Source organism: Neovison vison, chromosome 2 (assembly GCF_020171115.1).
Source record: "Neovison vison isolate M4711 chromosome 2, ASM_NN_V1, whole genome shotgun sequence".
Classification (NCBI taxonomy): Eukaryota; Metazoa; Chordata; class Mammalia; order Carnivora; family Mustelidae; genus Neogale; species Neogale vison.
The window spans coordinates 155,485,098-155,771,471 of record NC_058092.1 but is presented as its reverse complement, the minus strand read 5'-3'; the positions used below and the strand labels follow the sequence as shown (position 1 = coordinate 155,771,471).

The following is a 286,374-nucleotide window of genomic DNA, read 5'->3' as shown; positions in this document are numbered from 1 at the left end:
CAAAGAAATTTGGGGACAGAAATCTGTGGAGGTGCCTTCCTGATGCGAACAGGAAGGTGTGGAGAAGTTGGGGTGCAGTGGGGAGGCCAGCCGTGGTAGGAGTGCCAGCAAAAGCTGCCTGCCAGAACCAGCCCTATAGCAGAGGCCGGGATTCCTGGGTCACCTCTCAGGCCTCCCCCAGGCATTGTGGGTATTGCTAGTTGACTGTCCTGTATGAAGAGAAGAAGCCATGACAGTTGCTTTGCCCATCTTCTTAATAGAGGGACGGGCTTATAAATGGCTCCATGGCAAGTGGTCAAGCAGTCTGGACAGTGGGACTTTGCCCCAGATGTCATACTATGAGCCAAGATGGGAGAGGGCTCTATTTGGTTTGCGCTTGCGATATTTAAAAACAAACAAACAAAAACATTGAGTTGGTGGGATCACTTCCCCTACTTTATCAAGAGTAGGGAGCCTGACAGGTGAACAGATCTCTTCTCACATCCTGTCCCATCATCCCTGCTCCATATTTCGATGAAGAATTCAATCTGTGTATGTTCTTACATGGAGCCTTACTGGGGGAGCACAGCCCCTGTGTCTCCCCAGGTCTTGGTTTTTTTTTTTCACCTCCTGACGTTCCCTTGGATCTCAACATGTTTCCAAGAAGACACTCCAACACTCCAACTCTCTGAATAAGGAGTGAGGAATTTGGATACGGGATCTGAAAGTCCTCCCTTCTCCCTCTCTCCTGGGCAGTAATGTCAATGATGACTTTCTGGAGTCAAGGTTGCATTGGAGATGGTGAATGATTGGACTTTCTGAGAAGGTCCCAGGAAATTGGCACCCTGATAGGCATAGGAGAGCCCTAAAATCACACCAGTGGTGCTCAGGTATGATGCTGAGCTCAAAAAAAGATAATCCCTCCTCCTAAAGATTCTCGGCAAAGGAAAAATATAATTCTCCTGAGCTCCCTGCTCCAGACATTGTGACCAGGCACAGTGACCACCTGTGCCAGGAACTGTGTCCCATATTTAAACCCATTTGAGTGATTTCTCAAGCCAGAGCAGAGAGACCATCACATAACACCAAGCACGGAAATTATGAATCCCCGGGGTCTTCCCCAGGAGTCAAAAGCCCAACTGTACTCTCTGAGTTATTCCACGATCATAAATTGAAACTATCAATCAGACTGTCAGTAAATATTTACCAAGCACATATAAAATGGCTACAGTTACAAAGGAGATTAGGAAATTGAGAGAGAATCCGACATACAGTTTTATGCCAGGAAGTATGAAAACCTACGTGACAGTGACAATTCTCTAGCAAAATTCAAACCATCAGTACAGGCTCAGGAGGTCCTAGAAACCTCAAGTAAGTAACTGAGGGGCACACGACAGAGTTCTGCTGAGTTCTGTCCTCCAGAAAGACACCGTGCCCGCGAGGGGGAAACGGCAAGTTCTATCCACTTCTATCATCTTCTCTTCTGAGAACCCAACAATCCTCATCTTCTGTCAGTAATTACTGAGCATGTCTTCTGTATCAAGTCTTGATCTGGCCCTGGGAGGCACAACACAGAAAGTTCTCCAGCCTTCCGGGCTCTTACGTCTGTCTGGAGAGGCGCTATTTATGTCACCTGTGAGATCATAGCAACAGCTCTAAGAGGCTGCCACTTCCTAAGCACCTCTGAGGGGCAGGTCACCCTGCTGCTTCACGTCCCTTCTCCATAACAGGGTAGAACATACTCTCTGCACCGTAACTCTTTGGGCACAGGTGTTCTTCTGGCTCTGGTATCATATAGTCTGGAATTAGGTCAGGGAACTGATCGGGCTGATTGTTATCCTCTCTGCAAGCCCCAGGAGAACAACTCTAGTCTCAAAGTTCATGATAAGTGTTTTATGATGACACCAGTGTGCTGTCCACCATGAAAGGGCTCCTGGGGATGTGGGTTTCAGCCAGGTGGCTGGGGAGAGCGCTAGCTCTGCTGGGCTGACAGCAAGCAGAAGCGCAACGGTGATCTGACCCTCCACCTGACCCTGAGCCGAAGGTCTCTATCTTGTGTGCTTTGTCCACCCTCTCCCTCCCTGCGCTCCACACTGCCCTTTGGCCTCCACTGGTCATCTCTCCCGGACTTTCATCCACGGCCAGCAAGAGGCTGATGGCGTCCAACTAGTCTTCAGCACAGCTGCCCTGTGCTCCCAGGTAGTGTTTCTGACACACAGAGGGCCCTGTAAGGACAAATTCAAACGAAATCATGAGAGACTCCATTCTCCCTGTTAAGAGTGGGGGAAGGGATCTCCCCTCCCCCATCCATTTTCTCAGAACACTTACCTTAGAAAACTTGGTGCTATCAATTCAATCCTCTTCTTTTTGAAACAGAAGCAGGAAGGGTCAGAGCTCCTTATGTCCCAGCCCCTGGGTGGCTGTATGTAGGAGCCTAAGCTGGGGAGGGGAGTGGCTTCCCCACCTCCTGTCGTAATGTTGTGAGAAGCATGTCTTCCCTTCAATTAGCAGATGGTCACTCCAGTCACCAGGTGAAGTGCAATGAACTCTGCATGTACAGGAAGGCCATCGTGTCCTCTTCCTTGAGGACTAGTTGTCCGTCTTGAGAACACGTGTGTCATGGTGGTATCTGCTGGCCATCTTTTCGTGGATTCCCTGCGATGCCCATCACATGTGGTTTAATGCCTCTTCACTCATAAAAGTATCTTTTTGCTCTGTTGTTTTGTGGAGAGAATTACCAGGTTGGGAGAAGACTCTGTTTTTTAATTAAATGTCCCCCAACAGAGTCCCATAACTGCTTGTCTAAGGCATGCACGGCTCCCCCACATGTCCCACAGGTCACCTTGCTAGACTTCCTGCTTTCTGCCGCCACGGCTCCCTCCCATCTGTTGGTCCTGACGCAGGCAGTGAGGTCTTTCTTCGGTGTAAATCCCATCACATTCCCTCTAGGAGCAAGACCTCCAAAGGCGGTCCATTGTAGTTAGTGACAAATCCGAGAACTCACCACGTGGGTAAGCCCTAAGTACCTTATCCTCTTGGGCTCCAGCCACTCTGACCTCATTCCTGTCCCCTGAACCTAGAAACCACCACCCAGCATGATTTCTTTCTCAATCTGGGAGCAGGGGCTCATTACTCACCAATCAGCTCAAATCTCACGTTTCAGAGGCTTCTGTGAGCACCCCAGAGGGACACCCTGCCCCACACCTTATCCCCTGACTCCCCCTTAACTTCCTTCTACTGGGGATCATTGTATGAAATCATAGGGTTTATGTATTGAATTCTGGGTGATGAGTCTCTAAGGACTGATTTTATTCGTGGCAAGAGTTCCACATCTAGAACAGTGTCTGGCCACAGGTGGGTCTCCAGAATTTGTGTGCCCACCAAGGAGCAGTGGCCCTGGCTTTCTTGGTGATCTGGCCCACAGCACAAGAAATTTGGAGAGGTACCCAAAGCCAGAGGTACCTAAAAGCCAGGTTGGTCTATTAAAATCCCTCCCCTTTTCGTGAAAATGCCTTCTGATTAAAATGATAGAAAGTTTCTATCAACTCCTAAACTCAGCTCTTTACTAGATGTTTCCAAGCACACTTTCATACATTCACCAGGTTTCAAACAAACAAACAGACAGACAAACAAAAAATCTACTGTATTTTTTTGTTAAGAAGGTTCTATGCCCATATTGGAGCCCAGCAGGAAGCTTGAACTCACAACTCTGAGTTCATGCCCTGAACCAAGCTCAAGAGTTGAATGCTGAACATACTGAGCCATCCAGGTGCCCCAACAAATAAAAATTCGAAAGGCTAAATCTTGTGAAAGCAAACGCCTGTGAAAATTACCATCAGGAACCCCCAGCCAGCACCCTTAGTCCTAAGGCTGCTTTTCTTACTAGGGGACTTGTTTGCCCTTACTTACGCCTGAAGAGCTGTCTCAATTGCTACAAAGTGATAAACCCACTCGGGCCAAAAAGGCATCTTTGCTACTGTTTGAAAATGGGAAGTTTTGCAGGATTGACGTTTCCTCTGGAAAACTTGCCAATGCAGTTGTGTTGGGGTGAACTCACCTGATCATGTGTAATTCCAAAGCTGCCCTACCCCAGGCTCTGCCTCCTGGTGACATCTGGTTGGATGAGGCCACTTGAGAGCCACTGTGAAGGGGACCAGAGTCTTCCTCTTGGCTGGCCTGTCACTGGGCCAACCCCATGCCCTCTCTTCCATCTTGTCTTTGGAGAGACCATCTTCTGGAGACTTGTCCTGTCAATCATTCTGGGACCACCACCCCCATCTGCAAGGTAGGGGGAGGGCTCAGGTAGAACTTGGGTTTCGCTTCTATGATACCATAAGGAGCTGAGCTCAGGGCTCTCGAAGCCTCTCATGCCCTCTCTTGCAGGGGGCACGTGTGTTTTTAGTTCTCTTGTGTGCACGATCCTCTAACCAGTGGGGTCGCGGGCACGCGCTAGAGTTTGCACAAAGGTGTTTGCATTATGTTTGTTTCACTTAAATCCCCTATGCTTTGTTCACAGTACCCAGAAGGTGGAAGCCATCCTGGTATCTTCTGGTGGGTGAATGGATCAGCAGGGCGCCATGAACGGACTATCACTCAGTTTTAAAAGGAAAGGAATCCCGACCCAGGCTACAGCATGGAAGGACCTCGAAGACATGATCCTGAGTAAAATAAGTCATTGGCAAAAGGATGAATACCGTATGGTCCCACTTGTAGGAGGTCAGATTCATAGTAACAGAAAACAGGTTGGTGATGGCCAGGGCCTGGGGGACGGGGAATGGGAAGCTACTGTTGCACGGGGGCAGGGTTTCAGTTTGGGAAGATGAGAAGTTTCTGGAGCTGGATGGGAGTGATGGTCATCCAACACTGTGACCGGCCTTAAGGCCACTGAACCGTACACTTCAAAATTGTTATCACGGTCACTTTCACGTTACATGTATTTCACCACAAAAAGACTCCAGGAAATAATTTAATTTGTAAATTCTATAAATAATTGGCTTTGCTTATCGTCTGAACAAAAGACCAGAGCCAGAGGCACGCTGGAGGGAAAGGTAGGTAATAATCACATCACTCATGGGCTCAGAAAACTGCACTCAGGCCTGGGCTCGCTGTCTGGGGGCCTCCCACCCTCTTGTGGGACGCGGCTCACTGCCAGTGCGACCCACCCCCTGCAAAGAGCTCACTCAAGACTCCCACCCACCTGCTCCCTCCCACCCTCACCTCCCGGCCCCAGCCCCTGGGAGGCTGATTGACATGAATGAGGCCCTTAGTCTCCCTGGTGGACGTTCAGTTGGTCTCGGTGGTGGAGGAGATTATCCTTATTTGTCCTGCAGTCCCCGCTACCTGTAGGATCCCTCCCCGGGTTACGCCCGCTTCTGTCAACTCCTGCCCCTCCCAGATGGGGACGTTCTAGAGGGGCCCTGTTGCTCCAAGCCCCAGGGAGCTGTTCAAGCTACTGTGTCTTTTCCTGCCCACATCCTGGTGAACAGTTCATTGATGAAAATCTTCTCGGTTGTCCCAGTGGGTGTACCGCCTACTTCTTCCCAGGACCCTGACTACACTATTTAAAAGAAAAATGCCTCGCATACGTTTAGGGGATCTTGGAAAAGGATATCAAAACTTAAAGAAAGACGATACCTTAAATCCAAAGGGTTTGCTTTGGTGTGGCCGAGAAAACGCGTGTTGCTCAGTGACACCTAGTAATACTCAGTTGTACTCAGTTCGGCTTCCAAGTTCCTGAAGCAAATTCAGTCTTTACATATAAAGGTTTAACGCAAAGTTGCCGCTGCGGTTGTTAATGTGATGGATTTCTCCTCATCTGGGTCTTGATCCAAAAAATTCTTTCAAACATCCTCATTTGGCCAGGATTTGCACAACATCGGGAGCACGGACACTGGTCTGAACCACAAACAGGGGCTGAGCAAGGAAGAGATCTGTTACTCAGGCGTTCAGGGTTAAATGAAATGTTTTCTCCACTCCCGATTTCTCTTTTCCCGAGTCAGCCACACACTGCTATAGTGTCTAATGTAATTCTTCGAGTAGCATTTTGGAGCCAAAATGCAAAATGGGGAGGCTTTGTTTTCTGATGGGGCCACAAGGTTTGCCCTGGACAAAACTGGCAGCATCCCTTGAGACTGCCGAGGGTTTGGGTCACTTTTCAGCACCTGGACCCCTGTGGGTCTCCGGTAGAATCTGGAAGGGCTGTTAGTGGGAGGTTCTGCCTTCCCTAGGCTCAGGGGCCACCACCTGGAGTTGGAATCCAAAGCACAGAGGTATAAGCTATGAGGATGGTTGGCTTCCAGTCACCCCGACTTCTGACCCTTCTGTGAGAATGTTTCTATTCTCAGCTCTTTTTCTTTTCTGAAGCTTTTATTTTATTTATTTGAGGCAGAGAGAGCACACACAAGCAGGGGGGAGGGGCAAAGGGAGAAGCAGACTCCCCACTGAGCAGGGACCCTGATACGGGGCCAGATGTGGGGCTGGATGTGGGGCTCGATCCCAGGACCCTGAGATCACAACCAGAGCTGAAGGCAGACGCCCAACCAACTGAGCCACCCAGGCGCCCCTCTGTTCACAGCTCTTGGGTCTCCCCCAGTTCCTGCTCATCTCCATACCCGTTTTTCTCTCCATTTACCCATTTTCTGGGTTTCCCGAGCTCTTTTGATAAATACCTTTCTGCCTCATTTACGCAGATCAATCTGCACAGCTTACAGGAGAACCTTGACCCACAAGGAGCCATCTGCACGGAACACGGCATGTGCAGGGACGCCCAAGAACCTCCCGTGGAGATTACAGTCAGTACCATCACTATTATTAACACCCAAGTCACATTTGCAGCACATAACTTTATGAAACCTTATCGGGGCAAAATTAAGCACAGAACTTACACACATCTTCTTTTTATAAGCAGCTTTATTGAGCTATAATGCACATATTATGCAATTCACCTATTTTAAGTGTACGATTCAACGATGCTTAGTATGGTCACGACTGTGTGCAACCATCACCTCCGTCAATCTCAGCACATTTTCCTCACCTCAGAGAAACCCCAGATCCTATAGCTAGCACCCCACTTCTACCCCACCCCCCACTCTCCCCCAGCCCTTGGCAACCACTAATTTAGTTGCTGTCTCTACAGATTTTCCTGTTCTGGACGATCATACGAATGGAACCATGGAATATCTTAGTCCATTTGGGTTGCTGTAACAAAAATACCACAGACAGTGAGGCGTCACCAACAAACAAATCTTACAGTTCTGGAAGCTTGGGAAGTCCCAAGATCAAAGCACCACCAGACCCAGTGTCTGATGAGAATCCATTTCTTGGCTAAGAGATGGCCATCTTATTCCTGTGTCCCAAGTGGTGAAGGGGATGAGGGAGTTTTCCTGAACCTCTTTTCTGGGAAGGTCCTCCCATTTGTGAGTGCTCCACCAGCAAATCGCATCACACTGGGGGTTAGGTCTCCACCTATGACCTGGGGCCACGGGGAGGGGACACAGACATTCTTTAGTCCACAGCATCTAATACATGGATTTTTGTGATGGTTCTTTCACGGGGGCATAATGTTTTCATGGTTCCTCCATGTTGTGGTGTGTGTTGGGTTTCATTCCTTGTCATGACTCTCCCGTATTGTACCGCATGGACATCCCGAATTCTGATTATCTACTCATCAGTTGGTTCACATTCTTTCTACCTTTTGGCCATTATGAATAATGATGCTATAGACACCCATGAACAAGGTTTTGCATGGACGTATATTTTCATGGGGTGGGGGATGTGCCTAGGACTGGGATTGCTGGGTCACATGGTAACTAGGTGTAACCATTTCAGGAACGACTAGACTATTCTCCAAAATCATGAAACGGTTTTGCATCCCACCAGCTCCCACAGTTTGTAATTGCCTAAATTAAACAGGAAACTATATTTATACATTAGTTATAATAATCCAACCCATGACCTTATTAGTTCATATCATAGTACTCAGATGAAAAAAGTCCTATCCAAAATGAGCAATTCTTGTGCTCCTTGGTGTCCTCCAAGCTAGGACTGACAGTCAGTGACTTTATAAATTCTCTTTTCATGGGAGCCTAAGCTAATAAATCCTTCTGAAAGCTGGAGCATAAGGATTGCTATGAGTTTTTATGAAAGCCATTAGCTCAAAGGAGACAAATCGTTCTTTTCCTGAGCCATTCATCCAGGAGAAAGTAGCATGTGTTTGCTGCCTAATGGCGCCTTCCCAACGTGGGAGAAACCGTTTATGAGACTCTGAAAAAGGTGTGTCAGAAAGACGGGATGAGAAGGGACAAAAGATGAGACGCATGACACACGAAGAGTTGCTGAAGATAAACCTTCACCGCAAGAAAAAAAGGGGGGGATTAAATAAAAACTATGTCAATTTCTGCATATGCAGCTGGACCGTATGATGCAGGAGAGAGCTCCCATGAGATATTTGTAATCATATTAATTATTTTAATAAGCCCAGCAATGTTGTGGAGAATAAAAAAATCTCTACAATGATTTTCTTTCTTTTTTCTTTCTTTCTTTTTTTTTTTTTTTTTGCATTCCATCCTTTTTTTGCTACAGGAAAACATCACAAACTACCAGTGACTGTCTTTCCTCCTACGTGGCGGAAGCTGCTTCAGGACATTACTCTGCATTATCCATGCCCAGAGCCACGTGACTTGTTGGCAAAGTCTCTGCCAACGGGCGCCCTGGAGCTTTGGGCCTCCCTTACTCCAACCTCCCTAGATGTGAACTCGAAGTAAAATCAAGGTCCAGGGTCTTGCTTGATTTCATAGTAAATCGGAGGTCTGTCTTCAAGGCTAGGCTGGACTGACCCCAGGACCCTGGGACAGGCTGTATAATGGTGAAGCCTTCTGGATTGGGGACAATCCAGGACAGTTGCGTGTTCTGCTGGGATCTTCTGGGATACTTGCTCTGGTGTATCAGAGGGTGTCTGACATGGTGCTTGGACTTAGGATGGAAGGATCCCTCAGACCCAGAACAAAACCCCCATAGCATCTCTGGAAAGGAGGGAAGGAGTCTCCCAGACTCGCCCTAATCTATGTTTCCTCTGAGTGCTCTAGGGGAGAATCAGGGGAGGATTAGTAGCTGAGACAACAGATCTTCTGCAGAGGAATTAGGGTCAAGACAATGTCTACCCTCACAGAGCCAACGGGGCCAATGCCACAAGCACAGGAGCCTCTCTAGCTCTCGCGTGCTGCGTCCTCCAGCAATGCCAGGGACTGCCCTGTATGAGACCCCACGGCCTCCTGTGCCTCCCTGGGGAGTGCTTGTACAACCCTGGACGGAGCCTTCCCCAAAGCTCACTGAACAGACACCTTCCATCAGTTCTGAAGACTGGCAGCTCAGACCAAGTGTAATTTGATTTAGAAAATGATGTGTAACGGGGGTATTTTTTCAACACTAAATCCCAAACCAGAGTATTTTTGCCCCCAGTCGTGCTCAGTTACAAGCTGCCTCATGACTGTCCCTTTCATGCCCCCGTAGTTACGGTCTCATGGGAGGTGTGTCGGTGAGCTTTTGCTACATAACAAACCCCCGGCAGCTTAAGAGCTTTACAGAACATGTGTTCTCCATGAGTCTGTGGCTGGCCTTTTACATGAGGCTCAGCTGGGCTGTCCTGCTCTGGGTGGGCTCTGCTGTTTGCAGACAGCCGGCAGAGAGGGCTGCACCCTCTCTCCCTGTGGCCCCTCCCCCCGCCCAGCAGAACACTAGCAGGCTTGTGCATGCGGTACCAGAGGAGTTCTCAGGACCAGAGCAGGAGTCCCAAAGGGTCCAGAGCCCAGGCCGGGCTGGTGGGGGTGGAGAGAAGCTGAAGGTGAGAACAGAGCTCCCAGGTCTGAAGTCATTGCCTCCACCCGCCCCAAGACTCCTCTCGGTTAACCCTGCAGAGAGAGAGCAATGGAGGAAACACTTCCAGATGTTTGCAGGAGACTCTGAAACCAGTGTGTGCACCAGGTTCTGCGTGCATCCGCGGGGCAGACGGCCTCACAGGGGCTGCTGTGGGTCCCGGACAAGAAGGGCACCAAGGCTGTTTGGGTAGAGGGAAGCCTGCGAGCCTGCTCAGATCCCAGGACCTGAATATCACATGGAAACAAGCCAAGCGTGCCCACAATTCCTCGTCGCAAGCAACAGTTGCTACTTAAAGCAGAATGTTTATTAAAGGGTAGAGGGAGGTCACAGTTTCCAGTGAAGCCAGCAACCCAGGCTTGGGAGGAACAAAGCCAGCAGTGATGCTCAGCGCCATCGCGGGGCTGCTTTGGAGAAAGGCCATCTTCTCTGTCACTCGCCGGCAGAGACCTCGTTCCTCAGGCCCACATGCTAGAGGCTCACACAGGATGCTGACACACAGACACCAAAAGCTTCCCACGCAGACCCTAAAGACCCGAGTGCCTCCACCGCCTCGCTCTCACAACACACGAAACAAGTTCCTTCTCTCCTGCTTCTCCAGCTCTCGCTCTGAATCAGTCTCATGTGGGGACCTCTGAGGAGCAGGGCCTGAGTCCTGTAGCCCCAGACAGCCAGGAAGACCCGGGAATAAGTTCTGTTCCCATCCCTGGGAGATGGAATTTATGAAATGGGATGTATGAAACTCTCCAGTTGGAAGAAGGGGGTTCAAATGACACTGCGCAGCCCAAACATGGCAATTTCCACTGGAGGGGGAGGCATGGCTGAGACTCAAGAGTCACTTCCCCTGGCATTGTCCTGAGCAAGCAGGGGACATGTTGGGGTGGCTGCAAGAGCCGAGAGCCCAGCCGGGGAAGGGACCCGAGGGCCAGAGATTGAGGGGGCCTGAAGAGACCCCGGTGGAGGGTCTTCCCTCCACCAGGGCTTCCAGGGCTTCCAGGGGAAAATGGAGCCATGCTGCACCCCCAGGGAATTACAAAGCATTGTCCACGATAAAAAAAAAAATCGAAATGCGGGCGCCTGGGTGGCTCAGTGGGTTAAACCACTGCCTTCGGCTCAGGTCATGATCTCAGGGTCCTGGGATTGAGCCCCGCATCGGACTCTCTGCTCGGCGGGGAGCCTGCTTCCTCCTCTCTCTCTGCCTGCCTCTCTGCCTGCTTGTGATCTCCGTCTATCAAATAAATAAATAAAATCTTTTAAAAAAAAATCGAAATGCAAACTCAGTGAGAAAAGAGGTGAATTCCCAGGGCCCCAGAGGCTCCGCCCCAATGTCCCAGATAAGTCAGACACCCCTCCAGAGCTCCCCACCTCCCCAACTGCTGCAGGTGCCACTGTTGGAAAGAAGAAGGGAGAAGAAGACCGTTGAATCAGCGGAGAGACTGATTCAGAGGGTGCTTGAGTGCTTGACGTGGACGGTGAGTTGGCAGAGCAAGAGACCCTTTTAAAATGAAAGAGTATCACACAGCAAAATGTAAATCCCATTTTTACTACTGGATGGGAATGGGGGCTCCAGGGCAAGAGGCGACTAGACGCATAGTTTTTCAAAAATCAAGTTGGGATGTTTGCTTGCTAAACCACGGAGAGTGGAGGTCCGTTCTGCTGGGCCTAGGGCTCAGGGCATCCTAGGATCTGTGCGTAGCATCAGCCTGCAGCCCCGAGGGAGGCCGGGAAGCTGTCCTCTGGGAATGAGACCAAACTGCAGGGACAGAGGCGTCAGAGGGTCCACAGAAGGAAGCCAAGGATATCGGTTTTCCTTCCACACCAAAATTTTATTTTATTTTATTTTATTTTAAGATTTTATTTGTTTATTTGACAGACAGAGATCACAAATAGGCAGAGAGGCAGGCAGAGAGAGAGGAGGAAGCAGGCCTCTGGCTGAGCAGAGAGCCCGATGCGGGGCTCGATCCCAGGACCTGGGACCATGACCTGAGCCGAAGGCAGAGGCCTTAACCCACTGAGCCACCCAGGCGCCCCTTATTTTTATTTTTTAAAGATTGATTTATTTATTTGAGAGAGAGAGGGAGAGGGAGAAAGAAGGGTAGAGGGAGAGGGAGAGAGTATCCGAGGCAGACTCCACGCTGACTGTGGAGCCCCAGGTGGGGCTCGATCTCACGACCTGAGATCATGACCTGCGCCAAAACCAAGAGTTAGACACTTAACCAACTGAGCCACCCAGGTGCCCCCACGCTGAAATTTCAGAGTGAAACCCCTCAGGAATGCAAAGGCCATTTCGACAGTGTCACCTTGGGCTGTAGGGCAGGAGCCTAGTGCTTATTTGGGGCGACAAGGCCTTGGAGGAAACCGTATTCCACAGTCAAGCCAGAAAGCAAGCCTGCAGCCAAGGGCGGCACAGGCAGCGTGAGCAGCTCTGGGAAACCGAGGGGACTGTCCAGAGCTGATCAGTGCGCGTCTCCGAGCGGCACACTCTCTGCACTCAGACAGCTGAGGCCAGAGACTGGACAGAACACCTGGGAAAGATTCGCGCTGGGTGCCTGCTGGTGACCGCCTGCCCTGTGATGTGACACCAGTGTGGGTGGCCCATTGGGGAGGAAGGGTGGGTAGCCGGTTGCTGGAATGCCAGCAGTTCCGGTGAGGACACAACCTGGGGGAGGAAGTGAGAATCTCACCTGGGACCCAGGCTTTCCGGTGTGAACCTGGGAGGTGACAGAGGGAGCACCAGCTCCCACCTTCTAGGAGACGGGGGTGGTGGCCCTCGTGACCACCACTCCTGAGCCTCAACTTCTTGGCAGTGAGACGAAGGGAGGGGAAACAGAGGCCCTCTAGAATGAAGACCTCGCTGCTTGGCTTTGAGCTTCAAGCTAGACTTTTCGAAGTCTATGGTGACACGTGGGTCATTCCCACCTTAGAAAGAAAGTCCCCTGGGGCCAGGGGAGGAGGACAGATCCACCACAGGCCAGGAGACTTGGGGACCTCTGGTCTGGTTCTGGTACCAAAGAAGTCCATTTCCCTCCCTGTGCCCAAATGCCACTCCCCTCCCCGGGGAGAAAAGTGGACTGGGGTAGAGATCCTGGAGACAGTGCTTACCTCAAGAGGACTCAGTTTTGGCCAAAAGAGTGACTAAACCAATAATACTTAAAAGTGGCCTTGAACTCCATGTGTTAGAGCGCCCCGCAAAGGGGCAAGATCATAGGGTGCTCTGGGCAGTTAGCAGTTCCAAGGCCCGTTGGGCCGTAGGCACCAGAAGAGAAGGAATTCCATTTCTGCACACATGGGACGTGGTGCATGAATTCCGAGGCCCCCGTCCCAGCCCAAGCCCCTTCGCACACACAGTGGGTGTTACATGCTGGGGCACAGGGTCACGTATGAGGAGGGGTCGCTAGGAGAGTCAGGAGGGGGAGAGTGGAGAGCATCCCACTGAGGGGAGGCACCGTGTCAGGTTCCTGCAGCCAGAGGGATTCGGTCGCTCAGACAGGAGGACAGGGGCGCTCTCCACGTCTGCAGTCCTGCTCGCTATCCAACCGCCCACTGGACCTCGACATCTCAAACTTAGAAAGAAATTCATCCGAGTACATCTATAAGGTTACAAGTACAAAATCCTATAAAAAAACATACAGAGAAGTCTCCGGACACTCTAGCCCCTGCTTACTCAGTCCAAACCCCAGAAAAGGGGATGCTCTTGCTAATAATGCTGGGTGTGTTTTCCAGGAACTTCTTCTGCAGCTAGAAGAGCAATATTCTCTTCCCTGTTTCAACACAAACAGTGGCCGACTGCACGCCATGCTGCACGGGGACCTTTCCGTCAAACATCCGTGTCAGCGAGGAATCCCCTCGTTCCCATCTGTTAGCCACACAGTGTTCTGTCGCACGTTAGCTGGGCCGTAATTTTTGATCATGGCCCCTAAGAGTGGGCCCTGAGGGCTTCCCAACTTTTCTCTACAGTAAATAGTGTTGCAATGAAGTGAACAAGCTGGAAAGTGTTTCAAGGCGACGGGTTTATCTGCAGGAGACGTTAGGAGGAAACAGCTGGCTCAGGGTGGGGGGTCCGGGCATTTGTTATTTTGATAGATTTTAATCAACGACTCTCCAAAAAGGTTATGAGAGTTTACTCTCTATCTTCCCACCAGCAGGGAGGAGGGCGTTTTCGTGCCAGCATATCCAAAGTTTTTTGAACTTGCTGGTCTGTCTCTCTTCTATCCTTGGACTCAGGTCTGGGAGCAGGAAGCCCCAACCTAGTGCCCCACAAAGAAGCCCTGACAGTCATTTTGCTAAGAGAATCTGCCCCTTCTGACCCGCTCTCCTACCACCCCTGCCCTAAGCCACAGCCCCTCTCCCCTGGACACCGCATCATGCGTCCTGGCTCCCCTCCCCTCCGGGCTCCTCCTCCAGCCGTCCCAACCATTTTGCCCACAGCCCCCAGCGCGGCTAAGCCAGGCACAGAACACAGGACAGGCCCCGCGGCAGGATGGGGTCTGGTTTGTGCACTTGGCAAGTCCTGGAGAGAGAGTCCGTCTGTCCCGCTGCAATGTCCAAGGCTACTGGAGTCCTCGGGCAAAGTAGCTGCACCCGGGTGAGGGGCCAGATCATTGGCTCTCAACCCCATCATCACAGACTCCTCCCAACCCCCACCCCGGCATGATCCTCTCATCCCTCTGCTGCACAAACCCATCAGGGCTCACTGTGGAGAAAGGAAAACAAAACATACTCAGTGCAGGCCAGGGGTGTGGAAGGGAAAAACCAGTAGGCCCCCTGAGGCCCTGGTAAGGATCAATTAATTTAGAATTCACTCCAGTACATTGTTCCTGTCAAGGGAAAGGAGATAGAACCCAAATGATGAATGGTCCCCGTGAGGCCCACGGGTCTCGAAGCCACCGGGGTCTCTCTCTCAGCTGGCGGCAAGCAGAGAGAGCTCATTCCAAGAAACACACCCCATTCCCACAGGCAAACCCACAAACCTTCCTCTCCGAGGTGTTCAGAGCGTTTCCTAGGGTGTGTGGGGGGGGGGGCTGCCTGGAGGAGGTGTGTGCACCCGCTGGGCCTCCAGACAGTGTGGCTGACGTTCCTCTAACCCTTTTCCATCCTGAGAAGAAGCAAAGGTTTGGAAAATTAAACTGAGAGGCTCAAGAACGGTGTCTGCTTACCTGAGGCATTGGTCCAATGTTCCCCCAGCCAAGGTGCCAGGCGGAGCCCGGCGCAGGCTCGGAGGTGCTCGGATACAGCCCTGAGCTGGGGCAATGAGCGCTGCGGGAGCATCAGCCCAGAGCACTGCGGGAGGTGGGTGTGGGTAATCTGCCTGCCTGCACCCTGGTCATCGTTTGTCCCAAGGGATGGAGCTGGGAGGGGTCAGGAAGGCTGACCAGGTAGTAACACCTGAGGCCCCGCAGGCAGACAGGAGCACTGGGGCAGCGTCCTGGCTTCAGTCCTGTCTCCCCTGCTGGGACCACGGTCCTGGGGAGCAGGGTGCAAGGCAAACCCCAACAGGCTGCAGATTGCTAAACGCTTTCAGTGTGTTTCCCACATGGAGGCGCTTCAGCGGTAGTCACAAACAGCAACGCGCTCTCTGATTTCTCAGTAACTAGAACAGGCTTTCAGGAAAGAGTCTGGTTCTTTCAGTCCGCAGGAGAGACCACGTGGAAAGACTCCTGCCCAAAGAGGGTTTTGTAATGGGGACGGAATAAGGACACAGGTTCCCGGAGCCTGGGGAAGGTCCGGCATGAAGCGGACCCTTCGTGACTCCTCCCGGTGTTAGATTTCACGTCAAGCTCCCTTTCCACCTCGCCAGGCATTTGAGGGGGGAAATTCTCAGAAACCAAGGTTGCTGATCATTTCCTGGAAATGATCCAGAAGTGGAGGGCCCTCCTGCTGTCACACCAGTCTCCCTGGCTCTCCTCCTTAATCACTTCTAAACAGAGCTGTCTGCAGGGCAATGGGATGCAGGACTCCGGGCAGCTCTCCTATTTCTGGCACAGAATCATTCCAGAACCTTTTATTGTGCAAACAAAGAGACGCAACAAAAGAGGTTGCGCAGTCATGCCAGGAGAGCCTGTGTCTGTGGGATGGGGCAGGGGACAGTGAGGACAGGGATGGGAGGAATCCACAGCCGCTGACCCTGCCCAGACTCCACAGGCTGCTTTGATCCCATAATCCCCTGCAGCCCTAGGAGACCCCGTTGTCCCGACTCATGCCGAGAAAACAGGCACGGCTTCTTTGCTCACGGTCACCCCAGGCAAACCTAGGAGTTCTCCCCAGATGTCACCAGTCGATGTCTACGCATTCTCTATGAAACACAACACGCAGGATCCACTCGACAGGAAGTGTGTGGAACTAAAGGAACATTCCTGGGAACTGGAGGTCCTATAAAACTCATGTCATGGGCTTTTAACTAACCCACTAACACAAGGCCCTGTGCCTCCGACACCCACCGTGACTGGAGAACCGCAGAAACGTCGTTGTAAGGTGCTTAGAAGACCAGGCATACTACACGGCGGCTAATATTTTTTATTAAACTTTAGCCTCCAACCTCTAAACCTCATTTCTTCTCAAATGTGAAATCCTGTTTGTAGAGTTTTACAGGACAGAGAATTTTACTCATATGATATCTGCTTTTGCAAATGTTTCCCAACACCTCTTGCCTGGAATGTTCGAGAACAGAGGCGTCCGTACCCTGGAGGAGGAGCTGGCGTCCTCTGTGAGTCCACCCGATCAGGGGTCAGCCGCCACATGCCAACTGGACGACATCCGGCCCCCCAGCTGCTTTTGTAAATAAAGTTTTATTGGCACGTAGCCATGCTGATTCATCACATAGCATCCATGGCTGCTTTTGTGCTACAACCCAAAAACTTGAGTAGTTACAACACAGACCATATAACCCCACAAAGCTGAAAATATTGACTAACTGGCTCTTTTCAGAAAAAGTTAGCGGACCCCTGCTCTAAATCAAAATGAGGTGGTTGGAGAGAGCGCTGGGTAAGCTCTGTTCATGTATTCAGTGCCATGATGGTTCCCTAAGCTCCCTTCTGACTACAAACCCTGCAGCTCTCTGACCTCGGATGGGATTCAGGACCACACAGTGTACATTCTCCTCCCGCAAAGCAAATGCTGACCGATTTGGTTTCTTGCTCTCTTTTCCCATAAAGCAATCCTCTCTCTCCCGCGGACTCTCCCCAGTGCATTAAGAGTTTGCCGCCTCTGCCTGGAGTCCTCCCAGGCTGACTGCTCCCTCTGGATCTGCTGGCGCCGGGGAGGGCAGAGCTCTCTCTACGTTTGCCACCAGGGCGGGCCTCATCTCAGCCTTCGCAGGGAGGTTCCCAGGCAAACAGGAAGAGGCCAAGGGCCACCGAGCCCTGGTTTCCCTGAGCCGGCTCCTTCCCGACTGGCACGTTCACCTTGCTTCCCACCAACAGGGGAACACCTGCCCACCAGCAGGGGAACAGCCATGCCTTACCTCTATAGGGCCCCAGGGCCCCAGAAGCACCCAGTTCCCGAGGACTCCCGCATCACCCACTCCTCCGGCCAGAGCTTCGAGCAACTGAGGCAGGCGTGTGTGCAGAAGGGCGTCCTCTTTGAGGATGCAGACTTCCCAGCCAACAACTCCTCTCTCTTCTACAGTGAGAGGCCCCAGATCCCCTTCGTGTGGAAACGGCCAGGGGTGAGTGCAAGAGGAAGTGGCGGGGTAGGGGCGGGGGTGCCAGGCAGGGGTGTGGGCTCAGCAGCATGGCAGAGGGGAGCAAGGAGAGGAGGGGCCAGGCAGGGGCCTACACACAGACACATCTGTCACACACATCTGCCAGGTCTCCTGTCAAGATGCTGTGCCATTTGCAGAGAGACTGGCACCCAGGGGGCATCAACCAGCAAGCCAGGGAAACAGGGCTGTGCCCAGGGCATTTGGCTATGCCCCACCCCCAGCCCTCTGCCTCCCACTGGCAGGAGCCCAGGACTGGGGCCCAGAGCCAGAGATGGGCTTGTCATTAAGAGGTGAGTGAGAGGCAGGGTGGGAGGCAGTCTTGCCCCGTGTGCTGAGAGGCTGCCGGGATACACGTGGGGCGTCCCATGGCTTCTGCCTGCAGCCCGGATGCTCAGCGTGGAGGGACAGTCATGCCACAAGTGCTCAGGACCCATGGGATGGATGGAACACTCAGAAGCAGGGCCTCTCTCCCCAAGCCACGCATCCCCCTTCCCAGAAGGGAGCCAGCGTCCAAGCTGTCCCACCCCCAACCATCTGGAGGGGACGGTCCTCGGGCATCAGCTGGAGTCAATATTTGCTGTGCTGGATTAGTCAGGCCCTGATCTCCGCCCACCCCAGGCGCCACAGGGCTGTCATTCCTTCCAGGTGGGGACACCTTCCGGGCAGGCTCCTAGTGCAGGTTGCTATGGACAAGGAGAGTGCAAAGAGGGCTGGACGAAAGGTGAGCCCCTGAGTGCTGGTCCCACCCTCCCACTGATTGGTCCCTTGATGGTGGTCCTAGCACTTAAATTCTCTGAGCCTCTGTCCCCTCCCCAGGGAAGTGGGAACAGTAACGACCAGTGTAGACCCAGCATCCAGCAGCCGTCTGCAGCAGGTGGCAGCTGATGTCACGATAGCTCTGACAGGTGCCACCCCAGAGCAATGCCACAACGGCTCCATGACCTCCTCTCCGGAGCCCACACAAGCAGTGCCCGTAAGGACATGAACCTGTTTAGCACGGATGCTGTCAGGATGAACACCTGCAGCTGGACGGGGAGCCGGAGTGGGCAGAGGAGGCTCTGGTTGTCCTAAACGGTCCCTAAATGGTCCCATAAAGCCCTCAGCCAGCTGCACGCGGTGCTCTGGAGCTGGGATGGACCCTCAGAGTCGTCTCATGTCGAGGTGACAGCAACCCCTGTGTCTGTGCCCCTCCCGGATCAGTCACAGGATGCGGTACCCCGAAAGCCATGACCTTGGAAGAGGTGGCTCTTTCGGCACCCCCAACAGAGGGAACGTGCCGAACCCTTCCCCACTACTGGGAGGGTCCGAGCCACGTGCCTCCCACAGCCTCACTTTCCTCTTCCACAAAACGGGGGTCATAATGCTGCCTCCCTGCAGGGCTGTTGCAAGGATTACTTTGTTAACGTGTAGAGCCGGCAGAAAGGAGCCAGTACGTAAGTGTCCGTGACCGTGGTCACTACTACTCTAATGGTAACCAGGAGGAGGCACCTGCCTTGCGGTCTGCACTGCCACCCCCTGGCTTAACCTGTAATTCTGCCGCTGCCTGCCATTCCCCTTCTTGCCAAAGCTGGAATTTCTCCTACAGGAAAGCTGTGTGCACACAGGCCAGCATGAACAATGCCACTGTTCCCACTCGTGCAGTGGAGTGAGGGCCCTGGGGCCCCCGAGGGAGTCCAGAGTCCCAGATTTCAGCTCTAGGAGGTGGACCTCCCCACTGTTGATCTCTCTCGGGTTGCCCCAAAGGACGGGTGAGGCCACCATCCACTCGGGCCCCTCCATCCGCGGCCAGGGGAAAAATGCTTTCCTTGTTTACCTTAACTCAGGTCTGCTCTTGCTGTCCTTCCTACGGACTCACTCTCAGAACTGTTCTGCCTGTCACTTTGCGTGCCCCTGAGACGGTCCCTTCTGTCCTCATTCCCAGAAACACACTTATCTGTTTGCAATCTGAGGGCTAGGCGTTCTGCAGACTTCTTACAGACGTGTGTGAAATTGGGAGCGGGAGGCTGATGGGGGTCAGGATTGAGATTCTCCTGCATGACGGGGTCTGGGGCCCCTGGTAAGCGGGTGGGCAGGCCGCAGGAAGGAAAGGGTACGGTTGCCAGTGTCCCTCCAGAAGGCCTTTGGGGCCTGGGTGCTGTTTGCATATCTTCTCGGCACTAGGGTTTGCCTGTTTGGGCAGCAAGTGGGGAGCTGCCCAGTGGGACCCTGGGGCGGGGTGCCCTCCCGCAGCACCACCTTCTTGTCAAACACAGCTGCGCTCCCGGGAGGGGGAGTGAGCACCGGAGCAGCCGGATCAGAAAAGTCAAGGGGACAGCAGAGGGCACCGGGCCACCGGGCTCACCCTCCAGGAAGCCCAGGGCAAGGTGTGCACTGAGGGGGAGAGCTTGAGGGTCTGCAGTGGGGGTGGGGCGACAGGTTCTGCTGGGAGAGAAGGTGAACTGCCCTTCAGCAGGCCTCATGGAACGAGCTGTGGGTCGGAGTGGGGAGGAGCGGGTCTGGAGTCCAGACAGCCACGGTGCAGTCCAGCCAGGGGCCTGAATTCCTAGACCCACAACCTGACTTCCTCTGCTAAGGAAGTGGCCGCCTTCTCTTCGACTCCCCGCCTGCCTGCATCCTTCTGCTTCCTTCTAGGCAATTCCCTCCCTAACTGCTCAGCCTAAACCCGGGATAGCTCCTTGCTAGCCCAGGCTGACGGCCCCCTGGCAGCCTGTGCACATGGCGGCCTGTGGCTGAGATGACCCTGCACCTTGCCTCTGTGTAAGATGACCCTGCTACTCCCCCTGTGCCTCCAGAGACACCCCCGGGTCCCCACGCGCCTTCACAGTGCCCCCCACCCAGTCTCTCCCAACTTGTTAGAAAGGCCCCAAGAGGGAACTTTCCAGGCCGCTTAGTCCTTGGCCTGGATTCACTCCAGGTTTGTCAAGACGCTTCTAATCTTCCTGTCACAGGACTGAAGCAGGGAACCCTCATCCTTGAGCCCCCAAACAGCATTTCGTAAGAACAACCGTACCTCTGGGCCCCCCACACATGTGGGACGGCCCCGGCACCCATGCAATGCATCCAGAATCCACGCGGAACCACTCCGTGTGCAAGACAGACGTGGGGACCATACAGGTGCTTGCCTACAGGAGTCACACGCTCCCTGGGCGGGAGACCCACATCTGTTGGCCAGCTCGGCCACACACGCACACATTCACGGAACCTGGCAACCGGACGCAGGTTCGCTCACTCCTAGGAGCACCGGAAAGGCCCCTGCGTCCACCACGCCTCGGGCCGTCCCACCACCGCAGCCCCGGTAGCCAATTCCTGCTGACTTGATGAGAACCTCCAGATTTTCTCCTTTGCACTTTTCTCCATCCGTCTGCAGTTTGAGGCCATGGGATGAAACTCTCCTGGGCAAGAGCAGCTAGCTGTGAGGGGGAGCCAAGAGGCGGTGGCAGCTGCCGGCACAGTTGGTGCGGTTGGCGGGCTGGGCCAGCTGAAGGCAGGGGAGGGATGGGGGGCAGCGTTGGGGGGGCGGTCTCCTCGCCCACAGCCCATCTGGCCTCCGGGAGGCCTGGCGTCTGTCACAGCCTGCTGGGCAGGATCTGCCAGCTCCAGAGTCCATCTTCCATCCACGACAGGGATGGGGGCCATGGCGGGGGGAGTTCGGCTGTCTAGGGCCCTACGACGCTCTGGGAAGCTCTTGCTTCCAGAGCTTCCCAGAGCTTCCCAGAGCTTCCCAGAGCTTCCCTGGGAAGCTCTTCCCAGAGCTCCTGGGAAGCTCTTGCGGGCAGGGGCTCCAATGTGCATTGTGCACCTGGCCCTGAATGTCCAAGGCAGACATTCCAATGTCCCGGGACATTGGTCCAAGGAGACCAAGCCTGGGGAAGCTAGATGGCAGGCCCGGAGCCCTCTGCGGATCAGGGACGGCTCCTGCAAGGAGCACGTTTTCCTGGTTTGCACCTTTCCACTGGCCTGGCTTGGAGCCACCTGCAAACACCCGGGGGATGGGCCTCCAGGAATGGAGAGAGCGCCGCGTGAAAGGATCTGCACAAACCGGGGAGCCTGACACAGAGGAGCTGCCCCCATCACCGTCCATGGCCCTGCCTGTCATTCTGGAGACAACGGTCGTCCGGTGTCATGGCTCCCAGACACCTGGAGGAGCCAGGTGGAGGAGCCGGCACTCAGGGTGTCAGTCGGACCTTTGTCACGTCTGAGTTTATGGGGAGCCGATGGCAGGGTTCACAGATTCTCCTGGCCCGGTTTGCTGAAATACTGGAAACACAAATAAGCCCCTGCAGTGCTATCTGGGCAGACGTTTGGGACGGCCATTGCTCCACAAGGCTGACCCCACCCCGGGGGCCGCAGAGCGAACCCCATCATCTTACCCTTTAGCTCTTCATCTTAAGACAAAATTTCTTCCTGTGAAGAAATCGCCATCCTCCTGCTGAAACCTTGGGACAGAGACCAGAGGAGAAGTGTCCCGGGGAGCTTGAGGAAGACCATTCAGGGCAGAGCTGTCCCTTGGGGCACCACCCAGGTGCTGGTAAGGATTTCTGCCTCCAGTCTTGTTTCTGGAAAGAGGTGGGAAAGGCATCTCACTCCACCTTCATTCGGAGCCTGTTAAATGACCAAGCAGCCGCTGTTTGCCAGAACTTTCCTCCATGCTTGATGATTTGTTGTTTCCTCTCCCCTGGCCCACTCAGGACTGCCTACTCAACTGTCCATGTCCCTGAGAGGCCCTCCCTGATGGCTCCAGCTCACCCAGCCCCCGTCCCACACCGTCACTTTCCATCCTGGTACTTGCTGCTGTGGGACCCATGTCCGGACATGTATCTATGGTCTGGTCCCCAAGTCCCTCAGCAACTCGGGAGGGCAGGGACTCTCTTTCGCTCTTTGCCTTAGCCCCTGCCAGGAACAGAGACTGATGCCTCAAGGAAACGTAAAGAATATATGAATTTTACATAATCGCTTTCAAACACTCTTGTGTTAATGCTTTATGCATGTTTCTCTATAAGTATATGTAAGTAATTATGTACACATAATAATATAATTATGGGCAATATAGAATGAAATATTATGATGCACTGAGGTTAAGTTGCACGAGACACACGCATGTATCTCCCGCTATGTAATGTGTATGTATATGTCTGTGTATAAACACACATGTATGTACGTATACACACGATGCATAATTTAAAAACGAACGGAGTTGGGTGGGTGAGCATGAGTTTGTGTTTGATCCTGGGCACTGGTCCGTGGTATGTGTATTACCTCATTTTAAGATGAGGAATTTGAAGCCCACAGAGCGTACAGAGCCTGCAGTGGAAAGTCAGGATTCGAACTCACACCCCACACCGCCACACTGACCCCCCGCCCCGAATGCTAGCCCAGGGCCTGAGCGGCAATGGGAATCTTCAGTTCATGGCCCTGCTTTGCAACCGGGCATGGCAGGAGATGGTTGTTTGGTGTGGAGGGGCTGCCCAGGAGGCAGGATCTCTCCCTCGAGGGGGGAATCGGCCAGAGCCAGGCCCAGGTCTGGCACCCTCCATGGGAAAAGAATTGGATACGGGAAAAAGCCCTCTGCTCCCAGAAAGGAGAGAAACCCTGAGCCCGCTCCAATCACACATTGCAATCACAGGAACGCCTTTGTTCTTCCAGGAAATAGTGAAAAACCCAGAATTCATTCTCGGAGGAGCCACCAGGACCGATATCTGCCAGGGGGAGCTTGGTGAGTGTGGGGGGGGGGCCGGAGGGGGGTGGGTGGGGCGAGCACCCCGGGGGTCAGCAGGATGGGGCCTCGGAGCTGCCCCCCACAGCAAGAGCAGCATGGGACCCCCCGGAAGCCCAAGGAGCACGGGGTCTGGGGGAACGTCCCCGCTACCACCCGCTACTTCCTCCTGTCCTCCCTCCCAGTCTGCCCGTCTGCTCCCCAGATGGAGCCCCCTGGACTCCGGGCTCCTTGGGCTCTCAGGCCCCGGGGACGGACACGCCTGCCGCGTGGGGCTTGGTTCACAGAGAACAGAGCCACCCCGCGGTGCTTGTCCGGCTCCCTGCACCATGACACAGCTCATACTCGCATGCATTAGTTCGGTCTCCAGGTCACCGTCCCGGTCACCCTTCCAATTTGACAGAGGAGACACCGCAGCAGAGGGAGGCTGAGTAGCGTTAGTCATGCGAGTGACAGCTTGGAGTCAGCACCTGAACCTGCTCTAAACCATTACGCCACCCTGCCCTCCAGGGGGCTCGGGCTTTGGGGGACCCCCTCTGGGAGCTTCACAGTCTCCTTCCTAAAATAGGCCTTGAGAGTGCCCCCCGAGTCTGTTTAGGTGGGTCTGGCATGTCAGATTTAGTCCAAAATTGGACTGAGTCTATCTTTATTCTGTGGGAAACAAACAAAAAAACAAACAAACAAAACAAAAAAACCTCCTAAAAAAAAAAAAAAAAAAAAAAAAAAAAAAACCACCAGCAGAGCGGCAAGCTTATGAGGCCCGGCCTGCAGCTGAGTTCCCACTAAGGTCTAATGGTTGCAGTGGGTCCTACTGGAGCCCCCATGCTCACCAACCAGCCGCGCCACACACAGAGGCCAGAGGCACAGACCTAGAGTGATGATAGTTGATGATCCATCGAGGGATACAGCTGACCCTCAAACAACACAGGTCCACTTATACGTGGATTTTTTTTTTATTTGACAGAGAGAGATCACAAGTAGATGGAGAGGCAGGCAGAGAGAGAGAGAGGGAAGCAGGCTCCCTGCTGAGCAGAGAGCCCGATGCGGGACTCGATCCCAGGACCCTGAGATCATGACCTGAGCCGAAGGCAGCGACTTAACCCACTGAGCCACCCAGGTGCCCCCTATACGTGGATTTTTTTTGGGGGGGAGATAACACAGCATCCGACTGTCCATGGATTTTCTCTTCCCTATGATTGTCTCACTAACATTGTCTTTTCATCGCATTCCTATCGTAGGAATGCAGTACAGAATACAGAGAACACACAAAATATGTGTTAATTGTATTTATGTTCTCGGTAAGGACTCTGGTCAACAGCAGGCTACTGGCTGTCGAGTTTCGGGAGAGTCAGAAGTTATACGTGGATTTCGTACTGTGGGCAGGGTCGGGGTGTGGGCTCAGCGCCCCTCCCTCCTTGTTGCTCAAGGGTCAGCTGTACACAGATGATGGAATTACACATCCTAACTATGACTTAGACCTTTGGGGAAAAATTACATTCGGATCGGTCTTCATTTGTTGGGGGTAAGCCTGCTCTGGGAGACTCTGCCTGCCTCCTCCTCATCCCCTCTCTCATCTCTCCCTCCAGACTCTTCCTCTGCCTCCCCTCACCGCCCTCCCATCCCTATGTTGCTATTCGATAGAAAGGCGTTGTATAGGCTCTTTGTGTTTCAATGTTTTGGTCTGTGGCATGAGTGCAAATGTCTATTTGGAATTACAACTGCATATTTAACCTTAGTTGGTGTTGATTATAACTATTATTTTGTAGCACTTAAAAAAAATATTTTTTTAATTGATCTGAGAGATAGAGAAAGCATGAGCAGGGGTGAGGGCAGAGGGAGAGGGAACAGCTGACTCCCTGCTGAGCAGGAGCCCAACGGGGGGCTCAATCCCAGGACCCTGGGATCATGACCTGAGCCAAAGGCAGACGCTTAACCAACTGAGTCACCCAGGGGTCCCACTTTGTAACATTTTTATTACTACCAAATACCGTACATAGCATCCATTTAAACTATGAAGGGTGACAATAAAATGAAGGGCTGTGAGCCTGACACCCCAAGTAGAGCTAGAGCACCACCAACATGATCACCGGCCCCTCCCTGCTAGCCGTCGGCTCCCTACATGCCCACCCTGCTGTCCACGAACTGACCTTCAGAGGGAGCCTCTTCTGGCCGTAGCACTGATAGGACCAATGCCATGCCCCCCACGGGCCCAGCAGAGAGATAAAGCAATACTGCTTTGTTGTTGCATTTTTTCTCTTTGCTTTACATCGCACGAACAGCACCAGCTTCTGAATCCCCCCTTCAAAAGCTCAGAACATTCCCGGCTGAATAGATCTGAGCTGCTGCACTCTAGGAAAAGAAACGCATTTTCACCCATTGGGCCAAGTCATAACTTGGAGGGCGGGGAAGACATCAGCCTACAGCAGGCCCCCACCCCTGCCCAGACTCTGGCCCGCCAGGACCACCCCAGAGCTGAGAGCAGGGACTGCCCCCCTGCCACCCGGGAGGCACTCTGTGAGGTTTGCTGAACAAATGATCCTGGAAGGTTCTGGCTCCCTTCTCATTAGCATCTCCTCATCACTGCTCGTTAGCTAGGAGCAGTGGACGCCTGAGGAACCAGTGGTATGTGCCCCGTTGCCCACACCCTAGGGAAAGCCAGAAGCAGGGTGACCCTGTGAGTCACTTTCCTGATGCTAGGCCCTCCGCGAGTCCCTCTTGCCTGCGCACACTATCAGACAGGGCTCGTGGGCTCTATGGTATTTTCCAGAAACGGGAACCCCAAGGAAGCCGCACTGAGTGTGCCGGGTCTTGAGTTCCAATGACGGTGAGGTTACTGACTGCCAACCAAGGGATCTGGGATGAGACAGAGAGGTCCCGTTGGTGGATGGGTACTTGCACAGGACCCCTGGGCAGCCGTGACAAGGGGTGCCCATCCCAGCCTCAGGGCGGGCGAGGGGATGCGTCCCAGACGCTGGCACAGCCCCGATCAGTGCCACCTGATGTCTGGCTTCCCTTCGGAGCTGTCCTCTCCGTGTGTCAGTGTGAGGTCACGGCTGCAGACATCAGCAGACCTTGAAAATGAGCGGTAACCAAAGCCGCTCTCATCTCTGATTTCGCCGACTCTGTGCTCTGGGGAGGCATCCGTCCCAGAAACCCACTCACTCCCTGACCCCACGAGGACCCCAGGTTCTCGAGCTGCAGCACCCCCACTGATGCTAAGGCCTGCAGCCTTGGCCCTGTGGCGGGGAATCCTCTGGAACAGCACAGAGCCGATGTCGGACACCCCCGGACCACGACAGGTGTGCGTGGTAAACCCGGCATGGCGAGAGCCAGAAAGGGAGGCAGATGGGGAGGACAGACGTACTTGCTGGTATTCCGTCCGTTTCCTTAAATGTGGAAAAGATGCGGTCATCTCCTGAACGCCCCACCCCCTCCCGGCATAGAATTTTCCATTCACGGTGAATTGGCAATGAAAACTGTGACGCGTGGCTTTCCTTCTGCAGGTGACTGCTGGCTATTAGCTGCCATCGCCTCCCTGACGCTGAACAAGAAAGCTCTGGCACGGGTCATCCCCCAGGACCAAAGCTTTGGACCCGGTTACGCCGGAATATTCCACTTCCAGGTAAGAGGCCTGCGCATTAGCTCTCGGGACCCAGCACGACGCCAGGGGCCTCTTAAGCTGCCTGGTCATCCTGGAAGGAATGACCTCTCTGTGTGAGAGCCGCACCCCAAACCATGCTGTGTCATGGGGTCACCTCTAAATGCACAGGAAGGACGGCACAGGCCTCGTCGGGGACCCGTCAGTGACACGCTGACATCTGGGAATCGGGGCATTGGGAGTGAGGCCCCCCTCTCCGCTTCTCTCCTGTCCTCAGCCACAGCTCAGGTGTGAGCCTGCAAGGAGGTCAGCTCAGCGGGCTGGGCCATCTCAGGATCCCTTGAGCCAGCTCGCCCGCGATGGCCAGCCCCAACTCTGCACCTGCTCTGGGAAGCCCTGAGGCCATGAGCCTCTACCCCTGTAGTGCATGTGCGGAACCCGAAGTACCAAATGCCCCCAAGAAAGCCTGAAGTGACACTTGCTGGGAGGGTGACGCTCCCACAGGGGAGCCCAGCTGGGACCGGTGGTAGTGCCCCATGCCGTGCGGCCTCCCAGCATAACCCTTAGGGCCCGCTGCTGGGAGCCCAATAAATATTCCTTCAAACGCACAACCTCAGCCAGACGCTAGGTGGTCTGGTCTGACTGGGGCTCAGAATGTTCCCCCCAAGCTGGAAACCAGCAGCTCCCGGAACCCCTGCGTCTGCTCCCCTCTTGCTACTTTCTCCTTCTTCTTACCTCAGCGTCTCTCTCAGGCCTGCTGAATGAGGAGGAACGCGCACACACACGCACACACCCGCACACACTCACACACACATGCACGCAGGCACGCGGATATGTGCAGGGACGTGGACACACACACGCACACACATTGATGCACACACACTCACCTCATGTCTGCACGCCTGGCACAAGGTTTCTCTTGCCCCGCCACAGCCTCTCTCTCTATCTCTCTCTCTTGTGAATGGCCAAAACAAATCAGCGGTAGAGTTTCCACCCCCGGTCAAGGAGGGAACTGAAGGGGTGCCTGGGTGACTCAGTGGGTTAAGCCTCTGCCTTTGGCTCAGGTCATGATCTCAGGGTCCTGGGATCGAGTCCTGCATCGGGCTCTCTGCTCAGCGGGGAGTCTGCTTCCCTCTCTCTCTCTGCCTGCCTCTCTGCTTGCTTGTGATCTCTGCCTGTCAGATAAATTTTAAAAATATTAAAAAAAAAAAAAAGGAGGGAACGGAAGATGAAGGGGCAGCTAAAACCCCGGCCTCTGGTTGACTGGGGGGTGTAGAGAACTGTTGCAAGTGCAGGACAAGCCCACGGCCCGCCCCTCCCTCAGCAGAGCAAAGAGCTAACGAGCCCACCCCGCAGTGTCTTGTGGGACCCTGTCCCATCGGCCCATGGCGTTGGTGGGTCGACACAGGGTCTTCAAGCCCGTGTCCGTGGCAGGTGGGAGGCTCCGCCTGTGGCTCGGTGGCCACAGTCTGGGTGGCCCATCATGGAAGCCGCGTGAGATTTACCTCCAGAAGAAAGGGACAAGGGACAAGGCTTTACTGGAGGGCTGGCCTCCCCTGGAACTCAGCCCCGTGATTTGGCCGACAGTTCTGGCAGCACAGCGAGTGGCTGGACGTGGTCGTCGATGACCGGCTGCCCACCTTCAAGGACCGCCTGGTCTTCCTCCACTCTGCCGACCACCGAGAGTTCTGGAGCGCCTTGCTGGAGAAAGCCTATGCCAAGTGAGTGCCCCCCGCACGGGCAGGGCCTGTCCAGGAAGCAGGTCTCCACTCCCGGGGCCTTATCAGGGAGCTTCAGGGAGCAGGGACACAGGTAGACAGGTGTGGCCCAGGGGGACCCACCTGCTGGGGGCCTGGTCGGGGTCGGAGGTGGAAAAGGAGTAGCCTGGACAGTTTTCATGTCATGGCCTCCCTGGGTCGGTCTTTGGGTACAGTGGTGATGCACATCCCTCCTGTGCCCGGCCTCCCAAAGAGCTGGGAGTGTAGGCGGAGGAAAATCTGGGTGGGTTAACAGAGCTTGACTCTCCCAACTTCCCACCAAGCACGGTTGTAGCGCGAACATCTGGGCTGTCGTAAAAGGTACCATTTTAATCCTTTGTAAGCATACAGCTCGGTGACATTAAGTCCTGCGACCGTCACCAGCGCCCACCTCTAGAACTTGCAAAACGGAAACTCTGCACCCACCCAGCTCCAGCTCCCCCTCCCCCACGCCCCTTCCTGGCAACCATCCTGCTGATTTCCGTCTCTGTGGATCTGACGAGCTGAGGAAGCTCCAGGTAAGTAGAATCCAAACAGTCATCTTCAATCACCTCCCAGATGACCTTGGATCCCTCCAGCACCCTCGATTTCCAGCCCATCAACTTGTCAGCAAATGGCCACAGCAGTCCGCGTTCCAAGCTCAGCTGACACCAGAGCTCCCCTGAGAGTCCCTCTTGGATTGATCCTGGATCTTCAGGCCATGAGAAACCCGTCTTCAGAGACAGGAACTGCAAGGGCCCTTGTGCTTCGGATAAAACCTTATGTCTACACAAAAACCTGCACACGGATGTTTATTGTGTATTATTCATTAGAGCCCAAAGCTGGAAACAACCCAGATGTCCTTCAAGAAGAAAGGATAAGCGAATAGTGGTACCTCCAGGCAATGGGACATTATTTAGTGATTTTAAAAAATGAGCCATCAAGCTCTGAAAAGAAATGGATGAATCTTAAATGCGTTTTGTTGAATGAAAGAGGCCAATCCGAAAAGGCTATAGGGATACCGTATGATCCCAATCGTATGACATTCTGGAGAAGGCAAAACTATGGAGACAGTAAAAAGATCAGTGGCTGCCAGGGGTTCAGGAGGAGGGAGGGACAGAGATAGGGTTGAAAATGTGGAGCACAAGGGATCTTTTTTAGGGTGGCAAAGTTATATCGTACGATACTGTAATCATGAATGCACCATTCATCTATCAAACCCATGAAACTTTACTACTGCACAAAGAATGACGCTTTAATACATGAAGTTATTTTTGTTTTTTTTTGTTTTGTTTTGTTTTTTTGACAGACGGAGATCACAAGTAGGCAGAGAGGCGGGCAGAGAGAGGGGGATGCAGATTCCCCGCTGAGCAGAGAGCCCGATGTGGGGCTTGATCCCAGGATCCTGAGATCATGGCCTGAGCTGAAGGCAGAGGTTGAACCCACTGAGCCACCCAGGTGACCCAATACATGAGATTTTAAAAATCATTGAGAAGGATAAGGAATCCCAGGGTAAAATGCATACCATGCCTTTCATCTAACTGTACTGCAAATTTAGGCATCAAACTCATTGCAGGGGTAGGAGAAAAGGGAGCTGACCTGAATGATGTGGGTATGAATGGGGTTTTTAAGACTAAAAGCAAAAGGAATCATACTCGAGCTTTTTTACTCAGGCTGATTAAGCTGCTTCTCAAAGGGGCAAGGATGACAATTCTGATACCATTATATGTATATACCAATTAAAGAGATGGAGGGCACGTGGTAGAGCTAGGTTTCTCACTGTTGGAGAGGAGGTTACAGAGAAGCAAGGGGAGGAGGCTTAGAATGATGCCTATGGTCGTGGGTCAGGGCTGGAGACTCAGGCTGTACTCATGCTTTGTTTAGTAGAGATGGTTCTAGAGGGATCCGTGTATATATCCTGGGTCAGGGTACACACATCATCTCACTTTGTCAGCAGAGAGGCCCAGAAAGAATAGCAACCCCACAGGAACAAGTGCCCCTACTTCGCAGGTCTTGGTGTCTAATACTGCTATTCCAATCAAGGGAATTCAGTAAAAGGATCCTCAGAGATCACACACACTGATAGGGTTATGTCAAAGGGACACAGGAGCAAGCTGAAGGATGAAAGTAGCCAAAACTGGAACGGTAATTAGCAATAACATGAACAAAGTAGCACTGGATTCCAAACCAAAGTACAAAGTAATTATCCATGGGTCCATACTGATATAAATGACTGAATATATAAATTGCAGAAAAGAATAAATCTCCCACATAGAAGAATTGCAAGTAGGGGTGCCTGGGTGGCTCAGTGGGTTAAAGTCTCTGCCTTCAGCTCAGGTCATGGTCCCAGGGTCCTGGGATCAAGCCCCGCATTGGGCTCTCTGCTCGGCGGGGAGCCTACTTCCTCCTCTCTCTCTCTGCCTGCCTCTCCACCTACTTGTGATTTCTGTCTGTCAAATGAATAAATAAAATCTTTAAAAAATAAAAAAAATTTAAAAAAAGGAAGAAGAATTGCAAGTAATTAAATGTGGAGAAAAACCCCTTGCTCCTTAAGGGAGGACTGCACATGATGGTGTCCTGCCAAAGAGGACAGCGTGGATGGGGGGGAAGGAGCCTAACTACGGAGAAGCCTAACAGACATGACCTCCCCCCGGTGGTCGAGGCACCATCAACAGCGATAAGTCATGACGACAGTCTGGACCCTGGATGCGACGTGATGAGGGGACATGCGACTCCTCTGGTCTTCCTCCCCCACACCCTTAACCCCGTCTAATCAATAGAAAAGCAGAGGACAGATCCCAGTCGAGAGACATTCTACAAAACACCGGACAGTATTCCTCAACATTGCCGAGGTCATGGAAAGTAAGGCAAGTGTGAGACCCTGTCACAGCCAAGAGGGGGCTCAGGAGACGTGAGGACTGAATGTGACGTGATATCCCAGTGGGATCTCAGAACAGAACATATGAGGTAAAAAGTAAGGAAATAAGAAGAAAGTAGGGACTTTAATAATAATAATAATATGTAATATAATATATATAATAATTTATGATATAATATAATAATATAAAGTAATAATAATGTGTGGGTTCATCACTGTAGCAGGTGTTAACACTGAGGGAAATTGGGGGAGCGGTATACAGGAACTCTACTATTTACAGACTTATTTTTATAAATCTGAAACCATTCTAAATGGAAAAGTTTATTTTTAAATTTTTTTTTTAAGATTTTATTTTATTTATTTGAGAGAGAGAGACAGTGAGAGAGAGCATGAGCGAGGAGAAGGTCAGAGGGAGAAGCAGACTCCCCATGGAGCTGGGAGCCTGATGTGGGACTCGATCCCGGGACTCCAGGATCACGCCCTGAGCCGGAGGCAGTCATTTAACCAACTGCGCCACCCAGGCGTCCCGGAAAAGTTTATTTTTAAATTCAAGCCAGAATATGTGTGTGTGTGTGTGTGTGTGTGTGTGCGCACGCGCACACACACTTGGGAGCACGTGAGACCAGGAAGTAAAAGAACGACCTTCACCTTTTCTCACTCTGTGTATAACTAACACCCTCATGGTCAAGTCCTATTCCCTGTTCCTGGTAAGATGAGGGAGAAGGAGGGAGAGAGAGACAGCCCCATTCAAACCTACAGCTGTCCTGGGAGGGAGCATACACCTATCACCCCCATTTTGTAAATTTGGAATCTGAAGCCCTGGGGAAGGGAGCTGTCCCCAGAGCCTCCGTCTATAAGTGGTGGATTCGTCCCTTGATGTCAAGGCCAGTCAGGGACCAGAGTCCACACTCTTTACCACCACACCGCCCTGCCCGCCTCACAGAGAGCCCAGGATCCTTGGAGCTGCATGGAAAGCTGCATACCCGCCTCCCACCTTCCTTCCACAACACCCAGTCCAGAGCAAGGCCAGCTCAGGCTCCCAGCTCAGCAGGAAGTCTGCTTATGCCTCTCTCTCTGCCTGCCTCTCTGCCTCTGTCAAATAAGTAAATAAAATCTTAAAAAAAAAAAAAAAAAAAAAAATTTGTTAGAAAAACTCTGGCCAAGGGGCGCCACCTGGTGGCCTTCCTTGGTCCCTGCAGCACTGTCCCTACTTCTCGACACCCGACAGGCTGAACGGCAGCTATGAGGCCCTGAAGGGGGGCAGCACCATCGAGGCCATGGAAGACTTCACCGGGGGCGTAGCAGAGACCTTTGCAACCAAAGAGGCTCCAGAGAACTTCTATGAGATTCTAGAGAAGGCCTTGAAGAGGGGCTCTCTGGTGGGCTGCTCCATTGACGTAAGTCCTTCCTTTGCTTGTTCTCGTTCCCGGCGCAGGGTCCTCGGGCAGCAGACCAGCAGGTGCCCTGGTCCTGGCAAGAGGAGGACCATGACTTCCAGGGAGTGGGGGTGGGCATGTGTCAATGTTTATTTATTGTCCTTAAAATGAAAGTTTTAATTTAATGTTTTCCAAATTACAAAGTTAGGGCACTTCCCGTATCAGGCAGAAAGATCCTGCCCAAGTCCCAGCCCTGGGACACCCGTGTGTGCCCGTCACAGCCCACCTCTTACTGGGACAAACAGGCATGCACCTAACTACACAACCACAAGAGAAGTCCGGTTTGAGTTGACTAAACTGAGTCTTACTCTATACTTTTCTGAAACTTGTTTTTTTTTTTTAAACTACTTCCTATAACATTAAACCATTCATACCAGCAGAGAGGGGTCTATCAGGATTTTTCTAATGTCTAACAGGCCAACACACACACACGTGTAATGTTATTCTATCCAGTTTTTAGAACCCATTCGAGTTCTGTTTCCTCTTGGGTTAACTTGGGAATGTCTTCCTTGCTACTAAGTTATCCCTTTCCTCTGTGTTTCCTATGTGTTTTCAAGTGTGTGATAGAGTTGTGTGTGACACTGCTAAACAGTTCTGATCCTCTCTTTGGTGTAGGGGGTCATACTTCTATCTTGTGTTGGGCTACCTGATGAGGGGAGGGATCAAATTGCTGTGTCTGGAGGCAAAAACTGCACTTTTCCCTGGAGTCTGAGCCAAGACTGAGGGTCTTCCTCTCCCTGGGAAGAGCCTGGGAACTGCTGTATGTCCCTGCCAACCATCTTCGGGGTGTCCTGTGACCTACCTAATACGTGTCAGGCACATGGCTCTCAACTGGGGGAGTGGAAGGGAAAGGGCCAGGCATGGAGCTGGGTCTGGGCAGGTAGGGAAGGCTTGACTTACCCAAGGGGTCCAACACTGCTTTTTTTTTCACATTTTAGATCAGAAATTCTGCAGAATCTGAAGCCCGGACGCCTTTTGGCCTCATTAAGGGCCATGCATACAGTGTGACAGGAATTGACCAGGTAGGTGACGTGAACGCCTGTGGATAGGGAACAGGAACAGACTTGGTGGTGCTGGTCCCTCATACTGACTTAGGGCATCCCAGTTTACACCACAGCTTCAGACGTTTCAGAGAAGGCCTCATCTAAAGGAGGCAGGCTGGAAATCAAAAGAGCAAAACAGGAGAGAGAGAAAGAGAGAGAGAGAGAGAGAGAGAAGCCCGCAGTACCCACCTGGCTTAGTGTAAGAGTCTTGGCTCATTTGAGAGACTGGGCTTTGTTTTTTCTTTTCTTTTCTTTTTTTTCTTCCCTAATTCTGTATCAGTCCTGTAGTAGTCGAACTTCTCTAGAGAAACAGAGCCAATAAGATATCAATAGATGATAGATGATAGATGACAAATAGGGAATGAGGAATTGACTCCCAGGATTATGGAGGCTGAGAAAACCTATGATCTGCCATCTGGCAGGGGTCTCCCTGTCCAAGTCCAAAAGCCTGAGAACCAGGAGAACCAATGGTACAAGTCCCAGCCTGAGAGAAGAAGAGGACCAAAGACCCAGCTCAGCAGTCAGACACAGACCGTGAATTCTCCCTTCGCCCACCTTCTCTAGCATTATTCAGGTCTTCAACTGATTAGATGAGGCCCAACTGCATGGGGGACTGCCCTCTGCTTTACTCAGTCTCCCAATCCAAAGGCTAATCCCATCTGGAAATGCCCTCACAGACACACCCAAAATGGTGTATAACCAAATGTCTGGGTGCCAGTGGCCAAGTCAAGTTGGCATAAAAATAACCATCAAGTACTGTATGTTGGCTAACTGAACATAATAAAAAATCATAATAATAACCATTAAAAAATCCCATTTTCTGAAGCTGTAGCCCAGGGTGGAACTAATTCCCAGGGGTTCCTAGACCCCACACAGCACCCCTCTGACTTCTAGGGGGTGCTTAGTTGGGACAAGAGCTCCTGAAGGGACGTGTGGGAAAGAGAAGCGGAGGGGATGACAAGGAAGACAAGGATAAGAAGCCACAGGCCATAGTGTTTCGGGGTCAAGTTCAGCAAAGTCTAAAGGCCTATTTTTTGCTTCTGTTGGACAAGTCTAAGACCCAGTCTGTAGACCCAAGTCTTAGACCCAGTTGGACAAGTCTCAGACCCAGTCTGTAGAGGGCTCAGCCCCTCTTGTCTCTCCTGTCAGTGCCCACATTTTGAGTAACACAGTCCAAAGGAACGGGGAGCAGGGAATCCGGAAGGAAGCCTGTCCTGCCTCCCTGTCAGGGGATTCTGAGCAGAGCCTTCAGGGAGGCAGAGGAAATGGAATTCTCCAGAATTGAACCATCGGCACAGGTTCTTTTCCCCTCTCCTTCCCTGTCCATAATGCCTTGCCAATCATTCTCTTGAGTAGGCATGTGATTTTTTCATTTTTTCATTTTCATTTATTTATTTATCTATTTGAAAGGTATATTTATTTATTTATTTGACAGAGAGATCAAGAGAGAGAGCACAAGTTGGCAGAGTGGCAGGCAGAGGGAGAGGGAGGGAGCCAGATGCAGGACTCGATCCCAGGACCCTGGGATCCCAACCTGAGCCGAAGGCAGCTGCTTAACCAGTTGAGCCACCCAGGTGCCCAGGCATGTGATTTTTTTTTAAGTTTATTTATTTATTTATTTGAGAGAGAGTGAGGAGCAAGAGAGAGAACATGAGCAGGGGGAGTGGGGTAGGGGAGCAGGGGGAAGGGAGAAGCAGGCTCCCTACTGAGCAGGGAGCCCAATACAGGACTCGATCCCAGGACCCCAAGATCATGACCTGAACCAAAGGCAGATGCTTAACCGACTGAGCCACCCAAGCCCCAGGAGGCATGTGATTTTTACTGGCACATCTTCTAAATATTTTTCCCGGTAGTAGAAACTTTCCATCACATCTGTTCAGTTGCTTTTCCTTGCTCTCCCCGTCTAATGCGTTGACCTTCCCCATGCACTTCACTTAATGAACCTCTTAAACAATGGGCTACAAGCTACATCCTAGACTCTGGAGAGGTCACACTAACTTGATTTTCGCATCAAAAATATGCTTTGTGCCCAGGGCATGCGGATAGAATGTTTTGAGCTAAAATTTCTGGCTCATGAGTAAAAGTCTTTTACTTCTACTCTCCTTTCTCCACCATCTTGCTAACATGCACTGGCCCTTTCTCCTGGTCCGGGGCAGGGCATGAAGGTCATGGCCGAGCATCTTTCTTTACTGGCTTGAGAGTGTGCCATACAGACAGCAGAAAGCCTCCCCTGACACCTGAAAGGGGGGAATATTGGAGTCAGAAGACTTAGAAGTGGTTTTGTTTATCTTTGCTTAAATTCCCAGCGTGGGCCTATACAATTTTTATTCATCTGTGAGTAAGATATTAAGGATGAAGAAAAGTCACTCTTAGGTCCCTGAGCCCTTTAGACAAACAACTCTTTACCTCTCGCTGTGCTCGATGCCGACAGTACGCTGAGAAGTAAGACCCGGCCCCTGACCTTAGGGTGATTCCAGTCCAGAGAGAAAACTCATTCATTTGAAGATTCACATGGACTCATTTCTTGTTCTTTATAATTCTACTTTACTTCCCAGATACAGTGTATCCGTTCTGGCATGATTCATAGTGTAACATAGTTGGTGACGCTAGTCGCTGTACTCACTAGGAATTAGAAAGTTCCAAGGGCTAGTTAAGACTTGATGAGTTTTGACGTGTGTTTGGCATGTGAGAGTCAAGAGGCTTTGGGGAAAGCCAGCTGTGATGGAGGTGAAGGAGCCCGGAGCTCACCATTCCACATTTCCCTGATGTTTTTGGATTTTACCATTCCACATTGCCCTGATGTTTTTCCCTCTAGGTAAACTTCCGAGGCCGGAAAACGGAGCTCATCCGAGTCCGGAACCCTTGGGGCCAGGTTGAGTGGAATGGATCCTGGAGTGACAGGTAAGTCCCTGCCTCCTTGCCTTCCCGGGGCACAGAGGCCCGGGGCTGTCTTCTGCAGGCAGACGAGGAAGGGCCACTGTGACTCCAGTTCCCTCCTGGATCTCTTTCAGGGCACTGTCCTGTGGCTGGAGTGGCCTTACTTCCTCCCTCTTCAGCCTTCTGGCCCACCATGCAGTCAAAAGGGAACATCCTTACAAGGGCTTTTTCCCCTTTCCAGTTACTGTATTTACATCAGTGGATCTGCTTTGTCCCATGGGGACATGACGTCATCTCCCGATGATGTTGTGAGGGGCTTCCTTCCAGCAATGAGTGGCTCCAATATGCAGTGTGTTTGTGTGTCCGAGTGTACCTGCGGGGTCGGGTGGGGTGGCCATGAGTGTTTGAGGTGTAAGAATCCCCAAAATATTGTCAAGCAGGTCACCATGGGGTTCTCTCTGATTGGTCCCTGGCCATTGGCGAGAGGCTGGCCACCCAGTAGAGAGACAGGAATTGGGACAGGAAATGCACCCTTTACAGAGCAGTCAACTAGCAACTATTTCTTTGGCCCCCTTTATAAAGAAAGTTCTCCCCTGCAGGTGTGTGTCCCTTCCTCGTCCCCAGGAAGCGGCCCAGGTGGCTAAGATCTGGGAACATTCAGATGTGTTTGGGCAGGACCCTCCCTGAGCTGCCCCCGCCCTCAGGCAGGACTCTGCCATCTTGGTGTCCTGCTGTCCTACCCTGACCTGCTCACAACTTGTGGGACTCTGGGGAGACCTCCGGCAAGTCTAGAGCCTGAGTAAAAGAACTTGAGCTGTGTTTGTCCTCAGATCACAAAGAGGCCACCATGTCGCCAGCCATCAATGTGTCTGTGTCTCTGTTAACCTGACTCCAACCTGAGGGCACAGTGCACACCCCTGGAGGGGCTGGTGGTCCCATCACGGCTCATGTCCCACCACCTCCCAGCCCCGTTTGGGTTCTGCCTTCTCAGAGCCCAGGGTCTTGGGCAGAGATGGATTCATACCAACATCACAGGAGGGAAGAGATCAGCCTCCCTCTCCTGGCAGAAATGGAAAGAACGAAAATATTGAAATCAAAGTTAATGAGACGCTTCGTATCAGACATGGACGATTACAGTGTCCTTTCATTTAGAGAAGACAGCCTGTAAAAGGGCCACTCGTGCCTTCTGGGAAACACACAGAGGGAAAAATAAGTGCATTTCCTGGGGTCAAGGCTGGAAGATGAGCTTGCCTCCCGCTCCCACTCAGTCTCGGGGTGACGGAGGGCAGGTCCCCATCCTGATCCCTGCTCCTGACCCTGCCTGTTAGGAGGGAAGTCCTGAAAGTGCTTTAGCTGGGAAGCTGGTGATGGGACGGGAGCCACTCGGAAGGTCCTGGCTCTGGGTACGGCATGCAGGACCTGGAGAGGGGCTTCACCTGGGTCCTTCCCGGGACAAGCTCTGTAGGGCGTGGACAAGGCAGCCATGTCGGCTGGGTACCACATGCTGGTTACTCAGCAGGAACCACTCAGAGGCGGCTGTGCGGGTCACAGAGCCACAGTGACCTTGGAGGTTTCCTAGCAAGCTCACCTACAGAAAGCGTTTAGTCTGTGAAATGTCAAATCCAAGCAAACATAAGATTTCTTACCGCTTTTCGAAATGTCACTTACAAATGAAGAGGAGAGATCAGGAGGTGCTCCGGGGCACAGGTCATCCCTGTTCTGGGTTCCAGTTGGAAGTTTCTGCTGTTTTGCTGGTGTTCCATGTCCTGGGATGGTCCTATGATAATCCCCTACAGAGGGGCTTCCCAGGACCCCGAGGACTTCTTACCATGGGCTGCTCTTGGATGTGCACTTTCCAGCCAGCCTCTAGATCCCTGGGGGCATTTCCGGGGCCCAAGGAGTAGGCACTGACCAGAATGGGTCCCCACACAGCCACCACGCTGGCTCCTCGGGAGGGACGCCCCGGCCCCCTCCAAGGTCAATATCCTTTCCACCGACTTTGCTTACTCCTCCTAGTTCCTCTGAGTGGCGTTCCGTGGACCCAGCTGAGCAACAGCGCCTGTGTCACACGGCTCTGGACGACGGGGAGTTCTGGTACGGTGCTGGTCTCCGTTCCCCTTGCTGTATGAGCTACACAACGGGTGTCAGCGCAGTCCCCGAGAGCCCTTGTCTCGCTTGCTTGCCTTCCTCTGTCTTTGTTCCATTTCTTTGGTAAATCAAACCCATGTGTCTCAAGCCCCTTGTGCTCATCCGTGTTGGCAGAGAATTTGACAGAAACGTGGGGCTGAGCCTGCATCTCCAGCCCAGCATCCCTCCTCCGAACTGTCCCTCACCCAAGTTTTCACGGTGTATTTGAAGACTGACAGGCTGTCCTGCTTCTCCCAGGGGCTACTCCCTTGCCCAGCTTGATGACAAGGGACCCCGATGGCAGTGACCCTGAGAGCATCCAAAAATCGAGACCTAAGTGGGCAGGAAACATTCCTAATCTGGACTTTCTGTGGGGTGGAATAGCTTTGCTTACCTGGGAGTCTTTAATGGGCCTTCGTCTCTAGAAGCTTCTTTTGATCTTATTTCTTCCTGAGGGGGCCAGAAAAGAGTTGACGCTTCTAACCCTGCAAGACCACACAGTTCTGATGTCCAGCTTTCTTCCCTGAGGAGCAAACCAGTCAATTTTGAAGGGAGCTCACTTTTTTCTTAAAGGCCGTTTTAAACACAGCAAGCAAAAACCAGCACACACTAATAATCTAGCTTTTTCCCACCTCTTCCCCTCAAGCCCAGCCTCTGCCTTCCATATTTTTACAGTTTTTTTTAAAGATTTTATTTATTTATTTGAGAGAGAGACAGTGAGAGAGAGCATGAACGAGGAGAAGGTCAGAGAGAGAAGCAGGCTCCCCGTGGAGCTGGGAACCCGATGCGGGACTCGATCCTGGGACTCCAGGATCATGACCTGAGCCGAAGGCACAGTTTTAACCAACAGATTGTCCTTTGTAATGTGGATATCTATTTTCCAGCTCTAACGTTTCCTTGAAGCCTGTCCAAGTGCTAAGCTGGCATGACCTAGTTTAGAATTCCATCACGGTGGCCTCCCGATTCAAGGCACTGAGGACTTAGGGTAACACCAGCTGCTGTAACAAGTAGACTCAGGATGTATGAAAACACAAATGCAATAGAGTTTATCGCTCACTCATTGTACCAGTCCAACAGGATATCCCTGTTCTGTGGGCGGATCTCTTCGTACTGATTCAGGGACCCAAGCCCCTTCCTCGGTATGGCTTCACCATCCTCCGGGGTCCCCTGGCCATCTGCAGGAAGCCAGCGGAAGTGGAGAGACAGGAAAGATTGGAGGAGACGCCCCACCCCGCTCCCTAAGAGCCTCGGCCCGCACATCACGCTCACATCCCACTCTAGCTGCAGGGGGCGGGGATGCAGTCCCTGAACCAAGGTTCTCCTTAGCTTTGCTTGTGTCTTTTCTGTCTTCCCACACCTGAGTTCTCCCTGTCCTTGAGGATGGGCATGGGGACTCACTTCTGGTTGGTTAGATGATTAAGCGAATGAATGGATCACGACGTCACCATTGCCTTCTATGCCTGGTGTCTTTCTGCCTTGTTGCAGGATGGCGTTTAGGGACTTCAAGACCCACTTTGACAAAGTGGAGATCTGCAACCTCACCCCTGATGCCCTGGAAGAGAATGCGCTCCACAAGTGGGAGGTGACGGTCCATCAAGGAAGCTGGGTGCGGGGCTCCACCGCCGGCGGCTGCCGCAATTTCCTGGGTTGGTAGTCTGCCTGTCACGCTCTCTGTCATCACCAAGTGTCCAGTCCAGCCTGGCAGACGTCAGCAGGCCAGCACCTGGACCTTAGAGAAAGCCTGAGTGTGGAGTTAGCAGGATTTCTGGGATGGCCGGTGAGGGCTACAGAGACGTAGCAGAAAGTCGGATAAGATTGTTTAGGGGAAAAACTTGTTTGGCCTCTTAGATTATTTCCCATGACAAGTAATAAAAAACACAACTCATGCTAGTTTAACAATAAAAAGGATTTTTTTCCTTGCATGGCTGAAAAATTCAGAGGAGAAGCAGGATAGGCTTCAGGCATAGTTCCATCAAGCCATTGGTCTGGGGTTCTCTGCTTTGCCCTCTCTCCTCTGTTGACTTCTTCCTCAGTCTGGATTTCTCTATAGTCACAGAAGGGCTGCCAGCACCATCCAAGGCTTGTTGAGCCCTCACTTGTGCAGAGTCAGCCAACAAAAGTCCTCAACTTGGGGCCAATCCCTCTAACTGGGAATTCCTTGAGCCCATACTGCCTGGGAAATGCTGGTAGGCTTTGTTCCAACTCTCTGCAGCAAGAGGGACTAGGATGAGCCAATCAGCTTTCACCCTCGGAGCAGGGCCTGGGGTGGGCTCTCCTCATGTTGCACAAACACAGAGGCACAGTCCTCTCCTCTGAAATACCACATGAGAGAAATAAGATGGAGCAAACCCAGAGGAATGTCTTTAAAAAGCTGCATGGGAAACGGCTCAAGAGAGGGTAGAGATAAAAGGGAAGCACTTGGCCTTCTCACTGGGGTCACAGGAAGTAGGGCGTGAGGATCATCAGAAGAGGGAGAGAAGAAATGAATGACTTTCTCAGGTTTGGGATGGTGTGGTGGGGCTGGATGGAGTGTGTGTGTGTGCGCACGCGCGTGCGTGTGTGTGCTTGTCTTTTGTGCTTTTTTTTTGAGGAAGATGAAATAATTCACCTCTTTCTTTCTTTTTTTTTTAAAGATTTTATTTATTTATTTGACAGACAGAGATCACAAGTAGGCAGAGAGGCAGACAGAAAGAGAGGAGGAAGCAGGCTCCCAGCTGAGCCCCGATGTGGGGCTCGATCCCAGGACCCTGGGATCATGACCTGAGCCAAAAGCAGAGTCTTTAACCCACTGAGCCACCCAGGTGCCCCTAATTCACCTCTTTCAAATGGCAGATACCTTCTGGACCAATCCACAGATAAAACTGTCCCTGACCGAGAAAGACGAGGGGCAGGAGGACTGCACTTTCCTCATAGCCCTGATGCAGAAAGATCGAAGGAAACTCAAGAGGTTTGGAGCCGATATGCTGACCATTGGCTACGCCATTTACCAGGTGGGTAGGAAACAAGCCGCTCTTCAGAGCCCCACCCCGGGTGCTGGATCCTCAGCATCTCCTTGTCCACGTGCCCGACTCAATGGCCAGTCCCCCAACTGTGTCCAAGTAGCCAAGACCAGCGGTCCTCCTCCTAGAACCAACCCCTCTCAACACTCTTGGTGCCCGTTGCAGAGCCCCGGGAGAGACGAGCACCTGAACAAGGACTTCTTCAGGTACCACGCTTCCCAGGCCAGAAGCAAAACGTTCATCAACCTGAGAGAAGTCTCTGACCGCTTCAAGCTGCCCCCGGGGGAGTACGTCCTGATTCCCAGCACTTTTGAGCCCCATCAGGAAGCCGATTTCTGCCTGAGGATCTTTTCGGAGAAGAAAGCCATCACCCAGTGAGTAACGGGCTCGAGAATTCCTCTTCCGTTAGTGGCTCAGTCCCGGGGAAGTCACAGAGGACCGTTGGAGCCATGACCCCTTTCTTCCCTTCCCCACGATCCACCTGAGAAAGCAGGCGGGAGGGTCTCCCGACCCATTTGCAGAGCAGGATAATTTCCATTTTAGTTCTGTTCCTTCCATCCCTCGAGCAAGCCCCTGAGAGGTTGCTCTCTCCAAGCCCCCCCCAGAACCACGCTCCCCCGGCGATGAGTATCACCAGAGTGACGTTCGGATGAGGCCTCCTCTTTCCAGACCCTATTCTCAAGAACCGTCTGGAGTGGGACCCACATTGAGAAGTGCTAGACTCATTTCTGAATACAGTGAAGGGGGTGACTATTACCAGTTTCCAGAATGACCCATTCTTTGAGCTTCAGTTTAAATAAATGTTGCCAAATTGTCTGGGTTGGTCTCAGCCCATGGACAGCGATGCCGTCAGCTAGGAACGCCTGATGGCACTCACCTGGGCAGGTACTGCCCGGGGTGGGCCCCCAGAGACGTTTCCCAAACCGGAGCCAACGCTGAGGCCAGACTGACCCTTGTGGGTCTTTTTATGATTGCAAGACACACCTCAACAACGCAAGGAACTCTGAAAAGACAAGATTTATTATATACAGGTCCTGGAGAGCACACGGCAAACCTGGAGCCCCCCTGTGATGTCCTGAGTAGAGAGAGAGAGAGAGCGCACAGGCCCGGGGTTGTGCCTTTATTGGGGTCAAGGGTAGGGGCCTAGGATTTCAAAACAGGTTCACTCTTGGTAAACTTCAAACATAAAAGCAGGAATTAAAGTCCTTGAAGGAAAAGCAAGGAGCAGGCCAAATGGTCTACCAGAGCTTTCTAAAAAAAGAGAGAACTTCGTGGGTGAGGTGCCTGGGCTTTATGTCTAGCTGTGAAGCTGGCAATGTGTTTATTGGAGATGGATATCTTTGAAACGGATGCCTGAACCATCAAAATCTTAATGCCGGATACTTACTTTACCACCAAAAAAGCTAATTGTCAATGGCTTATACTGCACAAGTCGGCCTTCTACTTAGTATACCCGACTTTCCGCCACCTCCCCCTTTGCAGTGTCTTAGCAAAATTATTTTGTGTTGGACACGTCTATGAAAAGTTTCCCATTATTCCTCTTGCCATCGGTTGCTCTGTGGCAGAGGGAGAAAATGGTTCAAGATACAAGCATCCCCTCCTTTTCCCAGTAGAGATGTTCTAGAGATGACGGAGAGGGCCATGTTTGCTAATGACGCCTTTGAGCCAGATGAAGCCCCAGCTAGGGACCGCCCTAAGATACCGAGACGGAGCCCGCTGTGAGTTCGTAGCCTCCCGCTGTATCTTTTGTTCGGTGGCATAGGATTGGGTTGGTGGCAGGCCTTGAGAATAACCCCAGTTGTCCAGTCTGGTTGGAGTTCCCAAGCTGATTACAAAAGGTGTGGTTCCTTCTTCTCCACTAAATAGAAGCAATTAAAGATCTTCCTTTAATTTTTGAAAATTCTGCTGGAGAGTTTTCTCCAGTCTCCTTCCAGATACTGGTACAAGCTGAGGATGAATTTCCCAGGATCTGTTCACACAAAAGCGCCCACACAAGAGGCATGCAGACTGGCAGCTCTTGTGGGCGGCAAGAACAAGAGAGGAAATTAATCTACAATGTGTTTTCTGTCCCCCAGGGACATGGATGGGGATGTGGCCATTGACCTTCCGGAGGTAAGCCTTCGCATGGTACTCTGGAGGGTGGGAGTCAGTGACAGTCCCGAAAGTTCCCTTCGATCATGGTGTCATTCAGGGCTTTGAAGTTCAGGGAATGGTTTATCTGCGATCGGGTGAGTACCTTGATTCCAGTCTCATGGAGGACAAGCCTTGTACCTTCTAAGTCTCTTGTGTCCTACCACGACCGGGCATGGGAACGAGGTACGTGCTCTGAAGAAAGCTCCATTTGGAGCGATGTTTCTCTGGACTACCAACTCACTCTGTTCCCTGAGAAGTGGCTGTCGCTTCCGCAGGGCATGAGATGTCTTTAAAAATGCCTTCAGTCTAAGAAAAATAACCCAGAAGAAAATGAGCATGGCTAGGAGATTCTCTTGCAGAGGCCTTGGAGGAACGCGTGACTTCCTCCCTACCATATGTGTGTTGTGGGGGGCTGTAGGGGAGGGTTTTATACTTGTTCAGGGGCTGTAAGACTTTGAAGACGTGCTGAGCTATAACTGGGACAAGTTTGATGCTTCCCAAGTCAGCACTGATCGGCCCAAGACAAAACTAAAACACCCAGTGCATTTGCTGAGCTCTTTCCGTGCACTGGGCTCAGGGCTGCCTGCTAGTGAGGGACTCCTGTCCTCGAATATTTCACCACCTATCAAGACAGATGGTTCGGCAAGTAATTACAGTCGAGAGTGGTGAGGGGTCTGTGAGAGAGGGCACAGGGAGCCACGACCACCCCCGCTGGGACCCCAGCTTGGTCAGGACCCCAGCCTCCCTTAGCGCTCTTGTCTGCAAAAGTCCCCCTGATCGGTCCTTCCAAATTCTCCCTCTAAAGAGCCTTCCCCAGGGATCCGACGGCCGTTCCTAATGCTCCAGGCAGCGGCCCCTTCTGTTTCCTCCCTACAGCAGTGAGGTCCCAGCCTCTCCCAAGGGACCACAAGGCCTCCAGGGCACGCCTTTTTCTTGCGATTTCTTTGGGATAGCAAACGCCACAGGTCCTTTCTGTGGCTCCAATGCAAGTTCCTCTGGTTGCTTTCTAGCCTCCAAAGCCGACTCCAGCTGGCCAGGAGACAGAGGAGGAACTGCAGTTCCGGGACCTGTTTGAACAAGTAGCCGGTGAGGTAGGGCCGCTGCGGGCTACACTTGGCCTTGACCCCCTGCGGAGCTGAGGGGCCTGGTTTCCTCCACAGCAGTTACCAGAGGCCTGGTGGAGCTGGAGCCAACGGGAGGCCAGGCCTGATCATCTGGGAGGGCCCAAAGACCGCCTCCCCCATCAGACTGGGCTGCCACCTTCGGTGGGACAAAGGAGCTCAGCCTGGCCTGGGGCTTTCTGTGGAAGGCTAGGGGGAGCCTTGAAAAGGAGCTTCATTGCACTCAGCCCATAAACCACTGCCTTTCGAATGTTCTTTCTGCTCGGGTGGAAGTTGGGGTTGCTCAGGGATGTCACCATGAAATTACAAATGTGACCTTTGTCGGGTACCATCAGCAGCCTGGCCAGGTTTGGTGGTTCGGGCCAGGACCAGCCCCTGGGGAAGGCGGGATCCGTCCCTCGATTCCGGCTCTCCGGCTCCTACCCCATTCTTGCCCCCTCAGTTGTCAACTTGTTTTGGGGGGTCCCGGCCTCTCTTGGGGGCCCTGGATGTCTCTTGCCTAAGGCTCCATTCTCCTAGAAACTGTCCCACCTGTGCTCCCTCGTAGCCATTAATAAAATGAGCTTGTTTGACCATTTCCTGGAGGGGCTATAATGACTACATTCGCTTCCTTCTCCTGCCAGGGCCCCTGAATCATAAAAGAGTTGTGTTTGCGGGTGGGAGCAGCAGGATTTCAGGCCATGTAAGAAGCAGGAGGGCAGGGAGACTTGGGGACAGTTGTCTGGGTGGAGAGAAATGGGGACGTGTGTGGTTCTGTGTAAGCCGCAGCAGGCCAGACGGCCACAGGGCAGGCGGAGCAGGGCTGGGGAAGGGGTGGTGGCGGAGGGGGGGGGTGGCGCACATCAGCCATTTCTCCTTCAGGGTTGACCACCCCAAACCCCATTCCCCAGGCCTCGGGAGCTCCAGGCAGGCCCATATGAAATAATTTCACAGGTGACTATTCCGCACCAGTAGCTCAAAACCGTGGACGAAAGGAGCCTTAAGTCCACACTGCTGCTCAGTCATACACGTAACACTTGCTGCGGCATCCTGGAAAATGCAGATCCTCTCGCCTGGAGGTCTGGGGCAGGGTCTGAAACTCCACATTTCTGACAAGCTTCTAAGGGCCGTGGGTGCTGAGCTCTCGTGGGCTTAGCAGACGGCCCCAAATCAGTGGCTCTGAATTCACCCTAGAGGTTTTGAAAATAACCCACGGGACAGCCTCCCAGTCTTCTGGATTGAAATGGTCCTTGGAGGGAGCCCCCAGCATTTGGTAAGCCCCCAGTGTGGGCACTGTTCATACTCTGAAGGAGCTCTGCTGTGCAGGGGCTTGGGGACCCAGACGCGAAGGTCCTCCAACAGAAGTGCCACATGGGGAGCTTTGCTGGGGGGGGGGAATGCCTGTGTCACCTGGCCCAACTTTTCCATCCTTTCTGCATGGGGCACGGGTGTCCCTGAGAAGTTAGGCAGGTTGCAGTCTCGAGGGACCAGAACACGGGCTCGCAGCAGGGTCCCTGAGGGCCAGCAACATGTGACACTGTGGCTTGAGCCAGATCAAGCTCAGGACTGGAAGCAAGTGACAAAGGCGGCGTTAAGGGCCATCAAAGCAGTCATCTCTCCTCCCACAGGACATGGAGGTAACCGCAGAGGAACTCGAATACGTCTTAAATGCTGTGCTTCAGAAGAGTAAGTGCTCATCCCCCCCACCCATCGGGGACCCCAGTCTGGAGGGGACACGTGACCTGTGACCTCGTGCTGCCTCTCCTCCAGCTCCCCCTGCTCTCCAGGGCTGACTCTAGGAAGACTTGCCAAATAGCTTCCATTGCTTATTTCCTGATTACAGAAATGATGCCAATTACGGCAGAAAATTCCATAAACATGCAAAAAAGCCTAAAGACAAAGACGAAAGCCTCCAATGACTGAACCACCCATAGATAAACCCCGTTAAGATGTGGGTGTCTCCACCTATGTGTGTGTGTATCGTGTGTCGTCGTGTGTGTCTCTCAGTGTGTGTACATCTACACACAAGGAACTGTCATCCAATTATAGATACAGTTTTATTTGTTAATGTAACAGCTTTAACATAGAATTCTCGTGCTGAACAATCCATCCACCACGTTTCTTGGTGTACGGGTTGCAGGTTACATGCCGCAACAGTCAGACCCCCACCTCCCCCAGCCCCCGAAACCACTGATCTACTTCCTGTCTCTATAGACTCACTTATTCTGGACTTTGCATATAAAAAGGATCCTGCGAGGCACCTGGGTGGCTCAGTCCTTATGTGTCTTCCAGCGGCTCAGGTCATGATCCCAGGGTCCTAGGATCGAGTCCCACATCCGGCTCTTTGCTCAGCGGGGAGCCTGCATCTCTCTCTGCCTTGCCTGCCACTCAACCTGCTTGTGCTCTCTGTCTCTCTTTCTGACAAATAAAGTCTTTAAAAAAAAAAAAAAAGATTTATCCTCATTGTAGTATTTGCAAAGACTTCTTCCATCCTTTCTATGGCTGGATAGCATTTCCCTGTAGGAATATACCAGGTTTCGTTCCCCCATTCCTCACGGAGGGCCGTGAGGGTTGTTACCACTCTCTGGCTCTCGTGACGAATATTGCGGTGAACATCGGTAAACAAGTCATTTGTGTGGACGTTTCTCCTGGGCATATATCTCAGACAGCTGCTGCCTTACAGGGCAACTCTGTACTTTCTGTTTTAAGGAACCCTCCAGCCATTTTCCAAAGTGGCTCTTACGAACGGCGTGCGAGTGTTCAAACTTCTTCAGTAACTTCAGTCCTGCTTTTAAAACTGACTTTTTCTGAGCATTTCCCCCATCATTATATGCTTCCAAAACGTCGCTCTTAAGGACCGTGTAACAATCCATCCTACGCACGTCACCTTTTCTGCTCCGACCCTTCCGTTGGTCATTTATGTCCTTTCTAAATTTTTGCCATTACACGTAACCAAACGATAAAGGTCTTAATTTGTAATTCTTTGCTTGGGATTCTTAAAACTGGGATAAATGAATAGAAAGATCTTCCTGTTTTTTATATTGTGCAGTTTTGTCCCCCCCACACCCCCACGCAAAGGCCGTGTCAGGTTCTGCTGTCACCAGCAGCTGGAGAGTGAGTACGTGTCCTCCTCCCCAGCCCCAGATCTGACCGGGGCTGGAGAGGAGGACTCTTGCACTCCCAGCAGCCCGGGTAAGTTAATCTTATGTGTCCAGTGAATTCTGCTTTCATGTGTGATTTCAGAAAAGGACCTCCAGTTCAAGAAGCTCAGTCTGATGTCCTGTAAAAACATCATCTCTCTAATGGATGTATCCTTCCAAATCCGTGGGCTGTGTTTTCCCGTCGTGCAGACCCTTCTAGAATGCGGGACCCTTAGCCGGTGGGACAGTCTCCTCGGAGAATACGCAAAGACCGGTGGCAACTAGAACTGGAACAGAATCAGGAGGCACAGACTGTCCAGTAGGGGGACTGCTTTTGAAGGGACTTGGGGGTCTGGCTGCCACTTTGGGGTCCCCGCTAAGGGGATGATAAGGGAATGTTTTCATTGCGCTTTCTCGAACCTGGTGGTGCGATGCCCATCTCACGCCTCCCCAGCTCACCCCTGCCATTTCTCCTCTTCAGAGAACCGTGGTTTCCTAATTAAGCTACCTCCCTAGGAGCCCTGACTCTGTGTCACGGGCCCCCCGGGCCAGCCGGTTGCCCCTCCATCCCTGAAGTTCCGCGAGGCACGTTGGGTCCAAACCCTAATCATCTTCCTTCCTTTCTTCCTTAACGCGCTCGGCTCAGACCAGCGGCAACGGGAAGCTAGAGTTCAGGGAGTTCACGGTGTTCTGGGACAAGCTGAAGAAGTGGACAGTAGGTGACCCTGCCAGGCACAACCTCTGGGGATTGAGCCAGCCTGGAGCAGAAGGGGGTTTTCCATGGCCAAGGGAGAGGGCCGGAGGGAAGGAAGCATGATGGAATTCCCAGGTCCCTTCTCCTTCCAGCACTTCCAGAAGGATCCACGCTTGTCCCTAGAATGAAAATGAAAGCAAGAGGTCGAGGAGTCTCTCCTGGTGGGCAGGCCATGGTGCCCTCCCTCTGGTTCTCAATGCCTCTGTCCTCCCCGTAGAACCTTTTCCTCCAGTTCGACGCTGACAAGTCAGGCACCATGTCCTCCTACGAGCTGCGCATGGCCCTGAAAGCCGCAGGTAAAGCAGAGCCTAGAAGGTCAGGTGTGGGCTACCCGTGGCTGGGGACTGTCTATGGACGGCCCCTTGCTTCTCGTGCCCTAGGAGGTGGCCGGTCTTAAACCCGAGGTCGCGCTTCTTGAGGGCACAGCTCTGCGAGTGCCAGAGCCAGGCATCAGGCTCAGGACTCACTCGCTCATGCCGGGGCCCATGTTTTGAGCCTCTTTGCAATATTGGCAAGAATCTTTAAAATGGATCTACTGAGGGTGAACTTAGCGTGACCCTCCTCTCCCACCTCTGGCCAAGTTTTCTGGCCGAGCTGAGGTCATGTGAGCCTTTGGTGGCAGGCCACATGTGGTGCCCCCAGACCTCTAATTGCTACTTTCAGATGGTGATGGCTGGGAATGATCATGGATGAGGCAGGGTGTGCCGGGGCCCCGGACTGAGGGACAGGGAGGAGTTCCTGGAGCTCCTCTGCCATGGGCAGCCCAGACTCCAAACCAGGCGGTTCAGTCACAGTTCACATCAGCTCTGCACACGAAGGACGGGACGCAGAAAATGCCACGGATGAGGAGGGTCTGATCTTCTTAGGGGCTGCTGACCCTGTTTCTAGGGGAGAAGGATAGGGCAGAGAGGAGAGGTGTGCCTGAGTCTTTCCGGGACTGATGTGGGGGCAGGGGGACGCCCCCTCTCTCCCCTCCTCCAGCCCCGTGGGGAGCAAATGTCAGCATCTGGGGCATGGCCAGCAACCGACAGTACGGGCGGCTCCAGAAACCTCTCTTGATGTCTGACTGGCCTTCTCCTCTGGGATCTTCTTCCCTGACTGAGGAGCAGGGAAGACCAGGTAGATTTCCAAGCAGTATATTGAACATTCTCTGGAAATCGAGCATGTAGACTGAAGTCCGGGGCAGCGGGGAGGTCCGTGGGGAGTCCCTGGGATGTGGGTTAGATACTGAAGCATTAAATGTTGGATCTAAAGTGACTTTACCTCCCTCAAGCCCTTGTTCAATCAATAAGGACATGAATCCCAGAGAAGTGAAGCAGCCGCCCCTGGCTCAGCCCTGGCGTCGCTCACACAAGGAGCCCCTGCCCCAGGGCATCACTCGCTGGGGGCTTCAGCATCCCTTCTAGAAACATGATTCCTAGAGCCTTCAGCACCTTTGGGTTTAAGTGCTCTCCTGGGGCACCTGGGTGGCTCAGTGGGTTAAAGCCTCTGCCTTCGACTCAGGTCATGATCTCAGGGTTCTGGGATCAAGCACCACATCCGGCTCTCTGCTCAGTGTGGAGCCTGCTTCCTCCTCTCTCTCTCTGCCTGCCTCTCAGCCTACTTGTGATCTCTGTCTGTCAAATAAATAAATAAAATCTTAAAAAAAAAATGTTCTCCAGAAATGGAGGCGGGAAGGGGGATAGGAGTGGGGCTCAACACCATCCAGCGTTAAGGTTCCCCCAAGTGAGGTTTCCTGAAAAGTCGGCAAGATATAATGGCTAAGTGAATGTCAAAACCAGGAGCGTGACCTCAGGAACCCACCGGCAATCCCCCTAACAGAGATGCAAAAGGTCACGCTGCATCTAGGCTGAGGACAAGGAGCCCACCTGCTGGCGGGGTGTGCCCCGAAGGTGCCCCCGAAGGGGCCCAGGCGAACGCGTCTCCTCCCCTCCCCCACAGGCTTCCAGCTGAACCATCACCTCCTGCAGTTGATCGTCCTGAGATACGCAGACGAGGGCCTCCAGCTCGACTTCGACGATTTCCTCAACTGCCTGGTCCGGCTGGACAACGCAAGCCGTGAGTGGCTGGCGGGGCTGGGCCTCCTGGGACCCGGTGGGCGAGGGGTGGGGGGAGTGTCCCTGGGGTGGTGGGTGCAGCCAGCCAGGCAAAAATCCTGGCGACGACAGTTTTTGTCCTGTGATCTCAGTGGTTAGCTGAGGGGTGGGGTGCGGGAGTCTTCTTGGCAGGACCATCCTTAAGAATCTTCTAGTCTACTGCCTCTGTGGAGGGCCACACCACTTGCCCTTGGAGTCATTCTCCACGTGTACACCCTCTGTGTCCTTGCAGGAGGATGGGGCGGGGGGTGATGCTCCAGCCCCGCCGAAGGTCCCATCAGGGGTCAAACTCATTTCCTCTCTGTTGCCCGCCCTCCACCCTATCTCTGTGTTTTGTAAGCTCTATGTCCTGACCTGGTTTTTCCCAAACAAGACGTGTTACCTCAGGAAGAAAGAGAGAGATTTGGGGTAGGAGGCCCTTAGACTTTGCAGTCTGTGGTCACACTGTCACCAAGCTGAGGCTGAATCCAGGGGCCTAGAACCCAGCACCAGGGTGGCCACCATGACTGGGGGCGAGGGAGAGAAATGCATCGGTGTCCAGGGCCCTGCACCCCTGAGGACGCCCGTGCTTGATTTCACACTTCAGTGTCACCATCACTGAAAATGATTAAAAAATGATCATTAAGTGATTAAAATGATTTAAAATGATATAAAATGATTAAAAATATTAAATGATTAAAAGTGATCATTAAAAATGATCTCCATCATTTTTTAGCAAGGGGGCCCACATTTCCCATTTGCACTGGGTCCCATGAATTACGGGCCCGTCCTGCTTGGCATTTTCTAAAGGATGTTTGCTAGGTGGCCTCAGCGCACTTGCTAACCCAAGTCAGGGCCTGGGCTCCCCGTGGCTAGGGTGCCAGAGCTCCCTCTGCTTCTGTGACACTTAGAGCCCATGGGATTACCTGCGGAAGCTGTCCCCACCGAGCTCTAACCCCCCGGAAAGCCGCACTTAGCGGACAAATAAGGCTTATGTGTGGGCTGATCATGATGGCACAAAGCAGACAAGCCAGTGCTGGAGGGCCTTGCACACCAAGCCAGCAGGCTGGCCTTTCTCTAGGTGGTTACCACTACCGCTACCGCTACCACTAGCTGCTAAGAGGTGCATTTTAGAAAGGCCCCCCCGAAAGGCAGATACTTACTAGAATTACAAGGTGGACAAAATGGACCCAAAGAGAATGATATTTGGTAACTTAGCATCTCTCAGCTGTCCCAGTCCTTCCTAAATGCCCTCAGCCCAGTCCTTGCAAGCCGGGGGTTCTCAGCTTGTTCTCACAAAATCGAGGAATATTAGGGAGAACGCACTTTGGGCTTCACACCCACCTTCTCTGGGATCATCTAGTTAGATCCACCACCTGGAGAAATTTTTTAAAATACGGAGGCTAAGCCTTCACCCCAGGAGTAGTCAAACGTTTTATTCTCGGAATTTTTCATCTTAAGTATAAGGAATACCAGTCAGTCCCCATGGGCCCCACACCAATGTTCCCAAACTTGGCCACACATTACAACCCCCGCACTCCTGGCAGGTTTAGAAAATTTCGATGACCTGGGCTGCACAGGAAGCCAATTAATTAGACTCCAGGGGGTGGAACACAGCATCGCTCCTTGTAACCCGCCCCCCCCCAGATGGTTCTAGAGCCTTACACTAGTCTCAACAGTGATCATTCTGCTAATCTTTCATATGTACACTTTTTTTTCTAACATACACTTTTTTTTCCAAATTATTTGATAACAGAGCTCAGAAATTCAGTCCTTCCCTCTGTAAATACCTCTAATGGGCAGGCTTGTCTTCAGCACAGCCCTTCTGCTATCTGTACCCCCAATACACTTCTCAGGGAGCCCTCAGTGTCATCTAAGAACGGACCCGAGCTGAACTTCCCAGGTCATCTCTCCATGTTTGCTTGCTTGTCTCGGGACCTACTCACTGCTCCTGGCTGTTGGGTTCTGTCTCTTTTGTTTTATGACAGTTCCCTCCCCCTTTTTGTTCTATTTTTCAAGCTCCTGGGAGACTCTTAGGGGAAGCCAGACTCGGCTGGCTTGGTCACTTTGACCAAATGGGGAGACCAAGGCCCAGAGAGGAAAGTAGCTTTCAGGTTATTCCAGGCGTTAGCTGTGATGTCCAGCTGGGCCAGCTCTCCGACCTCCCCCTGCTCCTCCTATGTGTGCGGGATCCTACAGTGCTCACCTTCTCATTAGGGACTCGTAGAGACTGAAGGGCTTAGCTTCACGTACATGTGCTTTTCCTCCGGGGGGAAGGCCTGTGGATCACAAGGCATCTGTAGCTCCCCCAAAAGTTAGCACAAGCTTGATATTTGGGAGGAGCCAGCTGACTGACATGTTGGAGAAGACAGCACATGTCGCCCAATACTAAGGCCACCAGCTCTGCCCTCCAGGAATTCAAGAGCCCCCATCTTGCGACAGAAATCCTCATGTAGCCGGCCTGAGTCTGGCCTGCCGTTCTAGAAGATCCCTGCTTACCACCAGATGGAGCAGCTCCTCCACAGGCTGCACTGCAGGGCCCCAAGGTCACTAGGAAAGAAGGAAACCTGTTGAAGGAACTGTCCCCACAATGATGCTTTTCTCGTGTCTCTCCCATCAGGGGTGTTCCAGGCTCTCAGTACAACGAACGAGGACAAGGAGTTCATTTGTCTCAACATAAACGAGGTAGGATCCAGCAGGGGGGTAGTCAGAGCCCCGCCCTATAAATGTTTCCTGAATGCCTGTGAAGGTCACACTTGACCTTGGCGGGTAGTAACAACAATGAAACTGCTAATATTTTTAGGTACTAGTCGGTTAGCAGCCAATGCAATTGTTACAATGGTCCTGTGAGCTAAGAATGAACAGAACCCCCATTTGGCAGAAGTGGAAACTGAGGCATAAAACGATTAATCACCTGGAACAGAGTGAGCAAGCAAACCCTGCGTTCTTCTTCTCTTCCTTCTGCCATCCGGTTCCTCAGCCTGCCTGCCTTCTAGCTTCTGATTTGCTCACTCCCCTTGCTCATGTTGTCCTGTAGGTCTCATGATTCTCAGAAACCCTGAGAAAGACACAACTTTTACCAGTTACAGGGCTATCGACAGCAAAAATGATGGAGGGAAGAGCACGGATCAGAGTTTCAGAGGCTTGAAAGAGGCATCCCAGGGCTGGACCATCCTCTCTGCCTGCCCAGAGTGTGGTCCGCTGACCAGCGGCGTGGGCATCAGCTAGGCGAGCTGTTAGAAACACAGCGTGCCAGGTAGTGATTACAGTCCACAAGACTACGACAAACTTCAGAGCTGCTAAGAGACTACATCTTAATTGTTCTAGCCACGAAAACAGAAATGATAATCATGTGACCTGAAAGAAATGTTAGCTAATCGCATTGCAACATATAAATGCATCAAGTCAACAACACATTATACACATTTACACAGTGTTCTGTCAGTTCTATGTCAATAAAGACAATAAAAAATCACACAAACAAGAAGTGCAGAATACCAAGCCCCACCCCAAACCTGCTGAGCCAGATTTCGTTTTAGGAGGATCCCCAGCGATTCCTACACATACTAAAGTCGGAGAACACTGCTTAGATATTCTTCTGCCCAAAGTCAGGGAGGAGACTATGGACCACCTCCCTTCACCAGTTACTGTGATTTCTGTTGCCCATTTCCCCCCTTTCTCTCCCTGTGTCTTCCTGTTCAGCTCTGTCTTCCCTTGGACCCAACAGTAGCAACTCGAGTCTCCGTCACATCTCTGAGGTCTTCTCCTACCCACACTCTTCAGCATCTGCACTGCAGACACTGGCTCATCTCCAAGCCCAGCAGCAATTTCGGATTTGGGTTCCGCTTTATTGACTATCAAGACAAAGCGGTGGGTGACAGTGTGTATCAAATGGGATAGAACTTCCCCTCTGTGCTTTGATTTTGTTCAATTCAGCTGCTCTGTGCCTCAGTTTCCCCATCTGCAGGGAGATCAAGGCCTTAATCTTACACCAAAAGCTTGGTTTCTAAAAATATCATATAATTTATTGTGTCGGATTATTTCCAATGTTCTCATGTGTGTATCTCAGATCCCTGGACATACCGTAATTTCCTTAAGGACAGAAACTGGGCATTTTCCTTTTCTAGTATTTTCTCTACACTTCAGTGCACACTATACACTCAATAAATTAACTCCTCTGACAGACAACCATATAGAACACCTGGGGGGTTCCAAAGAAAGGTGTGCATACTCAAGCTGGCCCCTTCTGAAAATAAGAGGGACCTCCAGACCCAGATTTCTCAATGACGTCAACATTTGGCCACTATTAAGCATGAAGAAAGGACCGTTACCACCTATCCAGAGTGCAGGGGCAGAGCAGGCAGGTTTGGTAGTCAATACCCTCTGGCCAAAGGCTTCAAAGGACCAGAAGCATGGAGGAAGCTTTCCATTGCTTCAGAGTCAAGGTGTCACTTCCAAACCAAGCATCCACAGGCGTGGGGGCTGGCACAGGCTCTCTCTACTCTCCACCCTCCCCTCAACAGACCCAAGTCATGTGCTGTGTGTTTTCCTGCCCCAGCCCATAGTTGTCCATCTCCGACAACAGGAAAAATCTTTGAGTCTTCTCCTTCTCTCTCCCTTCAAGCCTGTCATCCTCAACTCTGACCGCATGATAGGATCACCTGGGGAGATTTAAAAACCCCAGTGGCCTGGCCGTGACCCAGACCAATCAAGTCCAAATCTCTGTGGTAGGACCCAAACAGTGGTATTTTTTAAAAATTCCCAAGGAGTGCAGCTTGCAGCCAAGTTCAAGAGGCCCCTCCCATCCATCTGTTAGCAATCGGATCCTTGCCCCACCTATGGTTACTTTTCCTAAAGAGCTTATGGGTCTTCCTCCACCCAGCTGCCTTCCCTGACCCTGGCCTTGGTGTACACTGTGTCTAGGAAGTGGGGCACAGAGGAGAGAAGAAACCATCCCACAGAATCATGTTCTCCCATGGCTATGTTGTGATAAGAAAGCAGGGGGCAGGGTGTCCTCAGGATAGAGAAGGAACCACATGCGACTTCACTAGTTCACTTGTAAAGAGCCCCGGGTGCTAAGCCTGCAGCCTCTTCCTGATGGAGCCCCTCTGCTCTCCCCATCAGGGGACCCCTCAACAAAGAGAAAAGGCCTTTCTTATCGCCCTGCTTTGGGAGCCTCAGGAAGGCTCTCTTCTTTGCCAGGGAGAAAGCACATTTCTCTCTCTCTCTCACTCTCTCTCTCTCTCTCTCGCTCTCACCATCTGCTCTTGACTTGAGCTAACTCAGAAAGATCTCAGGACCTCTGGAAAACTGAAAGCGCTGGGAATTCTTTTTTTAAAAATATTTCGTGTTGAAGAACGAGTCCATATTCGCAGGCACGACGATCATATGGTGGAGCTACTGTGACATAAACAAACCGGGCTGGTAGGGGAACGGAGGAGGAATCAACTCTCACTTCCTCTCTCTGTCTTCTGGTTCCCAGTTCATCAACTTGACAATGAACATCTGAGGCTTCCCTGGCAAGAATGCAGTCTGTCCAGCTGGGTCTTGACTTTTCGACCGGGAACTTCAGAAGCTTTCTTGGTGTAGAGCTCCCCTCCCATTATCCAACCTTCTCCTCCCCCTGCCCCACCATCCAGATCTTGGAAGAATGAAATGGACTCAACTGTGATCTCTGATTTTATGCTACTTCTTTGTACAATCACTGCCCTAAGATGGGCTGATGCCACCCCCTGTGCCTTACACTCAGGTTCAGGCGTTGTTAGCAACCTCTCCCCCCACTCCTTCCCACCTCTTCCCAGTACTGATTATCCAGAGTGTAAGTCAGTGCACAGAACCCTGGCTTCAGTGGAGTATCGATCATTATACTCCAACATCCTAGACAGGACAAAGGACAATGTTTTTGTAGATGTGTTGGGGACTGAGATGAGAATAGAAAGGTGTGATGTCATGATTATGCCTTTTCTTCATCCTAGGTGTGTTTCCTTATTGGGGGGATCCCCAGGGAATTCTGGATGCTTACTTGCAAGAATGGAATGTTAACTAAGACAGTCTCTGTCCAATCCAGACATCCTTTGTGTCTAGAGCTTTGTGTCAGAAGAGCCAGATGCAATGTTCCTTCTTCTCTGTAGTCCAGATTCAGGTCAGACTGGATGGCATTCACGTCTACCATGATGGGGAAGAGCAGAGCGGAGAAGCCTTGTTTTAGCTCCCTGACACTGAATAGGAAATCCCCCCCAAATTGGGATGATGGGAAATAACATGATATTGCCTTGGTAAATGCTAGGTCTTGTTCTCTTATTTATATACTTGTGGCAGGTGAGGTGGAATGGAGGGGTGTGTGGAGAGAGGAGGGGAGACAATTGTTGGGATGAAGATCAGGTTAGAAGTGAAACTTCATCAGATCCCTGTCCCCTGGCTGAAGATGTTAGGGCAACATGATCTCTTCCCACTTCCCTGCACTTCCCTGAACTCACCCAGAAATAGCAGCTTCATGTAATAACAATGTTTCCTAGTTCCTGTCCTTGATACTTGACATCTTGAGGTCTGGCTGACCCCAGAGGGACTGCCCTTCCCAGAGCTAGTCAATTCCCAGAGACAGTGTGCCTTCCACATACAAGCTAACCAATCCAGAGCCCACACCCCAACCACCTCCTCCAGGGGACTTTCACACTCCACACCACTACCCACCTGCCCTAATCACCGCAGGGCCAGGTTCCAGACAACTAGGGACACTTCCCTGGCCCAGAGCTGCTGAAACTATTCAAACTAGGCAGCCCTCAGAGTGCTTACCCTGCCTCACCCATCCCTTCCCACGAAAACCACAATAAAGACTCTTGCCCACATTTTTCCCCTTGCTCCCTCTGCTTCCTGATCAACCCTGCTGCCTCTCTGTGTGGCCCTGCATGACATGCCCTTCCCCCTCCTTTGGGATTAGTGAATATAACAAGTGACCTTTTCAATAGCAAATGTCTCCTGATCTGTTGGTCTCACCAGATAATAATTTGAAGTTGCAAGAAATGAACAGCACTACAAATGGTCTCTGTGGGTGAATATAAAAGACGATAAATGTTTTTTCTCTTCTAATTTTGTTAAAAGACATAAGATTATACAAAGCAATAATTATAACACTGTATTCTTAGGTTTGTAATGTATGTAGCGATATATAATAATAATAGCACAAAGGAAAGGGAAGAAATTGAGATACATTGAAACAATATTACTATATTTTACTGAAATTAAGCAAGTATTACTCTGAAGTAGACAGTATAAGTTAATATGCATATTGCAATCTGTAAAACAACCTCTAAGAAAATGACAAAAATGCAGTAAAGCAACAGAGGAATCGAAATGGGCATCCTCTGCCTTTGGCTCAGGTCATGAGCCCCGGATCCTGGGGTCAAGCCCGGAGTCAGGCTCTCTGCCTGCCTCTCTGCCTATTTGTGTTCTCTTTCTCTCTGTCAAATAAATAAATAAAATCTTTTAAATAAAAAAGTTAACTTCCAGATAAAAAATATCATTAAAGACAAGAAGGATCATTACAGGATGATAAAGGATAAATACATTAGGAAGATACAACAATTATAAAATGTAATACTACCTAGTAGTAGAGACTCAATTTATGGAGCAAAAATGCATAGAATTGAAAGAAATCGTTTAACAGTTAGCTCAATACCCCACTTCAGTAACTGATAGAGCAGCTAAACAGAAAATCAGCAAGGATGAGATAGGCCAGTGGACCATCATGAGGGGTGGTCACGCCTCCAGCCCTCTTCCCCCCAATAACAGAGAAGCCCCACCTCCCCAGTATCTGTCCCCACAGGGCTGTCCTCACCTCACATCAACTGAAGCCCTGTGGTCACATGTAAAGAGCTTCACCCAACCCAGGGAGTGGAAATCTTTCCCTGTGGATCCTTAGACAAAGCCCTCAGGCTCTACCAGGAGGGAGCCATGGGCCACAGACACCTTTCTCTGAAATGCCCCAGGCTCTTCTCGGCCCTGCGCTCTGCACATCAAGCTGTGCCCTGCGGTGCCAGGGCTTGGAAGAGCACCAGAACAGGGGCCCCGGTTGGCGGGAGTCCTAGGGTCAGTGGTGCCAGATCTGCTCGGCACTCTGGATCGTTTGTGGCAACAAAGCACCATTCTCCAGAGTGCCAAGACCGCCTGCCAAGTACCAGTGTGAGCTGTGTCGGCAGCACAGCTGCGGATCACTGGAGGCTGGGCTTTCTACTGAGGTTCGCCTGGGGCATTTTCCCAGCCCCACCGTGCCTTTCTGAAAGGGGGCAGGGGGCTGGGGTCCGAGGGGAGTGGGAGAAAGGCTCTTCCTTGATCCCTGAACAGCACCTCCGGGTGGAAGGACATAGCCCAGGGGTGTTCTTGAGGAGATTTATCTGTGCATTCCCAGTCAAACTGCGAGGAGGAAAAGTCTCTCTCTTTCCATAGTCAGACAGCCGAACCGCCTGGAACAAACGCAGGATCACATGATGCAAATGGCACCGTGTTCAGAGCACAGAGACCTGAATTCTAGCCTGTCATTTACCTCCAGCGAGCTGCGGGACTTGAGCCATGTCACTTAACTTCTCTGCGCTGCTTTGCACTGTGCAATTATAGGATTCCCTCTCTAATTCTGGGTCTTTGAAGGCAAGTAGAGTGGGGCTCAGTCCTGGCCCAGTGGGGCGGATGGGGAGACCGGTGGGAGGTAGAAGAGATTGGTACCTAATTCCCTGACAAATCTCAGGGTTCTGAGAAGAATGAGACCGTCCAGAGGAATCTCTCCAGGCCACATCAGCACCTGGCTTCTAGGACATTCTCTGTCCTCCTCCTTCCTTTCAGCCTCTCCCCATACTTCTCCATCTTCTAGACTCACCAGAAGTCAACTGTCCATATGACTTAGCTCCCTCTCTATTCCCTCATAGTTGAACTTCGAGTTTCTAATAAGACAGTCATCCACCCAGATGGTCTCCCCATGGTCACCTCTCAACCCACTGCGGGAACAGACTTCCACCCCCACCACTGTGTGGCACCACTGGTGGGACGAGGCCAGCTCCTGGGGAAAATGGGGACGTCCTCCCGTGTGAGGTCTCTGAAACACGGGATGCTCCTGGCCATGACCTTCTTTCTGAACCACTCCTCTGCTCTGGCTGCTGTTACTCCCCGGCTTCCTCCTGCCTTCCTGCCATTCCCATTCTCATGCTCCTCTCCTCTGTTCGGACTCGAATATTGGTGTCTTTGGGACATCAGGGCTTTCATCCCACTCTGCACACATCCGTATTTTGGGTGCTTGTGGATTCAGTCACCACCACTGGATTCAGTCTACACCACTGACCCCCAACCCCAGGTCTTCCTTCTGGCCCCTCCTGAGCTCCTGGACAGCCCAGTGAGGAGGAGAATCATCTCTACGTGCATCTCTACCCGGCTCTGGGGCGGGGGGGGGACTCCGATGAGCACCTCCGTTCTGCAGTCTACAAATACCAAACACTCAGCCAGCACTGTGGTGGGTGCCGTGTGGCCCTTCCCACTTAAGATACAGTCAGGCCTCCTCTTTGTCTCCAGGAAAATGCCCAGAAATGCGTACGGCCCCGCTTGTCACCAAGCATGTTCTCAGGATGCAGCCCGGAGCTGGGGTGGCTGTCTTCCCATCGGAAACCATGCCCCAAGCCTGGCTGGATCACAGCACTGCCTCTGTGGGTGTCCTCTGTAGATCTGGGACGACTCACTGGTGGGGATGGGGGTCGAGTCATACCCATCTCTGGTGTGTCTCACGTGCGCAGAACAGCTTCTGGTCCACATGAAGGTTTGGGCTCTCTGTCCCTAATGCGCGCAGACCACAAGCATAGAGGAAAGGAAATCGGACCCAGAGTATGTGTTCCTCAACCCCTTTGATCCCTTTGTTCCATCACAATAGGCTTCGCTTCTGTGGCTCCATGAAGGACGCCCACTGAGCGTCTGTTTCCTGGCATGCAATGCTGGCTACGCTCTGCTCAAAAAGCGTGCAGGGTGTTCTGTTCCGGAGACGGCATTATGCCTTCCAGGAGAAAACAAATTTCAAGCACACAGGGTGGTGTTCATTGAAGCAAGGAACACACTCTGGTATGAACCTTTGAGAGGAAACAGATGCAGGTCCCTTTTTCTAAGCAAACGAATCACAGTGCCGCTCACAGAACACACCAGCTGTATTCAAGAAGTAGAAGTTTAAAAAAAAAAATCACCGTATCTGAGCAGCATTCAGTCGGTTGAAAGTCCCTGGAAAAGTCAGGAAATGTGGGATTGAGATCCAATATCATGTTTATCTCTATTATTGCAGTTGGTGGAAACATAAAAGTCAGGCTGTTTTTGCAAAGCTGATGTTTCTTTGGCTGGTAATTGGTCACTGTGTCTACAGAAATAGAACTTTCTTTCGCCAAAATCGCAGATATACGTGGCTGTGGGTGGCATCACCTCTACTGATTCTATGATCTGTGTCAGCCCGGCGTCAGTGTCGAGACTGATTTCTTTCCCTTGTTATGGGTTGAGCTTTTCTGCTTCTTTTTGCATGATTGACAGTTGTTTTTTTTTTTTAAATTTTGATTGCCAGCATAATGTTCTGACTTTTACCTTGGTTGCTGGGTGGTTTTATATTCCTGTAAATATTCTTGAGCTTTGTTTAGGAGCACAGCTAAGTTATTTAAAATTAAGTTTGATCCTTCTGAACCTTGCTTTTAAGCTTTATGTAGTGGAACCACAATAGCACTGAACTTAAGCTTTATATTCCACATTATCCACAAAATCAAGAATAAATGTCCATTTAAAGGTCTGTAACCTTAACTACATTTACAAAATCCCTTTGGCCAGGTAGTAGAACATAGTCACCGTTTTCTGGGATTAGGGCATGAACATCTTTGAGGGACCGTCATTAGGCCTTACACAATTTACCCTCTAGTGCCCCTTCCCCCAGATTCATGTCTGTCCCACACACAAAATACCCAGGAGTCCATGAGCCTTCCCCTGCAGCCACACCGTCAAGTTTCCGGTCGCAAAGATCGGAAATGCCAAGCAGGTGCTCCCTCAGCCAGGCGTCCCCGAGTCCAGAGCAGCCTCACCTCCGCCACCTCACATTGCCAAAACCAGAAACAGAAGGGTCTCCCTTCCTTCTGTGGTCTGATCTCTCCCGGGCCTCTTTCCTATCGGCAGGCTGAAAAGACCCAGAGTCACGGAGGTAGCCTGGCAGTCCCGCGGTCTGTGAAGATGAGTACGGGGCTAGGTGGGTCTGGCTGCACTGCCCGCTCCTCTTCTGTCACATGACAGCCACAGGAGCAAGGCACAAAGAGCCGTCGCTGAAGAGGGAAGGAGAGCCAGTTGTGGTCATCCGTGGACAAACCCGCCCTGAGCGTGGCTACGATCTGGGGGGGCAGCAGATGAGGCCTGAGGGTCGTGTGGCATCTGAAGAGGGTGCCGTGAGGCTGGCTTTGTGAGAGTTCGAGAAACTGCAGACAAGCTTCAGCAGGAAGGAAACTGGATGGCCTGCTGCTTCCAGGGTCGAGAAGACTCGCTGGGTGATACTCACAAGGACAGCAAGTGGACAGGAAGCAGGCAGGAAGCGGGGAGTCCCCTCTTCCTCCACACACCTTGCGGGCTCCCTGTAGGTCCCCTAGGGGCAGGATCCAACGGGTAGCCGCTGGCAAAGCCGAAATGGGTTTTGCAGAGAACCAGCCTCAGCATCACAGAGCCAGGTCTGAAAGAGTGAGTGTGCCGCCAAAAGATGAGAGCCTCGTCACCGGCACACCTTGCACGTGGGTCATCTTGAAAGGGCAGAGATGCCCGGGACGTGTAGTGACGTCTCAGTGCAGTGACGCTGCAGACACTGGCTTGTGGATGTCAGTCCCTGCGCCATCCTGTTGGTGGCTCTTCCAGGGAAGGGAGAGGCCGGAACGCAGGGAAGAGCAGCATAGCCCTCTCCAACGTGTCTCCACGTGGGGGAGAGAGCGTGGAAATCCTCTGCCACTGAGGCAGGGCTGCCACAGGAAAGGAGGAGCCAACCCTCCCCCCACACCTCCCCCCGCTCCCCTGCAGTACTTGGGCTCAGGCATGGTGACAGTTGCTGAGCACTGTGGTTCTGTAACACAAGGACCTTTCCCACCCCGAGTAAAGATGCAACTTGTGCCACGAGTGTGGGCTGTCTGGAGGTAACGTGTCTAAAGGTGTCTTCGGTGAAAAATACAAAAATTGAATTTTAATTCCCCATCAGATATGGATATATGCACACAATTGCTCATTCTGATGATGAAATTCTTCCTGAATTTCCTATAATACAACTATTATAAGAAAGACCAGATGTAATGTAAATTTTATGGCCTACACTGCACAGAATAAATCTTTCTCAAGAATGTGTAACTCAGATGAGGGTGCCTGGGTGGCTCAGTCGGTTAAGCCTCTGCCTTCAGCTCAGGTCATGATCGCAGAGTCCCAGGATCGAGTCCCGCACTGGGCTCCCAGCTCTGTGGGCAGCCCACCTCTCCCTCTGACCTTCTCTCTTCTCATGCTCTCTCTCTCACTTTCTCTCTCTCCCAAATAAATAAATTGGAAAAAAATCTTAAAAAAAAAAAAAAGGAACATGTAACTCAGATGAATAGTCAATCACCTCAGGACTCAGACATTTTTTCTAAGTCTGAGTGGTTTTCTCTGAATTAATTCTTGCCTTTTTTCCACAAACGTCAGAAAGTACCTACAGAATTATATACAACACCAAGAGAGAATCCTGATGTAAACTACAGACTTTAGTTCATAATCACGTATCAACATTGATTCACTGATTATAACAAATGTACCACAATAATATCAGATGTTAATAGTAGAGAAGGTCAGGAGGCAGATAGGATATATGGGAACTCTCTGTACTTTCTGCTCTATGTTTCTGTAAACCTAAAATTGCTCTAAAAATAAAATCTATGAGGGCATCTGGGTGGCTCTGTCAGCTGGGCATCTGCCTTTGGCTGGGGTTGTGGTTCCAGGGTCCTGGGATTGAGTTCTGCGTCAGGCTCCCTTGTCAGTGGGGATCCTGCTTCTTCCTCTCCCTCTGCCTCCTGCTCCCCCTGCTTGTGCTCTCCCTCTCAAACAAATAAAGTATTTTTTAAAAAATAAATAAAGTCTATCAAAACATTCAAACTGTGGGGCGCCTGAGTGGCTCAGTCAGTTAAGCATCCGACTCTTGATTTCAGCTCAGGTCACTATCTCAGGGTCAAGGGATCTAGCCCAGCATCGGGCTCCTCATTCAGCGAGGAGTTTGCTTAAGAGTCTCTCTCTCCTTCTGCCCCTCCCCGCTGCTCTCGCATGTTCTCAAATAAATAAATAAATAAATAACATCTTTTAAAAAACTTAAAATACTCAGACTGTAAAAGGACACTTTAATCAGGGTCAATTCTGAAGAACACTTAGGTGGGGCTGGTGGGGTGGGGATTTTGAAAACCATCTTTCTTGGGAAGATTTAGGGCCAATTTCCAAGAAAAGGAGTCAAAAGAATTTGATTGTTTAATCATTTTTCTCTCCTATTTATAAAAGCCTACATGCAACTTTTTTTCCTACCGGGTTTAAAGTTAAAATCCATTTCCTGAAAAATTGCCACCGCTGTTTCCCGGAGTCCTTGATGTCTTACCATGATGTTGTGATCAGGATTCTCGAGGAAGCTGTCACCTCCCTTGGTTCACGAAGGCGCGGGAGCCTCTTGCTGAATTATTTCTGACCGGGGGGCCATCTCCCCTCACACACGTTTTGCTTAAACAAAGCCATAGCTTTCGGTTGTGTGCACTTGACAAGAACGGCACTATGTTTGTGAACCTTTGGTAATCAAGACCAAGACTGGGTAAAGCTTTCTTCCAGACACGCTGAGGTTGAATTTTTGGACTCCTTCTGAGATTTGTCAGAATTCTTCCCCAAATCCAGGGCACCAAAGACCTCTCAGGATGCTTAGGCATCCGTCTCTGATTGTGGACTTCGGTTCTGAAAACTCTGGCAAGCATTGGTTTTTTTTTTTTTTTTTTTGACAGAGAGAGATCACAAGTAGGCAGAGAGAGAGAGAGAGAGGAGGAAGCAGGCTCCCCGCTGAGCAGAGAGCCCGATGCGGGACTCGATCCCAGGACCCTGAGATCATGACCTGAGCCGAAGGCAGCGGCTTTAACCCACTGAGCCACCCAGGCGCCCCAAGCATCGCTTTTTAAATGTAAATAGCAAAGCTGTAGAGTCAAATTTTCCTTTTTTGACAAAGATCTATCCTTGACCAAACGCAATCAGCTTCTTCAGAATCTTCTTCCGAACCAGGCCTCGACTTTCAGACTTCTGCATCCAATTTGAGCAAGAATCCTGCTCGGTCAGCTTCTCCAACATTCCCCTTCCCCACCCCAATATCTGATGGGGCTCCTCCACCCCCTGGTGATATGTGACCACCTGTCCAGCCCTCAACAAGAACCCTGTTAGGTCATGTTAGCCAGAATCCTTCCCTACCTGATGTTTCCTCTTTGTTTTCCAACCACTGGCCTCCCCTCCCTGCCCTGCTCCTTGCCTGTAAGTTCCCACTCTTCTCTGTCCTGTTCAGAGTTGGGCCCCATTGCTCTCCTCACCTGCAAACCCCACTACAGCGGTGCCTACACCTATCACGCTGGGCCTGCAGGAAGTCTGCCCTACCACCTTTGCCAAGTGCCACGAATCACTTTCTGTGGACATCTTGGCCCCTCCCACACATGTCAAGCACCGCCTGGAGTGGGCGTGCCCAACCATCTGGTGCCCAGCCCTACCTCTCAGTCCCTGCTCCTAAGTCAACAACATTTATTTTCCAGACTACAACTTTTCCTCGAACCAGCCAAAGGACAGGCACACATCACCCAGTGTATTTTTATCACTGCAGTGCTGAAAGAAATATATAGAGATTTATTGAGGTCCCTATACGAATTGGAATAGTGCATATAAATCCCCAGGTCTGAGATCACTTAGAAGGAAGCTGCAGGACATTATGTGCCTATTAAATAATGGAAAACGAAATGTGCACCGTAAAAATAAGCCTTTCAGCAAGATAAATGAGATCATTTTCTTGGAAAGAACTCGCCCAGGAGTGGAAAATCTCCCACCCACCTTCACACATGCGAGAATGTCAAAAGGCCGGAGGCCAAGGCTTCCTATGTGCATTCACCGAGGCTGTGGGGTTGGTACCGCTTTTCTTGAGAAGGAAGAAAGAGAAGCATAGAGAATTCTGTCCCCCTTACATGTTAAGTCTCTGAGCACTGCTCACAGTCTTGCTGGCAAGATAGCCCAGAAAAATAAAACAAACAAACAAACTCACTTCCTCAATCCATAAATCCAGAAGTTGTAATGTTGTTTTTGGAAGAGGGTTAGAAAGTGTACCCAGGAAAGATTACTTGTTAGTGTTTCCACAACCTTCTAGAGTAGAAGTGGCCTTCCCATGTGACGCTCAGTGGGAGAGGGGAAAACGGGAGCAGTCATCACAGCAAGGAGGAAGCCAAGACGGCTAACGAGAGACAAGTGGGCAGAGGAAGGGCGGGGAAATGGTGCAGCCAACGGAAATGGGTACGTGGAGATGGACGGCCTGTTTCCGTTTGAGACGTGGGCTCGTTATGAGTATCAGTATGAGACCTTTCTGACAGGAAATGGGGATGAAGAAGAGGATCCCTAGTGGGATTATTGGGCCAGTCATTTGGATTTGGGTGGTACTAATTCAGGCAAGCTATAGAAAAGTCAAGCTTTCACAAGAAAATGAGCATAAAAAGAGAACATCTCAGGGCCTAGAACCTTAAAGGAACCTAATGTTAAGACACAGAAGGAAGGAGAAACTGAAAAAGAGAGAGAGAGAGATTGAGGAGATGAGAAGAGAGAAATGAGAAGCACCCTGTGGCCCAGGGTTTGGTGAAAGAGAGACAGATCTGAATTGAATCCTGGTCTGTTTAAATCTCAAGTCTGCTTTTCCTACTGCTACTTCCAGAACAAAAATGCAAGCTCTCAACTCAGCCTATCCCTCTTCTTGGGATCCAGAATCTTCTAGAAGTGCAGAAAACTTCTGGGTCTTCAGCAAAAGAGTCTGGCTGAATGAATGTCCCCCGTGAGGGGCGGGAGGGAGCCGGCAGTTCAAGCTCTGAGGAAAGCAGGCTCAGCATTGTTCCGCGTCAACCGTCACAGACCCAGAAGTTGGTAAGCTGGGATTCAAGATGGTTCTCTCTGAGGCCAAAGGCCAGGCTCTGTCCACAGTTCTAGGCTGACAGAAGGAGAACCTTTTGAAGAGGAGGCGACCACTCATTACTAACAAGTGTGAGAGGCGTCGAGATGCTGTTGTTTGTGGTAAAAAGGCACCCAGTGGCTTTCAAAAGTCCAGTTATGGGGCACCTGGGTGGCTCAGTGGGTTAAGGCCTCTGCCTTGGGCTCAGGTCATGATCCCAGGGTCCTGGGATCGAGTCCCGCATCGGGCTCTCTGCTCATCGGGGAGCCTGCTTCCTCCTCTCTCTCTGCCTGCCTCTCTGCCTACTTGTGATCTCTGCCTATCAAATAAATAAAACTTTTTTAAAATCTTTAAAAAAAAAAAAGTCCAGTCACTCGTGGGCAAGAGGGTGTGGAGGAAAGGTAGTCCCAGACACATACTCAAGCGATTTAACCATGAGGACGAGATGTTAGTCAGCGGGGAGCTCAGAGGGACACTGGGGGCAAGGGAAGGTGTTTGAGCACAGATGAGAGGGCACATCTGTTTAAAAGCAGAGTATAAGGAGCTCTTTGAGACCAAGACTGAGATGGGAGAACAAATTCAGTCCAGTCAGCCACCTCTGAGGACCTCCGGGAGTGGCGACATGATGGTGTAAGTGCCCCCAGAGGAGCTGGAGCCCGAGGGTGAGGGAGGAAGGCAGAAGTGTGGACAGACCACTGAGATACAGAGAGAAGAATGCGTTCCCGGCCACGTGCAAAACTGCAGGACGTGCTGTCTGGGGAGGGCTGGTGGCCTCACGGCCCCACCTTTCCCCCTCCTCACCCTGTCACCTGGAGTGCCTCCCCGTAGACTCCGGGACCCAGTCAGCAGACCTGCTCTGTGTTGGCCAACGGGACGCGACCAGAGGGCTAAGAAGGCTCACACCCTGGGCTTACTCTCGGCTCCCACCAAAAGAATGTTCCGGGCTAGCCTGGGGTAGAGGAGAGACACGTAGCTGGGTCACCCTGATGTCCCAATGCCACCCAAAAAGTGAGAAGGTCCAAGATAAGATCTACCTGCTGAGACTCCCCCCAAACCTTAACCCACCAAACTATCAGCTAAATGAATGCCATTGTTCTAAGTCCCCAAATTGTGATCTTTCCTGTGGTGTTTCGTTGTCGCAGATAACTGATATGCATTTGAATATAGAAAAAAAGGGGGCATTGTTTTGGTTTACTTTGGGGTGGCAAGAATGATTTAAGAAAAAAAAAAAAAAAGAGTAAGAAAGGGGAAAAGATATACAGCCACGCAGGTAAGATCATAAGGAGACCAAAGTGCCCAGAGTGGCAGATGGGGCAGCGGTCCAAGTGGACAGAGCTCAGGCTCGGGGTGGGGAAACTTGCCTGCCGTGGAGGGGCCCGAAGCCCCTCTCCAGGACCTTGGATTCAGTCGCATGGAGACGGGGAGAAGCCTGTCCTCCTGGGTAGGAGAGACAAGCTCGGAGTCTGTGTGGCAGACAAGCTTTGAACAGACGGCATCGTCTCCAAAGCTGCCAGAAGAAAAGCAGCTTCGCTCACACAGCCACGAGGGACCCTCCCCACTGCCCGCTGTTCGACCCTCACAGGAGCCTCAGAGAGGAGGACGGCATGTCGTGGAGGAGTTGGCCGATTTGGCCACCCCAACACCACAGGTGGCCGTGAGAGCCGGGGAGGAGAGCTGAGGCCAGGGAGCGGCCTCCCCTTCCAGAAACGCCAGAGGAAGGTCCTGGGGACGGACGGACGCAGGGGGACAGGGGACTGAGGAAGGGACTCTGTGAAAGCCAGCTGCGACAGGAAGGGAGGCGAGGCTTCCCTGAGAGGAGAAGACCAGGAGGGACAAGGGCCCGCTCTGCCCAGCAGCCCAGAGGCAGGAGCAAGGAGATGGTGGGGAAGACGTGGGGCCCCGGGCTTCATCCGGACATCCCACAGCCAAGGAATGGAAAGTGGGGGAAATACATATAAGGGGGGGTGGGAAGAAGCCAGGAAATCCAGAAGAGGGCTGAGGACCCAGAAACTGGAAGAAGACAAAACAAGAAGGTGCCCCGCAGAGCTGAGCATGTGTGGGGGAAGGGGGAGGAGCCCGGTAGAAGGTGGGGAGACCGGGGGGTGGGGGGCGTCCGCACCATGGAGCAGGTGGAAGGCGCTGTCCACCCTCAGCTCTGTCCAGGTCACAAGAGACACAGTCCTGGCAAGATGTAAGGCCCCGGACAAAGCTCAGGGACGATGGGTCCCCTGGGTCAGGTGACCCCAGGCCTCAGGACACTAGTTATTCGTCTCTTCAAGATCTTTAGAAGATCTTTCGCAATGAGGGAGACAAGAAAACCCACCCAAGATCTAATGATGTCCGTGTGGGGCACAATCCGTCCGGCGTCTTCCCCCCCGAGGCCTGGCTCCTCCTCGTACCCTGTGATGGGGGCAGACCTGGGCCGGGCTGCCGGAGAGGCCGGTGTCCGTGATGTGGGGGCAGTTTACGGCACAGCGCCCGGGAGCTGGGGCTTCGCTGGAAAGGCCCTTCTGGTTCATCTCGTCCAGGGAAAATATTGCCTCCGTCCTCCTGGAGAGCTGGGTTCCGCCTGGCGGGTGAGGCCGCCCAGCATCTGTCTGGGAATTAGCCGTGAGGCCTTTGGGGGGAAAAATGAAATTCTCCACCTCTCCTGCCAAAAAGAGACTCAAACTGGCAGGCCTGTTCTAAATGCGAGCCGAGCGTTGTCTGGGGGAAAACAAAACGTCTACCAGCAGTGAGCTGCCCAGGAGCGTGAATCCGGGAACAGCAGGTCGAGGGGAGGCCTGGCTCGGCGGTCTTGTGGCCCGCGGGCTGGTCTGGCCTGGATTTCCAGCAACAGCCTGTGGTGACGCCTGCAAGTGGGACCTTTTCTCCCCAAAAGACTAGAAAACTCAGCTGAGGTCATTTGCCTTTGGAGGTTCAGGTGTTTCTCTATTTGGCCTCCACATCCTGGTGACTGACCTGGAACTCAGGCCTGGCCGAGGGTCCTACCCCAAAAGGCTGGAGATGTGGGATGCGAGTGCACCCAGTCAATGTGACATCGCAGAGACTGGCTGTCCCCTTCCTCCAGTTGGTGAGGCTGAAGTCCGCAGGCCCCAAGCTATCCCTGTTTATGAATTTCTGCCCTGTCCTAAAGACAGCAGGGAAAAATAAGGTCTTGCGGAGAAAATCGACAAACCTATTTCTGTGCATCTAGAAGCTAGGGTGGTTGAGGGGGCTGTGAGCTACCATGGGCAGCATTTCCTTCTCTAGCAACGGGCCCTGGGGCTCGGGGGGCCGCCACCCCCTTGATGTGGTGCATGAACAGCTCCGGATCACAGCCAGCCAACAGGACAGTGGAGACGAGAGCGGGGCCCTGCTGCCGCCCAAGGAGACGCCCAGAGCCTGTGGCCAGGGAACAAAAGGAAATGGCTCTAGCAGAAGCATCTGCATCCAATTACTCCGGAAGAGCAAAGAACTCTGGAGAGTGCAATTTTCTTCCACAACGCGAGGAAGAAATACAAGTATAATCCAACAGACCCTTCCATCCAGCTTCTTCTTGGAGTCAAATCTATCACATGGGTCCCCAAGACTCACAACTCCAGAACCCCTCAGACTCACACCCCCCAGGGCCCCTTGACAGTCATAGTCCCTGGGGACCTGATTCGGACAATACCTCTATCAAGGTTAGAAACCTGTGGACAGGACAAAGCGTCTGAAACTCAGAAATCTAGAATGTATGTGATGGAAAGAACCTCAATGATCACACTGTACAGTGCTTCTTATTGGAGAATCTGAAAAAATAACGTGGGCCCTCAAATAAGGCATATCCTTCTAGAGTTCATGGGGTCTCCAAAGCCTCACCATGGACTGTGCTGAAGCCTCCGGTCCTGTTTTCCTTGAGTGGTGGATGCAGCTTGATGTATGGCTGATTACCTGCAGGACGGGACGCAGCAACCCACCCCAGAGCCTTCTTCCCTCTTCCCCCTGCATCCGTCTGCCTAATGGATTTCAGAGCCTCTGGAGGTCCAGTGGCCCCTCCTTGGAGGACTCGAGCTTCGCTGACCCCATGCTCACCTTGGCCTTATTCCCTGCTGTCTCGAGAACTCCTGTGGGGCCCCGCCCCCCCCCTTTACAGCTTTCAGGAATGGTTGAGGTCCCGAGCCACTAGATAGGCAGCTTGGGGTCAGCTGGGGGCTCAGACATCAACCGGCCTCTCTGGGAAGAAGGAGATGGGCTCGGCATGCAGCTGGTCTCCCCTGTCTGGAAATGCAGGCCCACAGAGCTTCCCCACCTTGTCCCAAGGCCCCCTGCATGGACCACAGCCGGGTCTGGGAGGAGGAGGGTACAAGGTGAGTGAGTCCATGAACGGTTGCTGTTTCAAACTGGCCGTAAGGGACCCAGGAAAGTCACAAGCAAACAGTATACCACCTCCATCAAATCGCTCTCCCCTTCCAGGGACAATCTCTCTCCAACACAGCCGAAGGCCTGCTTCAGGACACTGACTCTGTGGCACTAATGTCCAGCTCAAACTGGGCTCCTGAGTGCTTGCGTGGCCAGGGAACCCCCGTGGCACTCCAGGTCATGGGAGCTCAGGCTGTTCCCCCTTGGAGCCTGGGCCAGCAGCCGGCCACCGGTCTGGCGGACTGATGGATGAGCCCGGGTAGGGGGAGGAAGTGAGGAGTGGGAGCAGCCTGTCCCCGGAGAGGCAGGCACACCAGACGCCAGCCCACACAGACACAGCCCTGGAGGCCACAAATTCCGCAAGACTGACAGAGTTCCCGCCTCTGAGGAGCTTAGAGTCTAGGGGACACACTACTAAAGGATGCTTGTCATTGGTAGTGGGAAGGGGACTTTCCTTTGTGATATGACACGATTGATAAGCCCACAGAGAGCAGAGACTCCCAGCCCTGCCAAGATGTCCTAGAGTTGGATCCAGACAATGCGAGGCGTCACCTGGGAGAACTGTGTTTCAGGGAAGGCGGCAGGCGGCTGAAGGAAGAGAGGGTCCCCTCACGAACCTAGCACCGGCATGGGTTTGCATCTGCTGCATACGACCACTCCGGACACAGTGAGCCCGTGAGCAGCGGTCTAGCCCGGTCACTGAGCGGCAGGGGAACCAGAGGCTCCGGGAGCTCGCTCTCAGGCTGCTTCCAACGAGCTCGCTCACAGCAACACGGGTCAGGTGGTTGCTGCTTCCCATTGCCCCTCAGTCCTCCCAGACCCAGGATTTTACTCATCGTCTACGTGAGGGACCTGGAGAGGTGAAAAGTTAAGTAATGTGTCCCATGTCATTTACTAGCAAGGAGGCACTTAGAAACCCATATTCATTCTTGTAGGTCATAGAAACAATTCACAACTGTGCCCCTGATGGGGAAAATAAGAGAAGGCACAGAGGGCTTTTGGAGAGTGGTCGGTTCTAGAAAGCAGGTCATTTGTGGAATAGCACGATCTCCTAAATGGCACCCAGGGCTGAGGGTCCCATGGGACTTGGGGTGCTGGCCGTGAGAGAAGCTGTCCAGAAGTGCAGGCCTGCAGAGCTCCCACCCTTGTCCTAAGGCCCCCTGCATGGACCCCGGCCTGGTCTGGGAGGTAGAGTGTGCGAGGTGAATGATTCCACAAGCAATGGCTATGTGGCTGCCCGTGGAGCTGCACCGTCTGCCTCAGGGTGTGACCGAACCAGACCCCAAGCTGGAAGAGAGCCAAGGCTTGGGGTGAAAGGAGGTGGTTGGCCAGAGCTAAAAGACAGAGCCCAGAGTCTCTGGGTCCAGCCCCCTGGGACAGCGCTTCACCCTGCCCCCAGCTCTGGTCCCCACCAGGCACAGAATGCACCCAGGGGAGGAGCTGAGCCCACCGGGGGCTGGAGGGTGAGAGCTGGCACAGCAGGGCACTCAGCATGGCCCCGAACAGGCCCCTGACACCCCTTCCATAGAGGCAGCCCTTGGGAGGCAGGACAAAGCCGAGGACAGTGCTCACATACAGCAGCCTGCACACGGGAACCGAGTCTCAACACGACGTCATGCCCTCTAGAGGGGATGGGCTTTGCCTTGAAGATGGTGCCCAGGCAAGGGACAGAAACATGGATAGCTGCATGGAGTTCTTTCCCGGCAGGGCACAGCATTGACTACGTGCCTGGCATCCCAGGAACAACACTCCTCCTCCATCCTCTCAGGTCCTCAGAGCGACCTTCTTATAAGACAGGGCATGGAGCCCACCAGGTCAGGCTGCTGGAGAGCAGTCTGGTCTGGGTGCCTCTGCCCCACCCAACCCTGAGCCCTCAAGGGTGCTCTTGTAGCTGCATCCTGGATGGCGGTACCTACAGAAGACTCCAACGATGCCGTCTGGGATGGACCCTCCGGGCCTCAACACTGGCACTCCCACTAGACATGGGAGAAGGCTGAGCGGAGCACCGTGGCCCGAGGCCATTTCACCAAGGAGAAGGACTGCTGACTCTTCTCCAGAGTGGAGAATGTGTCCAACCCATGTGTGTTTAAGAGCCCACTCAATCCTGGAGTGTGAATGTCATGGCCACTTCTCCATGCAACAACCAACCCTTGTTGCCTCCTTCCCAGGCTGCCCTTGGCCTGCTGATCTGCCTCCATCAGGCCTCCTTCTCGCCTCACCTCCTAGCTCCCCCAGCCCCTGCACACTGCTTTAGGCTCTGCCATTGTTTGGTCGGATGCCTTGAAACAGAACACTCAATCTCTGTGTTCAATGGGAAAACGGAGAATGAGGGACGCCATCTTCCTCAGGAGGGTGAGAGAGTCATTGTACAGAATGACCTGGTAGAGATTCAAAACCCACCAGCTATTTGCAAGAAAAGCTGCTGCAGAAACAAGCTGCTTGACCCAGGGCTTGTTTTGTGCCGTTCTGGGAGGTCATTTCTGTTTATTCCTCTGGCTCGAAAACCAGAAATGTTGTGATGGGCCAAAAGGCAAGGCTGCCCTTTGCAGGGGCCCTCTCCTCTCCAATTAATCTGACAACTCACTGGAGCATCCGGTGGGGAGGGAGCAGACGGATAACCTTGACATTGGTGGCGGACACCCCACAGGAGGGAGGAAGGAGTGCTGGCCCAGGGGAGGGGGTAGTCCATTTTGCTTCTCCAGCCCAGGCCTTCCCATCCTCACGATAAGGATAATGGTGCTCACCCTACACTTGAGTGTCCTGCACCTTGCCTGGTAGGAGCTTCCCAAGAGCCCACGTGTGGCTACCAGCAACACGCAGAGAAGGAGACAGACTTGGTCAAAGTCACGGGGATCATGAGCAGGGAGCCTGATGCGGGACTCAGTCCAGGGATCCCGGGATCATGACCCCAGCCAAACACAGACGCTTAACCGACTGAACCACCCGGACATCCCAAAATGTCTCACGGATTTATTTTGTGAGGGACATATTTAAATAAACCTGGAGGCCTGAAGCCATGCTATCAAAGAGTGTGGATTCATCTAACAATTACTGAATCACTCTTCTGTGCCAGAAAGTTCAAAAATGTCTCAACATGCGACAAGGGAAGGGTAACGGAGCCCAGCGAGGGGAGATGATCGGACAAAGTTCTAAACGCCAGGACAAGGGGGGGTCCTGGCCGGGCCACTCCTGCCGCTACGTGTTCTGGTGACTGTCCTCCTGAGCTGGGCTGGCCCCCGAGGGGAGACGGGGTTTTCTTCCCCCAGAGATGCCATTCTGGAGACAGGGGTCCTCTCTCCCTCTGACAAGCCCTGTGGGCCCTCATGGCAATGGGGTGCACAAGAGAACAACAGCTTTTATTTAAAAGGGAAATAAAAAGATCAACAGCTTTAGACAAATAAGTTGGGTGTTAAGGTGTCCGAGTTGATTTTTCACTTTATGATAAATAAGCCTATGAAGAGAGGAACCAAGGTCATGCTCAGAAATATGAAGTCTCTGTAGCTTTTGTGCTCTACGAAGGGGAAGGACATAAAAGTTCTATGAGCCACAAGTCAGCAAAGCTGATTTCATAAAACAGGAAACATAAAGATGCTTCAGAGTCAGTTATTTCTGTTTTAGGAAATGACTTTTGTGTGGCTTTTGCCAAATGGCCATGCCAATGATTGGAAGTCAGGCGAATGGGGGCTTGAATCCCGGTTTGGTCACTCACTAGCTGTGTGACCTTGGAGACGTTACAGAGCCAAGAAGTCACTGAACCCATCTGAGCCTTGGTTTCATGATCTGTTAAATGAGATGAACAATACCTCCTACCTCTTGGGTGGTATTGTGAGGGTTAAACGACACAGAATCAAACATCAGCTATGCCAGTTGGCATGGGTTAGATGTTTAATAAGTGATAATTCTTGTTACCGTAATCCAGATCTCTCAGAGAGCTCCTGCTGTCTCAACCACAAACAAAGAGACAGACACGCCACTCACAGCCATGGGGACCGTGCCAACTTGCTTCCCTAGGCAGTTCTGTCTGAGAGATGACAGGTCAAAGCAACACAGAAAACTATTTCTTCTGTTTCTTCTGTGGAACCTCTGCCCCCAACACACTCCCCTATTCTCGTTCCTATGACTCTTCTCTAGATCTCAAGTTCTGAGTGGTATACGTTTGGCAACTTGGAGTGACTTACAGTCAGAGTCAAACACTTTTCGACAGTAGCTCACTTTGTCTCTTCAACTAGACTTTCCTTGAGCAGTAAGAAAGCGTTCACATATTTCACATATTCCACCAGAGTCCCAGCACTGGGACTTTCGTCACGCGGGTACTCTGTCCTTTTCATGACAGAAATCCCTTATAGGCTTTTGGTGAGGGGGGAGCAGTGGGAAAGTCGAACGAGTTATCTTGCTGCCCATCAAACCACACCACAACTCAGGGGCTTAAAATAGCCACCATTTATTTGCTCCTGCCTCTGTGGGTTGGTGTGTGGGCGGGGGTCAGCTCCTTGTGCGGTCCACTGGGCTGCTTCACCAGTTTGCCCTCAGTTGGTGTTATGGACAGCATGTCTGTATCCTCCCCAAATTCATACATTGAAACTTAACTCCCAATAGGATGGTTGTAGGAGAGGAGCTCCTGTGATGGCTTGGTGTCCTTATAAGAACAGAAGAGAGCTAGCCCTCTTTCTTCCCATGGTGGGAAGACAACCTTCCCCAGAACTAAACCATCCTAGTAACCTTGATCTTGGACCTCCAGGCTCAGGGACTGCAAGAAATAAAAGCCATGCCACCCCATGTAATGGAAGCCTGCACTGGGACAGCAGGCTGGCCCCAATGTCCTTGCTCACATGTCGGGCAGTTGGCTTGGTCCACTGACTCAGCTCTCTTCCAAAGCCACCCATCCACCAGACGGCCAGACCACCCCTGTGCACAGAGATGGAAGCATTTCAAGAGAGCAAGAATGCTCGTGGTCCCACTCCTGAAGATTGAAGCTTGGACGTCACCCAACACAACTTCCACCACTTTCTTTTAGCCAAAGCAAGTCTGGGGCCAGCCCAGATCCAAAGGGAAGGGAAATGGACTTTGCCTCTTGCTGGGAGGAGTGATGCTTGTGATCGGGGATGGAAGGAATTGCTGGAGGTCATCATTGCGAACAATCTGTCAAGTGCATTGTTTAAGAGGTAAATAATATACAGGATTAAACCTGACAGTGACACTCAGTCTTGGCTTAGGAAGAGCCTATTGAGGATGAAATGGTTCTATTTCTTGTCTGGCCTAGACTCTGGGGGATCAGGTCTGCTTTAATCCAGACACTATCTCCTCCCAATCAAAACCACAGGTCTCATGCATGCTTGTGTCCGGATGATAATAGATCCCATCGCTCTGGAGGGGCAACCTCCTCTGTTGATCTGCTTCCCAAATATCTCCTAAATCCCTTTTCCCCCATTTCTACTGCTGCCCATCTGGGCCGCATCATCATTACTTCTTGCTTGGACTATTCATTGCAATAGTTTTCCAACTACTCCCCCGGTTTAAATGTCCCTTCCTTGGGGACATCCTGGTGATCTTACCAGGTAATTAAAAACATGTCCTGTGGTAGGCAGGATAATGCTTCCCCAACATATCGTATCCCAGTCCCTGGAATCTGTGACTGTTATATGGCAAAAGGGAAGGAATCTTGCAGATGGAATTTAGGCTGCTGATTGGCTGACCTTAAGATAGGCAGACTCATCCCGAATTTTCCAAGTGGGCCTCCTGTAACCAAAAGAGTCCTTAGAAGTAGAAGAAGGAAGCAGAAGAGGAGAGCCAGAGAGACCGAAATATGGAAGAACAGTCAGAGAAATGCAATGCTGCCTACCTTGCACTTTATCAAATTTTGCTATTGTTTCTCAAAGATCCAGCTTTTGAAATACCAACTATTTTACTATTGCTGGACTGTTTTCTGTTTAATTGATTTCTACTCTTCATCATTTCCTTCCTTTGCTTAACTTGTTCTTCTAGTTTCTTATAGTAAAACCTTAGACAATCAACTTTTTAGGTCTTTCTTCTTTTCTAATGTAAGCATTTTAAGCTATAATTTTCCCTCGAAGCCCTGCTTTGGTTGCATATCACTAATCTTGACATGCTGCGTTTTCAATTCAAAATGTTTTCTGAGTTTTCTTTGTGATTTCTTCTTTGACCCATGAGTTATTTTAAAATGTAATATTTAATATCTAAATATGTTAGGATTTTCCAGATACCTTCCAGTTCTAAATCTCTAAAGTAATTCATTTCAATCAGAGACCGTGCTCTGGATCATTTTAATCCTAATTTTATTGAGATGTCTATGGCCCAGCACAAATTATATCTCAGTGAATTTTTCACATATACTTGTGAAAAAATTGTATTCTGTGGTTGTTGGGTAGAGTGTTCTACAAATGTCAATGATGTCAAGCTGATGGTAGTGATATTGTTTTATATCCCCACTGATTTTCTACCTAGTTGTTCTATCAGTCATGGAAAGTGTTGTCATCTCAAACCACGTGTGTTAATTTGTCTATTTCTGTTTTCTGTTCTTTCAGCTTTGCTTCATGTATTTTGAAGCTCTGTTGTTAGCTGTATGCCAATTAAAGACAGCTATGTGTTGATTAATTAATTGATCCCCTTTTAATTATAAAATGCACTTTTTACCCCTTCATATAAATGAAGTCTAATTTATCTGATAAAAATATATCCGCTTCAACTTTCTTTTGATTAGTAGCTGATGGTATATTCTTTTCTGTCCTTTTACCTTTAACCTATCTGTGCCTTTGTATTATTATTATTTTTTTAAAGATTTTATTTTTATTTATTTGACAGAGAGAGATCACAAGTAGGCAGAGAGGCAGGCAGAGAGAGAGAGAGAGGAGGAAGCAGGCTCCCTGCTGAGCAGATAGCCCGATGCGGGACTCGATGCCAGGACCCTGAGATAGTGACCTGAGCCGAAGGCAGCGGCTTAACCCACTGAGCCACCCAGGCGCCCTGTGCCTTTGTATTAAAGTGCATTTCTTGTAGATACCATTTGGGTGGGCTTGCTTTTTCATCCAGTCTAACAATTTTGGCTTTTTAATTGGAGTTCTTAGGGCATTTGCATTTAACATAATTATCAATATAGCTGTGTGTAAACCTACCATTTTGCTATTTTATATTTGTCCCAATTGTTCTTTGTTTCTATTTTTCCTCTTTTCCTGCTGTCTTATAAATTTTAGCATTCCATTTTATTTCCACAACTAACTTATTATCTATATACCTTTCCTTTAATTCTTAGAAGTTTCTTTTTTTTTAATTTAAATTCAATTAGCCAATCTATAGTACATCATTAATTTCAGATATAGAGTTCAATAATCCATCGGCTGCATATAACACCCAGTAGGTTTTAGCAGTTTCTATGCAGTTTACAATCTGTATGTTTAACTTACCAGTCTGACTCTAAATAATATTCCATCACTTTATATATGATAACAGATCTTTACTTTCCCTCCCATCTTTTCAGTTATTGTCATACATTTTACTTCTCCATGTTATAGATGCCACAATACGTTGTTATTGTTTTTGCTTCAATTATCTTCCCAAACATTTTGAAATCTGAAAAAAAAGGCCATTATATTTACTCACATATTTACCATTTTCTGCACTCTCATTCCTTTGTGCAGATTCAAGCTTCTGCCTAGTATCATTTTCCTTTTGCCTAAAGAACTTTGTTTAATATTTCTTGTAATTCAGGCCAGCTGCAATAATTTTTCTCAGTTTGCATGTGTGTCTGTGTGTGTGTGTGTGTGTGTGTGTGCATGTATTTTTCCTTTGATTTTAAAGGACTTTTTTTGCTGGATATTAAAGGTTGATAGCTTTATTTTTCTTTTCATCGCTTTTTTAAAAAAGATTTTTATTTATTTATTGTCAGAGAGAGAGAGAGAGAGAGCACATGCACGGAGAAGCAGGCCCCCTGCCGAGCAAGGAGCCAATTGTGGGACTTGATCCCAGGTCTCCCAGGACCATGACCCGAGCCGAAGGCAGCCGTTCAACCAACTGAGCCACCCAGGCATCCCATCTTTTCAGCACTTTAAAAATGTTGTTCCATTTACTTCAAGCTTGCATATTTTGGGATGAGAAGTCATTTTTTTTTCTTCTGCCTGTTTTTACAAATTTTCTCCTTATTACTAATTTTCAGCTATTTGTGGTGTGTGTGTGTGTGTGTGTGTGTGTGTGTGTATCCTCCTTGGGGTTTGTTAAACTTCTTAAATCTGGTTTGGGGTTTATAGGTTTTATCAAATTGGGGGAATCTGGGCCATTATTTCTTCAAATATTTTTTCCATCCTTCTCTTCTCCTTTTGGGATTGATTACTTATAACTGGATCACTTAATATTTTCCCACATGACACTGAGGCTCTGCAGTTCATTTTTTCCCTAATTTTTCGCTTCATTTTGGATAGATTCTACTGCTGTCTTCCCATTCATGCATTTCTGGAGTGTGTCATTTAATTTTACTCTACTCCAGTAACATTTTCATTTCAGAGAGTTTTATCTCTAAGTTCTATTTCTCTCCTTCACATTCTTGAGTACCTAGATCATTTATAAGAGCTGTTTTAAAATCCCTTCTGCTAATTCTATCATCCCTGTCATTTCTGGCTTGGTCTATTGAGTGATTTTTCTTCTGTGGATGAATCATATTTCCTTGCTTATTTGTTTTCTAGTAATTTTTGATTGCTTGCTGACCACTGTGAATTTTGTGCTTAGTGCTAGATTTGGTAACCTTCCTGAAAGGGTGGTGGGCATATTCTGGTGGGCAGCTGAGTTTGAGTTGCTTTGATCCTTTCATGTCTGTTGTAGAACTCCTTCAGGGCAGATCTTGACTAGCCTTTTTCAGAGGCTATTATAACCCTTTCTCTAGTACATACTTCCAGGATCTCTGCTGAGGGCCCCACATGTCTAGCGTGGCCTGCACTCTGGCTAGAGGGAACATGGTTAATTCCTGGCTTTGTGTGAACACTGGGATTTATCAATATCAATAACTACTGTTCCCTGGAGGTTGTTCTTACCCAGCTTTCACTCCACACACGCAGAGGCTAGCTTTAGCCAAAGACGTAAGGGAACCCCAATGCAGATCTCTGAAGATCTTCCTCTCTGAAACTCTGCCTTGGCCTCCCTGACTTCATTCTCTTCACTTCAGCAAGATTCCCAGGCTCTGTCTGGATTCTCCCTCCTGTTCTGCAGCCCAGAAACTGTCTCCAACATACCCAAGGGGAATCCTAGGCGTATTTCTGGAGCTTTTTCTCTGCACAGTTCCCTCCTACAAATTCCAACCATCTATTCCTCCCCAAACTCTCTCTCTTCAGCTCGGCAATACTTCCTGCAGCATGCTCTAGAAAAGGCCTCAGGTTAGAAAACCAGGGAGTCATAAAGTTTGCTTCATTTGTTTCCCTACTTTAGGAATCATCATCTTGCAATGTTTGCTGCCTGAAGTCTATATATTGCTTCACATATCTTCTCCAATTTTCTAGTCGTTTAAAACAAGAGGGTTAAGTCTAATCCAGATAACTGTATCTTGGCTACAAGCGGAAATACATTTTTTTTTAGCAATGTTCAACTACAAAATTGTTTGTGTGGTCATGTATTTAGTCTGACTCCTCCCCTAGAATGCAAGCCCCAGGAGGGTAGCCACTGTGTCCCAGAATGCCTACTGTCTGGCATCAGACTAAAACATAGTAAGAACTATGAAAGGATACATATATTATTGTAACCCTGAGGCTAGGTGTCAGCATGAATCAGTGGAGAGAGACAAAATGAGGTGGTGGAGGAAGAGAAATGGAGCACAGGGCACAAAGAGAACTGCCAGGACCCATGTGGTGACCAGACTTACATTTGGATCTCATTTCCAGGCAGGACTGTCCCTGTGACACATGCTTTCCACTTGGACCTGGACATTTTCACCACAAAAGACTGGCAATAAATGTTTCAAAAGGCTTGTTTCGTGTTAAGGCAGTAGAGCGCATTCTCTGCACATTCTGAAATGCAGTTAGACAATTAAAAAAAAATTTAAAGCTCCTCACCCATATTATTGTCCATGATCTCACTGCCTGACAAATCTTCAATTGGGCAAATTTCAGATGGCTGTGGTAAAGGCAGCCAAGTGATAAGAACCCTCTTCTCTGCAGAGTCCCCTCCCAGTGTCACATAGCCTGTGTGATTTCTGTCCCCTGAGAAACAGGGCATCAGGTGTCACTAACTCCTACCCTCACTCTCCTCCCAATCTGCGCAGTCCCCAGCTGCTGTTACAGAAGGCCTGGATTGATCCAAAAGACTTTACAAACATTGGCGGATGTGCAACCGTAGTCACACAAACTGCACCTGCACAGAGATGAGCCACATACGTTCTAACCAACACTGGCCAAGGGCCACCTCTGACCTGACACACCAGCCAAAGAAATGAGCCTCCCATCTGAAGTGAGAGAGCATAACAGACCTAGATTACGAGAGATATCAAATTCCTGGCAAGGAAGCACCTACGGTCACCATGGGTGCATTCCAGATCTGTTGGGGACTTCTTTCCACCACCCTTATTTCCACCTCTTTTCCTCTCATAGACATTCCGTGGTTAAATAGGTCTTGTTTTATGTGCATATGTTTTAAATTTACACTAATGGTATTCCATTTAGTTTCTTGCCTTCTTCCACTAATATATTGGCTCAGCTCCAACCCCGTTGCCATGTGTGCATTTAATTTGCTACTTTTTTTAATTTTAAAGATTTTACTTATTTGAGAGAGGGTGTGCATGTGCACAGAAGCAGGGGAAGGGGGCAGTTAAGGGGGGAGGCAGAGGGAGGTGGGGGGGATTCCATGTGCTCAGCAGGGGTTGGATCCCAGGACCCTGAGATCATGACTTGAGCCAAACTGAGCCACCCAGGTGCCCCTGCTGCTTTTTTGTAAAGGTGGGGGGAGGCACAGAGGGAGAGGGAGAGAGAGAATCTTAAGTAGGCTCCACACCCAGCATGAAACCTGACTTGGGGCTCGATCTCACAATCCTGAGATTAGGATGTGACCCAGAAATCAAGTTGGACACGTAACCGACTGAGCCACCCAGGGGCCCCTAATTTGCTTTTAAGTGCCCCATCAGATTTTATCTAGCCTTCTTCCAAATGACAGACATCCACCTTGCCTCCAACTCCACAGACGCCTCCGCAACGAAGAGCCCCAGACATGTTCCCTTAAGTGCCTATGTGCGAATTTCCCTGAGACATGCATCCTGGAGGGGAATCATGGGCTCACACCAGATGCATGCAGGTGGCAAAAGAGGGCCAGCTTACTCTGGACGCAAGGGCTGTACAGTTTCCCTAACCCAGGGAAAACCTGGCACTATGGGCATTTTGAGCCAAATGATTCTATGTTGTGAGGGGCTGTCCTGTGCATGTAAGAGGTTTGGCAGCACCACTGGCCTCTACCCTCTAGAAGCCAACAGTATACCCTTCCTTAGTTGTGCTGGTAACAAACATCTCCCAACACTACCAACTGCCCCCAGGGCGGCAAAATCAGCTCCAGCCGAGACCCGCTGCTCTACCGCATTTCTGCCAACACTTGGCACTAGCCAGCTCACTTTTTTCCCCCCTGATTACCTTTCCATGTTCGAAAGTTTTTAAAGATTTTCTCTCATGTTACTTCTCTGTTGGGGTTGCTGGCCTCTTGGTCTGCAGAAATGCCATCGCGTATCTTCCGGATACTTCTTTATTGAAACTGACCTAGCAGTGATCTCTTCCCGTCCTCTCAGTAAATTAACTCTCTCCATGGCGCGCTTTACCGACAGAAATCCTCAATGTCCATGTATGAGATTCATCAATATTTTGCTTTATGAATTAGACTCAAGAAGTCCTTCCTCAGTCTGGGTCACGAGCTATTTCCCTCTATTCCTTTACACTTTTACCTTTCATCATTTGGTCTTGAATCCAAATGGAGCCCATCTTCCGTGTAGCGTTGGGCAGGAATCCGTTCCTACATCTCTCCCTGGGGTGCCTCTCTCTCCCCACGGCCAGTGTGTGGTGCCACTGGGATTATACACTGAGTCCTCGTGTGCTCGTGGGTTTGTCCCTGAGCCCCCCACCCTAATTCACTGATCTGATCACCCATCCCCGTACCAATACAAACAAACTGCGTTTCTTTGGCCTTCTAACATGTTTGTTCTGGTAACTGACAGAGCGATCCCCCTTATATTTCAGTAAACTTTACTTCCCCACCTACAATTCAATGTAAATTTGTCAATTTCTCAAAATACCCACTGTGATTTTTGTTAACATTGCACCAACTTTATAAAATGATTTGGGGGAAATTAGCATCTTCACAATCTTCTATTTCCTTTTCACAGGGTTTTGTTTTGTTTTCTTGTTTTTTGTTTTTTTTTTTTTTAGGATTTATTTGTTAGAGAGAGAAACAGAGAGCATGAGTGGTGGGAGCGGCAGGCAGAGGGAGAAGCAGACTCCCCACTGAGGGGGGAGCCAGACTCAGGGCTCCATCCCTGGACCCCAGAGATCATGACCTGAGCCAAACATAGATGCTTCCCTGACTGAGCCACCTGGGTGTCCCTAATTTTTCTTTAAAGAAGTTTTTGTATACCTATAGAAGTTGATTCCTTGATACTTTATTACCATTAGGAACTGGTCTCTTTTAACCTGTGACTTTGTATTAAAGTGCATTTCTTGTCGACACCATCTAATCAGTACTTTTTTTTTTAAGATTTTATTTATTTATTTGACAGAGAAAGAGCACACCCACAAGCAGGGAGCAGAAGAGGGAGAAGTAGGCTCCCCACTGAGCAGGGAGCCCGATGCGGGGCTTGATCCCAGGACCCTGGGATCATAACCTGAGCTGAAGGTGGACGCTTTACCTACTGAGCCACCCAGGCGGCCCCTAGTTGGTATTTTTCTATTTAAGTTTCTAGTCAGTACTGCCGCTCTAAATGTTTAAAACTGATTGTACAAAAATAATAAATAAATAAATAAAATTGATCATATATCCAGAACTCACTTGCTTTTCGCCTGACTTCAATTGGAATTCCGAATCACAATACCCTCCTAAGGGTGTTTCCCTGTTGGTATCAAAGCACCCCGGAGGCTGGTAAGTGTATTAGAAAATTGCCTATGAGCCGAGGATCAGACCAGAGAAAATGCTAGAAAAGCACCATGAATACCCCCCACCCCGTAACTCAGGATATCCTTGTCCCCCCAGACTCAACATCTTCCTTCCTGCCTACATAATGCACCAGGTAGATTTTGCCTCTAGGTCAATGGCTCCTTCTTGCACAGAAACTTTACGCATACAGATACGTGTGTGTGTTTGTAGCACATACTAAGCGGCCGCAAGTTGTCAACCCTCTGAGCTCGGGAGCTACTCGCCTCCTCTCATAACATGTCGATACAATAACCCAAATGTTTGTGGTCTTGGAACCTTCATGACAACCACTGCACCCCAGCAAGTTAGCAAGCACCATCGCTTGCTCCTCCAGGACTCTTCGGTGCCTGAGACAGCAAGGCCCCACAGCGCAGGCTGAGAAGTTAGGAGTCCGTCAGCCTAACCACCATTTTCCTAAGAGGTATTAGTTTTAAAAGCTTTTTTTTTTTTTTTTAAGATTTTATTTATTTGACAGACAGAGATCACAAGGAGGCAGAGAGGCAGGCAGAGAGAGAGGAGGAAGCAGGCTCCCCGCTGAGCAGAAAGCCCAATGCGGGGCTCGATCCCAGGACTCTGGGATCATAACCTGAGCCGAAGGCAGAGGCTTTAACCCACTGAGCCACCCAGGCACCCCAAAAGCTTTTTTGATATGGAAAATTGACATCTAAAAATTCCCTTCCATCTGTCGTTGGTAACTTATCTCCTGCACTTTAATGGATGGAACAGGACTGACCGACCACACTTAAGCTTGCACTTCTTCCAAGAAAAATCCACTTAAATCAGACTCAAGGTGAAAGCTTTCAGGGAGATTGCATCTGCTCTGAGTCAGTCCCTAGATGCGATAAGCTGGTCTCTAGGAAGACATGCCATGGCTTCCAGGTCACCTGACGGCTGTAGAGGTGCCCTCCAGGATCATCCCATCCCTGTGCATGGGAGGGGGGGCACCACCTCCCACCACCCTGCAGGGGGTGTTGAATCAGGCCTGCGCACAGCAGTCTCCCCAAAGAAGTCTCACACTTGCTTAACTAGTCCCCGGAAGAGGTGCTTAACTAGTCCCCGGAAGAGGTTTGACACTCACTTAACTAGCACAAATCCTTCTCCTCTGTGCTGAACAGCATCCTGACAGGCTTCCCAGCTCCAGTAGAGGCCCCAAATAAACACACCTAACATATTTTAAATGGCTTTATTAAAGGCTATTAATATAAAATACAACCAAGTTACAAGTCGTCAGTAAGAATGTTTCAATTGTTTTTGAAAACATGTAACAAAGAAAGGGAGGCGGGTCTGACATCCCCGTGGGGTGCGGCTTGCAGCCGTCCCCAGCAGGCAGCACTCCCAAACCCAGAGAGCAGGGTAGGGACCCCCAAGTGAAGGAACTGAAACTAGTTTCTGACTTTCTGGGGGTCAGGAATGGTCACCCAAAGCAAGACACTAAATCCTTGAGCTGAATCCCAGATGCACCGAATGGGGGTGCGGGGGGGGGGGACACCCAACACCAAATACAGGCTTTAGCTGAAAAGTGTGTATTTTTAAAATAATAAATATAAACTCCTGGTTCTAAAAACCCTACTCTGATACATGTTGGGGGGCGGATGGCAAACTTAAGAGCTTCATTTGTCCATAGTACTTGGACACACCGAACACAGTTCCTCGGTGGGCAGGAACCATCTCAGACACCCACTAGCCTGTGTCCTCTAGGCCTTCACGCCTCCTTCTCAGTCCCTGACCTCTGAGAGCAGGGCCAAGCAACACCACTCGAGGATTTCCCAAGTTTTGACTTTACCTTTCATCTCAGGAGGCCGTCTCTTACAAAACTTAAGATTCTGTAGAAACAAGATTAACTGAATAGCTCTGAGCAGAGGCTCCCAGGTGGCACCTGGGGAGGCAGAGATTTTCTACCATCCCCGAACCCCCTCAGCTTCCAGGGTCCAACTTGAAAGGAATAATTGGGCTTTATGTGAAAATCAGCAATTAATGAGAACCATCTCCTCAGAGAACAGACAGCTCATCTTGGGCTGATTGTTCCTGGATGTAGTTCAGTTCCCCCTGCTACACCAGGGATACCAACGCACACCTGTCCATCTCTCGTTTAAGAAACCGTTTTCAAGCACGGGTTCTGAGACAGTCCAATGTCCTCCAGGCTGGAAGTGGAGGCAGATGGCGAGCCAGGCTCCGAGACTCAGCAGCTAACCTGAGGGGCGGGCACGCTGCCGTGCTGTGTCAGCTGGAGTTTCCCTTTTCCCTCCCCACCATGCTAGAAACCTTCTTTCCCTGGCATGTTTCACTATTCTTAAATGGTACAAAAGAACCTCTATTTGCCATAACACAGTCACCAAAGCAAGAAGGTCATATCCACAACCCTAAGGGCCCAAATGAAGTTTAAGGACATAATCCAATTGGCAGAAATCAAATCAAAAGTTGGCTGGGCCACAACTTTGGCAGAAACATTCCTGGGGGGGGGGCAGGGTAAGTTGCCATGGGCTTTACCTTGGAGCCAGATAAGATATTCTGGAAATCACTTAAGGAGGTCATACGAAACAGAAATGCATTTTTAAAAAGACACACTTTGATACTGAAACTAGGTGCTCACTGGCTGGACTCGCAGGGGTTAAGGCTTCGGGTGAGGAGAACACAGTGAGAGGCCATGTGTAGATCGCACTCGGGTGCGTCCCGCAGGCTCCTGCAGCTCAGGGCCACGGGTCAGGGCATAGGCTTCCCAGGGTAAGGCCCACACTCCTCCTCGCCCTGTCCCACCCACCTCCGGGGCATGGGCCACCTTGCTCCCCTGGGCAGCCTGGGAGCTGCCACGACACCTGCGCAGCAGCGGGTCACAAAAAGTCTCGCTCCAAGAGATGCCATTGCTATGACCACACAGGTCTCCAGGGGGCGCTGCGGGCGCTGCAGAAACTTGACTGTTCACTTCGGATGGTGGTCAGGAATGCAGAGGGAGATCGTCCAGGGAGTATGACCAGTCCTTGGGATGAAGACGTCCACTGGCCCGCCAGTCTCATGCTGGAAGGTTCTAACACACCTACTCAGAAGAGTCCATCCTCTAACACCTGCTGTCCGCCCTTACCCCTGCAGACGCCCGAGACAGGGGACATCCACAGGCCACGTGAGTAGCAAAGAGCTTCCAGAAAGAAACCAGTACACACCCCAGAAAAGTGGTAGCCCTACAACATCTAAACCTAGATACAAAATAATGAAAAGTCAATACAAAACTTTTAAACATGCAGCTCTTCTTAAACAGCTATGAATGGTTTGAATAGCTATCAGGGCGAACGAAAGAGCATCTCTGCCGTGTGCCAACAGTCTGTTTCCTGGCAACGCCGTGAGGGTGGAGATGGCACACGATCCGACAAGCGTGGCTTCAGGTGGCCCTGGATGGCTGGGGACGTTGGGTGGGGACTGGGGGCAGTGGCGGGGTCATCCTTCCGTGGTCACAGCCGGCGTGCTGATGCCACTACTGAGGATATCACCAATAGCCACCCAACCAAAGTCCACCCAATTAATAAAACGGGGAGAGACTAAAGGAGAAAAAGAGGGAAATCGCTTTCACGATTTTTGTGACACAATGAGAAACCGTTTTCTCTGGGGTGGGGGGAATTGGGTGGAACTGGGAATGGAAGATCAACGGAATTCCCTAACAGTCTTTAAAAATTCCAAATGCAAAACTTCTGTTATCAAATCATTGAAAATAGCATATATATCTGGCCTTACCAAAAAGAGAAAAATCTGGAAATCTGGACAAGGCAATATTTACCAGTTTCCAAATGATTAAGAAAAAAGTGTACAGAAACCAGGAAAATACAAAGGGAAATATTGCCCATTTTATCCTCCTCCACCACACCGCTTTGGAAAAACACTCCAGGGGTTCTTGATTTTATTATTATTATTATTATTTTGGTCTAATACATTTTACCAGTTGTCCAGAAAATCGAATCCTGTCTTCAAGACAACATTACTTGAGGTGACCTGTGGAAGGGACATGAACACCAAAGTAAGACACAAGTTTCTTTTCTTTTTTTCTTTTTTTTTTTTTAGTTATACATAATCTAAAAACAGCATCTCATTTAAATTGACCCAAATGAAATCGCTCCCTTCCATGTCGGAGCTCCCTGACCTCAATTTGCCTCAGTGCTTGGAACCAGAAAATGAAAGAAACTTCAATGGGAGCCACACTCTGCCAGAATCCAGTGCTTTCCCCGCTCTGTCCCCGGGGCAAGTCTGCAAGCAGCTTAGGAGAACAATGTATCTTTTCTGTTGTGCACGGACAGGCAGGGACAGGCAGTCATCGTGGAATAAGCGAACAAGTGACAAAATCTTCCCGATGCTCTCACACGAGCGCACGCGTCCACCTGGTGGGCATCAGCCTGCGGGAAGGACGCTCGGACGCCCGCCCTCCACGGAGCTGGCAAAGAGCAAAGACGCTTTGGTGGAGACAATGACACCAACTGACTAAAGCAAGTTCCCTCGCATCTTTTCTCGGGCCTGGTGTGGCTGCGTGTGACACTGATGCAGAGGGAGCCAAGATGGAAAAACCCAAAAGAATTCAGGCAAATGGTCCTCTCTCTGCTTTCTACTAGTATCTTCAATGAGGTTGGCATTTCTCTGTGCTTTGCACCCAGAAATCTGTTCTCTACAAGGATTTCATGTGCCGTCTCCGACTGCCCACTCCCCCTACGCACACCTCCCTGCGTCTCTTTACAATTAGGACTCTTGGGTATTTAAATAAAAACTTCCTTCAGAGAAGACCCAGGTGCCAAGAATCAGAGAAAGATCACCAGGGAGGCACAGCAGCCAGCCTGGCAGGTCTGTAAGAAGGAGCAGGTGGGCAGAAAGATTAGAGACCCAGAAGAGAGCAAAGACACGGGGCGGGGGGGCGGGCATCACGGGAAGGACAGGGAGGCACCCAGAGCACTGGCTTAAGATGGTGGATACACCGAGGAGGACAGGCTGGAAAGCTGAGGGGCCGCTGATGGGGCCAGACGGAGCTCCTGTCACAGGGCTCCCCTTCTTCAGGAGGTCATCTGCTGGGAGGGGTGGAAGCGCCTGAAGCCTGGAACCCCCTTCCACGAGCTCCCAGACAATGACCACAGCTCGACAACACAAAACTCAACTGTTAAAACCAGACAAGAGATCCGAACAGACATGTGTTCGAAGAAGATATACAAGTGGCCCAAAAACAACAGGAAAAGAGAGTCAACATCACCACCCACTGGGGACAGGCAAAGAGAAACCACGACAAGGCCTAGAAGTATCGTCTCCCGGCCGTGCGGATGGCCATGTTCAAAGTAGAGAGAAAACCCGTGTCGGCAGGATGTGGAGAAAGGGCCCTGTCACGCGCTGCTGAGGGAAGGAAAATGGCGCCGCCCCTGTTGGAAACAACATGGCGGTTCCTCAGAAAGACACAGAATCACCACGTGATCCGGCGGCCTGTCCCCAAGGACGGAAGGCAGGGACTCGAACAGATGTGTGTCCAGCCATGCTCACGCCAGCATGGTTCACAGCAGCCGAGGGGTGGAAGCCAGCCACGCACGAGGCCGACCCCAGATGGAGGATAAACAAAGTGTGGTCAGTCCATACTGCGGAGTTATTCAGCCTCAAAAAGGAAGGAAATCTTACCCCATGCCACCACGTGGACGGACCCTGAGAATATTACGCCGAGCGAGATAAGCCAGACCCAGAAAGATGGAAACTGTAGGATTCTACTTAGATGAGATACTAAGAGTGTTAAATTCACAGAAATATCAAGCAGAATGGCGGCTGCGAGGGGTGGGGTGGGGGGGACGGGGAGTTGTTTAATGGGTACAGAGTTCTGTGATGGACGGTGACAATGACCGTATGACCCTGTGAACACACCTAATACCGCAGGGCTGTCTACTCAACATGGCACATTTTAGACTCTGTATATTCAACATACTACAATACACATTTTTCTAAATATGTGCTAAAAGGAAAAAAAAAGAGAGAGCGAGAGAGCGCCGAAAAGTCCGGATGGTGCTCACATGGAGAAAACCAGCAAGGTACAGAGAGGAGTGTGGGGGATGAGGGGCACCCCCAAGGCTGCCTGCCTGCCTTGCCAACAGGTAACTCCCCCAGCCTCCAAAATCGAGACTCAAACCTCAAGATCCCTCTTTTCCTCCCCCAGGCCATCCTCGTTTGTGAGCAGGTGGCCCTTCCCATCCCTCCTCCCCTCCCCACCGCGGGACTCCGCAAGCACGCCCACCCACCCAGGACACATCTGCGTGACAGCAGCACGAACGCTCCGCACAGGGCTGCTGTGTCTCAGATGGACGGGACACAGACCTCGCTTATGTTCTCACCCAGGTGCAAGAACAACCCACGAATGTCCCCCAGAAACGGTTCTCAGACATGCACGCATCCAAACTACTGCTTTGCTCCTCCTAATGCCTCAAAACCAAGGCCTCACTCTGAAATAGGATGACTTTGGGTTGGTCTTATTTTTTTTGTTTTTGTGCAATCCTCTAACACTGGCTCTATTTCAATTCATAACCAAATATTGCGTTTTCTCTTCAATCTCTCAAGCAGGGCAGACCAGCGGGTACAGAGAATGGTCAGGGCTCCCATGAGAAAAGGGAAATCACTCAGAAGCCGCTCACCCTATTCTCCCGCACCGTCCTTTTCTCCAGGACACATTCCTCCTCACCCAGCAAACCTCTCAGATCTTTCTTTTCCCTCCCCTCAAAAAGTACTCCTTTCTTAGGATTCTGCCCTGGACATGTAAGACTATCCTGTCTGAAAATAAGCAGCTGCTATCACTCCCTGAAGCCAGAGTCTGTTGAGATGGATGGAGCACGGTCGCTCTTGGTGGAGGCTCGGCGGTCCCATCTGCTTGCTCCATGTCCGCTTTGGGCCATCTGCCGGTCCCTTCCTCCCCATCACCTCAGTGCAACTTTATGGACCCGTCAGCGGAGTGGGCATCCAAACCCCTCCCACACTGACTGCCGTCTCCCTGCGAGCTCCTGTGCTCACAGCCCACAGCCGGCCCTCCCTTACCTGCCCTCACACACCGGGGGAAGGGCAGCGGGCATCTGCGACATCTACATGTAACAGGCACCAGAACAGACCCATGAGATGTGTTTTCTTGTTTGTAAGCCAGTCACTGAGGTGAGTAACAGCCCAGCTCTCCTGATCCCCGAAGTCCCCATAAGGAATAGGCAGGAGAAAGAAAGGGAAGAAGAAGAAGAAGAAAGTGAGCCCATCCGTGGTCCACCCATCTTGTGGGAGGTCTCCCTGGGTCACTCCTGGAGGAGGGGCCGCCCACCTGAGTCGGCATGGGTTCCGAAAACAGCCCATCCTCCACATCCTCCACGACGTCCTGCTGGTCCTCAGGAGAGGGCGGCTTCCCTACGGGCTCGGACGGGACGGCTTCCTTCCCGGTGCTGGCGCAGGCCTGGACAGGCTGGGGTCTCTCATGCTCGACGCTGACACACGGAAAGACGCGCTGCTCCTGGCGGACATTGCTGGGCCTCTCCCCCTTGGCCTCCCTGTCCTTCAGAGCGGGATCCTGCCGGTAACAGGCAGGCAGGACCTTCTCACCTTTCTCCATGGACTTGATCTGGCTGGGCGTCAGCGACTGGAACTCAGCCTCGGGCCCCTCTCCCCGGGACCGCTCCGCATTGATCTTCCAGAAGGAAGCTTCCTCCTCCTTCCGGGCAGGACCCAGGGCATCCAGGCTGGAGGACTTGCCGCCCTGGGAGGACCGGAGGGCCTGCGAGCCCTGGGACGCTTTCGACAGCTGTCTTGCCTCGCTGGCTGTGCCGCTGGCCGGCTCTTGGATGGATAAGGAACAGACGCTGAACTCCATCTGACTCTACAGCGGGGACACAGAGGGGAAAACCGCACAAACCTTAAAATCCACGGCAACGGGCGCATGGCTCCCACCTCCGCCCACCCAACCACGGTGACACGGCTTGTCATCTGTCTGCCAGCTGCATCCTTCTGTCCTGAGGGCTGATCTTCAGGACGGCGGTCCGCACACCCACCCCGGAAGAAGCGTGGACACCACAGCCCTGCCACACTCCAGGCCACCGACGGCGCAGACTGACTCACCGAGGACCCTGGCCTCTGCCTGGTGAGCAGAGCACCTGCTCGTCTCCTCGAGAGTGCTTCCAGCACCTTCCAGAGGATGGGCTGTCTGGGGGTGACCGCCCTCCCTGGAAGGTGAGGAAGAAGGTGCACGGCTCAGCGCACCCCGGCCCCGCAGTGGGCACCCAGCCCCGGCACCCGTGGCTCCCCACGTAGGGTGGTGGTTGGCGGACACGGCTGAAAGAAACCAACAGAGCCCAAGCCTGCTTTCCTGGAGGAAACAGCGCGGGGACCCGCCCCACCCGCCCCTGCCGGACATGCTGGCTGCCACAGACAGCGCGTCTGGGCGGCCCTTGAACTCACGCGTGGAAGCCCTAACACCCAAAGTGAGATGGAGGAGGAGGTGGGGCCTCTGGGAGGGGATCGGGCCACGACCATGAGGGCGCCACGATGGGGTTAGTGTCCTTGTGAGAGGCCCAAGAGCAATGGTCTCCTTCCCACCATCCAAGCACACAGTGGGCAGGAGGCTGTCTGCCAGCTGGGAACCCGACCTTCCATCCTGCACGACTGGGGCAAATCAATGTGTGCTGTTTAACACACACCCCCACCCCACATCTATGCCGTCACGGCAGCACTGGACGAGCGAAAACGTGGGTCACACGGAGGGCTCTTGGGAGAGACGCCCCCACTCAGCACTGCTCTGCAGCTACGACCTTGACCCTGGGCCTGAAGCCCGAGGCCGTCACCCGCTGGAGACTGCGCAGGGCACACACCATGCTCTAGTGTCCCAGAAACGCTTTGCTCCGTCCAAGGCTGCTCAGCACTGACCTCCAGCAAAGCAGGCACGATGCTGTGGAGAACCCACCGGGAGGGAGAGGGACGGCTCAGCCACACACTCAGCCACACAGGCCGGGGAGCGCGTTCTCCCAGGCTCTGCACAGCGAGCAATGAGCTTCTACATTTCTACAAACCACCTTGAACCTTCCTCTCCCTACTTCTCCCTGAGACCCCCTTCTTCTTCTTTTTTAGTTTTCTAAGATGCTATCTGACAGAGAGAGAGCGTGTGTGCACACAAGCAGAGGGAGGGGCAGAGGGAGAAGCAGGCTGCTCCCTGCTGAGCAATGAGCCCCATGTGGGACTCGAACCCAGGATCCTGAGATCAGGACCTGAGCCTAAGGCAGTTGCCTAACCAACTGAGGCACCTAGGCACCCCTTCTTCTTCTTTTTTAAATAAAAGTAGTAAAACTACAATACAAAGAGCTTGGGAATTAGAAAAGAAGTCGTTCATAAGCTTCCCTTCTTCTGTAACCCCTATCTTTCGTGTTTTTGTGTTGCTGTTTTCATTTCAAGAGGTTGGGATTCTGTTATGCCTATAATCTGGGGCACTGTAGGCACGCCTCAGTGGCATAGTCAGTTGAGCATCTGACCCTTGATTTCGGCTCAGGTCATGATCTCGGGGTCACGCCGTTCTAATTAAGGTGCGACCATCTCCATGCATATAGCTCTTCCTGTGCAGAACTCATTTCTTCAGATACCTTTCCAGATGTGAAATATCAAAATCCAGAAGGTTTAAGACCTTTCCTTTTTATGGTTCGAGATGCACACCAGCTGATCTGTTTTCCAGACCTGCCCCAATTTCTACCACCGCCAGCGATATAGCAAGACTGTATTTTCAGTTACTGTCTCATTTAAACGCTGTGCTAACTTAATACACAAAACCTGGTTCTTTACGACTGTAAGACGTAATCCGTCCCTGGGTTTTACACAGAGCATTCGCCCCGACTCTCACCGATGGGCACAGACGTGTTTGTCAGAGAAGGATGAAACTGTTGCTTTTCCAGAGAAGGATGATGTGCGGGGCACAGGCGGCTCGCTGCAGTAAAGAGAACCCCAGGGAGAAGCCATCACAGCCCCAGCTCCGCCGATCATGGCCCCCCTGAGTGCAGCTCACGCATCGGGCACTTTCCCTAGCTGCTGGGCCGGGTTTTTAAAAAAATGTTCCCTCTTACAAATGAGCAAATGGAGATCCGGAGCAATCTGAGCAGACGGTCCTGGGTCACTAGCCCGTGAGATGCAGCTGGATTTCCACCTGGATCCAGCGATCCCAGGCCTGAAGCTGCGCCGGGCATCGGGCCATGCATAACAGCCACTGGCCACCAGGGACGACATCCACATAAACGTCAGGACGTCCTGTACAGGGCCGGATTTGGGTAAGTACGCTAATGATCTAATTTGATTTTGAAAGGACTGTTTCTGAATGAGCCACTCAGTACTCTGTATATTTCCAAATGCCACAACAGAATACAGGGAGACTGTGGGCAAAGAGATGATGCTTTCTTTAAATAAGCAAGTTGCTAAAGATACCTCGGAAGTGGAGACCAAGGCTTAGAGCAGAGATGACTTTGATCTGGAAATTGCAATGTAAGGAAGGCGCTTAAAACTGAGCATTTCATCACGCCCCAGGCTTTTTTAGGATCAGCAATTTCTCCAGTGGGATCTCTGCTCAGAAGCCTCTGGAAGGCTGGGCTGAGCCCTTGTGTACGTGGAGGGCAGCCATGGACCGAGCCAGGGACGCTGCGGAGAGGAGGGGTCCCACTGGTCCCCAGACCGCTTCGGGCCACCATTGGTAGGGTCCCCTGGAGGCACTGGCAGGATGCGACAGCCTTGAACAGAACGAAACGACAGAGGCTGTGCCATGTTCCTCGGGCAGTTGGAGGCCATGTGGCCCTCCTCAGGGGACAGTGTCGTCTGGTCAGAGGACACGACTATCCTGACAGTAGTGGCTGCTTGGTTTCAGGGCTTTGGGGTGAAATGGGGAAAATAACTTAGAGATTAAAAAAATTTCTAGGGGACGCCTGGGTGGCTCAGTTGGTTGGACGACTGCCTTCGGCTCAGGGCGTGATCCTGGAGTCCCGGGGATCGAGTCCCACATCGGGCTCCCAGCTCCATGGGGAGTCTGCTTCGCTCTCTGACCTTCTCCTCGCTCATGCTCTCTCTCACTGTCTCTCTCTCTCAAATAAATAAATAAATAATCTTTTAAAAAAAAAAAAAATTTCTAGCATCAGGGTGCCTGGGTGGCTCAGTGGGTTAAAGCCTCTGCCTTCGGCTCAGGTCATGATCTCAGGGTCCTGGGATCGAGCCCCGCATCGGGCTCCCTGCGCTGCAGGGAGCGTGCTTCTTCCTCTCTGCCTGCCTCTCTGTCTACTTGTGATCTCGGTCTGTCAAATAAATAAATATATATATTTTTTAAAGTTCTAGCATCTTTGATTCAAAGCCTTTTTTCCTGGGTATACATCGTTTTTAATTTTGCAAAGAAAACAGGACTACACTCTCCTAAGAGACAGTCCTGCCTGATCAGCGGTGCTGGAGCTGGATCTTCACCAGGAAGGCGGAAAGGGTTCCGTGTTTGTATTTCAAACACACACCTGCTGGGAAAGGACAGGGCAGGGAAGAGGAAAGGAGCAAAGGACCTTCCCTGTATCTGGATCTCATCTCACTTGGCTCCAAAACTCCAGGAACTCTATAGAGAACCCGGAGCAGGAACAGGGTCTGGGGGAGAACAAGGCCGCTCCTCCCAGGCCTGCGCCCCGCTCTAGATCGCTCCTCCTGCCCCGGGGGGTTCGCTGCTGACCCATCTCCAAGCCAGAGGGAAAAGCGCTTCCAGACTCATCTTCAAAGACATGCTGTCGGGCAGGTCATAGGCAAGGGGCACCTTCCAATTCAGGCCGTTTCAAAGGTGTTGCTGCTTTTCCCTTCTGCGACTCACCCCTCCCAGGCTCCTCCCTGCTGGCCACTCCCCTGCTCCCCCAGACCAGGGCTCCAGGGCTGCTCTGGCCTGCCGCACTTCCCCCAGCTGCCAGACAACCAAACGGCAAAACCACCCACCAACTCCCTAACCCTGAATCTGGGCTTTCTCCTTTTTAGTAAAGAAAGGAAAATAACCATCCTTGCCTTGCCAGACGGCCAGGAAGATTAACAAGCAGATGCCCCTCAAGGTCTGCGCCTTAGACAAGCACCTGGGGTACAGTAAGTGCTCAGTAAACACAGCTACTTTGCTCTTCTCCTCAGTCCCATGTGGGGCATCAACAACATTGCCAGTGGGTCCCCTCCAGGCTCTGGCTCCTCCCATGCCCTCCTGTGCTCACCAGGGGCAGGGGTGTGGTGCCTGCTGTCCAGCGCTGCAGGGGGTCTATGCCAGAACAGCAGAGCCGGGGGATGGCCCTCTTTTGAGCGCCCAGTGTCAGGCCCCGGAGTCAGGGCTGCAAACCTCCCTGAAAGTATCACGGCCGAGCCACTGCCCTGTCCTGTGGCCTCTCCCAGAGCCTGCGGTTCTGGGACAGTAGGGACTCTGTCCCCCTCGCCTTCCACCATGTCCTTGAAGGTCACACCGTACCACTGGTCCTGAGAGACGGTGTCAGGGGTGCCCTTCTGTCTCTGGAATAGATCAGTGAGAGGGATGGGGACAGCCAGGCCTTGTGAAACCCACAGGTCTAACGGGGGGGGGGGCGCGTTGGGGGGGCCGCACTTCTGGTCCCTGTGATGAGCTCCGCAGAGCAGAGAGACAACCAAGTTCCAGATCCCACTTTCTTATTTCTGGAAAAAAGGCTGAAGCGCTCTTGGGAAAGGAGGTGGTGCCAGGTCCAGCCCCTCCGCACTGAGCGACCCCGAGCCGGGGCCCCGCGGAAGGACGCTGTGTGTGAGAAGCAGCAAGGGGGTCAACGACTCCAGCTCGGCCGCCCCGGATAGGGACAGGAAGCTGGGCTGGGGGGGATCCGACATTGCGGGCTCCCGTGATCCCTGAGATGGGACATGGTGGGGAGCAGCCCATCCCCCACACCCCCCGGCCCTCGCTGAAGCCCCAGGGAGGACGCGCGGGAGGATTTCGTCCCGCCAAGCCGGGACTGGGCGTCAGTCACCCCATGTGGGGACCTGGGTCTCAGCTGGCCACGTCCGTTCTAAAAACAGCAAGACCACAACTGAGCCCAGCATCTATTTTTATACCCCACTCACTGGAGAGGAATGTGTAATATTTCAGTAAAGGGGGAACACACGCAGCCAAAACTAACTGTTTGGCTTGGCAGCCTCCGGCAGATCTAAATTGTTGAGACAAAGCCTGCAGAATCGTCAGGAAATATAATAGTTTACTGGCGCACATCGGAATAAACCCACAAACGATGTAGCATCTAATCTCCCCACCTCCTCCTCCAAAGAAGGAAGAGAAGGGGAAGATACACAAAACTGGTAGAATCACGAAACCAGCAGAAGTGACAGCCGGACAGGAAAGACGCATGATGCGGCCACCCGGACACTGGGAATTGTCAGACCCTCCAGGCGAGCAGGGGCGGCTGGGCCCAGTGGACTCCCCGCCCCAAATCCCAAAGCACAGGCTTGGACTAGGGGCTGAAGAACATTCCCCTCTACTTTTCCCAGGGAGCTAGGGGACCTCCAAACGCGTGGACGACTCCCGCTCCGGTCCACGGGGCCCCTATGTCGGGCAGAGTGAGCCTGGGGAAAACCCCACGGAGGCCCAGCGGGTGGTGGGTGCACAGAGGCCCCAGGTGCTGAGGTTGTAAGGTTCGGGGACAAAGCATGGCCTCTCCCCTCCAGGGCCTTGTCCTCTCACAAGGACAACAGTAACGCCGCGTTGTCACCAAAGAGGCAGCGTGCGAGCTACAACACACGTTATGCACGCGGGCCTGGATGCCTAGTCCACACCCCTCACTTTGTGCCTTGATTACCTTGTCTGTAGAGGGGGGTTGTGGGGAGGCTCACACGGGGGGAAGGCACCAAAAATGCTCACCACAGATGAGAGTAGGGGAGCCGCTCACCACTACTATGGTGGGGAAGTGCGTAAGCACCTGAGTGCCGCGGGTCTGGGGGACAGGTTGGACCTTCAAATAGTTGCAATGGGGGCCGAGCAAAGGCACTGAGGCAGGGGAGCACAGTGCCCGAGGGACAGGGGCTGAGGGGTATAGGACATAGCAGGGGCCAGAGGCAAAGGGCTGGGGCTGCTGGGCTGAGGGAAGGGACACATCACTCCAGACACGGAGACCCAGGATAAAGGTCAGGGCGCCACAAGGATCAGCTCTGGGTCTCAGGAAGGAGAGCTAGGGACAGTATGGTGCTGGAGGCAAGGAGGAGGGAGAGCTGACTGCTGGGCAGAAATTGGTGGGGGTGTCTTGGTGAGGAAGGCCTGGAGACAGCAAGCAGCCCAGGAGTTAGGCTGTGATGGGGGCACGAGGCAGCTCTGTGTGGCCGTGAGTCTCCAACTCTTGCCAGCAGCCAGGAGGGACAGCCAAGCTGTAGCTTGGAAGCCAGGGCCTCCCCTAAGCACAGAACATCCCGATGGAATGCCCTTCTGTCCCGCCCAGGCAGGAGCCTCCGGCAAGCCAGGCAGACCCGAGCTCCACTCTCTCTCCATTGATTCAAGCTACCTGCTGTTACTCTCTTCCTTGGCCCCTGCCAGAATCCAACCCACAGCAGGAACGGCAACACTGACCCCCAGGCCTGGAGCAATGCCACGTGTGTGCCAATGCCTGACCCAGGACACAGCACACAGGAGCTGTGACATCGTTCTCTGATCTCAAACATTCAGCACAAAGGCCCCTAAGTGCTGACTCTTCTTCCCAAGGAAGAAGCTGGAAGGGGCTAGAAGGACTCCCTGCTCTGGGAATGGTCTGTATCAGCCCCCAGAGACCTTGTGATATGAAAGGAATCAAGGAGCGGATCCCCACCAGCCAGCTTCCATCCCCAAAGAGGCAGTGTACACTGGGAGGGGCACCAAGATGGACAGGAAGAAGCCAGGAAGCCAGACAGCCCGGGCAGGGGCAGGGAAAGGGGAGGCACAGTTGCGGGTGGGGAGGTGTCCCTAGAGCCCAGTGACCCAGCGAGCGCCAGGGCCTGACCTGCTTCTGCAGACATCTCTACATTCCCCAGCCCAGACCCCCCGGGGAATGTCAAGAATTCTCTCTGCTCCCCGCCTCCTTCTCTGGAGCATTCCAAACGCTGAGTTTTTTCCTCTCAAAACATCAGCAGCATGAGAGAGGAATCCAGAGTGGGGCCCCACGGCACCCACCACCACCAGCTTACCCGCCAAGCTGATACATGACCCCCACTCCCACCCAGCTAAGCCTCCCTTCCAGGATGGAAGACAGCAGAGAAACAGCAGCACCGGGCAGGTGACCCAGGTGGGGAGGATGGGATGGCAGACGAAGCAGGGTTCAGAGAAGGGGGAGAACGGCTGTTACAGAACCCTCGGGGGCTCTCAGGTTCCCAGCACAGGGCCGTCTCAGGCTCTGCCAGTGGGACCACCGCCGGCTGGCCGAAAGGAAGGATCCCCAGAGAAGTACAATAATCGGCCAATGACCCCCAAATCCCTGGCATTCTAGGTTCTGCCAACAGTCATGACCTTGGGTCAGGCATTCCCTGGCCTCAGCTGATCTATCGGGGGCTCAGGAGTCAGAGCAGAGGGAGAGCTGGGCAGGCAGCTGGCCCACACTGAACGTCTGCCGAGCTTGTATCTCCCAACACGTGTGTGCCTAAGTGTTATGGGAACGGGGAAAACGACAGAAGGAATGTGTGCGAAAGCTTTTCTCCTGCGTGAGTTCTGCCACCGAAGGAAGCCAAACACTCACTGGACAGTGTGTCGAGGGCAGAAGTGTCTACTCGCTTCTGAGTCTTAAGCAGAACATCTGACAGAGCCTGGATTATGATACATGTCCACTGAATTTTGAAAAATCGATGAATGAGGTCACAGAGACTAGCTGGAGCACGGAGGCCGCCAGGGGCTGGGGGAGGCGAGCTATCTGAAGGGGAAAGAGCTTCAGTTTTGCAAGAGGAAGAGTTCTGTGGCTAGCGGGTGGGGACAGCTGTCTGACCGTGCGAGTTCACCGAACGCCACAGAACTGTCCACCAAAAATTGCTAAAGTGGTCAATTTCATGTGTAATTTACAACTGAAAACTAAAAAAGGAAAAAAACCGATGAGGGAGCAACAGTCCAGTGAAAGGACCCAGTGTCACGGCCGCCGGGGGAGAAAACCCTAGCAGGAAAATGCCTACATGTCAACTACACTCAAATTCAATAATTGTTTAAATAAATAAACTGCCACAAATTCTCTGCAATTCACTATGAAGAGGAGTAATCTATTTCCCCCGACCTTGAACCCAAGCTGGACCGTGCCTCCATACAGCCAGGAGAAGCAAGCAGAAGTGACACAGGGCCAGCTCCCAGCCCCAGTCTCAAGCAGGCCTGTAGCCTTCTGCCCTCGTCCCCAGGGCAGGGCCCTTCACCACGTGAAGAAGCCCAGGCTGGCTCTTGGGCCACACGGGGCCCCATCAACACCCAGCACCAACGGCCCACGGAAGAGAGCTTATCTCCTGGAGCGGCCACTCCCACGGGACAGCTGTCTGATGACCGGAGAGCCATCCCAGTCACGGCCAACGGAAGAGCTGCTGAGACCTGCTAACACCGCCGAGCCCCAGAATCTGAAACTGTGGGGTGGTTTGTTGTACATCAACAGATAACAGTCGGAGAGAAGAAGGTGTCACACGGGGGCAGGGGGAGCAAGTATCCGCATCTGAGCCCTGAGTCCTGCACCTGGAGATCTAGGCCACCCTGCCCTGCCTGAAGCCACCTCCTGTTTGCAGCTCTCCAAAGAGGTTCCCGCCAGTCTGGAGGTCCTTGGGCAGAGTGCAACAGAGCCAGGGAAGCAGGGCACTCAGACTTACGGCTGGGGAGGTGAGGGGTGGGTCCTTCTAGAACACGACCTTGTCTTGTGAAGACTGAGTAGGGCAGGCCTCTCCGCTCTCTGAAATGCTATTTTGCCTCTACTAGGTTATAGCACTCAGCTGCGTAAGTGTGACCTCAAGAGATCCAACTAAAAGGTGAGGCCCCCAAGTGAGCCCACCAGTTGGAGACGTAAGCTGGTTCTCTGCTAAGCAGGCAGCACCTATTAACTTCTGGAGGCTCCTCAGTTGACCAGGTTCCTAAGGGACGCGGCTCACGACTGCAGACTCCGAGCACACGTGTGATCCCTGACCCTGTCGGCTGTCCTCATTCTCGGGACACCTGCGCGCCAGGCTGGCCCCAGGCAGCCGAGCCCCGTCGCGGCACCCAGCCCAGCCACTGCCCATCCTTGTCCCAGAATGTCATCCGCAGCAAGTTAATAATAGATGGCATGTCCCATCTCGCGAACAGCGGATTCAGGAACATTTCACAAGGTAAATTCTTAATAGAGCAGATATTCTCACGGGGCACAAGATGGATTTAGGGCTTAGAACGTTCTAACTCTTTTGACCTCTCTGCCTTTTCATCACTGTGACGCCGCCAAACGGAGGACCCGGTCCAGGAAAATCTGTGCCGCTTTCTGGGACTCTGCGTCCCAGGCTGTTCGGTCCCAGCCTGCACGGGGGCCATCTGCCTCTTACCACCAGGGATCACCCGCAGGGTTAGTGCTCCTCGGTTAACGCTGGGGAGCCCATCGAAGGAGACGGAGGCTCCTGCTGACTGTCGGCGTGCGGGCGTCCTCTCTACCCACCCACAGCTTCCCTTCCAGGGTGCCCGGGCGGGGTGGGGGGGTTCCTGTTGGTTGCAGGGGCTCCTGTGTCTCCAGCCTGCTCCTTGATATCCTTCAAGCAGCACCCAGATCCCTCAGGAGACCCCAGCTCCCAGGCACCTTGCTCACCCTGCCCCCTGCACAGACCTAGATAAAAAATGCCGCAACGCATGTGTTTGCACTGTTGCTGTACGGTGTTCAGGACCCCACGGGACAGCACGCTGGGGGCCGAGGGACTCTGTGCCCACCAGATGAACATGGGCCCTGCGTAAATGCCACAAATGCTCAAAGCCAGCTCCCGGCTCTCCCATGAGGACCGCGTCACACCCTTCCCCATCCCCATCAGGGGTCACCCTTGGCCCCATCAGCAGTCACCCACCAAGTGCTGCACTCAGCCATCTGAACCTTGTCAAACATTTCATTTTGAGACACAGGCCCCATGTGAGGGCCTGCTGGGTGTCTCGCAGACTCCCTCCCCCAATGCTCTGCCCTCACTCAGACCCACCGACTCCACAGGCCCCCTGGATGCCCACTTCTGCTAAGACAAGCGATGCAGGCTCAGCGGAAAACCAAGCACAAGGCTCGGAGCTTCAAAGGCCTGATCTGACCTCAAGTCGAAGCCCTATTCCAGGCACACTGCTGTCTTTGTCACCCCTATTACGGGAAGAGCCCCCTGACACCCAGCACTAAAATGTTTGAGAATCATGGCATTTTCCCCTCTTTTTCTTGGGAGACAGACACCTGCCTCTGCGTCCCTTTGCATCTTTGCAACTAGGGAGGCTAGGGGAAATGAATTAAAATCAGTTAAGCTGATACCATTACGCATCTCTGGCAAGAATACTAATCAATAATGACGGTGATGACAATAACGATGGTAAAAAAGTGACCAGAAGTGAGTGGTCCTGGCGGGGCCATGTTTGCTAACACCTGCCCGTGAGTGTGAACCCAGGACCCCTTCAAGTCTGCAGGGTGCCCAGAATGTCTCTCTATTCCCTCCCCCCGCCCAGACTCTGGTGCCTTAGAACGGAACCCCTCCAGGCCACCTCCGCAGACCCGCTGTGTGGTCCCTTCCTCTGTGTTGCTCCTGCCCCCAAACCCACCCAGCCTCCTGGCCCTTCTGAGCTCATTGTAATCAAAGCAGATGTTTCCCCCGCCCCAAAAGCTTCCCTCCAAGCTCTGCCTTAGTGCTGGTGGGGGCAGAGGTAGGAGCGGAGGAAGCCCCTTACGGAGCTGACCCTGCTTTCCCAGGACAGCTGGGGCCCCAGTCAAGGGCACCGCAGGACCCCGGCTGGCGGTACCAACAGCCACTTGAATCCCATCACGACCCCCGCACCAGTCTCCCGGCCATCACAACTCTCTCCCCTCCCATCCTTCTCCAACGGCAGCTGGCAGCAGGGCCTCTGCCTTCTGAGGCCACCAAGCGCTACAAGAAAAGGAGAGAACCACACAACTCTTTCTTAAAAGGACAAACAAATCTAAATTTAATCCAACTTACCCTCGTTTCCCAGGAGAAGGGGGCAGAGTGCTCATCTTGCCAAGTTATGTCCTGAAATAAAAATTCCAGAATCAATGTGAAACCCAAACCCAAACATACCCCATGCAAACATCCACCCAAGGCCACGGGGGAACCAAACTTGGGACGCATCTCAGCTCCTGGCTCGGGGCAAGAATGACGATTCTGCTCCGTGGAAAGTGTGCTATTCTCCTCCGTCTGGATCCCTTCTCACCTTTCCAGCGGAGGCGCCCTGGCCAAAAGACGCCCAGTGACCGTGTGGGAGGCCCGGCGGGGACTCGATGGTGGGGATGTGAGCAGGAAGGGAAAGGGGCTTTACGGGCTTGGGCCTTGGCTCTACCAGCGACGGCACACGAGGCCAAGCTGGGAAGAAGACGCAGTCCTCAGAGCCTCAGTTTCCCTAATTTGGAAGAGGAGAATCATGCTTCCCTTGCAGGGTTGCGGAGACGATTCAATGAAGTAACAAACGAACAGAATGTCAGGCAATAATCCTCCAACCAATACCAAGGCAGCTGAGCACCCCCCCAACCTCCGGAGATCTGAAAGGCGCGACCAGCAAAATCCATGAAGAACTTGTGCATTTCATGGCAGTGGCCACTCAGAGTGGGAGCTCTGACGCCGCTCACACCCTCTCCAAGAGAACACGATAGCAAGAGCCCTTCAGAAGGGTAACCCAGAATCCGACCACGGCCCCACTGTGCTCAGCTCACTGGCCTGAACAATGATGGGAAAGTCGGCTTTTCTCGGCTACCCGCTCCAAGCCCAGCCATCATCCTGTGCCGGGAAACGTCTCTCATCTGTGCCTCGCTTCTCCTGGGGATATTTTCTGAACCCAAAGTTGGGACATACTGGGCGATATGGACTCAACATGGGACAAGGTATTTTCAAGTGAGACGGTCCTTCCACAGAGCACCCTGGGGAAGCGAGGGCCCTCTGCCCCTCAGAGGCAGGAGATCAGGCTGTGCCCTCCGCTGTAAGGCACACAGGGTCTGCAGAAAGCCCACTCTCGGAGCCCCCGCCTTTTCCTTTGAACTTGCCTGCCTCGACCCCTCAGCCCCTAGCTGCCGGGAAACAATGCAAACACGAGGGAATGTGGGCCACGGCCCTCCCATTTGGAATTCCAGCTCAACCCGAGTTACTTCTCAGTTTACAAACCCTATCCCTCCAAAAATGGAAGTGGGCTGCCTGGAGGAATGTGAGTGAAGGAGCCCTTGAGACGAGAGGGAGGCTGTCGGCCCAGCCTCAGCTGTAAGGGCTCCTGGGTCCAGTTCAGACCTCAGGTGTGCGCGGGGCACAGGAGAAGAGCAGCGGGCGAAACGACTTCCACGTCTCTCCAACTCCATGAGCTCGGGCCCTCTAAGCTCCTCTCAGAATCATCAAACAAGAAGGACTTTGTTTCCACGTGGGGAAAGTGACGGAGCCTAACGGCATCTATGCATCATTTATTCTAGATTTGAGTTTGAGGGGGAAAGTAAAGGAAACCAACTGGCAAGTGGGCTCTTTTTAAAAAGATTTTTATTAATTTATTGGAGAGAGAGCACACAGAGGCACACAAGCAGGGGAAGGGGCAAAGGGAGAGGGAGACACAGAGCAGGGCGCTTGCTTGGGGCTCGATCCCAGGACCCAGAGATCATGATCTGAGCCGAAGGCAGACGCTTAATGACTGAGCCACCAGGCGCCCCTGTGCTCCTTCTATCCAGACACGGAACAGCCCAGTGGCCACCTCTGTGGACAGAGGAGGAGCTAGAGATTAAATGGGTAGGTAGAGGCAGGGGAGGGGGGTGGAGGCAGAGGAGGAGGGGGCAGACCCAGGGACCACGGCACACTGGAGCTGGGTCCCCTTATCATATGGTATAATCCGTCCTTCTATATTAGTTATACAGCTGCAATTGGCAAAACTTAAAACGAGGCTTTCGGCTTTGCAAGGAAAAGGAGTGCGAGACCAGAGGACCCAAGATGGAGCCCGGAGCTCGGTGAGCACATTGTCACCATGGGGCAGCCCGCGGTCGCTAACATTCCGGGAGGGCACAGAGAGAGGGTCACACCGGGATTTCTCCCCAACTTGGTGTCAAGTCAATAGTCTTTTGTTTGCTCCAGCAAGAAACTCAGTCAAGGGGCAAATTCCTTAGATTTCTGCAATTCTGAGCTCATAAAAAATAATAAAACACTTAACAAAAATAAACATGCCAAGCAAAAATGTTATTGGAGCGCTGATGTCAGCCGTGGCTGCACGCTCCAGCACTGGGAACAGACTCTCCAGGCAGAAGAAGGCAAAATGGGACCAGACCTGCAAAGTGGCACTGCGTGCACACTACGACGTTCTCTTTCTCCTTCTGCCACAATGACCAGCACGCAACCAAAACATGGCCAGGCACACACTGGTGGACGCCCACATCTGCCTTCTGCAGGGTGGCCAGAAAAGGTCCACCACCTGCCGTTGCTGCCCAAGGCCTGAAACTGTCAAGACACCAAAACATCTGCTACTGGGACCCCAGGATGTCAGGGAGCGGGCTCGGATTCGGCCAACGGTCCTCCCACTCAAATTCCTCTCCCTAAGGGACGTCTCTCCCAGCAACAATGCTGCACCTCTCTGGAAATTCTTTCTTCTCTGGAACACAGCACAGGAAGAAGCCCAGAAGTCACCAGACCCCAAACAGCGGACAAAGAACAGAGTCCCAGAACACACAGCCCCTGGAAATCATCAGAGGCCAGCACAGCCCAGGGGAGGCTCTGCTGTTCCCAGGTTCCAAGGACTCCGGGATGGACAGACATCACGTCGTCTTTGCCCCAACACCCCAGACACCCTGAGTCCCTCTTACTGGAAAATGTTCACCAGACACAAATGTTCACCTCCTGGCAGAAAAAGTACTTTAAAAAAAAAAAAAAAGAACGTCTGTTCTCTGCCCCTAGTCCCAGAATGCATATTTGCATAAAATCTCCAGCATCTACTTGACTATTTGGTAAAGAATGTATACCCGAGTGTTCTAAGGTCTCTGGGGGCCTCAGACATTTGTACTTTCGGAGGCTACAGCCAGCAGGGTGCTGGAGCGGGCTCGTACCAACTTGCGGGACCATCAAATGTTCAGGCGTTTTTTGAACCTGCTGTTAAACACAGCCACTGCTAAAAATTAAGTTACATAAGCACAGTTAAAACACACAGTATTAGGGGGCGCCTGGGTGATTCAGTTGGTTAAGACTCCTGGTTTCGGCTCAGGTCATGATCTCGGGGTCAGGAAATCGAGTCCCACATGGGGCTTTGCACTGAGCATGGAATCTGCTTGAGACTCTCTCTTGCCCTCTCCCTCTGCCTCTCCCCCGCCCAAATAAATTAAATAAAATCTTTAAAACACACATACATTGTCTTAAAAACAAAAATAATACACTCCATACCCACAAGGGTGGTGGATGTGGAGAGCTTGGAGCCCTCCTGCACTGTTGGGGGAAATGTGGGAAACAGTGTGGCAGTTCCTCAGAAAGGAATTAAACACAGAATTGCCATCTGATCGAGAGGTTCCACTCCTGGAGCTGCAGCCACAAGAAGCGAAAGCAGGCACTGGGACAGGCACCTGAACTCCAGCACCTGCCGCAGCATTAGGCATGGTGGCCAGAATGTGAAATGACATCAGTGTCCAACGATGGCTGAAGAAACCAAAGGCGGCAAATCCGTACATGGAATCCCACTCAGCCTTCAAAAGAAAGGCAACTCTGACGCCGGCTACAATCGGAATGAACCATGAGGACATCCTGCTAAATGAATACGCGAGCCACTACAGGGCAAATGGTACGTGACTCCACTTCCCTTCGGTGCCCAGACTCAGGCACATGCATGGAGACAGAAAGCAGAATGGAGCTGCCCGGGGAGGGAGAAACGGGAAGTTACTGTTTAATGGATTCAGAGTTTCTCGCGGAGGGGATGGGAAAGTTCTGGAAATGGACAGCGGTAATGGCTGTACAGCAGTGGGAAAGTACTCAATGTCTATTTAAGAAGGCTTACAATGGTTCGTTTTATGTTATATATATTTTCCCACAATAAAGGAATCTGAAAAAGCAACACTCCGCATAAGCCCAAACATACAACATTCTGGAAAAGGCAAAATTATAGAGACCGTACAAAGATCAGCGGTTGCCAGAGTTGAAGGGAAGGCAGAGCCCAGAGGATTTTAGGGCAATGAAAACATTCTGAACCCTACTGAGTCATGGACACTTTTCTCAAAACCCACAGAACGCGCAACATCAAGAGTACACTCCAAGGTCAGCCACGGACATGCCCATGTGTCGATGTCGGGTTCATCCACGGTTAACAAAGGTCCCACTCTGGGGGCCGATGCCGGCAGTGGGGGAAGCTGGGCACGTGTGGAGGCCGGGGTTTGCCTCGGCGTCTCTGAGAACCTGAAACTGCTCACCACACACCCTGCTCCTCCGTGGGTCCGCAGGCAATCAGCCGGGCTCTGGGTCAGGGTCCTCGCCCCCACTCCCCGGGACCACACACTCGGCAGTTACCCACACACCCCGGGCTGCGGCCGGCATCGCACACGCAGACACTCACCACCTGAATGTAAAGGCCGCAACTGAATTTTAAAGTGATTTCGGTCATTTTGCTTTTGAAATTACTTAGTTACGGGCACCTGAAGTCATGGGTTACGTCTCCTCTGTACCAGTCATGACTCTTCCAAAATCATTCCAAAGTGAGAAACTCCGGACTCCACGCTGACTGCAAAGATGGCAAAATTTTACAGATCCTAACTGTTCCTCTTCATGAACGGGATTCGAGACTACTGAGCCTTTGTGTTTTTATAACTTTCTTTCCACCTGCAAGGCCTGGCCCATGAATTTTACTGTTGCGACTCATGTCAAGAGCCCCTGTGGACGGCACTGTCTGTTCTGGCTGCCCCGTAGGGGCCCCCCGGGGTCTGCCCCAGGAAGGAAGCCAACCCAGAGGTACAGGCTTTCTCCCACTGTCCAAAGCCAGGCCTCAAGCAGCCGGCACACAGGAAGCAGCCCCCTTCCTGGAACATTTGAGGGCGTGCACTTCAGAGACCCTGTGGCCGGTGGGCAGTCCAGCCTACGCTCTGGGCCCATCTGCCACCTTGGCCTGAGCAAACCGCACCGGCCCAGTGTACGCCCTCTCAGGGCACACCTGTCCCAGCTACTCCCTGATGCCAACCCACCCCCGGTCACCCCCGGTGAGCACGTGGCCACAGAGACACACCGGGCTGCCTGCACCTGCTGCACCCCCCCCACCTGCCCCGTCCACCCTGCATGCAGAGGCACCCTCGGTCAATACTGCCAAGTGGGTCCCACTGTCCCCAAACAGGGACTCCTACGAAAGCAAGGCAGGGTTCAGGCAGCTTTCCTGAGAAACCCCGGGTTTTCGGGCCCAGCTCGCTCCCACTCTACTTCGGAGCGGGCAAGATCCCGGCTCTGGGCTTAGTATAACCCGCCAAGGCGAAGTCACAGTTTCCTATGAAGGCTGCAAGGCTCCAGCATAAGAAGAATCACATCCAAAAACGCGTTTGTCTTCATTCTCCCCAGCATTTGAGGATCACCTACGCGCAGTTGCAGCCACGCCCCTAACAGCACCCTGGCAGAACTACTGTAAGCCCAGCCCGACCAGCCCACACCCGCACCTGCTGGGGCACCGACGTCCTCGGGATGATGGAACAGGTGCACGGTTCGCTAATCTCAGGGTGATGGCAGCTGGAATCCCAACCACGGAGCGTTCCCACCACAGACCCAAGAGATTCAGAAGCAGTGGCACCATCCTGGAACACTGCTAGGTGCTCGCTGGAAGCCTACATCGTCACCGTGCTCCTGAAGCCCATAAATTACAGGACTTCCTAGCTGACAAGATGGTGGCATCTTGACTTAAAGGTCAGAAATTTAAGGAGAGCCTGGGTGGCTCAGTTGGTTAAGCGCCTGCCTTCGGCTCAGGTCATGATCTCGGGGTCCTGGGATGGAGCCCCCACATCAGGATCCCTGCTCAGCAGCGAGTCTCCTCCTCCCTTTGCCCCTGCTCTCCCCCTCCCCCTGGCTAGTGCATGCTCTCTCTCTCAAATAAATAAAATCTATTTTTAAAAAGGTAAGACATTTAAACTATAAATACTGTAAAAGCAACCAGAGCCTGGGGAAGGGGACAGAAACGCCCCTATGCTGCTGACTGTCTCTGTCCTCTAGTGATGTCCGGTGGCCCAGTGGCCCAGACTCCCGGGCACCTCTGCACGGGGCACGCTCTTCCGGGGGAGCTGTCTGGTGTCAACCTCTACCTCGAAGATGCAGTAGTGCAGTAAGAACAGGTGAAGCAATCCCACGCCTTGGCATGTAACCAAACAAGCTGAAACATTACATCCACACGAAAACCTGCACACTGACATTTCCAGCAGCTTCATTCATCATCGCCACAACCCGGAAGCCATCGAGGCATCCCTCAGCAGACGAATGGATAAATAAGTGACGGGAGACACGGACGGAGGAGTATTACTCAGCGCTAGAAAGAAATGAGCTATCAGGTCCCGAAAAGACACAAAGAACCTTCAGAGCACACTACGAACGGACAGAAGCCAATGTGAAAAGGCCGCAGACTAAAGCTCCGACTATACAGCGCTCTGGAAAGGGCGCAGCTACGGACACAGGACGTGGCTCAGCGGTTGCTGGGGGTCGGGGAGGGGATGGAGGAAGAGGCAGAGCACAGAGGAGGAGTCTCAGGGAACTATTCTAACGATGGACGCGTACCATCACGTGTCTGTCCAGACCCACCAAATGCGCACACTGAGAGGGAACCCTAACGCAGACTACGGACTCCGGGGGAGGCTGATGGGCTAATCAATGTAGCTTCACCCACTGTAAGGGATACAGAACTCTTGGGGGATGGGGGTGGTGCTGGCAGCAGGGGAGGTGGTGCATGGCGGCGGGGGGGGGGGGGGCGGGAACAATACAAGAAACCTCTGTACTTCCTGCTCCGTTTTGCTGTTGACCTAAAGCTGCTCTCACGAAGACAGTTTACTAAAAAACAAAAGCGGGAGAGGGAGGACAAATGATGACAATATGCCCCCCCCTTTTTTTACCAATGGCTTCTTTTTAGGGACTTTTATTTATATATTTATGGAATCGATGCTTCTGCCTCTGGCGTGTAATATATTTAACTCTGCTGAGATAGGAGGGTTTCCATAAACGCAAGGACAAAACCTGCAGCCCAACAAGGCAGGCTCCACCATGAATACAAATTCAGAAGCCCAGGCCCCTGAGGCCAGGGCAGGAACGAAAGCCAAAGCTCGGTGTCCTCCTGGTAAGAAGTGCAGAGGAGGTGGGAGACACTTGGACCAAAACAAACAGAAAATGAGGAGGACATTTCAACAAACAGAACTGGCCTTCATGTTTTGTTTTGGTTTTTTTTTTTGAAAAATGGATTTTTCTCCAGTATTAAAAGAATCTTTTGCTTAAGAGTGTGAAAGTGATTCCTGCCACTGAAAGGGCCCCAGATCTGCCAACATGCTTCTCAGCTCTGCCCCAACCCTCTCTGTGCAACAGTGAATCAATCACTGAATTTCTTTCCAAAACCCGTTCCGCGGCAGCCCCTGGGTCGCCCCCACACCTAGGGGCCAGGGAGAGGGCCTATGTGGCTGCCTTAGCTCCCAGGGCTCATCTAGTCAACACCCTTCCTCCCCTACGTTGGATAGCAGGCCAGGTGCTACTCTGGGCAAAGAGTCATCAGTTCAGAAGGAGAAGCCTGTGCGAGAGGCCCTGCAGCCTGCCCCCCACGGCCCGTGGAAAGAGATATGGGCTCGTGGCCATGTTCTCAACTCTGGTTCAGAGCCAGGGTACAGAACCCCAGATGCAAGGACACAGAAAGCCACATGAACCTGCTCATCTTTTCTAAAAACTGTCTGGGCTCCACCAGACGGAAGGTGGGAATCATAATTATACATTCTACTTTCCTTAAAAAACAAATCCAAAATACTGAGAAAGTAACTCTCAATTTTCCTCATTTTTTTGCCAAAGGTTGACAAAAAGGAAAAGGCCAAACTGTTCCAGTGGAGGGGGAAGAGGTGCCCTCACGTGTGACAGGTCCTGTATCAGGACCCCATATGGCCAAGCAAACGCAAATCTAATGAGTTAATACTCGAGGAAAGTTCTGGAAGGAAAACGACCAACTGCTTCGCAAAGCTGCTTCTGCAGTATTTGGATCTTTTCACAGTAACATGCAAATACATTATCTTCTATACCCTACAGTGATTTAATTGGCTTATTAAAAAAAAAAACAAACAAACATCTAGGGGTGCCTGGCTGACTCAGAAGAGCGTGTGACTCCTGCTCGCGGAGTCAGTGAGCTCCAGCCTCACGTTGGGCATAGAGGTTACTAAAAAAGTAATAATAAACTTAAAAATAAAAATCTGGGCTGGCCAGTGTGGACCCTAAAGGAGGGAGAAGCAAAGCGAGCCCTTTGCAGGCGGCCCCCAGGACACGGAGTGGAAGCAGCGGTTCAGCATGGTTTGCTGAGCCAGGGTACTCCATCCTGACCCCCAGCCTCCGGAGCACCCTCAGATCACTTCAGGGAAAGGCACTTCAGCCAGCTGGGGACAAGAGCTCAAGGTGCGGGGGAGCTGGGCCAAGGCGTGGGCCCGCAGAGGCCTGCAGAAGGGAGTGCCCTGCAAAGGGTGTCGGGGAGTCAGGGAGGCCCAGGCTCGGAGGGGAAGGCAGAAGGGATCGAGGAGGCAGCCAGACAGCCTCCAGCTCCCTGCAGCAGAGGAAGGGAAGAGGACGCCTGAGGAGGGACACTTCTTTCCGACAGCAGCTGGTCATGCTAACCTGTTGAAGGGGGGACAGAGCTTTCTGGCTCCGAGGCCCCAAAACTCTGTGTTCCGTGGCATGCGAGATCCTGAGCAGGGTCCCTGGGACGGACTGGCGTGTGGCACAGGGGCAACACCCTTCCTGCCCAGCTTTCCAGCTGCCCTTCCTACCTACTTTGTGGGAGAGGGGAGAGACACGTAGGTCCATGAGAAGCAAACACACCAAATTCCCGGGGCTACCTGCTCATGGCCTGTAACACATCCCTAAACATTCAGCTTTGGGTTTTTGCTTACCCCTCCCCTGCAATTTGGTAACAGGAAACAGCAGAAGCAGACTGAATGATCTCAAAAACCTTCTAAAATGAAAATCTAAAAAATAATAATAATAATCAATTAATTTTCTTAAAAAAGGAAAAGAAAATCTCTCATCTCCCAGGCCATTTCCTGCTGAAGGAAGAATGCAGGGAAAGTCAGACCGCTAAAGGCCTGTTTGCAAACAAGCCTTCAGGTTCATACCAAATACGAGAAACCTCATGGGCCACTCATTTCACGGAGGGAGACCTCCACCCTGAGCAGGTGGCGCGGCCGGGAATGGAGGCCAGGTCTGGGGACCCCAGATGCTCCCCTCCTTTCGCTGAGAGAGAAGGAGTCCACCAGCTGCTCCAGATTCTCTGCATAGGAGTGGCCTAGGGACATGATGGCGGGAGGGGGGGGGACAGCAGGCGTTGGTGGCCTCCTGTTGAAACTGTAGTAGTATCACATGTTCATGGCGTGGGGAGACTTTTTAAGGAGCTGGTGAAGATAATGGACGGCCGAGGCAGCCCTAAAGTGAGAATGCCTCTGGCTTCTAATGTAATGGGTTTTGAAAGATATTTACTGAATTGACTCCCAAGGAAGTAAAAACAAAAAACGGACAGGTCCCCTCAAGGATTCAGGGCACAAAGGCAGCCGATCTCCCTCCACACCAGGTTGGTCACCCCGGCAAGGGGGCATCTGAGCCCTGACCTTCCTGCCGTACAGACAGCGAGGGTATAACTGAAAACAGATGCCATGGTGTCACAGCTCTCTAGGCAGAGCGGTCCCACCAGAGGCAAGTGTGACCTGGGAGCAGAGCCCCGCCCACACTCAGGGCCACCGAGATCGATGACCATCAGTATGCAGCTGGGTTTCTGCTGACTTGTTCCTTCATACATAAGAACAACTAGACGCTGCTCACATCTGGAGGCTGTATTTTTATGATCGGACTTAAAATGTGGGATATAAAAAGGTTACCGGTAATGGGGAAGAGGGCATTCAAAGAAACGGGTGACATGCTTGTCCTCCAGGGTAGCTGAAGGGGTGGGGGGGACACCGTCCGAGGCTGATGTGACTGCTGATCTGGAGACAGGCCACATCACAGCCACACTGCGGACAGAACACACCGAAGCTTCAGACACATGTCCCGAGGCAGATCGCCAGAGGCCACCAGGACAGAGTTCCTTCTCACGTGGACAACCCTGACAGGCCAACCCCAGGCTTTGCAAGAGCAGAAATGTATTTCTTTCATGATCTTGATTTTTGCAAGTGGCAACAGAGAGACTAGCTTATAACCCGCTTGCCGCCTGAACAACACAGGGCTTAGGGACACCTGTGCCCTTGAAAATCCATATCACTTCTGACTCCAGAAACTTCACTGACAGCTTAGGGTCAACCAGAAGCCTTACCAGTAAGACAAACAATCAATTAACACATTATTTTGTATGTTATCTGCATTCACTGCATTCTTACAATAAAGTTAGAGAAAAGAAACTGTTATAAAGAAGATCATAAGGAAGAGAAAAATACATCTATGGTACAATATTTCACCCCACAAATCTGCATATAAGTGGACCCACGCACTTCAAACCCGTGCTGTTCAAGGTTCAATGGCATTCTTAACCAGGAATAGCTGCAATTGTCTTTCAAGCCCATAGGCCCCTCATGGGCATGATCTCGGCCCGCACCCTGTCAATGCTATTCCCATCGCAGAGGCCAGAAAACCCCAGCTCGGGGAGGTTTATGATTCAGTCACAGTCAAAAAGCCGGTAAATGCGGGAGCCAAAACTCAAACCCAAGACTCTCCCCGGAGCCCAGGCTCCACCTACTTCGGCCTGAGGAAAGGCGGAAGAATCAGACAGTGGCTCCAGAGGCAGCTGATTCACCAGGAGCACCCAGGCATCAGAAGTCTGTCTGTGGCTGCTGCAGAAGGGACCTCCCAATAGCATTCTCCATGCCCTAATTGTCTGTGGAGGCTCCTGGGACATCAGAAGACAGATCAAGTAGGAAGGGACAAAGTGCCTTACTCGATCCGGTTTCGGGCCATTCTGGACAAACCTGGGCCACCTATCTGGGCCACTCTGTCCGGCAGTCTCACTGGGGGTCACCCCTACCCCACCCCACCCCACCCTTACCCATCACCCCTTGTGCCCGGGAGCCAGGCCTCCTCCATGAACAGCCCTGGGCACAAGACCACCAACTACTCTGGTGCCAACCTCTTGCCAGGTCTGGGGAAATGCATTTTAAACACCCTCATGCCATTAAACCACACAGCCACTGCAGTCAAAAACAGACCTCGCGCCACGTTCCTAACTACCTCTCCTCGAATTCAGTGTCCTCTGTCCCTCTGCCATCTGTGCCAAGTTGGCCAGAAGCATTGCAAGGCATCCTCTCAGCCCATTTTCTTAAAACTGAGTTCAATTCTGAAAAACACGGCTGGTCTGCTTCCGGAATAGCATGAAGGTAAATACAGGAAAGATTTCCGTTTGCTTTTAAATCACATCGGGCTTCCAGATCCAGAAACGGGTCAGTCTGGCACCCAGTTGAGGAATCTGAGTACAAAATTAACTTGGCCACATCTTTCCTTATCAGTGATACTGAGCCCTTATATGGCAAGAGCTTTCTGGTGACGGGCAGGCATGTGGACATTCTTACGGGGACACCAAGCTAAGGAAAAATGACCATCACTCTCCAACATCTGTAAGTACTTACAGGTTTACTTCCTCTCCTCTTTACTTACTCAGGACTTTTCCAAAGAGGGGCTGCTAGCTTTTGCATCACCCAAATCTGAGCACAAACACTGCAAATGGCTTCATACAGAGGCAGATTTCTACACTGAAAATGTTGGTTCTTAAATACATCTTGAACCTGTACCTTCATCCCCCCCCCCAGTATACCACACCCTTGTTTTTCCTGGCAGAGCCTTCTGTGTGTAAAAGTCCAATGCAGACTTTTCTTTGAATTCTCTCCGAATAAGGCAATTTGGGCAACATACTTCTGTCCTTCACACACCCCTCACATTAAAGTGGGTTTACGACCACAAACATTTTATATTAATAAATGTCTCAGCACACCCAAGCCTGAAAATCAGCTTTAAAATGCAGTGTTAACTAGAATCCCTTCCACAATCCACAACACCCTGGGAAAAACTCATCAACCCCAGCTTCCCTCCTGCTCCCAGGGTTAAAACAGAAAGTGGGCTTAATTTGCACACTTCCTTTTTAGACTTCTTGCTCCTTTTGACTTTGCCCTTCATGGTCAAAGTTGAGTGTGAAAGGCAGATTCTAACAGCACAAAACAGCGCAAATTCGAATGGCACCGAATGGGTCTCAGTGAAAGAAAAAAGGAGAGAAAGACAGGTTTCTAAGCAGCACTGAACACTCAGGCCTTTGTGACTTAGAAGAGGACATCCCTGAGTTTCTTCCATAGTTCCAGCGTTTCTCCCCTCTCAGAAGTGTGGGGACGGGAGTCTAGATCAAAGACCCAGACATGCCCTTATATGTAGCAAAGGCTTGCTGGAGCCCATTTAAACTCATCCCTTAGTTTTTCGGTGGAAAAACGAGGCCCTATGCTCGCCCCCCAAACCAAAGCTTCACATGGTGCTCACCGATAAAACATCTCAGGGAAACATCCTAACCTTGGAAGGCAGGCACCTCTTCCTTCTTTTTATGCTGCTTGACAGTCTCACTTGTCCCGTACAACTCATCACAAATATTAACGTATATAATTTTCTAAGTGCCTTCCCGGGCAGGCACGGGCTGAGAAGTATTATCTCCGGTTTACCGGGACGGGGCAGGGACGGGGCAGGGGCGGGGAGAGAAACTGAGGCTCCAGGAGGTTAAGTCACCCCCAGCCGCACAGCCGAAGAGCAGAGTGGATTACAGCTCGGCTCGGCTGGTTTACAATCCCGTGCTGTTCCCACCCGGGTCTGCCTCATTCAGGAGCAGCCGCCTTCGGCTGCGGGAACTCTCCGGCTCCGGTGCGGCCGAGCCGCGCGTCTAGGTGGGGGTCTTTAAAGACCACCTCCTCGCGTCTATTCTCAAACTCCCTCTGGGGCGCCCCGCGGCGGCGGCGCCTTGACGCCCCTCCCGCCCACTGCCATCCCTGCCCCTCCTGCTTCCCAGCCCCTACCCCCGCGACCGGCGGAGGCGACCTGACGCGGGCAGGGGCCACCCGGGTCGCGTCGGGGCGCGGAGAGGTGAGAGAGTTGCCGGCCGCGGCCGCACCTACCTCGTCCCCGAAGCGCACCACCTTCTGGCCCGTGGGCCCGCGCAGGCCGGGGAAGCGCGCCAGGTCCTCGGAGTCCCCCGAGTCCCCCGGGTCGCGGGGCGCGGGGGCGCCCGGCCCCACCAGGCACCGGTCTATGATCTCGTCCTGCTGCGCGGGCGGCAGCCGCGCCCACTCGGGCCCGTACTTCTCCCGGATCTTTTCCTTGTCCTGCATGATCTTCCTGGCCATGGGGCTCAGCGACGAGAAGTAGGTGAAGCGCTTCCGCTCCCGGTCGTCCAGAGGCCGGTTCCCGCTCATGACCGCCGAGCGCGAGGCCGCGATCGCCGCCGCCATCGACGCCATGCCCGGCCTGGCCGCCGCTCCCCCTCCCCGTACCCCTCCCCGCGCCGCGCCGCCCCAGCAGCCTGGAGCCCCGCCCCTCGACCCCGCCCCCGAGCGCGGAGCCCTTCCGCCCGCCGAGCCCCGCCCCCGCGCCCGCCGACTCGGGAACCCCGCGCCTCACCGCCCGGGGAATCACCCTCCGTGCGCTCACTGCGGGGAACCCCGCCCTCCCCCACACCTCCGACGACCCTGCTGTTCGAGCCCGTGCACCCCCGGGACTCTCTGCCACCTCCCCGCCCCACGGAGCGCAGCGCCTAGCAGCCCCGAGGACCCCGCCCTCCCCCACTCCCGAGGACCCTGCCTCCCGGGCCCACCCACCCCTGGGAACTCCGCCCTCCGCACCCCGAACCCGGGAGCCCCGCCCACCGCGCCCGCCCGACCCCGGGAACTTCGCGCACCCCGACCCCGGTACCCAGCCTTCAGCAACCTCCGCACCCCGGGGACCGCCGCGATCCGCACCCCCGCGTACCCCGCCCTCCGCACCCCGATCCCCGAGAATCCCGCCCACCGAGTCCGCCCAACCGCGGGAGCCCCGCCCCCAGACACGCCCACTCCCGGGAACCCTTCCCACCCACCCCACCCCCCGCCCTCTCGGGAACCCCACCCTCCGTGCCCCACGCTCGGAATCCCGCCCCCGAGCCCGCCCACTGCCGAGAACCCGACCCTCCGCGCCCCTCTCCCGCGTCCTGATAGTCCTCCCGCGTGGCAGCCGCTCCCCCACTTTTCAGGGCTCCCCTTGGGCGCCTCAGGGGGCGGCGGGCGCTCCCGCAAGTCCGCTCCCGGCGGTCTGTCGGGGCTGCCGGTGGTGACCGCCATAGCGCCACGTGGCCAGTTGTTTGACAAAGGAAACTTTCTCCCTCGGAGGAGAAGCCGCATTTAGGACCGAGCCACCCGCCGCGTCCTTGCTTTCCGGTCCCTTTCCCTGAGGAGCCTGGGGAGAGAGAACTAGCGTCGGGGAGTTCGCGGAAAATTAGTTCCCGCTGCTCCTAAAAGGACGGAGGAGGGAAACGAAGTGCCCGGTGACTCGCGGCGCCTTTCCCTGGAGGGACTACAGGAGGGGCTCAGGGCCGGCGTCCGGCGCACCTGCACCTGGTCTTCCCGCGCGCGTGAAGGTTTCCCCAGGCCGGCTGCGCGGTTGTAGGCATGCTCCCAAACCGCAGACGACGGAACAAGATTCACTCTGGAATCTCAAAAATCAGCAGCAGTTCCATGTTCGCAAACGCTGAAGGAGTGCAGAAAGTTTTCATAGGCAGAGAAGCAACATCTCAACAATACTGGGACCCGGTCTGTCCTTTTGAAGTCTGTCCCAGACTACAAAAATTAAAATTACACAGAGCCCTCATCTCATTGCTATCAGGTTGTGGGTTTTTTGTGTTTTTGTTTGTTTGAGATTTTATTTGAGAGAGAGAGAGAGAGCATGAGCAGGGAGGGGGAGGGGCAGAAGGAGAAGCCGACCCCCTGCCCCGGCCCCGGGTGGGGGGTCCATCCCAGAACTCCAGGATCATGATCCAAGCTGAAGGCAGACGTCTAACTGACTGAGCCACCCAGGCACCCTATCAGGCTGTTTTGAACAGGGCTGTAAGGTCTCAGATGATGACCTCCACTCTTAGAACAAAAAAAGTTGCATATCAAATTTTACTTAGGGTCTTTGCCTCTAGAGTAAAACTTGGTTAATTCTGAACACAGTCCTAGAAATCACTGGCAAATAACTTGTTTTAAATGTGGGATAGCCTTTCATGTTCTGGCCCAGAAATCCTAAGAAAATATTTTTGGAATGTCATGAATGTGTCAAGTCTACAAGAAAAGATAGTGCTATTGCCAGTGTTACCCGCCTAATATATTGAAGCAGTGGGAACAGCCACCAGGTAATGGCCTGGGCTACACAGTATGGAGGACTATTTATGAAGCCACCAGATTGAGAAGAGTTTGATATTATTATTCTCTATTTAAACCAGTGCTTGCATATATGCTAAGTACACTAACCTGAATCCACCGAACCTCAGCGTCTTGTTTACTGCTGGGAACAAGAATGCCCAGCTCCGAGTGAGTGCTCAGTGACTTTATTGAATGAATCATGAATAAATCCATGAATGTAACATAGTTTGCATTATTATCCCTCTAATCCTCGTTTCATAAGGGGTGTGGGTCCTGTTTAAAGATGTTTTCTGGAAATTTAACTAACAGCTTCTAACTTGCTTTGAAATTCACACAGGAAGGGTGTCCCTTGTGGTTTACCAAGCAGTTGCAAAAATACATGTTGCTTTTATAAAAGCACAACCTGATTAAGTATACTTCAGATCAAATATAACTTATTGCCGGAGAAGTCACGATCTAAATATGATATGGCATAAGTCAGGGACATCAGCCCCAGTAGGTGAAGTCGGTGACCTGGGTGATCAGGCGTAACTAAAAGACAACTTCTTCCAGATTATAAGAAGAAACTCATGGGAATTAAAGCATTCTGGCAAAGACTTGACTGAATCTGGGGGTGGGGTGGACTTTATATACATATTTGGCTATGTTTGTCATATTTACCTACATAGAAGTTCTGTTGCTGTTAATGTGCGGCTATTTCAAGACTTTGATCTTACTTGAGGGTAAGGGTAGGGTTCGTTTCTGTCGCTCATCCCAGTTGATGGACCAGCTATAACATGTAGCGAGTCGGTCGCCAAACCTAGTGGTAAAATTCCAGACACTGTGGCAAACAGATGACTGTTTGGGGAAGGGATCCTTTTGATGACACGGCGACGGGGCAGGGTACTGGCGGGTGACGCCAGCCTTCCTTACACGCTTCCAGCCTGGATGCAGGCAGGCTCCCTGAGCGCCATGATTCAACCCTGCATCTGTTACTGGTTATTCCACCTGCTGCCCTGGAAGAGGATTGTTCTCGGCTGTTCACTCCCTCACCCAGAGAGAATGGGCGATGGGCCAGAGTGAGCCTGGTTGATTTAGAAGTCTGGTACCCTGACCATTGAAGGGCAGCCTTCATGACAAAGACAAGGGAGAAAGAATGGAAAGAGAAGGAGATGAATGTACAAATCTCCTCTTGGCAGAAAATGTGCTTTGACCACTTTGAGGAGTGGGTTCTTTTTCCAGTTGGAGGGAGTGCTTTCGCTGAGATAGCCATGGTCTGTCACCAAGTCTGGGCAGGTGTGGGGCACTCCCTGTGCCTCCAGGAACACAGTCATCTCCTCTGGGCAGAGCCACATGACCCACATGAGGCTCAAAAGTGGGTCTTTCTCCATTGACATCCTATTTTACGTAGCAAGGATGACCAGCTTAGCTAAGCTCTGTGAAAATGTGAAAAGGCCTCTTGAAAACCCCAAAACTCTTCTACCTGCCTGAAAACTTACCAGAGAAAAGCCTCTGAGATTTTTAGCCCTCTGTAAGAATCTAAGTAAGTCTCGAAGCAATTGTTCATTCTTTTTTCGCTTCATCTGAAATTCCCACCCCACCAGCTCCAAAAATAGGAACCTCATCCTTAATTAAGCCCTGGCTCAAATGCCCCCTTCTCCGTGAAGTCCTTGTGATTGCCCACGCTCAAAAGAAGTAAGTAGGCACAAAAGAGACAGTTCCCCTCCTTTACAGCTTGATCTCAGATAGACTTCAGTGTCCCGGGGAGAACAATGCCAACATGTTGTGTCCCCCACCCCCATACCACCATCCCCAAGTTCATGTGTTGAATTCCTAATTCCCAGTGTCTGGCACTTGGAGTTAGGGCCCAAGCTCCCACTTGGGAGGTGATTGGGTCATGAGGATGGGGCCCCCATGATAGTACGTTGCCTTCATAAGAAGATGGGAGATCGTGTACCTCTCTCGTTGCTCTTTGCCCCATGGGGGAGGAGGCAGCCATCTGCAAAAGGGCTTCAAATTCATATCAAGTCTTTGGTTTATTAAGAGTACATAAAGGTAGCTAGAGGGAGAGAGAATGGGGAGGGGCGCAGATAAAAGTGGCTGCTGGAGAGGAGGGTGTGAAAGAATGGGCAATGATTTATGGGCTGAGAAGTCAAGGGAATTCCTCTCTCCTCTAAGCTGTTCTCGACTTCTAAGCACTCCTTGATGTGGAATGCATTTTCCTGCCTTCTGTCCCTCTCTTCAGGCTGCTCTGACGTTTGTGAAATGGGCTCCTGGTTCTCGGCTTGTAAACGTAGATGGTCATCTCAGCTGTCTCAGGGAGCTTAGTGGAATCCACTAGAGCTCTCTGCTTGGCAGGAGACATGAGTCTGTTTGTTCCCAGACCGCTTTCATCATTAGCCAGAGCTCAGGGACCGGGTCAGAACTTCATGTGGTACAAAAGACAGGCTTCCGATTACCATAATATTTTCACTCTATGGTCCCTGCAGGGATTGAATCTATGTCCTTAAACCCCTTGAACCTGAAATGCCACCGAAATACCAACATGCTCTAAAAAAAAAAAAAAAAGGGAAACAAATATGGAAAACTGAAAACAGTTGTCTGTTACGTTTCTGGAATTATATTTTACATTTTAATTCCTGTGAAAATATTGATTTAAATTCTGTGAAAATATAGAAACATGAAAATTGGCAAGGGCCACGAGTCATTCACGTTTCCGGAGGGTGAGATGCTACGGCACACTGAAAATAGGGACGGTGCGCGCTGGCGTCAGCGAACAGGTCACCTCTCTACTGTCTGGCTGGAAGGGAGGTGTCTCGCAGCTCTTGCGAGGGCCCCTGCTTCTGAGTAAGTGAAAGTCACTGGCTGGTACCCAAGGGGAGCCCTCGATAAATACTTTTTTAAATGAGAGGTGGCTGGAGGGGAGCATCTTGCCGACAACTTGGCCTTCACATTTCAAGCTGCGGTCCTGCTCACCACGTCTTCCTATAGGACTGCGCAAGAAGCAACTTGTGTCACGTTTGCGATGCTCTACGCCATCTCTCTTGTCCACTTCCGCCCCGGCCACCATACAACGCCAGGTCTTCCCGTCCGTCCTGGCGCAGCGGACCTTCTCACCTCACGCCACTCCCTCTGAGCCACCCTGCCCATCCCTGCCAGCTTCTGCCTCCCTCCCTCCCAGCGCATCACCGGAGTCTCAGATAAGCGGGTCCGTCCTTCCTTCTAGCTCTGTGCCTGTCAGTCCATTCAGTTGGAAAACTCTTCTTCCTTGTGTCCACTCATCCAGATTCTACTGACTCTGCCCTAGAGACGCAGAAATAGGGGCAGCTCTGATTAAGCTGTTAGGAAAATGCCATAAAACAGAGACCAGCGAGCTCAGGAAAGCTAGATTTCAGACACATTACTATGTTCCTCCATTAGTAACCAAGAGCTGGATGGCATCAGCCAGGGACAACGTCTGCACTCTTGCCTAAACCAGTCCCAAAGGGCAAAAGCCAGGCTTTCCGTGTATCATATACGTGGGGGCAAAGTCGAGGAACTTCTCGGCTCTTGCAAGGCTCTCCGCTCTCGTCTGGCTCTGCCCCCCTGCATCACACCCCTCCCCAGCACCACGTCCTTCTGGGGCAAAGGAGCCAGGGCTGGGGGACAATGCTGGGGTTTGTCTTGCGAGCTCCATACATACAGCATTCGCCTCATGACGCGCCGAGCCGAGTTTCAGACACAGAACTAAACACTCTCTTTCTCATCTGGACACTTGGAGCCTGGTACTAATAAACCAGAGCATCTTGGTTATCAACTTGTCTGCTTTTCCTCGGAGCTTGAAATGTGTGGAGAAAGACAAGTGGCGCTTTGTTCTGCTGGGTGCACTTGGAGCTGGTCGTCCTTGGCGCCAGTCTTTTCCCAGCTAGAAGGCTGTGCGTCCCTCCGGCAGGGGTGGGGGGTAGGGAGTGTCTCCGCAAAGCCATGGTGTGGGCTCTGGAGCCAGACCACCAGTGCTTCCATCACTGCGCACATGCAGGGATGCAATCGCCCCCCATGCCTCAGTTTCTAGACGTGTTCAGGAAGGAGAATGATTCTGAATCAGCTACTGCAGAAAGTCTGTATTTGGGTTTAAAGAGAGAAACCACGTATATAAAGTCCTGAAAAAGAGTGCCTGGCAGGGATGCCTTGGTGGCTCGGTCTGTGAGGCATCTGCCTTCTGCCAGGGTCATGATCTCAGGGTCCCAGGATCGAGTCTGGCATCGGGCTCCCTGCTCAGAGGAGAGCCTGCTCCCCACAACGCCTGCTGCTCCCCCCATTTGTGCGCTCACTCTCTCACTCTCTCTCTCTCTAATAAATAAAATCCTAAAAAAAGAAAAAGAGAGTGTTTGTTTACAAGGAGATTGTCACCCCCCCCAGCCCTGCCCTAACTCCCCCCACTCTTGGGGACCGGAGAGGAAGCATGGGAACTGCTTCAGATAGGCTTTAAAGGTCTCAGATAAGCTACAGAGTTGCCCTCAAGGGTGGAGGAGTGAACATCCAGGACACTGCGATCATGGGAGGAGGGTGGGAAGGGAGGGAGGGGGATTTTTGAGGAAGAGGAGGGCTGCCCCTTGCAGGGGAGGAAGGTTGGAGCAGAGGATGTGTGCCTGGGGGAGCTTGGTGGATGGGAGAGGGCTCAGGGTTCCAAGAGGGGCCCTGGCTTTCCCTGGGAGAGCTGCTGTTGCCCCAGGCCTCTCTAGTCTCAGAACATTAGGCAAGGGAAGGGGCGCCTGGGTGGCTCAGTCTGTTAAGAGTCGGACTCCTGGTTTCTGCTCAGGTCATGATCTCAGGGTCCTGAGATGGAGCCGTAGGTTGGGCTCTGGCCTCAGCGGGGAGTCTGCTTGAGATTCTCTCTCCCCCTGCCCAATCACCCCACCATGAGCTCACACACATCCTCTCCCTAAAATAAATAAATCTTTTCCTAGAAAGAAAGAAAGAAAGAAAGAAAGAAAGAAAGAAAGAAAAGGAAGGAAGGGAGAGAAAAGAGCTTTAGGCAAGGAGCGTGGCCCCCAGAGAGATCCTCGGGCAGCACCCACCTATGAGAGCACAGCCTTCTGCCTTGGGGCCCATCCTAAATCCCTCAGACCGAGAATGTCCTTACTAGCCCAGGCAGGCTGGCCAGGGAGGAAGGCCCTCTGTGGCTTAGCTAGGGGCACCTCTCAAGGCTCAGGGGCCTGGGCCCAGGAGGACAGACACCCGCTGTGGACAGGGCAGCCCGATGTGGGCAGAGATGTGGGGAACACAGGGTTATTCTGGGAGGGCCAGGCATTCCGGCCTTGTGAGGGACCAAAGCTGCCCTTCTCTCTCCAGGCGACCAAGATTGTTGGCCTGACCCAACTTCCATCCAGCTCCTGAAACTGTGGCCTGTCTTCAGCAAGAATCCTGTGAAATCTGTGCAAGCAGAACCCCCACACACCCCCCAACCCCTGATGTTTCCTCTTCCTTAATTCATACCTATTTAGTTATAGATGCTCAGCAAATATTTTTTAAAGAATTTAAAGGACAGGGCCAGAATGGGAGATGTTACCTGCCATCCTTTCCGTAAGCATGTGTCCAGAGTGAGTGTGAGAGAAATATGAATCGGCTGTGCTTTTGGTAAATCTTGAGGGGTGGCAGAATACACTAACCTCCAAAAAACCATTTTGGTATAAGGATTATTTTGAGCTGAAGATAACTGAAAAGAAGTGAATGCAAGAAAAGTCCCCTGGTCTCCCTCTATGTGCCTAAAAGCAGGACATTAGTTTACAAAGGTGTCCCTTCTACCACCTGGTGAGGAAAGACAAAGGCTAATCGCCTGAGACAACATTAAGTCCTTATTGATGGAAATGGTATAGACTCTGATCTGCATAACAAACCTTACTGTAGATTTCCATGCTTCTCCTAGTACTCTCTCAAAACTCTCTTCCCCCACACTTTTTTCCCTTGTGTTTAATGGAAGATGGTATTTAAGCCAGAGTTCTAAGCCACTTCAGAGTATCACTCATTTTTCCCTCAGTATCTTCCATGTATACAGGACGTATACATGTCAATAAACCTGTTTCGTTTTTTTCTTCTTAGTCTGTCTTCTATTACAGGGGTCTCTGCCAGGAACTAATAAGGGTAGAGGGAAAATTGTTTTTCCTCTGCTACAGTTTCAATTATTTCTTGTTCACTTTTCACAGAAGGAATATTTAAAAATACATCTGCCCTTCCAAAATGAATTCTAAGTACAAGCCAACTACCTTGTGTAGTGCTGGACAGAAGAAAGCACCATCTATACCCTGCTAGAAGAAAAAAAATATATCTTATTATTGTTGTATTTGGAACACTTGGATGGCTCAGTTGGTTAAGCATCTGACCCTTGTTTTCAGCTCAGATCTTGATCTCAGGGCTGTGAGTTCAAGCCTCACATTGGGCTCCACACTAGACATGAAAAAAAAAAAAAACCACTTAATTGTTGTTGAACTTTTAGAGAGACGGTTTGTCAGACCTCAATATAGGATCTTCCTAAGGGACTTTCAAAGGTAATTTGAACCATGCTTAATATCCACCTTATACATGGCCCTCTATAATTAAGACAGAATAGAAACTATACCAGAATAGGACCATCCAGGAGAGCCACTGGAGACTTGGAACACTAGCTGGGATGCTGTTGGTCCTATAACAGAATTGGGGGGTGGGAAGGGTCTCAGATAGGCTGGCTGCAGTTGGACTGGGAAGCCACAGATGCCAGAAATCACAAAGAAATCTTGACAAACTTGAATATGGGTTGAACATGAGGGCCGAAGAAAGGTGGAGGTAACATCCAGCAAACTCTGAGCTCAAGTAGCATGGAGAATGGTCGGGGGAAAGGCAGAAATCAAGAGTCAGGGGGAAAAACTGAGTATTGGGGAAAGGAGTTGAAGAATTTGGCTACACATATTGAGTTTGAGGGAATGGGGGTACACAGGGTTAGCATCCACCTGCAAACGCAAGTCTAGGGTTGACAGGGAGGTCGGCACCAAGAATTGTGTCAAGATGAGGGTTAAAACCATGAGAACAGTTTGGGACAAGAAAAGGCCAGGACAAAACCATGGAAGAACACAGTCCCTGTTAAGGATCTGACTGGGCATGAGAGGGCCCAGGTTGCAGAGAGAGTCAGGGATGGGGCCAGGGGTCCACCCTTTTTCAGCCATGCTTGGTGATGCATCCAAATCATCTTTTAAAATAAATCTAATCAAGCCCTTCCCATGCTTTAAAATCTTCCTTCAGCAACTGCAAGATTCTCCACTTTCTTCTGCTCCATGCTGTCTATGCAGCCCTATCTATAAGCCATCCCAAGGATGCCATGTGCTTTCTCGTCTCTGGTTCTTTTGTCCCAGTTTTTCTTCTTCTAGGAGGCTCTTTCCATCCTACCTAGCAAACTCCTACTTACCTGCCAAGGTCCAAAACACTCATCACTTCCTCTGGGTAGCCAAATCCCAGTAATGCACCTCAGGTGTAAATCATTAGGTCCTTTTGGTTTTCTCACAGCACTTTTTATGTTGTTTTTTAAAGTTACTGTCATTTTGTATTGTTATTATTATGTCTTCTTTCTGAATCAAGCCAAAGATCCAGCAGTGCAGGGTAGGGAAGCAGAAACAGGTACCAAAGTGGAGAGCAGAAGCCCTGCCAACACCAGGACCACGGGCAGAGAAAGAGAAGGCATCAGATTGGGGGCTAAGAAGGAAACAAGAGACCCTCTGAAGCTGATGTTGGAGCACACTCTAGAACTAGCAGATCTGGGAGTGAATGACAGCATGTGGACTTTTAATTACCTTGAATAGCTGGTGAGAAGGGTTTCCCGAAGTCCTCCCTGGTCTTCTAGAAGCTCTGCCTTCATAGGTTTGGGGAAGAGAATGAGGCCTGACATACTAGTCTCACCTGAGATTTGATAAACATACTTTTCTAACCCATGTTGACCCTTCTTGTGACTTTTCCAGATTTGATCACACCCCAAGACTCCTAGTAAAATCTTTACCAAAACCTCTTGTAGGATGCTCCCATCAGTGGCTTTAGTCTTTTTGAAGCTTCAAATTCCAGTTAAGTAATGGGAAAGGCTCTAACAACCTCTCTGTTAGTTCTCATTGAGTGAGAAACTCTCTGGATGTTTTTCTTGCTTCACCGTAAAGAAAGAAAACCAGTGGTTTATGTGGAACAATGTGATTGTCCTCTTACCCTCAAATATGTTTCTCTTTCTGACTTGCCCACATTTTTCAATAACACGTATCACTAGAATTATTATTCCCAAGTTGAATGAGATGTTTAATTATGTCTTGAACAGCTTTTCAAGCTGATATGTAAAACAAGGTGACTGCAGGCTGGGAGCTTTTTCAAAATCTTGACTTTAAAGGAAGCATTTGAAGGGGATGTTACAGAAGTTTAAAGTAGTTAGTTATTTCCCTAAATGATGCCTAAAAAGAGCCACTTTAGGTAAACTTTATTGCACTTGTTTTTATGATTTTACAAATTATAAAATATCTGATTCAGGATATAAGAGGATTCTTTTTTCATTTCCATTTCATGTAATTTTAGTTAATTTGTCAATCAAAATTAACTTTGATCATAGTTAAAAATTTAGTTTAAAAATTAACTTTAATCATAAAGATAATAAATTTCAACATAAAATATTTGAAAAATAGAGAAAACTATATATAACGATGTAAACATTCGATTTTGTTTCTTTTTACATGCATATGTGTGCAAACGACAAATATTCATAAAGCTATTTTCATTACATAATAAAGTTTTTTATTATATAATTAAAAAATTGACTCTAACTTGCCCCTTTTACTCAAGAATGTTATGAACATTTTTCTAATTTTGTTAAACATTCTAACACATGATTTTAATAGTCATCTAGTATTCCAAAATAAGGGAATACATAATTTATTCAATCAAACCCATATGTTGGGACTTTTAAAAATACCAGAAGGAAGGTCCTTAGTAAGATTCACTGTTCTTGAAACAGAATCTCCCTCTCCCTCAGTGGGTGGGTGTGGTTCTGTACCGGTGATCCTGTCTCCCTGGCAACGGGGCAGGGCCAATCAGAGCACTCTACTTAAGAACCCAAGTAGAGACTGGGGAGACAATCTCTGGGCAGAGCACACGCATGAACACACACACACAGTCTTATTCTTTCACAATGTGATTTGAGGGACAGAATATAAACATCCTGGTTTCTTTCCAGCTGGCCCCTCACTTTGGGTCCTTTCCTGAGGCCTGGCTTTAGGAAACACAAGGGCCAGGCTGTCCTTGTAGGAAATTCTCCCCTTTCTCCTAAGTTAGCTTGCAAGGGTTGCCCTTTGGAGGGTTCTGTGTAATGATAAAGGAGTAAACTTTAAAGGAGTAAACATTTTTATGGGTACAGACTGCAATGCTTTTCTCCAGAAAAGTCATGTCACCTGTGAGTTTCTTGGATTTTGGCACGGAGTCTCTTCACTGGAGATGGATCTCGCTAGGAAGCATGTGGGCTGTTTAATATTACGTGCTAGCAGAGGGAAAGATGCAAACATATCCATTTTCAAGGTATCAACAGAGCCTTAAGTTGCATTCCCAGCGGTGCACATTGTAATCATAGTTGACATGCGTGGGCACAGGACTCAGTACAAGTGGAATTTTCCTTTAGGGAGGCCGAGGCTAGGGTAATTTTCCCGACTAATTTGGAGCAGAGAACTATTCCTGTAAATGGTAGTAATCCAAGCCCATTTGCCAAGAGGCAAGGGCTTATGGGCTTGTTTCTGTCATTTATGCTCATTTTAGCCATAAAATGTTAATTTCTGGCTCCCTGGTAAGGGGGTCTCTCTGGAGAAGGACCAGAACCCAATAAAACGGAGGAAGGTCTCTGCAGAATATTCCGTAGCTACACCCACTGTATGGACTGTAGATGTTATGACCCCGTTCTTCACAAGTCCTCACAGTCAAATCTTCCATGATTTGCTCTTTTCACTTGCCATCTTGCTTCTCGTTATTTCCAACCGTTTGTTTCCTAGCTAGGTACTCTGCCTTTCCACCAGGGCAAAGTGAAAAATCTTAAGGGAAAGGACCTCATGTATTAATCAGGGTCTGGCTGGACCCTACAGTTCAGGCTGCTTTCCTCATGCTCCTTTATAAGGAGAGATTCCTCTCGGGTATCTGCTAAGGGACACCTAGCCAGGACCACCCCCATTTTACAAACAGGGAATCTCTCTAGTGAGTTCCCTTAAGTTAGCAATTGGCCCTTTCCCCAGACTTTAAAACTGGCTTGTTTATAATGCTCCGACACCAAAGTAATGAAACTAAATTAAGGCCAGAAATGTCTATCAAGGCATGGACTGAATCATTTGTCTACACTCAAGACAAGAGCTCCCTGTTGCTCTGGAGGGCATTTCATTGAACCCCACTACTGAGCCACTCTCGAAGAAGCATTCCAACATGTCAGTGTCACCTCCTCCATTGCCCTCTGTCATTGCCCTCTCCTATTTGGTCATACTTACTCAAGAGATGACTGCTGAGGTTTAAAGACACAGGCTCTGGGTCAGTCTGGCAAGGTTCAAATCCCAGCTCCACCGTCTGGAGGCTGTGTGATCTGATGTTTTCTCTGCTTCCATTTTCCCACAGGTGCTATTTGCTGTCACGCTCCACATGTCTCACATAAGGACTAAATGAGGTAATACCAGTAAGTGCTTAACACAGTGCCTGCCAAGTTGTGAATGCTCCACAATTTAGAGCTATTATTATTTGTCTATTTTTTCCTTATTAAAGATTGTATTTATTTGAGAGAGACAAAGAGAACAAGTGGGTGGGGAGAGAGGGAGAGGGAGAACCAGGCTCCCCGCTGAGCAGGGAGCCCCACTTGGGGCTTGATCCCAGGACCCCACACAGGTGCTGCCCTACTTGTCTGTTTTCTTAACTTGGCTGTGAATGTGCAGAGACTGTGTCTTCGTTGTTTCTGTTTCCCGGCATTTAGCTCAGTACCTGGCACCCATGATGTGTTCTCAATGAACACATTGGATGTGTTCTCAATGAACACATCCAACACATGTGTTGGATGGCTGGGATGAATGACTGACGGAATGAATGAGCTAGAGACGGAACATTTTTGTAAGCAGTGTCCATGTCCCATCTTGTTCCTTTTTCTTCTATTCTGTTTTCTTGTATCAGAAGGACAGGTGTAATGTTGCAAAAGGAGCACAGAGAAAGATTTTCGTGGCACGTGCTCTTCCTCATCTCTGTCAGGCAGACACCATGTCCCTTGTCTACTATGTGATGATCTGAGAGCCATCTTTTTGCCATTGTCACCAATGGTTTTCCCGGTCTTCATCTATGATGAAGAAGGGAGACTAGATATTGAGCTATAGGGATTAGGCTATGTCATGGAAAGCATGGTTCTTCTATAGGATCTGTTTTCTAATGATGCAAATTGCTACAGATACAGCCATAAGCAAAAAGAAATAGTAGAAAAACACATACATGGAGTAAAAATAGAAAGAGATGTACGGGCCATATGATCTCATACCTGAGGGTCAAGGTTACCTCTTGGGTACGGCCAAGGGCTGCTGCTGAGATTAGGGGAGAGTGCACGGTGGGTTTCAGCCGCATTTGATGGTTTCTGAAGCCAGATGGTGAGCCCCTAGGTGTTCATGTGTCATTTTTTATACTTTGTATGTTTCACATATTTCTTAATAAATCAGAATTGACACCCAAAGATCATGAAGACAATTGAAATACAAATGAAATACAAATGCCTAATAAACGCAAGAAGAGATGTTCAAGTTGGATGGGAGAGGACGAGATATCTACCGACCTGTGTATCATCGACATAGATGTAGATATATGGGGGTGGGGAGACAGAGATATCAAGCAGAAAGAAACCCTAGGCAAAGCAGATAATAGCACTACCAGCAAGGGAAGTACCCCTGCAGGGACAGCTTTCCTCTTATTGTGCTTCTGGAGGGCGCCTGGAGGTCCAGAGGACAAGGCAATCAGTCAGACTCACACACTTTGCCTTCAGCTCCCGACACTAAGGACAGAGAGAGGGATTTCAAAGGCTCTCCGGAGAGTGTTTGAGTTTTGCTTGTCTACTCCGAAGAGGGAGGGGGAAAAGCAAAGTTGAGAAGCAGGGGAGAAAAAGCCTCAGTGAGTCCTTGGTACAAACAGGGCGCGTGGCTGGCCTGAGGAGGAGCATGTGACTTGGTATCAGGACTGTGGGTTCAAGCCCCACACTGGGTGTAGAGATAACTAAAAGAAATAAATTAAAAAAAAAAAAAAGAGGAGGAGAGTGTGCTTAGAGGCTATGGGTTTCATTTTAGGGCAGTGAAAGGCCAGGAGGGATTGAAGTGCAGCCGCAGGAAGACAAGCCAGAGACTACAGAAGTGATCCAGCAAGAGTGCAATCTGGGGAGGTAGCAATGCTGCCAAGGAAGAGTGGGGTGCAGTTTTGTAGGAGGGACGTTAGAGCTGCCTTTAGCAAGGACAGTGTTGACCTCGAGGAAAAGAGTTGAATTCTGGGTGACATTTCTGGACTAATCCACGGTCCCTTCTAACATGTTTCAAATTCTCCAGTGGATAAAGGGATTTTGAGACCAACAAAGAGGTAGATGAGTTATCTGAAGTCCCGGTATTGGTAATAGCTGTAGTATGAGAGAACCAACCCCCACGCACACGACTGAACCGACCTGCGTTGGGAACACAGCCTCTCATGCTCGCACCTGACCGGGGCAGAGAGGCAGCCCTAACGTGGGGTTTCTAGATTCTTCATCACAGAGGCGGAGGGGGAAAGCGGCTGAGGAAGTCACCCACCTACTAGGAGGGCCTTAACTCTACACCATAAAATCAAACGGGTAAGGGTCGCTAACAAGGCAAAAACCAAACACAGACAAAAGAAACATGGTGGTCTTGTTTCCTCAGAATGACCAGAAAGTTTTGATATGAAATTTTAAGGGTAAAAGCAAACTAAATTCTAATTTTTAAGAAATAAATTAATGTTTTTAAAAAAAGCTTTAGGGCGCCTGGGTGGCTCAGTGGGTTAAGCCGCTGCCTTCGGCTCAGGTCATGATCTCAGGGTCCTGGGATCGAGTCCCGCATCGGGCTCTCTGCTCAGCAGGGAGCCTGCTTCCTTCTCTCTCTCTCTGCCTGCCTCTCTGCCTGCTTGTGATCTCTCTCTGTCAAATAAATAAATAAAATCTTTAAAAAAAAAAAAAAAAAAAGCTTTAAACAGGGGCGCCTGGGTGGCTCAGTCAATTAAGCGTCTGCCTTCGGCTCAGGTCATGATCCCTGTGTCCTGGGATCAAGCCCTGCATCAGGCACCCTGCTCAGCGGGGAGCCTGCTTCTGCCTCTCTCATTCCCCCTGCTTGTGTTTCCTCTCTCGCTGTGTCTTTCTTGGTCAAATAATAAGTAAAAACCTTAAAAAAAAAAAAAAAAAAGCTTTAAACAGAGAATAGCTTGTATGATGGAAATGTGACTGGTTTTTATGTGCAATTTTTCAATTTAATACTGAAGAGGTGATGAGAAACTTCAAATATCATGATATAAAAACACATTTCAGATCTTCCTGTGACAAGAGCCCTCAAAGACGGGAACGGGAGTGCCAGTGGTTAGTACCTTCTTGGTCACCAAACAGAACTATGTGTAATATTTTGTTCAGACCACCGCCAACTTGGCCCGAGCATTTTGGGACTTGGGGCAGAAGATGGAATGTTCTCCCAAAACATCTTGAAGTCATAGAATTTGGCATGTTAGTACATCAGATGATGTGATGATCACCTTATCTGAATGAGGAGAAACTGGGCTATCTAAATAAAAATTGAAATGTAGCAATTTGGACATGGTTTCAAGAAAAATAGGTTCTAATTCTGGGGTTTAGACATTATTGTCGTATTTTAGAAAAGTCAAGGGGCGCCTGGGTGGCTCAGTCGGTTAAGCGTCTAGCTCTTGGTTTTGGTGCAGGTCAGGATTTCATGGGTCGTTGAGAGAGCAAGTGTGGTACGGGGCTTGGCACTGAGTGGGGAGCTGCTGGGAGACGCCTCCTCTGTCCCTCCCCGCACTGATGCAACTAGGCACTCTCTCTAAAATACATAAATCTTAAAAAAAAAAAAAAAAAAAGAAAGAAAGAAAAAAAAGAGAAAAAAGGATGGCAGTTGCCATGTTGCTTTGCCATCCTATACAGCGTCTCTGGGCACAGCCCTTTTTGGTGGTTTCGAAAGTCTTCAGCCACATCAGTTTGGTCAAAACAGCACAAAGCTGAGAGCACAAGGAGACGGAACAGACAGGAAGGCGCCCTGTCATGAGTTCTCTGAGTCTTGAGAAGAGCCTGCGATTGGAATCTTTGGTCCTGGAGGCCACAGTGGGGCAGGGCAGGCCTGGACAGAGAGGCCCGGCTGTGCGGCTGGAACCAGTACCAGGGCATCAGCAGCCCGGGGCCTGGAGCGTCAGTGCCCGCCCAGAGTCTCAGCCCTCTCCTCTGCGAAATGAAAATGGACGCTTGTCTGCGGCGAGCACAAGGCTGGGCTCCAGAGGAAAACGGACCTGGGGGTGTGAAATGTGTCATCGGGTGCAGTGCACCTGACACGTGGAGCCCGTGTCAGGAGTCGGATGGGCACAAGTCCGAAGGGCAGGTTGTCGCGATCAAACAGCCGTAGTCTAGCAGGTAACCGATCCCGTCCAGAGGGGACTACGCTCGGCACGAGCCCCGACACCCCGGGACACTGGCCTGCTACTCTTACGTGAGATTTCAAGAGCAAAATGAAGTAACAGAAAGCAGCGAATAGTTTAACTCTTTAACAAAAACCAAAGAAATATGAAAGTGATTTGGAAATGGCAACGATTGAACGAACCCATTACTCACTGTCATTTACCGTGTCTCGGGGGAAAAAAAAATCAGTCATGTTCTGGTGGTTCTTACACCTGAAAGGGAAACCAGGTCACAAAATAAAAACGTACATAATCCAGTGTCAAAAACTGGTGATTTATAGCAATCACCCCTCATTTATTTTTTCCAACACAGAGAAAAAAACCAAACAAACATGGTTCAATAATTCAGTGTTTGGGTCACTGTCAAATACTGTCATTCAAATAAACGTTCCCAGGGCTGAGCTCTGCGGCGTGCGGTGACGGCGCACGGGTCTTCCATCAGTCAAACACGCGGAGAACCCACTCGTGAAGGTTACGTGAGTGAAAGACATGACGCCTTATCCCAATGTGCACAAAAAGGCCTTTGAAAAATATCCCGATCTTTCAAGGAATGAAAACACTCCCGTTTTGTTGTTGGTTTCATTCCTTTTAATGATTACTTTTTGGTTTTTGAAGTCAACTTTCTTGCTGTGAGAGAGGGGTTTTAGGGCTTTGTAAGTGGAAACCAACAAGGCCACTGGCCTCTGCACACACTTTCCTGCCCCAACATAGAGCTTTCTCGCCCCCTCCCAAAAAAACCCTCTTCCATGATTTTTGTTATGGTTCCAAAAGTAAAGAAAATGATTTCAAGTATTCAATTCCTATCAAAAATTGGTATCAAAAGTAATAAAGGACCTAGTTTCTTTATAATTCCATGTTTTAAAAAATAACTTAAGAAGCAAGAGGTCCGGCCCTTTACTTGTATAAATACCACAGCGTAACTAGAGTTTCTTAAGACAACGTGGAGAGGAGTCTGTGTTTAGCACCTCGATCATTGATCTTAATGTTGGGAACGTCTCTGACACGGATGGGAGAGTCTTATAAGAAGGTGAAATACTGGAAAAGAAAAACACAAAGAAGGAATATGAAGATTAACACGATTTCACAAAAAAGGCATTATTCTTATTTTAATATTCTCTTTCCAATGACCCCGTGTGTACGCTGTCAGACAATTCTACAAAAGCAGGGAGGAGCTGTGAACAGAACAGATGCCCATAGGGCCGGGGACTTCTGTCCGGAGGCTCCCATAATGGGCTGCTGGCCAGTTCAGCCAGAATTTTGCAAAAGAAAATTCAGCACTGCTGTACGTGTGATTGTTCACACATGTCCCGCCAGGGAGCCACTGGACTTGAACCAGAGACACTGGGTCCAGGCCCGCCTCGCTCCGTATGGGCCACAGCCCTTTCCCCGCCCCCCTGTCCATATCAGTAGCACCAGCACAGTGTTCTTAACTCACAGGGGGGCCCTGAGCCCAGAACAAGATCATGCATGCCAGAGGGCGGTGTGAAATGTACCTGCACAGCGGGTGGCAGGCTTTTATTCATTCTTAAAGAACTGTTGGAAGGTTCATACTGTAAAACTAAGGAAGTGACAGAAGCAAGATGTTTGACGCTATGGTCATATTCCTAAAACACACGTGAGCCAGTAATCCCGAAACGGGAACACACTGGAACGAGATGCGACTGTCAGAAGAGATCGTTACAAGGCTAGTGGTGCACTTACACACTGAACAAGAGTACACGACAGACCTTAATTTCTCTGTTTTAGACAGAGCACAAATTTATCTGGCCATTTTTAGAGCAGTTGCTGTGTCCTATAGACGGGAAAGGCAAAGTTGGAGGGGGTTATCATGGAGAAAACACGGAGGAGCAAGAATGAAGAAGGTCAGGGACATGTGCTTATTCTTTATTAACTATTAAAGCATCTGAGCATCTCTCTCTCCCAGCCAAATAAATAAAATCTTAAAAAAAAAAGAAAGAAAAGCATCTATGGGTTTAATTTCATCCCAAAATGAAATTTTGAACTCACGTGGACTCACGTGGACTCCTTGTCCACACTACAATGAAGTACCACTTTCTGAAAATCTACCGTGCGGTAAAAATGTGCTCCCACTCAGAGTAAGTTCGAAATGGGTCCAGCTCACAGTTTTCAAATTCCTCCCTGAGTACTGAACCAAAGAGTTTGGGATAAAGGGTAGATTAGCCAAGAGTGAGGAATGCCTGATTGTACAAAGAGGACGTGTGTCACTTTCCTTTCACAAACCTTTTTACTTGTTTATTGTTATCTGTAGACTCACCCTTTCAGGGGTTCTTTCCTTTTTTTTTCTTTTTTTTTTAAAGATTTTATTTATTTATTTGACAGAGATCACAAGTAGGCAGAGAGGCAGGCAGAGAGAGAGGGAGAAGCAGGCTTCCCACTGAGCAGAAAGCCTGATGCGGGGCTCGATCCCAGGACTCTGGGATTATGACCTGAGCCGAAGGCAGAGGCTCAACCTACTGAGCCACCCAGGCGCCCCTCTTTCAGGGGTTCTAATTGACAGGAGAACACCTCAGCCTTGGAAAAGGATTGCACTCCTTGCAAAGTAAGAACTCAGGAAAGGGAGCGTACTCCCAGAGTCACACAGCGAGCTCCAAGAGCAATAGGATGTCCCCCACCCCCTTTACTGACCGTCACCAAGTAATTACCTTTTTAGGTTCATCCAGCTTTTGGCTATTTTGCTAAAGGCCTCTGAACCAGGGGCTGTCATAGCTTCAAAGTCAACTAACTGAAAAAGAAAGAAATTTAGGAATGTGATTAATTTGGAGGAGAGAGGCTCACTCTGAGAACAGCTTCACCTCTGGGTCTTAGCACAAAAATCCGAGGGCTGGGATTTGAACACACAGCCAACCACCTGCCTTCCAGCTTTGACGTACCTTCCCTTTGGGGATTTTTCCTGCTACTTCTTTTCCACTTGCCATCAGCGCTCCCACGATCACTGAGTACGCTATTACACTATGCAAATAAAGAATAATTACCAGTCAGTCCTGGTTTCTGAGCAGGTTTCTGAGCAGGGGTCATATGAAAAGCTCATTATGGATCTTCTATCATAAAAGATGAGATTTTACTTAAGAAGTCCTTAGAAATTAAACTAAAAAATATTTTCATGTCTTAAAAATATTTACTAACAAAAATATTTAGATTCATTATTTTAAGGGTAAATGTGACCCAGAATATTCTTTTTTTGAGGAAAGAAGTTGTTTCTTTTAATTAGGGGTTTTCTTATACTTTCTTTTCTATTCTTATGAAATAATGAATTAGAAGATCGGTCTGCTTCTATTTCTAGCAACTTCACAAGGCTTGGCTTTTAAAATGCACGTATACGATATACTTTGTAATACAAACATATTAATCTTATTGTTTAAGCATTAAACACTGCGGTCCCCGGAGAAGAAAAGCAGAATGCAGTCTCAGAAGCATCAAGAGACTGGTTTGAGGACTGAGGTGTTACATAAATTCCCCTCCTGGACTATAACAAACTCATTCCTGCTTCCAACAGACCTACTACATACCGGCCACGTGTGCCCGTGCAAGGCCCTCAGTGTAAAGATAACCAGGAGGCGCTCACCTGAGAGCAGGCTGGCCGCAGAGGCAGAAGCAGGCACGCCGCCGACAAAGCCTGCACATGCAGTGAGTCAAGCCTGGGGGGCGCCCATGGGAAGACCCCATGGAGGCCAAGGGCACGAGAGCTACGTCTCCAGGGCCCAGGTAGGGCCCAGGGGGTTAGAAGGGAAGGAAGGGAAATGACTGGCACAGAGGCAGGGCCCACGTGGACACGAAGGTGTGAGGATATGCAGGGAGGTGTCCTGGAGGAACAATGGGAAGGCCTTTGAGAAGTCCCAAGACAAACCAGGACAGGACACAGACACACACTGTGCCCGCTGTCCCTGAGCTTGTACCTGAGGCACCAGGTATGAAGAACTGGGGCAAAGATCCTGAATCTGTACACTGTATACCCGAAGCCGATATAACACTGTATGTTAATTATCCTGGAATTAAAAACAAAAAACAAAAAACTGGGGCAGAGAGGGGAGGGAGAAAAGCCTAGAAGCAGGGAGACAAGTCAGAGAGGCACGGGGTGACACGGGTCTAAACTATGGCGGTAGCTCTGAGCACAAGAGGACAGAACCAACGGGACCAGGGACGGTAGAGCCGCAGGCTCTTAGGGAAAGAGTGTGCGGGACGAGAGCTGCTCTTCCTTCCCTTTCACCTCCTTCCTCCTCTGTCACCAGGAACCAGCAAAGGTGCTGTGAGGACCGACAGGAAACTGCTGGGTATCCGCATGGCCCCTGCCTAAGTGCTCGATCAAAGGGGGCGCGCGGAGGGCGTGGGCACATCAGAAACTCCACGCCCACGAGTAACTGTTAGGCGGATACTGCAGTATTTATGCGCCTCGCTGGTTTCCAGGCCCTTTCACTGTAACAACATTTACTACCACGTTGAGGAGAGTTTTACTTTTCAAGCGTTGAAGACAAGAACATTAGCTCCAACATCTTAAATTCAAATTTCATGATCTATGGTGCATCGTACTGGCTGACAGAGAACAGGCAGAAACCCTGGTGTTGATGACACTGGGAAGCTCCTGATGGCTTCAGTAGCAGCAGGAAGGGGCTCGCGGCAGCACAGGCGGTACAGAGCGGCTGCTGACTCGATTGTATGAAGCGTGGGGGCTGGAGGTCGAAGGATGGACAAGAACCGGGGGCAGGGGAGAAGAGCGCAGGGTGACAGTCTGGGCTGATCAGAGAGGGCGATGCACGCACACAGTAGGCCTTCAAGCCACTTGAGCTGTCGAATGAATGGACCCCAGCCTGTAAAACGTTTCATAATTCCTTTGACGGTGTGGTGGGTCAAGGACGTAATTTCTGGGTGGATTTTGAAAAAAAACAAAGGGGATTTCTTACGATTGCTTGGGGTACTTTTGTACCCATGGCCACAACCAGCACTGCAAGCAAAAAAGAATGTGTTCTTCAGTGTAAAAACTTTCAGATTATAGGCTATCACTCACCTGGACCCTCGAGAGAGTGGCATTAGGTTATAAAAGTAATAAACTAAGGATAAGATTAAGTTGCAAACAGCATCGGCCTCCTGGAAAAAGAGAAGACATGAGCTCATGAGTTTAAAAGCTAGATTATAAACTAGTTTTTCACAAGGTGACAAGACATAAGAAAAACTTATCTTGGGAAGAGGACTATTTCACTTTTCTCCTATGGGAACCTCCTTTCATATTCTTGGATATTTTATACTCTGTGCTACCATTTTTTCCCTAAGGAAAGGGCATATATGCGGTTTGGTTTAGGGCAATGTCTTCCGAGCTGTTTTTAAAACTGAAACCTTTTCAGGCACCAGGGTGGATTGGTCAGCTAAGCACCCAACTCTTGGTTTCGGCTTAGGTCTTGATCTCAGGATCCTGAGATCGAGCCCTGCATCGGGCTCCCTGCTCAGCGGGGAGTGTGCCTCTCCCTTATACTCTCCCTCTGTGCATACACTCTCTCTTGCAAAGAAATAAAATCTTTTAAAAATAAATAAATAAATATGGGAATTGTTTCTACAAGAATGTTAAGAAGTCACTGAAAGCCGATCTCAAGCGTAAGATTCATACTACCCACGGACGGATAGAGGCTTTGCAAAGGTTACTGGTGAATGCTAGGAAGCAGGGATAAAATGGAAAAAAACAAAACCTACCCCAAATTCTGATGAAAGAATCAGTACTTTTCCTTTTGCTGTGAGGTCTTTATAAAGTGCGTCTATCTCAGCATGATAGAATTGTGTTCGTTCTTCTGTGGTTTGTGTTTCCACAGAAAACAGTATGTTGCCAACCCTAAAAATACAACAACGTGTGTCAAAGGCACGTATTATACAATTCAACAAGCCAAACACGGGGAGTAAAAAGAAGGAAGGAACTGGTAGGCTGATGTGGCACAAAACATAGCTGAGAACGTGTCCCACCTTTCTAACCACACACACTGAGGTGTGTCCCGTACGTAGGCAAGTTTTCCATAAAACACGGTATTTTGTTCGGTCTAAACATGCGTACATACTACAGGAGCTTAAGCTACTACAGAAGGAAATAACTACACATGGTCAAGAATGAATGCAGAGTAAAGACTTTCTCAGACAGCCACCCTGCTATAATTGAAGATCAGAGCCAGAACTGTGTGCAGAAGTAGTTCAGGGACTCTACTGTGTTTTTTTTTAAAACCTCTGCTGCATGCTTAGCTCCACTCCAGGCTCTACAGAGGAGACAAATACGATGCAACAGACATTACTATACAAATAAATGGCTCTTAGGTCCTATAAAGAGGAATGTGGCAGAGCTGCTACGTTTACCGAGGAAGGAGGGAGACCTGAGGCCATGAATTATTTGAAGACCACGCACAAGGCGATCACACAGCACATCAGGGTTCAAAAGCAGCAGATCAGGTCCAGTTTGGAAGATATTTAAGACAACAGGAAATGCTTCACAGGGGAAGGGGGAAGGGGCCTGAATGTGAGATTCAGGATGGAGGAAGAGAGGCTCAGAAACAGGAGGTGGGAGGAGACCTCAGGGAACAAGCAGTCCAGCCGAGTTAGCAGGCCAAGTTCTGGCAGGAAAACAGCGTAGGCAAGCAGGAAATTTTGCAAGGGCCACATTATGAAAGGCCTTGAGTGCCCGGCAAGGGAGCTGGTCCTGGTATCCACGGGCATGGGGAGGGGGTGGAGTGGGGAGTGGTTTAACAGCCTGTGGAATGGGGCCTCAGGGACACTGACAATGCACTGTAAGCCACCAGGAGATCGGGGACAGAGGCACCAGAGACTACTCGAGAGGATCCAGGGCAGGAGGTAACAAATACGGTGAGACAACAGGGAGAGAAGCCACGTTTCACAGGGAAGGAACCTGACGTACTCTTTCATACCACCGTTCCTTTTGCCTGGAGATACCATCTGATGAGATCTGTATCTCATAAGTGGGTGGAAAGGCAGGGGAGTCGTTTTTACATTACTAGCAAGCCCTGGAATTCCTTCTGGGGTGGAGAGGGTTGGGAAAAGTCACAAAATCTGGAAGTTACTAAGCTGGTGCTTACTCATGGAGGCCTGGGTAGGTTCTGACAAAGAACTTGACGGAGAGGCTCCTGTGGTTTGAGAGTAGAAGCATGTAAGAAAAATGTAGCCCCGGAGGCCGAGGCAAGTCACAGCCATACGATGGAGCTGGCAGAAATCAAGCTGGAGGTCCCAGTGCGGGAACCTTGCAGGCCGAGCAAACTGAGGGATGCCTGCTGTGGGGGAGGGGCGAGCATCCCACCTGGATTCAAGGGATATGGAGGCTCCTGGATGAAGCTTGGGCTTCAGAGACAAATCAGATCAGTTAATGAAAAGTTGCTGCGGGGCTAATTTATATTTTAGTATATGTGCTGCCGAAGCGAGCACGGCGGGGCTAATTTATAAAGTGAAAAATGAGAAAGACTCTAAAATGGTCAATATCAAAAAATGTATAGGAGAAATTCTATAAGACCCACAAAATGGAATACTATGCAAGCATTACAAATGCTTACAACAATAAAGGAAAATGTTCATGATAAAGTAAGACACAAGAGGAATAGATTATAAAACAATATGTGGCATATAATCTGTTTTTAAAGAAAACAACTCAGTGATTTTATTTTCTATCTCTGTTTATCTGTGTATTCTAAGTTTTCCGTAGTAAGACTGCACCGCTCTCAAACTATACTAAAACCTGTATTTAAAAACTCTTACAATGGCCTTCAGTCTGCCAACCCCTCATCTCTTTTCATTTTATTACTCAAAGTGTTGCCCACAAGGAACGTGAAGAACCCGGAAGAATGCTTTCCACATTCGATATGATACCCGGTATCTAGAAAGCCGTTAGATCCAACAAGGTCAGAAAATGTATCTGCTGGCAGAGTAGCCTACAAGTCACATTAACAAAATAAGTAGTTTATAGCTACACGCTGGACCTTGGTAATTTTCATTTCAGGATAAAGCAGAAGCCGGTGCGTCCAACCTCCCGGGGCAGTACCGGACGCCAGCCCGCCCTTATACTCCCACTTAGGAAGCATACATACTTGTCTCCTGTAATGGTGATTGTGAACCCATCGTATTCCTTCCCTTGCTCTTTGAGGCTGGGAACTTTTGTGTTCACCGTGAACCCATCCTTCGTTTTAGTATTAAACTGCTTTCAGGGAAAAAAAAATCACATTACTAGTGTGAAATTCACTGTAAACCCCCAGGTCATCTGTAGCGGTGACTCCACCTTCGAAATCTTGGAGAAGCGTCAGAGAAGTTCCTGCTTCCAGAGGCCACGAGCACGCACACCTGTCCGGTGACCGGGGACACCTCTGCCCATCCCCAGGACCCCACACGAACTCCAGGCCCCCACCAGTGGCTGGCAGAGCCTCAGCCACGCGCTCCCTCGGTCAGCGGGGTGCCGGCCCTTCTGAGAGTGCCCTTTGGGTTTTCCTCATGGTCTTTATTGGCAACTTGGATTCTTAGCAGAATGGTTGCACCCCAAATCCCCTAACTCCAACACCTTGTGCTCACGTTCGTGGTTCCTTCAAGTCAGTCTCATTTGTTCTGAGACGTACTCAGACTTATATTGTCAACTGGAGAATCACACACACACACACACACACACACACACTCCAACTCTGCGGACCACAGAAATGTATGTTAAAGGAATTACAGGGAGCCAAGAATGCCCTTCAGGGGTGACAAGTATGAAGGCAGTTTCGGATGCCAGCTTTTTGTTTAAAATACTTTTTGACAGGGGCGCGTGGGTGGCTCAGTCGGTTAAGCATCTGTTTCACTCAGTTCATGATCCCAGGGTCCTGGGGTCAAGTCCCCGGCTCCTTGCTCAGCGGGGAGCCTGCTTCTCCCTCTGCCTCTGCTCCCCTAGTTTGTGCTCCTGCGCTCTCTCTGGCAAATAAATAAATAAAAATCTTTAAGAAATAAATAAATAAAGATATTTTTGACAAAGCCAAGATGCCAGTAAATAGATTTTGTCATTACTCCAGAAAAAAAATCCTCCCACATTGTTTAATGTTGCCGACTTTTTTAGAGGACGGACAGACTTGAATAAGAGAACCAAGGATAAAATAATTGGAGGCTGTGCTTCACGTAAGCCACGACTGGGGGAAAGGCTGTCTACAAGCAGTAAGACCCAGCGAGTGTCATAAACAGTCCAAAGGACCAAGGACCAATGGACATGAGGCACAGGTGACCAGAGCCACCGTCAGGAGCTGGGACAGCAACTTCTTCCACGGGGAAGGGGTTTCTAGAGGAACACGTGTGAGCTCTCTATGCCAATTCTCATCTGATGCTCACACCATACCAGTAAGACAGGGCATGGTCTCCATGTTACAGAGCAGGAGACCAGCTGGGAGGGGAGGTCCCGTCTGAACCGAGCGGGGAGTGGCAGCGTGGAAACATGAACCCAGGCTTTCATGACCTTCAGCCACATTATTTGCCCATAAGCTGACTCAAGGGGAGCTGAGGTATATGGTTGACCTTGACCCACTTGAGGGGTAGCTGAACCCCCCTGCAGTAAAAAAAGCCATGCATAGCTTGACTCCCCCAAAACTTAACTGCTAATAGTCTATTGCTGACTAGAAGCCTTACTGATAACATAAAAGGTTAATATTTATTTTGTCTGTTGTAAGTATCTTATACGGTATACTTTAAGTAAAGCCAGAGAGAAGAAAAGGTTACTAAGAAATCATGAGGAAGATGCACCTCCAGGACTGTACTGTATTTATTGAAAAGAACCCACATATAAGCAGACCCATGCAATGCAAACCCATGTTGCTCAAGGGTCAGCTGTATTTTAACGTGGTTTTTCACCGAAAGAACATTTCAGTGGGAGCTGTCATCACATGATACTGCACCGAACACTTTAGAATGAAAGGTCTTTATATACTTGTGTGTGTGCCTTTAAAAATATGAGTATGCCCACACTCTGGGTGAAAGCCAGGTGTCCGGTGCAGCCTGGGAACGGTCACCTGCACACCACGGCTGGACACACAGTGACTTTGCACCGGGAAGCTGGCCCTAGGGGGGCGATGCCTGGCCTCGCAAGTGCACTGAGCCACCGCAGGCTGGGAGCCCACTAGGCTTTTCTTTTTAAATGAAGACACACAAAAAAAGGTCAAAATCCCCCTCAGCTGACTTGGCCTCTGCTGACTTTACCTAGTAGAGTAAATATAATGCTTAAAATACCATCAAGAAAGAAGGACATTAAAAACTGAGACACATGCTAGTTTTCTTTCTGTAGGTTTGTCCCAGTGGTCCTCTGTGGAGCGGTCCTGCCCTCTGGGGGGCATCTGGGGAATTTATGGGAGAGCTTGGTGGCTACGGGGACGGGGTGGCACGGAAGGCTATCACTGGAACTTAGCAGGTGGGGTGGAGAACACTAGACACTCACATGTGACACGTGACTGACTGTGAATGCCCTGCTGGGCTTTCACGTCCATGAACAACCTGTTTATAACTTAATAATCACCAGCACCTGGAACCAAACTCCATTTCACACTTAGACACTAAATATCTTACATGGTTTTGGTTTTTTTTTAAAGTTTTCTATTTAAGTAATCTCTACCCCAACATGGGGCTTGGAGCTATACAGTTATAATATGCACTGAATTTTCTATGAATATTAAATTGAACGTCCAACTGAGGGAGGAGGGTGTCAGGCATTGTTGGGAAGGTTACTGTTTCAGAAAACCCCGGGGCCACTAACACTATAGCTCATGATTCTTAAGTCAGCAAGTGACATACAGATACAGGGCCGCGTCTGCCGTTGTCAGGTTCAAATGTAAACAGGTGTAAACGACCAGCTCCTTCCTTACGGCTTCTTGTGAAGGCCAGCCTGAATGCTGACATCCTGAACGACACACACGCTGGTCTATTACAGGTGATCTACCTGCCAGACCTCCTTTGTGGCAAGATGGTGACGTTTGGAAGAGTTTTTTGAGAAGGTGTGATATATTATTCTCTGTGAGTTTCACCTGAGTGCAGGAAAGGGGTCATGGAACATGGTTACTGAGTCAACACCAGAGTGGCTCTGAGAAGGTTACCTTAGTTCATCAGCCACCTTAGTTCATCAGCCACTCGCTATAGCCCCCTGAGGTGAGGTCCGGCCAGAATCATTGCTCCTGGCAGATAGAGTCTGGGGTCTAGACAGTGGAAAAGGCTCAGCCAAGCCCAGTGTGGCAGAGGGGGCCCTGGCGTGCAGAATCCTAGCTCGCTGCTTTGTTCACGATGTGATGCTTCCTGGTTATTCCTCAGAAATGGACAAGCTCTGGTCCTACCCGTGTCTTAAATGTCGTTTGATGGAATCAAACCTCTCTACCAGAGCTGCAAGAACAGATACAACTTTTACATTAAAGTTCAAAGCATGAGTTGGAAAAAAGAAAATCCCCCTGCTGATGGCAAATGTTTGGATAGTTCTACTCCCAGGCAGAGAAGAGGTTCCTAAAATTATAACTTCTTAAAGGATTAGACTTTTAAACAACAAAACTTCTGTACCTTGAGGTCTCCACCTTGAACTACACTGTTTCTGATACAAACATCGCCACACCCGCACTTCCTTTGCCTGGTGTACTTTTTTCCCTTCTACTTTTTAAATGTTCTCTTGTTAAGCGTGTCTGCTGTAAACCCCACGTAGCTGGGCTTTAAAACACCAGTCTGAGATCCTCCATCTCTCCCCTGGGGATCGATCATAAAGCCATGCTGACTTCTCATTGCCATTATACCATTTCCTACCCACCCTCCTTTTTTCCCATTCTCTTTTCGTAAGCTCTGAGCGAAACTGACTTTGTTGTCTTTATGCCGTTTCCCTACCTTCTAGGTTTTTTTTTTAGATTTTATTTATTTATTTGATACAGAGAGAGATCACGAGTAGGCAGAGAGGCAGGCAGAGAGAGAGGGAACCAGGCTCCCCACTGAGCAGAGAGACTGATGTGGGGCTCCACTCCAAGACCCTGAGATCATGACCTGAGCCAAAGGCAGAGGCTTTAACCCACTGAGCCACCCAGGCGCCCCCCTTCTAGGTGTGCAGAGGATTATACATCCCACCACTGTCCTTTCAGTGTTGCCTTTAAATTTTTAATATAGATATTTAAACCTGTATTTTCCTGTCAATATCATGGGTCAGCCAGTGATTATATTCTCACTGAAAAAAACAAATACCTTAGTAACAGTTTTACTTCCTCTCTGCTTTCTTCAGACTCTAAGGTTGACATTAGCTGGTACTTTAATTTCAGACATGTATTTTTTAACATCAGGCATTAACAATTCATGCCAGTGGCTTATTTGTTCACCATGATTTCTTGTCTCTCATGTTTTCTTCTTTCTTGGGCTTCTTTTGTGAGAGTACACAGGTCCTTCAATCATTTTGACAAAGAAGATCTAGGCTTGATGAAATTCCTAAATGACTGTTTGAAACAGTTTTCATTTGACCTTCACACCTGAACACTGGAAGAGTGGGTGCAAATAAATTTCCCTTAGTTGTCTTCTAGAATCTGCTATTGCTGGAGGGAAGTTGGGCATCTATGGAATTCTCCTTCCTTGGTATTTGTTTTTTTCTGGAAGCTTCAAGATGTTCTTTTTAATTTTTGTGTGTGATAAAATATACATCATATAAATCTGCCACTTCAACCATTTGTGAATGTAGAGTTTGATAGCATTAAGTACATTCCCACTGTTTGCAACCATCCATCCACAGAACTTGCCAAATACAAACTCTGTCCCCATTAAACACTGACTCCCCATTCTCCCTCCCCCAGCCTGGCAGCCACCATTCTTCCTTCTGTCTCTATGAATCTGACTCCTCTCGACACCTCATATGACTGGAATCATAGGGCATTCATCCTTTTCGTGACTGGCTAATTTTACATAGCATTATGTCCTCAGGCTTCATCCATGTTGTAGCCAGGGTCACAATTTCCATCCTTCTCAAGGCTGAATAATATTCCATTGTATGGCTAGACCACATATGACTCATCCATTCATCCATCGGTGGACACCTGAGCTGCCTCCACCCCTTGGGACCATGAACAATGCTGCCGTGAACACAGGTGTACAAGTATTGTTCAAGTTGCTTCTTTTGAGCATACACCTAGAGGTGGAGTTGTTGGATCATATGATAAGTCTCTAATTTTTTTGAGGAACTCTCTTTCACCTTGAAGTCCCCAAATTTTATCAGAATATGTCTAGAAGTCAACGTTGAACATCATGTTGAATACCCAGGGGGCCTTCAACCGATCTTTTCATCTCTCAAGTTTTCCCTTCTATTGTTTTGTTGACTAATCACTCTCCTTCTTTATCTTTCTTCTCTCCTTTCAGATTTTCTATCAGGTCCATTCTTCATCTTCTATGTTCATCGTCTCTCATAGTTTGTATTTCTTTGTCTTTTACATACTATATTCTGGGAGACTTTATTGGTTTGATCTTCTCACTCATATACATATGATATTCAGTTTTCTTTAATGTACTAGCCTAACTGAAGTTATTTTTTGATTTATGAGAATTCTATTTTTTTCTATTGCTCCTATCTATCTATCACATGATGCTGGCTCAAATCTCTCAGGAAATTAATTTATGTACTTTCTATTGAAGTAAAATTTATAGCCAATAAACTTCACATGTATAATCTGATGCATTCTGACAACCGTATACACCCATTTGCCCATGTACCCACTATTCCATCAAGATACAGTGTATTGCCATCATTCTGGAAAGCTTCCTCCTACCACATTAAGGTCAATCCCACTTCTCCTAAGCCTCCATTGTTCTGATAACTCTCCCTGCAGATCAAACTTCTTAGAAATGGAATCAGACTCTTCTGTATGTGGCCTCCTTTGCTCAACATCATGTTTTTTCTGAGGTTAAGCCCAGCTGCTGTGGGTGTAGCAGTGCCCTTTCTCTGTTTTGTTATTCAGTAGTGTTCCATCACTGGCCTCCCCTGAGAAACAATGGGGGCCCCTTGTAAAACGTTCTGATCGGAAAGATGGCCTCAGAACAAGGAAAGTGGGGAACCCGCACACCAACCTTGGGCCATATGCAAAACCCAAGCAGTGGCTTCTCTGTGAGGGTGGGCACCAACCTTGACTTCACTCACCCTATAGAGAAAGGTGGCAGGACCCACATCTGGGTCCCTGCTGGGCCTCATGATGAGACTGAGGATGCCACAAAGCCTTGTTCTCTGTCCAGCATCCTGCTAAGTGAACCGAGTGCTGGATTATACAGACAACACGTCTTGTGAGCTGGTTACCCATCTGAATCTTTCAGGTCCTCCAATTTTCTTTCGGTCTTCTCATAGTTTCTGTTTCCTCGCTGCAATTCTTCAGCATTGTGTTCATGTTTTCCTTTAAGTCCTCGAATACATTTATGAAGCGAAGACTGTGAACCAATTCCCACTTCTGGATCATCTGGGGGTCTGTTCCTGTCAAATGGTTTTGTTTTTCTTGGTTATGGGTCACACTCTCCTGCTTCTTCATTTGTCTAATAATTAAGTCTAGATTGTGTTTCCTCCTTTAAAGGGTGTGCGTTTTGTTTGAGGAGGCAGTCAAATCACTAGCAGATCCATTTAATCCTTTCAGACTTTTTTTTCTCTTTGAGGATGATCTATTTAGAAACTGCCCTTTGTCCTAGGATGTAAACCTCATTCTAGGGGGGTCTTACACCTACAGTGTATCCTTTCTGGGGTTGTAATGAGATAGCCGAGGTGCTCACAGCCCTCCATCCTGGCAAGGCCACAACTCCAATGTCTGTCAGCGGTGTCTAACCGCCGATATCTCTGTCCAGCTCTCACCCCCACAGCAGCCACACCCTGCAGAGCCTCTTGGCCTCACTGCACGCCCACAGTTGAGCTCTTAGCCCAGGATGTCAAGGACTCTCACACTGACCTCCAGGAAATCCTCACCTTGAGCAGCTCCCTCCTCTTCTGGACTCCGCCTTGTAAACTCCAGACACTTGAGCAGATCCCAGCTCCAATCTCTGCCTCCTTAGCTCAGTAAGGCCTCCAGACTCTGCTTATGCTCTACACACACAGTGGTTTAGTAAATAATCCCGGGTAGAAAGCTGGGGTGAACATGAGGCTCACCTCAGGTGTTTCCCTCTTCTCGAAAAGCACAGTCTTATAATTGCTGGTGCCTGAAAATAGTTGCCTTGTATTTTGTCCTGTTTTAGAATTGCTGTGGTGTTGAAAAGGCAGTCAAGTACCAGGTACTCCACAGTGGCCAGGAGCAGAATTCAATCGCAGAGAATTTTAAGTTTCCTTCTGTTCCCTGTATCAACTGCTTCCTCACAGATTTGCTTCATATGAGACTGATGCCTGTGTCTTATTTTGGTTCTTATTCAGAGTGTGTTTCCATTAGTGTTTTCAGGTAGAATGCTTTATAAATTTTAAAATGCTTATAGCACAATATTAATAAACATGCATTTAAAGTTATGAATTCTTTTTAAAAAGTGCTCTAGTTTATTTGGTTTTTTTCTAAAAACACCTCCTGGGATTTTGATAATAAACTTACCTTCATAATCGGAAGGAGGTCTTCTACTTTGTGTACTTTTTCCAAAGCTTCTCTAACTTCCAACAATCCTTTAGGATTATTAGCTCTTAAAAAGAGAAAGAGCAAGAGACAGAGAGAGAGGGAGATGGCAACTAAAATTAATACAGAAATGTAATAATCACATTAATTGCTATTACCTTTAATTTAAATAAATCATCCCCAATTGTGAATAGCTCAATATTCAAAACGTTGGGCCAGAACAGAAGTTTCTAAATAATGGGGTGATTTAATCCTCTTGAATTTGGGGCTGCAGATGATAGTTAAGAAAATAGCAGCCCTTCCAGAAAGTGAAACAGGGAAAGGCAGAACAGACTCTCAGCCAGTGTTTGTGTAACACGTATGGATCTTGGTTTGGCCATGAAACCTTGATTCTCCTGTGCCACCTCTGAAATTAGAAGTGAATTTTTTTTTTCCTTGCTGAAGTCGCTCAAATGGAAGTATCCTGCTAGGTTTTCATACCAATTTTACATGTACTGGGTAAGAACTTTCCATTTAGAATTCTTTTTCCCCAGTGTTTTGTTCAGTATTGTATCTATGCCATATGGCCTTTCATGGGAGGGAGAATGAATGTGACGGCTGAAGTCCCTAAAAAAGAAACTCAAAGAAATGTCCTACTCTCTGGAGGAAAGAGATGAGAAAAGTCACAATACTGTAAGATTAGAAACACCCTGTGGATTCTGAGAAGCTGTTCAAAGAAGGATGCTAGGTCATTATGGAGAGACTCTCTGATTTCAAACACCATGTAAACAGCTGATACACTTTGTTTAGTCTGTCAGTAGGCTTAGTGTCCAAATTTCACAAATATAACTAAAGCAAAATAGACCACAGCTAGCAATTAGCATGGGAAAGAAAACCAAAGGGTTACCCGTGGTAAACAAGAATCCTATCTTTAATGAAATGAAGAATCTTCTCAAAATACTCCAGGTATCTCATGTTAATCACCTGACCCCTGTAAGGAAAAAAAAAAAAAAATTAAGGCTCTTTTTACAAAGTGACGTATCTGAAACAGCACCCGATTGACAGGTTAATTCAAGAAAACAGTGAGACGGCCAAGCCAATAACGCAGCAAAACTTTGGGAACTTCGCTTATTTGTAGCCCGTGAACAGAAACAGCAAAGAACTGTCTTAGCAAGACTGCCCGTGAGCTCCTGCAGCTTCTTCTGGTAGGAAAGGCACCAAACTCAGCCCCGCAGATGCCAAAATGAGAAAAAAAAACCCCAAGTACTTGCATGCCAATTTCCTGTTCGGAAGCCCTTTCCTTTTTCTCCTCTCCCTTGGTTCTCCCCGTAGCATTACCCGTTCCCACTCCTTCTTGCAGTCCAGCTCACATGCAGCCTTCATCTCCTCTGCCCGCTCTAAATATAATTTTGCTCACACTTCTATCCCCACCTTCTAGTTTTAAAACTCCCAGAACTTCCTGTAAAGCCCACACGCTGATGCACACGTCCCTCTGGCATACATGTGTCTAACGGAACCCACCCAGCTGCACCCTTATGCATTCCCTATAGGCGTCTCAAACGTCAAGTTCATAATTGTGAGCAGGAAGTCACTCCCGTACCCTGCACTGCCCCCAGCCCCAGCCCCACACATGGCCACCAACTTTTTGTCCTAGTGTCACCTGGCCTACTAGAAGGACCACGCACCCGAGCCAGAGAGGGGGCTGCCTCCCACGGCTCCCCCCACTCTCCCCAATTTCCAACCTGCCACCTGTGCTCCTGAGTCTACATTCTTTATGTCCATCTCGTCCCCTCCCACTCACCTCCACACAGCTATCCGGACCTGGTACTCACTCACCTGATTTATTACACAACTTTCCAACCACCTCCCTTCCCTCCTGGGTCACCGCCTTCTCTCCCCTATCCTGGCACCTACAGCCCAAGCGACCATCTGAATGTGCCAATCTGCTCTGCCACTTCTCTGCTTACGATCTCTGAACAGTTCTCCATCATCCTTGGTGGGGGTGGGGGGAACACTAATTGGCATATAAAGTTATTTATATTTGGGAAAAAAGGTTTTGTATTTTTATTTCTGCCTGTCTTTTAAGCCTCAATTCCTGATGCTACTCCCTTAACTGTAAGCTAATCCCCAGTCCTAATGAAGGAGTCATCCTCTCCTGACCATGCCTGACTCACTTGTGTGGCCATGCCTCACCCACTTTTCTGCTTCCCACCCTCCCAAACAGCTCAAGCATCACCTGAAGGCTGGACTGGACACCCCTCTTCTGTGTCCCCCGCGTCCTGTACACACGACCACCATCACTCTTAACACACCATGTTGTAGTTCATCAGTCTGTCCTCACTAAGCTACATCATTAGCACGTAGCACAACACACGGACGGTGGCCTATCCCCACGTCACAAATTATTCCATAAGAAACAGCGATACACCAGCCACAAGAGGAAAAGAAATTATTGTTCTAGGAAGTAAAAGAAAAATGTACGAACGACATTTCCATTAAACTTAAACATCAGAGTTGTATGGAATGACATCTCGTTGATCAGGCTTCTGGAAGGAGGTAGAAGCCTTTTAGACGTGACACGATGACCACATTTGCGAATTTTATCTAAACGTAAGTTCACGGCTCCCCTTGAAGCTGGTGGTCTTTAATATCTGTCTGTCACCTCCTTCGAGGGCAGCTAAGCACAGGAAGGTCACTAAGTACCCATGTCCCGAATTTGCAGAGCCTCTGGACAAGACAGGGTCTCTCCTGTTAACGTGGTTCGCCGTTTCAGGAAGGCTTAGCTACCGAAGTGTTACTGAGCCAACCCCTCTGCTTGTTGGGGTTTTGGTGATGGGACAGGGGAGCCCGTCCCCCACTACAATTCTTGCTCGAGAATTCTTTGAGCCACGTAACATCACCAGGATATCATGGGAAATGTCATGTTCTCCACCTAATTACTTGCTGTGATGTTTTAGGACCCTTTGAGAAGGACATCCCAAGCAAAAATCAGGCCGTCTTCCCTTCAACAGAGCTGTGCATCGAAGAGAAGAGCCAGGGTAAGGAGCATGGGATGTTCCGCATTTTCCCCCACAGCTGGATTAGCTGAAATGAATGCAGGCGGGACCCTGCAGGCGCAGAGCTAATTTGTGGATGCCCCTGTCAAAAAGTCAAAAAGTCACCAGGGAAGGAGCAAAAGGGTTGCTCACGGTCTCCATGACCTCTTGAAAATAAAGTCCTGTGAAAACAGGAAAGACGCACAGAAGGTTCGTACCTGATTAAATTGATGTGGTTGTTAAAACCTCTGCTAAGACTTCGCGCTGGCATCTGGTCCAACCACAGCACGGGCTGGTCTGGGTCAGCAATCCTGTAAAACAGAGCTTGTTAAAGACGAAGACTTTGGGAGGCCTGGGTGGCTCAGTCAGTCAAGCTTCTGCCTTTGGCTCAGGTCATGATCCCAGGGTCCTAGGGTGGAGTCCCGCGTCCAGGGCCTTGCTCAGCAGGGAACCTGCTTCTCTCTCCACCTCTGCCTGCCTCTCTGCCTGCTTCTGTGTACTTGCGTGTGCGCTCTCTCTCTGACAAATAAATAAATAAAATATTTAAAAAAAAAGACGAAGACCTTATAAAACATACAAATGCTCAAAAGCATTCACAGTAGAACAGGAGAGGTCTTTGCACAGTGGGAGAAAGCAGCTGCTCGGCACGTTACATCTCAAAGTATGAAACCCCAACCTGCAGATTCCAAACAGGTGTTCCAAGTGGACCAAGGAGGTCAGTACAGGTTTACCAGGAGGGCAGTGTTTTTCTCATATAAATGAGTATCAGTGGTTTCCCCCACTAAACTGTAGGTGGTAAGGCAGGCACATACTTCAACTATGGAGGGACTGGGACACTGAAGTTCATTCGAAAGTACAACAGACCACGATATACTCTCTCCAAGAGACAGCTTTTTCTAAAACACTTCACTTAAAAATATGCTTGGTGGGGGCACACCTGGGTGGCTCAGTGGGTTAAGCCTTTGCCTTCGGCTGAGGTCATGATCTCAGGGTCCTGGGATCGAGCCCCACATTGGGCTCTCTGCTCAGCGGGGAGCCTGCTCCCCCCCCCCACCTACTTGTGATCTCTGTCAAATTAAAAAAATATATATATGCTTGGAAACCCGACAGCACTCAGTCCCTATAGTTCATAAACACTAGTTGAGTATATTTCAAAGAATGAGGATGCCAACAATTTTGGACAAACTTGAGAGAGGAAAATGAAACTTACAAGGCTTACTGGTAGTAAACAAAACAGGATTCCAAACCTGTTAGCTAAGTGTGAGGTACAGGCCCCCAGTTATGGAAACAAGCCATGGGGATGAGAGGCGCGGCAGGACGACCCGTCAGTGATCCTGTAACAGTGTTGTGTGGGGACAGATGGTGGAGACCCTCACGTGACCCAGTGTAGCAAAACAGACTCGTCGGATCTCTGCGCCACACACTGGAAACTCATGTACCCCAACTACACTACTCAGAAACACCCGTTGACAGGAGGAGGCTTCTACCCTTTCCCAAGGATAACACTTTTTGAGTGTATTTTCATTTAAAGATCAGTCACCGTCTCCACTTCACGGCGATGTCAAACATGTCTCTCCACTGCATCAGCCGTGTCTTCCCATTCATGCGAACTTTCGAGTTGGTCCACGTACGCTGGACAGCTTGCATGACCTCCAATGCTGCCAAACCCATGGCTAAAAGAAGAAAATGTTGAGAAAGCAAGCGTGTGAAGGTACACATCAGAGGAACTGATTTCCACCCACTTTACAGAGTCTTGGGGATTAGCTCCAGGGTCATCGTAGAAAGAAAGAATCACGAGTATTGGCAGTTTAACAAGCCCAGAGATACATTACAGCCCTGATGGTCCCAACAGAACTAAAATCTATCAGGGGAAACTAGGGGTGCCCCCAAAGTTGTCTCCTCCCAGCTCTGCTTCCTACGGATGCAACCGGAGGTTTAAATTCTCCCTTGCTCCCACACTAAGCAGACGGCGTGCATGGACGGACCATCAGATCTGAGACCCAGCTTCTCCGTCTACACCACAGCAACAGCACAAAAGCCATGCTGGCAGCTGTCTCCTTTCAGAATTCACTGGGACTGAATCTCCACATTCTTATCCTGATCAAATAGAGATTCTGAGTCAGCCCAAATGATTATTTTTTCTTTTTTTAAAGCACAACATGCTTTGACAATGTCAGAAGTGTTTCCATTTTCAGACGGTTTCAGAATACCTCTGTGTATTCTCTTGTTTGGCAGGAAACCAGGCGTCTCATATTGCATCAGTGATCCCAGACGATCAGCTACACAGATCAGCTCTTGGACCTCAGGCTTGTAGCTCTCAAAGTTCTGATGTAACACGTCTCTGGAAGAAATATCACGTACATGGTCAGGACTTTCACAACAGATGTCCTGCAATCGGGCTTTACCTGGAAAGCAGTCACTTCCTCCACCGGAAAACTAATCAAGAAACCTACAACCACAGATTCTTGACTTCAGTGCTGGGCACCCAACCACACACAAACTGAAAGACGGAATCTTCGTGAGTGTGTGCACATACAATTATCATCACACACTTGGAACACCGATAACTGGAGTGAAAATCAGAAGACCATTATTTGCCTTAAAAAACTTCCCCAGAATACATAAACTGCAGGGACTGTCTTTTTCAACAAGCAACCAGATGTCTGCCCCATGTCCATCCCCTACCCCTGCCCCAAGTTCTATTACACCAAGTATACTTGGAAATTGCCTATGGGCCTAGTAGGACTTGCTTAGCTGCCAACCTCCTTGAAGTCTGCATAACAAAGTTTGCAGTTTTAAGTTAGAGGCTGTGCAGGGGTCCCAAGACAACTGTCGGGTTCAGTAATTTACTAGGAAGACTCACAGGACTGCAAGTCATCATTATGGCTGGGATTTATTACAGCAGAAGGACACAAGCACAATCATCAAAGGGGAAAAGCTCATGGGGTGAAGCCCAGAAGAAACCAGGCAGGAACCAGGTGGAAGCGTCCAAGGATCCGTTCCCAGGGAGACGACACAGGATTAAGCCCCCTAGGTGAAATGCCACAAACCACGGACACTCACAAGACATGGACTGCTCAGGGTTTCTATCAGGGGCTGATCATGTAAGCAGCCTCTAGCTGGCAAGTTCCTATATTCCAGACACCCAGAAGGAAAGTTGGTGTTTAGCACAGACCATGTTGTTTGTGCAAACAGCTTAGGTACAGCGAGCCACTCGTCGGTTCGGGGAACGGTGGGAAGCTCCTAAAACCTCAGTTCCCAGCATCACCCAGGGGCCAGCAGACTTCCAGAGACTGCAGTGAGGCCTGCCATGTTATTGCACTTCTGCACACAGATAATTCTCTAAAAAGGAGTGGCAGAGAATACATATAACCTCTTTGGCCAGCCTATTTGAATGCTTCTGATTACATAGTTAATTGATACACACAAAAGCATACAATCTCATTAACCCAACTTAAGAACTAGACCAACTGTCTATCTACTTGTATGCTACTGTCCCCATCCTACCCTGCCTCCCAGCGAGAGCTTACTTATCTTTAATTTTATGTTCATGATTCCTTTCTTTAAAAAAAAAAAAAACAAAAAACTAAAACCTAGGTTACAAATGTGTGTCCCTATACAATATATTCTATAGTTTTGCTCAATAATTTTATGTGGAAAATGATAGGACATTGTAGTTTACTGACTCACTGTTTTTGCTCAACTTTATATTTTAGGATTAATCCACACACTCAGATGGGTTGTTGCTTATACTGTTGTACAGTCCCCCACTGTGGGCTGGTATCACTTTCATCCACTCTTCTGCTCTTGGACATTGGGATGATTCTCGGTTTTCCATCTGAACAAACACCGCCATCAGCAGTCTGGTACAGATCTCTGGTCGGACATGTGCAAACGTACAAGTTCCTCTACCGAATTCACATGGCCGAAGTGTAAGACTGTACCATGTTCCAATGTTCAGTTTTACAAGATAATGACAAACAGCTGGCCAGTGTGGTTATAGCAATTTCAACTCTCACCTGGCATGTATAAAAATCCTCCTTGGCCTGCACCCCTCTAGTCAATATTACTATTATGGGACTTTGTAATATCTGTTCATTCTTGCAAGTGAGAAATGGGGTCAGATGTACTTATCAACCAAATTTGCCATTCATCCTTTCCCTTATTCATGTGTTTTACACAATTTTCTACTGGTTATTTGACTTTTACCTTTAATTTATAGAGGTTTTTCATAAATTCTGGACATTAATTTTGGATAATCAGTTTCCAGGTTGCAAGTAGCTTTTCATTAACTCAGACTTAGCTATTCATGATTCATGGTGTCTCTTGTCAAACAGTAGTTCTTAGGTTCAATGTAGTCCAATTTGTTAGTCTTTCTAAGGTCTAAGCTTTGTGTGTCTAAAGAAATCCTTTTCTAGGGGTGCCTGGGTGGCTCAGAAGGTTAAGCGTCTGCCTTTGGCTCAGGTCCTGATCCCAGGGTCCTGGGATTGAGTCCTGCATCAGGCTCCCTGCTCAGCGGGGAGCCTGCTTCTCTCTCTCCCTCACCACCCCCCTCTACTGTTCACGCTCTCTTTTGCTCATTCTCTCTCTCAAATAAATAAAATCTTAAAAAAATAATTAAATTTAATGGCTTTAAATCTATTAATATTAATACCTACATCAGGATTCTTCTAGTGTTTCCCACATAGAACTTTATCCATTCCTTTACTTTCAATTTTTGTGTTCTTATGCATTGTAAAAAGCATTTAACTGGATTTTAAAAACATTCCAATCCAACTATGTCTGCCTTTTGACATTTAGTCCCTTTATATTTATTGTCATTGTTGATATATCTGGATTATTTCAACCTATTCTTATTTTTTTCTTTTCATTTGTCCCACTTACTTCTAATGCCTCCCTTCCAGTCCTTTTTTATGCTTGATTTTAGATTTAATTTTTTTGTTTTTACTTTTCTACTAATATAGAAGCTGTATACTTTCTTTTAGTACTCACCCTAGATATTTTAAATATTTATGTAGAACTTAAAGCTTTAACATAATATTTAACCCATATTCCCTTACAATAATTAATTCTTGCTATCCCTCAACTTATTTGTTATTGTGCCCAGTATTTTTCTGTCCTTTTTATAAAGTCCCCCAATAAGGTATTATTTTACATATAGACAATGCTTATTTAGACTTACCAATTTATCAAGCATATCATCTTTCTTTTCTCATTATTCCTTCTTTTATCTCAAATCTTGCCTGAGGTTAGTTGCCTTTTTCTTCAATTACACACCTTAGAAGGTTTTTTAGTGAATGGCAAGTGGTAGTTAGTTCAGCTTTTTATTGTCTGAATATATATTTATTTGGTCTTTATTCATAAAAGATAGTTTTGTCGGCTACAGAATTCTAGGTTGAAAGTTATTTTGTTCTTTCAGCACTCTGAAGATAGTCCATCATCTTCTAGCTGCCATTCTGACGTTGAAAGGCTTATAGTCAGTCCAATTACTGACCTTAAGTAGGTGATAAGATTTTTCTTTGTTTAAAAATTTTTTCTCCTTATGTGTTCTTTTGTTACTGATGATGTGTCTGGATATGGATTTCTTGCCATTTATCTTGCTTTTAAAAAAAATCTGTAAATTTATGTTTCCTTAATTCTGGGAAATTGCTAGCCATTATGTCTTCAAAATTAGTCTCTCCTTTATTCTCTTCTCCCAAGATTTCATCTAAATATATGCTAGACATTTTTTATATCTTCCACATCTTCTCTCTCTCATGTTTTATAATACCTGGATTTTCTGTGCTACATTTGAGATAATGCTCTGCCTTCTAATTCTGCCATTTTCTCTCAGCTATATCTAATTTGCTGTTTAGCTTATATACTGAATTCTTTATTTCAATGATATTTTCCATTCCCAGAGCCTCCAATTTATTTTTAACCTGCCTGGTCATTTTTAATAATCTCTTGTTTCTTGTTTGCTATTTCTTCCTAATTTCTTCAAACATTTCATTTGGAGTTAGAGAGTGTGTTCAATAATTCCAATATCTGAAGTCCTTGAGAGTCTAAGTCTGTGGTTTGTAATTTCTGTTGATTTTCACATATTGTTTTGGAGATCTTGGTTTTTGACTCTCATACTAACGATCTTGATCTGTGAGAATACTTACACTCCAAACTGGCACTACAGTCTTCCCATGCAGGATCTGCATTTGCTCTTGTTGAGATCCTGTGAATGTGGTCCAAAACCCATCTTGCTTACGCCTCAAGGCATTCCATTGCAGCAGCTGTTCGATGCTCTCATCTCTAGGACACTTTCTTCCTTTCAAATGTACCTATCATGCGCCACTCTAGCCTGAATTTGTCCCTTGTTTTCTTTCTTTGTAGGGAGGAAGGGGATTGATCTTGGCAGATTTTTCTTAATTTTGAAGGCATTGCTCAACTCCCAGGGATTAATTTCTATCCTAGATCTAATCGTTTTATAATCAGCCCTTTAGTCATCATGCAGCAGTAGTCGGTCATCACTATAATTTCAAACTTTTGGTTTTGAGTCATCTGTTTGTTTGAAAAGTAACGTGGTCATAGTAATGCATAACAACAACTGCCAATAAATACATTTCAAGTTTGAAGGTTGCATAAAATTAGCAGGGAAAATCAGGCCAGAAGGAAAGGGGATATCCAAAGTTAAGTTTCAATGTACCTAGGAAACTAAAAGAAATATCTGCAGGCATACGAAATCCAAAGATAAATTCCCGAGAAACATGGACGGGAAGCCATTTGCTGAGCAAGAGTTACCACGACAAACTGATAGCTCAGCTTGAAAAGCAAAAAAGGTCATTTTCATTTAAAGCACTTACTTTATGTGGGGCTGCAGCCCTGGCTGCTCCTCGTAGTCTTCTAGGAGGAAAGGCAGGTTTTTAGCCCAGTGGTCTTTAAAGCTTCCAGGCAGATCCACGTCAATGTTATATTCCGTAAGAGGAGTATCAAGGTGTGCGTGAAGATATCGAGAATACTCTGCAGACAGGAGACGAGATCTGACACACCCACATATTGCCAAAGAAATCTTTTTTATTGCTGGTTGCCACACAAATACTTTGTAACAAACCATTAATTCCAAGAATTCCAAGAATTCTAAATGGAGACACCAAATTGTAGTAAGTCCCTATTACTATATGATACAGGGCAACTCAAAGTACCAGATCAGACATAAGCCAGTCAATCTGGGTCCACTTTGGCTAAGTTTTAATCCTCTTTCCATGAAGAGCACCAAAGTTCTCACTTTCCAGTTGCAGAGCCTGAGAATCCAATTTCAGTGTCAGACAGAACCTGGTTCTCTGTCAATTGATGTGAATCAACTATGTATATGATTTCTTCAACCGACAAGCTGCTGCTTATCTCTAGAGAAGCAGTGCAGAAAAATGCCGGGATATGGAGTGGCCCTCCTTCAGTCTACGTGTTCTACTAAACCAGGAAACAAGAGGAAATCACAGGCAGCCCCTAGCCACCTGGCTAGTGAACATTTAAATCATGGTCAGTGAGTGGGGTGTCTGGATGGCTCAGTCGGTTAAGCAACCAACTCCTGATTTTGGCTTAGGTCATGATCTCAGGGTGGTGAGATTGAGCCCTGTGTCAGGTTCCATGCTGGGCATGAAGCTTGCTTGAGATTCTCTCTCCTTTTCCCTCTGCTCCCTCCCCCACTGCTCACACTTGTGTACACACTCTCTCTCTCAAAAAAGAAAAAAAAGTAAAAAACGTGGCCAGTGTGACCAAGAAATTACATTAAAATTTTTTTTTACATTTTAAATTTTAATCTAATTAATCTAAATGTAAAAATTGATATTTGAGTGAATTGTTAGAAAACTTCAGTATGTTTGGAACAACTCACACATATGAATCTACTTTTTCAACTTTAAATTTCTTGAAACATGAGTTCAAATTAAGAATTTCCAGTGAAAATTTAACAACCAAATTGAGAAGTAAATATAAAGATGTCCTGTAAGTATAAGATATACATCGAGTTTCAAAGACTTGGCACAAAAAATAATGTAAAATACTTAATGATATTAATGAATAGTGTTTTCATATTAATTATATGCTACACTGATACTATGCATATACCAAGTCAAATCAAGTGTATATTAAAGTTAATTCTCCATGTTTACTTTTACATTTCTCACGTGGCTACTAGAAACTTACAACTCCAGGGCTACTAATTTTTTACAGTTGGACAGTACTGGTAGGAGATGGTTAATGATGACAAAGGGAAGAGCAGAAGCGGAAGTAAAGATTTGTGCTCTGTGTGAACAATAAAAATATTATCGTGATGAGCACAGAGAATGTACAGAATTACTGACTCATTATATCGTGTGCCTGAATCAAACATAACACTGAATGTTAATTGCACTTCAGTTAAAATATCCATTTGAAACAAAACAACAACTAAAAAAATTACCATTACGTATGGCAAAGAAAAGGTGAGACTCTGACGAACCAAAGACAGCTTAAAGATTGGCTTTCTTCCTCATCCCAAATGAATGTCTCCAAAATATGTGAGAATTGTGAAATGAAGGAATGACAGATCAAAGATGCCAAGTTTACATTTAACAGTAAAAGCCTCAGAAAATGTTACTTTCCTCTGACTCTTAGGTCTCTAGACAAGATGTGATGAGAAACATCGATACCCAGATGACTGTCACTTTCAGCTCAGAATAGGTTTTTCTGACTCTAGTAAAATCTTTTTCACTTTAAAAAGAAAAAATATGTAGGCAGTGGCGGACAAAGTACTGGGCCAGTCTTTAGGAGGCAGGGGCCCAGGGACGCCTGGGTGGCTCAGTTGGTTAAGCATTCGCCTTCCACCCAGGTCATGATCCTGGGGTCCTGGGATTGAGTCCCACATCAGGCTCCCTGCTCAGCAGAGAGCCTGCTTCTCCCTCCACCTACTCCTCCCCCTGCTCATGCTCTCTCTCCCTCACTCTCTGACAAATAAGCAAATAAAATGTTATAAAAAATATTTTTTTAAAAAACAGAAGACAGGGGCCCTTATCCAGTCCGGTACGGCTGCTAACCAAGGGTGGAGCTATGTTCAAGGTACCTCGTGTCTTCAAGACTCAGATGCCTCAAAAAAAAAAAAAAAAAAAAAAGACTCAGATGCCTCCTACGAATCCTCAGAGAGACAAGCAATATGATTTCTGAAGCTCTGAGCATTAAAATTCAATGACTGGGCCATTTCGTGTCTTACCTCGGAGATATTTCACTTTCAGATACTCCGGGCTAGCCTTCTGGCCTGGGAGAGGATCATTCAGCATGACTTTAGTCTGTGCTTTTATGCCTTCATAGAACTGTCCCATAGCAACATGGCTGAGTCCTTTCATGTACTGGCACACCTCGTTGTAGGGCTCCAGCTGCAGGCACCGCTGCGAGGAAGGAGAAAAGGCTCTATTAGCATCAGTACAGGCGCCCATGACTTTTAAGTGCTTTATCCTTCAGTCTCGAGTTGGAAACGTTTTCCCTCCAGGCTAAAGCAGACCAAATACACGCTCTTAAAGTAGTCTATAGGACGTGGCAATGGTTTTCTCCCTTTTTGTTCCTGCAGAAACACGATTCCTGGCCCTCCTCCCCGTTCATCCCGCTCAAGGTCCTTCGCTTGTCACTGAGGCCCACCTTGAAGTTCTTCAGGGCTTCCTGCAGGCTCCCGTGGTGGTAAAGCATCATCCCCCGGAGCTGCAGTGTCTGCACGTGGTTCTGGTTGAGCAGCAGGGCCTTCTGAAAGCTCTCGGTGGCAGCTTCAAAATTGCCCAGTTCTCTAGGTATTGGGCAACAGTGATGAGCACAGTGCAGAGCATTTCAGTGAACACACGGAGTACGCTGGCTTCAGGATTACGGTCCCACATGTGAACCCGACCACACCTTGATGCGGATGCTCCCGTCTCTAGTTTGCCATTTTACAGCTCAGCTTATATCCCACTTACTTTTCCTAAATGCTACCAGCTTGTAGACAAGCACAAAGCCCTGGGAAGTCTTTGGGGGATGAACTTACTGATTCCCAAAGATAAGCGCCTATTCAAAATCTTTACCCCAATTCATGAGCTCTAATCCCTAAAAAACTGCGTGTAAATTTTAGTATTTGGATAAAACCATGCTTCTTCCTTGTGGGGGGAAAAACCATGTAGTTTACAATCATACACAGGTTCATCATTCTGAATCAAATTCAGAAGTTTAAATTTTATTTTTTCTGTCACAGAAGTTAACTTCACTTAAAATCTGGCAAATCGTTTCATAATTTAAAATTTAAAACAAAAGTCTACTTTAGAGTTGTGGTCATTTCAGAATGGAAATGATTACTACCAGCCTTCTTTTATGTATTACGTGTTTACAAATAAAAAAAGCACCTTCAAAATGTTCCATGTGTCAATTTTCTGTTAATAATGAATATTTTTAAATAATATAACATTCACTTAAATTTCTACATTTTACTAATTACTCTGGGTGCTTTCAAATCTGTTTTCAGTGTGTGTCCCCAGCAATTCTGTGGGACAATAAGGATAAAGGTCATCACTTAAACCCAAAACAAATCCAAAGACACTTTCCTCAAGTTAGTGTAAGAGGGCTTCTCCGGCTGCCGCCATCAGATAAATAAGCTCTTGGATTTGACCCTGGACCTCTGTCACTGTGTCTTTTCTAACTTTTTTTTTTTTTTAAAGATTTTTATTTATTTATTTGACAGAGAGAGATTACAAGTAGGCAGAGAGGCAGGCAGAGAGAGAGGAGGAAGCAGGCTCCCTGCTGAGCAGAGAGCCCAATGCGGGACTCAATCCCAGGACCCTGAGATCATGACCTGAGCCGAAGGCAGCGGCCCAACCCACTGAGCCACCCAGGCGCCCGTCTTTTCTAACTTTTACAGTAGCTTGCAAGAGAGAACCCCGAAACTCAGGGAAATTAAGGACATCCAAGTATAACATGGGCCAGCTAGAACTGGAACCACACCACTTGACTCCCGAATCCTGAGCCCCTTCTTTCACGCCACACAATCTCCTTTTCAGATCAGAGTGTAAAAATGTTTGAAAGTCAATACTGGTCAGGGTAATGCATGGAATCGGATGCCAGAGTCTAGGCACAACTTCTCAGTCCTGATAGAGATGCGCCATAACTATCTCATAATCTATCCTGTTAGTGATAGGGATGCAGCATCATTTTCCAGCCTTCCATCTAGGAATCTTCAAACGATCACAGTGATGTGGGAATCCAGCTTCCTTATTGCCTAGAAAGCAGCAGCAGCATCTGTGACTCAACAACGTATAAGGTCACTATTCAAAACGACCACCCTCGAAGAACTAACATTTTCTAGACCAATATATATGAAGAGAAGTTGTTTAAAGAGGTAATAATATTATGGAGAGGATGGTTGGGTGAGGGACACTGGGGAGGGTATGTGCTATGGTGAGTGCTGTGAAGTGTGTAAGCCTGACGATTCACAGACCTGTACCCCTGGGGCAAATAATACATTCTATGTTAATTTAAAAAAAAAGTTCACAATAAAGAAATAAAAGAGGGGGAGGGGTAACAATATGTATTATGATATCCTCTGACACAGTTCTTTCTGTATTACAGAGAATGTCTCAACAAGCTTTTAAGCGCTTATGTGATTCAGAATGACAATCTCTTTTGGTTAAGAAATGCAATGTCTTTTAAAATATCACTATGATGTGAGGCTCTCTTGTCCCCTCCACTGTACGCCCTCCCTCCTATCCCGACTACTATTGCTTTCTTACCTATAGGCCTGTCCCAGACTTTTATATGCATCAATAAAATCAACTTTCTGCTTCAAGGCTTCTTTGAAGGATTCAATAGCTTCCTGAAAAAAGTACATAGAAAATTATGTCACTGGCATAATTGTTGAAGTCGAGTTTCACTTAAATCACTAAAGGACTTAAAAATATAGTATACATGGTCTCAGAGTGATGTTTTTTAAATATGAGGACTTCAAAAAAAAGACAGGTAGAGAGTATGAAGCAGGAGGACTTAATTTCAACAGTAAACAAAGGCATTGCTATGAATAATAACAGAGCCGTAGAAATTTCTCCCTTCCAGATGGGAAAATGGCTTCTTATTACCTTTTTCATTAGGGCTTTGATTACTAATGATATCACCCTTGTGTCAAAATCGTTTCTTTAATTAATAAAGGCCTTGCGAAATGAAAGTCAGCTTACTAACTGTGTGAAGTTAGTCTTAAGTGACCGTAACCAGCAGCCCTTAAAATGAACCAACAAATGAGACAAAAAAGTAAGCCCAGCCTGACGTTCTTCATAAAAAAAGGAACAGGGCTCCCAGACTGACTGGGAATCAGAAGGATTCCCATGATCTACAGGAAAAAGAAAGAGCAAAACCAAATCAAACAGAAGCCTTGAGTTGGGGGCATCTGGGGCATAGCTCCTGCCGGCAGCGGAGAAGGGAGCACGGGTGCTGTGCTCTAGGGAGGAGCCCTTGGGACACACAGTGCAACTGGCCACTGTGGAAACCTCTGGAAACTGTTAATGAAATATACCGTTCTGCTTCACGATAATAGTCTTAAACTGTATTCAGTGTACTTTCCATTATGACTTGACTATTTACTGTAATAAAAAATTATAAAGACATTTCCACATTTCCCAAGGAAAAGACGTGTCTTAAGTCAGTGGCTACAAAGTTATCATGATCTCTAATGGCTTTGAAGAGAAAGGCTAAAATGTCTGTGTATTTCACACCTAATTAGATAATTCATAGCAAAAAAACTACGAGAGATGTCGTATGCCTTGCACATGGTAGGCACTCAATAAATATTTAATGATTTCATAGGCACATAATCCTAATTCTTTTCCAAAAATCACCCATTCCCTGCTTCCTGATTTTCTCTGTAGGGGGAGCAGGGTCAGAGGGGCTGACTTCCAAACTCTTCTAAGGCAACAATGGGGACAACCACCTACTCTTTAAGGAGTCCCACCGAACGTGTTCTGTTTGGTAGAAGGATGAGAACGGATAAATTTTATCACTTCCGAAATGAAGACTACTCCTCATTAGACTTCTGGCCCTGGCCTTGTCTTGGATCTTTTGGGAGCATTACAACTGTATTTTAAATTCAACAAACATGTATTGAGCGCCTACTATGTGCCAGGGGCAGTGTGAGGGGGTAGAGGACACAAAGACGAGCAAGTCATTCTCTCTGGCCTCGAAGAACTCAGTCTAGTTAGAAAGCCAATTACTTAACCAGGTTATTAGAATACAAACTAAGAGCTACGATAGAGATATGAGTCAAAGTCTCGGGGAATAAAGAGAAAGGAAGAACTAACTAAGACGGGGACCGGGAGAGGTTTCATGGAGGAAGTGGCAACTGAGCTGGGTCGGGGAGGAGAAGGAGTCTGGTAAAGAAAAGAGGGCATCGTGGACGGGGGGGACAGTGGTGCAGTGGCAGGGTGCTCAGCCGTGGCGGGGAAGGCAGGAGCGGAGAAGAGGGAAAAGATGGGGCGCAGGCTGGTGTGGGGAGCTGGGGCCAGGGCGGTGGGGGTGGGAAGAAGGGCCTCTGCCATGCTCCACAGTCAGGACATCACCTGCCAGTGGTGAGAACTGGGGGCTGTGAGTGGCTGTGGGACCTCACCAAACTGACTCTTTAGAGAAAATGCCACGAGCCACGACAGAGCAGACGGGCTGAACAGGGGAGGGAGCGGAGCCCCACGGGGAGGTGACTACAGAGGTCCACGCAGGAGATCATGGAAGCTCAAACTGAGACTGTGTCCCTGAGGACAGAAAAGGAGGGTCAAACTCTGGAAATATTCATAAAGGCCAACAAAGAATCTGCTGGCTGTGGATATGGGGAATGAGGGAGAAGGAAGGGGAGAAGTTCGAAGCTGGGGAGCCTGGGTAGAAGGTGAGAGCGTGAACAAACATACATAAGGAAGTAGGGGGGACAGCTGCGGGGCGGAGCGGGGCGGGGCGGGGGTGGGAGGAGGTCAGGAGTCCAGCCGGGGCGTGCCGAGTCTGGGGTGTTTGTGGACGTCTAGGGGAGATGCCCGGGAGACATCTGCTGCCCACTGCACTTACAGCATGCTGGGACGCCACAGTTCTTCAAAGTCTGATTTCTCTTCAGCTTTTAAGAGTCTTTGGTTTCAGGGTTCCTGTCTAATCACTGCACAGCTCTCTACCTCATTCTGCCAAAGAGGGGACATAGCAGAATCAAGATCTGAAGCCACTGGGAACAAAGACACTACGTTCGAATGAGTCAATGTCTAAGCACACGGACTGGCTGTGAGTTGATCTGCATGGCCAGCGGGAGCGTCGCCACCTTCATCTGCCACCGTCTTGGCTGGCGGCCGGCAGTAGTCCCTCACGCGTCCTTCGTTTATTGCAACGAAGAGAGCAGTCTTACGGCTCTCTAAGTGAAGGCTGACCCAAAAACAGGAGCTCAAGATACACAATGTTTGAAGTATCTTTACACCACAGATAAAAGTCTTTGCTGTGTTTTCCCCAGGGAAATCCAAAACGTCTGCTGTATCTACCTGATCGGATAGTTGTGACATTTGTCATGGAATATTGCCTAAAAGATTTCTAATGTATTACACCATAAAGTAAATAAGCACATCACCCACTTAATTAATTTCTAAATTGATTTGGCCTAAAGAGACCAGCTTTAGGATACAAGGATAGCTCCAATTCATGGGTCCGTGTAATATGTTGTCTCTACAGTTGACAAGAGAAACTAAAGAGAGCTAAACTAAGTTCGTTAATTTAATGAAGGCATGTCACCACTGACTCAGTTTTCCAATCTGTGTAACTGGGACACCCTATGCTCCTTCTACACTTCACGGGGATGCCGCTGGGATGAATGAGATAATACGTAAACTCTCTGACCACCTCGGACAGTAGATCTAGAAAAATGCAAAGAAAAAGTTCCCATCTATTCCACACGCTGATATTGTGTTTATGAGCACAGTGAGGAGGAGAAAGCACCAAATCATTTGGTGAGACCGGTTCACTGAGGGGCTTCTAGTGCTCGTGGAACAGAAGTACTAGGTCTGGGTTCTCATCCCACGGATTTGGAATAAACCAAACTGAGTGTCAGCCCTTGTCCGATGTGCAGTTAGCGTCTCTGTTACAGCTCTTTTCGGAAAGATTATCATTTCAAAGTAACACAAAGAGCCCTCCCTACCCGCGTTCCTAAACCAGCTTTAGAGTCTATGGTGAAATTCTGTTTGCATTTGCTCACTTCAAAGAATATTTTTTTTTTACCTCTCAGTACTGATTGCTGGTATTTTTTTGCATTTCCAATCTTGTTCTCCTCCATGAGATATTTGAGGCAGAGACTTCAACTATAGTATTGTGATTGTGAATTTTTAAATTTAAGGCAACTGAGAGAAGGTGAGAGGAATAGCAGGCAGATACAAAATAAGCTGGAAAAGCCCATCTGGCAGCTGCGCAAAGCACATTTCAAATACCTGCTCTCAGTGCCTACAGCCGCGGGTCTGAACCCGGGCAAGACAGGAAGAGCCTCGGTGCGGACCACCATCCACAGACTCGCAGGAAGGACAGAAGGAAAGGAAGCCTGCATGCAGTTCCCTCCAGTTTGGGTTTTAGCGGATGGGAGTTATCTTTCTAGAGTCCATGAAACTGAGATTAAATGAAACAAAATCTGTCATCATGGAGACCCGATCCGTGCTCACAGCCCCTGCACACACACGATTTTACTGAATCACCCCGCAAGCCCTTCCAGAGGTGGGGGGCAGAATCCTCTCTCTGCCACAGACGGAGGGGGAGGGGCTGAAAAGCTGAAGTCCCATGGCCAGTGGCAGAGTTCGCAGGATGCAGGGTGGACGCTTGAGCCAAGGCCTTCCAGCTTCAAGTCCAAGGCTCTGTCCTTGAGATCATTTATTCCTCTCGGACTTACTGAGCACCTTCTACGGGACAGGCACAGCCCACAACACTGAGGGTTTACAACAGAGGCCTTTGGGAAGGTAAGCCGTCCCTGCCCTCCAAGAGTCTGCTACTGTGGAACTACTTTCCACAATCAAATGTGTGTCCTTCCTGCCAGGCGCTACTGAACTTCTACACAACTCTCAATGCTCCGGTGATGAACAACCCGTCTGGGAAGACTCTGTTGAGCTCCTGGTTAGCGGGAAGTGTTTCTTGCCTACAGAGGCTGACTCTCGGGCCAGCCCGATTTCTATCATACGGGGATGGGACCTGCATTAGCGCTCCGACCCTGTGTGGGCCATGGGCACCAAGGACGCCCCTGTGAGGACCAGAGCTCCACTCTCAGCTCCTAGCCGGGTGTCTGCCCCAAGGCCAGGCTGCTGCACAATAGGTCCTCAGCACCCTCAGGGACCGACCAAGGGCAGGAGGCAGAGACAGGTTGGAAGGGACGTCGTCACCCCATATGTCAGTGGGCTTGGATGACCCCTTTCCTGTTTCCCTCAACCCCGTCCCAGCTAATAGCGGTCTCCAAGCGGCAGCAGCAACGTGCTTGCTGGAAAACTGTCTCCAGACCTGCTCCTGCAGCCCCCAGAACACTGCCAATGTCTCCCCGTGGCCCTCTGTCCCTAACCTCTCCAGCCACTGGCGTGTCAGAACCCCCTTCCTAAGTGGCAGATGGGATCTCAGTGATGTACTTTCCCCCGAATCTAGATTTGCAGCTCCTCTGGGCCTAGGAATTAAAGTCAAGGTGCTCTGCATATAGCACTGAAGACAGCTGAGGGCCTCCCCTTGGCCCACGGGCCCACTCAGCAGCCTGTGCTCAAGCCTGGCTATGTGCTACACCACAGCCTGGCCGCCTCCATGCTCTGTGCCAACGCTTGTGCTCTCCTCTCTGCCTGAAGCAGCTGCTGCCCCCAGTCCGCTCCGCCTGCAAGGCCCAGGACAAGGTGTACTTGTTCTCTGGAACCTTCTCTAATGCTGCAGTTTCAGTGAATCTTTCTGATCTCTGTTACCAAAGCACTTTCTTTGTTCATGCCACTTTTTTGTGTGTCTCTACCAAATGATAAATTATATGTGGAAGAAAACTTTATAAACTGTATCCTTCCTCAGTGTCAGTGTGATGAATTCTTTCTCCCTCTCACTAACCCTTTATCCTTTCTCCGCCTGCACCTTCCTCCAAGTACCTTCCACACAGTAGGAGCTCAACAAGTATGTAGAATCCAACTCCTTCCTAAAATAAACCGATTAGATAGACACATGAGTTGTCATTTTTAAAACACACCAAATGAAACCCACTAAGATCCTCCCACCCGCAAGAGAAAAGCAGAATCATGATACTGTATACACAGTATACAACACTTTCACCTTCAAAAGTCCTCTGTGAAAGAAAGTTAGACCTTTGTATAGCATAGCTATAGGCTGGTTTTTGTTCAGTTCTAAGGACTGCTGAAAGTCTTCGTGGGCTGTTGCATAGTCCTACAAAAAGGAGAGTGGGGGGAAAAATAAAGTAGTATTCATTAGACATTCAGACATTTCTTACTTCTGACTGGTGGAGAAGAAAAAAAAAAAAAACAATTCATTCTGTGCCCTTTTTGGCTTTAAAGGGAACATTTCATATCCACAAATATCAGTTGAATTCTTATCCTCTTTGTTGAAATAGTTGATCTCCTTAGGAAACTGATGGGGAAAACCCCCCAAGGGTTTAATTTAAATAGACTTCTCTCAGGGTGCCTGGGTGGCTCAGTGGGTTAAGCCTCTGCCTTCAGCTCAGGTCATGATCCCAGGGTCCTGGGATCGAGCCCTGCATCGGGCTCTCTGCTCAGCCAGGAGCCTGCTTCTCCCTGCCCCCCTGCCTGCCTCTCTGCTTACTTGTGATCTCTCTCTCTCTGTCAAATTTAATAAATAAAATCTTTATAAAAAAATAAAAAAAAATAGACTGTCTCAACTACAAAAAATATTATTTGTAAAAAATAGTATTAAAGTTATAATCTGTTAGAGAAACTTGACAACTTATCATTTCTGGTACTAACATCTTATTACACTGGACACTTGTACAATAATTATGCCATAGGTCAACCTTAAAATGTGTTATGCTGAGAAATTTTCAAACCTATTTTCTTGGGCAACAGGGAATTGTTACTAAAATGATGTAAACCCACTATTTACTAATTGTGACAACCATAAATATCATTATGATGATAAAAGAGAACCTTGCCAGATCTGGCCACTTCCACAGAGAAGCTCCAGTCTGGGAACCCACATTGGTTCTGGTTAAGGCTCTTGGGTGTGATACCCAAGGAAATTCAAACTGTGCTTTAAAGCTTAATAATCACGTCAAAAACATGAACATCTGTTTCTCTATGCTGACATTTGCAGAAAAAGCGGAAGTATAGTCAATGAACCAAATTTCTCTTCTCTTCTTTCTTTTCATCCCCCCGAGTCTAGAATTACTTACTGCTGACAGCTCAAGCAAGAAAATGTGTGCTCTTGGTACTTAGCATTTCTCTACTGGGTTCAATTTCAGCTAAAGAAAGTGCTTTTTTAACTGTCTTGTATCACAAACATGTTATTATAAAGCCCCAAACCCAAATCTACTAAATAGCGGCTTTCGGAAGTAAATGAAAAAGTCCAGTCTTTATCACCACAAAAGGGAATGTGTCCAGGTCAAAACAACTTGCCTCTGATATGAAGTACAGCGTCCCCCGGTGTCTGTACAGCCGTGCTGAGGGCTGAAGCTGGATAGCTTTGGTGAGATCGTTCACTGCTTCGTTAATTCGTCCCAGAGGGGACAGAATCTATAAATCCAAAAACGTGATTAGGGATGAAACCTTCCAGGGATCAACCCCAAAACTGCCAATGCGTCTGACTTCTCAATTCCACTTCACCACACTCCACTCACAGGATTATTTTCTTGGCCCACAAGGAACCTGACTCCACAGACTACACAGCAAGGTTCAAAGTCAACAGGCTGAGTGGCCCCTAGTCTGTCTAGCCGAGGGGGAGGCTGATGAACTGTAACCACGTAAATTGCTTTGTCACGGTTTCACATTCTGGGTTACAACAGATGTTGCTTTTTTTGAATTGGGAATTTTTTTTCCTCACCCCCTTTCAAAACAAAATTTAGCATTTCAAGGTTAATCTGAAAGAGAACTTTGAACTTAAAAGCAGAGAAATTGTTGGACACAGAGTGGAGTCCTCCATGGCCTTCGCCCTGCCCTCTGTGGTAGAAAGTGCTAGCGGACCATCTAAGATTCCAAGAGCCCCTTTCTGTTAACTCCCAGCTCATTGGTCACCATCTACAGAGCAGAAGAACCTATGTCTGCAAGCTTGCTTGGGAAGCCCTTGTGATCCAGCAATGAGTTCGTGCAGGTGACAATGACAACAGAGAAGACAGTTCAGAATGCAAAAGTACAGCAATAAGACATAAGAAGATCCAAAATGGGTATCAGTACTTATGCATTCAGGCTCAAGCATTTCACCCTGAGCGAATGTCCTGAAATTAGGCTGAATTTTGTTCTCATGATACAGTGATACAGGTCATTTCCATCAGGTTCTACTAGGTGGCTTCCTACTCTGCAGGAACTTAGAGCCGGCAAAAGAGACAGGATTCAGGAAGGCACATCAACAGTGGCAAGAATGGCAGCTCAGAAAAGGGAAAGAAGTCAATTAAAGAATATATAGCTGAGAATTCAAAAAGCATAGCAGTCGGGGGTTATATTTTGGAAGGAAGAACATCCCTACCTAGTTTATTAATTTCTACGTATATAAATGAATTATCACACCCCAGCATAATAATTAACATGCATAATAATGACCTGAGTAACTAAAAAAAGGTTAAATTATGTTCATTAAATATAGACTTTCAGCAAGTAGGAAAGAGAAAGCACTCTCATTAAATGATTTCTGACATATATAAATGATACACTATAATAAGCTGCAAAAATCACTCAGTAGTGATATTATTGCCCAGTAATGCCAGAGAATATATATTATTATATATATTTAAGATCACCAAAAATTACTTTTTGGATTACTGATATTATTTTTGGGTACACAACTAGCTTTTTATTTGGCACACAAATCTTCTAAAGCTACTATATAAATCTTTCTATGCACACTTAAGTTCTTGCTTTAACATAATATTTTAATGTTAACACCAGAGTAATGGAGGGGAAAAGCATCAGCACCCCCTCCCCACAGCAGATATCACCAAATTGGCCACCAAATGCTCACCTTAAATACCAACAAGGTTCTCGTGCAGTAACAAACAAATTACAATCACTTAACCCTTATGGTTGCAATCCAAAATAGAAAAGAGATAATGAACTATATCATTAATTGAGAAAGATTTTTATTCAGAAACCCAAATTCCCAATAAAACATAAAATTCACTTCAAGAAATGGAACTGTAGAGACTCTAACTTTGCGAATACAAACACCACAAACATAGTTTTTAAATTACTAAAACATTTAGTGTTTTCTTTAGTTCTGAGTTTTCTTCCCCTAAAAGGCGGAGGTGGGGGGTGGGGGGAGAATGTCATTTTTCCTTTAGTTGAACTACGGAATCCCATAAGGTCAGATGATTACGTCTTCTCCTGACAGGATACATTAGCAAATTCTAAAGCCCTTAGTATGGTTAAATGAACAGTAAAATGAAATCCTGTAGTTGACTATTAATTATGCAAACAGTAAGATGAACATGTTTCATTTAAAAACATTAAAAGGAATGTGTCTTCACACCCCGTTCTCCACCTTGTCCCCAAAGACCAGGGCTCTCACTGGCTCTAGCGGCACCTGCTCACGAGGCCTCTGCAGACACGCCCACACCTGCCCCTGCCAGCACCCCCCCAGACCCCCACAGGTGTGCCTTTCTGTCCCTTAAGAAGCACCTCCTCGGGGCGCCTGGGTGGCTCAGTGGGTTAAGCCGCTGCCTTCGGCTCAGGTCATGATCTCAGAGTCCTGGGATCGAGTCCCGCATCGGGCTCTCTGCTCAGCAGGGAGCCTGCTTCCCCCTCTCTCTCTGCCTGCCTCTCTGCCTACTTGTGATTTCTCTCTGTCAAATAAATAAATAAAATCTTTAAAAAAAAAAAAAAGAAGCACCTCCTCTTCGTGTCTCCTGTCACAAATGTTACCTGGTATCTTCACCGCATTACCTCTGTCTCCCCCTCAAGTCCCAAGTTCCCTCAAAGACCGGCTGCGGTCACCCTTACCTATCTACGTCTCTACGCACATCTCACAAGAAGTATACATAAGCGTAAACACACACACACACACATGCACGCTCACACACATATGTGCACACTTCCAGTGGTTATGAATTTCATTTTGACCACATTGTCATAGTTTTGCTAAAATATGTCATATATACACATGGCAAACATGATATGTGATATATTTTTCAGTGAACACCGACAGTGGCACATGTCATAACCACATATTTTTATACTAAATATTACTATTAAGTGTTAAATCGGGAGTACCACCCAGCCCATAGTTTCTAGTAATTTCAACCATGTTTAAAGGCATTCAGTACCTATGGAGGAAAACACAATAGGTATCAGGGAGCTTTAAAATTTACAAGTAATAAGATAAAGGGGAAAAAAAAAATCCGAGATTCTAGTCCAATAATGACAGAGGGAAAAAGAAAACCACACTCACTTCTGCTCGCTGTTCAAATACCTCTGGACGATCTGGTTCCAAGGTAATTACTCGGCTCAGTTCGAACAGAGCAAGCTCAGCGTTCTTAATGTCCTTGAAAAGGTATTAGCTCAGTATGAGATACATTGTTCCTCAAAACCAGGTTGAATAGTTTTTCTGAAAAAACTAATAATTTAGTCACGATATAACTACGTATTTAGAAATAAAAAGGAACTTCGCTTCTGTACAAAAGATCTGCTGGTTTAAGTAAGTTATATTATAATTATTTAACTCACTCGAGTCTACCTGCCCATTAACAGCCCGTTAGACCTGGTCACGTATCACAAGTTCCACTGCTGGTAGTACATTTTCTAAATTTAACCTATTTTAAAACCGAATCAATGAATTTCGAGGGATGAGGATATGGATGGACACCAGCATGCAGAACAATGCTGACCAGTGGAGGTGTGGGGGCAGCACAGGGCCGAGTCAGTGTTGACTAAAACCTCTAAGCCCACACACCTACACCTTAGCAAGTCTACGTAAGTTCACTTTAAAATCTGCATGTTATTCTTATATTAAAAATAGGAGCATGTTACTTTTACATTAGAAACACATTAAAGATACAAGCAAATTTCATGTTGAGATATAATATTACAAATGAGAATTAGGAAGCAACTTATCTCTGACCTTTACTAGGTCAACTTCTGTCATTTACTGATGTTCTCACTTCCTACCACCTCTGTTATCCCCAAATCTGAGCTTGTTCTCAGTCCTCTATGTCTCAGAATTATACAAATACTATATAAAATTTCTCCAGTAGGCCAGCACCTGATTAGGAGAATTTTTTTAATTGGCGAAGACACAAAAGTGATGTTTCTTTCTCAATCATCATTTTATTTGAGTATTTCTAATACACAGTAAGACAACAGAAAAGTTCATGTATAATGTTCTAGACTGAAAATATGGAGATCTGAATCTTAAACTATTTTATTATTTACTACATAATCTCAGGGAATCTTCCTTTTTATACCACGGTGCCTTATTAAGTAAAATATATTTATTATATTGGGGCACCTGCTGGTGGCTCAGTCAGGTGAGTGGTTGCCTTCTGCTCAGGTCATGAACCCAGGGTCCCGGGAAGAGCCCACCATTGGGCTCCCTGTTCAGCGGGGAGTCTGCTTCTCCCTCCATCTCTCTACCCACTTATGTGCTCTCTCTCAAGTAAATAAAATCTTTTAAAATATAAATTTATTATAACCTTTCCCCCATATTCCCCCAGAGAAATAAGGAGATGTAGGCTACAACAATATACTTATCTGGGGTAAGTATCATAAATGATAAGAAAGAAAAATAAATTTTACCAAAAAAACCCACCAAAAAACCCTTTTGTTCTTTTATTCAACCTTTAAAAATTGTGAAAGAAACAAAATTTTAAGTCTTACTGCGCTATAGATGCTAGACTCCATTTTTACCAATTAATATTTCTTAGATATTCAGTCAAAGTCTCACCCTTTCCTCAGTCTAGGTCCAGCTCATCACCAAATAAAGTTTAGGCTGGCAAAGGCTGTCCTTTTGGGAGTAGAAAGTATGGTGAGACTGACTTCCAGAAGCCCTAGATAGAGATCACCAGTCCCACCCCCCACCCTTCCTAGCCATGGGATCCTGAGTACATTGTCTCCTGCCATTTTCTGATCTGGGAACTGGCGTGACACCACTTCGTGTCCATCAGAGCTCAATGAACAGGGAGTGGTTCTGTCGGAACCCTGGTCCGGGTCAGGTCATGGAGGCACTATGGCAAACGGAGCTATTCCATACTCACATGTAGTCCCTTCTTTCCATAGGCTATCCCTCGGCCATAAATTGCACTAACCAGATCAGGCTCCTCCTAAGTCAGACCAAAACAGAAACACGTCAAAAACTATAAACAAAACAAAACAAAACAAAAAAATCAGTTTCTGCTTAAAGCACGTTAATGCCCCAAGTGACAAGCTCTACTTTACGCTGCCACCACACATACGTGGACAGGCACAGTCCCCAACGAGAAGATGTGTTCTTGAAGGTCGTTTGCGTGAGACACGTATTAAGAGATTTGCACTGAAAAAATAATACAGAGAACCAATATTAGGGAGCCCTGCGTTAGCTTCTGTCACAGGGTCATCTCATCTAAAATGCAATCCTCCCCAATCGGAGAAAGACCACTATCATATGATCTCCTTGATATGAGGAAGTAGAGATGCAACGTGGGGGTTTGGGGGGTGGGAAATGAATAAATGAAACAAAATGGGATCGGGAGGGAGACAAACCATAAGAGACTCTTAATCTCACAAAACAAATGGAGGGTTGCTAGGGGGAGGGGGGGATGGAGTGGGTGGTGGGGTGTTGGACATTGGGGACGGCATGTGCTATGGTGAGTACTGTGAAGTGTGTAAGCCTGGTGATTCACAGACCTGTACCCCTGGGGCTAATAATACATTATATGTTTATAAAAAATTTAAAAATTAAAAAAAATAAAATGCAATCCTCCCCAAAACTCTATGACCAGCAGTATCCGAGATCATGTCTCACAGGGGAAACAGAGGCTCAAGGAAGGAAACGTAAGGAGTGAAGTGCTGGGTAGTGCCTCTTCCTGGTTTGTCCCCTTCCCAGTCATGAAATAATCTGAAAAGGGAAGAAACTCTCAGTGCCTGCCCCATTGAGCAACAAGAAAGACGTCCATTCCAGTCTGTTTACACTGTGCGTCAGGAACAGAAATCAGACCCTTCCTGCAGACTGCCCCAGAAGGACTAGACGAAATTGCTCTCCGGCCCAAGGACGGGGTCCGCTGCCCTGCCGCTACCTCCTCTAACAGGTGGTATGAGCCGTCCCTCCTCCTGAGGGAGATGCCTCTCCTCTACATTTAGCCTCTGCAATTTCTACCGCTTCTCTGAAGCCTTCCCCTATATTTAAGAAAAAAGACTGAGAAGCCTCTGGCTATACATTCAGGGGTGAAACTCCTGACACTGCTAAGGAATCTAACAGAACAGGGGCACCGGGGTGGCTCAGTCAGGTAAGTGTCTGCCTTCGCCTCAGATCGTGATCCCTAGATCCTGGGACAGAGTCCAGCATCGGGCTCCCGCTCCGCAGGAAGGTTGCTTCTCCCTCTGCTTATGCATAAGAATGCATGCAAAAATAAATAAAATCTTAAAAAAAAAACACAACAATAAGAAGAGACTCTCATAGAACAGTACCAGATGAGGCATTTTATAGACTAATCAATCTACCATTAAGTTGCAAATCTGAGAGACGGAGTCTGCCCGCACTGCAGAAAAAGACACATCAACCTCAATGATGAGTGAATGAGACGGAATAGAGAAGAAGATGCCATATATTGGAAAACAAAAGACTAAACAGAATCCAGTACACCTGTAGCAAGGGGCAGATGGATGCATCACTGGCCCCAGCCTGGCCAACAGACCAGCCCATCGTGTACAAAAATCGGAAAAATTCAAGTAAGCAATTACAGATCTCTAACTTTTCTTAAAAAATCCAAATATGCAACAAAGGTAAGTCCACATTTTTGCATTCTTGAATGAAAAAAGAAAAAACAACTAGAGCTAAGTACTGGCCGCGTCCTTAGATGAGGGGTGTGCATTTACCTGCATACCAGAAGCCCACCCGTCACCCATCACCTCTAGGTCATGGCAATGTACTTTGCTCATTTCAGTCACTGCCCTGGCCCTACACAGTTCTCTTCAGAGTTGTGATCTATAACTTACACATGACTGGTATAAAAGGCTCCATGCTATTCACTAAGTGGAAAAAAGCACAAGCTAATAGAACTACAGAGGAACAGCAATTTTATGAATAGTACTTATACATGACTGTGTGGGTGAGTACATATACAGAAAAAAGGGCTTTAAAACACTAACAGTAATTTTCTGTTGGGAGTGAGATTGCTAGATGTGTTCCCATTCTATTCACTACACTGCTGCATGCCTTTTCACGGCTTAAAACATACATGCATACATTCGTAATCAGAAAAAAGATGTTTTAAGTAATACACACCATATAAAAGAAATTGTTAGTACAAATAAAAATTTTATCCAAATAAGTAGTTGGAATATTTATTATAAATTACAGAAAATTTAGAAAATGAAGAAAAGCACAAAAAAGAAGGTAAAGGGCAACTAATCATTCTGCCACACAGAGATAACACTAAAAACATTTTAAATATCCTTCTTGGCTTGGGAAAAAAAAAAAAGGCAGAGGATGTCGTTTGGAAGGAGAGGGATACAGGTACAGAGGGAGAGGAGGAGCAGGAAAAACAGCGACCCGATCACAAAATAAAGTGAAGACTGACTTCATGTGTTTCCATAGCAGTAGCACCTGCCAGGAGACAGAAGAGTGCCCAGAAGCCCCTCATCCAGGTTGGGGCAGGGGGCAGTGAGCCCACATGGAAGACATTCTCTACTGAGGGGAACACCTCCTCTCAAATTTGTAACGTCTCAAAATAGACTACCTAAGAAGCTTTCCTCCTAAAACAAAAAAAAAATTATGATGACCAAGGGGTATATCGGGAAAAAGTGTACCTAACAAATCTAAATAAACAGTTCTTCTACTGAAGGGGCATCTACATACACCCCATGGCCAGAGCCAGCTACTAGGTGAGGGAGGGTCATCCTCATCTCCCCATCGACATGCCTACTCAGGAGATCCCAGCAGTCTCAATACACCTGCTGCCTCTCCCCCTCCCAGTGCACTGCCCTATTGGACTCCTCCCTCACCCACTTATGCTACTGCAACCATCTTAACCACGTTCCTGTTCCTCCCGTCCAGTCTCCAGACCCACACTAAGAGTCACCTAACAATGATGTTCGATCAAGTCACCCTGGATGAATTGTTCCTTTGCTCTGCAACACCTCCAACAGCCCCATTCAAACACGTTTTTACTCTAACCCACGGTAAAACTCATTTTACGTTGTAACCCAGTACACACACATGTATATGTACATAATGCACGCACACACACACACACACACCAGGAGCACTAAGTCAAACCTAGTCTTACTATTTACACTGCAGCCTATTTTCTATTCTAGTGTATTTCACTTTTTGAAAAGCACTAGTCTTCACTTGCCAATCAATTTCAGCCCCTACTAAAAAGGTTGCAACTCACAATTGGAAAAACAATGAGGTTACATCTAAATGCTTTTGTAGAAAATACTGATCATTTTCCTACCTTACGGTTGCATCTCATCTCCTTCCACTTTCCACCCATACTTCATACTCTAGAAATCAGCACTACTTCACAGCTCTCTGGACAGAGGAAGGACAGTGATGTATAGACAACACGAATGCACAGCCCACCTGCCTAGAATATCTACCTGCAGCCTCAGCTCCAACACTACCTCTCCTCGGACTCCTTCCAGACTCTCTTGAAAGGTAAATAGGTCTCAGTTCCTAGGTAAATAGGCCTCGGTTCCTCGGTTCCTAATGTCTGTATGTTGTACAGACATGAGTCACTCAGTCAACAAATATTTACTTAGGGTCAGTTATTACATGTCCGGTTCCACACGCTAGAAATACTATAGTAAGCAAAAACAAGACAGAAGGCAAGACTCTTGTTTTCTTGGAGCACAGCCAGAGAATCACAAATACAAATGCAAAGTTAACATCTGCAGTAAGTGCTGTAGTGGTAAATGGTACCTTTGGAAAATGGCATAAAGATCAGACACGGTTAGGAGGGCTTCCCTGAGAAGTACCGGGCTCAACTGTGTCGGGGATGAGGGAAGCTCAGAGCAGCTGGTCCAGGTAGAGGAGGCCCAAGACAAACAGGGAGCATAGGATCTGCTCCAAGACAAGGCTGAAGAGGTAGGCAGGACCTTAGTAAGGACTTTACTCTTTAACCTAAAAGCAACAGCAAGGTGTGTGTGTGTTTCAAGTGCCCGTGAATGGATGGCGTGCATGTATGCGGAGGGTATGAAGTGATAAGGCAGTTAACAGGGTTGTGCCAGTCACCTGGCAGCTAGCAGTGGCCTGGCTGGGGTTTGAACCAAGCCAGGAGAAGTGGATGGACGCCAGAGGTACTTGGAAGGTGTCCGGATGGAGGGGATGCTGAAGGAAGCAGCACACAGATGTGCGGAGCAGGGGGACTCATGCACGCCGCGGAGAGCGTGCCACGCACTGATGTGGGCAACTCTGGAGCCGGACTGGGATCCTCTCTCACTTATGGTCGGGGTGTGCAGGGATCTGGGGAGGGCACGCAGCTGAGTTGGAACCTCTTAATGGCTAGAATTCCATTAAGGTAGTTCTCTTATTATTTGTTATTTTGCATTTGCACACTTGTCACCCACGAGCACACAATATTGAGGCAATGTCTTGTCATGTTTGGCTCTGCGGCCGCCAGCACAGTGCCTGACATGTGAAGTGTCATATATAACAGTTCCTAGTCAGCCACAGACAAGGGCCATTTCCAAGGCGACTGAGGAGATCTCAATGCATGTTAAAGACTGTCAGATCGAGGTCAGCTCAGCCTGGCCTGCCCTTCTCACAGGAGAAGCAAGCAGACAACCTGGACAGAAACGACGGGGTAGTCATTGGTGAAGAGCCAGATCCGGGCTTCCATAAGGCAAAGGTGTATGGTGGCGTGCCCCAGGGGTGCCTTCACTTTGCTGGACAAAATGTTAAACCTTTAGGAAACAGCCATTCACAACTTTGCAACAGTCAAAGTATCTGAACACTGACAACTTCCTGTGCTCAGCCATCATCATTTCAGCTCGGGGGGGGTTCTACGTGTGGCCCCCTCCCAGCCGAGAGCCTACCATGACCCTACAGTGGCCTCCCGATCCCCCCCACGTGGTCTCATCATGACCACAGCAGCGCCTTTCCATTCCGCCAGTGACAGATAACAAGTCGCATCAACCAGGAAAAGAAATAAAATCTATTATTTAACAACAACAGTAATGATACGTCCTTCCATGCTGTTGAAAAAAAGTTCTCAAAAGAAAGAATAAATGGAATAAGAAAACCTAAATCAGAGAAGGATCTGTAAAGGATTGCTGTGGTTGTTATCTCAGTAGTAATCTAGTGAGATAAGGGTTCCTAAATGTAGATGGTGGATTTTATTACTTTCCTTGCTTGATACAGCTTTATTACTTTATTTTATCTGTGATTGGCTTTGGATGTTAACAAGAAGTCAAAACTCTTTATGAAATGTCATAATGAACTATACTTTCAAATAAAATCCAATGTCTATTTCTAAAAGCAAATTGGGCTCGGAATATCCATTTTTCAAAAATACTTTTTGAGTATATACATCTAACTATTTACATTTTATCAAGTGTTCAGAAATTTTTTCAATATTGTAATTTTATCTTTTTTTAGTGTTCCAAGATTCATTGTTTATGCACCACACCCAGTGCTCAGAATTTTAAATGATTTAAATGAAAACTAGTATTTTAATCTTCCAATCTTACTTACTTTATGCAAATGCAAAATCATGGTATAATACAACAGTTACCTTATTGGAGTCATGTCCATTAGATGTCTCAATTCCCAAGACATCGATCTTTTTACATCCAAAAAGATCTCATTTACTGTCCTCATTATACCATTTACACAGTGACTTAAATTTTATAAATATTTATTTTTCGACCAGAAAAGCTGGCTTTTTGATTAAAATTCAAAAGTCACTAAATCGAAGACAAACGAACTGAAGCGAGCCCCTGCTCAGCGCTGGCAATGAGGAGTCAGGTTTGCCCAACTGGCAGACCCACGCACCTAATTACAAGAAGGATTTTTACAGATCGTATGCAGAGGCAAGTTCACATTTTGTCTGCTGATGTAAAATAATAAACAAACACTTTTATGAATTCAGTCTACCCAAATCAGATGAGCTCAAGTTCCCACAATTAATAACAAAGGCCTCAGTCGATTTTTGCACCACTAATGTTACCAAGCCCTGCCTGGGGACCAAAGCAGCATGGCAGCTGGGGAATGTCCCACTTTCCCAGAGCACCGCTGTCACTGCACGGACACCAGAGGAAGGACAGTGATGTATAGACAACACGAATGCACAAGCTTTTCAATCACAAGTTTTCAGTGCAGTCTGACACATCTATTATGCTTGAAGCTGTGTTCAGTGAGAAACCCGAGGAGCATTTCTGTTTCCTTTATACATGTACCGCATATCCCGTAGTTAAATAACTACTCAAACACAGCTCACAACAGCAGAGACTGGGGATATATCATCTGAGTTTGCTCCACGTGGTACAGCTAAGACAAAAGGAAGGTTTCAGAGCTTTACAGCAGAAGGTCATTCTGGAATTCTAGGCAGCCCTCACGCACAGATCCCAATGTCACACTAAACGATGTTGTAAAAATGGTGACTCTAATACAAGCCAAGCCCTCATGGTCCCAATGGCTTTCAGCTTCCTGTGAATGGAACCAGAGTCCACACTCTGCTGCGGCATACTGGAGTTCCTGGGCTGTCCGAAAGATAAGTTTTATCAAGCATATGTGAACTCAAAAACCCTGAAAAGTTTGTGTACCAGGGGCTGCCACTGCAGAGCTACTGGAGGCCGCCAGCTGGCTTACAGATCGAGAGTGTCAGCAGGTGTGTGGGCCCCACAAGCAACAGGAGGACACCCGGCGGCGGCGGGCTCTACAGGGGTACTTGGGCCAGTCCTAGGACGAAGAGGGCAAGGCTGCAGGGTGATAGCAAACTGCCCTCCTGAACCCGGGCCATGGAAAAGCAATGCTGGGACAAAAACCTATGTGATTACCACAAGAGTTCCACTGCATTTGCCCATGAAAGTAAAGGAAGCGCAGTCAGATATAAAGAAGTCTCGTGCTTTTGAAATATAACCTGAAGAGACTGACTTCTGCAAAATCTGATTCATGGTACGAAAAGGAGTTTTGGTCAACTGGGGAAAGAGCACTAACTCTTCTTCAGACACCTGCTACCCCCTACTTGTGTGGTTTCCTGATGAGATCGGCTATCAAGAATTCGATGAAAATGGAAAGCTCTTAAATAGGAATCATGTGCATCACTTTTGAACATAAAACCTCAATTCTGGAAAAACAGGACTGAGTTTCTTATTAACATTTTTGAACAGGGGCATCTGGTGGCTCAGTCAGTTAAGCGACTGCCTTCAGCTCAGGGTGTGATCCTGGGGTCCTGGGATCGAGTCACGCATTGGGCTCCTCGCTCAGTGAAAATCTGCTTCTCCCTCTTCCTCTGCCCTTCCCCCTATTCATGTTCTCTCTATCAAATAGACAAATAAATAAAAATCTAAAAAATTAAATTTTTAAAAAATATTTTATTTATTTATTTGACAGAGAGAGAGAGATCACAAGTAGGCAGAGAAGCAGGTAGAGAGAGTGGGGGAAGCAGGCTCCCTGCTGAGCAGAGAGCCTGATGCAGGGCTCGATCCCAGGACTCTGAGACCATGACCTGAGCTGAAGGCAGAAGCTTAACCCTCTGAGCCACCCAGGCGCCCCTAAAAAATTAAATTTTTTGAAAAGAATTTTAGTGTATTTTATCAATCTTTATTATATATAATATATATATATATATAGTTATATAACACAAAGAAAATGTGACAAATTTTCACTGAGCTCCATCCAGATGCATCTAAATTTGGTCCTGTGTTTACTCCCAGGGTGATGCAAACAGGATTATCTACCTGTGTCATGATGTGGAAAAGGCTGCGAAGTACCAAAATAAAAGGAGAGAAGACAGAAATCTAAGAAAAGCACCAGCAGGACAGAAAAAGGCACTCTTGTTTCTTCATCAAAATATGTTATTAAGTGGTCACTCAGTCTGTCTTCTATGGGCCAGAAGTATTTGAACTTCGGCTGCTCCCCATAGTCTGCTCCTGCCCCGTCAACAGCTTACATCAGCAGAAAAGGAGTCCCACCTTATGAACCACACATTCTCAAAGAGAAATTTCCCACTTGAAAGCAACCCATTGTATTGCAGACTGATGAACATGATCTATGAAATTTCAATATTAAGACCTTTTCTTGGCACAAAGAGAGAAATTCTGACTTTCTGAATGCAGTTGCAAGAGAAAGAAGTTTTACAACAATAAATGGACAACACGAGGGACAGTACAGAGCTATTAAAAGCATAAGATTAGAAATACTGAGAAAAATTTACAGTATAAACTCCAGTGGAAAAGTAATACAAAATAGTAGACATTCAAATTACAAAGCACAAATGCATACTTTGAAAAGGTCAAAAGCAAAAAACTTCAATAATGGTAGAGTGGCAGAATTAGGAAATTTTTTATTTAGGGTTCTTTCTTTAACATTGTTATATTGCCTTCAACTGCAACGATAATATTTTTTAAAAAGTTGAATGCATTGATAATATATTGGCAAGTTCTCATCGTTTTCTGCTATTAGTTGCCATACATTAACCAACATTTCTCCTATAAATGTACCAAAACCTCCCTGCCAAACCAGGGCCAAGTGTTAATTGTGTGAAGTGCTTGCTTACCTTTTTAAGTACTGCAATGCCTACCAGAAAGGTGATTTGTAAAACTACTAAGAATCTACCCTTCATACTTTGAACACCACTGAAGACTGTCACTCCATACAAGCACTCAAACATACAACTGTTTGGATCTGGGGACTTTGAAGTCATCCCTAAAACTATCTCTGTGACTTTTTTTGGGAACGAAGACAGAATTGTCAATATAATTAATTCTATGTTTAAAGAAGAAAAAAAGTAGAGCAGGAATTTCAAAATTAATATTTTTAAATGAATTTTACCTGCTGGATTGTAAATTATCTGTTTGTTCTATGAACAGGAATTTGTTAGAACGGTGCTTTGAGGAGCTAAAATTAACTGAGCACTTATTATGCGCCAGGCACTAGGTACTAAGGACTTTATAGAATATCTCATTTAAACCTAACAAGAGGGGCGCCTGGGTGGCTCAGTGGGTTAAAGCCTCTGCCTTCAGCTCAGGTCATGATATTAGGGTCCTGGGATCGAGCCCCACATTGGGCTCTCTGCTTGGCAGGGAGTCTGCTTCTCCCTCCCTCTCTGCCTGCCTCTCTGCCTACTTGTGATCTCTGTCTGTCAAATAAATAAATAAAATCTTTTAAAAAAAAAAAAACACCTAACAAGAATAGTTTTGGAGGTTATGGTTATTATCTCCATGAGCCAGGAGGTAAAATAACTTGGAAACAACCAGTACAGGGAATTAGAACATGGGTATCTTCAACTCTAAAGGTCACATTTCTTCACTGTAGTCTACTATATAGACTTATCGACAATGTATCGATAATGGTCTGCTCCACAAGAACACAGCTAAATAAAGATAAGGGGTATAAGGCCAACAATGTTAGGCTGCATTACGGGTCTCCCCTGCAACTCTTAGACCTTTGTTCAAGCCTTTTATCTTAATTTATGCATTTTTAAAGCAGCCATCCATCAGGAAAGGGTCAGTACTTCTGCTGAAGAGTCCCACAGTTACACTTTGGTGAGAAACAAATCCATGAGTGGAACCATGCAGATCAGCTCCTGCATGGAAAGTAAACATATGGACGTCCAGGAACTTCCAGCATCCACGTTTTATGGGAGATAGCATGGTAGAGAGGAAAGTGAACTAAACTAGTTTTTGGTTTTTTTCTTTTATTTGGCGGGGATGGGGGCGGTGTGGAGACTATGAGCAAATTGCTTCATCTCATTTGATCTCATTTTCCTCATTTAAAATAAAGTTAATACTGCAAAGATTAAATGCGAGCACCGTTTCAAGGCCTGCGCCAACAAAGTGCTCAGTCAGGGCCGATTTCCTTTACCTTCTTATATGATCCTAAAAGCAATACATTCTTGCAGACTCTAGCCACGCATATGTCTGTATTTCTGTCATAACCATCAACTTGAAATTTCATAATTAAGAAGAAAAATTACCTGAAGCATTGTTGAAAAATGTCTTATCGCTTCATCATAGAGTCCACTGCCAATCAACACGTAAGCAATAGCTATGAAACAAAATACAAAAATATGAAAGGAAAGAATGAAGGCTCTCCAAGCAGAATCAGTAAATAAATTCTTTGCCGAGTCCTAACAGGCAGCTCCAAGGACCAGAAGCAGTTAAAGAAAACCGGGAAGTTAATAAGATGTACTTGAATGCTTCCACCACTTGGCACATGCTATCAGTCTCCAGTGCTCTCAAGAATTAAATTATTAAAGCCATCTATAAAACATCGCCTACAAGAAGTAATTATCTTTTTCTGGGTCCATCACTCACTTTCAAATACAAATAAGTTTTGTGATGTTTCCTCTCAATCTATCAGAAGAGCTAGTGAGAAGCCTGAATAAGTCCAGAACATGGCAATGTGATTTTACCGTGACAGTTCCAAGAAATACCCATACAGCACCATGGATCTTAGCCTCTGGGGGTGCTGAACTTACTGCCAGTGACCGAGTTACAAAAGCTGAGGCTCAAATTAATACATATTAAGAGAATGTGTAATTCACACCAGCGCAATGCAATAGTGGTCTTTTTCCTACCTCTTCTGTTCAAAATATAGTCAAACACTACTCAAAATATACACTAAAGATGAATACACAGTTTCTGATCAAATGGTGTTAGTAACTGGTATTTTGAAATTCGAGCCATGACAACCTCTTAAAACACAGCAATAGGTGAACTAAATTTTTTCACCTGTCCAAAATGCAATAAATTATTGGCAGTCTAGATTACATTCCATCGATATTACATTATTATATTACTGGTAATCTAGATTATTTTTCATATATAAAATTTACCCTAACTCCTTAAATCTCCAAATATCCCCGAAAAAACTGTATTCCTCACTCAACACAATACTACTATTTTGATCACATTTCTTCGCAAAAAAAGCCTTTATCCCAAGACTCCAGTCCTAGAACCTAAGAGGTGTTCAAGGGGACAGACAACTAAAACTTCTTACTGGCGTGAAGAGCTGATATGTCCTGAGAGTCAAAAGGAGTAAAAACATTCTATGCAGAAAGAGACTTAGAGTGTCCCCATAACTAACCTGAGAAAAACAAACTTCAGAAGCACTGAATGTCATAATAAGACAACAGCTTTGGGGGCATTCTTCAAACTAAAGAGGGCTGGTTTTGTCACAATTTGTTTAAAAAGATAAAATTAAGGTCAAATTCGTATTTGGAATGATACGAATGGATCCCATTCAGATGCCTCAGAGAACAAGAGCAGAGACACTTCTGGTGGGGGGGCCAGGAACATGAGCAGTCAAAATAAGTGTGACACGTGTGTGCGTGGCACTCTGTCCATTTCCATGTAGTAATGATCGCAGGGAGGCAGGTACAGTTCTTATCTCCGTTCAAAGACAAGCAGATGAAACACAGTACAGCTGAACACGACTGAAGGCAATGAGGGGAGACAAAGGACCCAGGCTGCCTGCTCTGGGACCTCCCCTAACACACTCCCCTGAAATAAATCAAGGCTGTACCGAAACTGCTGTGTGCTGGGCTAGACGGCAAAAACGGTTTGAATTTCTGGATGATCACATGAACAGTGATGGAAATGCAGACGCGTCCTTCTTTGAAGGCAGGAAGATGGCCATCTCTCAGAAAGCCAGGATCTGGGCTCGGGTTCTGGCTCTGCTACCCAACAGCGGTGTGATCATGGCGACCTCAACCACTTCTCACCTCTTTCTGGGTCTTGCTTAACAAGCTTCTAGGACATCTTCTTACATTCCTTTCAGATCTGAAGTTTTAGAATTTTCCTAGCTCTCTCCCCATAATATCTACTGAACAAACAAATGAGTAAGTGACCCATAAAAACAAATATAGTTTTAGGGGATAAATATTACTGTACTTAGGAACATGTTTAAATTGTTCTCCATGGCTAGGCTGTTGAAGTCCAGTTAAATAAAACCAAATGCACCTTTCAAATCTTTCTATCTAAAGGTAAACACTTTTTCGAGAAAAACCTAAAAGTATCCATTAAAAAAAAAAAAACCCAAATCTTGCAAAACTATAAAATAGCTATTAGGATCTAAATTTTGTTGTGGCAGTCCAAAGACATAAAGAAAGCACTGGAACTCTCACAGAAATCATGACTATCCAGCAATTCCACATCTCCTAGCAACGTGTAAATTGACAGAAGCTGCTCTTCCAAGGAAAAAATATTGTGATATGGAAGATCCTAAGGCAGCTTAGGGCCTAGAGGTCTAGCAGGATTAGTCTTAGAGCACAGAACAGGCCTGGCACATCCTGGGCTCTTAATTCAGGACTTAAAAAATGAAGATGCTCACCAGAACCCAGGCACCTCAGAAAAGACAAATCTAATTTCTTAACAGATAATTAATTCTCAGAGCCTACTCAAAGAACATCACCAAAAATTGATTAATACTTTCAAAACAGTCAACTCTTAATCATCTGCACTAACAGAGCAAAGGAGCCAATACAAGAAGTGCTCAGTATTTTTTTTTTTTTTTTTTAAGTAAGCTCGAGGTCCAGTGTGGGGCTTGAACTCATGATCAGAAGTCGGGAGATCTACCAGCTGCACCAGCCAAGTGCCCTGAGGTGTTCCGCCTTAATATAAAATGCACATGGCCACAGAAAGGATAAAATAATTACATGTAAATCAGATAGAAAAGAATTTCCGAAGGTGCTTCAGGCCACCAGGCAGGAGCAGTGCTTCTGTGAAGTCTGTCCACATGCCCTCTTCAGTCCTGTATTCAATTTTGTTTTCACTCCTTCAACAGCGAGCTGACCTGACCACGGGCGAGGCATACCCAGTGCGTATCAGACCCTGGAGGAACCAGCTTGCTTGAAAACAGGCCCCCAGCAAGGCAAACTACAGGACCCCTCTGCGGATCCGAATGAACTCAACCTTTTCACACACACAGTAAAATTAACTTATACCTGGCTATTTTATTACACAGAAGATTGCAGTAGGTGTGAGTCTCCTCTGCTTTCATGTCTGTGTTGTTCCTGTTTGATGACAGCACAAGTTACTTTTAATGAATGATAAGCATGCCTAAGGACCCGTTACCATCATTGTTAACGTCCAGAGAAACACAGAGGTTCTTACTGATCATTTTCTCCAGACCCCGTATTTTCTCTGTTTCCTATTATACTGACATGTAACGCACCAACTCGCACAGGGTTGAATGCCCCACCCAAGAACACACGGCTCCTGCTGGCCAGGCCCACGTCCATGTGCTTTCTCCCCCAGCACCCTGCCTCCCAGCTCGGCACTGAATCATAAAATCTAGGCAGATGCCCCAGGCTTGCCCCCTCCCCCAGACTGAAATCTCACCTAGCTCTTCGTTTGTGCTGTCATTATCTGTAGCAAATGGGAATCTCTTTTGTTCTGCAATTGACTTGGCCTGGCTCTGAAAAAGAAACAGACGAACATACATTTTAGCTTACCACAGATGAAGACAAGGTTTCGAATGAAGACCTGCGTTTTTTAAAAAAATTAAAGCTCCATGGGACGCCTGGGTGGCTCAGTCGGTTAAGTGGCTGCCTTCACCTCAGGTCATGATCCCAGTGTCCTGGGATCGAGTACCACACTGGACTCCTTGCTCAGCAGGGAGCCTGCTTCTTTCTCTGTCTCTGTCTGCCACTCAGTCTGCCTGTGCTTGCTCTCTCTCTCTGACAAATAAATAAATAAAATATTTAAAAAAAAATTAAAGCTCCATTGGATTGATATGGAAAAAAAGATTCACTTTAATATATACCAATCGTGTACTTCATAGCTATGTGTACCACATAGCTTGTGGTGTGACTGATGTGTCTCCTCCCCTAGCATTAGTGGATCTGTTTCTTTTTTTGACTTTTTTTTTTTATTTGAGAGAGGGAAAGACAGAGCGGGAGTTGGGGGAGGAGTGGCAGAGGGGGAGGGAGAGGGACAGAGAAACTTAAGCAGACTCTGTGCTGAGCGCAGAGCCCAAAGCAGGGCTCAGTCCCATGACGCTGAGATCCTGACCTGAGCCGAAACCATGAGTCAGGCGCTTAACCGACTGAGCCACCCAGGCGCCCCAGTGGTTCTGTTTCTAAGAACAAGTTACTTTTCACTTTCACGGGGACGCATCCTGCTGGCTGCCTCATGATCCCTCCACATTTGCAGAAACTATTTAGTGACCTCGATCATGTTGCAAAGATCACATTCTAGCCATCAGCCCTCCCATGGGGCTGGATGACAGAATGTTGCTTTTTAAACTAAAAATATTTTAGAAAGAAGAGCTACAAGTTGTACGGAGATGATGCCAGCAAAGGACCAACACAATCTGACCAAGAAACAAGCCGTTCTAGTGAAAAAGCACAGCAGATGAACACCTCTCCCTCCTACTGAAGGCAGTAAATCTGCCTACGAAGAAATTATACAGACAGACGCACATTTGGCAGGAAAGCTAAAACAAGAATGGAAACCGGGGGAAAACGAGTAAATAAGTTCTCTTAGGAACTGGAATGATTTTATAGGCAGTACTGGTCTACTGTATGTAATGACAGCTCCGTAGTGTTTCGGAAACAAATCATGTCTGATACAACAGCTGTCCCTTCACCGAAAGATTCAGCTGGTGATGCTAACTTGTGATGTGTGTAGTTACAGGGCACATGTTAATGTGATTCCTCCACACCAGACTCGCCTAAGACATGATTAAAACGTGTACACACACAAGAGACCGCAAAAACTAAGATAGAGATTGAAGATTTGTGGCTTTTGGCAAAACCACAGGATTAGAACCCAGTGACATCCTGATTAACGGAGTTCCTCTTTTTAAAAATGCATAGTAGACACCTACAGGCATAGATTAGCCAAATAATTTTACACGAGATGCTCTTCCAACTACTGTATGTGCTATTCAGCTAATGACTGGTGTTTATTAGTAGTAATGAACTGTGGCTCCTTGGGCTTCACTGAGTCAAATAACAGTAACAAGGCATTTCCATTTAAACACCCTGTACTCTCAAAATCTATGTTCAGATACAGTGTGGTATTTAGTATGCCTATAAAACGGGTCAAGACGAAATCAGAGAGGGAGGCGAAGCATAGGAGACTCTTAACTATAGGAAACAAACTGAGGGTTGCTGGAGGGGAGGCGGGGGATGGGACACATGATGTGATGAGCATTGGCTGTTGTTTGCAACTGACGAATCACCGAACTCTACACCCGAAACTAATAATACACTACATGTTAATTCACTGAATTTAAATTAAAAAAATAAGTAGGTTAAACAGATCAAGAAGAAGCTACCTCTGGGGTTAGAACACAATTTAAAGCCTATAGGCCAGAAGGGCATCCCATGTCAGCAGGATGCTCACTTCACCCCATTCAGGACCCCAGACAAAACGAAACATCTGAAAATTCTACCGGCAGATTAACAACATGTGAAGACATCACAGTGCGTACTTCCGGGTGTGACCAGACATGAGACTTTCCTCTTTGTCAGATGGTCACAGATAAGCACACAGAGGTAAAAGATTTTCCTGCTTAATAAATGGCTTAAGAGCCCAAAAGGAGTCTATGAATAATGCTTTTAGTGCTTAAAAAAATCCAGTATTCAAGCAGAGTCACCCATTTGCCAAACCTTTGTGCAGAAAGATATCGGAAGACAACACAAATGAAATCCCATAAAAAGGAATCATTTACCAAACAACATCAAGACTCTACTGGGGAGCCTATCTGAGCTAAGTGCTTTTATTTTATTAGAAATAAATCCTGACAGAAGTGGGCAGGAAAGTATAGTATGGACAAACTGACTTCTTGATCAGAATCTTTCCCACTTCTGATACCGAATCTATTGATACCCTCCAGGGACAGTGGTGAGAAGCTGTGACCAAGGAAGTTTCTGCACACAGCCCGACTTCCCTGGGCGACTAACTCCAACCCAACTGTCAGGTCCCTGCTTACATTTCCATTACTGAAAACTGTCCTACCTGCTCCCCCTAATTTAAGGGGGATTATGTCGACCTTTTATGTTTACTTTTGTGTAATTATTGGGTTAGTGCCTAGGAGTCGCGAGCATAGGGACTGAGGCTAGCTGGCTCACTGTGGTATTCCCAGTACTTACTTAGCACAACGCCTGGCACATAATAGGTGCAAAATAAATATCTGGAGAATTAATGAAGAAATGAATAGTCGGACTCCCATATTTCCAACCTAGGGAAAATGAAAGGCCAAGATTGATGAGCTTTCTCCCATAGGTTACTGGCTAGTGTCATCTTAAACTAGAAATGTAACACATAGAAAATATCTGAACTCCTGTCAATAAGAAGGTAGGTCCCTAATAATTCTAAGAATCTAATCATCTACCCAAGGTGGGGATTACCCAATTTCTTCTTAAATGCTTTTAGTGATGGCCAACTCAGTACTTTACAAGGTAGCGCACTCTGGCTTGACACCAGTCTAACTGAAGTTTTTCCATATAGCAGGTTGACTACTAAGCAGTGAACTAGGTAAAAACTGTTGATCATTCTCTAGTTTGCAATTTCTACCTGTTTTCAGTAGTTCTCACATGTAAAAGCAAAGCTCTGTCTGGAGAAGAAAGAGTATCTATCCTAAAGGGAAATTTTAAATGAAAGAAGCAAACAGTATCTACATGGATGTTGAAGGAAAAGGTCTGGAGAAAAAAATATGTTAGCCTTGGGCACCGAAAGAACCACTCAGCTTCACTGAATGAAGTGTGAGCCAAAAGCAGGGCCTTCCACCCCGAGGCAGCGAGCCTGGAGGAGCATATGTGCTGCCATGGCTAGGCAGAGAGAGGCGTTACACAGCTCCCAGTGCTCACTGCTAGAGTGGCAAGGTCTCCTACACAGTTTGGCAGGTACTGATAATTAAAAACATAAAAGATTCCCACACAGGCAAAGACTGGAAAAAGAAGATACATGATACCTTCAAATACATGAAGTTTCTAGAGATAAGTCCTGCCATGATCTCCCCCTTTATTCCTGGAACTTAAAAGTAAAAAATCTAGGGGCGCCTGGGTGGCTCAGTGGGTTAAAGCCTCTGCCTTCAGCTCAGGTCATGATCCCAGGGTCCTGGGATCGAGCCCCGCATCGGGCTCTCTGCTCAGCAGGGAGCCTGCTTCCTCCTCTCTCTCTGCCTGTCTCTCTGCCTCCTTGTGATCTCTGTCAAATAAATAAATAAAATCTTAAAAAAAAAAAAAGTAAAAAATCTAGATCTAGAATGATCAACCACCCAATGCATAAGTCATAATAATTCAATGAGACTAAAAATACCAGACACTCCATTTTTATCTGACCCAACCAACTCCTAGTTGACAAACAGAGGTGACCTCCTCCTTTTGAAAGCAGTACCACTGTGCTGTAGTTCACAAAACCGGAAGGCATGAATGGAAGACACATACCAGAATCTTTTCAGTGTTGAGGGAAAGCAATGAGTCACAGGGTGGTGGTCCTTTGGGTTCGCAGTCTGAGTCGTGGAAGTTCAAAAAGGAGGACTCTGAAAAGCAAACATTCCTGGTTATTCTCCTCACCTTAAATGTATGGCTCTTAGGTGTCTAACCATGAATTATAATGTGAAGAATCCTCAAAACCAAACTAAGGACAAAGCAATAAAACACTAAAAGGGGCATCTTGTCTTCCACTTTATAGCTGTGTAACATTCTGTGGTTTTCAAATGCCCTCCCGACCAGTCATTAATAGAGTAGCTGATAAGATCTTTTGGTAGACATCTCCTACCCCGCAGCACTTACCAGGGATTTTTAAAAATCACAAAGGGGAGACCCAAGTCGAGCTGGTGGGGGGGGGTATCTAACGTTAAATGAGAAGTACAGGGATGCCCAGCTGGCTCAGTTGGCTAGAACGTGCGACTCTTGATCTTGGGTTTCTAGGTCCAAGCACCATGTCGGGTATAGAGATTACTTAAAAATAAAATCTTAAAAAAAAAAGAAAGTATGTACTAAGTAAGGGGTCTAGTATCCTGAATATATAAATTATCTCCTGATTTCAACAAGAAAAAGACAACCTAATTAAAAAATGGGCAAAGGAAGGGTGTCTGGGTGACTCAGTGGGTTAAGCCTCTGCCTTCGACTCAGGTCATGATCTCAGGGTCCTGGGACTGAGTCCCGCGTTGGGCTCTCTGCTCAGTGGGGAGTCTGCCCCCACTGCTGCCCGCTGTTCTGCCTACTTGTGATCTCTCTGTCAAATAAATAAAATCTTAAAAAAAAAAAGATGCTCTACACCATTGTTAATTAGGGACTGCAAATCAAACAATAATGAGGTATCACTTCATGCCCACAAGGATGGCTATATTATTTTCAAAAATGGGAAATCACAAGTGTTGGCAAGGATGTAGGGAAATTAGAGCCGCCTGTACACTGCTGATGAGGCTATAAAGAGGGTTTGGCTGCTGTGGAAATCAGTTTACTGGCTCATCAAAAAGTTCAACACAGAATTACCATACAGTCCCACTAGTCCATTCCCAGGTATACAACCCAGAGAACTAAAACAGGAACTCAAACAAGGACATGTACAGGCATCTTCATAGAAGCACTGTAATAACCAGCCAGTAGAAAGAGATCAAAAGATGATGGGTAAATCGTGGCATATACATCCAGGAGAATATTATTCAGCCTTAAAAAAGGAAATACTACAATCATGAATTAGTACAACACCTTACTCCTATAATAATAAACCTACATTTATACTTCAGCTCACTTACAGAATTTCACAGTTGCGAGACTTCACTCTAAGCAACATCTAAAATGCTTGCCTGTTTTTGGAAATATTCAAAGGTGCAGCCCATATGAAAGTCCTTATTCACTGTTTACACCCTTTGCCTCAGCAATAACATTTGTTTTGTTAGAAATCAATGTAATTGCTGTATTGGACGAAATTGCCAAAAGATGGGTTGAGTATATTTATGAAACACTTTAAAATGTTTCATTTGAATTTGCATATTCAATATTCAAATATTAAAGATAAATTTTTAAAAAGAATACTAATTCATACAATAGGAAAGAACCCCCCAAACAGAAATAATATATAAGAACCTCCAAAACAAAAGTGAAAGAAGCCAGAAACAAAAGGTCACCTATTGTATGATCCCATTGATACAAAATAACCCAAATAGGTAAATCCATAGAGACAGAATGCACATTGCTGGCTGAAGGAGGGAAGGGAGAGAAACTGCTGAGTGGGTAAAGGGGCTTACTTTGGAATGACAAAAATGTTTTGGGGTAGTTGTACAACACAGTAACTATATTCAACACCACTGAACGGTTCGCTGGAAAACAGATAATTTTAGGTTATGTGAATTTAGTCTCAATAATTTTTTTTAATTTATTTTTTAAGTAGGCTCCATGCCCAGATTGGGGCTTGAACTCGCGATGCTGAGATCAAGCGTCATGTGCTCTACCAACTGAGCCAGCCAGGTGCCCCCCAATAATTATTTTTGAAGATATGATGTAACTCAGCAGCCATTAAAGAGCATCAGATTATGTTCAAGGGGCCACGTGAACTGACTGAGATGAATTCTCAGTTGTGTCTGTCTTAACAACCGGAGACCAGACCTGTTAGGCCAAAGCAGGCCAGGATGGTGAGCAATTACTGAAGCTGGAAGGGTTAAATTTCACAAGGCACAGGCAGGGTTTAAAAGGATGGGCGGGTTTGGACTGGGGTACAGAAAGGCTGTGGGTGCTCCAGGTGGGATGCACGGTGCACACACAAGAAAAAGGGTAAGAAAATATCACGGGGCAGCAGGCAGACAACACTCGTTGATGGGAGTCGGTGTTGGAAAATAAAAAATATGAGGTTGGAAAAGGAGCATTCAGGCTGGGGGAAGTCCTGCACCATGAGAAAGGCTTTAGTCTGAGAAGGGTGAAGAACCAGTAGTAGTTGCGGGTAGCTAACTGGATACACACTGATTTATAAGCCATTTCTTTTTAAAGCTACATTGGAGAACTTGACATACACTAAGCACATGGTAAGCACGGCACAAAGGTGGCCTTATTTCTAACAATCCCTCCACTTCATGGAATTCATTTCTGTTTCAGTAAATATCCATCTGTATAATTTCAAGTGGCCACAGAGCACTTCCTTGCATGAAACTTACCTACCCCCTGTCTTTGGGTAATTAGGATGTCCTTTGCCCTTTAACATCAAGTGTTTCCTAAGTATGCTTGACCCGGTTTTTGCAAGATCTTTTTGCAAAATCGCCCAGTTTGGCAACTAAACTGAATGCTAACAAGTACAGCTGGTGAGGCAAAGGGTGTAAACAGTGAGAAGACCTTCACCTTTCACTCATTTTCCTCCCAGCAGGTAATAACAATTTTATTCCCACCTACCAGTGTCGAAGACAGTCTGTTTCCCTCTCAGAGTACTGCTTTTTTTTTTTTTTTTTTTTTAAATCTCTTCCTAATCTGAAAATAGCACTAGTGGGGTCCAACTTTTGGTTTACAGGCTATTTGGTATCTCTTCTTTTGTAAATCATGGATTTCCTTTGGTAAGTCTCAGATTACTTCAACTCTTCTAGCCTAAGATAGAGAAGAGAATATTATCTCCGGCCACTCATTAAATTATTAATTTGAATACCACCTTCACATTATAGTCACTGGGGGCTGTCTTCTAGACTTTTATTTATTTTTTTAAAGGAATCTTTGAGACTATTTACATCCTGTGACAACAGCTCTGACAGATAACTGTCCCATCTACATGGACACTGATATTTTTAAAATGACAATAGTAACTCATGTCCATTCTAGAAAATACAGAAAACTCACAAAACATAAATAAAAGTCATTTAGAATACTACCACACATTGAGAGCCAATGTGAAAATTTTAATGTAATTAATGTAATTAAGAGGGACAATGCTAAAATCAGATGGCCTGGCTGTGAATTCCTGCTGTCTGCCACTACTTACTAGCTCTTGGCCACTGACTTACCTTAATCAATCTTTGGTTTCCTCATTTGTAAAACAGGGTCAATGAGAGTATCTACTTCACAGGAGTGCTTGATTTAAACAAAGAGATAGAAGGAAAGTATTTGGTACTGTTTCTGGCACAAAGAAAGAACTAAAAGATGTTTGCTACTATTGTTACCATTAGGTTGTCAGAATGGAAGGAGATACACTGTTTTGTAACTGCCCTTTTAATGTAACAGTATAAACACTTCCCCATATGAGCACATTTCCTTCTGCATTATTTCAATTCAAACTTAGAGAGATTGAATAAGATTTTTAATTTAATATCTTTAAAATTCTAATTCTCTACAATAAACCTGTATTTTCTTGTTATGGTTTCTAGACTAATCCCTTATAATGACCTGCTTATTCTGATTTCAGTAGTACCACAGTGTTTCAATACTGCATCCTTTTAATAAATGCATACATTTTAATGTAAAGCAAAGTCTCATCATTTTTTCCCCCAGAAGTTTCTTGGCTACTTGGATCAACATTCTTCTTTGAGATAAACTTCATTTTGTTTAGGTTGCAAAACAAAAAAGTCCCTCTGTGACTTTTTCTCGTATTTTTTTGTTTGTTTTAGGTAGGCTCCACGCCCAGCATGGAGTCCAAAGTGGGGCTTGAACTCACAACACTGAGATCAAGACCTGAGCTGAGCTCAAGCTTCAGACGTTTAACCAACTGAGCCACCCAGGAGCCCCCACTCTATGATTTTTACTAATAAAAATTGTTAAAACTATAGATTAATGAGGGGAGGAGTACTTCTTTACAAAATTTAATCTATTTATTCAACTCTTATTAACCTATGCAAAACTTTACAGTTTTTCTACAGAATTTACACATTCAAATTTGTTTTGTGTGATTAAAAAGAAAATTGGTGGATGACCACTGATTCAGTACTTATTTGTTGAGCATCTACTACATTCCATGCACTGCTCAGTGGTCTTCAACACCAAAAACGACCCCTGTCCTTCCATATGAAGATTATAGTTCAGGAGTGCCTGGGTGGCTCAGTCCGTTAAGTGTCTGCCTTCGGCTCAGGTCATGATCTCAGGGTCATGATGCAGGATCGAGTTCTGCATCAGTCTCCTTGCTCAGGGGGAGCCTACTTCTCCCTCTGCCTGCCACTCTCCCTGTTTGCGCTCTCTTTCGCTCTCTCTGGCAAATAAGTAAAGATAAAATCTTTATTTTTAAAGATAAAAAAATTAAGAAAAAAATTTTGTTAAAATGATTATAGTTCAGTGAGGGAAACCAACAGTAATCAAAATCAGACAAGTGCGCCTGGGTGGCTCAGTGGGTTAAAGCCTCTGCCTTCGGCTCAGGTCATGATCTCAGGGTCCCGAGATCAAGCCCCACATTGGGCTCTCTGCTCAGCAGGGAGCCTGCAAAAAAAAAAAAAAAACCCACACACAGAAATGTCAAGTCACGCCCCTTCAAGAAACAGCTAGAGCAGAGTCAGGTGTAGCAATAGGCAGGGACAGTTTCTCAGCTCATTCTGATAGAGTTCACCTGTTGGAGGAACACTTCTGATCCCCACTGCAAAAACAGGGAAACTGAGGCCGAGAGGCTAAGTGACTTGCCCCTGGCTACCCTCTGACAAAAGCAGTGCAGGTGGGATTTGAGCCCAGTCTGGTTCTGGATCTGTGCCGGAGACAGTAAAGGGAGACCAGAGGGAAGTTTCAGATTTAAAAAGTTGACAGTCCACAGACAGCCGGCAGGATGGGCAGAGTAGTCCAGACAGAAAGAGAGCACATTGTAAATCTTCTGTCTTAACCGGCTAGAGCTCCATATTTTCTACCCACATTACTGAATTCTTAATAGCTCTATTAATGCTTCCATTTATTTGGTGGATAACTGGATCATCTACATGTAATGATATCAAGGTCTTTTTAATATTTATACTCACTTAGCATCTTACTTTACTAGATAAAACCTCCAAAAAAGTGCTCAATACTAGTACTCCTGCTTACTCCTGACATTAGTACTTCACTGAACAACCCAGAATTCCTTCAAGTTTTAATGATAAGACTTTTCATTTAAGCATCCAGAGGGAAGATGCTCTATATGGTGATGGGTTAACATTGATATATTTTACCATATAAAGGAAGGATTCTCCTATTCTTTGTTTTATCAAAGATTTTAAATCAGGAAAGCTGGCTGAACTTTCTCAAGTGCTTTTGGAAATTTCTTTATGATAATCATGATTTTTCTCCTTTGACCTGTTATGGTGATTAATTTGATTAAAAAAAAAAAGTTGAGCCATCTTTATACTTCTAAAATAAATTCTAATTGGCCAAGGCACATCATTACCTTAATTGATAGCTGGCTTTAGCTTATTAATATTTTACTTAGGATTTAACTATTTTATAGCTTTCTTCCCACCCCCTCACAACTATATTAAATTCTGGCATCAGTATTTTTTGCTGCTTTGGTAGGGCAAGGTATTAAAGAGGATGAGGGAAGATCAACTTGGTAATTTGCCTTTTCTTCCTAAAGAACTATCTGAAGAACATTTCTTTGAATTGTCTTACATCTTTGCCATACAGCTATACACAGAGTTATTAGGGTGATTTTCACGTTCCATTATACTCCCTGATCCCTAAAGTCAAATATTTGTTTCTTCTCCTTTTTCTTGATGAGCCTTGCCAGGTAATTGTCTTGATGTTACCAGTATTTTCAAAGAAGCAGCTCTAATCTAATTAAATGTGATGTCAGAGGAAGAGTAGTTAGTTTGGAGGCAAAGCACGAGAGCAGTTCAGGGCGCGGGCTGCAGAGCCAGACTGACCCCCATCAGACGCCTCACCGGCTGGCTGACTGCACAAGTCCTTGTGTATCTCTTAGTCTGTCTCCTCATTTGTAAAACAGGAACAGCTGCCACCCTCCCAGGGCTCTTGTGAGGAGGGGATATGGGGCCTACAATTCACAGGAAAGGGTTGGGTTTGAATGGCGTGGGTCCTCTTACACATAGATTTTTAAAATAAATACGGTATACTACTATAAATGTATTTTCTCTTCCATATGATTTTCTTAACCACGTTTCCTTTTCCCTAGCTTATTTCATTCTAAGAATACGGTATATAACACATATGTGTCCATCAATTACTTGTCACTAGTAAGGCTTCCGGTCAACAGTAGGCTATTGGTAGTTAAGTTTTTGGGGATCAGAAGTTGTACATGGATTTCTGATGGTGAGCATTGGGGGGGGGGACAGGATTGGTGCCCCTACCCCCCACATTGTTCAAGGGTCCACTGTACACACATCCAGGCTAAAATTGTTGGGAGGGTTTTCCTGTTCATTTCTTCTTCCTTCTTAAGATTATTTTGGTTTTCACAGCACTTTACAGCTTTCCAAATGCTCTCACAACACTTTCCTTTGGTCCTCCATCCTCTGGGGTAGGTAGAACACACTTTAGGCTTGTCACACACATGGGGAAATGAGTTCAGCGTGAAGGGATGTGTCTAAGGTCACAAGCAAAGAAATTGCGAAGGCGAGCCCGGCCACGTCCGTGCTCTAGGACACTACATCAATAGAGAGGCATGGTCCACTTGTCGCCACCCATCCTGCCAATGCCGGGTCCTAGTAAGAGATGGTTTGGGTAGAGCGATGCCATCAAACTTCTTTCCTGTCCTTCCAAACCCCGCAGACAGCTGATTTTAAGCCAGGTTTTGGTGGAGGCACAAGGAGCTGAGTGCGGTAGGTTCCAGGAATAACTGGAGATGTGGAGACAGTACACAGAAACACCTTCTCTGAGGAAGGAGAGAGCAGAGGGGCCGCTGGAAGGATGGGTGTTCCCGTCTTTGTTCCGTATTTTTTCTAGACAGGAGCTATTACAGCCACTTATGCATGCTGAAGGAAGACGGGAGGGAATGAGAGATCGGCCACACAAGAAGGTCACACTCACGGAGGCTCCAAGAACGCCACATGGAGACAGGACCAGAAGCAAAAGCTAAGGCGAGAGCTGCGCGCAGACCATAGCTAGGATCCTGGGGAAGTTCTTCTCTGACTACCTCCTTCTCAGTCAAACCAGACGACCTCCCCATGACGCGAGGCGACGGTGGCTTTGGAAGTCGCAGGTATTTGTCATACATTCAGGTCAGCAGGTAAAACGGATTGAAAGCCTGTGAACAGCAAACCTAGAGGCACCTCTAGAAGGAGGATGTTTTATAAGGAACTCGACGGCTGCCGGGCTACACTCACCCTTGACCTCTTGCTCTAGTTATAGAAGTGTGCCAAGTTCACCTGAAACAAGGATGACCGGGCTTTTCCCATGGATGGGCTAGAACTTGGAAGTCAGGCAATTCTAGATTAGCGTATTTTTTTTTTTAAGATTTTATTTATTTATTTATTTGACAGAGAGAGACCACAAGTAGGCAGAGAGGCAGGCAGAGAGAGAGGAAGGGAAGCAGGCTCCCTGCTGAGCAGAGAGCCTGAAGCGGGACTCGATCCCAGGATCCTGAGATCATGACCTGAGCCGAAGGCAGCGGCTTAACACACTGAGCCACCCAGGCACCCCAAGTAAGGCAATTCTAGTCCGACATGTAGGGTGGCCAGGGGAGAGCACTGAGCAATACTGTGGCTGGGGGAGCGACCCAGAAGGCCAGCAGCTGCTCGGCCTCATCAATATGCTGCCTTTTGTTTTTATCAATTTCTGCATTTGTAAGACAACCACCGTTGAGGACCTCGTATGTCACATGGTTGATGGTCCCGAATGGTAAGTTTCTTTAAGAATGTAATAACAGGAAAAGGAGGAGGAAGAAAAGTTCTCTTCTGAATTCATACGCTTCTTTTGCTCTAACAAAATATTATTCATCTGTACCTGAGATGTGTTAAATTATCATAAAACAACTTGAAAACAGAGGCTGTCCCCTGGGAATTAGATTATAAGGTCAACATATAATTAATCCATTAGAACAAAGATCTGCAAAGGCCATCTTAAAGAGACAGAATGGTTTTCTAACCAAGCATGAATATAATCTGATCAAAGCTACATTAACCCACACAAAAGTATTAACACACGAAAAGAACGTGTACAACCAAAACAAAAGGAGCTGGCCAGCTGTGCAGAATGGAAAAAGTGGCAGGGAAGCAAATGATGTGGCACCGATCCAAGAACAGAACCACACGGGGGTGCTGGAGCCAGCAAAGTGAGCAGCCAGCCGGAGCCGCGAAGGCTACTCACTTAGCCCGGGGTTGTAGCATGGACTGAAGACACAGCAGATGTTCCAAGCGACACATACTTTTAAGAGCCAAACACTTTCTCATAAACCTACACATGCTCTCAAATAGCATCAACTCTACTGGGAAAGCTGAAGCAAATCTTCACAATGATGGGAACCCTTAGAAAAACAGTCACTTTGAAGATTTTATTTATTTATCTCAGAGAGACAGAAAGAGAGTGAGCACATACCCATGAAGGGGGGGTGGGACAGGGGAGAGGCAGAGGGAGAGTCAAGCAGACTCCCCACAGAGCAGGGAGCTCCACGCAGGGCTCGATCTAGATACTGGACCCGAGGATCAGGACCTAAGCCGAGAGCAGATGCTTAACTGAGCCTCCTAGATACCCCCAGAGTCACTTTGAACACCACAAACATAGGCAGCAAAGGTCATGAGAGAACTCAATTGCTCTTCCACGTACAAGAGGCAGACCTGCTGACCCAGGACTTCCGGGTGTCTGTGTACAGAACAGCAGCACCTGCCTGATGCAGATCCACTGTGCTGGTACCTGAGCCAGAAATCAAGTCGTACCAAATTATCTCCAAATGCAGTGAAGGTAACGTGGCATGAGACTTTATCAGCAAGCTTAAAACCAGCTATCGTTATGTATTTGGGGTTCTTTCTAGTTACACAGGTTGCTCAGTTTGAGAGAAGTCATGAAGCAAACACCAGTGACACATCTGTCTGCATATATGTCACATTCCAACAAAAAGTAAAAATTTAAAAAAAAAAGTCACAGAGGAAAATCTTAGCATTGATGTGAAGTGAAAAGTATTAAAATGCTGCTACTTCAACAAGTTTTGCATTTATTCTATCTGCAAGATAACAAGCCCCAACAAAAGATAAGATGGTGCTTAAAACACCACATTGTGAAAAGGGGAAACTTCAAAAGTCAGTCAGTTGGCCACGTATTTGGGGAGTGCAGCGAAGCCAAGCCGTGTCTATGTGCTACAGAACTTCTTGAAAAGTCTGTACGCACAAAGTGTCCTGCCACTTCCTGAAGGCAGAGGCTACGTAGGGTAGGTTCTGAAACCCAGCTTTTGCCCTCCTCCAGAGCAGGGCAGAAAACAAACCGTCAGTAACCAAAGCTGAATATGTCTACCAGCGTACAGACCTTTCAAAAGGTAAATATAATTCTTAACGACAACAGATCTGTTTGAGAAAATTAATGAATATGCAAATGCCACAGCTATCATCTACATAGGGTTCAGGCTACGAAAAGCAGCTCTTAAAGGAGAAACTTTCTGAAAGATGCTGTTCAGGTAGGAAAATAGGCAAGCCTCCCCCAGACAACACCACAGGCCCCAGGGCTGGGGAATAGAAATCTCTTTACCGCTCTATCTATGCCTTGTTCTCTGCACTCAAAATAAGCTGCATACCTTATACTGGTAAATTCACTTATGTATACCTTAAAAACTAAAATGGAAGAGACCTGCCACAAAACTATATACAATAACACATAAAGAAAACCAGGGCCAAGAGAAAAAGGATCAAGCAAATATAACAGTAAGGGTTACCACAGTTACCATGACTGAGCATAAAATTTGGTCCTTAACTTCCTCATAGCCAGAACCAAAAAGGAAATAACTATCATTATAAAAGTGTCCCTCTACTGATTCTCTGCCACTTCAAAGGCACAGCAATGATTCAGACACTGTGGGCAATAAGACTGATGGCATCTATTTAAATAGCTGATTTCTCCATTAGGAAGGATATATAAACAATCTTTAAGTCTTATTGTCAAAAACACAGTGAGGGGCGCCTGGGTCAAGCCATGTGTTAAGCCGCTGCCTTCGGCTCAGGTCATGATCTCAGGGTCCTGGGATCGAGTCCCACATCGGGCTTTCTGCTCAGCAGGGAGCCTGCTTCCCTCTCTCTCTCTGCCTGCCTCTCCATCTACTTGTGATTTCTCTCTGTCAAATAAATACATAAAATCTTAAAAAAAAAAAAACAGTGAGGTTTGTACCTACTTCCTTATTTTTCTGGCAGTTAACACCTCCCAAATCAGACACAAATGCTCCTTTCTTCACAAAGAACTGTGGGAAAATAAGCTCAAATCTTGCATTATTAATTTCCATGAACTTAAAAAAAAAAAAAAAGACTTCTGGTTGTAAATGAATCGTTGAACTTGATCGAGGCAATAGGCACAGGTTGGTGCTAATCCTAGATGATGACAGGCATTTCAGAAGCTCCCTAAAGACATCGAGTACAAGGACTACCTCACTTCGGAGCAGACAAAAGTCTTAAGAAGGCAGTAAAAAAAAATCACAAAGTCACCGTTCCTATAAATGTTCCATTTTCAAAGAAGGAAAATCAAAGTATTCCCGAAACAATTACAAGTACACACGTTTGAACAATTAAAATACATTTTAGTCTGTAAAGAGCGTGTGGGTATATTTAATACACAATGAATGCCATCTTCGAATGAGATGCAGATCAGCTTTGGTAGGAAGAGCAGAGGAGAGAGAGATGAAGTCTTCAATTCTCAGACACACTACAGTTGATCTAGACCGTAACTTACCAGATCAACAACACTGGGGTGTCAAAGCTCACTCTTTCCGGGGCTGTGTTCATGCCACCTTACCAGAGGCTTTCCCTGACCCCTTCGAAGAGTTACACAGTATTTTTTATTGATCAAGGCACTTAACAGTGGGCCTCCTACACACTCAGCTCCTCCCCCACCAGAACGCAGGCTCCACGAAGGGAAGCTGGCTGGCTATGCTGTATCCCCAGGTTCCAGAACACTGAGTAGCAAGCAGTAGGCACATGGATAGCTTTCCTGGGAAAGAACAGACCCATGCTAGCTCTGCAGTTCAAAATACCAGGTGCAGTCAAGCATCCTTCCATCTATGTGGATATAAAATTCCAGAGAAGTTATTTAGAGTGTACCTTTCAACAAAGGTGAAAGGTGTAGGACTTGATCATGAATACTGATAAGAAATTATACTAAGAGGCAAATATTACTGAGGAAATAATACACAAACGGTCAGGAGGCCAGGTTCAAACCCTGACTCGATACGATCTACCATAGAATCATCCCTAATTTCTTTCTGCCTCAGTTTCTCCTTAGGTAAAATGGGGATAAAAACGGTACCAGCAGCTGTGCTGAGGATTAAATAAGAATATACACAGTGTTTACAGATATGAAACCAGGTGAAAAATTGGGGGGAAACTTCTGTCCTTATTTCTTCCCACAATTCCAAACTAAAAAGGGGCAATGGTAACAAGGAAGGGAAATTTCATTTTTATTTGAAAAACATGGGGATGCTTAGGTGGCTCAGTTAGGCATCTGCCTTGGACTCAGGTCATGATCGCAGGGTCCTGGGATCGAGCCCCGCATCGGACTCCCTGCTCAGCAAGGAGTCGGCTTCTCCCTCTGCTCCTCCCCCTGCTTGTTCTCTCTGATAGATAAATAAAATCTTTTTAAAAAAGAAAAAAACATGGACATTACAGTGTTCCCTCTTTTTAAAAGATTATTTTCCCACAGGAAAATAGTGAGATGATCTGATGTCTGTGGTTATATGTGCCTTTCAAGCAAAATACAAAAATTGTGCTGGAAGTTAAAGTTGAAAGGGGCCTAGGAACAGCAAAGTCAGGCTGAGATCCCTGAAACCTGAGTCATCCATGCTTGTCTCTGCAGCTGGACCCCAGGGAGGCCTGGCACCCTCAGCATAAGGTTGCTCCCGGGGCACTGGATTCCACTTGACGGTGGTCCACATAGCACAGCCATTGCCAGTGCTGTGTTCAGACCTATGGGCTCCCACCAGCTGTTGCCTTTGGCTCTATAATCACAGGGGGTTCTGTCTTAAGAGAGCACCCACACAGCTCATCAGAAGGTGTGCAGGCTTAGACCCAAGCAGGCATCCATTCAGCCACCTGAATCCAAATGCTGTGGGAAGGTTTCTCAAAAGTGGCTTCTGTGTCTGTCCCCTGTACAGGAACTGGCTTGATACGGACAAGCTTGTGACTGCAAAGGGCAGCAAGGGAGGATGATATGATTGACAGACAGCGAGGCTCCAAAAAACTGGCTCGTTCTGGATCCTGGCACTTATCTAGTTCCTTGTGTTGATCAGAAGGGGTCTCTGGATTCAGAACATGAGCCCCTAAGTTACGATATGGTTAGCTGCAAATCCTGAATTTGTTCCTTCATCTATTCTTGTTAGGACAGTGAGGGACCGGGGGCGGGTTTTACAGGGCCCAGCTTCTGGCCTCTTGTCAAGATGAGGAGGGAGAAATGAGAGACACTCCAGGAATTGCTACCACAACAGAGATGGCTTCTGTCACGTACTGCTGCCAGTGAAGCTAAGAGAAACAGCTGGAGTGCCAAGGAGCATCAGCAGCTGCCTTTGGGAATGATTAACTGGGGCTAACGGCAGCGGCAAACCACTTCAGCACCTGTTGGTGGCTCCAGGACACTGATGTCAGCCCAGGGGCGGCCGGCTCGAAGACTCACACCACACATTTGCAACAGCATATTTGGACTTCCAAACGATGAAAATAAGTAGTACGTAGGGGAAATAAATAGAAAGTTGAAACACATGAATAAATTATGCTTAAAACCTCATAACAGAGTGTCCATCCTCTGAAGCAGAGAATACCAAGTGATGGTTTCCACATAGGAGAGAATTGTAGAATGGAAAGAATTCCTCCAAATGCCTAGTTCATGAAAACCTATACAATCTAAGGGGAAATGCAAAATGTAGGTCAAAGTTGGCTCAAATAAGGACTCAAACCCTGGCATAAGCCTGATGCCACAGAGTGAAATGAACCACCTACGTTAAGAAGATGATGCAATTTCACAACAGAAATCGATTTTCATCTTCCATTGCCTAGAATCTGGGTCTCCCCGAGCCAGTGAACACCACCACAGGACTAGAGGAAGGAAAGGAAAATGAAGACTTACAGAACAGCGTACTATATGCTAGCAAATTCTACAGATATGGTTTCCCACCTGTAAGCACTTAGTGCCTAAGACAAAGTTTCATCTGGAGCCTGCCCGCCTGGGACCCTCCCTTTATAGCTTGGGGGCTCAGGAAAGTGCTGATTTCACTGTGTCTTAGGTTCCCCATCTGAGGAAAAGGAGCTACCATCCAATGAGGTAGTGGCTGGGGTGCGGACTGATTTAAGAGAACAGGCTAACCAACCTAAAGCTAAACCTTACAGAAAAACCCGGCATACAGCAAGGACTCCATATATGTTGGCTCTTTCTGACTTTCCTCACAGCCCTCTTGCGAAGAAAATGAAACCCTATAATTAGGTAATAGGGTCTTCAATTTAGAAAGGCGGCAATTTTGCAAAGACAAGCAATTAACTGACACAGAGTCACAGAAAGCTATAGAGGTACAAAAGCCATTCTTTTCCCACGCTGCAATGTTGGCTGTGTTCTGGATGCCGTTACTAGCCAAGGTCCACCACAAAATAAAGTCACATACCTTCTAGTGAGTGACACTTCCTTAAGGGAGTCAGATTGTGCTTAAAGGAAATCAGAGTGTGCTAATCTTAACATTTCATCTCAACTAAAAATTACTTATTGTCTTCAGAGCTACACAATAGTAAAGAACCCTGCCATGGGACCATAAAAGCAACCAGCCAGCTACCAGTTCGGTAGCCCTAGACCTTTCAAAACCAAATCTTGAGTGAATTCTGAGGAAGAGAAAAGGGACAGGAAGAGAAAAGGGAGGGGAGGGGATTGGAGGAGGAAAAGACCCAATGGAAAACCTCAAAACAAAAAAAACCCCACACACATGCATTTTGCCCCCCAGGCATCTGCTGTGACTTACTAAGCTGAGAGCAATAGCGCCCATCTTAATGAAGGAGCTGGCCCAGATCCAGTACACACACAGCTCGGACATACAGGGGCTCAAGGCCTGCAGGGCCCTTTTTGCCCCCTGGGAGACATCTGACAGGTCACAGGTCAGTCTTTAAGAACCGGAAGCAAGATGTCATCGAGCAGAAAAAACGGGCTTGAGTTTTTGTTCCTTTCTTTCTCTCAAGCATCAAATTTTAAGAGGTTGTGTTTAATACAAGACATCAACCCAGGAGGTCAGAAAACCTGATTTCCGGCCTAAGACGGGCCAGGCATCCCCTCTCCGGGCGCGCGCCCCCAGTGTCGTCCCTCCCTAGGTCCCTGGCACCCGCTGGGCCCAGAGTGGGTACCCGGGCCACTTGCCATCCTCTCTTCCACCCTTTCAACAGTTGCTAGGACTCCGGAGGGGCGGCTCTGGCCCCAGGAACAGGCTGTCCGCTCTCTTCTCCACTCACCAGCCTCCGCACGGCTGCTACGAAAGGACCGCGCGCAGCGGCGTGGGTGCGAGCGGCGGGAAGCGGCCACGGCACGACACCCCCCGGGACCGGCTCCCGCAGGAGCACACGCAGCGACGCGGCTGCTGGCGGCGAGGCCCGGGCCTCGGCCGCACCTCGGCCCCGGGGCCCGCCGTTCCCACGGCCCCGCCGCCCCCGCGGCCCCGGGCGACCCGGACGCCCGCCCGCCGCCGCCCACTCACCGCCGCACTCGACCGAGTACTGGTCTCCCCAGTCCCCGGACTGCGGGCTGCAGCCGCCGCCTGGGGGGGCCTCCTGCTGCTGCCGGTGCTGCAGCTCCTGCTTGAGCAGGGACAGCGGCGAGTAGTGCTCTGTGGCCAGGGTGCCCGGGCACGGCCCGGCGGACAGGACCCCCAGCAGCAACAGCACCAGGACGCGCCGGGCGGCGTCCGCGGCGGCCAGAGCGCCGCCCCAGCAGCAGTAGCAGCGGCAGCAGCCGGCAGGTGCCATCTTTCCTCAAGGCGCATGTGCGGCGGCCCTTGCCGCACGCTGCGGCCTCCCAGCCTTAACCCGCGGTGGGCAGGTGGGCCGTGGCAAGGGGGCGGGAAAGGGGTGTGGCGTTGCCTGCCGGGAGTTGTAGTCTCAGCTCGGCCAGCCGCGAGCCCCCTTTCCGCGACTGAGACTACGAATCCCAGCAAACACCGCAAGGGACAGGCTTTCCGGTTCGGTTTCTGACGTCTTCCCCCACAGCCGCTGAATCGGAAGTTCTCGGCTGCAGTTGCGTGGAAATGGGCACGGGTGGGCGGAGTGGGCTACGGCCCGGCAAGGGAAGCACAGAAGGCGTGGCCGCGGGCAAGGGGAGCGCGGATGGGGTTGCAGCAACTCCTGCAGCTGCCTCGGCCTCCTGCCCGTACAGGTGCATCGAATGCAACCAAGAGGCCAGGGAGTTGTACCGAGACTATAACCACGGAGTGCTGAAGATAACCATCTGCGTGAGTGGTCAGGCGCGGGGTGTCCTTGGGAAGAACCGGCGCGGATTAGGGAACCGTGGGGGTCCGTGGGGTCCGTATATCAGCTTTTTAGGGCAGTAAAACCCGACGACTTTCGGGGTCCCCTAGTATAGCCCTCAGTTCGGAACTCGACGTTCCCGTCCGGGATCGTGGAGCGTTTGCGTGGTTACCTGTCGTGGAAAAGAACCCACCAGCCGACGGCGGCTTTCTCGCGCTCGCGGTGTTTGCTGGTGAGACCCAGCGTGGGGAACGGATCCGCCAACGCCGTTGGGTGTAGACGTCGTGCGGAGAAACTTAGGGACTGGATTAGGTTGACGTCCGAGTTCACGCCCAGGCTCTTCGGTTCTTAGCGGTTCTCCGGTTCATGGATGAGTGTTACCACCCGTGCGGTCCACACCCGTAGTAAATGTCCCCGGTTTCATCCTTTGTGGTTATTGAACGCACGGTGTGTGTTGGGTGCAGAGCCTCAAGCTTGACCTCGGTGATAACCAAAACAAAAATGATGAAGTACACATTTTGCTTTCAAGGTGTTCATAGCCTAAAGAGGATGGTTTAATGTTTCAAAGGTCACAAAATTGGAGGTTCTTTTTGGGGTAGTAGAAGAGAACCCGCCACATAATATGCAGTCCATGTGTTTTTGTCCCATTTCTGTTCTCCTGATGATTTTCTAATAATAATCCTCATTAGAAAAACATGGTCTGCAGTAATACAAAAGAGAGTAGACAAAGTGTGATTGTGTACCTGTGTCATTGTTGTCCACTGACATAATCACTTTTCCTCTCTCAAGTGGTTTCCCTCCCTTGGAAAGATCTCCACCTGGTTAATCCAACATACCCTCTGATCTGTCTCCTCACCCTTTCGGCTGTACTTCAACTGAGGAAAAATCACCTAAATTCATGACCACTAACCTCGTGTAGCCTTTCATGCCATCTGGCCATCACAGGACATTTCACTAATCCATTCACATTCCTACTCTGATGAACCATCCTCACAAACCTTCTCTCAGGTTTCCCATGTATGCTTCCCTGCTTTGCTAAATAAGAGAGAGAGAGAGAGAACTTGCACATGCTTTGCAACCACATAAATCTAGTATTTGCACCCGTTATTCATATGCTCTTTCTTTCCTCTTGTTAGAATGGATGAACCGTCCATACACTTGTCTCCAACCAGCCTGCTCTTGTGCCCTTGACCCATCCGTCTTCTTCCATTTACTTAGGGACATCTCTGCTACAGTACTCTTCTGCTCTCCGCTGGATCCTTCCCACCAATGTATGTACTAGACTTTCTTTAAGAAACACACGCACGGTCCCTCACTTCCTCCTTCAGCCCCTCCTCTTTTTCCCTTCCCTTTGACAGCAATCGTCCTTTAAGAGATATTTGTACTTGCTATCTTTATTTCCTTTCCTACTTTCTCTTGAATCGACTTCAGACACACTTTCCTCCACCCACCATGACACCGGAGACTGTTAAGATCACGATTGCTGACTTCTTCTTCACCAAATCCCATTATCCATTCTCACACTGCTGTGTGCAGTTGCCAGGACACCAGACTCTTCTAGTTTTCTTATCTTTTTTTTTTTTTAAGTTTTGTTTATTTACTTGACAGACAAAGATCACAGGCAGGCAGAGAGGCAGGCAGAGAGAGGAGGGGGAAACAGGCTTCCCACTGAGCAGGGAGCCCGATGCTGTGCTTGATACCAGGACCCTGAGACCACGACCCAAGCCGAAGGCAGAGGCCTCAACCCACTGAGCCACCCAGGTGCCCCTAGTTGTCTTATCTCACTGGCTATTCTTCTCAGTTTCATTTCTGGTTCTTTCTCACCTGCCTTACCTTTTAACCATGAAGTATCTTAAGGCTCCAATCTTGGGCCTCTACCTCTCTACACACGCTCCTTTGAAGAACTCCTGCTGGCTCATGGCTTTAAATTCCATCTAAACTTTGACAATTCCCAGATTTAAACCTTCAGCCTGAATCTCTTCCTTGAACTCCGCAATGTCCCCGCATGTCCAACTACCTACTTGATTTCTCCAAATGGATTTTTGTAGTTGCGTCAGACTTTCACAGTTAATAGCAACTCAACCATTTTAGTTCCTAAGGCCAAAAAGCCTTGTACTCAATCTTGATTTCTTTCTCCCACATTCCTCATTCGTTTCCTTGGTAGAGCCTGTGTTAGTCTTCGGATTATGTCTTCAGATTATGTTTCGAATTCCCTGCTTTTGACCACCTCTACAACCATGACCCCCGCTGTCATCATGTCTCACTTGGGTGATTGTCCTAACTTCCCTTACTCTCCTGCAGCTCCATTGCTTCCGGAATGTTCTTAAACCAGACAGGTTGCTTCCTCAGGGCCTCTGCACTCTGCGTGGAGAGCTGTTCAGTCAGGTGTCTGACATAACTCCCTCCTTCAATTATTTTTATTTTTAACATCTCAGAGAGGCCCCGTCTGACCACCCTGTTATAAATTGTGATTCCTCCTCCCGACTCAGGTATGCGTATCAACTCTCCCTGCTTTATCTTTCCCATAGCACCTGTCATCTTTGAATATTCTATGCAATTGACTTATTTATTTATTGCCTACTTTGAATATTCTATACAATTGACTTATTTGTTATTTATTGCCTATCTCCTCCCACTGAAATATAAGCTACACAAGGACAGAGAGTATGTGAGTATGTATAATTTCTTCATTAATACAGTTGGCTCACCCAGGACACTACCTAACACATAGTAAGTACACAATAAATATCTGCTGAATGCATGAACCATTTCTAGGTTTTTCGATGCTCATATCATTGGCCATTCTGGTGGCCTTGTGAGTTGTATGGCATCTAAATTTAATGACTTCTGTACTGGCCCAGTTAAATGATCTGTCCTAAAGATGACAACCACATAACTGTGAATACAGTCTTTCATCCAGTAAAGCTGTAACTGTCTCTGCAGTTAGTGATCTTTAATGATACAAATTAATCTTTATCTTTTTTAAAATTATTGGCATTAAACTAACAAAATCCTTTTCCTACTCACCAGTGCTGGCTTCTCTAGAATTATATTTGGAATACTTAGTGATGATACAGTACATTATTGTACACAGTCATTCCCTGATTACTTAGAGTGCGTAATATCCTCATCTTTGTCGTGATAATACATAGTAATACCCATAGTGGTATTATTTAGGAAAAATCATTTAGTTGATGCTGAACTCTGAAAATTAAATTGTAAAATAATTCATTTTTAAAGGCTCTCCCAAGTCTTGAGAGTAAAAAGTTTTTAGACGTCAGGCTATTTGTTCTGGAAAAAAATGGCCCAAGTTTCTATAAGCTGGTAACTCATGCACACTTTGGTCTCTTAGCTGCTGTCTTTGGAGCCAGCAGCTTACTCATCCTGATATCCTCCTTGTGTTTCTCTTTCTCTTTGTTCTTCCTATTTTTCCACTGCCAGGCCTCCCCACTTGCCCCTTTGGGTTTCCCTCATTCTCCTCCATCTAATAGAAGTGTGTCCCTTGCTTTTAACCATTCCCTCTCCCTCAGCTGTTCACAGTTTATTATAATTATGTTTAAAGATCTAGTACTTTTGATCTCCTGTAGCAGCTGGACTCTTACCTGTGCTCAGATATTTGATAAGTTCATGATGGTAACAAAACCAGACTCCTTCGAGATCTTCCTAAATTTCGTCAGTACTACACTATTGAGCTGCCACACTTAGATGCTGGGTGCAGAGATGAGTAGGACACTGTCCTGCCCTCAAGGAACTTAAAGCCTAGGAGGTTCTGCTTTCAAGATATGTGTTCGCGGGGGGGGGGGGGGGGGGGGGGGCTGGGTGGCTCAGTCAGTTAAGCCTCTGCCTTCGGGTCATGCTCAGGTCATGATCCCAGACTCCTTGCTCAGCGGAGGGCGTGCTTACCTCTGCCTGCTGTTCCCTCTCCTTGTGCACACTCTTGCACGTGTGCGAGCTCTCTCTCTCGCTCTCTTTGACAAATAAATAAAATATATATTTTTTAAAAAAGATACATGTTTGCTTATTGTGGTGCTGAAATGAAACAGATTTGAGAATGAGTGGGGAAGGGCACGGCCCTGGAGATGACGGGGAGGAAGAAGCAGCCAAAATATTATCAAAATGTTGGCCAGTGTATATTCTAAAAGAGATGTGATTCACTAGAGAACTGGAGAGCATAGCATCAGAGAGTCATTCATACCCATGGTGAGATAGAGATGGTGGAAGTGTTTGAGTTTCTGGGGTGTGCATGGTCCCGTGCTGTAGGGATTTCTTAGAGGACAACTTTCTGTTTCAGGATATTTGTCTAGTAAGTAGTAAATGGAATGGAACAATTTTTTTCAAAATCAGAAAATGTATCTAAATGTAGCGGTCCGTCACTCAGATGTTTTACTATATTTGTTTGTGTGTGTGTGGTTTCCCAGATCCTTACATTCGAGGTGAAGGAAGCACCCAAGGGAAAAGCAAGTAATAGGAAGTGAACAAGGAAAAATGAGGCTGAAGCTGATAGGGAAGGAACCAGCAGATCCTAATGAATTTTCAGTGTTTATGAAATATTCAGAAGGCGAGGAAGGGAAGGCGTAGAACAGAGCATAGCACATGAGGCCAGAAGCTGCTCCTTCTGTTTGCGCTCATGTCCCTGTGTTCATTCCACTGAAACCCTTGGGGTAGCAGGCTTATTCGTCTGCCTTTTCTGAACTGTAAGGTCCTGGAGGATAGAGACTTAGTCTCAAAGTGAATATCCGGCACCTTGGAGGTGCCTGGTCCATAGAAAAGACGGAGATGGCTGTTCTAATGAATGTTGTAGCCACTCCAAACACATCAGTCCCGCCGTGTCCGCCAATGCTGGTTTCTGCCTACCTCCTTCTAAAAATTGTCTAAATCCTGACATAGGCTTGCAGTGTCTGAAGATGGGGTTTAGGGGACTTTTAAAGGACAGAGAAAAGACCCTTGACCCACCAGCAGCTTCATTTTACAATGAAGCAGCAGCGTTTTACAATGAAGCAGCATTACAGCAGGTGTTACAGTGTGGTTTGCAAAGAGGAAGCGTTTTCCACACGGGTAGCATAGGGAGGGTGTCTAGAAAACAGCTCCTTGTCGTGAACGTGGGATTTCTGATTCTGTGCCTTCTGTTTAGGCCCTGGCTTACTGTTTGTCCAACTGAAAAACTGCAAAATTATTCACTTCTTATGCCTTGGTGCATTTAAACTTGGAATAATAGCACATCTCCCTTCATTGGTTCACTTGATTGATGACTCAAAAGCACACTCATTTCTTGTAAATTACATGAGTGAAGTGCAGAGACTCTTAAGTTGGAAGTGATTTGTTCATTACATTTGGTTTAGAGAGTTAATATCCTTCAGCACACTTCATTTCCCGCCCCAGGGCTTTGATGTAATTAAAAGGCCATTCCCCCGTATGTTTCCGTGTTCATCACTTCTGTTTCCATTTTATCTTCTCAGAATTTCAAAATGTTTTGTTGAAATTGTAGCCATTAGAATAGTAGCCTTGATTCAACTTTTGTAACTAAAACTGTTTCAGATGTCACATTTCTGATGAGCTTGTTCTTGTACACCTGTGTTTTATATGTTCTGATGATGCTGGGATTTGATAAACATTGTAATCACATGTCCCAAAAAAGGGCAATTTCACAGGAGTCACAGGAGAGTCTCATAGGAGAGTCTTATAGGAGAGCCCAGGGGTCTTGCTTCGGGTCGCCTAGAACCAAGCTGACCAACCCACTCCTTTTTTTACAGCTCACGATCCTCCAGGGTCTTCACTGTCACAGAGACCACCCATTTTCTTTCCATAGTCTCGATGTTAGTGGAGGAGAAAAAACAAGTTTCTCTTGGTATCTGCCATCCCCCAGATTGTTGATGCTGCTCCACACACTTTACCTGCTTTTAGCTTTCAGAAGCTTTGGGGGTGGGGGTTACTGTTCTGAACCCCTTCCTCCAAATCGTGTTTCAAGAACCACAAAGTTGATGGCCATCTAGCCAACAGGGAACAATTTCTCAATAAAAGTATGTTATAAATGTATTTATTTATTTTATAATAAGTCCTACAAATTGAAAGTAGGATTTTCTGGGATACTTTTCTGCCTAAAATCAGTCTTTAAATCAAATATCTTTTTAGCTTCTTACATATGAGATTAAAAGATTACTGTCTCACACCTAGAAGATTATATTGTCATTTCTGAAACCAGGGCTTCTGTAGGTGAACATTTTGTGTCTGAAGAGAAGTTAATTTAAATTAGTGCTGGTATGTCCTTATTGCTGTAGAAGTCCAAAATAGACTCTGCTAGTTTGAAAGCCTTTAAGATTTCAGAATGTATACATTTGCTTGTTCTAATATTATCTCACATTATTTCAGAAATCCTGCCAGAAACCTGTAGACAAGTATATCGAGTATGATCCTGTTATCATCTTGATTAATGCTATTTTATGCAAAGCCCAGGCCTACAGACATATTCTTTTCAATACTAAAATAAACGTAAGTTGTGATCATATTTTATTTCCTAATTTTACTTGATAATGCTTTTGTACTTTTAAAGAATAATAATTTTGAACAGAATTAAAGAGCATTATTTAATAAAAAGATTCTAGGGGCACCTGGGTGGCTCAGTCAGTGGGGTGTCTGCCTTCAGCTCAGGTCATGATCCTGGGGCCCTGGGAGCAAGCCCCGCATCGGGCTCCCTGCTCAGTGAGGAGCCTGCTTCTCCTTCTCCCTCTGCTGCTACCCGCCCCCCCACCCCCTAGTTGTGCTTTCTCTTGCTGTGCCGCTCTCTGTCAGATAAATAAGGAAAATCTTCAAAATAGAAAAGAAGAGAAAGAGATGCTAACGAGGATGGGTCTTTTCTCTCAACAGCATCTGGAAGTTGCTAGAAATAACAGGCATTGATAGACACGGTGCACAATGTTTAGTGAATACTTAAGAATAGGGTCACTGGGAAGAAACTGACAAACCAGGGCTACTAGTTTGCCTTTTAGTGGGTTACCTTTTAAAAAAGACGTCAATTATTTCTAACAATACAATTAATATAAAATTATATCTAATATAAAATTAAATATATCCAGGTAGGGAGAGAATTACACCTAGAAGAAGTCAGCAAACATTAAAAGAGAAATATTTTAAACAATTTACTGCGTTCTTATTCTACTGAGGGAATCCTTCCCCTCCACCCCCCAAGTTAAATAACCAGGGTAGTTTTTAAACTGCTGGACCATTGATTCCCAAACTTTGGTACACAATAGAATTACATGGAGGAGAGGTAGGGCAGTTAATCTCTCCAAGTGAGGCCTCACCTAGAATCAATTAAATCAGAATCTTTGGGAATGGGTTCAGGCATCAGTATTTCTTAAAACTCCCCAGGTAATTCCAGGGTGGAACCAACAAGAAGCTCAGAAATCTACAGTGATAACTGTTCCTGGACTACATTGTGTTTACACACACACACTTTATTTTCCCCACTTTCTATTGACATAGACAGTCCAACTCATAAGAGTAATGTATTTTTTTATTTTTAATTTTTTTTAAAGATTTTCTTTATTAGAGAGAGAGAGAGAGCGCGCACGCGCCCTGGGGGTAGGAGCTGAGCGCAGAGCCTGAGGCAGGGCTTAGATCCCATGACCCTGAATTCATGACCTGAGATGAAACCAAGAGTCCAACAACCAATCAACTGAGCTGTCCAGGTACCCAGTAGAGCAGTGTATTTTAAAAAGCCAATTCTTCGGTGCCTGGGTGGCTGTCAGTTAAGCATCTCCCTTCGGCTCAGGTCATGACCCCAGGTTCCTGGGATTGAGCCCCACCTAGGGCTCCTGGCTCAGTGGGGAGCCTGCTTCTCCCTCTCCTCCCAGCTTGTGCTGTCTCTCCTTATCTCTGTCTCTCTCTCTCAAATAAATAAATCTAAAATAAAATAAAATACTAAAATAAAAACTCAGTTCTTAGGGTTCCTGGGTAGCTCAGTTGGCTAAGTGTCTGCCTCCTCATCTCCGCTCAGGTCTTGATCTCAGGGTTGTGATTTTGACCCCCACTCTTGGGCTTCATGCTGGACGTGGAGCCTGCCTAAAAAGAATTTTTTTTAAAAAAAGCTGATTCTTGGTACCTGGTATTTTCTTTTTTGCCAAAATTTCAGCCTTTTAAACTTGCAGGGGACTTTCTACCTTTTAATTTCTGTCTTCAATAAATGAATTCATCCTCATCAGGCATAGGGCCTTTTTTTTTTTTTTATGTTCAGACTAACAGCTTCCTGTGAGGTATGATGGAATCTTCAGGTTAAATCTGTTCTTATGGCTGCTTCCACCTATCCATGAGGCACAGAAATTCTGTGCCTGATTCTGTTCTCATTCAGGACGGATGCTGAAAGCATAGTGAAGGGTGAAGTACTGTTTAAAGCAGTGTTTCTTAACTAGGGGTATACATCAGAATCCTCCTTACCCCTAGAACTGTTTCAAAGTTGCATGTCTAGGATTACCTCCAAAGATCCCGGATCAGGATCGGGGCCTAGATTTTTGCAGTCTAAAGAATCTTCCCGTGATTCTGATGGGCATTGCTCACGAAGAAGCCCCGGTTTACAGACGACACAATGACCCCCTTAACTGAGCAGTTCTGAATTTGAAGAGCTATGAGATGGGAGCCTCCTCCAAACCGCAAATACTTAGCTCTGTCTGTGCCTGTTTAATATTCCATATAATTGTTTCTTTACCCCGTGATTGGCATTGTGTTTTTAACGCCCAGATGCATGGAAAGCTCTGCATATTCTGTTTGCTTTGTGAGGCGTACCTGAGATGGTGGCGGCTTCAAGATTCGAACCAGAACACTGACCCTAACGACTTCATCAGATATGCCAAGGAATGGGATTTCTATAGAATGTTCGCGATTGCCTCTCTAGGTAGGAGGAAGCCATGCTTTCCATTCTCAGTGAACTAGTAACTGCTGTTCTGATTAAAAGCGTGGGGGGCACCTGGGTGGCTCAGTGGGTTGGGCCTCTGCCTTCCGCTCAGGTCATGATCCCGGGGTCCTGGCTCTCTGCTCAGCAGGGGGTCTGCTTCCTCTCTCTCTCTCTCTCTCTCTCTCTGCCTGGCTCTCTGCCTGCTTGTGATCGCTCTCTCTCCATCAAATAAATAAATGAATCTTTAAAAAAATAATAATAAAATAAATAAATAAATTAAAATAAAAGTGAGGTAGGTGGTCTTGATCACTGGTAAGAGGAGAGGGTTAATGCAGGACTGGAGACTAAATGTTCAGCTGTGTCACCAGCTGCTAGGTGAGTCTGTCTAAATTAGCTACTTTCTTACTATTTTGTTTGTTACTACACATATGTTACGGAAACGGTTATATATAGCAGATGAGAGAGTTTCATAAAATATCTTGAGGCATTATATTGTTGGTAAAATTCCTCAGTTTAATTTCTCGATTGTCTAATTTAAAGATTACATAGGTCCCATCTTTATGAAAACAGATGGATAATTGCCAGGCATTATCCAATGTATTATGCTAATTGTATAGAACCGATGCAACCTATTTACTAGGGAACACTTCTTATTTATCTGACTGCGTTCAGGGAAAGTGGCTACTGGGGGCGCCTGCGTGGCTCAGTGGTTGGACATCTGCCTTCGGCTCAGGTCATGATCTCTGGATCCTGATTCAAGCCCTGCCTCGGGCTCCCTGCTTAGCTGGGAGCCTCTTCTCCCTCTCCCTCTGTCTCCTGCTCCCCCTGCTTGTGCTCTCACTGTCAAATAAATAAATAAAATCTTAAAAAAAAAAAAAAGAAAGAAAGAAAAGAAAAGGAAGAAAGAAAGAAAATGGCTACTGCCCCCAAATTCCTTAAGTTCCGGAATTGCTTTTCTTCAGAATTCAAATTTATGACTTAGGTCAGAATTGTCTTAATTTCTGTGACTATTTTCTTCTTACTGGCTTCCATGCTTCTCTGCTTCTAAACTTGTTGATTATAAAGAAATATTATTATAATAATATCAAGTCTCCAGTTCACTTCAGTGTCAGATTTCTGGACTAGGTCATCGTTTGTCCCATTTTCTTCTCTGTCTGCCCTCACTCCCTTGGTCTCCTCATGCAGTTCTGAGGTTTTAAAATTTGAGTGCTGGGGCGCCTGGTGGCTCATTCAGCAGAGCACATGACCCTTGATCTTGGGGCCGTGAGTTTGAGCTCCATGTTGGGCACAGAGATTACTTAAAATCCTTTAAAAAATAAGTAGATAAAATAAAATCCGTATGCTAAGGAGTCCCAAACATACATAATAATATTTAAAACACCCTTGAGGGGCTCCTGGGTGACTCAGTCAGTTAAGCGTCTGCCTTTGGCTCAGATCATGATCCCAGGGTTCCTAGATCAAGCCCCGTGTCAGGCTCCCTGCTGAGCAGGGTGTCTGCTTCTCCCTCTGCCTGCTCCCCCTGCTTGTGCTTGCTCGCTCTCTCTTTTTCAAATAAATAAATAACATCTTAAAAAAAAAAATCCTTGGCGGCGCCTGGGTGGCTCAGTGGGTTAAAGCCTCTGCCTTCAGCTCAGGTCATGATCCCAGGGTCCTGGGATCGAGTCGCACATCGGGCTTTCTGCTCAGCAGGGAGCTTGTTTCCTCCTCTCTTTCTGCCTGACTCTCTGCCTACTTGTGATCCCTGTCTGTCAAATAAATAAATAAAATCTTAAAAAAAAAATCCTTGAAAACATTGCCTAAGCCAAGAACTAGAACCTACTATAATTTTAAGCTTTAAAGCAAAGGCTATGAAAATTTCTAAGGATAAACCCTTTTATGTCCATAATTTTTAATATAAAAAAATATAGGCTTATTCCCAAAATTTGGAATTACTGTAGCACCTACTCTGTAGCGGATATTTTGACACTCAATCAGAAATATTTTTCTACTGTTACTTAACTGTTTTATCCAATATTAAGTTTTGAACCCCTAAAATAGCTTATAGAAAATGTGTTCTATAAATACAACATCTTATCACATAAACACTGCTTTTACAGTCATCCTACCTTTGGTAGGTAGGTTGGGGTTCTCCACAGTGTACATCTGTGGAAGCAGAGAAGTAGGAAGGCAGGTGATTTCCCCAACGTTCCACAGCAGGTTAATGTCAGCACGGAGAAGGGTGGCTGTCCGGGCTCCCCACGCGGTGTTTTCCCGTGCCAAACCCCGTAGGCAGGTAGCTGGTCCCGCTGAGCCCATCAGATCCACGAACGCCTCAGGAACAGAGGCTGCAAGATACCTGCCTTGTGAAAGACAGTGCAGAGCCCGAGGGCTGGTGCAGGTACATAAACCTCTTGAGTTCTGAGTTAGAAAGGTAAGGAGGGGAGTGCCTGGGTGGCTCAGTCGGTGAAGCACCTGCCTTTAGCTCAGGTCATGATCCCTGGATCCTGGGATCTAGCGGCAGCCGGCTCTCTGCTCAGTAGGGTAGGGAGTCTACTCCTCCCTCTCCCCTTCCCTCTGCCCCTTCCCGGGCTTGTGCTCTCTCTAGTGCTCTATGGCTCACTCTCTCTCTCTCTCCCAAATGAATAAATAAAATCTTAAGAAAGAAAGAAAGATGGGAAGGTTATCTTGTCCACCTCTCTGTCCAGTACAAGAAATTCTCTCAGTTCTGCAAGGTAGTCTAGCTTTGTTTGAATGTCTCAAGTGACAGGAGACAACCCATTATTGCTAGATCATTCTTGTTAAGGAGTTCTTTGTTGCTATTATTAAAGTTATTTTTGTCCAAACCCCAGGCTCTAAGATGCGCCTATTTGAGCAGATCCTTGCAGTTGACAAGTCCTGGAGTTACTTCACAGGGAGATGAGGTGTCTCCCCTGAGGGATATACCAAACGGCTTCCAGAATTATTTTTATTGATTCTACTCACCTATGCTTGGAACCTTTTTAGTTTGGCTCTCTTTGATTATACGACATTTTAGGAAGAATACAGTTGTCTCTCCTATAACTTGATACATGTGTTCCAGAAAAACCTGATTCTACAGAAACCTGAATAACACAGTTCGGGGGAAAAACAGAATTAGGGACAGACCCCTCAAAACATACCCAGCTGGGTAATCAGAGGACTAACAATCTTTTTTTTTTTTTTTTTAAAGATTTTATTTATTTATTTGACAGACAAAGATCACAAGTAGGCAGAGAAGCAGGCAGAGGGAGAGGAAGGGAAGCAGGCCCCCCGCCAAGCAGAGAGCCCGATGTGGGACTCGATCCCAGGACCCTGAGATCATGACCCGAGCCGAAGGCAGCGGCTTAACCCACTGAGCCACCCAGGCGCCCCAGAGGACTAACAATCTTAATAAACATCATATAACAGCTAAGAACTGCCAGATTCCTAGTTATAGGAACAGAACAGACTGCTCTGTTCCGTGGACCCAGTGGAACTGTGGCTTTAGGTCTGGACTCAGTCTATGAATGCTTCGCGGAAGGATAAGGAATTGCACTCAGATAGTTTGTCGAAAGGAGTAAGGGCAGTTTTAAATGGAGGTCATGGTATTCAGAATTGGCAGGTAATAGGCAACAAATAGTGGGAGACTGAACAAAGAAAACATCTTCGCGTGTAATTTTTAGGGTGGGTCCCATCTTTTGGATTTAAAAATCTCCTCCGTGTCCTCTTTCATTCTTTCCATGGAGATCTAGAACACCAAAGTTGCTTAAACAGAACCTTACTACCTAGAAAGAACTTCAGAGAGCTGATGGTTACCGTTCTCACAGACTTACTTTTACTTCCGGGGACCATGAAATACTTCATGGAAGACTTGCTGGAATGGGCTTCTGCAGTCACACCAGCAGGATGTGACACAAAAGGCAGGGGCTTATATATTTTTTAAAAAAAGAGAGAAAAAAAATCTGATCTTGATGAAGCAGTTCAAATGAAGGCAGCTGGAAATGTGGTTTCTTTGTTTCTGGAGAAAGATGGTTTGGATAGAGACATTCATATTTCTGTTTTCCATTTCCTCCTTAGAACAAACTGCCTTTTTTATTGGCATTTTTGCTTTCCTGTGGGTAGAACGACCGATGACAGCGAAAACCAAACCCAACTTCACTTTGCTGCTGAAAGCGTTATTACTGTCCAGCTACGGAAAACTCTTGCTGATTCCAGCCGTCATCTGGGAACACGACTACACACCCCTCTGCCTCCGGCTCATTAAAGTGTTTGTCCTTACATCAAATTTTCAGGCCATCAGAGGTATGTCTGTCTTTCATTCTGTCTTCTCAGCCTTCAACCCACATATAAGCTTAAAGCCTTGTTTCTCCAACACCGTCTTAGAAACTCTGCTAAACACTGGAATTCTCCATAAAATCCTAACGATGCCTGACATTTCTCTAGGACCTCATACACAGCGTATAGTCTGCATTTGCTCAAACGAATGACATAATATTTTTTCCTTTTCGGAATGCTTTCACGTGCTTTAGCTCAGTCCTGGGAGGTTGGCAGCGCTGCTCGTCATGAACTGTGAAACTGAGAAATCTCTGGGTGTTTTCTGCTAACCTCTTTGTAACCTTAGAATCTGTTTTTGGTTTTTGTTTTTTTTTTTTACCTCCTTCCATATTCATGGAAATCTGTGTCTTGATTTCAGGAAGAGAAGCTTACTTAATGTTTTTGCTAGATGCTGTGTTTCTCTCCAGAGATGAAAACGGGGAAGGTAGCAGCAGAGATGAATAAGAATGAATAGAGATTCTCTAAAAAACAGCTTTACAGAACAATTCCATTCACATGCCACAGAGTTTACACGCCGATAGCACTTAATTAAACTCTTAAGAACTTACAATTTGCCTTTTTTTTTGCAGTGACCCTGAACATCAACCGAAAGCTCTCCTTTCTGGCCATCTTGAGTGGCTTACTAATGGAAAGCACCATGGTCTACTTCTTCCAAAGGATGGAGTGGGATGTGGGAAGTGATTGTGCCATCTATAAACCCCAAGACTTTTGAAGAGGTACAAAAGTCTGTTAATGTTCACACCTTCAGACAGGCATCCTCCTCAGTTGAGACAAACACTATTATGAAATAAGGAGATGCTGGGCGCCTGGGTGGCTCAGTCAATTAAGCCACTGCCCTGAGCTCAGGTCATGATCCCGGACTCCCGGGATCAAGTCCCACATCGGGCTCCCTGCTCAGCAGGGAGTCTGCTTCTCCTCTGACCCTCCCCCCTCTCATGCTCTCTCTCTCTCTCATTCTCTCTCTCTCTCTCAAATAAATAAAATCTAAAAAAAAAAAAAAAAAAAAAAAAAAACCAAGGCAGTGCCCTTCCATGACCCTCCCCCACCCCCTCGAGGATCGTACTGCACATTTCAGGGTCCTTATCACCCTCAGGGACATCCACCTCTGTGTTTCATTGCTTCTAGGGGCCCTATCCACTTCCTGATAGCTGCACCCCACACCACTTGCACCAAGACCTCTGAGATCTGCTCCCTCCCTTCCACGGTCCTCGATTTGGGCTGCCTTTTCCCCTCCAATCCCCGACCCCCTTCTGGCCTACCTTGCCTCTCTTTCCCGCACCTGCAAACTCAGGCAGCTGCTGATTCTTCACCAATGGTCCCTTGAGACCATCGGCTTCCTGCCCTTCCAGCAGACCTGCCTTCTTAGAGCCATTGAGATGAGTCTCAGCATCTGTTTCCCGGAGCCCAGCCCTGCGTCCAGAGTCCAGAGCCTCAGCTGGTCCTCAGTGTTGCTCCTCTGCCTTCGTGGTCTCCGCCAGGGAGCCTGCCATTACATGGTTCTGGAACCTTCCCCACACTCCTTCCTCCCGTGGCTGAACCCATTACAGACTCTTTGAGCTTCCTTCCTTCTTCAGTCCAGAACTGCTTTGGTCACCTGTCTGCTTCCCTCCCCCATCCCTCCGGACTTGCGCTCCCCTTCCTCTCTGTAAGTGTCCTCCCTGCTCTGGTCACAGTCAGACTCCTGGCCCGCAACCCATCGGCTGTAAGGTCCGGGAGCAGACTCGGGGCCTGGGTTGGGGGGCACAGGAGGCAAGGAAGGCACAGAAGCAGCAGGGAAATGGGCCAGCTCTGAACCATGTCCACCTCTGCGGAAAGGCCTTCCCCAGCCCTGTGGCCTCAGTCTCCCCTCATGCTCGGTCACTGTTCTTCCCTTCCAGACGTCCCAGTCTGTCCCTGGGCTGGTCCTCGGCGCTCCTCTTCTTTCCTGCTGTTCACACACTTGGCGGTGGCTGTGCCCAAGGCCTGGACCGTTTGTTCTCCCGGGGCCCAGGCCCCCCAGACCCAGCAGCTCCAGCTTGCCCTGCAGCCCCGTTGCTGCGCCCTGCCACGGCCTCCCAGGCAGTGCCTGTGAAGTCGAACTCCGCCTCTCCGCACTCTATCCACCAAGACACAACCCTTCCTGAGGCTTTTCTCTGGAAACGTCCCTTCTCCCTCAGACCCCAGGGCAGCCCTTGTTGTCTCCTGCCTAAAGGTTTGTGACAGCCCCTCACAGCCTTCCACACAGACACCGGGGCCCCAGAACTCTTCAGCCATCACTTCTGGGGCCCCTCCGAATTTTTCATCATTCTTTATTGCCGACACAGGAGTTTCTAGTCTCTGCCTGAGGAAGTCTCTTAGCGTTCTCGTCACTCAAGTGTGGTCGTCCGTATTCTGGTCCTAAGTTCCTTTCCACAGACATGTTCCCACCCACCTCCTCTACTACGATCTTCTTTTCATCTCCACATATGGCTTATGCTCTCCCCGGGCCCTCTTCTCCCCTTAACCAGATACAGTCAGTCCTCTCTGCTTCTCCGTGGAAGGAAAACTTTTCCCAAAACCTTGAGACTGTACTCTCACTCCCACTGACCTGCTGGGGCCCAGCTCGACCCTACAGCCGTCGTGTCCAGGATCTCCTGAGTCCGTGCTGGTGCCAGATACTTGGCCCCAACTTCCCTAGGCACTTCTAGGTGTCAAGCTGCCCATCGTAATTTCCAGTCAGGATAATAAGGGCATCTGTCTCTCACAGCCGTTTGAAAACCGTTCTCCTCCTTTATGTTACCTCATGTTCTCTATCTTCCTTGTCTTGTATTCGAATCCCACATGTTAATGCCTGACTCCCCCAACCTGGTAAACAGAGACCAGGAGGTTACACACAAGGAAATACATACTTCCCGCAGCACAGGGCCTGCCCTAGTAAGGATTTGATGAATTAACTTTGAGCAGAATGTGCCACTTTCATTATCCGCAGTTGGATTCTTTGTTATCTGTGGCGTGAACAGCTGCGTCCAAAAAAGAGAAGACATAAACTACAAACCAAGATCCTCGATGAAGCAAAGATTTGGATACACTTCCTAAAGAAAGTGATGCTTGTGGCATCGGAAACCCCCAAAACTATCACGCTTCTGCCTCCCCCCCCCATCTAAGAGACCACCAAACTACATACCGATACACACAGACAGATGCAGAAACACAGACGCAGAGACACTGCCATATGGAGACTCGGGCCACACAGACCCCTTCAGGTGGGCATTGACCTAAAGGAGGAACGTGAACGCACGACTCGCACATAATAAAAGATCTATGTTTCATTCCTTTGACATGTTTATATCTCTTTTAATTTAAATGTTAAGTTATTGGTTCTAAAGAATATATTTAAAATAATATTTTGTTTTCTTACAACAGAAACATCATTCTCTTAATAAAGTCAAACTGAGCGGGGCACCTGGGTGGCTCAGTGGGTTAAAGCCTCTGCCTTCGGCTCAGGTCATGATCCCAGAACCCGGGATCGAGCCCCGCATCGGGCTCTCTGCTCGGCAGGGAGCCTGCTTCCTCCTCTCTCTCTGCCTGCTTCTCTGCCTACTTGTGATCTCTGTCTGTCAAATAAATAAATAAAATCTTTAAAAAAAAAAAAAAAACTGAGCTTTCGTAAATGTTTTGTAAATTTCCGTATCTTTCCCTGTAACTAATTCTTTAGAAATGGCTGCTCCAAAAATAAATAACAAAAACCAGTGAATTGTACGCTTGATGGGGTGAATTCTATCTCAGTAAAGCCAACACTAGATACATGAATAAGGTAGCATGAATGCCTTTTCTCTCTCCGCATTTCATTCGCTTGTTCTTGTAGTCATCATTTCCATATTCACACAGCAGAAATTACTGAGCACCTGCTGTGTGCGTCAGACATGGACACCATGGTGGGCGGCCCTCTTAAGGTCTATGGAGCAGTGGGGCGCCTGGGTGGCTCAGTCGGTTGGGCATCTGACTCTTGATTTTGGCTCATATTGTGATCCAGGCCCTCATTCAGCAGGCTCCCTCATGGAGCCTGCTGAAGATTCTCTCCCTCTTCATCTGCCCCTTTTCCCCCACACTCGCTCACTCTCTCCATTCTCTCTCTTCCTCTCTACCCCACCTAAAATAAGCCAATCTTTTTTCAAAAAGTTTACAGAGCAGTGATAGATTTGGAAATATGACAAGGTGATGGCAGTATTGGGTAATAAGTGCTTTGAAGGGTGATGGGGGAGATGCAGAGCAGAGACCCCTGTTCCCCTCCTAGAAGTCCAGAAGGTCCTCCAATAGGAGGGGGAGAGGAGAGAAACTTTCCAGTATCCCTGGAGGGAGAATAACCATGCATGCCAAGTCTTAGAGGGCAGAGAGTGTCTCATGTGTGTGCAGGGAACTGAATATCCCGCAGAACTAGTGGCTGGGGTGTGGGCACTGGGAGTGTTAAAAATGGTACCAGGAAGCCACATGAAGTTGGATAATGAGGGGCCTCGGAGATTGTAACTTATCCCAAGGATCACGAAACCAACACAGAATTCTAGAAAGAAGGATCCAAAGTAAAAAAAAAAAAAAAAAAAACAGCCAACTTGAATGACATCACAGAATAGCCACAGGATGAAGCCCATAAATGGAAAGGAAAGAGGGAGTGAAACATGGTATAAAGGAGTCCAATCAAAAAGAAAAAGTCCACTGAAAAACAAGTATTGGAAAAATGACAGTGTGATATACAGATCACAACTCCTCCAATCTTGGACCTGTCAAGCCAGGTAAGTGAAGATAAACACATCACAATTTTTTAAATTTATTTTTTTAATTTATTTTATAAGTAGGCTCCACGACCAGCATGGAGCCCAAGGCAGGGCTTGAGGTCACAACCCTGAGATCGTGACCTGAGCTGAGATCAAGAGTCGGACGCTCAACCAATGGAGCCCCCCAGGCCCCTACATACAACTGATTTATTAATCCATAGGCAATACAACCCAGTCTTTCTTGAGCACCTTAAAAGTATCTGCTAATTTTTTTTTAAACAAGTATTAGAAACCTTGGTATCTGTGAGCATGAGTCAGCTAAAGGCTGTGCAAGGTATGCCAGAGGACTACGGAGGAGACCCATGTCTCTGATCCAGCTCTGACCTTAAAGCCCATTTGGCAGGCTGTCTATTGTATCAGGGTAGGACTCCAGGAACCAGAGCAGTAGGTGCATTGGGCAAATGATTAGTTCACCCAAGATTAGTTCTCCACACTCCACCCATCTTTTCCTGCACATTTTTCAACATTTGTTTATGAAAAATTTCAAAGATACAAAAAAAAAATTGCAAGGATTCTAGAGCGAAAACCCACCTCCCTTTAACAGTTGCTATGTTTTCCCCTGACTTCTTTTTTAAATTTCTTTAAATAATGATTCCTGGGCAGCAGAATTGCTCAGTTAGTTAGACTGGGAAGTTAGAAGAGAGCAGTGCTGCTCAGTGTTTTAGAAAGAGGTCTGTGATTTCCAGCTCCCCGTCCCATGCAGAATGGAGATGTGTTCTAACAACAAGTGTAAAAGGCATTTCTATGAAAATCCACTGGAAGCTATAAAAATTAAGTCACTTGCAGGGGTGCCTCCATGGCTCAGTCGGTTAAATGTCAGACCCTTGGTTTTGGGTCAGGTCATGGGATCAAGCCCCGAGTGGGGCTCTGTGCTCAGCAGGGAGTCTGTTTGAGATTCTCTCTCTGCCCCTCGCCTCCCCTCAAATAATACATAAATCTTTTAAAAAATCACTTTCAGATATCCCCACTTTCACTGAAAAGCATGTGTTCAAGGGTTCGCAGAAGACCTGCCTCATACAGTCTGATCCGTGATGGCCACACAGTGGCTACACTGACAGAGCCCACTGCTGTCCCTGGAGTTTTCGGTTCCGCTCAGAACCAGAGGAGAGAAAGTGCCCAGTCTGTGAGAGCACAATATGGACTAATAAGGCACATGGAAAATAGACAAGTGGTCTTTGATCAAAAGAATTTTTTTTAAAGGTTTTATTTATTTGACAGGCGCCTGGGTGGCTCAGTGGGTTAAACCTCTGCCTTTAGTTCAGGTCAAGGTCTCGGGGTCCTGGGATCAAGCTCCGCATCAGGCTCTCTGCTCAGCGGGGAGCCTGCTTCCCCCGATCTTTCTGCCTGCCTCTATGCCTACTTGTGATCTCTCTTTCTGTGAAATAAATAAATAAAATCGTCAAAAAATATTTTTTAAAATGTTTTATTTATTTGACAGAGACACAGCAAGAGAGGGAACACAAGCAAGGGGAGGGGGAAAGGGAGAAGCAGGCTTCCCGCCGAGCAGGGAGCCCGATGTAGGGTTCAATCCTAGGACCCTGGGATCATGACCTGAGATGAAGGCAGACACTTCCAGGAGCCCCTGGTCAAGAGATTTCTATCAGAGTGGTTTGAAGCTATGCAAGAGCCATAGGTACTTTTTTTTTTTTTTTTTAGATATTTACAAAACAAGAAGGCATCAGTCAGAAAAGTTACTTTTTAAATCACAGTCTTATATGAAGAAATTAAAGCTTGGACTGGTAAAGGGATTTGCTTAGGGTCACACAAGCACTTGGTGACAGAATTGCGATTAAGACCTTGGCCTCCACTCCCAGTCTAATGTGGCAGGGGTGGAGTGAGGGGGGTGAGTGAGCAGAGGTTGGGTCTGTCCTGCTCTCCACCCTCACTTAACGCTGCTGCTCTGGGTCTACCCCTCTTCTCTTGAGTACGGAGTAGAGAAAAGAGACTTTTGTTGTTGGCTTTTTAAAATACAGAGCTCACACGAACAGGACTAGATTTAAATATTAGTCCTTTATCTCCGTGGAAGAAGCTGTAGAAAGAAATGAGCATTTCACTGTAGCCTTCTCTCAGTGGAACAGCTGTCAGCCTCGAAGCTTGGGTTTTCTCTTCCTGGTATCTCACACATCTAGCCATAACCCTTCATTATAAAACTGGGAACACATTCTCAAGGGAAATGTTATTAACCTAGGACTAAATTTAAAATGTTCTCTGGCTCCCGAAGAGTCAACAGAGGAAAAGCACTACAAAAGCAAGAACCCCAGGACCCCAAACAGGATTCTGTCTATTTATTCCTATTGGGCAAATATTTATACAGACCGAGAGATCGGCACTATATGTGATTTCTCTAGGACTTAATATATATGTATTATGTGTATATCTGTTTACTTTGAACCAGGCACTATTTTAGGGGCTTTGTAATTAACAAGTCATCTTACCCTTATATCAACCCTAGAAGGTGCCCATCAGTGAAACTGGCTCCAGGAGCCCACCAGGAAGTGTATCTAAATACATGGGAAGGGTGAGCACAGTGTGTTCAGCCAGCAACCGAATGGTGATGTCCCAGAATGACACAGAGAATGAGCAAAGGCAGGAAGAGGACCAGTGTGCCCAGAAATCTGTGGTAGTTTCCTGCGGCGGCTGCAACAAATTAAGCTTGGTGGCTTACAACAACACGTTTATTCTCCCACAAATCTAGAGGCACAAAGTCCAGAACCAGTTTCACTGAGTCCTAACCAAGGTGTTGGCAGGACCATGCCCCCTCCAGAGGCTCAAGGCGGAGAAGACATTCCTTGCCTCTTCCAGCTTTAGGGGGACTGCTGCCCTCCCAAGACTTGTGGCCACATCTCTCCCATCTCCCTGTGAGATCGACATCACCTCCTCCTCTATGTGTCAAATCTCCTTCTGCTTCTCTCTTCTAAGGACACTTGCGACAGCATTTAGCACCGCCCCCCCCCATATAATCAAGGATAATAGGGGGATCTCAAGATCCTTAACATCATCACCTTTTTTATAAAAGACCTTTTCAAAATTAAGTAATATTTACAAGCTCCAGAGATGCTATCTTTGGACAAGATGTTTTGGGGGGGCCAGTTTTCAGCCGACCACAAAATCACCTAGCAAAGAGCAGACCCTTCCACCTAACCCATGTGCCCGCGCATCCTCATACACTCATCCGCCCAAATTTGGACAGGACCCTTCTGGGAAGCATAATCCTTTATCTGCAGCTTCATCAAATGGAAAGCAGACATCAAAGTCCTACGAGAAACTCTGAAAGGCCCCTTGCCGCCCAGCTTCCTAGTTCTGGAGCTGCTACAGCAAAAGCCCGGTGATGGGGCGTGTGTGACGGAGATCCCTGCCTTACCTCGGAGCGGGTCCCCTTGCAAACATTTAAAGAGTGTTCTTCCGACTGGTCCCCGTATTTTCCAGAGGTCACCTTGCTTGGACACACTTGGCAGAGCAACACCAAGGTAAACACCTGCTCTGAAGCTGAACGTTCCCCATCCACCTGTGGCTTTAATTTGGATGCAAGGTCAGAATTGGCCCCATGTGTGTTCTGCTGGCAAATAGGACGACTTGCATCTCTCGCAGAAGGTGCTTCTTGTGCTGATTTCTGTCCTGCCCTTGTATTCCCTTTGTGCTGATTTCTAAACCCACTTTTTAAAAAATTGCATTTTATTGTGTTGTGTGAATTTTTATAAAGCAACCAAAAGCTGCCTTTGGAACAGAGGTGGCATATAAATCCTATCAATCCATTTAAGGCAAATAAGTGTGTGACCAGGCACATGTCTATTCCAGAGTCTGTCTCCTGCCCTACGGAGCATGCTCCCCTTCCTTCTTCGACAGCAGGGGGAGATAAAGTCAACTTCTAGGTCTTTGGTCAGGCTCCTTCCCATCTGAGGTCCCGGCACCATGGAAATGCTTTGGCAGAGTGTCAGAGCCCGGATGGGTTTACTCATCTAGGAGACAGTCAGCTATGGCGTGCCTGATGGAAGCTCGTGGAGAGGAGTCAGTCACGCAGCATACGATGACAGGGGGACTGAGTTGAACCTGTCTTCCCTGGTGCTTCTGCCAGCAGGACGGGTGAGGATCAGCCACAGAGAGAACCAGTGCCCGGTGGGGCCTGTTGTCGGCCTTGGCATGCCGGGAACACACCGCTCCTTGAGTCTGGCGAGTGAGCCCCATCCTCAACCTCCGAATTATCTCCATCTAGATCCCTGGGGTTCTGGGCAGAGGGACACCCCAGACAACCCAGCCAGCTTGCCCTTCAACCTCCACTTCCCACTGTTTTCCCACCTTGTGAAATCCCTGGGATCTCGAAGGTGCTTTCTTGTTTCTCACAGAATGTCTTAGAGGCCATCTTCATGGTTTCCCCTTCCATCCTTTCTCCTGGAGCCCTGCTCTGGCATCTTATTACCATCCTGCGGGCAGGAGAAAAACAGGGGATGGAGGGTGAGGAGCTCTCTTCCCTGAAGTCTCGGTACAGAGCTGTGCCCTCTGAAGGGACCTGGAGCATGCTCTCCGCCGTGGGGTGACTGTGATCTTGGTGATTTCTAATGTAAGTGCTCCTCCCACCCAAACCAGCGTTCCCAGGACCAGTGGTCTGTGTGTGCCTGCAGGACTTTCATTAGAGATTCTCCGTCCCGGAAACAGAACAGGAAGCAGGGAGCAAGGTCTCTGAGCTTCTGTCTGAGGTTGACAATGGGTAATTCTCCAGATGGCATGTGCCCCTGTCCTCTTCTCTCGGGCATCGGCTCTCTGGGGCCATAACGCGTCCTTACTGCCTGGCTTCATGCTTTCGTTTTGCTAATACTGCTCAGTTAGCGCATTTAATAAAGGTTTTGCCCAACATTCTCTAGGTGCTCCGTTTGTCCATGCTCTTCAGGGAAGCAGGAGAACCAGACAGGAGCCTGGGTGTCTAGGGACCTGTCCTCAGCTGACTGATAGCCAGCGAAGCAGGGTGGCAAGTAATGCGTTCTTGCCACAGCTGCCAGCATGAAGGCATCAGGCAGGCTGCTGACCCTTCCAGAGCCCTCCCGCACTCGGTGGTTGGAGGCCCACACGCTCCCACAGCATCTTCGCCCCCCGAAACCATGGCCCAGAAGGCGTCATCTGCCTTTCAGGGGGAACCTCCAGGTGCCATCCTTGCAATGTAAGCTCTACCATCTCCGCAGAGAATGAGCCCAAGACACATCTGTCCGAACTCAAAGGACAATCTTCGCATGAAGACAAGCAGACTAGACGTGTTCAGGCTTCTATGATTGGGAGGTTTTCTCAGGACAGAAAGATGAAATTCAACTGCCACCTGGACTGACGTTGGTGGCTAGAGAGCCTTTGGGTCTCCCACATGCTTGGCCTGTGTCCGTGATCACGGGTTCTGAGAGAAATTAGGCCCATGCACGTGGAAGTCAGAGCAAGATCCAGTAGAAAGTGCCACGCAACGTATCCTGGGAGACTAAGGCGCTGGGATGGGAGACGGGGGACCACGGCCCATAATCTCCTCAGACTTCGCTCGGTCCCAGCACCTGCTTAGGCCTGAAACGTCAACGGAACACAAACTGCCTCTCAGAACTCCAGCTCTGTCATGTAGCCATGACCTGAGGAGGTCACATCACCTGTGCTTTTAATCACAGAAATGAAAAATGTCTTATGAAAGCAACTCGTTGTTATACGTAAGTTTTTGGAGAACTTATGCCCTCCCCTCCGTCTGCTCACTCTTCTTTTTTGAAGAATTCATTCGTCCCTCAGGGGCACCTGGATGGCTGTCGGTTAAGTGGGCCGGCTCTAAATTTCGGCCCAGGTCACAATCTCAGGATCTTGGGATCGAGCCCCACGTCGGGCTCTGCGCTCAGTGGGGAGTCTGCTGGAAAGTCTCTCTCTCCCTCCCCCTCCACCCTTCCCCCAGTCACACTCACTCTCTCTCTGAAATAAATCTTACAGAAAAAGAAAAAAAAACCAAAAACCTTGTTCACCCTTCAAAAGCAGCTCAGATGTCCCCTCTGCCAACGTCCCCAGGGTTTGTTGGGTCTCCTAGGCCTCAGTGGCCTTGGCGCTTCCCTGATGACGACACTTGCCCTCCATGTTGGGCTCTTTGTGGAAATGGCATCTGCCAGAGGCTCTTCAGGTTCCCGTAGCCTGTGTTCTCGGCTCCTGACTCAATGTGACCCAGACCAGCACTAAATAAATGTCCTTTGAGTGAATGGCATCCCCCTGGGTTACAGGAAAATGGGAGCCAGGGGTCGAGTTGGTGAACGGACTCTGAATTCCCCTTGGGGGTGTGACAGGAGCTGCATCATTTAAGAAATGCAAGGTTTAAATGATCAGGAACTCTGGGTTCACGTCACCAAGGCCGTAGGAAGCTAGAGGTGATTTCTACAAGTGCTCTGTGCATCGCCTTACACGGGGGCTGCTTCGGGAAACATCGTACTGCCTTAGAGCCCGCCCGGCTGTCCGTTGGCCACTGAGCCCGGAACAGTCCCAGCTCCAACTCAGAGGTGACGATGTATGCCGGGAAGCAGGAAAGGACACCAGCGCATTTATTTTCTAATGGACCTTCATAAGGACAGTGTATTAGAAAACATTTTATGGTTTGGGATAATGTTAATATTTCTCACCAAGCTGCATTTACAACAGTACACTCTGGAGTGAGAGGAAGCGTGGGGCAGTGCATATGAACATCAGATGGTGTATTAAGAACTGTGGTAGGTTTATATGCCTCTTTACCATCGGGCTAAGGAATGTGTCAGCCCTTCCCCCCCAACAAAGGAGAGGCCCCTTGCTTGCCCCGATTCATTCCACTTCTAGCTCTGATGGCCCATCTCGTAATGAGACGAGCACCCCAAAACCCAAAGGCACTATGAAACTAGGGTTGTGGTTCCAGAAGAACCCAGAGGCAGCAGACCCAGGGAGCTGTGCATTCTCAATGTGGGGGCTCCCCCAAGCCTGAGCCAGCCCTGCAAGCTTCCCTCCCGGAGATGGTACCGTCCTCCCGCGTGGACATGAGTAGCGCCCCCTGAGCTTCGTGTGAGAGGACCACCGGGCCGTCCTGGGAAGATGCTCCATAGGTCCGGGTGGGGTAGGAGAGCCGCAGCTCTCCTGGGTGTCCCACGATGCCCTCCTCGAGGGCCGGCCCGGACACTAGGTGGTAATTGGATCCACGTTAGTCTCTCCTGCGGGACTTCTCAAACCATGCAGAGACCCAGGCCTCACCCCTTAATGATTCAATCAGAACAAAGATGGAGGTTCTTGAGCCACGCTCAAGATTCTTCTGAAACCTCTCCCCGCCCCAAGTGGCCAGGGCTGAGCACAGCAGACCCAAGGTCCAAGCGTTGTGAACCTCTCATTGTCCGAGGTTCTGGAAGATGACCAGACGTCACCTGGTCCGATCCCTTTCACTGCTCTCGCGCCCCCCGCACAGCTGGGCCACACGCTGAAGGCGATGTGCTGCCGTCTTTCATCGAACGACTACTTTCAACACAGGAAAACAGCAGGAACGCTCTTCCCTCTCTGTACGCAGCCCAGTTCCCGACACACGGTCACGTACGGAACAGGCTGTCCACATGCTGGCCCGTGAGGGTGAGTTTGACTTCTTCTCAAACCCCAAAGGCGGTGAATAAGTAATTATCACATCAAAATAAAGAAGGGCAGGGGGTCTGAAGCGGTCAGAGACATAGCAGCGCTGAGAGCTAACTATAAATGGGGGCTACCATGGAAAACACGACCAAGAAGAAGTCAGTAGAACAAGAGAAGCTGCTTCCAGATCCCTAATGGCAAGAAAATAAATTATTCTCTTTCAGTAGCTGACTGGACTCCACGCATTCAAGCTCTGAAATTGGATGATTCAGAGTTCAGACCAAAATAATACACAACTACAGTCGGGGGTGGGGGTTAGCATTTTATCCTCATTTTTAACCTACAAAGTGTAAAGCGTTCATAAAAGATTTTAATAAATATGTTAAGGCTTAAGGTGATCATTGTGTCGAGTGGAAAAGGCAGGATTGCTTTCTAATAGACTAGTTCACACTGAGAACCTTCCAGAACAAAAAGTTTGCCATCTTACAGTGAATGACACCCCATATGATAGACAAAGAAGGATCCAGATTTTGACAGGTGAAGAGAATGGTGTTGATTGGTGTGACCTGAAATGTTTAGGGGTTTTTTTTGGTTTTGTTTTTTTGGGTTGTTTTTTTTTTTTTTTGGTACAAAGCTTTCACTGAGTCATTGGGACCATTAGTCATGCAGCTGGCAATTAAGAAAGCCCAACCAAGAGCCTTCAACGCTCACAAGACGGAAGCAAGAATGGCTGCCGGATGTAGAAGGAAGGGGGCCGCGAAGTGGGAGTTTTCCTAGTCTGCAGCCTGGAGCCAGTTCCTACAGCAGCAAACCATCTACTGCCTGCAAGGAAGTAACCGGCAAAAGTCGTCTTGGGGGAAAGATCCTTGGGAGGGCCTTTGCCCCAGGATCCTCCTGTTAGGGTCCCAGCATGGACAGGACTCGTGGGCAGGAGGGTCTCTGCACAGTAGTGTCGCTGAGCACCTCGAGGCCACCCAGGCGGAGACTCCAGCCCTGGCGACAGATTGCCACGGGGTCCTCCAAATTAAGCTGGCAGCGCTGGCCTCTCGCACCCGGCGACTGCCCCCGATGGAGGAGCGAAGGAGATTTCTTTGAGAGGGGGAGCTGAGGCTGAGTGTGTCCAGTGGGCAGCAGCGGCCTCTGCTAAGATCCCTCTCTAGATGGACTCCAGAATCCAGTCGCTGCCAGAGATCGAGGAGACAGGCAGAGACAGGTCCCTTGGGGGGCCCCGTTCCCTCCCCTCGTGGAGGGCGTGGTGCTCCGGGAAATACTCCTCCTCCTCATCGAAGAAGCCGTTCTCCAGGGCGTAAGTGCAGTCCGGGCTGGACGCAGCCTGGCACGCCCCCTTATACTCCTGAATGGACTCGTAGAGGCTGTAGAGTTGGCAGAGCAAGGACATGTCCAGCTGTCGCAGGCCGACCTTAAGGGAAGGGGTGGAGAGGTAAAAACGAGAAGTCAGCACTTGAGTTTAATTTTAGTGGGACACTCAGCCTGCCGGCTGCCTGTGCCAGCACATTCTTTCCAGACAGTGAATGACTCCAAGCATCACTCCAGTGCTTCGGGTTTCCAATTTTGAGAAAACCTTAATTGTGGGATGCCCACACCTCAGACGTGACTCAGTGGGGCAGGGAGGGATCACACCTGCGGGGCGGCGGGCCCCAGCCTGCGGAGTTTACCCCGGCATGCAGGCACACCCTGGGAAGGCACGGAGCAGCACTCCTACTTCGGGTGGCCCCAGCTGGTTTCACTTTGGACGCCAAGATGCAAGTTTGTCATTTCCTCTCGCTAGGATCAGTTTCAGAGAGGACCCACATGTGCTTTCCCCGATACCACAATCATTCTCAACTCCCCGGGAACAAGAGTCCCCTTGCCAGTGACAGTGGCTCACAGGTCAGGGTCATACACACACACACACACACACACACACACACACACACTCACACACCCCGGAGACCCCGCCCTCTGGTCAGCGCAGCCTCCGGGTTCCCAAGAGTGGTGTTTGGACTCCCTCTCCTCCGGACAAGGTCCGTACCCAGAGATGATTGGGGCATCACTCCCCAGAGCAAGCGATTGAAGAAGTGCACAGAGTCTCCTGGGAACCACTTTCACCAGTGGTGACAGAACAAAGAATGCTGGAAAGCCACATACTTGCTTATCTTCAAGTTTCCCTCCTGCCATGGCCAGTCCCGCAGGATAGGGCCAAGTCAGCACAGGAAATGCACTGTTTCCATCAATCTCAAAGAGAGAAGGGTTAATCCGCTTGGAAATGCAGCCTAGACGATGGCACCGACACTTGCACACGCATGAAAATCACCCGTGTTTCTTGTGAACCACGCAGCCTCCGGTTTGGCAAGTGTGGGGTCCCAGATGACAGGGCTACTGAGCTCTGGTGTGGGGCAGCAGACCTCCCTCCCAGTGGCAAGGGAGAGACTCGACACCGGAGGCTAGGAGACCTGCCTTCTGCTTCTTGGCCCTTGAGCAAGTCACGTATCATCTCTACCCCTTGGTTGATGACAAAAGGGAATCATAATTTCTCTTATGGGGTACAGGGAGGATTCACTGAGAGATCCATCCATTTTCACCAACAGTCATCAAATGCTACTGGGTAGCAAGTAAAGGGCTAAAGCATGGGAACGTGCAGCAGAAAATAGAGAAAGAGGAGCTCTATGGTCTCTAGAATTCCCCAGCGACGAGGTCTGCCTCTCGAGACTCACACAGGGGACGCTGGGGTCCAGAAGGCGGCAATCCTCTCGTGACAAGACAGGTGTTAAACACCAAGTCATTCTTCACAGCCTCCAACCACGCCAGACTGCCAAGCAGAGAGCGGCCCTCTCCCACAGCCGAGCACACCATAGAAACAGAACCAGGCCCCACTGACTTGGCGTGTTTTGCCATGACGTCCAGGGTCTGGGAAGGCAGACCGGCTCAATGGCATCCCATTCTCGAAAGTAAACCTTGAACAGGGAAAGCCACGGGCAAACCAAGAGAAGCCCAGGCCTGCCACAAACGGGTCAGATGCCACCACTCTCTGTCCCGACTGGTCGTGTGCGTGTGCTGTCCGGAAGGAAAGATGGTTCCCGACATCTGGGCTGGAAAAAATACCCAGACGATGCCGATGCCCAGTTCCAGCACACAACCCAGCGTTCTCGACACAAATCCCTGCCCTTCCGGGGTCACTTGTATGTATTCTCCTGTGATCCCCGACTTCCAGACCAGCCAGACAGAAAAGCACAAAAGGGAGAATGCTTTCGGACCCCACAGCCTGCCCAAGCGGGTCCACATGCCGGCTCGCCCATGCGCGAGTGTGAGACCGTGGACATCCTGTTCGACTCCTGGAAAGAGTAACAGCTGCTCTGGTGGTTACTACGTTCATGATTCTCTCCAGGCTGCCAGCCTGCGGAATCTCGACCTGGAAAGGCCTGGATGCTACGGAACTTACCAGGAGGCAGGGTTCCCGGAAACAGCAATGACCCCGGGGCACCACGTTCCTCCTACCCCAACTCGATCACAAACACTGACCGGGAATCACCCGAGCACAGTCAAGCCAGATGACAATTAGCCAGCAGACCTGCTTCTTGGGGCCCAGGGTAGACACCATAGCCTCTCGAATAGGAAAGGACCTCAGAGGTCTCCCTTTCACACCCTCAAACCCTTCCACACCAGTTCATTCATTTCCGGGCAGACATAACGCTTCCCTGCACAAAGCCAAAATCTCCCAGTCTGTAGTTCTAGGGCCCTTGATGCTACGTGGAACCGTTCTGCAGACCCGCACATCTCATTTCCCTTTTAACTGCCTTTTACACATTTGAAGGTAATTTTCATTCCGCCACCTCTACCCACCGGAAGAAACGATCTGTCTTCTCCAGACCATACCTTCAGGCCTGTCAACTCTTACAACAACCTTCTGGCCCATTTTGACCACCTGTCCCTTCCCCTGAACTGCGTCCTGTTTCCTGGGGCTCCTCCAGCATCCAGATCTGAACCCGGTAACCAGGCTGCAAGGTTCTGTCTTGGCAAGGTCACACCTACCTACCTGTTCTAGGATTTAACACAAGGAGTGTAAACCTCATTGAAGAGAGTCGCACCCTCCCAGAGCTGCACTAGTGTTTGCTTAAAAAGTCACAGACTCATGCAACACGGGATGCTAACTACGCAGGAATTAAAAAAAGAAAATCATAGAAAAGATTCAACCAATGTCCTGGAGCTATTTCTACTGAGTCACTTGGACAGCCATAGGGGTTGGGCTACCCCAAGGCCATTTCCCACCTTGGAAATGAAGAATGGGAAAACAACAGAAGAGGGAAGGGAGCAATGTGTTCCTGGACCAGGTCTGACTCTCATTCTGTGGGCAGGTTGGGAGTGGGGGCAGGTGACAGCAGGAGCCTGGGCTCCCCGGCCCCTGAACTACCCCACCGGCTTCTCAGGAGCCGGTGTCCTCTGAACGTGCAGTTCCCAAAGCCCTGGGGTCCCTTTCCTCTTCAGGTGCCACGTCCAAGGTCCTCCAGGCCTCGAGTTGGATCGTGTCCTGGGTACCTGTCTGCATTGCAGCAACAGATGACTCACAAAGCTGCCCTGTCCTCAGGTGCAACGCTGGCCTAGAAACGGAGGGCTGACCCACCTAGGAAGACAGCTCGGTCCCACGCACGCCCATCAGACAGCAGAGCGGCCGCCAAGCGCTTAGGGTGATTGAGCAGGGATCTCAGCACACGCGTACATGTCTCCGCACATCCCAGCTTCTCGGTCCCTTCTGCGGGCACAGGCCAGAGCTCCTCCGCTTACCAGCAATCCTCCAGATCGGCGTGGCAGGCAGGTGGTCGGGAGCAGCAGGAGCCAAGCCAGGCTGGGAGCCTCCCAGCCTGGACGCTTCTCCCTCTCCCTCGGCTGTGGCTGTTTCAACACTTGCTCTTAAATTCTCTAGAGGCGCATTGCAAGTCCCGAGGCAGGATTCCACTTTTTCTACCTGCACCTGATGCCACAGTTGGCCGGAGGTCCCCTCCCTGAGACGGTCCCAGACCTGTCCCCACTGTGTCTGTCAAAGCCTCCTTGCCCGCCCAGCCCGATGCCAGCTTCTCCTCCACTCTCCGGACTCTGGTTCCGTCGCAGGGACCAATCACTCCCTCCACCTGCTCTGCCTGCCCTATTTATTATTCTCCACCTGTCGCTACTGGTCAGCACATGGGTCTTCTTTCTTCGTATGTAGGACAGCCCACATGCAGTGGCCCCTTCTCCCCCTGGGATCCCCCAGCACCCAGCACAGAGTCTTGCCATGTAGATACGCAGGTACTGGCTGACTGTGTGAATACACGTCTCGGTAGAGACGCCCGCCCAGAGGACACCTGGCTGCAGCAGCAGCCTGGCAGGGGGGGCATGCGGGGACCAGACGGCCCCTTGCTGCATCCCGCAGGTGCCTGCAGGGGTGGCAGACCTGAAGAGGCAGCTCTTTGAGCCCAGAGCACCCCCACGTGCCCCCAAAGAAGGCCCCAGACCACATAGTCATTGCCACATTGACCAAAAAAAACAAAAACAAAAAACAAAAAACCTCACCTCCTGCTTGACAGAAGACCCAAACCCAAGTTTGGGGCTAGAAAGAGCTCCCTCCCCGAGTGCTCTTTCTAGAGTCACACTGTCTGCAGCTGGGACAGAGACTCATGACAGCCCCAGAAATCAGCCTCTCAATCCTGAAGACCCAGGGGTCTGGGAATGTGGGAAGGGCAGAGAGGGGTCATGCTGGAGAATTAAACTGCAAGTTGTTTCACAACGTGAATAAATCACCCACAAATGGAGACAAGTCCTTCCAGAAAAAAGGATGGGTGGTGGAGAACGCCTTCTGCACTACCCTCCCCCGCACTGTCCCGTTCTACAAGTGGGGGAAGCCTGTCATCTCCGTGATGTGTTCCCACATGGCCCTGAAGGACAGCCGATCTGATTCACAGCTGCATTCAGGGGGGAAAAAAAAAAAGCTCATTTTCGGAAGCAGATTTTAAAAATTCAGTTACTTTTAAGAAAAGTACAGAATTCTAAGATCCTGTCATGTGTAGCCCTTATTCTAGACCTTCAAGACAATTAAGAACAATCAACTAGTTTCCACTGCTTTAAATTGCTAAGGTCATTCCTTCCTCTCTCTGTCTGGGCTTCCTGCTTAACTTCCTGATCATTTTCCTCTCTTTCCCTGGGCACAGAGCTCGCCTGCCCCCCCTCCCCCGCAGCACAGGTGGCTCATCAACCTACAACATCTCTAACAATCCTGAATCACCCTGAAAACTATCTCAACCCACAATGGACTAGCCACGTAGATACACCTCAGACGGGGCAGGAGGTGGCTCCCAGCTGGGTTTTGGGTCATTAAGTTTCTGACTACCTTTGGAGGGTGCTGTGGGGGACAGAGTTCTTTCAAACCTTCAAAAAATTACAACAGACACAAGACAATTTGGATACAAGGCTTAGAAGATGGAAGGTACTTTTTAAAAGGAAGCTTTGGTTGGGACCAAACAAAGCATCGTGAAAAACGTAAGGATACTTTTAAGTAATTAGTTGTATTTAAGGAAAAGAGTCTGTTTTTATGTACGAAACTAAAAATGAGTTGGGTGTCCTTCCCTAGTCCATTTAGGAGACGTGAACAAAAGCAACCTCTTCTCAGATATAAGGAGTAGAAAACAGAACAGACATCAAAAGAAATGGTCTTATTTGCACCCTGCTCCAAGACCCGGGCTGAGGCTGTGGGCTAAGCCAGGCAGAAGCAGGGCAAGGTGTGGGGATGGCTTAGATCAGGAAGTCATACTGAGGTCGGCTCCGAAATGATGCCCACCCGCCCTTCCCCCCACCTGACCATCCATCTGCCTACCACTGCATTCCTCAACCGAAGATAATAAATATCCCACTTCATACTGGGCAGGAGGGATGTACAGATTCCCAGTGAAGCTGCAGAATCGTGAACTGTATGTAGTGTGGGAATTGGGGGGTGGGGTCCCAAAATATGGGGACAGATACGGAAAAAGTTCGTTGCATGAAAGTTTACATTGAAACATAAGGCGGGAGGAACGTGGTTAGAAAACGTAGGGATTAGTCATACAATGAAAACTAGGTGGTCATTTTAAAGGATGAGCCGCTGGGTGTGTGCTACAGTAGAAGCGACCCATGTGCCTTGCACAAAAGCTCAGGTCACCGACAGTATGTTAGCAGGAACTCCCTTCCTATATATGCACACACCCGTGCACGCCTCTGACGGGAGGAGGAAAGGTCTGTTGGCAGAACCTGCTTCTAGAAAGCGGGATCGGTATTTACAGCCTTCTGCACGGCTCGGTTTTCTCAGCAAGCATGAGCACACTCTCAATTGTAAAAACTATCACGTAGGCACACTGTGGAGCACTGCTTGGCAAGCTCTATCAAAAGCCTTGAAATAGCCCAAACTCTCAACCAGCTAACTGTTCACTTCTTTTCTTTTAAAGATTTTATTTATGTATTGGGGGTGGGGAGAGGCAGCAGGAGAGTGTCCCAAGTGACTCCGCTCTGGGCGTGGCACCCCCCACGGGGCTCGCTCTCCCAACCCCGGGATCAGACCTGAGCCAAAAACCATGAGTCTGAGGTCCCCCAGACTGCACCACCTAGACACCTAGGTTCATCCCCAGGGATGGGCTGGAGAGAGAAATCTCGGCTGGACACAAATATGAAATCCTCACCCTTGCTCCGCGAGGCAGATATTGACTCTGTCATGAGGAGGAAGTTGGGGTCCTGAAAGATGAAGCCCCTTGGCAGGTGGAGGGGGGTGGCTTGTGGTGGGGGCAGGGCAGGGCAGGGAGCGGCCATCTGTCCTGTCCATGCCGCTGACTGGGCCAAGGAGACGCCCAATGTCCTCTGTTGTAGGTGGCAAGCTGCTAACATCACAGGTGAGTCTGATTTTTGGCTTTTCTGAATTTTCTGGATTTTCTACCACGAGTATGTATTAACTTACAATGAGAACACTTGGAAGTTATCTTCTTAAAATGTAATGAGTGCCTAAGCATATACTCGGCTCATGAATTTATTTTAGAAAGGACTGGGAAATGCCCCAAATCTAATCAAGGTGTCCAGCACGTTATCTGCAGAGCCGAAATGTAATAAAAGCAGTGGCCTAATGCATCGTAACCTGATTTCTGAATAAAGGACACGACAACAGAAGGACACCGACCCGTCAACTGTATACTTTTTTCAAAGGAAAACAGAAGAGAAAGACTCCTTGGGTGTTGATCCAGTGGGGGAGGGGTATCAACTGACCCCCACAAGACCTCGAAGGTCCCAGCCTGTCATGCTGTGCTCACGGCAAGCTTCCAATCCGTCCCGCGGCTCCTGGGCTGCACTCTGCTCTCCTGGGCAGAAAAGCATTCATGCTATCCGGTCTGCTTCATCTCCTGCGAATGCTCTGAGCCCACCAGGCTGAGGACTAGGCTCTGCAGAGCCCAGGTGATTCAGAGACAGAACATCTTGTACAGCTGCACCCCAGGGGTTAAGCCACGCCCAGCGCTAGCTCAGCTCTGCACCTGCCCATACACCCTCTGGACCAGGTGAGGCAGTTTCAGTTGTGTTTGTCTGCTGACAGCTGAGGGTATCCACGTGGACACAGCCCATTCTGCGACGTCTCCCAGGATGTGCTTGTTTCTCTCTAACCGCAACTAATACTGGGACCAGTGAAGCCCCTTTCCTCTTCCGCGGCTCTAAGCAGAGCCGAGGAAAAGCAATTGACCATTTTCTCTAAGCAATGGCTTTGCTCATTTTTTCTCGCTTTTTGCCCACTGTAAAAATAAAACATTCTTTTTTTTTTAAAGATTTTATTTATTTATTTATTTATTTGACAGACAGAGATAACAAGTAGGCAGAGAGGCAGACAGAGAAAGAGGGGGGGAAAGCAGGCTCCCTGCTGAGCAGAGCGCCCCATGTGGGGCTTGATCACAGGACTCTGGGATCTGATCTGAGCCGAAGGCAGAGGCTTTAACCCACTGAGCCACCCAGGCGCCCCAAAATAAAACAATCTAATTAGATTAAAATTTCAATGGTTTGGGAAGCCTGGGTGGCTCAGTGGGTTGAGCCTCTGCCTTCGGCTCAGGTCATGATCCCAGGATCCTGGGATCAAGCCCCGCATCGTGCTCTCTGCTCAGCAGGGAGCCTGCTTCCCCCCTCTCTCTGCCTGCCTCTCTGCCTACTTGTGCTCTCTCTCTCTGTGTCAAATAAATAAATAAAATCTTTTTTAAAAATTTCAATGGTTCATACTTACGTAAGCCATCCTTCCCACATTCCATGGTCTAAAGCAGCTTTCTATCTTCATGTGTTTGAGTCTCGGGACCTCTTTACACTCTTCACTAAAGTTACGGAGGGCCCCTACGAGCTCTCGTTATGTGGCTTATACCTAACAACATTTCCTTATTATAGGTCAAAACTGAGAACCTTTAATATAGATCCACTTAAACATAAGTAATATACCCATTACATGCTAATGTGACATTTTTATAAACAATGACATTTTGTAAATATTTTTAATGTCTGGTTTATCTCCTGCCTTGGGTCCTTCAGGACAGGTTGTTTTGGTTCAAGGAAATGAAGAAAATCTGGCCTCACATGGGTATGTAATAGCCTTTTAGAAAATTGTGGGTGTTCTTTTTTTGACACAACCCTTTAGTTGGCTGCAGAGTGGAATTTGAAACTACCCCGATGAACTTTTCATCCTGTTATATTAGTCTTCCACTTTGAATGGATCTTTTAACTGTGGATGATTTTGTAACAGCAAGCATTGGTTGCGAAAAATGTGAAAAACTGACTCACTGAATTGGGCAGATCTTCCAAAAGTTGATCTATTTCCTTAGGTGGTATTTTATTTTATTTTGTTTTTTAAAGATTTGATTTATTTATTTGAAGAGAGAGACACAGCAAGAGAGGAAACATAAGCAGGGGGAGTGGGAGAGGGAGAAGCAGGCTCCTTACTGAGCAGAGAGCCCAATGCGGGGCTCGATCCCAGGACCCTGAGATCATGATCTGAGCCGAAGATAGAGGCTTAACAACTGAGCCACCAAGCGCCCCCTTAGGTGATATTTTAAAACAACACATTCATTGATATGATCGCCACATAATTATGGACCCTGAGAGGGTTTCCAGACTCACACTTTAAGAACTGCTGTTTTAAAGATACCCACTTTTAGGGGCACCTGGGTAGCTCAGTTGGTTAGGCGTCCAACTCTTGGTTTCAACTCAGGTCATGATCTCAGGGTCCTGAGATCGAGCCCCATGTCGGGCTCCTCGATCAGTGCAGTCTGCTTGTCCCTCTCACTCTGCTCCTCTCTTCCCCCCACCTCATTCTCTCTCTAGAATAAATTCTTAAAAATATATATGTTTAAAAAAGTAAAGATACCCACTTTTAGCAGTTTAGTATACATCCCTCATGACACTATGCTTACACAAGCTGGTTTTTAGCTAGTAACCACATCTACAAATGTATACGTATACTGTTTCGTAACTTACTTTCTCATATTGTGAATATCTATGTTTGTATAGTTACCACATTCTTTTCCATGACTGTATAGTATTCTACCACTATTTCATATTATATGATTATCTATCATGTAGATAATCATATACGCAATCATATATGTAATACTCATCTGTGTACAAATATAATTATTCACTGTGTGATTAGTAACATAAGATAAATTTATAAAAATGAAATTGCAGAAGGGGAGAAGAGAAAAGGATGCTTTCCTTCTAATCCCTCCCTAGCCCTGGGGCTGCAAACGGCAGACCATGATTCATCGAGGATTTACACCAAAGCCTAAAAGCTTGTTGCCCAAGATAGTGAGTGCAGACATGGACACAGCTGAGGTTGAAATCAGCTGGGACTGGAGGGGAAAATGGACTTGCCAACAACACATTGGAACGCAACACACATACGAAGGTTAGTTTGTGTTCTGTCATTTCCTTGAACGATACCCAATTAACTGAAATTCCCCTTCTGCAAGAGGAGATGCAGTTAGGAGAGAAAATCTGAAGTTAAAATCAGAAACCAAGTTCTAGGGCAATATACAGAAAAATCTCATATCAGCAGCTGGTGTTTTGCAGACCTGACATAAAAAAACACACAAGAAGCCGTTTTTATGGTGTCTGTCTTCCCAAACTCTCACCGTCAGGATGATCATTCTTTTCAATCTCCACTGGTGTTTTAGATAAAACATGATGCCTTATTGTTTTCCTTTGCATATCTGTGATTATAAGGTTTGTTAAACACCTTGCAGTTTCTCCTTTAACTGTGTTGGACTTGGCTGTTTTCTCTTCAATTCTAAGTGCAGTCGATAACCTAAGCACACACCAAACACCCTCTTTCCATGGTGTCTAGTCTCCAAATAGATCTCAGTAATCCTCCTCAGCCCAGCCTCTCCAGGCCGTACAAGGCCTGGCGTCCCCCAGAGGCTGCCCCTGTCTGGAGAGCCCTGGTCAGAGGACAGAGACTCTCCCTTCTCCCCCAACCCGCTGCAGTCAAGGGCAGGGCCTCCTCCCAGAATCCTTGCAGAGGGAATTTCACACCTGCAAAATGAGGCCAGCCCCTGCTCTTATGGCCAATCAGGGCAGTGAGCAGAGAGTGCTCCTAAAAACAGAAAAGGCTACATGCTTTAAGGAGTTTTATGCAGCATCATAAGGAAGCTTAAGGGTCTGTCTGTCTCCCAAGTTCCTGGAGGAGGATGTACATCCCTGTGTTAAGTGTCCATGAGGGAAGGAGCAACAGGAAAGGAGAGAACAACCTTTACGCACGCTGCCTACTTATCACTTGGAAACATCTGGAGCCTATGGGCCACGAATGAGATGAATAGAAGGTCGGGGCTCTAGAGAATGACACTGGGTAATTGGAGGCAAATATCTGGCCCAGCCAGTCTCACGGCCGGTTTCCTGTTCGTGGAGTCTGTGGCCTGTCGGCAGGGTTTCAGACACAGGATTGTGAAAACTTGAGCTTTTCCAACTGAGCTCTCAAGTCTCCCGGACGTTCAGGTGGACATCCCAGAAGCAGAGCTGTTGTAAAGCCTCCAGCCGCTGCTTGGTGGCAGGGAACGACACGAGGGCCACCGTCCTCATTCGCAGCCCTCCCTGAACTTCGTTGCCCACGAGGCCTCAAAGACCTACGGCAGTGATGGCCGAAGGAGATGCAGAAATGCTCGGGCACTGCTCGGTGGAGGTCCTGTGTCAGGGATCGGGTGTCCACAGTGCCAACAAGCGGAACGCTTTCACGTTCCCGTGCAATAGAGGAATGCCTTTAACCACAGGTGGGGGAAAAGAAGAGGGGTTTTCTTCTTGCAAGACACTAGTAAGTTAGGAAAAATATTCATTTATAGTCTCTACTGGTTGGGACAGTAGTAGATAAGATGGTATGAAAAAGTATCTTTCAATCCTCTATTTTCAAATGTTGGGACTGGAAATATAAGCTCACTTAAAGGTAACATCAAAAGTGAATGAAACCGGGGCACCTGGTGGCTCAGTTGGTTAAGCGACTGCCTTCAGCTCAGGTCATGGTCCTGGAGTCTCCGGCTGGAGTCCCCCATCAGGCTCCCAGCTCCATGGGCAGTCTGCTTCTCCCTCCCTTCTCCCATCTCATGCTCTCTCTCTCAAATAAATAAATAAAATCTTCAAAAAAAAAAAAAGTGAATGAAACCAGGGCGCTTGAGTGGCTCAGATGGTTAAGCGTCTGCCTTTGGCTCAATTTCATGATCTCCAGGTCCTGGGATCCAGCCCCCTGTCAGGCTCCCTGCTCAGTGGGGAGTCTGCTTCTCCCTCTCCCTCTGCTTCTGTGCTCTCTTCTCTCTCTCTCTAATGAATAAGTAAAATATTTTAAAAACTAAAAGTGAGTGAAACCAGGGCACCTGGGTGGTATCTGGTTTTGGCTCAAGGTCCTGGGATTGAGCCCCACTTAGGGCTCCCCGCCCAGTGGTCAGTGGAGAGTCTGCTTGGGGACAAGTACCATACAGAGTAATTATGGCCTCAAAACTTTAAGATCTTAGACAGGGTGCCTGGGTGGCTCAGTCAGTTAAGCATCTGTCTTCGGCTGTGGTTGTGATTCCGGGGTCCTGGGATGGAGTCCCCCATCGGGATCCCTGCTTCTTCTTGCCCCACTCCCCACTCCTGCTCTCTCGCATGTCCTCTTTCTCTCTCAATAAATAAAATCTTCAAAAACAAAAACAAAAGGAACCTTGGTGACATTTAATTCTTTTTCCCCACAGGGGAGGCCAGAACTGAAAATAGCAAAGTGCTTGCCTAAATTATATCATGTAAACTAATAACAGAATCCAAGCTCCTGATGCCTGGGCTGGGGCCTTCCAGGTTCTCCAAGGACTTGTTAACAAGTGCAAATTCTGCCTTCTCCTAGATTCAGATCCTGCTGGTATAGAAAGAAGCCCAGGAATCAGCATTTCAGCAAGCTGACTCGGGGACCCTGAGTCCTTCCAGCCTTTGGGGAAGGTGGTCCAGTCTTTGGGGACCAGCGAAAACAGAAAGACAGTATTAAAGGCCACCAGACAGTCCCAATCTCCTGTGATCGGCATCAATCAAGAATGCTATGTTAGTAGCTGACGCTTTTGTTCCAGATGTCATTTCCTAGGCCTCACTTGGGATTGGATCTTTACCATAAAACCTTTTAAAGACTAAAATCCCCTCACTCAGACACTGGCTCCACGGGCAGGATAAGAACTGAAATCCACTGGGATGTGGGTCATTCAAGCTAATGCACATCTCCTAGAACACAGTTCACTGCACAAACTCATTAGACATTTAGTTGCTCTCAACAAAAACGCAGGGACGAGGAGTGTTGTGGGTCTCAGAAATCAAGCTTTATTTAATCAGATTAAATTCTTCCCCTAAACCACTGCAGCTCGGGCACTCAAAACTTCCAAGTGGATGATTTCTCACTCATGCATGGGTTGGTGACCAAAATAACTACTTGACATTTTTATTTTTTTAAAGATTTTATTTATTTATTTGACAGAGAGACAGAGATCACAAGCAGGCAGAGGGGCAGGGGGAAGCAGGCTCCCTGCTGAGCAGAGAGCCTGATGCGGGGCTCCATCCCAGGACCCTGAGATCATGACCTGAGCCGAAGGCAGAGGCTTAACCCACCAAACCAACCAGGTGCCCCTTGACATTTCTTTTTAAAAGATTTTATTTATTCATTTGAGAGAAGGGGGAGGGGCAGAGAAAGAGAGAATTTCAAGCAGATCCAATGTGGGGCATGATCTCAGGACCCTGTGGATCATGACCTGAGCCAAACTCAACCCACTGAGCCCCCCAGGCACTTCACTACTTGTTGGTTCTAAGGGGGAAAAAAAAAAAAAAAAAAAAAAAAGGAAGCAAGAAAACAAAGCGTTCCAAGTCAAAGCTACTAGAACTTGCCTCTGTGGTTTGAGAGGCAAAACCCAAGAACCCCCAGGGGTGCTGCCCTCAAACGTTTGCTGCTCCCACATATCTGAGGATCTTCTGTCTGTGCTTTTGTGATTTGGGGGGAGGGTATCCAAGCTTGATGGGCTAATGCCACAGAGCTACTAGGCAGGGGGTCTAGGTATAAACTTCAAGGAAAGTACCTGTCAGGGTTCCGACTGAGGCTGAGAGTCAAGGGTGTCCTTCAGCCACGTGCAAGGATCTGAAACGCCAGCCAAGGTCTCTGAGCAAAGGTGATTTTGTCAGCTTAGCAGGTAAGAATCTTTCAAACTGTGGGGCCCTTCAGGGCAAAGTATTCTTACGGAAGAAGAAGTCTGTGACAGACATCTAATAGTTTGGCTGTCCAGCAGCCCCCAGCTCTATTTCTGCAAACTGGCCTTTCTCTGGGGGAATCCCCAGTGCCCCACACCCACCCCGTCCACGTGGTCGCGCTATCTCAGTAAAATGCAATCCTGCCCTCAGTCATGACTAGCGGGCCCAGACTGGCCCGATGACCCCAGCTGGGCCCATTGGCTTCCTTCCAAACTGGATGCAAACTGGAGCTAAGAAACGTGGCCAAAACAACCCGGTTAGCCGCCAGAGTCCAAAAAGTAGGAAAACAAAATAGCAGGGGAAAGAGGAGACAACAGTGGACTTCCCAGGGGCCCTGTCAGCCCTGTTCTAGCCTGTCTCTGCGTATGCCCAGCCCGTCAAGATTCTCCTTTTGCAAGAGCTAGTTCAGACGGAGTTGCGATTACTAATACAGAGACTCCAGTCAAGAAAATGGAGAAGAGGTCTGAGGCACGGCACCCCTGTTGCTGTGAAATGACATCTTCCAGCTGGTGGCGGGTCCTTACGAGCCAGACAGTTCCATTCATCCTTGTATTTCCACAGCACTCAACACCTAATGCACAGCCTGTAAACATCTGTGGAGTGTGATTGTAAAATACCATCTGATGTTCAAAAAAAAAGGGGGGGGGGAACACCCGGGTGGCTCACTTGGTTAAGTGTCTGCCTTCAGTTCAGGTTGTGATCCCAGAGTCCTGGGATTGAGCCCTACATCTGCCCAGCAGGGATCCTGCTTCTCCCTCTGCCTGTCGCTCCCCCTGCTTGGGCTCTGTCTCAAATAAATAAACAAAAAAAACCTTAAACACACACACACACACACACACACACACACACAGGGCTTTGGGACACATCTGGTTGAGTATGTGACCATAACGAGGTTAAATTCTGAGTGATTTTTCAAAAAATATATGAAACAGGATGCACCTAGAGGGTATTACGCTAATTGAAATAAGACAGACAGAGAAAGACAAATACCATATGATTTCACTTCCATGTGGAATCTAAAAAGCAAAACAAATGAACAAACAAAAACCAGAAACAGACCCATAAATACAGAGAACAAAGCGACTGGTTGCCAGAGGAAGGGGGGAGGTGGGGGGGATGAGCAAAATGGGCAAAAGGGAATGGGAGGTGCAGGCTTCCCGCTCTGGAATGAGTAAGTCACAGGGATGAAATGTACAGCAGAGAGAACACAGGCAATGGTATTGTAACAGCATTGTGTGGTGACCAATGGGAGCCACGCTACCAGCCAGCACACCTTTGCAAACAGACTTGAGTCACTGTGTTGCACACCTGAAACTAACGTAACAGCCTGCGTTAACCCCACTTTGATAAATACCTAAGTAGATAAATAAATAGAATAGATTTTGAGTATCCACCGCACAGACAAGTTACGATGTATAGAAAGCATTTACATGGTGCCTACACAGGAGATCTCCCTATTAACAGTGATGATCTCTGGGTGCCCAGAACCGGGAGTAATTTTTAATTGTTTTGCTAACCCCCACTTTCCATACAAACGCTGAAGGTACCTCCCAGACTCTGATAGGTAGCTGACAATTCCTGTATTTTCTGCATCAGAGCAGCGTCTCCCACTGGATTCCTGATTCCCATTCACTGGCCCCCACCCTGCTGGAGGCTCTCACCCCCTCCCAGCACTCATGGAGCATTTCCCACTCCCCGCTCTCTATAGTCTGCTACCACACTGGTGCTAGTCCCTTATTCCAGCTTTGCTGCTCTTTTCCCACTGCCCTTGTCCCTTGAGAAAATTCTGTTGCCTTCAGAGACCTTCCCACACCATCACTGCTTGCATAGGACTTAAAAAAAATAAAAATAAAAGATTAACCACATTAATCTGTGATTGCACAGGACTCTTTCAAAAAGGGATTGATCACATTCTGCCAAGACTGCTAGTATGTCCCTGGACACAGATTTGACCTCAGGCCTTCCAATTAAACAGATCAACACAAACCATTCCATAGATAATCCAGGAATGAACTCAGCTTAGGTTACCGCTCAGACCCCACTGCCGCAGGTTAGTAATCTCTTAAGGGCAACAGACCTAAGGCTCTTCTAAAACAGACCTTGTGTCATTCTGTGAAAATGTCAGGCCTGTAGCCCTATCTTCCTTATCTTTCTCGCAGCTAAACAGCAGACTGACCAAAGATGGCTGTTTATTTTCCTTGTGCTTCAAACAGGCTTAGGGAGAGCTCTGGTCCAAGACATAATTATAAGGTTGTGACTGTTCTGCAGTACCACCAGGGGGGGCCCAGAAAAATACTTTCGGGAATGGCACATTGACTCGAAAGCCACCAGAGCAAGTTACAAAGCAGAGCTTCACAACAGGAGTGGCCCTGAGGTTTTCCTGTCTGTTCCAGCATGGGACTTAACCCAGGATGAGTCTTCCCGCTGAACCCCTGTTTTATGCTACATCTAACTTCAGACCGTAAACACACTAGATGTAGGCTTATCTAACTGAAATTCAGCTCTTTAGCTGTGCAAGGCTGGTGTCAATGTTTATTAATAAATAAAAATGGTTGTCTTGGAATTTAAGTCATTCTGTAAGCAGCTTAGAAAATCTATTCAGAGAGGATTGGAAATCACAATTTCAATGCTAGCTACAGAGTGGGAAAACAGGATCTAATTGATTTTAAAAATGTTAATTTAAGGCTCCTTTTCTAGATTTAATTAAGTCTTACCTTTCAGAACGGATATGCTCCTGAAAAAAAAGGAGGCATAAACTGAGTGTTTCTAAACAATCTCTTAATGTACTAGATGCGTATTTAAAGGGTTCTGTGATAAGGTTTTGGCGAATTTATCCTTGGGGAAAAAAGCAGCTTTCATATACTAGATTTCCTTAGCGAAGTTTTTACCTGTACTTAGAACCTGCGCTAAGAGAAAGGAAGGGGCAGATTCCAAAAAGCCAGCGGGTGGCCAGGGGTAGGTGATCAGGGGTCAGCGAGAGCATAGGAAGAAGGAAGTCTTCCAGCTCTCTGCGGGCCTGGCCTAAGCCTGCGGGAAAGCCAGGGAAGGGCTCAGTGCCGCCTAAATCCTTGCCCTTGCCCTGCTTTCTCGGCGTCGCCTGAAATCGGCTGTCCCGATCCACGCACACCAAACGTACCTCCCAAGGACTGAGAAAAACTAAGCCCCGTTGTTTGGCGCCCGGACACTGTCCACAGCACCCACGCGGGCTTCACCCAGACGGGCAGCGCACCCTTCCGTCCCTCTCCGGCGGGCTCGGGGCTCGGCCTCACGCGCGGAGGGGATGGGCCGAGCGCCCGCCTTCACAGCCGTCTGGGGCCGGAGCCATCCCGCAGTAATCGGATTCCGCACGCGGCGCCTTCGGCGCGGGGGAGGGGGCGCGGGCTGTTCCAATCCGCTGTCTACACTCGCGCGGGCAAAACTGTCCTCTCCGAGGCAGGAAAACACAATCGCACACAGCTCTAAACCTCCCGCCGCAGGGAACGCCTCTCCCCGACCCGGGCGGTCTCCCTCTCCCGAGACGGGTGACCGAGCCGCGCCCGCCGCCAGCCACGAGGGAACCCCACGCCGCGCCTCCCGCGGGTTTCCGAGCCAGCTGGGGCCGGACTCGGGGCGGCGGGACTCCGAAAACTGCCTTTTCACGGGGGGGGGGGCTCCCGGGTGAGGGTCCGACCGCGGACAGAGGACTGGGTAACAGGGGGCACCTGAGAGGTCAGTGCCCTCTCTCCGCGCTGGCGCCACAGAGCCAGAAAGCGGCGGGGGGGCGCGGGGACTTCCGGAGCAGAGCGCGGGTCCCGGCGAACTTGCCCGGGACGGCGAGCCCGGACGGAGCAACACACCCACCCCCCCAGCCCCCGGCCCCCGGCCCGGCCCGGCCCGCGGAGCCCCCCTTACCATCTCCTTGCGGAGCAGGGCCAGCGCGGCGTCCAGGTTGGGCGGCTTGGCGGGTAGCCCCGCGGCCCGGGCCCCGCCGCCGCTCGCGCCCCCGCGGCTCAGCTCGTCCTGGATGCGCGACTTCTGCGCGTAGAGCCGCTCCAGGTGCCGCCAGCCGCCCGCCGCGCCGCCGCCCGCCGCCGAGTGCAGCAGCCCGCTCAGGCTCTTGGGCAGCGGGGGCAGCCCGTCCACCCGCAGTCCCCGGGCCGCGTCCGCCGCCCCCTGCGCCGCTCCGGCCCAGCTCATCGCGCCCGCCCCGGCCACGCGCTCGCCCGTCGCTACCGCCGCGGCCACCGCCACAGCCACCGCCGCCGCCGCCGCACGGCTCCGGCCCCGAGGCTCTCCCGGCCCGCCCCCTTCCCGGCGGCGCCCCACCCACTTCCCCCTGCCCCGCCGCCCCGCCCCCGCCCTGCATCCCCGCCTGCGCCCGGCCCCCTTGGCGCCCCCCGCCCCCGCCCCCGCCCGTTCACCTCCAGCGCCGCCCACGAGCCCCCAGGTCCCCTGACCACTAAGCCTGTGCCCGCGTCCCGGCGCGCCGCCAACCCCGCCCCTTACTCCCGCCCCGCCCCCACCCCTGCTCACTTCCAGCCCTTCCCCCGTGCCCCGCCCCACCTCCACCCCAGCGCCCATCCCGGCACCCCTTGCTCACCTCCAGCCCCTCTCGGGGACTCCCCGCTCACCCAACCACAGTGCTCCTGGCGCAGACCCCTGGCCCGGCTGCCCCACTCCTGGCGAGATGTGCTTCCCCGGGAGCCCCCCTGTCGGATGCGACCCGACCGACGGCTGGCGGGGGGGGAGCTGGGGACAAAGGCTCCCGCTCCAGGCGGGCAGGACGTCGGAGAGGAGGTCAGGCAGTGCTGGCGATCCCGCCCGCGGTCTCGGTCCCCAGAAACGGCCCCGCCGGCCGAGGTGGGGGAGGCCGGGCTCCGGCCACAGGATCCCCGCCTCTCCTCGAGGGCTGACACCCGACCGCTTCTCGTTACATTCCACTCGCCGCCGGGAGGGTTGGGACACCCAGACCCGTGCAAGTCACTTATCCCCTCCAGGGCAGGCTGGCGGCCTCGGTCATTGACAATGTCCAGCCCTACCGACAGCAGCCAAGAAGAGCACCGGGTCCACTTTTGGAACTTCGAAACGCAAACAAACCGGTCTTTCAGCCTGGCCTTGAACACAAGAGTAATTCTAAACAGAAATGTTACCAAAGGAGAGAAAACTTAAGTCTCGGGACACTATCCATCAGCTCTGAGGGACAATAAACACTGACGGCTCACACCTCAGGGAGAGAGAAACCGGCCGGACACCTTTTAGGAAGAATAAAAATGACAGACAGTTATAACTGAATTAGAGAAAGAAAAGTGAGGGATGAAGGACCGATTGGAAGACAACAGCCCCACCACATATGAAAAACCAATGCGGAGGGACGCCTGGGTGGCTCAGTAGGTTAAGCTGCTGCCTTTAGCTCAGGTCAGGATCCCAGGGTCCTGGGATTGAGTCTTGCAGTGGGCTCCTTGCTCGGCAGGGAGGCTGCCACTCAGTCTGTTTGTGTGCTCTCTCTCTCTCTCTCTGACAAATAAATAAATAAATTTTAAAAAAATAACCTAATGCGGTATGCATAGAGTGGATAACTTGAATGCCCACTGATTACTGACTTCAATTTTCGAGGGGATTGAATTGTTCTAAATACCCAATAAGATCATAATTATAGGGGGCCTGGGTGGCTCAGTGGGTTAAGCCGCTGCCTTCGGCTCAGGTCATGATCTCAGGGTCCTGGGATCGAGTCCCACATCGGGCTCTCTGCTCTGCAGGGAGCCTGCTTCCTCCTCTCCCTCTCTCTGCCTGCCTGTCTGCCTGCTTGTGATCTCTGTCTGTCAAATAAATAAATAAAATTTTTAAAAAAGATCATAATTATAAAGTGTTCTTTTTTTTTTAAGATTTCTTTTTTATTTATTTGACAGAGAGAGAGAGAGAGCATGAGAGCAGGAACACAAGCAGGGGGAGTGGGAGAGAAGCAGGCTCCCCACCGAGCAGGGAGCCCGATGTGGGGCTCCATCCCAGGACCCTGGGATCATGACCTGAGCCAAAGGCAGACATTTAAGGACTGAGCCACCAGGCGCCCCTATAATAATTTTAATGTGTTCTGAGCACTTCAGACACCCAAAATAAAAGAGGCCTGCATTTCGGGAGGGGTCTTTTTCCCCCTTTAATCCACCCCCTTCCCCTCCGCCCACCCCAAGCATAATCAGCTGTGTTTCACATTAGCAGATGTTCTCTGCTGGACCCTGGCCACTGCGTGAGATTGACATGAAGAAGCCCCAAGGCAGGCGTGTGATTTGAGGGCATCAGAAAGCCTTCCCACCCCACCCACCGCCCAGAATTTTCTACCTCAATAGGGTGCCTCGCCTTGCACTAATTACCTAGTCACATTTCCGGATTTCAGGTATTCATTCATTAGCCTATTTAAACAGCGGGTGTCTTTGGGAGAGTTACAAATTGCTGTGTGGGGACTCAGGCGGAGGGGATGGGAAATACGTTGATCTTTTGCTCACACCCTGGCATGAATGCTTTTCATTCCGTGTGTCACATTGCTGTCTCTCCTGCCGTGCCTGGCAGAAATCACTGAGGTTAGCTGATGGGGGACCCATACGCAGCGGTACAGTGAGAAAAGAAATCATTTCAAAGCTTCAGGGCTCCGAATGCATTTTAACGCACATACTTGAGGGGATTATGGATGGTAAGGAAAGAAGGTTAAGGCTCCCTAAGATAGTAGGTCCCTGGTGCCAGGTCATGAGGAATAGTTCCAGTGATGCCAACCCAGTTTTGTTTTATTTTGTTTTAAGATTTTATTTATTTATGTGACAGACAGAGATCACAAGTAGGCAGAGAGGCAGGCAGAGAGAGGAATTTATACAGAACCTCATCAGAGGAACTGCAACTTTTTGAACTTTCAAGCCAAGCAGGCTCCCCGCTGAGCAGAGAGCCTGATCCGGGCTCGATCCCAGGACCCTGGGATCATGACCTGAGCCAAAGGCAGAGGCTTAACCCAGGCGCCCCCCAACCTGGTTTTAAAGGCAGGCTCTGCGTTCTGGCACATACTAGAAGAGGTAAGCATATGGAACTAGTCCCCCTTACATCATCAACACGGGTGTGACTAGAAATCACCACAGAATGTCTATGGTGCTAAGACTTTATTTATATAAACCCAAAAGGCAATTGAGCAAGAGCTCCCCAAATAGTTTAACACCCATGGAAACGTCAGTCAGTGCCGGCTTATTCAAAGGCCAATACAAGGTACGATTTAAGGTCTTTGCTTATAAGAGGAATGAAGTAATAAATAACTTCTGAACATACAGTTAACCTTTGAACAACACAGCGGTCAGGGGCGCCCACCACAGTCAAAAATCCATGTAAAACTTTTTTTTTTCCAATTTATTTATTTTCAGAAAAACAGTATTCATTATTTTTTCACCACACCCAGTGCTCCATGCAAGCTGTGCCCTCTATAATACCCACCACCTGGTACCCCAACCTCCCACCCCACCGTCACTTCAAACCCCTCAGATTGTTTTTCAGAGTCCATAGTCTCTCATGGTTCACCTCCCCTTCCAATTTACCCAAAAGCACATACCCTCCCCAATGTCCATAACCCTACCCCCCTTCTCCCAACCCCCCTCCCCCCAGCAACCCACAGTTTGTTTCGTGAGATTAAGAGTCACTTATGGTTTGTCTCCCTCCCTATCCCATCTTGTTTCATGGATTCTTCTCCTACCCACTTAAGCCCCCATGTTGCATCACCACTCCCTCATATCAGGGAGATCATATGATAGTTGTCTTTCTCCGCTTGACTTATTTCGCTAAGCATGATACGCTCTAGTTCCATCCATGTTGTCGCAAATGGCAAGATTTCGTTTCTTTTGATGGCTGCATAGTATTCCATTGTGTATATATACCACATCTTCTTGATCCATTCATCTGTTGATGGACATCTAGGTTCTTTCCATAGTTTGGCTATTGTGGACATTGCTGCTATAAACATTCGGGTGCACGTGCCCCTTTGGATCACTACGTTTGTATCTTTAGGGTAAATTCCCAGTAGTGCAATTGCTGGGTCATAGGGCAGTTCTATTTTCAACATTTTGAGGAACCTCCATACTGTTTTCCAGAGTGGTTGCACCAGCTTGCATTCCCACCAACAGTGTAGGAGGGTTCCCCTTTCTCCGCATCCTCGCCAGCATCTGTCATTTCCTGACGTGTTGATTTTAGCCATTCTGACTGGTGTGAGGTGATATCTCATTGTGGTTTTGATTTGTATTTCCCTGATGCCGAGTGATATGGAGCACTTTTTCATGTGTCTGTTGGCCATCTGGATGTCTTCTTTGCAGAAACGTCTGTTCATGTCCTCTGCCCATTTCTTGATTGGATTATTTGTTCTTTGGGTGTTGAGTTTGTTAAGTTCTTTATAGATTTTGGACACTAGTCCTTTATCTGATATGTCGTTTGCAAATATCTTCTCCCATTCTGTCAGTTGTCTTTTGGTTTTGTTAACTGTTTCCTTTGCTGTGCAAAAGCTTTTGATTTTGATGAAATCCCAAAAGTTCATTTTTGCCTTTGCTTCCCTTGCCTTTGGTGATGTTCCTAGGAAGATGTTGCTGCGGCTGAGGTCGAAGAGGTTGCTGCCTGTGTTCTCCTCAAGGATTTTGATGGATTCCTTTCTCACATTGAGGTCCTTAATCCATTTTGAATCTATTTTTGTGTGTGGTGTAAGGAAATGGTCCAATTTCATTTTTCTGCACGTGGCTGTCCAATTTTCCCAACACCATTTATTGAAGAGGCTGTCTGTGCCAGTACTATGCTGTCTTGATGATGACAGCTTTGTAATAAAGCTTGAAGTCCGGAATTGTGATGCCACCAACTTTGGCTTTGTTTTTCAATATCCCTTTGGCTATTCGAGGTCTTTTCTGGTTCCATATAAATTTTAAAATTATTTGTTCCATTTCTTTGAAAAAGATGGATGGTACTTTGATAGGAATTGCATTAAATGTGTAGATTGCTTTAGGTAGCATAGACATTTTCACAATATTTATTCTTCCAATCCAGGAGCATGGAACATTTTTCCATTTCTTTGTGTCTTCCTCAATTTCTTTCATGAGTACTTTCTAGTTTTCTGAGTATAGATTCTTAGCCTCTTTGGTTAGGTTTATTCCTAGGTATCCATGTAAAACTTTTGACTCCTCCAAAACTTAACTACTACTAGCCTACTGTTGACGGGAGGCCTTATGGATCACATAAACAGTGGATTAATTTGTTTGTATGTTTATGTGTTCTATGTATATTCTTATAATAAAGCTAGAGGCAAGAAAACGTTATGAAGAAAATGAGGGTCACCTGGGTGGCTCAGTGGGTTTGATCCCAGAGTCCTGGGATCAATCCCCACATTGGGCTCTCTGCTCGGCAAGAAGCCTGCTTCCTCCTCTCTCTCTCTGCCTGCCTCTCTGTCTACTTGTGATTTCTGCCAAATAAGTAAATAAAAATCTTTAAAAAAAAAAAGAAAGAAAATGAGAGAAAGAGAAAATGAGGAAGAGAAAGTACATTTACTGTACTGTACTTATTGGGGGGAAAAGTCTGCACAAAATGGATCTGTGCAGTTCAAACTTCTGTAGTTCAAGGGTGACTGTATGTGCTTTTTGCTTTCATTCAGTTCTGAAAACACCAGTGTTCTGACCTTGAACCAGATGGAGATGTACCCATCTCATGTACAGCTATCAACCTTTTTTTCCTATCTTTTTGTTTTGTTGTTCACAAATTCTTAGAGGTGGGGAAAGGCAGAATTTTTTTGTTGTTGTTAAGATTTTATTTCTACAACGGGGAGAGAGCATAAGCAGGGGGAGCTGCAGGCAGAGGGAGAGGGAGAAGCAAGCTCCCTGCTCAGCTGGGACCCCGATGTGGGGCTCGATCCCACAACCCTGGGATCATGACCTGAGTTGAAGACAGACGTTTAACAGGCTGAAACACTCAGGAGGAGTGTTTCCATTAAACTGTAGACTCTTTTATATAGTTGTTTAAGTTGCTGCTTTATCCTCTCAACAATATGTCGACTAAGAAAGAATTCACTGAAAATTCAAGCAAACAGATATTTGTGGGAGCCATGAGAATTGTAATTTGGTAGACACAGTTTCAGGTCGAAACCTGACTTGTGCTCCCAGGAAGACAAAGAGGGAGGTGAGAGTTATAAAGGGGAAAGTTTACACGTGTAGTTTTCATCTAGGTCCTCTGCGTAAGGGAGGGATTGAACCAAGGTTAACTGGGATTGGTTGGGTCAATATCCAAATGAGGGACAGAAGTTTGTTAAACTGAATCTGCTCCTTTCTAAGGGAAGGGAGCAGAGGATCTGGTTGCCCTGCATTGTGTCCAGGCTGAGGACTTGACGCTGGCTTGAAAATTCAAAAAGTTTGCAGTTCCTCTGATGAGGTTCTGTATAAATTCCTCCTCCCTTGTGGCCTCCCTATCCTAACAACATAGAGACTCTCTTAACTAGGCTTGCTTGCCCCATTACATGATCTCCTTTTCCAAATATTTAAATTTACATAGTTAGGAATAAGGGCACAACTTTTTTTTTTTAAGGAAGTTTATTGAGGAGAGGATATTTGGGGTTTTTTTGGTGAAGTTTTTATTTAAATTCCACTTAGTTAATATACAGTATAACATTAGACTTGGGCGTACAGTCTACTGGTTCAGCACTAACAAATATTACTTGGGGCTCATCACAAGTGCACCCCTTAATCCCCATCACCTTAATGCCCACCACCTATTCCCACATCCTCCCCCACCGCCCCTCCCAGGGACCATCAGTCTCTTCTCTATAATTAAGAGTCCATTTCTTGGTTTGCCTCTCTCTCTTTTTTCTTTTTCTTTTTTTTTAAGATTTATTTATTTATTTGACAGATGGAGATCACAAGTAGGCAGAGAGGCAGGCAGAGAAGGAGAAGCTGGCTCCCTGCTGAGCAGAGCCTAATGAGGGACTTGATCCCAGGACTCTGAGATCATGATCTGAGCTGAAGGCAGAGGCTTTAACCCACTGAGCCACCCAGGTGCCTCCCTCTCTCTTTTTTTCTATGATCATTTGTTTTGTTTCTTAAATTTCACGTAGAAGAGGAACCATAGGGTATTTGTCTTTCTCTGACTTATTTCACTTAGCATAATATTATCTAGCTCCATCCACACCGTTGTAAATGGGAAGATTTCATTCTTCTTATGGCTGAGTAACATTCCATTACACACACACACACACACACACACACACACACACACACACCACATCTTCTTTATCCATTCATTAGCTGATGGACACTTGGGCTGTTCCCGTATCTTGACTGTTGTAGATAATGCTGTTGTAAACAGGAGTACATGTATCCCTTTGAATTTAGCATTTTGGGGTAACTACCTAGTAGTGTAATTGTTGGATCATATTTTTAAGGGTATTTGGGTTTTGGTTTGGTTTCATTTTTTTAAGTAAACTTTATGTGCAATGTGTGGCTTGAACTCACAACCCCAAGATCAAGAATTACAACTCTCCCAACTGAGCCAGCCAGGTGACTCACAAGGCTTTTTTGTAGCTGCTGTAGCAACCAGCCCACTGCTAGGCGCCTAGTCATATAAAATTTTTTTAAAAAAATTTATCATTAACTTGTTGAGTACCTACTGCGCGCAAACCACAGCATTAAGTTCTAGGATGAACATAAAGACAGATGTGGTTCACTTCAGGAGTCTGAATCATTTACCGTCCATCAGGAGGAATTACATTGTAACAGTTGCAGAAATCAAATACTGTGGCAGTCCCAGCAGAGAAAGAGTCCTTGCGGGGGTTCAGAAAAGATGCGACAGAAACGTGTTCAGGTCCTTTGACCTGAAGTTAAGTGAAGCCAGACCAGGGATGGGTAGGGAGAGTCCTAGTTAGCTGGAAGGTGGGTTGCTTTTGGGAGACAAGGGGCAGAAGGGCTGAACCATGGCTTGGGTATCAGCCTGGGGAGGGTTTCAAATTGCAAGCCGTGACGTTTGGACTCTGTGTCTTAGGCAATGGGAAGATATTGAGCCCTTCTTTTCTTTTTGATTTTAAGTTTTTATTTTAATTCTATTGAGCATTTTCTACCAACACAATCTGAGCTTTAGAAAGATCTTTCAGGCACCTGCAGATCCTATAGGTGGGAGGTAGAGGCAGAACTTAAAGGCAGGGAGAGTAGTTGAGAGGCTCATGCATCTTTGAGTTGGAAGGACAAGAAGGCTTGAATCAGGTGGCAGGAAGCAGGGAATTGGAAACAGACATACCCAGCACCTGGTACATCGTAAAGCACTTTCTCGTCGATTTTTCTTATTTGACCTGCACAACCTCTGGGAGGTACTGCCTTGTCTGAGGAATAAGGAGTAAGGGATTCATGGAAGGTATTTGACTTGCCCATTTGCTAAGCTAAGAAGCAGCCGGGGACCTTCCCGAGGCTTCTTACCGGGGAGATGTCTGAGGCAGAATCCACGAAACTATTCGGTTGTGGCAAGAGTCTGCCCTTATGGGTGAGAGCAGTGGGCGTGATCCCAGAGAGAGCACCCCCTAGCCGGGATTTAGAAACACTTGTGCTTACTAGTCCTTTGAAGTTAAAGAGAAAGACAAAAGAGAGTGCTCAAGCCCAGAAATGCAGCAAATGAATTATAGCATTTGGGAAGAATTCGCCCCAAGCTCCAGTTTCTAGAGGGAAGATGAAGCACCTCGCCAGGGAGGCTTAACCGGGCAATAAAACTCCTCTTGGGAGAGGGTAAGAAGGATCCTAAGTTCTCAGCAGTAAATGAATCCAGTGGAAGCAGGAGACGGACAAGGAGGGTAGAATACTGGAGTAGCAAATGGGAAAAATCAAGGCAGAAGGATACAATGAAATTAGATGCGCAAGCTGGTTGGGATGCTGGGGTTGATACTACTCATTTGTTTCTCTTTCCTTCCTCCCCTCCTTCCTCCCTTCCCTGTTCCTCGCTGCCTCCCTCCCTTCCTCTGTTCCTTCCTTCCTTCCTTCTACTTGAATCGAGTTTGTGCCAGGCAATGAACCAGACTCAAGGATACAAGTAAGTTACTCTGAGATACTGAATGAAATGCTTTGAAGAACACGGCAGTTATGTTCCTTAATGGACTACCAGACTCTCCGTAAAATGACCAGGGGTGGTCACACTTGGTTACACATTCGAACTTCAGACCTTTCTAATTACTAGAAATAATATTCCTTCCTGGTGGTGTCTAATTTAAAAAGCTCCTTTCCCGCATTATTTCACTTACCTCCACCAAAGTTCTTACTGAGTCAAAACATGCCTTCCAACTGTTAGAAACCCAGGGACGCCCCACTCCCTGAGTCCTAGGAACAGCTCTTTTCTCTCCCATTAAACCCCTAGCACATTCCTCTGAGATAGTCCTTCTTGGTGGATAACATTCTTAGGTCCTACAGCTGGGCCTCTGTGAAGATAATAGTTTTGAACTGCTTTGCCCCCTTAATCACTCTCTGCCAGACACATAACAGTTTGTCTGTGTTTTTCTTAAAAGGTAGTGTCCATATGTGAGTGAAAAATTCCAGATGTGTTGGACAAGCTCTAAATAGCTCTGGAGTGTTTCCTTCATTTTACTGTTAGCCTACTTCTTCTGAAGCTTAAAATCAAAGTTGGAGTTGACACGACCCATTTCTGAAAAATTGCGAAGTTCAACTCAACTTAAATTTTAACTCCTTTTCAAATAAGTTGCAAAGAGAGTAACAACATGTCCCCATAAGTGTTTGCATTTTAAAAAGATAAATAAATATGTTTATTTTAGGGGTAGGATATTTCTGGAAGGACATGTACCAGAGCAAGAGTGGGAAAGGGAGATTCTAAGAGGGAGATTTTTAACCTTTTACTTTATACCTTTTGGTACTGTTTGTATTCTAGTTGAAATATTTAATAAAATAAAAAGTACAGTTATAATTTTATGCTTGGGGCACTGAGGTGGCTCAGTCAGTTAAGTGTCTAATTCTTGGTTTCAGCTCAGGTCATGATCTCAGAGTCATGAGATCGAGCCCTGCATCAGGCTCCATGTGAGGTGTGGAGTCTGCTTGAGATTTTTTTTCTCCTTCTTCCTCTGCTGCTTCCCCTGCTTGTGCTCTCTTGCTCTCTCTCTCTCAAATAAATAAAATCTTTAAAAACCCCATAATTTTATTCTTAGCTGTACTTAGTCAGTGAATGATTTTTGTATGAGCTACAGTTAATCTGAAAGCTTATTTTTCTGTAGCTGGGTTTTTTTTTTAACGTAAATGCAATATTTCAATTTATTTATATTAGGGTTCATCCTGTTTTATTAAACCTATTGAATCTGGGAAAAGCCTTTTGAATCTTGATTTTTAAATCCAACTCAAAGACCCAATGTTCCCAGAATTATCTCATCTGCCAAATTAATAAATATGCCATTTATGGTAATAATAATGGTGGGTAAACCCAATATTTTTAAGGGCTTAATGTGTTCTGTGCACTGGGGTAAACATTTTACAGCAGTATCTAATTTACTCTTCAGAACAGTCCTTTGAGGTTGGTGCAATTATCCCCATTTATGGATGATGAAACCAAAGAGAAGAAAATTAACTTGCTCCCATTCACACATGTATTTAGTGGTAGAGCCAAGATTTGAAACTAAACTCTCTCTGACTCAGAACAAGTGTTCTTTTTTTTTTTAAAGTTGTGATTTAAAAAAAAACCACATAACATGAAATTCACCCTCTTTTTTTTTTTAACACAGTGTTATATTAGTTTCATGTGTACAATGTAATGATTCCACAGTTCTGTACATTACTCAGTGCTCATCTGGAATGTTTAAGGATACAGTACAGTATTGCTAACTATGTGTACACTGCAGAGAGGCTGCTCTTTTTTTTTTTTTTTTAGAGAGGAAGAGAGAGACAGGGGCAGAGGGGAGGGGTAAAGGGAGTGGGGGAGAGAGAGAATCGCAAGCAGGCTTCACCCCCAGCATGGAGCCCCACACAAGGCTGAGATGAGCCCCACACGACCCTGAGATGAGGACCTGAGTGGAAATGGAGAGTTGGGCGCTTAACTGAGCCATCCAGGCCCCCGGCAGGGTGGCTGTTCTGAACCAGTGCGGTATCCATGCCATCAGTGAAAGTGACAAACAGAACAGGGTCAAGGACAGAGACTTGTGCCAGACTTCCTCCTCCAGTGAGAGAGCAATCTGTGAACTCACATTCTTTGTATACATTTTATTGTCACTCAACTGTGTGAGATATCAAGGACTAATTAATGCTTAAAACTGAGCTGTCTGATATGAGAGCTCTTGGCCCCAAAGGGCTACTGATAACTTGAAATGTGTCTAGTCCAAGTTGAGATGTGCTGGAGGTATAAAGTACACACTGGGATTCCAAAGATGGTATGAGATAAAGAATTTAAGGTACCTCCTTAACAATTGTTCATGTCAATTGCATGTTTTAAAAAACAATATTTTGGATATATTTGGTTAAATAAAGTATTTCACTAAAATTAATTTCACTTGTTTATTCTATTATGTGGCTACTAGAAAATTTATAATTACATATGAGGCTTGCATTCATGGCTCACATTATATTTCTTTTCTTTTCTTTTAGAGAGAGAGAATGGAGTAGGGAGGGGCAGAGGGAAAAGGAGAGAGAATCATAAGCAGACCCCACACCTACTGCGGAGCCTGATGTGGGGCTCAAACTCACAACCCTGAGATCATGACCTGAACTGAAATCAAGAGTCAGATGCTTAACCAACTGAACCACTCAGGCGCCCCTCTCATTCTGTTTCTATTGGACAGCACTGGCCTAAACCAATCCTGGACTTCTAAGGGCCCACAATTCAGATATACATATATAACTTTTCAGATATTATTATATAATAATAAGCATTATTGATTAATATAAATATCAATCCAGAGTGCTACAGACTACAGGAGTTCACAAATGGGGACCGTCCCTAAAGAAGGACTGAGGAGAGGGAGTTGAAATTCTCTGGACCTTTATGGAGATAAAGAGACAGGCTTTCTAGGACAGGGGTCATCATGAGGGACGCTGTGAGACGAGCCTTGACTCTGGGAGCAAGAGTGAGGATGATGACCTGAACAGAGCTCGTAACGGAGCGGAGGACCCTGCAGAGACCAGGTGGGCTCATTCGCTGTGAAGCCAGCGATGGTGCTCGTGGACTTGGTTTTCAGCAGAGAGGGAGCATAGACATGGCTAGTGCAGGAATGAGGAAATCTGCGGGCTGTTTATCCACCAAAAGTCCTCCCATATTTATTAGTGAACCAAACTACTAGTGCAGAAACATAGAAACAAAGAGAAAAATCATTTTCTTAAGAAAACATGGCCAGCTGTCCAGAGACCTTGATGTTCTCAGTCGGACATGGTAAGACGCTAGTGGTAAGTGCATCTCATGTGGGATTCCTTACAGACCCAGCGTGGCTCTTCTCCACGGTCCCTTCTCGGAATTGGATCTGATTCTGTTTTCCTTTGGACCCATGGGAGAGTGGGGTGATCCTGCTTTGGTTTCTGGACCGTAAATCTCATGATCCGGGGAGTCTTGTGAGCTGCCCAGGCAACAGTCAACCGCACACACCAGGACGGTGGGGAAAGGGAGAGAGCGGTGTCCGGTTTTGAGTTCTGACAAAGCAGAGGTACAGAATGGATGGGCAGGGGCAGGGGGCAGGGCTGACACTCTAAAACAAGGAAAGAACAATGAAGTAGTTAATGTTTGGGTCTGGGCAGGAGTTAAGCTGGTCCTAGACCAAGGTCGGGCTGTGAGGATAGAGAGGGGACGAGGTATAAGAGATGTGACTTAAAAAATAGTAATAACCCCAAAAAAAGCCTCCCAAACACATAGGACTTGATGAGTGGCTGTGTATAGTTGAGAATTACCCTCAGAGGCTGTGTGTGCAGGCTTTCTTTTTTATCCGGACTAAATGAGAGTTGAGAGGATGACTGTCGTGGTCACTGGGACGATCACACACAATGAGCCCGTTCAGTGGACAAGACTCAACTTGAAACAAGCCGTTCAGAAGCTCCCTTAATAACCGCCAGCGTTTCCAAGAACCCTCTGCTTGGAACACTTCTTTGCAGATGACAGCTTAACCAAAACCCCAAACCATGGAGTTTCCCCACTTGGCACTCCTCGGTATTTAAATGAATATCCAATAATGGGGTTAAAGTTCCCTGGACCGAGGGGCTGGGCTGGGCTGGGCGAGGACTGAAAGCTCTCGCGCACACACGGGCCGGAAATCCACACAAAGAACAAAGGGGATGTGGCATGTAAATAGAATCGGAGCGTCAGACAGAGCTTAGGCAAAGTCACCAGTGTCCCACACAGCCCAGTGAAAGTGAACAGGGCTTATTCAACTCTGCAAGTTAACCAAACTGAATGGCCAAGGGCGATGAGGTCCTTTTCTTGTCCTTCTGCTGGGACATTTAGTACCAGAGTTCGATTAACCGGCAAAATTGATTGATGTGCGCTCACTGCAGGCAAATTTATTAAGAGGAAATTGACAATAACTTTTGGAACAACGGCTCATCCGTCATCTATCCTAGGTATCAATACCCATCAGGTGCCAGCCACGGTGGTAGGTGATAAGAATATAAGCCAGTACATGGTTTCTCCCCTCAAAAAACACGGGAGACCAGCCCATAAGCTCGGAGGTGAAACAGAAACGCTTGGTCCTCTGGTTGGGTGGGAGTAAGTGATGCAGAGTTCGCTGGGGGACGATGGTGAGTCACTGAAGGCTCGGCCCGGGGGTGGGGGGGGAGGGGGGGACACCATCCAGTGTGAGGGTCCCTCCTCATTACTAGTGGGTTGTGTATTTGTGGATTCTGGATTTGTGCGTTGGCCTACTGGCTAAAATTTACTTGTGACCTCAAAATCCCTGTTTGCGGCATGTCCACGGTCATTGGTGGATATGGACAAAGACAGTTTTGAGTCTCCCCCTGCGAACGTCCTCAGCAACGGTCGAACAAGGCTTTGCTCGGTCTTCTTGTTTCTGCTCACCCTGTAAACAACTGTCCTTTCTGTGGGCTATTTCGTGTCACTTGTTTTTTTTTTGCTTTTTTTTTCTTTTGCTTTCTCTTTCTGATTTCATTGTTTAAATTGGTCCCCAAGGGACATCTGAGTGGCTCAGTTGGTTAAGGGTCAGTCTTTGGCTCAGGTCATGATCCCAGGGTCCTGGGATCCAGTCTGGCATCCGGCTCTTTGCTCAGCAGGGAGCCTGCTTCTCCCTCTGCCTGCTGTTCTCCCTGCTTGTGCTCACTCACTCTCTCTCTCTGCTAAATAAATTAATTAATTAAATCTTTAAAACAATAAAAAAAAATAAAATAAAATGGTCTGCAAGGTTAGTGCTGAAGTGCCGGCTTGTGCCAAGTGCAGGAAAGCTGTGATGTGCTGTAGGGAGAACACACCTGTGTTAGATAAGCTCGGATCAGGCAGGGGTCGCAATGCTGGTGGCTGAGTTCACTGTCAATGAATCAGCAATACATAAGGCATCTTTAAACTGAAACACCCACAAACCCAGGTTATGCGTTAATGGGTTGACGAAAATGTGACCAGAGGCTCTCAGGAACTTCATTCTGTGTTTCCCCTCAGAAGTAATGATTCTGCATCCACTAATTCTGTGTCTCTGGCAAGTTTGTAGAACATAACGAATAACAAAAATCAAGCATACTTTAGGATGCTTGGGTGGCTCAGTTGGTTAAGCGACTGCCTTCAGTTCAGGCCATGGTCCTGGAGTCTCAGGATTGAGTTCCGCTTTGGGGCTCCCCGCTCAGTAGCGAGTCAGCTTCTCCCTTTGACTTCCCCTCTGTCATGCACTCTCTCTCTCATTCTCTCTCTCTCAAATAAATAAATAAATAAATAAAATATTTTTTTAAAAAATCAAATGTCTTTAAAAAAAAAAGATTTTATTTACTTATTTGACAGAAAGATAGATCACAAATAGGCAGAGAGGCAGGCAGAGAGAGAGGGGGAAGCAGGCTCCCCGCTAAGCAGAGAGCCCAATGTGGGGTTCGATCCCAGGACCCTGAGATCATGACCTGAGCCGAAGGCAGAGGCTTAACCCACTGAGCCACCCAGGTGCCCCATAAAAAAATCAAGGGTATTTTAGAAAGATCCTTTTGGAAAAGTTGTAGTCAGTGGATTCAAGTGTTTTTTATTCGCCATCCTTGAACCTAGTTATGATAACGTAGCACATCATCTGAAAATGTAAGGGCCTAGACCAAAGCAGTAGCACAGAGGATCTATTCATTTATTCATTCATTCGGGAACTGGGTGACTATCTCATGAGCACCTATTTTGAGGTGGATATAGGCAAGCACAAGGCAGACGAGACTACTTAATCAAGAAGCTTACTCGGGATGGTGGGGAAGAGGGGTCCGACTGACAGATACCAATGATTAGGTCTGAGAGCAGAGAGAGAAGAGGTCAAGGGTGAGCCCGGAGTTCCGTTTCCGGCAGCAGGGTGAATGGTGCTGCTTCTTTCCGAGAGAAGAAACCTTAAGGACACAATGAAGGACACAATGAAGAAGTCAGATGGGTACGTACTGAGTTTTGTGGTAATGGAGGAACTTCCAATCAGAAGTCCAGTGGCAGGTAAATATATGGCCCTGAAGGTCCCTCCTTCTGCTCCTCCCAAGACGGACTCCAGCAAATCTGTGAGGTAGAAGACCTCTTATTGCTTCCCTTACCCTTGGAAACTGCCGGCGGGCATTATAGTGATGCTGTACCTCTAGGTGTCCGTTTCTCTTGTAAATGAATGTTCCTGGGAAAACAAGTGACCCTAGGGGGTTGAGTTTATTAATTGCTTATGTACAAGCCTCATCTCCACTACCAGTTTCAAGCTCTTTGGTGGTAGAAGTTGGGCTTTGCTCCACTTATTTGGGTCATCCCCAGCATCTAGCAAAGTGCAAAGCACTCAAGATTTGTAGAACCAGGGGCACCCAGGGGGCTCAGTCTGTTAAGCATCTGCCTTCGTCTCCAGTCACAATCCCGGGGTCCTGGGATTGAGCCCGCGTCGGGCTCCCTGCTCAGAGGAACCTGCTTCTTCCTCTCCCTCTGCCATCCCCCTGCTTGTGCGCGCTCTCTCTCTGTGTCAAATAAATAAATAGAATCTTTAAAAAAAAATTTAAAAAGATTTGTAGAATCAATCCTAAAAGTGGGAAGTTCAAAGCGAATAAGAAGGAAAGGGGATGTCAGGGCACGTGCAATGGAAAGAGATGCTTTAGTGACTAGTGGGACTTTTCTTTATCCCTTACATTGTACGCTCTGGGCCACTACTGATTTTTATCAGGAAGCAAGGACTTTGATATCTTCTCTACCCTATCCCCAGGACCGAATGAAAACCTGGCATATAGTGGACATTTGATAATACTTTGTTGAAGGAATTATCCCTCGATTTTGCTCTGTAACTCCCACCCACCGGTTTTATAAGAGATACAAAGAGTCTTACTTGTCAGTTCTGTACTCGCTGAACTTCTAATCTAGAACAGGAACAATCTCTTTTAAGATATGAAGGCTGTAACTTCAAAAGTTTGTTTGAAGACTTCTGACCACAGCGTTTGGGGGTGGGGGGGTGGGGTGCTGGTTACTGTACCAGAGTTGTTCTCCAGCCCTAAGTAGCTAGGAACCTGAAGGAACCCTAGGAACTGATGTTTCCAGATCTGAGACAACAGGCAACACGTGACTGGTCCCCGAGAGAGCATTCCCAAATAGTGATGGTTCTATGGGGCTTTTTGTCTGGAGGCACTTTCCAGAAGCCAGGCAGGATGGGAGATGGAGATGCTGGAGAGTCTGGGATGGACATTTGGAGAGGCAGAGACAGCTGGTGCGCGCAGCACAATGGAGAGAAGGAGAAGGCCAGGCCAAGTGGTCCCAAAATCTACATGGGGCTGCTCTGAAGTTGGCTAAACACAGCTGGTCATGCGTGGGGTGTGACACCAAGGACACTACCAAGGAGCTATTGGTGAACAATTGTCAGAGCTGCCGCAGGCCCAGAGACACTGAGTTCCCACCGGCCTGATGGGAGAGGCCACGTGAACCCTACACAGCGGGTGCAGAAACCGGAGGCTCCCTTCTTTGTGGGACTCTACTAGCTCTGGGTAAAGCCATTTGTCTTATTTAAATCAAACAAATTTCCAAAAATTGGCTTTCTTCTCTTAGGGCCATGAAAATTCCTATTTTTCTTTCTTCTTCTTTTTCTTTTTTCTTCATTTAAAAAACACGTTTTAAAGGAAACCCTAGGCCAACGTGGGGCTGGAACTTACAACCCCGAGATCAAGAGGGGCACGTTCCACCAAGTCAGCCTGCCAGGTGCCTCCATTTCTATTTTTCTTAATAATTAAATACACAGCTTAACTATTTTGTACATGCTCAGATTCCCCGGAGACACCCTGACCCCATCGGTTTGAAACTTAATGAGCAATTTATGCATTTTATTAGGAAAACATGTAAAATTAGAGCAACATCAAAAGATGGTTGATTTTAATTCTATTTGTGCAGCACAGCATCCTTTCTTTTTAAAATTGATAATGTTTAATACAAGTTAAACAGAATTAAGTGTTATTTCTAAAGTATAAATGTTGTACCATACAGAAGAAAACCCATAGAAGAAGAGAAAGTTGTCCTATAATCCCACCACTCATGGATAACTACTCTTTGTACTTTTGAAGGAACACTTTCTCAGACATTATCTCGTTTGGTCATCACAACAGCCGATTAAGCAGTCAGAGTGCCTATTATCCACATTTTATGGATGAAATTAAGTGGCTTGCCTGAGGGCATGGCTTAATGGCCGGGAAGCCAGATCTGGGCTCAGATATTCTGACTGTAGATGCTTTTAGGCTCAGGAAGCTACCCTTCCCAAGCAACTGCTCCCTACTCTTCACTTAGCTTTTCCAGCAAAGTAGAAGATAGGCCACGAAAACAGTTAAACTGTAACTAGCAAATAAACTTTTTAAGGCTTAAATAGTTAAGAGAAACCCTTTGGGAAAACAAAGAGAAATGAATTCAGAAGTCATCTTTCCTTGAGTCAGAGGAAGAGGCTGGGTTTCATTTCACTCTCTGGTGGTAGATTTTAAGAGGAAGAGGAGGACCTTCTAATTTACATGCCACCTGCCCACCAAGTAGATTTTTAGTGGATGAGAGAGCAAGGTGACCCAGATCAAGGATTACACTGGGATCATTTCAAGATGCACTTTAGGAAAACGGGGGAGGGGAACACCTGAAATTTACATTGTCATTTTGGGGGGCGCCTGGGTGTCTCCATCAGTTAAATGTCTGCCTTTGGCTCAGGTCATGATCCCAGCGGTCCCAGGATCGAGACTCATGTTGAGCCCCCTGCTCAGTGGGGAACCTGCTTCTCCCTCTGCCCACCACCCTCCCTGCCCCGCCATGTGCTTTCTCTTGCTGTGTCTCTCAAATAAATAAAATATTTTAAAAATAAATAAATAAATCATCATTTTGTAGATCTAAGAATAAGGAATTCTCCTATTTCTCAAAACTGCTGGGTTTCTTTAAACTTGATTCCTCAGTGAGTCTACCCTTCTTTTTTAATTTTAATTTTTTATTTAAGTTCAGTTCACACCTCATCAAGGTTTCTGTTGAAGGTAAAATGACTCTGTTCCCAAGGCATTCTAAAATTATGGACTACCCAAAATGCATATTTACTCTCCATGTGTATATTAACCCTCTTATCTTGAGCTACCTGGAAAAAGCTCCAGTGAGCACAGGGAATTCTACCATCTGGGCAGATTTTGCCACTGCTGAAAGACCATGGCCCAGAGGGAAAATGAGTTCATTTTTTCCTGCTTCAGGCCGAAGATATGGTCCATTAACCAATAAGATTAAGTCTGCATTTTTTAAAAAGATTTTATTTATTTATTTATTTATTTGACAGAGAGAGAGAATGAGAGCACGAGCAGGGGGAGCAACAGTCAGAGGGAGAGGGGGAAGCAGGCTTCCTGCTGAGCAAGGAGGCAGATGTGAGGCTCGATCCAGGACCCTGGGACAATGACCTGAGCCAAAGGCAGATGCTTAACTGACTGAGCCACCCAGGCGCCCTGAGTCTGCATTTTTCTAGTTTCTGATAAATCTGTTCATTCATGAACAGAGGTTAAAATAGTTAGGAATTTCCCCTTCTTCAGGAATAGAAGAAGAGCATCGGGGTCCTAGGTATTACGATGATGAATAGGAATATGTAAGGGGGGAAGTAACGGGACTTCATAGGAGAAATGTTGTGTATTTTCCATGAGTAACAGAGATCGTCCATCCAGGAGGGGAAACCATCAAATTTAAAAGAGACCCTAAAACCAGATTGGAAGAACAATCTTGGATACATGCTTCCCAATTATAAAATCTACCACAACGTTCCATTAAACGCTGTGGAACTGGCATAAAGCCAGACATAGAGATCCATGAAACTCAGAATGGAGAACACAGAAATAAACCATCACGTTCACGGTCAACTGAATTTTCCACAAGGGTGCGAAGACCGTTTAGTGAAGAAAGAACAGTCTCCTCAGCGAACGGGGCTGGGAAAACGGGGTGTCCTTCTGCAACTTCCACGTGTGCTCCCTGGACTGAACACGAAGATTAGCTCACAGAGGGTCAAAGACAGCAGGAAATGCATCAGAGACTCTGAAGACCTTGAATTTGGCAGTGTGTTCTGAAGTATGATACCAAAAGCACAGGAAACAGAAGAAAAAAAATAAACTGGACCTCATGAAACCTCAAAACTTTTTTGATTCAAAGGATACCATCAAGAGAGTTATCCTGGGTGGCTCAGTGGGTTAAAGCCTCTGCCTTTGGCTCAAGTCATGATCCCAGGGTCCTGGGATCGAGCCCTGCCCTGAGGTGCCTGCTCAGTGGGGAGTCTGCTTCTCCCTCTCCTCCTGCCCCTCCTCTACTTGTGCTCTTTCTCTCTCTCAAATAAATAGTATCTTTTTTAAAAAAAGAGTTAAAAATCAACCACAGAATGGGAGAAAATATTTGCAAATCATCCATCTGACGAGGTTTAGTATTCAGAATATATAAAGAACTCCTTCACTTCAACAACAAAAAGACAAACCGATTTTTCAAACAAACAAAGGGTTTGAGTAGACATTTCTCCCAAAGAAGATACACCAACAGAAAAGCATGTGAAAAGATGCTGGACACCATTCGTCATTAGGGAAATGCACATCGAAGCCACAGTGAGCTACTACCTCACACCTCCAAGGATGGCTGGAATTTCAAAAAGCAGACAATAGCAAGTGTTGGCAAAGATGTAGAGAAATTGTAGCCCTTAGACATGGCTGATGAGAATGTAAAATGGGTCCGTCACTGGATCAAGAGAGACTGTAGTAAGTTCTTGGTGTCTCGTTTCCAAATACATAGACGGGCTTATGACAATTAGGAAGACTGAGGTGGGGGGTTGTTGAAGGTTAATCTGAGTTCAAGAGAGGCCCATCCATGTTTAGACTCCGGAGGAGAGGGTCTGTTATCTTGCTTTCGTCATTTAGGGGCGTGGCAATTCCAGAAGCACTGGAAGCCATTGTCTGTGGCAGCCAGTGAGATCCAGGAATCCCCTTAATCATCTCTTAGTTACTGGCCCAGGCAAGTTTTGAAGGTCCTGCAGTGCGTCAGAAGTGAAGGGATTTGCCTCCTTAGGATAAAGCATGTCCTAGGAAACGAACCTGACATACCTAAAATTCTAACTTCTCTTTGGAAACCTTTCTGAAGAGGGCGGGACAGTGAGGTAGACGGAATCTGCCTTGGATCTCAGCCCAACCTTAGAACACAGCGAAAAGCTCATCGTCCGTTGGGTAAGCGTGGAATCCCAGGGAAGTGGAGGGTCCTTGGAGCCCTGGTTGGAGATGACTGAGAAGCAGGAGGAGTAAACTGTCCAGGCACACTGCTAATTCCCCAGAGGCATGTAAATGGCTTTTGACTGCTTTGATCTAAAAGGACACTGAGGAAAGCAGAATGCCACTCTGCAACTGTAAATAGGTAGCCACAAGAGACACCAAAATGAAGTGCAATCTGGGTTTGGTACTACAGCGAGGCAAGAATGTCTATCCCATGGACGGCCCTCAAGTCCTCAATGCACCTGTATCCTTGCCTGTTGGACTTTTCGGCAGGGAGGGTAGGAGTGGTACGTGAACTGATACAAGCCATGAATGACAAGTATTTTCCCCATGAGGCCTTCAACAAGTGGGTTTAGTCCTTCTTTAGCTTCTGGTTTAACAGAACACTGCCAAGTTTGGATAGAGACAGAGATAAATCACTTGCAACATCACTTGTTTTCCCTCCCAAATCCTGCCTGTATCAAAACATTTTTCGTATCTCCTTGACTCATTTGGATTTGATTCAGATATCAGAGTAATCATAAATCAACATGCAAATTAGCTGTGGTCTCACTGTGAATAAGGGCGTTTTCAGGGATTTCAAGGAAGAGACCTTCTGGAGAACAGTGAACCTGGTGTTTTAACTGGCTCAAAAACACCTCTGGGTCAAGTTAGCGCTGCTGTGTCACAAGAAGGAAGGAACGCTCGTGGTTAAAGGTCTGAGGGCCACTGTTACTGGCCTTGGGAGTGTCTCAGGATTATTCAGGGATACCCACCATCTGACTTTTGTAAATTCATGAATTTATTCTGAGCCTTACTGTTTCTTTCAAAGCGTTCAGCAAGGGGCGGGAGGTCTGGCAATGCACTCTTTCCCACTCTAGCTTTTGCTTGTATATTAAAACCCCTATTTTGGGATTAGGGCCATTGCCAAAAGTGAGGAGAGAGCTGCCTTCACATCTGTTGAAGGATCTACTTCCAACTGCTGTTTAACGGTGGGAAAGAGCCTGTTGTTAAGTCGCCCAGGGGCTCATCCTGTCTTTGCCTACTGACTGACTCAGAGCCCCATGTGTTTTCACGGCAAAGATCTGGGGATAGCTTCCAAAAGAGCTTGTCCAACATCTTCAACTTGTCTAAATGCCCCCGGTCTTCTCCACCCTCTTAAGCCACACAGGTCTTCTCACACTGGCCTTTGAAACCCAATAGTTTTTGCAGTGAAAGTTCTACTAACACATGAACAGACTGGGGTAGATCTGCGAGGCCTCGGTTTCATGGCCAGAGACTATTCTAAACTCCTCCGTAAATTTCCCTCCATCCTGTCTAATGTCTCCAAAGGCTTTGGCAAGACTTTCACAATGGCTCTCAGTTCAGACAAAGAACGGGGCTTAAAATCAAGTGTAAGGGATTTTCTCTACATCGAAGAGGATTTAATGTGAAAAAATAACTGAACTTGAAGGTTTCTGGTGGCTCAGGAGGGAAGCGGGCAGATCAAGGGAGAGGATGGGGCAGAGGGAAATGGAGCACAGATGGAGAGAGGAATAGTAAGAATAAAGGCTATTCCATTTGAGTTGTGATGAAGGGATTCAAAAGAGGAACATGGTTTTATGGTTTTCCCACTTTTCTTTGCTGTGGCTGAGGAATCTCTTAAGGAAGCACTTTTAAACCCAAATTTTGGGGTCCCTGGGTGAGTTCATGGTCTCAGGATCATGAGATCAAGCCCAAGTTGGGCTCCATGAGTGGTGAGCATGGAATCTGCTTAAGATTCTCCCTCTCAGAGTGCCTGGGTGGCTCAGTTGGTTAAGCATCTGCCTTTGGCTCAGGTCATAATCCCAGAGTCCCAGAATTGAGCCCCACATCAGGCTCCCTGCTCAGCAGAGATCCACCTTTTCTCTCTGCCTCTCATCCCACTTGTGCACGCTCTCTCTCTCTCTCGTAAATAAATACATAAAATCTTAAAAAAAAAAAGATTCTCCCTCTCTCTCCCTCTGCCCCCCCTGCTCACATGCACTCTCTCTCTTGATCTCTCTAAAAAACAAAAATTTCTTTCAGATGCTCTCTCACGCCAATAAAAAAAAAAAAAAAAAAGGTAGAACACTGGATATTTGGAAACGTTTCCTTTTTGTTCCAAGGAAACTCTCAAATGATCTCGTGGCTATCAAAATTTCCTAAAGTGTCTACCATAATGTTAAATGATCTTTGGAGAAGCGATGCTGTTTAGAAAGCTAAGTACACAAACGTGGGTTACAGCATGAATACAACGTGGCCTAGGGGAGATGTGCACATAGATGAAGTCCGGTAGAGTCTTGGAACGGTTGGTCCAAAGGACCACTTATACGTCTGCGTCAGCTTCCCCATGTGACTGGCTGAGCTATAAAAGTGCAGACTCAACAGATTGGCAGTTTCCAGATGGTGATTTGGAGGGGAGATCTCTCCCAGAACCACACTGTCACAGAGAAAACAAGGTAAGACTGGGGTAAGTTCTCCTAAGGATTTTTTTTTAAAGAGTTTGTTTATTTATTTATTTATTTATTTATTTATTTGAGAGAGAGCGAGCATGAGAGGGGAGAAGGTCAGAGGGAGAAGCAGACTCCCCGTGAAGCTGGGAGCCCCATGCGGGACCTGATCCCAGGACTCCAGGACCATGACCTGAGCTGACAGCAGTGGCTTAACTCACTGAGCCATCCAGGCACCTCCTCATAAGGACTTTTTAAAACAGTATTATTGAGTTATAGATTACATGATATCAAATCTATCTGTCATAAGTATATAATTTGATAGTTTTTAGTAAATTTTCAGAATTGTACAACCCTCTATGTTACCCAACTTTAGAACATTCCATCAGTCCAAAAAGTAACTTCTTGTCTATTTGTGGTCACTTCCTGTTCCCACTCCCAGCCCTAGGCAACCATTAATTTACCTTCTGTTTCTGTGTATGTGTTTATTCTGGACATTTCATCTAAATGGAATCATATAATATATATGATCCTTTGTGTCTGATGTCTTTCACTTTGCATGTTTTTGAGTTTCACTTCATAAGATTTTGATGAGTGACCAAAGACAGTTGATCCAAAGGAGTTTGACCCAAGATGAAAACCTCTGCATTTCCCGGTCTCCAGGAATGACTTGAGAAAGTATCCTCCCTTTGAGTTTTCTTCTTACAGACATGTAATAAACACGAAAGAGACAAATAGCATTATTAGTGATAAGGCAGATTTCCACCAAGGTTAAAGTTTTTCCAAAGCTGATCAGATAACCAAAGATTATTTCTAAAAGGTTTCTTTCTTTCTTTCTTTCTTTTCTTTCTTTCTTTCTTTCTTTCTTTCTTTCTTTCTTTCTTTCTTTCTTTCTTTCTTTCTTTTTTTCTTTCTTTTTTTACTTATAGGAAACAAAACAAACTCAGTATTTGTGAAGCTCAACAAAGAGAAATCAGAGCCCATAGTACTCTGGCACATAATAAGAGTTAAATAAACGTTGGAGGTTATCATTCATTCATTCACCATGTATCGAATGCCTGTCATTTATAAAGCTGCAGTGCCTAGGAATTAGTGATACAAAGCATAAATTCGTTCTAGTAAGAAAAGGGAAACAGGTAAGTAAACGAATGTAGTTGCATATGATAGAATGAAGCTCTAGAATGAAGAGAGGACCTCACAAGAGGTTTCCTGGAAGGAGGAGTCCTAAGCTGGACGGTAACGACGGAGAAGGTGAGAAGAAGAGAAGGAGTAGGCATGAGGTCAGGCAATAGGAGCATCTTGCTTACATAAAGGACCAGTGAGCAGAGAAAGCCTGGCTTGTCTGGAAATGCCAGAGAGTTCAGCAGGGTGGGGAGGAGGAGGGCTAGATGAGCGGGGTCAAGAGATGGGGTCAGAGAGGTGAGGGAGCCGCACCAAGGAAACGGAGGGTCACTGCAATTAGGTGATCAGATGTCTGAGTACTGTATGCCAGGCACCAGGCTAACTACTTTATATATTACTTTATTGAAGTTACTTAATAATGCCCAAAAGTTGGGCATTTTCTCCATTTTACAGATGAGAAAACCAAGAGTTGGGGAGATTGAGCACCCTGCTCAAAGTCACAAGTTATTAAGTGGCAAGAACTGGAATCTGAGTCTTGACCTTCCAGAGTGCAAATCATGACACTGTTTCTCTCTCGTCTGTAGTATTGACCATGATCTTGCCCTGCACGCATTAGTGTCTCAGGACTTCAGACTTCAGGGGGGAACCCTTGGGGGCGGAGTCTGGGATGGTAGGAATGAGGAGGGAAAGACTGGGGTGCACTCGAGAGGTCCTAAGGACATAGGTCTGTAGGAATGGGTAAATGTGGGACTGACGACGGTGCCGTTTGCCCAACAGGGACTAGAGAGAAGGAGGAGTGGGATGTCGTGCAAGCTGGTGGTTTCTGTTTGGGTCAAGTGGCGTTCAAGTGACATGTGGGGAGATTAAGCAGGAAGTGTAGTACTCCGAGGTCTCCAGGGTCCAAGCTCAGAAGAGAGACACCAGCTAGAGAAATAGAGGAGGGAACCGTAAGCTTGGGTGTAGAAGGTGAAGACAGGTGGAGTGAGAAGAGAAAGCGAGAGACAAACACGGGCCCTTGTCATTGGCATGGAACTAGTTCAGGTCGTCACCTCCTAGATGACGGGCTAAGGAACGGATCTTCCATGCAGATCTGCGGAGGGAGGCCCCGGTGCTTCCTTCAGTGAGACTACAGATTTCTTACTTCATAGAATGGGTCACACAAGAAATTCTTTTTTTTTTTTTTTAAGATTTTATTTATTTATTTGACAGAGAAAGATCACAAGTAGGCAGAGAGGCAGGCAGAGAGAGGAGGAAGCAGGCTCCCTGCTGAGCAGAGAGCTCGATGTGGGGCTCAATCCCAGGCCCCCGGGATCATGACCTGAACCGAAGGCAGAGGCTTAACCCACTGAGCCACACAGGCGCCCCAAAGAAATTCTTACATCATCATAAATAATCGTCATAAATAATCGTACCTTATATGACCCTAACTTAAGGCCTTTGTTTGTGAATTCTCATAACAAATCGGAGGGCCTCATCAAGAAAGAAACAAAATTAACAGCCCCGACATGGGAAAATGTGCTGCTCAAAGACAGACGTTCGATTCAGACCCATAAATGGCAACCTCTGACCCAGAAACCCATCACACGGTCTTCTGCACGCGCTTCTGTTGACAGACGTCTTAAGTGCTTTAAGGGATCTCTTTATCCTTTATTCATCACTTCTGTGCATTAATTTATGAAGTCCTATGAGGTCATTCAGTAGGCATCAGAAGAGAAAATGCATTTCATGGTTTACCACAGACAGAGTTTCCCATAATACAGTACGTAAGATAACAAGTTCCCGTTGAGCAGACCGGAGTCCTCAAGTAGCACAGGCAGAGGTGGTCAAATGGTGTTTTTCTTCCAGCACTCTGGAATGTTCTTTACATCAGACAGGGTGAAAGTCCAAAGAACAGTACAATGTTTACAAATGTTGTTTGGCTGGATTGTATCCCTTCAAAATTCCCTTCAAAATTCCCGTGCTGGGGGCGCCTGGGTGGCTCAGTGGGTTAAGCCGCTGCCTTCGGCTCAGGTCATGATCTCAGGGTCCTGGGATCGAGTCCCGCATCGGGCTCTCTGCTCAGCAGGGAGCCTGCTTCCCTCTCTCTCTCTCTCTCTCTGCCTGCCTCTCTGTCTACTTGTGATCTCTGTCTGTCAAATAAACAAATAAAATCTTTAAAAAAAAAAAATCCCGTGCTGAAGTCCTAACCTTTAGTATCTAAGAATGTGGCAGTATTTGGAGAAAGCTCTTTAAAGTAATTAAGTTGAAATGAGGTCCTTGGGATGGGCGCTACTCCGATATGACCTGTGTCCTTAGCAGAAAAGGAGATCTGGGCCCAGGCACAGCGACCATGGGAAGACTCAGGAAGAAGATGGCCATCACGAGCCAGGGAGAGTGGCCTCAGGAGAAACCGACCCTGCCAGCACCTTGATCTCGGACTTCGAGCCTCCAGGTCTCCCAGGAAATAAACTCCCAACGTCTAAGTGGCTCTGCCTGTCTGCGGCACTTTCTAACGGCGGCCTCAGCAGAAAAATACACCAAAAATAGAAAGATTATTTTCTCTTTACATGAATACAAAACTACAAAAGCAGCACATGGCTGGGTCGAGGTGAAGAATTCGGGCCTGCAGTGTTTTTGTGGTGTGGGCCGTTCAAGTGGGCGGCCACCTTAGCAGTCCTCTCTTCTGAGATTATTACAAACGGGATGCTTCAGCCCAGGAAACAGACAAAGCAGCTTTCAAAGGGCGGCAGGAAACGGTAACCTGAAACTCCATCCAGGCAAAGGCCGCAAATAAAAGCAGATGTGTCTGCAAATACGTTTTGCCTTCTGCCTGGCTGTTCTTTGGTTAATGCTTGGTAACTTGGCCCAGTCTTAGGGGCCCGACCAGCCTGGGCTGCCCGCAGGGGAAGGCAGACATCCAAGACAGGTGAGGGGTGGGTGCTGGGACCGTCGGAAGGAAGGGTCCAAGATGTTCCCTGCTGGGCCTGTGGGGGGGGGTGTCTTTGTTTGAAAAAAGATGCCATTTCTCTAATCAGACTTTGCTGAAAGAGAGCTCTGTTTATTGCCAGCAGTGGTGAGATTAAAGCCCTTTCAGAAGGAAGCAGGAAGGAATTTTAATCTGCTGGCTCTGCGCTCTTTGGATTTTGTTCCCTACAGGAAAATCTAGTGGGCTCATTTTGAAAAAGATGTATGCAGCTTTGGTCCTCCATTGTAATTAATTTTCTCCTCTATGCGTTTGTAATTTGCACTATTTTCCTTTTTCTCCTTTTCTCCTCCCCCCCTCTCCCATCCCCTCTCTTTAAACAAGGACTATTTTTAGGGGCGCCTGGGTGGCTCCGTCACTTCAGTGTCTGACTCTCGGGTTCTGCTCAGGTCATGATCTCAGAGTCGTGAGATCGATCCCCATGTCGGGCTCTACATGGAGTGGGGAGTCTGCTTGAGAGTGTCCCCCTCTGCCTCCCCTGCTCATGCTCACTCTCTAAAATAAGTAGGGGCGCCTGGGTGGCTCAGTGGGTTGAAGCCTCTGCCTTTGGCTCAGGTCATGATCCCAGGGTCTTGGGATCGAGCCTCATGTCGGACTCTCTGCTTGGCAGGGAGCCTGCTTCCCTTCCTCTCTCTCTGCCTGCCTCTCTGCCTGCTTGTGATCTCTGTTTGTCAAATGAATAAATAAAATCTTAAAAAAAATAAAATAAGTAAGTAAATCTTAAAAATAAATAAGTAAATAAATGGGGACTATCCTTAACGTACCTTGTATCCAAAACACAAGCTGCACTTCCCAGCGCAGCATCTTGGTGCATTACCTGGAAACCCTGATCTTGCCCACGGACAGTCAGAGGTTGGGGGTCTCCTGGGGCAGGGCTGGAACTTGATCTGTTATCGGCCCACCCAAAGTCACAGAAATCATTCACCCATGGATTGGTAAGGAGCAAGGGAGTAGGAAGGAGCGGCTACCCAGGCTTATTTATCAAGTGGCCCCTTCTCTGGTTTAGACCACGCTCTCTCTGTATTCTGTACCAGCGACCGTCCTGGGCGGTGTTCTGCTCTAACCTGAGCTAATGCCGTCAGCAGATGTCTAAGGCCAAACGGTTCCTTCTGGTTGAGCCCAGGCCCGTCTGCCTTTCCCTGAACCATCCTTAGGGATTGGAGGAGAGTCTCCATTCCTCTAATCCTTGGTTCTTTAACAACCCCAGGGGCTGCCCCACCCAAGCTCCCTGAAGACCTGTAAAGGCAGACCTTGCCGCTGGAGGAAATCCCACAAGAGATCTGGGAGGAAAGGCTGTGGGTCAACTATTGTGACTAAGAACAAAGAAAACAGCTCCAGAGGGAGGGAAAACACTCCCAAGCCTTCCTGAGGCAGGCAGGAAAGGGGAGGGGGCGGGCGCCAAGAAACAGATGGTGGAGAAAGCAAGCACGGTGTCACCACCAGCTGCAAAAAAGGCCGTTACAGAAGGTACACCTCGGGGACTGGGGGTGGCTCTCCTGGAGAAGCTGGGCTTAAAAAGCTGCTCCTTAAAATTCAGGGTCCTGGGTCTGAGTCCTCACCAGCCACTTGCCGCCCGTGGGACTCTGGAAATCTCATCTGATGGCAGAAGCCACCGTGCGGGGAGGTGAGTCCAGTTGAGTATTGTGTGAAAGGATTCGTGCGGCCATCACGCACCGGAACCCAGGGGTGCTGTGAGTGCCTCACCAAGGATCGGGGTCAACGTGGACGAACACCAGGGAGCCCCGCCCCCCCAGCCATCCCAGCTATCCCAGGGAAGCCCGTCTGGCGGGCTCAGCAGCCTCTGTGTACAGCCCACGAGTCTGCGCCTCAGGCTAGGGAATGGTGTTGAAGTGCTTGCCACAAAAGGATGCCGACTGCGTCTAGCAGATGTCAGCCCAGGTAAGTCAGGAAGAGCCTCCAGCCAACTGTGATGCCCCCACCTGGCCCAGAAGCTGGAGCTCCGATGGCCGCGGGATGCTAAGGGTCAAGGTCAAGAGAGAGAACACGGTGGCTGGGTGTCTTACAACTGACTGACTGTTGAGCCAAACCAGAGGATATTCCGGCCTGCGGGTTCACGCTTGTGGGATGCGCTGGTAGGGCCATGGCGAGTGGGACTGGAAGGCCCCAGAAGGACCTTCTGTTTGCCCCCTTGGTGACACTGATATTGTCACCCTCACTTGTCACCCTCATGTCTGCTCCTTGTGGCTTAGAGGCCAGAAGGGACCCAGGGATGATCTGGGTCCACTCCCCTTGATATTTAAACTGTTCATGAGGGAACCCCTCAAAGGCACCCAAGCAGAGGAAGCAGGGAGCTGACACAACCTTTTTTGCTTCAACAGAGCCACCCCGGCATCATCTTTATGTATATGTATATATAAATATATACATATATATGTGTATATATATATATGGCTCTGGATATATACATATATATATGGCTCTGGATAAGATTTATATATATATATGTCTCTGGATATATATATATATATATATATATATATATATATATATATATATGGCTCTCTGGATACGATTTATCTCCATAAAGGCTTTAGTTGAGGTTCTTTGGTGGAAAGTTACAGAAACCCACTCAGTCTGCTACGCAAAGCCAGGATTCCCCGGGAGCGTGGAGGTCTGAGGGACCGGACAGGAGAACTCAGTCCATCTGCTGCTGGTGGCGAGCTCTCAGACCTTCACTGGCCATCCCCTTGCCCTCGCAAGCTGGGGAGCCATGGGGGAGAGGCCATGAGGCCACAGCCAACTGACATGCTCCGGGCAGGAGGGAGAAGCCAGGGGTCAAAAATGACAAGCCCCGTGCCAAACATTACGGAAATCATGGTGATTAGAAGAGAACGGTCATAAAATCAGCCACCTGCCCACTTCTCTGACCTCCCAGATCCCCTCAAGATGTGCTAAGACAGCTGGGTGATGGGTGTCAGACTTGCTTGCTTCCCTCATGTGCGCAGGAGCGGATGGGGAGACCGGTTCTCTCCAGGCCTTGTCTGGGGGACCCCTGGTCACCTCCGCCGTTCCTGCTCTGCCTTCTCAGGCTCCATCCGGACCCCACTGATCCCGTGCCTTAACCCTTGCAAAGCCTTCCTGGTGCAGTACGGGGAAGGGGAGGGGGCTGGAGGCGCACAGGAGATGAGGAGGAGGCAGAGCATGGGGGGCGGAGGAAGAAAGACTGTTGTCGCCGCCCGCTGCGGAAAGCGTCATTGCAAAAGGCAAGAGTGTGGCTCTGGCTTCCCTAAAGGGGCATCAACACCTCACAAAGGGCAAGCTCAGGGTCAAGATGGAGCCCCCGTAGCAGCAGGAGGTGGGGTGCATTGAAGAACATGCGCTTTTCAGCCTGCAGTCGGGTCAGATCCTGTCCAGACACAAGCTGGGAAGCGCAAAGTAGAATTTGCCTCATTTTGGGGCGCCTGAGTGGCTCAGTGGGTTAAAACCTCTGCCTTCGGCTCCGGTCATGATCTCAGGGTCCTGGAATCGAGTCCCGCATCGGGCTTTCTGTCCGGCAGGGAGCCTGCTTCCTCCTCTCTCTCTCTGCCTGCCTCTCTGCCTACTTGTGATCTGTCGGTCAAATAAGTAAATAAAATCTTAAAAAAAAAAAAAGAATTTGCCTCATTTTAATGAAATAATAACAAAAACTCAGCATGACCAGCGGCCCCTTGGTTGTGACTTGGTTGTGGCTCTGTTTGTACGGGCTCCTGTGCCTGCTCCCGGCAGTACCCGGGGCGGCGTCAGCACGTGACAGGGGCCACGGAACGTTCGAGGAACAGATGGCAGGATCCCAACGTTGTGTTTGCGACGCATGATTATCTAACGCACGTTTGGTTTTAACCCCCCCGGCCTGAAGGCCTCCGGAACCGCACTCCTCGGGTTCTTTCTTCCTTTGCCCTGTGAACCCCGAGTGAGAGGGAGCTGCACAAATGGGGTTTCGTTGCATCTTTCCCTGTGCGGTCTGCTGTGGTCTTCCTTAAAAGCTTTTCTGAATTTGGAACAGGGACAAATATTTCGGGGCACTTTACATCCCACCGAGCAGAGTTTAACTGTAGCTGGTAAGAAAAGGATGTCAGGACAGCGAGGCCGCCAGTTGGAGGCAAGAACACTCTTCTTGCTGCTTTTGTGTTACAGAAACTCAGCGTTACCTAGCAAGCCTCCGGGGTCCGCGGGAACCTTTTTTCACTTATGAACTCACACTGTTCTGCCCAGAGGCCTGATGCTCCACGGACAGGGATATTTTACCTGTTTATCTAACTATTGGATATTTGACATTTTTTTTTTAAAAAACATTTTATTTATTTGTTTGACCGAAATCACAAGCAGGTAGAGAGAGAGGAAGGGAAGCAGGGTCCCCACTGAGCAGGGAACCCCATGTGGGGCTCGATCCCAGAACCCTGGGATCATGACCTGAGCTGAAGGCAGAGGCTTACCCCACTGAGCCACCCAGGCGCCCTGATATTTGACCTTTTACTCACTAACTCCAATTCCACTTTGTTCCAGAAAGGACTTAAAGCAACGACTGAACTTGGGGTCATAGGGAAGTTGAAAGTGGTGAGAATAATCCCAGACCCCGATTTAGAAACTCAGAGCAGAGTCGAGCCACTCACCGCTAGGCAACCGTCTGCTTCCTCAGCTCGAATATGAGGAATTCGAGTTTCCAGCTCGAACATTCAGTGATCTGAGATAGGAAGGCAGAGCGACGAGACTAAAAAATGGGATATAATTGGAGAAATCTGTACCCCGTAGCATCTTGACATCCTGGAATGGGACAAAATACAGCCTGAGTAGGAAGACATGGCTTGGGACTTGATCCCATCCTTCAATCAACAACCAAGCCAAAACAAACAAACAAACAACAACAACAACAAACCCCTTCTTATTCTCACCAGATGCATATATATATTTAGGGATGATGAAACCAGACAGCATTTCTGGGATTCATTATGTCCCAATACACATGTTGGAGAAGAGAAAAGAAAAAAAAAAAAACAAACCCAAAACCAAAAACACAGCTGCCCCCTTTA

The 286,374-nt window shown here is 48.3% G+C and overlaps 5 protein-coding genes across 13 annotated transcripts; 2 read left to right on the top strand and 3 right to left on the bottom strand.

The window, feature by feature from the left end:
• The first annotated feature begins 17,299 nt into the window (after nucleotides 1-17,299).
• On the top strand, nucleotides 17,300-56,666 carry CAPN9 (calpain 9). Of its 3 annotated transcripts, XM_044236546.1 has the most exons (20): nucleotides 17,300-17,512; nucleotides 23,192-23,261; nucleotides 26,765-26,883; nucleotides 28,447-28,580; nucleotides 32,702-32,870; nucleotides 33,848-33,931; nucleotides 36,768-36,853; nucleotides 38,846-38,923; nucleotides 40,442-40,602; nucleotides 41,789-41,946; nucleotides 42,121-42,329; nucleotides 44,031-44,067; nucleotides 45,099-45,179; nucleotides 46,817-46,874; nucleotides 48,432-48,496; nucleotides 48,975-49,043; nucleotides 49,300-49,378; nucleotides 51,024-51,140; nucleotides 53,778-53,842; nucleotides 56,640-56,666. In XM_044236546.1, exons 1-20 carry the CDS (start codon nucleotides 17,300-17,302, stop codon nucleotides 56,664-56,666), a joined length of 2,079 nt encoding a protein of 692 aa, XP_044092481.1. The 3 variants fall into 3 exon arrangements, with proteins under 3 accessions (XP_044092481.1, XP_044092482.1, XP_044092483.1); XM_044236547.1 differs by lacking the exon at nucleotides 38,846-38,923; XM_044236548.1 differs by lacking the exons at nucleotides 23,192-23,261; nucleotides 26,765-26,883.
• A 29,387-nt stretch (nucleotides 56,667-86,053) lies between these two features.
• Nucleotides 86,054-117,663, bottom strand: C2H1orf198 (chromosome 2 C1orf198 homolog). 2 transcript variants are annotated; one of them, XM_044239382.1, is made up of 4 exons: nucleotides 117,311-117,663; nucleotides 103,986-104,036; nucleotides 92,173-92,721; nucleotides 86,054-88,859 (listed from the first exon to the last, which is right to left on the bottom strand). In XM_044239382.1, exons 1-4 carry the CDS (start codon nucleotides 117,650-117,652, stop codon nucleotides 88,803-88,805), a joined length of 999 nt encoding a protein of 332 aa, XP_044095317.1. In that variant the 5' UTR covers nucleotides 117,653-117,663; the 3' UTR covers nucleotides 86,054-88,802. The 2 variants fall into 2 exon arrangements, with proteins under 2 accessions (XP_044095317.1, XP_044095318.1); XM_044239383.1 differs by lacking the exon at nucleotides 117,311-117,663 and adding an exon at nucleotides 115,821-115,900.
• Nucleotides 117,664-134,488: 16,825 nt separating this feature from the next.
• Nucleotides 134,489-209,236, bottom strand: TTC13 (tetratricopeptide repeat domain 13). Of its 5 annotated transcripts, none has more exons than XM_044239377.1 (23): nucleotides 208,952-209,236; nucleotides 193,678-193,772; nucleotides 189,623-189,698; nucleotides 186,256-186,326; nucleotides 176,173-176,238; nucleotides 174,372-174,464; nucleotides 171,392-171,508; nucleotides 170,079-170,189; nucleotides 164,546-164,628; nucleotides 162,438-162,579; nucleotides 162,016-162,190; nucleotides 159,635-159,791; nucleotides 155,012-155,142; nucleotides 154,342-154,474; nucleotides 153,020-153,112; nucleotides 150,674-150,757; nucleotides 149,770-149,854; nucleotides 142,309-142,418; nucleotides 139,931-140,066; nucleotides 139,254-139,333; nucleotides 137,125-137,203; nucleotides 136,897-136,976; nucleotides 134,489-135,268 (listed from the first exon to the last, which is right to left on the bottom strand). In XM_044239377.1, exons 1-23 carry the CDS (start codon nucleotides 209,217-209,219, stop codon nucleotides 135,154-135,156), a joined length of 2,580 nt encoding a protein of 859 aa, XP_044095312.1. In that variant the 5' UTR covers nucleotides 209,220-209,236; the 3' UTR covers nucleotides 134,489-135,153. The 5 variants fall into 5 exon arrangements, with proteins under 5 accessions (XP_044095312.1, XP_044095313.1, XP_044095316.1 ...); XM_044239378.1 differs by having other exon boundaries at nucleotides 142,309-142,415; XM_044239381.1 differs by lacking the exon at nucleotides 208,952-209,236 and adding an exon at nucleotides 192,382-192,470 and having other exon boundaries at nucleotides 193,678-193,742.
• A 202-nt stretch (nucleotides 209,237-209,438) lies between these two features.
• Nucleotides 209,439-226,199, top strand: ARV1 (ARV1 homolog, fatty acid homeostasis modulator). 2 transcript variants are annotated; one of them, XM_044239374.1, is made up of 6 exons: nucleotides 209,439-209,701; nucleotides 216,084-216,203; nucleotides 218,448-218,601; nucleotides 222,655-222,879; nucleotides 223,482-223,628; nucleotides 225,860-226,199. In XM_044239374.1, the coding sequence occupies exons 1-5, from the start codon at nucleotides 209,498-209,500 to the stop codon at nucleotides 223,622-223,624; spliced, it is 846 nt and encodes a 281-aa protein (XP_044095309.1). In that variant the 5' UTR covers nucleotides 209,439-209,497; the 3' UTR covers nucleotides 223,625-223,628; nucleotides 225,860-226,199. The 2 variants fall into 2 exon arrangements, with proteins under 2 accessions (XP_044095309.1, XP_044095310.1); XM_044239375.1 differs by having other exon boundaries at nucleotides 225,835-226,199.
• A 9,373-nt stretch (nucleotides 226,200-235,572) lies between these two features.
• FAM89A (family with sequence similarity 89 member A) lies at nucleotides 235,573-254,186 on the bottom strand. The gene is made up of 2 exons (XM_044239373.1): nucleotides 253,902-254,186; nucleotides 235,573-236,688 (listed from the first exon to the last, which is right to left on the bottom strand). The coding sequence occupies exons 1-2, from the start codon at nucleotides 254,184-254,186 to the stop codon at nucleotides 236,425-236,427; spliced, it is 549 nt and encodes a 182-aa protein (XP_044095308.1). The 3' UTR covers nucleotides 235,573-236,424.
• Between the last annotated feature and the right edge of the window lie 32,188 nt (nucleotides 254,187-286,374).

Bases quoted from the DNA above. Each gene is read 5' to 3' on its own strand.
- CAPN9 (XM_044236546.1), top strand. From the start codon at position 17,300: ATGCCTTACCTCTATAGGGCCCCAGGGCCCCAGAAGCACCCAGTTCCC. The intron at 41,947-42,120 runs GTGGGTAGGAAA...TGCCCGTTGCAG, and splicing joins TTGGCTACGCCATTTACCAG to AGCCCCGGGAGAGACGAGCA. The intron at 48,497-48,974 runs GTATCCTTCCAA...CGCTCGGCTCAG, and splicing joins ACATCATCTCTCTAATGGAT to ACCAGCGGCAACGGGAAGCT.
- C2H1orf198 (XM_044239382.1), bottom strand. From the start codon at position 117,652: ATGGCGTCGATGGCGGCGGCGATCGCGGCCTCGCGCTCGGCGGTCATG. The intron at 104,037-117,310 runs GTAGGTGCGGCC...TTTTTATTTCAG, and splicing joins TGGTGCGCTTCGGGGACGAG to GACATAACTTGGCAAGATGA. The intron at 92,722-103,985 runs GTAAGTTGGATT...TCCCCGCTGTAG, and splicing joins CCTTCTCCTGGGAAACGAGG to AGTCAGATGGAGTTCAGCGT.
- TTC13 (XM_044239377.1), bottom strand. From the start codon at position 209,219: ATGGCACCTGCCGGCTGCTGCCGCTGCTACTGCTGCTGGGGCGGCGCT. The intron at 155,143-159,634 runs GTAAGTGCTTTA...TATTTCTTCCAG, and splicing joins GGGCTGCAGCCCCACATAAA to AGACGTGTTACATCAGAACT. The intron at 140,067-142,308 runs GTATGTATGCTT...TTGTATTTTTAG, and splicing joins ATCACCATTACAGGAGACAA to GGTTGGCAACATACTGTTTT.
- ARV1 (XM_044239374.1), top strand. From the start codon at position 209,498: ATGGGCACGGGTGGGCGGAGTGGGCTACGGCCCGGCAAGGGAAGCACA. The intron at 218,602-222,654 runs GTAGGAGGAAGC...TTTCCTCCTTAG, and splicing joins GTTCGCGATTGCCTCTCTAG to AACAAACTGCCTTTTTTATT. The intron at 222,880-223,481 runs GTATGTCTGTCT...TTTTTTTTGCAG, and splicing joins AAATTTTCAGGCCATCAGAG to TGACCCTGAACATCAACCGA.
- FAM89A (XM_044239373.1), bottom strand. From the start codon at position 254,186: ATGAGCTGGGCCGGAGCGGCGCAGGGGGCGGCGGACGCGGCCCGGGGA. The intron at 236,689-253,901 runs GTAAGGGGGGCT...CCTTCCCTTAAG, and splicing joins CCCTGCTCCGCAAGGAGATG to GTCGGCCTGCGACAGCTGGA.